The sequence below is a fragment of the Barbus barbus genome (genome assembly GCF_936440315.1).
Source record: "Barbus barbus genome assembly, chromosome: 29".
Lineage (NCBI taxonomy): Eukaryota > Metazoa > Chordata > Actinopteri > Cypriniformes > Cyprinidae > Barbus > Barbus barbus.
The window spans coordinates 14,550,013-14,838,370 of record NC_136757.1 but is presented as its reverse complement, the minus strand read 5'-3'; the positions used below and the strand labels follow the sequence as shown (position 1 = coordinate 14,838,370).

The 288,358-nt window shown below is 37.3% G+C and overlaps 10 protein-coding genes and 3 pseudogenes across 15 annotated transcripts; 7 read left to right on the top strand and 6 right to left on the bottom strand.

The window, feature by feature from the left end:
- Positions 1–10,143: 10,143 nt before the first annotated feature.
- LOC306849625 (glutamate receptor ionotropic, delta-2-like) lies at positions 10,144–19,409 on the top strand. Its single transcript, XM_079384795.1, has 2 exons — positions 10,144–10,378; positions 17,787–19,409. Exons 1-2 carry the CDS (start codon positions 10,166–10,168, stop codon positions 18,213–18,215), a joined length of 642 nt encoding a protein of 213 aa, XP_079240921.1. The 5' UTR covers positions 10,144–10,165; the 3' UTR covers positions 18,216–19,409.
- A 3,777-nt stretch (positions 19,410–23,186) lies between these two features.
- Positions 23,187–24,080, top strand: atoh1a (atonal bHLH transcription factor 1a; the record flags this gene model as incomplete). The annotated part of the gene is made up of 1 exon (XM_079383699.1): positions 23,187–24,080. One exon carries the CDS (start codon positions 23,187–23,189, stop codon positions 24,078–24,080), a length of 894 nt encoding a protein of 297 aa, XP_079239825.1.
- Positions 24,081–50,480: 26,400 nt separating this feature from the next.
- Positions 50,481–65,594, top strand: LOC306849090 (SWI/SNF-related matrix-associated actin-dependent regulator of chromatin subfamily A containing DEAD/H box 1A-like; annotated as a pseudogene). Its single transcript has 21 exons — positions 50,481–50,712; positions 51,690–51,773; positions 52,526–52,638; positions 55,354–55,479; positions 55,558–55,669; positions 55,749–56,173; positions 56,635–56,827; positions 56,913–57,003; positions 57,120–57,209; positions 57,317–57,376; positions 57,522–57,596; positions 57,711–57,846; positions 58,036–58,167; positions 58,321–58,416; positions 58,590–58,707; positions 58,930–59,036; positions 59,465–59,653; positions 59,767–59,885; positions 60,257–60,439; positions 60,516–60,622; positions 65,575–65,594. The product of its transcript is annotated as an SWI/SNF-related matrix-associated actin-dependent regulator of chromatin subfamily A containing DEAD/H box 1A-like (transcript).
- A 1,297-nt stretch (positions 65,595–66,891) lies between these two features.
- Positions 66,892–70,732, bottom strand: LOC306849344 (perforin-1-like). Of its 2 annotated transcripts, none has more exons than XM_079384295.1 (3): positions 70,567–70,732; positions 69,796–70,324; positions 66,892–68,374 (listed from the first exon to the last, which is right to left on the bottom strand). In XM_079384295.1, the coding sequence occupies exons 2-3, from the start codon at positions 70,314–70,316 to the stop codon at positions 67,351–67,353; spliced, it is 1,545 nt and encodes a 514-aa protein (XP_079240421.1). In that variant the 5' UTR covers positions 70,317–70,324; positions 70,567–70,732; the 3' UTR covers positions 66,892–67,350. The 2 variants fall into 2 exon arrangements, with proteins under 2 accessions (XP_079240421.1, XP_079240420.1); XM_079384294.1 differs by having other exon boundaries at positions 70,621–70,732.
- A 5,403-nt stretch (positions 70,733–76,135) lies between these two features.
- Positions 76,136–80,993, bottom strand: LOC306849343 (perforin-1-like; the record flags this gene model as incomplete). The annotated part of the gene is made up of 2 exons (XM_079384293.1): positions 76,136–77,159; positions 80,464–80,993. 2 exons carry the CDS (start codon positions 80,991–80,993, stop codon positions 76,136–76,138), a joined length of 1,554 nt encoding a protein of 517 aa, XP_079240419.1.
- Positions 80,994–81,757: 764 nt separating this feature from the next.
- On the bottom strand, positions 81,758–85,581 carry LOC306849698 (macrophage-expressed gene 1 protein-like). Its single transcript, XM_079384941.1, has 2 exons — positions 85,001–85,581; positions 81,758–84,723 (listed from the first exon to the last, which is right to left on the bottom strand). Exons 1-2 carry the CDS (start codon positions 85,451–85,453, stop codon positions 83,008–83,010), a joined length of 2,169 nt encoding a protein of 722 aa, XP_079241067.1. The 5' UTR covers positions 85,454–85,581; the 3' UTR covers positions 81,758–83,007.
- Positions 85,582–93,868: 8,287 nt separating this feature from the next.
- On the bottom strand, positions 93,869–94,361 carry LOC306849089 (histone H1.5-like; annotated as a pseudogene). Its single transcript has one exon. The product of its transcript is annotated as a histone H1.5-like (transcript).
- A 1,860-nt stretch (positions 94,362–96,221) lies between these two features.
- Positions 96,222–100,718, top strand: LOC306849573 (tetraspanin-36-like). Its single transcript, XM_079384709.1, has 7 exons — positions 96,222–96,498; positions 97,896–98,087; positions 98,267–98,341; positions 98,423–98,518; positions 98,649–98,798; positions 99,145–99,228; positions 99,314–100,718. Exons 1-7 carry the CDS (start codon positions 96,439–96,441, stop codon positions 99,386–99,388), a joined length of 732 nt encoding a protein of 243 aa, XP_079240835.1. The 5' UTR covers positions 96,222–96,438; the 3' UTR covers positions 99,389–100,718.
- A 2,008-nt stretch (positions 100,719–102,726) lies between these two features.
- LOC306849194 (mitogen-activated protein kinase 4-like) lies at positions 102,727–116,849 on the top strand. Its single transcript, XM_079384059.1, has 7 exons — positions 102,727–102,958; positions 105,046–105,119; positions 105,536–106,116; positions 112,127–112,271; positions 112,637–112,798; positions 112,874–113,075; positions 115,074–116,849. The coding sequence occupies exons 3-7, from the start codon at positions 105,574–105,576 to the stop codon at positions 116,038–116,040; spliced, it is 2,019 nt and encodes a 672-aa protein (XP_079240185.1). The 5' UTR covers positions 102,727–102,958; positions 105,046–105,119; positions 105,536–105,573; the 3' UTR covers positions 116,041–116,849.
- A 311-nt stretch (positions 116,850–117,160) lies between these two features.
- LOC306849195 (sodium-dependent phosphate transporter 2-like) lies at positions 117,161–164,948 on the bottom strand. Its single transcript, XM_079384060.1, has 11 exons — positions 164,731–164,948; positions 140,487–141,047; positions 139,909–140,049; positions 137,976–138,061; positions 136,338–136,434; positions 135,985–136,104; positions 133,713–133,922; positions 133,006–133,615; positions 130,976–131,161; positions 125,861–125,945; positions 117,161–121,042 (listed from the first exon to the last, which is right to left on the bottom strand). The coding sequence occupies exons 2-11, from the start codon at positions 140,773–140,775 to the stop codon at positions 120,878–120,880; spliced, it is 1,989 nt and encodes a 662-aa protein (XP_079240186.1). The 5' UTR covers positions 140,776–141,047; positions 164,731–164,948; the 3' UTR covers positions 117,161–120,877.
- A 21,415-nt stretch (positions 164,949–186,363) lies between these two features.
- LOC306849088 (DNA excision repair protein ERCC-6-like 2) lies at positions 186,364–199,056 on the bottom strand (annotated as a pseudogene). The gene is made up of 17 exons (XR_013786028.1): positions 198,930–199,056; positions 198,110–198,495; positions 197,924–198,034; positions 197,632–197,825; positions 197,024–197,185; positions 196,839–196,851; positions 196,600–196,719; positions 193,994–194,065; positions 193,701–193,846; positions 193,493–193,588; positions 192,749–192,848; positions 192,397–192,549; positions 192,041–192,112; positions 190,401–191,108; positions 189,927–190,081; positions 188,891–189,057; positions 186,364–187,471 (listed from the first exon to the last, which is right to left on the bottom strand). The product of XR_013786028.1 is annotated as a DNA excision repair protein ERCC-6-like 2 (transcript).
- A 561-nt stretch (positions 199,057–199,617) lies between these two features.
- Positions 199,618–201,824, top strand: LOC306849245 (uncharacterized protein). Of its 2 annotated transcripts, XM_079384140.1 has the most exons (4): positions 199,618–199,747; positions 200,340–200,590; positions 200,927–201,346; positions 201,458–201,820. In XM_079384140.1, the coding sequence occupies exons 2-3, from the start codon at positions 200,443–200,445 to the stop codon at positions 201,337–201,339; spliced, it is 561 nt and encodes a 186-aa protein (XP_079240266.1). In that variant the 5' UTR covers positions 199,618–199,747; positions 200,340–200,442; the 3' UTR covers positions 201,340–201,346; positions 201,458–201,820. The 2 variants fall into 2 exon arrangements, with proteins under 2 accessions (XP_079240266.1, XP_079240265.1); XM_079384139.1 differs by having other exon boundaries at positions 200,927–201,824.
- Positions 201,825–227,152: 25,328 nt separating this feature from the next.
- Positions 227,153–287,883, top strand: LOC306849363 (protein patched homolog 1-like; the record flags this gene model as incomplete). Its single annotated transcript, XM_079384321.1, is given in 25 exon segments — positions 227,153–227,645; positions 229,323–229,515; positions 246,227–246,416; positions 246,633–246,702; positions 246,816–246,907; positions 251,748–251,946; positions 252,127–252,248; positions 253,654–253,801; positions 255,591–255,722; positions 257,132–257,287; positions 257,371–257,469; positions 260,511–260,636; positions 264,210–264,328; positions 266,533–267,004; positions 267,260–267,569; positions 270,809–270,951; positions 274,874–275,057; positions 279,335–279,615; positions 281,229–281,366; positions 281,504–281,646; positions 286,218–286,317; positions 286,969–287,259; positions 287,336–287,470; positions 287,472–287,840; positions 287,842–287,883. Coding segments are annotated over 25 exon segments (4,422 nt in total). The 5' UTR covers positions 227,153–227,477.
- Positions 287,884–288,358: the final 475 nt, after the last annotated feature.

The window sequence follows — 288,358 nt, the reverse complement described above, 5'->3', positions numbered from 1 at the left end:
TGAACAGGAAGCACAGATGCACCTGAAATCTCATAAAAACTCCTGACAACTTGAATAATCTGTGTGTAAATTATATATAATTTCACTTTTAGTAAGAAAAAATGACATATTTAATGGAATCTGCTTTGTAGAATTCTATAGACGTCCGGCCCATAGAGTCCCACTGAATTTGTTCCTCGGCTGGAGTTATAGCAGCCACCTGAACCATAGATTTAATTAATAGAGGAACTATTGATGTTGATTGATCAAAAGGCTCTAAACACAGCATTTTGGGGGGTTCATCCTGGATGCTGTGCTTTAGTGGAGGTCTATGAGAGCGGGATGAGTGTTATTTGTATTGGATAAACTACAATTTGTATTAGGGCTGCACGATATATCGAAATAAAATCGATACCGCAATATGGCTTAGTGCTCATGATACGGTGTTCAGCGTCTCACGGCAGCTCAGTTCATTTACTGTGAACCGAGTCACTTTGAGTCACAGAAACACTGTATCTTCATAGATGAACAAAAAAGTATTTATTTGCCAGAAAACCACCAAAATAAAAGCTTGATGGCTTTGTTTAAAAAAGGTAGACATTTAGACAAAATTTGTTATATGTATATATATTTGTATGTTTTAAAATATTTACATATTTAGTTTTTATATTTTCCTTTTATTTTATTTTACTGTATTATTAGTGATTTTTTATTTATTTAACGATAATCACAAAAACATGATTATTATTTTATAGTCATATTTAATGGGCCAAAACAAATCATTCAGGCTTAAAAAGATGGTTTACAAAAAAATAAGTGAATAAAAGACTAATATCAGTGAAAATTAAATTCTTTCAGCTTTTTAAAATTATTTTTATTTTACAGATTCTCTCCCCTACAAATTTACCCCATTCATTCTAGAATGATTAATTATTTTAAATAGTGCTGTTCATGTCATTTAGTAATAATTTATGTATTTTGTCATATGTCTATATATTTCACAGATAGATATTGCAATGGCAGTTTTTTTTTTTTTCTCAATGTCCTGCAGCCCAAATTTATATGGCATGTCAATACCACAAGATTCTGAGCACTGTATTTTTGCTTAGGGACGGAGAAGTGCATCAGAAGTAATAACACATTTAGTGTAGCATTTATAATGTTGTTGTTTTTTTTTGTTGGTGGTTTTTTTGTAAATAAAAATTTCTATTTGGATTTCTATTTGTAAATATTGTAGAAACACATTTCTGACCTTCAAATATTTTTTGTGGTATTTTGAGAAGCAGCATTTATGCTTCTTTATTTAAACACATTTAAACGTTTTGCTATTTTATAAATGACATTCGTGTTTCCCCCTTGAAAATCACCAGTAGCCACTGGATTGTGTGTGAATGTGTTTTTGTGTGTAAATGTATACAGTGGTGTGAAAAAGTGTTGGCCCCCTTCTTGATTTTTTTATTTTTTTGTCACACTTTAATGTTTCAGATCATCAAACAAATTTAAATATTAATCAAAGATAACACAAGTAAACACAACATGCAGTTTTTGAATGAAGTTTTTTATTATGAGGGGAAAACAAAATCCAAACCCACATGGCCCTGTGTGAAAAAGTGTAGGTTTAGGGGCAAGCACTTTTTCACACAGGGCCATGTGGGTTTGGATTTTGTTTTCCCCTCATAATAAAAAACTTCATTCAAAAACTGCATGTTGTGTTTACTTGTGTTATCTTTGATTAATATTTAAATTTGTTTGATGATCTGAAACATTAAAGTGTGACAAACATGCAAAAAAATAAAAAATCAGGAAGGGGGCCAACACTTTTTCACACCACTGTACATTGATGTAGTCTGCTACAAATTCAAAAATATCAGGGAGTTTATTGTTTGAGTACATGTGGTTTATTATCTGGCATGTATGGGCAATTGGAAAATCATTATTTCTTAGGTTGAGCTCTAAATTACACATTATTGATTGGTGTGTTGGTTTACACTGGAGGCATGGGAAAGAGAGAGAGATAAAGGGTGTGAAATAAAGAGCAACAGAGGGGGTATTTTAGGTGTTTTGAATGAAAGCTTAGCATTTAGAGTAAGGAGAGTGCTTTCTTTCAATTTGCATTTGATATGTCTTGAGATGTTTAAACAGTCGCCATCTTTATCTGGAAACAGTGTTGTGTTTTTATTTTACAACAATTTTTGTTTTAAATGTATTTATTTTGGATTATATAGTAATCGCTATTACTAAAGCTCATTCTTAGATTTTTAAGGATCTGAACAATTTTGGTTCAATAAATGGGTGGAAAATATTCCAGTCATATAGGAATCAAAATATCATAGACTTGAAATTTTGATTAAGGCTTTTTTTGTTTTGAACCCATTACCTTAGCAATGTCATAGCAATGTGCTTAAGACCACTCAGAATACCTTAGCAACAACATAACAGCATGGCAACCATGCCCGACACCTTAGCATCACGGCAGTGCATTTTTTGCAGGCTACCACTACTCACATTTCCTGTATAAACTGTAAAAATATAGTTGCATCTTGTTGTTTTCATCAGCAGGGTTATTAGAGGAGTGAAGACCAAGAATGAAGACCAATTACCCTATTAAAAATGGCAGACTCTAGAGCGATGGCCACTTATACCTGACATTTGCAGCCCATAGTGCCAGTCAATTTCCAGGACAGATGTGAGCTTGCTTATACTCCTCAGGGCAGATACCCATGTCAGCTTATGGCCACATGTCGCCTGTTTACACAAAGTCAGTCCCTTAGCAAATGGTGCTGGGAACACATGACATTTTGGACTCATTGTCCAGCTGATAGAAATCATTAGAACAGAGCTGCACTACACTTTTGCCATTGAAAGCGCTGAGCTTGGTAAATAAATACAATGTTAACACTGCAGATTTCTACCGCATGAGCGATTTAACATAAACAGAGCCGGGAGAATTGAACACGTCCCATATCCCATACTATTATACCTTTAATTATCGACCAAGTGAAGAGAATTTTCCCTAAGCTTAAAGGAATATTCTGGGTTCAGTACCAGTTAAGCTCAATTGACAACATTTGTGGCATAATGTTGAATGTTGATTTAATGTTTGGAAGATTTAACTGCCTTTTTAATTATTTAGTACTGTTCTCTCTTGTCCACTTATAGTGTCCATACGGACACGCCCCGTTTTTATAGCATCAAATTACTAGCTAAAATCAAACTTATCACAAAAACGAACAATTGAACATATATCAGCGTGATAACAACTACCTTAAATTACCAAAACCATGTTTTGGAAAATTGTATTGGAAGTGTAATTTATTTTTTTATTTTGACTGAAGTCCCATTTGTTTACATGGAGAGGGCGGGGTTTATGACCTGTACTGCAGCCAGCCACCAGGGGGCGATCAAAGAGCCCGCAGCTTCACTTTTAAGGACGAGTGAGACACCCAATCAAAATACATAATTTAGAAGTAATAGGCTATTTTCTGTCCCATTTTGACCCCCTCATCTGAACTCGCCGTTTGTATAGGCATGGCGGATTGTAGACTCAGAAGTAAACACCCACTGCTGTGACTGGCTAACACTTGTGTATGTTTGACAGCATACATGCTTCATAAATGGACGCTGCTGTAATTTAGGTTAAAAACGCATAAATACTCAGTACATATAAAACGATCTGTAATACCACACAAAGTAATAGTGATCACATAATAAAAACAGTTACTCGCACTTGCAACATTACTGCCAGATCCAATATAGTCGGCACAGCATCGTATTTTAGTTTCTGGCTTTCTGAAAATCCCGCATAGAATTGTGCTTTGTTTGTAAACAAATCTGCGGGAAATTGAAGTGAACGAAGGATCTTACTGACGCAGTCTGGAACTGAATTAAAAATAAAAATTTATCCACTTTTTCCAAATGTTAGGATCAGAAGGAAGGCAATGCAAAGATTGTGTTTTTCCACAACCTGGCGCTGCACAGCGTCTTGTCTTCGAAGTCATCTTTATCATTTGGTTTTTGCGTAGACCTACATTTGCCTCTCGTTTTTTACACTACATGCGTGAATCAGTGGGTGGGGTTAACATGCGTATTGTTTTTGTCTTGTGGCTGTACTGTTGAAACAGTGAGTATTTTGACATTTACAGATTGGCCCCATTCAGTTCCATTGTAAGTGCATTACTGTAACCTATATTTTTGCTGCCTTTTTTATACAGAGAATAAGGGACAAGTAATCAGCATTATGACACAAATGATGTCAATCTTAGTTTAACTTGCACTGCAATCCAGAATGTTCCCTCACTGAATGTAGAAACTTAGAATTATTAAAGCATCTTCAATTTTTCTATAATGGATATATATAGTATAGATATGTTCGGCATAGAAAGATTAAAATCGAACGAGTGGCTATTATACTGATATTTGTCTTTCTCAATCTTTTGAGATGTCTAGCATCCCTCAGATGTTCTGATTCATATTGATAAGCTGAGAAGAAATTCCCTCTGTATTTCCAAGGCAAAAAAAAAAACTGCTTGCCTTTGTCTTTTCGTTCCTTTTCTCATCGTGTTTTCCCAGCTCTTATCAAGTAGTTTGTCTCCCCGCAGTCAGAGACATCTAATAACGTGATCATTTCTGCCACAGCTGGTTGCCATAGCAACAGCTCCAGCAGTCCACTCTCGAATCAGTGCGCAGGGCCCTAGAGGCGAGCGAGGAGACTACATGACAGACAGACCTGAGGAGAGAACCACAAATCCCCACCCGCATTATCCCCGAAGAAGAGAAAAATGAGTTTGAAGCGCTACCGCACCCCGGCACACCAAGAGGCAGAGAATCAAGCTCAGTGTCATACTGAGGTCTTAAATAAAAGCTTGTTGCAGTTACCAGATCACCCAGTTGTCATGGAGAATCAGGTTGATCTGGACTTGGGCTGTTAACAGGGCCAAGTGTTTGTCTTTAGCCCCCGATATTGAACATGGACCGCAGCCAGCTGAACTCTCTTCACTGTGGCTGGTCAGTGATATGGCAGTTCAAAGACAAAAACACAGGTGAATTTGTTGCTTGCGTCTTGCCCTGGCTTGTCAGTCAAGCACAACTTGTTCGGCACGCACACCATTTATCTCCCTTTCCTCATCCTCACTCACCTTTCCCTCCATTCATCACTCCGTTTTGGGAGGAGAGGGAATAAAGAACAAATAAAATGTCTGCTGTTGCGAAGCTGTTGTTTCTCTGTGAGAGCCTGCAGGGAGAGCATTAGATTTTAAGTGGTAAAAGGGCACATTTTTGAAGCTCTCGTGAAATCAAAATTAGAATTTTAGGTAGCGTATAAAGTTAATCTTTATGCTAAGGCAGAGATTTTCACCTTTTTTAATGCCAAGCATCCTTGTGTAAATAGAATTAAACTAATCGGAAAAATAATGTGATGATATTAAAAAAAAGTTTAAAATGGCCTTTTTTGCTGTCATTGGACTAAAGCCAAAAGAAATTATAAAAACATCTGTAGAATTATGTTATAATTTCTTTTAATATGTTTTTTTAGTAGGACTGCCCTCGACTAAAGATTTTTCTGGTTGACTAGTAGTTATTCATTTGAAGCGATTAGTCGACTAATCGCATGTTTATATTAATAAACCATATAAATGTTATATACGCCTTTAATTACCTATAGCCTATCAGCACTCAAGCGCACCTATACAGCTTGCCACAGCGCACCCCAGAAGTAATGATTATGAATGTGTCAGGAAAAAACAGCAAGACTGCCTTAACATTATAATAATTCATTGATAAGTGTTTTCTGTATTTTCGGCTGTAGTGACGAAGTTGACGACACTGACTCACAGTGGACATGCACGTTTCATACGGATTACATAATCTAAAAACATCAGTTTTCCATTTGAATTGGTTCATTTAAAAGCAGACATTTTGCTTTCTGTTTATATATTTTTCATGTCTTTGAGACAAACACAGACTTTGTTTTTTTGACGCACTCAAGTTCACAGAGACTTAAATGGCAGAAAGCACACCCTTTTTGCACAACGTTTTGTTATTCTGAGTGCACACAAAGACAGTTTTGAAAGTTTCGAAAGATGTATTACTCTTATCTTTATGAGCTAAAATGACAGCGTATTTTAAGTTAAATGCAAATGGTCGCAGTGGCGCCTCCTAGTTAACTGTCATACAGCGAGCGCGCTACTGTTCAGCTCCCATACACCACACAAACACTTCAATAGTGCACATTTGTCTAGGTTAATGTTGGAGCGAGCAGCCATGTAATGTTGCTGCTACTTACATTTTTCAGACGATAAGCCACATTTGTAGTCGATGATCGAAACGAACCTTTGGATGTCCTGACCGATGTACTGTAATTACAACACAGACCAGCTGTTAATGATCTGTCCTTCACGGACTACATGACTTCGTAACTTCCTGTGGACTTTTTTCTGCGATTAAGCGACTAATGAAATTTTGAACAACTAAGCGTCTTCTGGTCAACTAACGGTTAGTTGACTATTAGGGGGGGCAGCCCTATTTTTTAGTAAGTCAGTGCTTTTCAGATTAAATATTTGGCTATTTAAATAAAATATTTAATAAAATAATAAATATTTAAATACAAAATCACAAGCTTCCTGTTTCAGTAGGAAATGCATCAACGCAAGAAAGAAGACCTTTGTTCATCAGGTAATTTGTTTTCATGGGGGTTTTGAAGAACATTTGACGTGTTTGATGAAAAAATGGCAAGTTACAAACTTTTCTAGAGAAGTTTAGCAAAAGTGAGCATGCTAAAAAAAAAACTAAAAAAACCTTTCAGCATATGGCCATTAGTGGGCTTATCTTCTCAACAAACAAGGTAAAATCTGGTCCCCTCTGAGATGTCTACTGTCATGTCTCTCCTGAGACTCCTGAAGACAAACATGTGGCGTATCCTCAAGGGCAAAACTGGACAGTTGATTCTCGCAGGAAAAGAGCCTGGTGTTAATTCCTGTGGATCGCAGCGCTCCTCATTTGTTAAAAACACCAGGGTGTTAATTCATTAAGCACCGAGACTGCTAATTTGCTCAGGACCAGCTGCCGGAAAACCACAAGGTCAGAAACAAGCTTTCTAATAGGAATCCTTAAAGGCTGAGACTTATTTTAGACTCGGGTTGAAAGATATCGGGTTATTCTGTTCTACAGAAAGAGTAGAACAGAATAAAATGTCTCCTTAAGAATGGTTACACTAGGCATTCTTTTACATTCATGATTGCTTCTTCCTTGTCATCCCATCAGTGTGGTCAGATGTAACCTATTATCTGAGCCCTGAAGTAGCACATGGCTTGTTGGCCCACGAGAGTTGACACATCCATCATAGCAACACTCATAAATGCCACAGACTAATTTTTCAAGGGTAGGCCGATCCATATGCCTATGATGGTAGTAGTTCTGTGGTGACCTCCAGTGGAAATGAGGTCTTAAAGGAATAGCTGTTACTGAAGACCAAGACATCTCATCTGAGAACTCATTCATCACAGTAGTTTAATACCATTGAAAATGAAAACATGAATTGGAATATCCTCCAATGTTAAAATGGCTAAATGTACATATATATCACCACCATGAGGAAACCTTTATCTAACCTCGCTCAAAAACAGTGTTTGTGTTGTTATTGGTAAATAACTATTAAAAATTGTGTATGGTAATTGAAATAATGTTGAAATAAAATAAAAGATAAATATTAGATAATATTAGATATTAGTCAATTTGAAATGTTGCCTTGGCAAATAACTGAAATAAAATAACTTGAAGTACTTAAATTACTAAATAATAATTAAAAAAAATATATATATATAATTTTACAAATTTAGAAAAAATGACAAGCACAGCAAAATTTCTAAAACTAAAGTTAAAATGAAAACTTGAAAAATATAAAAAAATAAAAGCCAATTCTGAAAAAGCTTATATTAATAAATAGTATAATGGTTTAGAAATAATACTGTAACAACACTGCTGTCATACACCTCCAACATCCTTCCTACACTAGAACAAAAACTGTAGAAGAAAAAACTATTTAAGTCTTTCTACTTCAAAATTCCATGTTTACTTTAATGTGTTACTTACAAATTATTTGTAATTAATTGGAAATCACTGCCAATTTCTGAGTGAAAATAGTTTCTAGACTTTTTTCAGTGTATTACACCAATCTCATGCTGAGTTATCATTAAATCAGTCACGGCAAACTTATTTGTAATTCCTTCTGTAAAAACCTATGTTTGCAATACCTGATTATTTTGTGAATATTAACAACATGAAGGTAATGTATGGCTTCCCAAGCATTTGTCATGCTGTTTTTTTATTTTTATTTTTTTAATAGAACTTTCATTTTTGAGTGAACTAATGCTTTCATTTTGGACAATGCCCTGTAAAGATGAGTGGGACATTGATTACATCTTTGCTTACTCAGTCACAGTACTTGGCATTGTAATGGCACTGGATCACAGCTCCCCTGGCATGTTTTGTGCTGTTCTCTTGAATTGTCCTCATTGTGCTTTCAGGTCTCTGCTATTGCACCCTGAAACCTCTGAAGAAACATATGTGGGCAGTGTTGCATGGCTAAATGTTGTTGGCACATTTAAAAAGTGGTCTATAAAGCAAATCTCTCAACATTGGCCCACCTTGTTGTGAGTCCTGTGAGCTGTGTCCATAGCAGAATGTGGAAGGGTCATTCTCCATCTGTTGAATGCAATAGGACATTTTTACTCCTGCATTATGTTATGAGGCAGGGATAGGGTTATAAAAATGAAGGATAGCTTTCTAAATAAATGTCGAACAGGGTTTTAGATAGCCTAGTTCCGTGGGTTACTGTGAATACTGAACATTTTCATTGCGTGTGTGGATGTTTGGGCAAGTGTTTGCTGCAGCTGCAGTTTGGATGTGAATATGGGCTCTTGGAAGCTCGCTAGTCTCCTCCTCGGGGGATGAAACAGTGCAGTGGCTCCTGACTGCAGACAATCAGGCTAGAGAAAGACCGCCACGCAATACAGATCAGCCAATCAATGAGGCAAATTCTCCTAAACCTTTGTGTCCTGTATTCATTATCATTCATTTGCAGCCCCTGGACTGGTATTAGTACAAACTGCCATCAATACATCGGAACACGCTCGCTCTTTATGGTGAGCTAGACGCTGCAGCCTGCCATTATTGCTGAGGAGACACTGACCCCTGGTGTTGGGGAAAAAAGTCAGTCACTGCAGCAACAGATGCCACTGAATAGACTGGGGACCATTCCGAGTTATTTATAGGGTGTTACACAGATCTCAGTGGTTCAATTAATGTGTAAGAATGAAGCAATCTGACATCAAATTTCAATCTATAACACAGTCCATTTCTGTAATGCAACACACAATAAAATTGTGCATAATCATGCATATATTTAGGCCGGTAGTAAATGTCCAGGCATGGAGTGCAGCACTTCAGTTATCTAATGAAGCTTCATATTTGTCTTAGTTTAGCTGACTTGAAGCAGCTAAGTTATTTCTGAGCAAATGGATGATTCTTCACTTAGGGGAACATTTCTCCTGTAGTTCTGAAGAAAAATGCTCTAGTTTTAGATGGTGGGTTATAATGAATTTTATGTTGTCTCTTTTTTTTTCTTTGTAAATGTACAGAAATTGTTAGGATTTTGTCTGTCCACACTTTTCAACTCCATTCTGTATAAAAAGTTCTGTAAGATTCAGTTTTGCATATGTTCATGAAAATCCTGTTTTAATCAGTTTATTTTAATATGCGTTTTCAAGGGTTATTGTTTTTAATTAATTACTGACCTCAGATATTTAATGAATTGCTGTCATTAAGCATTTTTAATTAAATATCAGTGATTCTCAACCTACTTGACTCAAGAGACCCCCTGGAAGCTTTGCCGAGTCCCCCTGGTTGAGAGCCACATATAGTTTATAATAATTAAAAAAGAAAAATATTTCTTTGTCTTTGTGTGATTTGTTGAAAGTTAATCAACTGCTAGATAACTTGTTTTGTTAGGAAGTCCAAGGCGTCCAAAAAATCTTTTTGGACTAATATGTCATGGTATGGATTATTTACTGTCCGTATTGCAGGGTAAATGTTATAATGTAGATGCAGTTTGAAGTAGTCTAAGGGCCCCTAACTAAAAAGAATCATCTGTATGTTTGTGTCCAGGATCTTGGAGCTTCAGCAGAATGGAGACATGGACATCTTGAAGCTGAAGTGGTGGCCGCGGGACAGTCCGTGTGACCTGTACTCTCCAGTGGGCACTCGAAAGAGTGGCAGCGCCTTGGACATCCACAGCTTTGCTGGGGTCTTCTTTGTACTAGCAGCCGGTGTGGTGCTCTCCTGTCTTATTGCCACTGTAGAGACCTGGTGGACGCGAAGGAAGGGCTCCAGAGTGCCGTCGAAGGAGGTGAGAGTTTTGACAGTTAATGTAGGGATGTGGATGAACATAAACCTATATCATTAACATAAGAGTGTGGGAGATTTTCCAACTGCCCAAGAACAGATGAGATCCAGTTGTTATTTAAATTCAAGTGCAATGAAATTCCTCTTAAATTTCCACTTAATAGAGATCAATAAGGAAAAAAGAGCATATAAATGAGCAGTATGACCAAAGTCTTATGATATATGAGTTTATATCAAGTTAATAATATATATATATATATATATATATATAAAATATTAAAATAATTAACAATTATATAAAATAAAGATAAAATATACATTTTAATATTAATTACTGTTATATTAACCATGTGGCTATACTCATTTTTTGGATAATGCAATGGATTTTATACTTCACAAATTAAAGATACTTAATCTTATTTGATAATTTTCTCTTCAAAAATTTATCTTGGTAATTTATGGTTGCAAATTAAAAGATAATATTGCATAAATTGCTACATTTGATGCTGTTGTAAAATAGCTGTTATACACACCTGTGACCTCAAATCATTCTATAATATTGAGTTGCAAAGTTGCTCGGCCACTGTAACCAGTATAAAAGACACAACTTAATAAGTTTCTACATCATTTTTGATTGTAAATAACATAAATCCTGATAGCCACACGGATGTAACGGTTAAGCAGAAATCTCTACTGGTCATACACCATCATACCACCCAGCCTTGGGAGGATATTAGTAACATCAACAAAAAAGACAAGAGTTTAAAATGAGAAATAGTCAGCATTACAAACAGCAGACGAAGCACTTTTTCAACAAATTAATTTTGTTAAACAAGCGAACCTCTCCAAAAAGAACACAATGTTGTTCAATTGCATGTCAAGCACATTAATTGTAATAGAGCTCTGCTGAGAAAAAAATAAATAAATAAGCAGGTGCTAGAAAATATATGTGCTGCATATATCTGGATAATTACTTTGACAAGGCTCTAATTTTTCTTTAATATCTCATCCTTCAGTTTGTGAAGATCAGTTTAGATTGTGTTTGCACATATTGTTTTTCTTGTTTTTACAACTGTTTGTATATGGTTCTTTGGCATCCAGTTAACGATAATTAACAAATGAGCCCACACTCTGCAGTTAAACAATTGCATTTTAAATGAAAGCATTGTTGTAACAGTGACAACACATGCATATGGCTGCGAATGAACCTTTGTGATGTTGCTCTTGACGCATTTCTTTAATTTGATGAGTTTATAGCTCCTTGTTATCTTCTGCAGCTGTCATATTGTGGGTGTTTCCTTTCCTGATATCACATCCCCATCTCCCTCATTTTTCCAACCGAGTCCCATCACCCCCCACCCCACAACATACACGCCTGACCTCTCCTCACACCCCTCCGGTCCGTGTCATCAGACTTTCCACAGGCCAAAAAACACAGCATTTCATCTCCAGCGTTCCACCTGAAAAACAATCTCCGTAGTGCTTTTGATCAGTGGGCAGGGGCCTTTTCTTGTCTTCCGTCCTCCCGCCATGAAGCAGCTTTTATCTGTCAGGGGCAGCAGCAGGCTGCTCGTGACCCCACAGAGAGAGCCCCTCTCCTTCATCCCTGATCGTCTGAAGGCTGTTGCCCACTCCGCTGGTCTTCATAATGCTCTGACATTAGTGTAATTCATCTGTTTCTTCCAGAAATGGCAGATGAGCATATTTAATCCTGTTGGTTTAACAGGATTTAATAGTGTTAGGTTTTTTTTTTAATTATTATTATTATTATTAAGGCATGCCACAAATAGCAGATTTAAGACTTGTAAGAATTTGAATGACAAATTTTTACTCGCATGTGAACGTGGTCCAACTTAACTCTGAATTAAAATGGCTGGGGGAATTGTGACATTACATGGTTTAAATCGACTTGTAATAATGATAGTCTGACCTATTTTTTGTATGTAAACAAATTGTTATCAGGGCATTTTTATCTAAGATATCTTAACACTTTTGTGTCATTAAATGATACCCTACCATTTAAAAGTTTGTAGTTTGTAAGAATTTTTTAATATTTCAGGGGAAAAAAATCTCTTATGCACACAATGGCTGCATTTATTTAAACAAAACTACAGTAAAAAAATACATTAATATTGTGAAATATTGTTACGATTTAAATTTTCTATGTGAATATATTTTCAAATTGAATTTATTCCTGTGACGGCAAAGCTGAATATCCTGCAGCCATTACTTTAGTCTTCGGTGTCACATCAACTGTCAGAAATCATTCTAATATGCTGATTTGATGTTTAAGGAACATTTATAATTATTATCAAAGTAAAAATATGTGCTGCTTAATATTTTCAGGGTTCATTGATGTATAGAAATTTCAAAAGAACAACATTTATAAAATAGAATATAAATAAACAGAAAATAGAGATCTTTTGTAACATTACAAATATCTTGATTGCCACCCTTGATGAATTTAATACATCTTAGATTATTAAAATTATAAATTTTTGTCAAAACATTATTTCGACCTCTAACATTTGAATGGTACTGTATAATGTGCAAAATATTGCATATTCTTTTTGTATGATGCTGCACAATACATTACACTTTGTCACAAATATACGAGTATAGGATGAAAAAAAAAAATATATATATATTAAATAATGCAAAATAAAATCACTTGTATCATAAATATTTATAACCTGTAAATTCACCTGCCATTGGCCTTTGTTCCAGAGAGTTAACATTGGACCTTGTACTGTATATACTGTAAGCATGTTTAGTCATTAATTACAGCTAACATAGTGGTGTAGTTGAAGATATAAAACTGAGCAGAGATGATTCTCTCTGAGGAGTAGGGTGGAGCGCTTTGGCTCTGATCACACTTGAACCCCAGTGGTTGGATCATGCGGAGTTGGGCTCATTCCTCGGAGCACTCTTCCAGACGGTTCCATCAGAGTAGAAGCTTGGCAGAGCTTTGCACAAATATTCACTCTGACATGCTGATAAGCACGCATTTTAACACGGACGGTTCAGCGAGCGACAAGTGTTAATGCCAAAAGCGACAGACAAAACAAACACTAAAAATTAGCACATATCACAATCATGTCACAGATGTTTTTGGTTCTACAATTAAAGGTCTTTAGCTTGTAGATGTCAGAGTTTTATCCACATTCCTTTACTGCAAAAAGGACAGTATTTTTGTTTTAATTTTTCCAGTAAAATTATCTATGTATTCAGAAAATAATGAAATAATGTTATTATACAAGTTAATGAAAAATGATCTTATTTTAAGAATATTTGGATAAATTTCCCAGGAGAAAAACAAGTACACTTCCATAATGCACTTAAAGTGCTCTATTTTCGCGCACTAATTTTGTACTTAATATACTAAAAATTATCCTTTAGTACTTCTTAAGATAAACTTAAGATCATCTAAGTGTACTCAACTGTGCTATTTTGAGACACCATGAATATGAACTAAAATGCACTTTTAGCATACTATCTTTGTATTTAAAAAATGTATTTAGCTACCACTTGTAGTACACTTGAGTGTACTAGTGAATGAAAGATGGGTTCAAGTGTACTACAAGTGGTAGCTAAATACATTTTTTAAATACAAAGATAGTATGCTAAAAGTGCATTTTAGTTCATATTCATGGTGTCTCAAAATAGCACAGTTGAGTACACTTAGATGATCTTAAGTTTATCTTAAGAAGTACTAAAGGATCATTTTTAGTGTATTAAGTACAAAATTAGTGCGCGAAAATAGAGCACTTTAAGTGCATTATGGAAGTGTACTTGTTTTTCACCTGGGTTAACTGGAAAACAATGCAAAAAATACAGATTTTTGTAGTTCATTTTGTCTTTTCTAATTGTCATTTTGGCACATCTTAAAAACCATTCTTTCATCTTTCAGCATGATGCAACTTTGTTTGGTGTGTCCTAGTGTCTTGGTACATCCTTAATTCTTCCTGACTGCTTCCTCTTTTCTTTGTAATATTTCTTGACACCTGGCTAACACTGAGTTCATTGCACATCAGAACAATAGAATGACTTTACGCTTGTGTCTCTGTGTCTGACACACACACACGTTGCATATGCCATGGTGTTAGTTTGTCCCTGTTTCCTCTGTTTCTCTGTGATCTCGCCGTCACGGCTCCTTCTGTGGTGTCGCAATTGATCTGAAATAATTTGATACGACCAGTCGTCAAAGCGAGCTCAAACTCATAGTGATGAATTACGTATTGCCACCCAAGTTTTTATAGCGCACCACCTGTCAATCCAGAGAGGACGAGCAGGCGGTCCAGAGAACCGGAGGTTTTGTGGTGTGAATAAGTCATTTCACATGCCAAGCTTTGTGTCCTAATCATTGCTGAAAAACTAAATGATGAAAAGTTCTTCACCTCAGATGTCTGCTGTGTCATTGATATTGTGGCTGTCTGGAGTCCTGCGGTGCCTCTATGTTTCTAGGCCACAGTATGAGGTCTGCATTTAAATACCCGACTGTTTTTCAATATTAAAAACAAGAAAAAAGGAATAAAACATATGATGCCATCTTTTAATCCTATACAAAGGAGAACATGTATTGAAATTATACTCACGGTGGCTTTAATAGTGAATATTTGAAAGTCAGACCTCATGCAGCCGCATAATTAACCGAGGCCGCCGAACGCCAAACAGCATTTTGTGTCAGTCATTACTCTGAAAATGTTTGATTATTTTTCAGAAAAGACCAAAAAAATCATGTTATTCTTCTTCTGTCAAAGCCTGAAACAACTTTTATTTTGTTGATTTTGTTTTATAGATAAGTACTCTGTGTTGAGGGGTTAAAGCGGGCGTGGGAGAGAAATGCAAAATGCCATTTTTACCATCTCACACTTCCAGGTATCTGGCTCCTTGGACATAAAAAAACAAAAAAAAACAACGTCTGTGTGCTGACTGTTTGTTTGTTGTCTTTTTCTACTCATTCCCCCACCTCTCTAAAAACAACCTCTTCCCCATCCTCTCATCTGCCTGCCTCATGTGTTCGCTCATACCTCATGCGCTCGCGCACGCACACAGACACAAGTAGACGGACCGTCTGTGAGGCAAGACGAGCCGTGTCACGAGCCGCAGACTGACATCATGCTCACGCTCAGGCCTTCCTCCAATCACCTGTCACCTGCATGCTGCGCCACACCCCTCGACTCCAAGCTGAGGCACACGTTCGCCATCCCGTCGCGAACTGTCTTCTGCCAGCACTGAGCTACACTCTTTCCACACTTCTCCAAGCCTCGAGCCCACGTAGGTTATGAAATCGGCCCCGGCACCAAATGCACTACAATACGTTTTGTACGGACTTGAGCAGTCGGCAGGGTGCTACAAAGAAGGTCGCTACCATTTATTTCCAGAAACCTTGAGATTTACAGTTACTTTGCTCAGGAATGCTATAATATGGCTATTTTCAATACCAATCTTAATTTTTGATCTGAAACCCACATTAGTGCCAAGCTGCATAGAGACTAGGCAAAATTGGCTAAAAGAATACAGAAATGATAGCGCAAACAGTTATTTGAGCTGCGTAGCTTTGGAGTGGAGCAACCCATATAAATAGCTTTTGCCCAGCTGGCGTTTGCAAAACTTGTTCAATATTTAGATTGGTGTTGCATAGCCACACTAAGTGCCTAATTCAGTATTCAATCCCAGCATCAGGTAAAATATCATTTAAAACAGCGGTTCTCAATCAGGGTGGCCTCAGCAAACTTCAAATGAAACGTTTTTATGTATTAATAAAACAATTTCTAATATGTCTATATTTAAAATTTTAAGATTTATAATCAAATATTGTACTTAACTTCCAATAGGGCAGAGAAATCAATATATTTTAATATATAAATATATTTTAAAGAAAATATAAAGGACATTTTTCTGCATACAGAGTTCTTATAATTAATAATTAATGAATTGACAGACTTAGTTTCTAAACAAACACATTTGTTATTTCAAAGGATATATTCACAATAAGTGTTTACATGCAGCTTTAGCCAAACTAGAACAATAATTAGACTTTTTAAAATGTAATGTAAACTTAAATCATACCACTCATGCCTTTGTGAAGTCTAATAAATCTAGACTAATAGATCTCAATAATGTAGCCTAACTGAAGTTTTAAACAACAATTGGTCTTTGCGTTGTGTACGTGCTTCAGAAGACAAAGGTGATATGCGTGTTCCTAATCTGTCAGATATTCAGTTTCACATTGTGTCACAAAGTTGGACAGATGCCGAATGTAGCTCCATTATAACTGTGCTGAAAAGGTTGAGAACCACTAGTTTAAAGATTTTACACTAGTGTCACATCCATATCTCTGGTTTAGAGTTCTATTTGGAGCAATCTTACCCTGCCCCACAAAAAAAACGCAAGTAGTATTTATTATCTTCAAAACACACCAAAGTATTTCGAAAAGCACATGGTCCCTCGTTAGTTCCAGAAAACAACACAAATGTGTCCTGTCATGTAACAGCCTTCCCACAATCCCTGTTCCCTTCACTCCTACACCCCTTTTATACTGCATTCCTCCACTGTGGTGGTAGGACAGGTACCTTCGAGCTGCCCCCGACCTCCCGCCCCCTTCGGCCCGACCAGGTTTCCCCTCCGCCCCTCTTTACTCAGGGCCACGCTGCCTGCCGCTGGTCCAATCCAGAGGCCATTTATCTCACTTCAGCCACAATGTCAGCCCACGTCACCCCGTGAGTTTGTTTTTTGTTTTAAGAAATCCACATAGTTTAGTGGTTATGTTAGTTAAATGCAATATACAGTAGATCGACCGTGGTTTCAGATGGCTTGAAAGTGGAAAGGTTTTGTAGACTGTATTTACATATCCAAAGATCCATGTGTCACGCAATGACATTAATGTTGTTGATAATTCTCGACCAGTCCAAGGACAGTGCTAGTTAAGACTTATGTGTTTTCATTACCGTATTCATTTTGTCCCCCCCCCCCCCCTCTTTTTCTGTCTTGCTAACCATGCAAATGCTAAAACCTCATCGGGCCTGCTAAATCTCCTTCGACACCCTCAACCTTCTTCTAAATGTTCTCGATGTTTCCATCCATTCCCAACCGCATCCGAACACTTCCTTCCCATCTCTCTGGCTCACCACCTACTTCCTTTTCTCGCCTTTCTTTGCCTGCATTTCCACTACCTCCACTTCCACCGCCCATCCCTTTCCCTATTAACCACTTCACGCCATCCCGCTTCACTAACCCATCCCGCTGTATCTGCTCTTATGATTACACACCCCTTCTCTTCACTTTACACCTCTTTTCTCCTCTGATCCTGTAACAACCTTCGCTCCTCCTCCTGTTGTTCTCTCCTTCCTTATTTTCTTCCCGCACCCCTCCCCACTCCACTTTCCTCCTCCCGTTCTCCCCTCCTCTAGGACGATAAGGAGATCGACCTGGAGCACCTTCATCACCGGGTTAACAGCTTGTGCACGGAGGATGAGAGCCCCCACAAACAGTTCTCCACCTCCTCCATCGACCTGACGCCCCTGGACATGGACTCCCTTCCGGCCGCCCGGCAGGCCCTGGAGCAGATCAGCGACTTCCGCAACACACACATCACCACCACCACCTTCATCCCCGAGCAGATCCAGACTCTCAGCCGCAGCCTATCAGCCAAAGCGGCAGCCGGCTTCGCCTTCGGGGCCGTGCAGGACCACCGGACTGGGGGGCCCTTCCGGCAACGGGCCCCCAACGGCGGCTTCTTTCGCAGCCCTGTCAAGACAATGTCCAGCATCCCTTATCAGCCCACCCCGGCCCCCAACTTCAGCTACGGCAACGACCCGGACAGGGGCACCTCCATATAGACTGCAGGGGTTCCTGGGCCTGTGAGTTGAAAACAAAAAAGAGATATATGTAAATACAAATGTTCCTTTTCAGTTGTCGTTTTCTCTTGGCTTTGCTCTTCGCGATGGAGCTCGTTCGTCCCAACCGAACTCGCCGACAGGACGAGGGTGGAATAAAATGCTCATTATTGTCGTTGTGGTTTGTCGGGAGATTTTTTCTGTGAACTAAATGAATTTGCCTTTTGTTTGCCACATTCGATTTCATGGGGGGGGGGGGGGTGACCTCAATGATAGTATGTTTACCTTTTTTGAGATTTTTTTTTTTTCGGGAAGAAAAAAAAAGCAGAAGACTCTGCCAAGTGTTTCCCAGATCTGCAATAACTCAGTTTGGAAGAATCTTGTCAACTCGTCGACTGAATTTTGCGTCATCTCAGCGCTCGTTTAAAGTTCAGTACTCCCTCTAGCTGACGCATTCAACATGGCGCTGCTAAATTCAGAGAAAACAACCTGCTTTTTTCTGAAGCTTCACAGCGAGTGACTGTGTTTTTAAAGACCTCTCATCCTCTCTGCCATCTCCCTGAAGTTGAGATCTACTTTGAGTCTTTAAACGGACACTCTGTGGAAAAGACTAATGAACTTCAAAATAAAAAAAAAAATAAAAAAAGTTATACTGTGGGAGGGTGGAACAAATGCTACTAAATGTCTCTTACTGACTTTAAGTATAACGAATCTTTAATGTGTGGAATGTGTCTGGTCAGAGAGTTTTAACAACAAAAAAATGTTCAGAGCTGTGTGTAGTTTGTTTTCTCTTTTTTTAATGATTAGATTTGAAATTCCTTCAGTGCCATCATCTTACATTGATTTGCACCATTAAGAGTTTGTATTCACTTCTGTAGTCGTACTCCAGGATTCGACAAAAACATTGTGCAGAATAGCTTCATTGTATATGCCACAATCTCGTGGCTGTGCGTCATAGATTTTGGAAATCAAAGAATGAGAGGGTTTTTAAACGAATTCTTAACACGAGCCTTAGGAGACAGGGCTTTTTTTACTTTTCAAGTGTCGGTCCTCAACCTGTTACTATCTGAAAACGCTGATACGGTGGCGACTTTTGAGGGGTTATTTGAAATATTTAATTTTGTAAATGTTAAGGGGTACTATTTATCTAATTTTTTTTTAAAGTGCTCATTGTTTAAACAAGGCCATCGAGGTGTGAGAGTTAAAAAAAAAAAAAAAAAAACACGTTTTGAGGACAGAAAACAAACCAATCGTTTTCACTAACATAAACTGTATTAATATTTACTAATGTTAGTCGTTTAGAATGAGCTTTCAGTTTGTTATCCTCTGACTAATTCGCAAATGTTGTTTGTAGAGAACAGCAACAGTGTTTTGACGCAAGCATTCTAGATGTACTTTTCTTAAGATACGATTACTGAAAGACTATAGGAGCAATTTTATTTAGTATCAGTTTAAAGATTTTTATTTAGAGTAAATGAAGAGACATTAAAGTGTATATTTTACATGCAGATAATTTTTTGTTGGATTTAAAGAAGATATAGAGTATAATATCTGAGTCTGTGAAACTCAGTTAGCCGCTATCACATTACAAGAAGTTCTCCACGGTTTCTGACGGTAAGGTATTTTCATTCAACTTCATTTCATTTTAATTTCCAAATCTGTCAAAAAAAAGGAGGCAAGGTTTTTTTCCGTAAAAGAAGCATGCAAAACCTGCTATGCCTGTAACATTTTTTATTTCATACATAGAATTGTACAGGATTACATCATTTTCAACTGATTATAATGTACAGTATTTAATATAGGCCTATTTTGTTGTATGTGTTGCATATTATTCAAATGGAACAAACTGAGGCCTCTGTTACAAGTGGCAAAGCTTTCTGTGTATAATTTGTCTAATAAACATGTTTTCTACAGTGGTTTTTGTTGTGTTTTGATTATCATCAAAAATGGCATACAGGCACAGTAATGTCCCGAACAGTAAAGTGGTACATGTGAAGAGTAACGCGTTCTGTTTCGTCCCTTCCACCTCAGGATGAGCTCATCAACATGAAGTTCTTTGAACACAATGAAGTTTGTGGTCAAAGGTTAGCCATAGGCACTGTTGGCTTTTGACTATGTGAACCAGATTCATGCTCTACAGGTCAAAGTGAAAGGCACCACAGTATTCCAAGTCATGCTCTAGTGATTGAATAGTTTGTCGCCACAAGTCTAACCCTGAACCTGTCATGTTCCACATGTATTAGGCCAAGCTCTAGTACGTGAATCTGTTTATGCTATTTATTGTATGTAATGTTTAGACATGGGTTGTAATGTTGCCTGCTACGTTTTATTTTATTTATTTATTTTTTTATCAAATCCTGATTTTTTTCTATTTTAAACGATAAAAACCTTACACTTACGCATAGCACCCATGAAGGCTAAGATGCAGACAGTTGCGATCTGTAGCTCTTCAAGGACTAATAGGCCTATACAGTTCCATGTTAAATGGCAGACATTTTCTGCATTAAAACTGAGGATAACTTGTTAATCAAATTAGAAAAACGTTAGACTTTCTCTCCGATTAAAGTTGGCTAATTTTTATTGAACGACGAACTGTAGCGAAACGGCTGTTTGTATTTTGATAGCTGAGGCTGAAATTGTCAAGTTCTGAAGAAAATAAGCACTTGATCTACGGTAAGTGCGTTGGAAGTCCACTAGATGTCGCCTTTGTGGCTTTTTCAGTTTCCCACAGTGGTAAAGAGATACATACTAAAGTGTGCACCTGTTTTGATATTTAGAAAATCAGAGATCTTATTTGTTTCAGGTTTCATGTATTATGGAATAGGCTACATTACATCAAATTAAACGCTTGTGAATACACAAACTCGCTTTAAACTAACATCAGGAGGTTTATGTACTGGATAATGAAAAAATTATCTAAATTATTAAATGTCACAAATTATTACTTTTATCTATGTAAATATTTGTTACATAGATTAAAAAAAGCTATTTATCATATGTTTAATGAATGGAGTAGCTGTGCAATTCATTATTAGGCTACTAATAATAATACTACGTGTGTTGAGGAGCCCTGTGATGTGTTTTATCGACTTTTATCAAGCACGCGATATCTCTGGGTTTCCCGGGAGACAGGAATGAAGAAAGCAGCACGCAGACTCGATCGCGGTGGAAGCCCCCATCGAGACACATTTTGTGCCCTTTTTCCAAAGAGTTCTTCAGGCGTGTCGAATGGAACATTGAGTCTCTATTGTTCCTGGGACACTTTAATAATCGACGGCAGCAATCCCAACCTGTTGTTTGCTTTAGGACCTATTCCAAGACACACAAGCCGCCTGGATGAGGCTCCAGTTGGGGTGAGCGCAGGCGCCAGTCCGCAATCCTCTGCGCTCTATGAATTCATGAATAAATGTAAAAAGATTCATGTGAAGTTTTTAATGCCAGAAAACAGGAATTAAGGTCCTGTGCATCACTGCCTTACATTAAATAATACTTGTTTCAGTGACTAACCAGGGAGCACAGCTGTAGCTCGTGTCAAAAAAGTTTGCTGTCTGCACATTGTCCACGTTAGGCTACAACTAATTAAATTAGCGTGAAACTAATCAAAGGCATTAATATTCTAAGTTTATATAGGCTACAAGCTAATTCCATTTACTTTTTATATATAAATATTTTTTTGGTTTGTTTTTACGGTAAAATTAAACTGTCATCAGCAATCCTATGAAAAGGGCATCATCATCAACATTATTATTAGTAGTATAGAATTTTATTTGTTTATTTTCATTATTATCGCACTGCCCTTTTTGCACTTGCTCTCTCTCTCTAAAGCTCGTGATAGCATAGCAAGGGACTGTCGCGCCTCCAGATCAAGTTTCTGATCTTTGGGAAGCTCTTTTGCTGAAAGGGCGTTCCTTAAATCGGATCAAAAGGTTTTGAACTTGTTCAAAAAGAAAACGAAACTCAAACTGGTATTAACACTCATTTTTTTAATGTGTTTAACCTTGCATCAATAAAAGAATTAATTATTGCTATTTATTTAATGTCCATGTGTTGCGCAACTGAGATTTTTTCAATAGAGAATTATTTTGTATATTATTTATAAGTGTTTTGTTTTATTATATTAGACTATATGTACGATTTTGTAAGTAAGATTATATTATAGCCTATAGCTTAGTTGGCTACGATTACGAAAACTAAGAAATAAATGATAAATGCCTAAATTAATAAAACGTGTTTATGAATAATAGCCTAACTAGACTATTAAATACCGTTGACAAATATAAACCAAAAAAAGTGTTCATTTCATGCAACTGTACGCACAATGCCTAAAAGCAATGTTAATTGTTTTCTTTCTCCAAAAGAACAAAAGGTTTACTTTAAGAAAATGGCTGAATATGTTCACGAGCATTTAATGGACACAAGCAGATTCAAAACATGGTGTTCTCAAATAAACAGTTTTGATAACCCCTTTCACTTCATTTGAGACTGTCGAGACAAGTTTTTTTTTTCTGTTGCACTTTATCTAGACTAGATCTAATTTCCTAAACATAGCGTGTGAGGAGGCTCGCCACATAACTTTATTCAGACTCTAAGTTTCTGAGTGCGTCCCGTGGGACGACCCATTGTGATAATAATTCTCTAGTTAAACAGGTTTGAAGCGCGACATTACCAAAAAAAAAAAAAAAAAAAAAAAAAAAAAAAGTTTGGCCATAATAACCTCTCGGGTTTACTACGACTTCTCATTGGTCGCCTACACGCGCCTGCCCCGCGTACTCTTATTGGTCAAAGCGCCACGCGACCAGCTTGAGAAGGGGGGCTCCCCGGCGCGTGCCGCTTTTAAAACCGATGAGTCGCCCTGAGACATCAGTAAAGAAATCCCCTTCACCACAGGTGAAAGAAGAGAAATCCTCCACGGCAAAAATCCCGCTCCCTTATCCATAGCCACCCACTTTCCTCCAAAAAGCACAAAACAACAACATGGATGGAATGAACGTGGACGGCGTAAGCACGGATACAAGGGAGGTGGTTGAACTCGACGTCCAGCATCCGAGCCTGGGGCGGGGGGAGCAGCGTGAGTACCCACCATCTTTGGCACTCATGGCCAGTAGTGACCCACGCGCCTGGCTGGCTCCCGTGCAGGCTGGCACCTGCGCGGCACACGCCGAATACCTGCTGCACTCGCCCGGCTCGAGCGCGGAAGGCGTGTCCTCTGCCTCCAACTTCAGGAAGAGCAGCAAGAGTCCTGTCAAAGTACGCGAGCTCTGCCGGCTTAAAGGAGCTGTGGCTGCAGATGAAGGGAGACAGCGGGCCCCATCCAGCAAAGCGACCAACGTCGTGCAGAAACAGAGGCGCGTGGCTGCCAATGCCCGGGAGAGGCGAAGGATGCACGGATTAAACCATGCTTTCGACGAGCTGCGCAGTGTCATCCCAGCCTTCGACGATGACAAGAAGCTCTCCAAATACGAAACCCTACAGATGGCCCAGATCTACATCAACGCCCTGTCCGACTTGCTTCAGGGCCCCGGTGCTAAAGCCGACCCGCCAAACTGCAACCTGCTGCCTGCCAACGTATTCGAGAAGGATCGCTCTCCCAGAGGATCGCCGAGCGTCTGCCGGAGAGGCGCGGGCGCGGGTTACCCGTACCAGTACGAGGACGCAACTTTCGCCTCTTTCATGGAGCAAGACCTCCAGTCGCCCTCTGGAACGAGCAAGTCCGGTTCGGAGGCCAGCAAGGACTCGCCTCGGTCGAACCGGAGCGACGGAGAGTTTTCCCCTCACTCGCACTTCAGTGACTCGGACGAAACGCACTTGGAGATGCAGAGCGAGGACGAGCTGTCGGAACTGAAACTGCCCAAGCACCGCGCTTTTTAGAAAACACACCAACCGGACTGTCCATCAATCGTGTCAATCGCATATTTGGGCTTTGTAATGGGTTGCTTTATTTATCCATTTGTTGTATATGATCTTTTAACAATGATGTTGCTGTTGTGTCTGACGCCAATAGATTTAGTTGCCTTCTCGTGACATTGACCAGACCCCTAAGCCATGTGAACTGCCGCGTGCAGCAGTGCCATGGGCTCGAATGTCATGAATAAAACTGTCTTCCTTGAACTGTTTTGACACGTGATTGTCATGGGCATATTTTCATAGATACGATTGATTTTGTACCCTGTAAGAATTTGCAACTTCTAAAGTTTACGTGCACTTTAAAAACGGGCCATAGGCTTGAGAAACACTCTTTTGTCATGGAACAAGAAATGTTGTGTTTATGTAGAAGTAATGCCAATTTGATGAATATATTTAATATAGCCATTAGATTTTGTACATCCGTTCGTTTTTAATATTTGATTTCAATGCAAAGAAGTTGTGTTCTGCTTCTATAGCTGAAGTAAGCTATTTATTTCCGTTTGCCTTGTCAATTTTTTTGCGTTATTGAAAATTAGCAGTTTTGCTACACGTATGTTTTGTTTTATTGTAGAAATAAAAAAGGAAAATTAACATGATTATGTCTCATGTCTGTGTGATTGTCGTTATCAGTTTTTAATTACGATTTTATTTTCTAGAATCTAGATCTTATTTTTTTTTTTAAATAAAGTAAATCCTAATATGTCAGCGCCAGCTTTATCTAATGTCATTTAGCCTCATTTTAATTAGGTTTAGCCCTTAACGAGCACTTATAGGTGTGAAATATTTTATGGTTGTAAATGATGTGGCGATCGAACAATTAATAATTACATTTTTACCGTACTGCAGCCTATAAAATTTTGTATCAAAACAACCAAACAAACAAATCTTTTTTTAAGTGTGAACTTTACAAGTACATTGGTTTTTTTGCAGCACAGTTAAAAAAAGAAAAGAAAAAAAATCTTCCAAAGGGTGTTTTTGCAGCGATGCCATAGAAGAACCTTTTTTTGTTCCACAAAGAACCTTTCAATGAACAGTTCATAGAAAAACCTTTTTCTTAATGTGAAGATTATTTGTATAATCTAAAAAAAAAAATCCGCTATAAACCTTTTGTGGAATGAAAAGGCTCCATGGATGTTCATGGAACCATCAATGCCAATAAAGAACCTTTTTAACAATCTTCTTATAAAAAACACTTCCTTAAGTTGATCCGAGGAGCCTATAATGTAAAATTAAGAACTTTTTGAACCAAATAACCAGTGTATGTTTTCTGGTTGTTTTATATACAACAACATAATTTGTTTTGTTTTGTTTTCTTCTATAATTAGAGATTAAAGTTCTTTTTGAAAGATTCTATGGCAGCAGACTGCAACTCAGTGTTGTCGATAATAAAAACATTAAATTTGATTTAATATTTGATTTTATTTTATTAACACAAAAATCAGGAAAATCAGATCATCAAAGCAATGCACGAACACAGTCAGTATACAGCGACACATTAACTCGCCGTCATCTAAAGTAGCTACATAATATCAGTTAATCATATTTGTATTTAGTCTGTTCATTCTGAGGCTGTTTTAAAAACTTAGCTTTCTCTTTTGAAGTTGTACTTATAGTTGTCAAATACTGTAACTGTTAACCTATTAATAATATTTCTCGTGTTACACAGGTTAAAGTTTTCTTCATGTGGTTGATATGCATGCTGGTAAACTGTCAGCTTCTCTACCCTCGAGCCATGACAAACATCATGAATTATTTCATTTTGCGTATGAATGGGTTTTAGTAGTTTTCTTATCTATAAGCAGCCTCGTGTTTATTGAAGGAATTGTCCACGTGGATGCTGCGCACTGGTGGTGATTGAGGTGATTGAGGAGATCCCCCCCCCCCCCCCCCCCTTGTATGTAAAGCGCTTTGAGTGCCTAGAAAAGCGCTATAAAAATGTAACGAATTATTATTATTATTATTATTATTATAACTGCAATTGAAGCGTTTATTAACAAAATTGTTGGCCGACCCGTGACAAGGGGTGTTGGGTGTTCTCCTGGAAGCACGCACTGTCAGCTGGTGAGCGCAACGAGTGGAGTCCCACAGGACCTGACTGGAGACACTATACACTTGCTCTGTGAGTCTGCCACACGCGCGCACACACGCCCGCCAGCACGCACCAAAGTACACATGCTGACACACAAACACGCGCATTCGTATGTCTTGGACTAAAAGGGGGCTTACAAATAGCCTCCATTTGTTATTGCTGTTAAATAAAACTGAAATAACTAAAGACCTCTAAAATACATGTTTTGCAAAAACATTTGAACCACTTTTCTTTTTCAGAACCTCCCCAAAAATTTGGTTTAATCATTTTAAAACCTCATATACCGTGGTAAATTATGCATATTATAAATAAAAATAGAGTAGCTACATAATATTTGTTTATTCTTTAAACACTTTAACAATGATAAAGGCTACAGAGAGAGTTTCCTTTAGGAATAGAAGGGATAAGTAATTTTCCAAAACTTTTTTTGTCCTCTCCCTTCAACGACTTCGCTGGAATTGCTCAGGAATTATTAATGAAAGTGGGTGCTGTGTACCTGTCTTTTATGTGTCTCCACCCCTGCGTTTAACCAATCACTTTAGCCGTGCGTCTGCGATCCCTATCAAGATTAACATCGAGAATAATAGGCAATATCATGCACACGCTAAGCACGCTAAATTATTCACAACCTTATCCATAACACCTTTATCTTCCAGTGAACCGCGCGACCATCTGTGCCGTCCTGTTACATGCGACCCTCAAACGACAAACGCGCTCAAATTTCGCGACCACGCGCCTGTAAATGGGGAGTAGCGACGCCTACCAAACTGTAAACTAATATTTTTAAAGGATTCTTCAGTTATTTTCTTGTTTGTGCTTTTGAAACACGGCTAGTGCACTTGCAACATTTGAAATATTCAACAGGCCATTTCATTTTTGTATCTGGCAGAGTTCATGGTCCATTTTTCTCTTTCATGTTTAATGTTTTATGTCATTTTGATCGTTTCTTTGGTTTTGCTTTGGTGGGGAAAATATTTACGTGCGACTCGCGTTATGCGGAAAGCCCTTATGTGAATCGAATCTCATTAAAATGTAAAAAACTATTTTTTCTGATTTTTATTTCATTTTATGTAATTCTGGAGTATGTCTTTTTAAGATAGAAGCCTGGAACAGATGTTTCATCTTTTTCTTGGATTTGTTTTTCGGATGTGTGATTCGATTTGTACATCAATATAGGCCTACCCTACATGGAACGATAATTTTTATGCAGTGATTTTATGGTGCCCAAGGTCTAAAACATATTGCTTGACTTAATACAGAAACGTTTAATAAAATAAAAAAATGTATTAGACTACAAAAATGTACCATTTTTATTTTTCGTGTTTTAAGTGTATACTTAGCTATAGCTACTATATAGCTGTCAGTTGACACCCGCGTGCCCTTATATTACCGCATCAGGGCCGACTGATATCCACCTGTGGCCCCATGGTCTTTTTTTTTTTTTTTTTCGTTTTACTCAAAGTATTCCTGACAACAGCTGGGAGACTGCCTGAGTTGAGGTTTCACATCTCATTAAATATTGAGGTAGAGCGTTGAGGGAAAAACATAAACAAATACCCCCTCCCTTATGCAATGCCAGGCTCCTGCGCAATGGTGCTATCATGTTGCTTTTCAACTACCTTTATATAACTTACAAATCCAACATATGTGTTCAGTAAAGATTCCGAAACAGTTATGGTATGTTAACAGAATGTGTCTCATTTAATACCTTTATTAATATATTGTGTATGCAGAAAAAGTTTGATCTTTCCCAACTTCACACTATTGGCTCAAACCTGATGTTTAGACAATACACTGTTTTGGTTTGACGCAGTGACAAAATAGAACAGTAGATCAGTTTTGTATGCATTCCAATGCTGCAAAATATTTTTTTCTCTCTCTACATTTTTTCCTTGTGCATTTGAGATGGTGGGAAATTGTTTGCTTTTACTGTCAGTTCCTCAACTATTTTTCAACATGATGGACAGGTCTAGAAAAACCGCCACCTCATTCAGTACTGGACGAACTCGCATGCCTACTGAACAGGTAAAGTGTGAGTAAACAAAGTAAACTGCCTGCACAGAACATGCTCATTCCTATGCTTAGTTGAAAAGTGAGGTTCCTAAACTTCATTGAAGATAAGGGGAGTGGGAGGAGCCAAGGAAAGGGCTCGGACTCTCTGGAGACTTTGGAACAAAAGCTAAAACTGGGACGTATTCTCCATCTGCTTCGAGACTGTAGCAACAACCATAGAGCAAGACAGAAAGAGAGAGAGAGGGCATGTGGGGGTGAGGTGTACAAGGCATTCAAAAGAGAGGAAAAAAGAAGTGCAGAAATGGATGATAACTGGACAAAAAAATCCACTGTTATAGTGCAGACAGAAAATCATTCTCAACTATGTAAGCACTGATCTGAAAGACTTGTGCCAGGTAACTGTTACCCATCCAGCTATTGTCAAAAGAACATTTGGATGTCAGCTTATGGAGACAACGGTATGAAATACTAATATCAAGTAATGTATTAGAGGCCTTTGTTGAAATACGCATACACCTGTGCATGTAGCACAACTACATGGTTTAAAAAGCTTTGTGGCGTTTTAAAAGATTGTTATCTAAGCAAGGGAGGAAAATAATAGAAAACGTCACATGAGCCTCTGAATAAGATGTATGAATAATGCATAGGCTTCCTGTGAACACTAGTTTGCAGTCTCTGATGATGCGCATCAATGTAACCCAGGATAATTCTTGTGAAATCATAGATAATGTTATCCATGAATGCTCTTAACTTGCAAAACAAGGAAAAAAGATTTTTAAACAGTTTGGAAAAAAGTTTTTGGGAACACTAAACATAACACTGTTGAACATAATGCAACCGTTATGGATGCACTTAAAGGAATATTCCAGGTTCAATACAAATTAAACTCACTCAACAGCAGGGGCGTAGCCATCATTTCAGAAGTGAGGGGGACAGAAATGTAATATAACATTACAATATACCCTAACATTTCAGTAATATATATAACCTACCGGTCAAAAGTTTTTGAACAGTAAGATTTTTTATGTTTTTTCAGTGCCCCTATCATGGGTAATGAAAGGTTCATATTTTGGTTTTGGGAGTCCCCAACAATGCCTGATAAAGCAGCATTTGTGAGCACACGTTACCGGTGAAACCGCTATTTTACGCTCCAAAAGCGGCACCTAGTGGCAAAGAATGAATTTGCATTTTCATTCAGACCAAGGCAAAAAGACCAACAAGTGGGTGGGTAATATACTAATGTTTCCTGTTGACCACAACATGAAACTGCTTGGGATTCGTTCTTAAAAACGACTCGTTTCAATGATTCAGTTAACTCTTTCTTTATACAGGGTGCGCTTTCAGATTTAAAACTTTGCAGGATGTTTTCATTCACTTAGAGCTGTGTTACAAACTGCATGAAAGGTCAAAAATCCATATTTGGGGCACTTTAAAGAAGTCTCTTTTGTTTAACCAAGCCTGCATTTATTTGATCCAAAGTACAGCAAAAGCAGTAATGTTGTGAAATATTTTTACTATTTAAAATAACTGTTTTCTATTTGAATTTATTTTAAAATGTAATGTATTTCCTGTGATCAAAGCTAAATACTATACTATTAATAACTATGGTATACCAAAATAGCTATACCATTCAAAAGCTTCGAGTCAGTATATAGCCTATCGATATACAGCAGGTAAAATAAGTATTGAACACGTCACCATTTTTCTCAGTATATATATTTCTAAAGGTGTTGCTGATGTGAAATTTTCACCAGATGTCGGTAACAACCCAAGTAATGCATACATACAAATAAAACAAATAATTTCAGAAATTAAGTTATGTGTAATAAAATGCAATGACACAGGGATAAAGTACTGAACACATGAAGAAAGGGAGGTGCAAAAAGGCATGGAAAGCCAAGACACCAGCTGAAATCTATCAGTAATTAGAAAGCAATCCTGCACCTAGTCATTGGAATTAATATTAGCTGGTTCAGTCCCAACACCTACAGTACCAGGATTATGAAGATGAAATAAGGTGGACATTTCAGCAAGACAATGATCCCAAAAACAGCCAAGGAAACTCTCAATCGGTTTCAGAAAAATAAATTAAATCTGCTAGAATGGCCCAGCCAATCACCTGACTTGATTCCAATAGAAAATAAGAACTAAAGATCAGAGTTCATAGAAGAGGCCCACAGAACCTTCAAGATTTGAAGACTCTGTGGAAGAATGGGCCAAAATCACACCTGAGCAATGTATGCAACTAGTTTCTCCATACATGAAGCGTCTTGAAGCTGTCATTACCAACAAAGGCTTTTGTACTAAATAAATTTCAGTAGTTCAATACTTTTTCCCCCTGTGTCATTCCATTTTATTACACAGAACTTAATTTCTGAAATTATTTGTTTTGTTTTATTTGTATGTATGGATTACTTTGATGTTACCAACATCTGGTGAAAATTTGATATCAACAGCATATAGAAACATATTTACTGGGAAAAAAGGTTACGTGTTCAATACTTATTTTACCCGCTGTGTTTATGATGTGTGTGTGCAATTCATAGAATTCATGTTTTTTCCTTGTGCATTCCAATTAATCTCAATCAAACTGCAGTTGGGTTATTTTGACTGGGTTAAAAAAAAATAACTAAAAAAAAAGTTAACCAACACAATAAAACAATAATAACATAATAAAAAAAACATGATTTTTGAAAACTTTCAAAAACTGAGTTATCTGTTTTTGCAAATGAACTCTTCATATATGTATGTGTGTGTGTGTGTGTTTGTATATATATATGTATGTATGTGTATATATATATTAGGGCTGCCACTAACGACTATTTTTTTGTGTGTGATATTTAAAATGTAAATGTACAGTATTTCCTAAAAAAAAAAAAAAAAAAAAAAATTATATATATATATATATATATATAAAAAATTAATTGGAGATGCTTTTGATTATTAAAATTAAATGGAACCACACTGTAAAAAAAAAAATTAAGGCACCCAGCTTCAGCAGATTTTTGAGTTCTCAACTTTTGTTTATACAACAAAAAGTTGAGAATCTCCTACAAAAATAAGTTGAGAGAACTCAAAAATCTGCTGATGCTGTGGTTGCCTTAAAATTTTAAGTAGCCTCAACTTTTCTTTTTTACAGTGCATTAAAATGGAATCCAGAAAATAATGGAAAACAGAATTTGGTACAGATAAAACTGTAAAACTCAATTAATTAGACAGGCTTTTTGATTGAATAGAATTTAATTTAACCATTAAAACAGAGTATAGAAAAATGACAATGGAAAAAAATGAATTTGGAAATAAAATTGATTTTTCTTTTTTTTTTTTTTATAGATGTAAGTGAACAATAGCTTTTAAAATTATTTAAAGTACATATATAACAGCAATGATGCAATAATAATTAGTTCAAATAAAGTATCAAAAGCAAGAAATCATATGGTTTTATTGAACAAAACTGTTAAAATGCCAACTGTATTATAAACAATAGAGCTAATGTAGTTTACGTATTACAACAAAGGCCTGCAGGGAGTGCCTGCTGTCTGATGATTATTTTTACACATTTTATTGCGCGATCTAATCATTGTTTAATATTGACCAAGCACCATTTAATTCAAACGTACACTTAATCTTTAATATTTGGCCATTTGTTTAGGACAGAAATGCTATAGCCGCTGTAATTAAATGAATATGTGGTCATCTATCCGTGTAAACTCAGAGTGAGGGGTTGAGCTTTTATTTTGAAATCGCGATGTATTTTCCTGTGTTTGTGTAGATTTATAAATGATTTACCTTACAAATCTGATGAAATGGCGCGCGTTGCGTTCCCAGATGAACGTTATAATAAACACAAACTCACAACATCAGGCAGAGATGAGTTTGAGACGCTCCACATGTAAATGATAACAGTTTCTGTGGAGCTACTGTGACCGGAGCCGCTGTGAGACGCACGTGCTTAACTACAAGCATGGAAATAATTAAAGCGCATACTGTATTAGAACTTCTTCTTCTTCTTCTTCTTTGAGGTTTAACGGCGGCTTGCATCCATGAGCGTTGCATTACCGCCATCTTCTGTGTTATTTTCTTGCGATGTTACTCAGGAGCTAGGGAGCTGATTGAGATGCACCCAAAATGACTAGTCGACTAAAATCGACGAATCGCGACAGCCCTAATAAATGTCCTGATTCGTTGATTTTAGTAGACTAGTCGATTTTTAAATATGGGTATACCAGTATATATTGGAAAAGAAAGTATAGAAATGAATACTTTTATTTAGCAAGAATGCTTTAAATTGATCAAAAGTGATGATAAAGGCATTTATAAAGTTACAAAATATGTATATTTCAGATTCATCCTGTTCTTCTGAACTTTCATCAAAGAAACCTGAAAAATATACTTAGCTGTTTTCAATATCATAATAATAATTTAAAAAAAAAATTAGCAGCAAATCAGAATAGGCCTATTACAATGATTTCTGAGGGATCATGTGACTAATGATGCTAAAAATGTAGCTTTGGAATCAAAGGAATAAATTACATTTTAAAATATATTCAAATAGAAAACATGTAAGAATCAGATTTTTTTTTACCAAAACTATATTTTGCTTAGTACTTAAACCGTTGCAGATTAAATAATATAAATTACATTAGAATAAATTGCAGATTCTCAGGCAAAATGTGATGCTTTTTTAAACTGCTAATTTTCACCGTTATGCTAATACAGCTAACTAAACATTGGATGACAGGGGTGAGGGTAAGTTGTAACCGGTTGTAACACATTTTAGCATCCACTTACACACAACTGAGAACTTTCATGTTGTCTATATGGATCTTTTTTTGGCAGATCAAAGCCAAAGGAAGTTTGGGTAAAATGTGCCCTATGCAGTTTCTGGATCCACCAAGCCTGCACTCTAGGGTTAAAAACATTGGTCTGACACCATTGTGAATCTGATTGAGAAAATTCATGCATAAACACAATCTCACACAAATTTACATAGTTTTTTGTTAGATCTACATGTTCTTTACCTCAGTACACTGGAGTTGAGTGTTCAGTAAGCAATATACTGTTAAGGAGGTTTGTTGTAGTAGTCGAATTTGCACACACTCCTGCATCGAACAGAAAGTGGATTGGAGATGTGGTCATTTGTAGAAAGTGCGACATTGCTCTGTATTGTTCTTTTAGATTGTTTCTGTGTTCTGTTTTTGAAACAAACTTTATGAGGTGGCTGCTGTTTTTGCTTCTTTTGTCTAACTGTTACAACTTACCCCGGTATGTGTTACAGCTTACCCCGGTAGTGGGGTAGATGGTAAAAGAGGCACTCCATGTATTTAACATCAACTTATAAGGGCTGTGATATTCTTGCAGAGGTTTGGATTGGTGCCTTTTGTAGTGAACAAATGTGGGTGCTTTGTATAAAAGTTTGAGCACTTATAGCTCAAATATTCAGCGAGTTACAGATAGTGTTGGGGAAAGTTACTTTTAAAAGTAATGCATTACAATATTGCGTTACTCCCTAAAAAAGTAACTAATTACGTGACTTAGCTACTTTTTATGGAAAGTAATGCGTTATGTTACTTTTGCGTTACTTTTTAAATATGAGCAGGGCTTGATTGTTTTTAATACAAGAAGTTCTAATTATAGCAAATGTAAAAGCCCTTTCACACCAAAAAGTGTAATGAATAAACCTCAGACTGAAGGAAAAGTAAATTCACGTCTGTACAGTAGAACACATGAGAAGAGGGTTCAACACTCTTCAGCAATAAAAAAACAATGAAGTAATTTTTGCTTATTAGTATGGTTGAACTGGATCGTCAAAGGTCAGCAGCAGAGACATTGGTTAATAAACTGGGATTAGACGCATTTGTGTTGTTTAACATATTTAATTATTGCAGGTTTGCGTTTCACTGTTTTAATTAATTTTGATGAATACTAAATCTGTTTTTTGCGAGTGAGATGAATTAATGCACATTCACTGTTGAAAAGGAATGACCAATCAGGTCACGGGTTACTGCATACGTCAGTAACTTTCAGTACCAGTTCAGTCGACTACACGAGGTACCGCATAGGGTTCTCCAGAATACTGACTGAATTTAACTTTGCTTGATTGACGATATATGTGTCCAAGTTAATGCGTTAATGACAACATGTAAATTCATTTATGATTGTCCTTTACTGAAGGTGTCCTATGATGCATAATTAATAAGATGTTGTGAGTTCGTTCGGGAACATAGCCTAAGTGACGACGCTAAACCCAGCGCCTAAGACGTTTATTCACCATATATTTACTTGGATATGTTCAAATCAGTGTTCAAATGAACATAACTGATTGATATTAACATTGTGTATACATGTAGATTTAATGTTGTATATTCCCGTTCTGTAGTTATTCTAGATTATAAATGCTAGTTAACGTATTGTGTGATGACGTAGCAAATAATTCCATTTATGAGCGGGATTACTGCCGAGAATTAATATTTGCAATGGGCAGTTAGTAAATAGCACAAATGCCAGTTATTATGCTGAAGTTGTCGATGTTTCTAATTGTTGTTTATTATTGATTGTTTCAGACCACACACATGCCTACAGTTACCTCACTGCTGTGAAGATTATACCAAGTAATGCCCTGTGGTCTGGCTGTGCTGTTTCGTGCTGATCACTTGCTGAACTTTAATTAAAGACTGTTGATTCATATTTATGCCTCCTGTGTTCTGACCAACGCACCAGTGCGAATGCAACTACCCTAAACCAGTGCAATACAGTCCCAAATAACTCAGTTACATTCACATTTAGTCTAGAACTATAGTAACAGCATTTTCACACAGCGCACTGTCAGTCAATAAATGGGGAAAAAGTAACTGGCGGTACTTTTTTGAAAAAGTATTTTCTTGTAAATGAAAAGGTAATGCGTTACTTTACTAGTTACTTGAAAAAAGTAATATGATTACATAACTCGCGTTACTTGTAATGCGTTAACCCCAACACTGGTTACAGATGCTGAAACAAAAAGTGTTACAACCATATCCGGTCTCCTAACGCAGAATAGTTTCTATACTGTAATAAATACTATGTCAATTAGAACTGCATTTTTCATATACATTATCTATTACCTGGAGATGACTTGAAAAACATAAATGACTTCATGTTTCCAAACGTTTCTGTTTTTCTGTGAAAACAACTGTTTTCATACAGAGATAGGGCTTTTGTCCAAGGAATTTACGACTTTCTGCGTGAGAGCTCCCTCTGGCTTCCAGTATGAATGAAACATACACTGCATGGAGTGTTTAGTGCTCTGTGATGTTCATCTCGCCTTATTCTGGGTCCGAATAAATCATCAGGTCATGCACAGACTATCGTGTCTCTTTGAATTTAAATCTATATCCACACCGGCTCTTGAAAACCTCTATGCCAGGGGTGGCAAACTCACACACAGCCCTGCAGAGTTTAGCTCCAACCCTAATTAAACGAACCAGATCCAGCTAATCAAGTCCTTCAGGCTCAATTGAAAACTACATTGTTTGTGTGTTGGAGAAGGGTTGGAACTAAACTCTGCAGGGCTGTGGCCCTCCAGGATCTGAGTTTGACACCCCTGCTCTATGTGAACACACTTGCATGAAAAAGTGTGTGATATTAAATGGGGGCTCAACATTAAAAGTGGGCCCCATGTTCAACAGCAATTGTTGCATAATGTTGATTACCAGAAAAAACAACTCTCCTGTTAATCCATTAATTCTTGTGTTAAAAGTTGTTCAATTATTTGAGCTGTAAAGTTGTTCTTGTCATTTATATGGCCATTTAAAAAAATATAGTACTTCTGGCATTACTCACCCTCATGTCGTTCCAAACTTGTAAGGCCTTCATTCATCTTTGGAACACAAAATGAAATCTGAGCGCTTTCTGACCCTCCATATACAGCAACGCAACTACCACTCTCAAGGCCCAGAAAGGTAGTAAGGACATTGTTAAAATGGTCTATGTAACATCAGTGGTTCAACTATAATTTTATGAGAATATTTTGTGCACAAAGAAAACAAAAAATAGCAACTTTATTCAACAACTCTTCTCTTCTGCAGCACCCTAACGCCATTATGGAGAGAACACACATGCTCTGAGCCTTATTTACAAGCAGAGGAACACATGCGCATGCATTGCGATACTCTCAATAATGGCGGAGGACTGTCTTTGAATAAAGGTGTAATTTTTGTCTTCTTTCTTTTTTTTGCATAAAAATTAAGCTAACACACTTGTTTATGTCTTGTGTCCATCCACCATATTTTACAATAGCAGCTGCGGCCATTTGTAATGATGAATATACAAGTCTTCCGGTGCCATGTGCTACCAGTTATTTTTTCTGTACAAAAAGAGCTTCCTTCAGTGTTGTAAAATAAGGTGAAAACTATTAAAACAGTTTACTAAAACTCTGTTTATGAATTGGCCCCATTCACTGCTATTGTAAGTGCCTCACTGTAATCCAGTTTTTTGTTATTTGTTATTTTTGTGGTAATCAGCATTCATCGCAAATGCTGTGGACTGAACTTAATGTGTTGAACCTGGACTACATTCTTTGAGTCCTTTTTAAACATATATGTGATGTTATATATCACATTAGTTTATTAAAATAATCTGCAGCAAAAAACTGTAAAGTTTAGCCATTTGTTAGCTAACCTTGTCCACCTCATCTCAATGTCTTTCGGCACGCTGTAAAAAGAAACTGAAAGGGCAGTGGTGATTCTTCACATCTTTGTTCCTCCTGTGGCTGCCCTTTTGTGTCTGCAAAATGTTCAAAGTGGACATACCTACACCAACATGAGGCTTCTTGGGTAACCGTTGCATTCAAAGGTATACAATGGTGAGGCCAATTATATTGACGTTCAATGCCCTTTTGAGCATCAGTTACATTCATTGTGAGGATATGGATGTGTGTGGATATGTATAGGAAACACCTAAACTGTAGGGGCATTTATTCTTTTTGTCGACTTCCTCATGGGTTGGGTTACGTCCAGCATGCCGTTCCCCTTCCGAAGAACGAGAGGCTGTGGTAGTGAATGGTTGAGGTCAAAAAATTGGCTCTCGTAGTGTTGGTGGCGCTTTTTGAGTCACACCTCAGAACATGAGGGGCAATTCTTTCTTTTAAACTAGTGGTGAATGCTTTGACTTATATAGATTACAAGGGCAGGCACAGAGAATGATTGGATTTGTGGTGTAAACCACATCTAAGACCCTCCTGTGTGGGTTTTTCTTTGAATAGCCGATATGCAGTTCTGAACTTCATGATCATAGAAACTCTATAAAATAATTTGTATGCACCCATAAGCCAAATACTCATCAATGATTGTAAATAAAGATTATTGGAGTATGATTTATAAGTAAATACTATTTCAGTCTTTCTACAAAATTTCACACAAATATTAGTTGCTGTTTCCTTGTAATTATTTGTGAATTTGTGAAAATTGGTGTATAATTAATTAATAGCAGTCAAATTGCGATCAATCGCATTTGAAATAAAAGTATGTTTACATGCTATGTGTGTGTACTATGTAATATGTATATATATATAAATACACACATAGTAAGTATACACAGTTTTGCAGGCCTAATAAATAAATAAATATAGATAGATAGATAGATAGATAGATAGATAGATAGATAGATAGATAGATAGATAGATAGATAGATAGATAGATAGATAGATAGATAGATAGACACAGACAGACAGACAGACAGACAGACAGACAGATAGACAGATAGACAGCTAGATAGATAGATAGATAGATAGATAGATAGATAGATAGATAGATAGATAGATAGATAGATAGATAGATAGATAGATAGATAGATAGATGGATAGATAGATATATTTAATCAGCTGTTCTCTTTTATATTCTAAAGGTCTAATTTAAGACAATTATTATCTGAAATTTAAATCTGTGGCAATGTTCATAGGAAGAATTCATTTCAAAACTTAAGTAAAAATTTGTAAACTGTTTAAAAAAAGATAAGGGATAAACAAATGGGGTATATCATTTCAATTCAGTATCCATGACATCTGTAATTCCTGCTAAAGAAAGCAAATAAACTGAAGTCCTGCACCAGGACCTATCTTGCCCCTCTCATCTCTCTCGGTGTCTTGAACTCATTTAACTCTGCCAGGTTTGGAGAGCACTGGCTGTCCCACCCACTCACCTGTGAAGGCCATGCATCTATTAAGGGACTCTTGCCCCCATTGTACAGTGGCTGCACAGATAGTGTTTCAGCTGTGAGCCATGCTCAAGGGAGGGATACTGTATATTGTCAGGAGTTTTCTTGTGTTTTATTCCACTCTCCTTTCATGGCCGCTGAAAGCCTCCCCTAGTCCAGTTCCCCAGAGACCCTCACTCTCAGGTATCCTGTGGGTGGAGCAGAGGGGAGTGGGGCAAGCTGGGGGAGACAAGGATATCGCTTTCAGCTATACGCAGAGACAACCGTGCCCCCCGCCCACCTTTTCTCCCTCCCACTCCCAATTAGGGATACATGTCCGACCCCTTTTCTTTTTTTTCCTTACCATTTCCATTCATCTATTCAGCACTCCGAGAGGAGCCTCTAACAATGGAGAGTTGTGGAAAGCAACTTTGCAAATCTAACAGTGTCAGGCAGGGCAGAGGGATGGAAAAGGTAGAAGGAAGGAAGGAAGGAAGGAAGGAAGGAAGACAGACAGACAGATAGACAGATAGATAGATAGATAGATAGATAGATAGATAGATAGATAGATAGATAGATAGATAGATAGATAGATAGATAGACAGAGGTTAGAATGGCTGAGTCATGTCTAATGAGTGTGTGTAGATGTTTTTTCTTTTGTCTCTAAGAAAAAATGAGACGTCTGAATCACCAATGAGTCAACAGACACAAGGTTTCGGTCTTTTACAAGAAAATGAGAGTAAAACCTGAGCTGAATGTTTAGCTTGCACCTTCTTTGAAATGTATTGTTTGTTCCAAGATCACAGATTGACCTGCTAAATTAAAAACACTGGGATATTACTTAGTTTTTTATTTTTTTATTTTAATAATTACTTTTTGTTGGGTTTTTTTGGGGGTTTTTTTTTTTTGAGCATCCCTGAAATATGAGTGTGAGACACAGGAGTCAAGGTGAGGGAGTTGGTGCCTACAGGGTGTACTTAGAAAACGTGACCCCTTTCTAAGTAGTTTGTGCCCAACACTTACCGAACAACTTCCTTGTTGCATAAATACAGCCCAGATTCACTCATGATACAAAAGGAGCTGAGTATAGTTAACCAGCCATCAGGCTTCTTAGCAACTCAAGCCTGTGAGCACCATTACACACCATTCCCCTCCTGGCCTCCTCCAAAGCATTACTCAGCAAACCTTAGTGTTATTTTTGCCACTATACAGTGAAGTTTGAAACAGTTTTCTGCTGATTTGAGGCTTGCCATTATTTACTCACCGTAAAGCCAAACCTGTATGCTGTTATGTTTTTAATATGAAACACAAAATTAGAATTTTGGAAGAATATTTTTTTTAAAGGGACTGCATCTGTCAAGCATAGCACAGATTTTAAAACATCAGTCTGTGAACTACCAGGGGACCTCAAGGGGGTGCTATAGAGTCCGTGAAAAATTAAGAATATGAAAAGATTTTGCAAAAGGTACAACAGAAGTAAATTAATAAATAAAAAACAAATCAGAATATTACAGTTTTTTTTTTTAGTTTCATAGCAACTTACATTCATAGACCATATCTTTCAAAGGAGTTTCACTACAGCTTGGTCTGACTGTGTGACACAATTTTGTGTAAACCGGCATTGAAACATTTTTTTATTGTGAAATGCTTTAGTAAACTAAATGAAAGCATGAGGAAATCAATTTTTGATTTGACAATTTTGGACACCTTTAAAAAAGTTTTTTTTCTCTCTCTCTCTTTTCTGGAGCTTGACAGTGGTGGTTTTTAAACTGTAATTATGTGGATAAGGGCTGCATGAAAATTATGTTTCCACCTATATGTTATATCCATCTATATCTATATACACAAAGTTCAAAAGTTTGGGATCAGTAAGATTTATAATGTTTGTTTGTTTTTGGAGTTTCGTATGCTCATCAAGGCTGTATTTATGTGATCAAAACTACAGGAAAGAACAGTAATATTGTGAAATATTATTACAATTTCTAATATAGGTTTCCTACTTTATATACTTTGTGATGCAGTGCTGAATTTTCGTTAAACATTACTCCAGTCTTCAGTGTAACATGATCCTTCAGAAATCATTCTAATATGCTGATTTATTATCAGTTGAAACTGTTGTGCTGCTTATTTTTTGGATCCTGTGATACCTCTTTCTTTGATTCTTCGATGAATAAAAAGTTATATGTAAAAAGAACAGCAGTTATTCCAAATAGAACAATATAAGTCTTTAATATCATTTTTGTCCATTTAACACATCCTTGCTGAATGTTTTTAATTTCTTAAAAAAAAGAAAGAAACATTTACTGACCACAAACTTTCACACACTGTAAGAACTTTTACTATGATCTACTCAATTTTTTTGATGAAACATTTTTACACTAAAAATATTGAGTAAATTTTAAAGTTGTGAAATCATTTAAATATATTTTAAGAAGCAAGTAAATGTAACTAAAAAAAATGATTAAGCAGTACAACTGTTGATTATAAATCAGCATTAGAATATTTTTTATAGTCGCTGTTTTTTACTGCCCTGAAGACGTGAAGACGATGGGTGGTGGATACAATATCACATGGATCTGTGATTGTTGTGGAGCTGTTTGTTCAGGTAAGCATGGGAAAAGCTCTCGCTGTCTCTCATACTTGAGCTCATCTTCCCTCCCTGCAGATTATCCCTACATCCCTCGTTTTCACATCATCAGACTCACTCCACATCCAGTTGCTGTTCTCCTGAGGGGTGCTTGCCCCTCTACAGATCAGTGCTGCCTCACTGCACCTGTCAATCAGTGTCTCTTTTCCTCTCGCTCTCTTCCTCTTCCCACCCTATTTCATGTTTCTGCATGAGATGCATGACACACTGTAGTTCAATTAGTCACAAATTTCCCAACTTTTAATCACTACACAGTGAAAGCCAATGCAAACAGGCCCAAAAAACATCGTTAAACAACTGACATGAAGGAAAAATCTTATTCAAAATGTATTAGACTGGAAAATCCCAGGAAAACAGCACATAAACTGATATAATATCAACCTCTTAGAAATCTCTTGATCATTATGAGATTATATATATATATATATATATATATATATATATATATATATATTGTCATTTACAGGTAGTAACTAAGATCTACATCATTTTGATGTTGGATAAACTGACCATTGTAGCTTTCTTCATGATGATGAGCAGCGTGTCAAAACCTTTACCAGTGGCATTGCTCTTCTTCTGTCTTGATGTACAGACAAGCAGTCTAGCTCTTCCCCCTCCCTGTTCTCCCCCCATCCAAAAGTGTGTACTTTGGGGAAGAGCATGAGATGTGAAGGCTCTGCCCTGCCAGGGAGACAGGAGCGAAAACAAAATGGCACGGTTAACAAAAGGGCCTGTATCCAGGCCGAGGCTAGCCATTGTCCTGTGCAGAGCCTGCCGTCGAACGTGAGACGAGCGGGTCCCCCCTCCGCTGCAGGAACCTAATAGGAAATCAAAGTTCTCACAGAGAATGGGCCGGGCTCAGAGTTACCCTCCCTTGGGTCTTGCTGAAAGAAGAGTGCAGAAAGAGTTCTGGCAGGACCAGAGAAGGTTAATGCAGTGGATAGTCTTTCTGCTGCTTGCGTCCATGGCCCACACAAAACTCTCTGTCTGTCTATCTATCTGTCTGTCTGTCTGTCTGTCTGGAAAGATACCTTCACTGCCCAGTGTATAATCTTGGAAACATTCTGGCTCTGTGGAGGTTTTTGGCCTTCTGAAACTCAATTATGCAACAGAATGCAGCTGTTATCATTGATAAATTAGTTTTATAGAAAAGACACTCACAACCCGCTTTCATAATACATGCAACACAGTTTAAAACAGGAAATAAACAAAGTTTTAAGATTTTAAAACAAGGAAACTAATATAAAATTATTATTTTGAAATCAATGTTAGTATCAATATTCTTTGTATTTTTTTAAAAGATTTTTAAGATTGATTTTTAAGACTTTTAAGATAAATATTCAATATTTTTTTTAAGAATTTGTGGCATTGATTGTGAGACTCTTTACAAACAGTCATGCTTCCTCATGAAGCACAAGATCAATCATGCTATAAAATCATGCTGAAGAACATGATTATCAGATTTTACACAAACTTGCATAGTTCATGTAGCTCAAGAGCTTCTGTCATTAAAGCAAATGGTTGGATGAACCAAATACAAAGACAAAGACAATCTCACATTTTTTTTAGCTCTTTGTTAATATAATTTGTCATGAAAAGTGTCTTAAATTAGAAAAATGAACATAGAACCAATTCTGTCATTATTTACTTGCGCTCACGTCATTCAAAACCTGTATGGCTTGCTTACTTCTACACAACAAAAGAAGATATTTTGGTAACCAAATGTTTTGAATGGACAAAAACACATTTCTCATTTAAATTCCACAGAACAAAGTCATACAGGTTTGGAACAACATAAGGAAGATTAAATGATTAATTTTTGGTTGGACTGTCCCTTTAAGTCGGTTTATGTCCACTTGAGTTCAAGTCTTCAGATATGTCAGAGGTCAAGAAGAAGGCTTGAGTGGGACATGTGAAACAGCAAGAACCTCTTCACATCAGATGAAATACTCTTCTCATGAGATGACGGTGGTAAGACACTCTTATCGTGAGATGGAGGTGTTAAGATCCTCTTCTCTTCAGATGGAAGTGTTAAGCGCCTGTGTTAAGCTGCTTAAATGCTTCCGCAGCCCTGGAGGCAGATCACCTGAGGGAAGCTTTTTACTGTGACACAGCACAGCACAGCCTTTAGCCCCCCGGGTCTGTTTCTGGGTTACCCACCAGAGAACAAGAGCTTTTTGCGGTTCAGATTCTTGGAAGGTGTTGGATGTCTGCAGTGTCACAACTAACAAAACCATTTGAAAACAAAGTGGCCCACTGAATGCAGCGCTGCAATGTGATCCCTGTCCCTTTGTGCAGCAGTAGAAAATGTCCCCTCAGAAGCAAGGGGCAGACACACCATTTAATTCCTCTGATTTTCCCCTTTTAAGTGTATTCTTCAAAGGTGAACATGTTAACTAAAAGAGCTATGTTACCTCTTGGGAAGAGGCAAACCCTCTTGCGGTTGTTAGATGTAAAGATGATAGACAGGCTGTGCCCTAGTCTTATGGTAGTGTCACACTTTAAACCAGAAAGCAAGTGCATTAACTTTTTTATAATTCAATTATTATTATTTTTTAATTGCCCAAGAGAACATAAAAGTACAGCTTGCTCCTCTATTTATTTATTCATTTATCTATGCTTTAATGAAATATTAAAATTATGTATTTATAAATTTTATATATTTGTTTATGCATCTAAATATATATATATATATATATATTTATGTATTATTATCTATCCATATGTGACCCTAGCCCACAAAACCAGTCTTAAAGGAACACTCCACTTTTTTTGGAAATAGATTTATTTTCCAACTCCCCTAGAGTTAAACAGTAGAGTTTTATCGTTTTTGAATCCATTCAGCCGATCACTGGGTCTGGCAGTAGCACATTTAGCTTAGCATAGATAATTGAATCGGATTAGACCATTAGCATCTCGCTCAAAAATGACCAAAGAGTTTCGATAATTTTCCTATTTAAAACTTGACTCTTCTGTAGTTACATCGTGTACTAAGACTGACGGAAAATGAAAAGTTGCGATTTTCTAGCCTGATATGGCTAGGAACTATACTCTCATTCCGGTGTTATAATCAAGGAACTTTGCTGCCATTCCATGGGTGCAGCAGGCCCAATGATATCTCGCAGTCTCTGAAAGTAGTCCCCAGCTTGGTAACTAGTTATAATATAGCTGGGGACTACTTTCAGGCGCTGCATAATATCATTGCGTCTGCTGCACCCATGGCTGCACCCATCATTTTTGAGCGAGATGCAAATGGTCTAATCCGATTCAATCATCTATGCTAAGCTAAAAGTGCTACCGCCTGACCCGGAGATCAGGTCGGAGATTCAAAAACGGTAAAACTCAACTCTTTAACTCTTGGGGAGTTGGAAAATGAGCCTATTTCCAAAAAAAAAGTGGAGTGTTCCTTTAAGTCACACGAGTATATTTGTAGCAATAGCCAAAAATACATTGGATGGGTCAAAATGATTGATTTTTCTTTTATGCCAAAAATCATTAGGATATTAAGTAAATATCATGTTCCATGAAGATATTTAGTAAATTTCCCACCATAAATATATCAAAACTTTACTTTTGATTAGAAATATGCACTGCTATGAACTTAATTTGGACAACTTTAAAGGCGATTTTCTCAATATTTTTATTTAGTTTTTTGCACCTTCAGATTCCAGATTTTCAAATAGTTGTATCTCGGCCAAATATTGTCCTATCCTAACAAATCATTAATCAATGGCATCAATCAGCCTATTTATTCAGCTTTCAGATCTCAATTTAAAAAACTTGACCCTTATGACTGGTTTTGTGGTCCAGGGTCACATATGTTGTGCATTTCATTATTTTCCTTAATAATCTTTATAAAACATCCTTTACAAAACAAAAAAGAAGAAATGGAGGATAGTTTATAAGTTTAGAATTATTTAAGTCTTTCTGTGCATATATGATTTAAAGATAAAATATAGTTCCATTAAATATGATTATTTGTCATTAAAAACAGAGCTAGAGGCCCACACCATAGTATCCCATGCTTTAAACTGAACTGATGCGGATTAATTTTAATTTGTATTCGCGATTCATGACAGAGGGTCGGAATCTAGAGGGTCACTCTTGTCCACAGCAAAATGAACTTAGGCCTTCCAACTGTCTGTCTGTTGTGGCAGCGGTGCGACGGCTTATTCTCCTTTCCCTGTTGCCGTCATACTCCTGTCAATCAGCTTGTTAATTACTGCCTGTGCCCACTGTGTGAAAACCTATGTCAAGAACTTTGACCTCATGGGCCGTAACCCCCTCCATTCCTGTCTACGGACAGAGAGGTGCTGCCACAGATGACGTACCCACTGACCACCTGACAGAACGCACTGCTGGCCTTAATGAGCAAACGTCCACCTACGAGTGTATATGATATGCTAGAGCAGAGGCAATGCATGTCAGCAAGGTCAAGAGATAAATGTATGATTGTGCATGTGTGTGTGAAAACTCTTTGGGTGTTGACAGTGACGGATGGAGATGAAGAGGAGCAGGACTCCTGGGACTTAAAGCTAATCCAGCATCCTAACAATGGGCTTTCCTGGCGGGAGGGCTTTGACTCGCTGTGACTAAGGCAGGAGGCGGAAAATAACACACTGACATGTTTCATTAAGCTTGTTAATGCTGTCTCTGCCCCCGTCTCTCCTCCCCGATCCCACAGGCTATACGCCAGACATCCATGTTCGGGAATGCGGCTGAAGGAAGATCTGATCAATCACTGTTTACCTACGACTGAATTAGTAGACTGACTGGCATGGGAAGAATGACTATGCTGATAGTAATGTTTACGAGCAATAGTTTAACTTCAAAAAGGGGACTAAACCTGCAAAAATAAGCCTCTTTTCTAGTAGACATTCATATGTAAGTTTTTATTTCTTTCGTTATCACACATATTTAATTGAGATCTCAAAGAGCTTACATTTTAATCATTTATACATTTTTTGTATGAAACAAGGGAATTTGACAGTCTTTTGTTAAAAAAACAAGACTTCCGTTCCAATAAAATAACAACAACAACAAAAATGCACAAATAATCAAGCAAAATCTGCAGTCTTGTCTATCTAAAAGTACTTTGTCTTTCCCCTTGTGTAAAAATATTTGTATCCATTAAAGAATAAACAACTGATAAAATAGTTTCACACTTTGAAAATATCAGAGACCAATTTTAGTTCTGCTTTTTAAAATTATTGTACACCAGAAACACTCATGAAACAACATTGCACACAGTCAATATCACATATTGAAGCATTCTCACATCCATAAACACTTATTACCAGCTTGTCTTTTCTTCACCACAGCCCAGATTAACCAGAGACGTGTCTGCCTTAAAAGAATCTCAAAGAAAAACATACTCTACACAATTCCTTTGAGGAAAATAATGTAATTTCCAGTGATCAATACCAACCTGGATCTGTGTGGAAGGCGAGAAAAAAACAGCCCGCTAAACGAATAAAGTGTAACACAAGAATGAAAATTAAAATGCCATCGCTTTGTGGCAAGATGAAAGGGAGAGTGTAAAAGAAAGGCTCTGGAAGCAGATTGGGTTAGGGTGCGCGAAATCACATCACTAAAGACTTGCCCTCTCTCCGCAAATTTGATCGCGAGCAATAACTGACGATTAAGAGCGCACTCCATGGGTATAAAGAGAAAATTCTAAAGTCCACTGTGACTATGGGGACTTGGCAGTATTGGATTAAGGGCCAGAGAAGGAAGGTGACCACATGGGAGGCATACTGATCAGAGAGGAGGTGAGAGGGAGAGGCATAAAGAACACATCCAGCAAGCTTTAGAAAGAACATTACAGCTGTAAAGAGAACCATTTTAAAGAATGTGCTGTATATTATGGCTATTTTACCTTTGTCTATTTCTGTGAAACACAAAAGATGATATTTTGAAAAATGACTCAGAGTTTTGTTTTTGAAATCAGTGGTCACCAAATCTGTTTGGTTACCAACATTCTTCAAAATGTCTTCTTTTTGTGTTCTGCAGAGGAAAGAAAGTCATACAGGTTTGGAATGACATGGTCATTTCGGGGTGAACTATCTCCTTATGGGTACATATTATTACTAACACTAATCTGCAGTTTTTAGTGGTAAATAAGCTACAAAGTTGTCCCTTGTCCCTATAAAATTGGGATAACTAATTTAACGTATTTCCTCATCATTATGCTTATTATTGATAACCGATATTATTGATATTTTATCACAACATAGGTGTTCATATAGACATTTGATTAGTATCCAACACTGTAATGCTTTTAGTTTAATAATTGCTTTTATCTGGGGTCAGTTAAAGCACTATTTTAGTAATTAAAGCAAATTTTCCTCTTATTTTCTCTTCAACAACCGCATAATAAACACCTGGTTAAAAATCCATTTGACACATCGACTTCAAATAGGCTTTCATTTTCACTCAGCATTGCAATGCTTTTAATATAAAAACTGCCTTTGTTTGGGGTCAAATAGTGTAATATTAGTTATCAGGTTTTTTGTACCCCCGATATAGTGTGTCTGCCGATCCAATACTTGTATATTCCTAGTGTTTGGTGCACAATTCAAGTACATTAAAGTTATTAAAATCAATCCAAGGAATGTGCAGATAGTAAAATAAATATATGTGTGTATATGTATGCATAAAATAAGATACACTTTCTCTCTCTGTGTATTTATATGTGTGTACTCACTGTTTAAAGACATTGGTAGATATAAACATGTTACAGTGTTATACACTGTAAACAGACTGTGTGGCCATAATTATGAAAACGGAACTACCCCAAGAAGAACTTGAATGTTAATACAAATCAGCTAAAATGGAGGAAGATAAAGGCACAATGTCTAAGCAACCAAAATAACCTGTGAACTCCGTGACCCAAAGAAGCCTTCTCAGAATGCAAGAGGAGAACTATGAGGTGTGGTACCTCTCCTCTCCGAGGTCTCCATCTCACAGTAAACTTTAATGGCCGAAGCTCCCTTCTCTGATTACTTTCTGACAAATTGTCTTATCAGCCCTGAGGCCGATTGGGCGAATGAAAACATGACCCTGGCCTGAATCTCACCGACATTCTTGAAGACATCTTGAGTACAACCGATGGGGCAGATAAGCCGGATCAGTGCAGCCACTGGAGTGGCTAACAAGCGACCATTAGACTTTCTTTTCATGCGTGCTGCTGGAAGGGGCCGGCGACCGGAGGGGAGGCAGGGGGAGGATGATGGTGCTGGGGAGGGGGAACAGAGCAAAGTAACCTTTTAGATCAGCATCATTGTGCGCTGTTAAGAGGCACAGCCTTTGTGCCTGAGAGGCAGGGGGAGCGGGAGGTGAGGCGGAGGGGGGCAGGCTGAAGATAAGTGGCTCCTCCTTTCTGATTCACGCTCTGCTACTCCCACAGTAGCGGACGGGGACGCAGGAAGAGAGGCTGCCGGTGACACAGTGGAGGCTTTGTGGGAGCAGCCCAGACGGCCCCCTGGTTTAGAAAGCAGAGTGAGAAAGAGAAAGGTATGGAAAGAGCAGGAGAGAAAAGCAGAGTCACTTTAAAAAGGTCAAGAGGAAGATGAGGAGGAAGAAGGGTATCCGAGGAAGCGTTCATGGAGAATCCAAGCACTCCTTGAGATTGACCAGTTCACTGACAGGGAGGAGGGTTAATGGGATGAAGGTAAATGGGGTGGGGTTTAAGCTTAGGTTACATAAGAGCACGCCTGTCATGCCCATCAATTTCTTTTCTTTTTTTTCCCACTCGGTGTCAATGAGAGATAAAAGAAAGAATGTGTCTGGGCTGCTTCCTCTCCCAGGTTTGTGGGCAGGACTGAATATCACACCTCAAAACCAGGGAAACATCACAGAGCTACAACACAATACACATGTTCAGGACACATTGAGGACCATTCAGAATATGCATACTTGTACTGGGAAGATACACTCTTTAAAATATAAGTTCTTTATGGGCATCTATGGTTCCATGAAGAATCTTTAACATCCACGGAACCTTTACATTCCAGAAAAGGTTCTTTAAAGTGGACAAATGTTCTTTAGATATGTTCTTCATACTAAGAAAAAAATGGTTCTTTTAAGAACTGTTCACTGAAAGGGTCTTTGGGGAACCAAAGAATAGATCTTCATCTAAAACCTCCTTTTGGAACTTTTGTTTTTAAGAGTATAGATCAATGTTTTTTAAGTGAAATTATTTGACTAATCCGATGGTAAATAGCAGCTATGTAAGTTATGTTGAGGTAATTCTTAAGAGTGGTATAAACTAAGTCATGTAGAAAACCAGTTTTTCTATAAAGTATGAATTCTTGAAAAGTGTTTCTGGTCCAGATGTTGGATAAGTGGAAGAAAATATAATTTTAGCTTTTCATACAGCTGCGCCAACTGATATCAACAAGTATTCAGTAAGTATGCAAGATGTTGTTTATAAATGTGGTTTGTTGAGTGTCAGTCCTCATTTGCTCAGTCAAATGTAGTTCTGAAGTTGATTTTAAATGTGAAATGATTAACATTAGCACAGGTACGCAGGGAAAATCTGAAGAATGTATTTAAATTTGCATATGCTAACCCAGAGAATATTCTCAGAGTGTTCTGGCAAATTTATCTCAAAGTTATGAAAAATGTTCTTCCAGTGATGTTAATAGAAAGTCTGTTCAAAGTTATCTGGTCTTCAATAATGTTATAAAACCTTAGCACAAAAACTAAATGCATCATTCAAGGAATTTTTATTTATTTATTTATTTTCCTGAAATTTTTCAGCTGGATATTTATCTTTTAACACACTGTAAATGTTGCTACTCGTTTCAGAGCGTTCAAAGAAATAAAAGTTACATTTCCATTAACGTTTCTATATAACTAAAAAAAAAAACATAAAAAAACTAGACATTTTAAACACTTAGAGAACATTCAGAAATAACATGCTCTTAACTCACTGAGAACAATTGTCAGAAATGTTCTTAGAAGATATCTTTGTTAAGCTGAGAGTATCTCACATCATTAGCAAAAAGTAGGCGCAAAGGATTATGGATGTGTATAAGTTTATGATATCCCAATCCATGTGGGTCTGATTATTTGCTGCGAATAGTAATTATCGTTATCATAAAAGCAATCATCTCTACAGGCATTAGTGTGTCTTACTCACCTTGTATTTCTTGGTAATTCTCACAATTTATAGGACTTGGTGGGACACAAAGACACAGACGGGGGTGCACATTCCAAAATGTAATTGTATATTGAATGCTTTAATAATTATAAAAAAGAGGAATGATCTTGGTCCAGTGCTTGGATACTGATCAAATGGGCTTGTCGCCCATTAAACTCGAGACAACATCAGAAACATAGTAGCACTACTTCAATGAAGTCCACTTGCAAAGTGAATGAACAAAGGGAGAACTCATGGCAAAAAGACTGAGAATCATGACGACCGGTCCAGAGCTTGATGATGGCCTCTGGAGACATTGCAGGGGCCACGCTGGGAAGGGTCATGTCAGACATCGACTCCCATGGTGGGGTCCTTCTTCCTTACTCCTCCTCCACTGTGACTGTCACCACCTCCCCACTGGGCCCGTCCCAGCTCAGACTGACCCCACCAGTCCAAACCAGCAGGGGTGTGTTCCCTGCGTTAAAGTCCCAGTCGAGTCTTCAGAGCGCCCCTCCAGTGGGAAATAATGAGAGTGAGGGCCTTGATGCTTTGTATGTCATCGTTACTTGTCCAAGAGCTTTAATTTCCTGTACCTGTGCTGCTTATATCAAATAATATGGTGGTCACCTTTTTAAACTGGTTTTTCTTTATCATACATCTATAACACTGTAGACAATAATTATTTTAATTAATATCGAGTAATTTTGTAAAACCTTACAGTGAGGTTTAATTAGTTGATATTAATATATTAAATTAGTTAACATGAACTAACAATGAACAATACTTCAATAGCATTTATTAATGTGTTAATTTCAACATTTATTAATAAATTTTTTAATCAAATGTTGTTTTGTTAACATTTATGCACGTTGAACTAGCATGAACAATTAACAATTATATTTTACTAATAACAAAGATAACTAAATATTTTTTTAAATATATTGCTCATGATTAGTTCATGTTAGGTAAAGCTTTTACTAATGTTAACAAATAGGACCTGGCAAAACATTCACCAGCAATTTTATAAAAGTACAACAATAATAATAATAATATGCATATATAAATATATATAAAATTATATGCAATGCATATAAGCATATTTTGTACTTTAAATGTATTCCATAAATTTGAAATATTCAATTTTTTTTTTTTTGACCAGTGATTCACCAAATTCCTAATGCATATAAAGAATAATATAATCTTTTTTTAATTATTATTATTATTCCACATATTCATTGAGAACTTGCTGCATCACTGGTCATAACAGAAAGCATTCTAGCTGGCTGTTGCTAACATCAACAAGTCAACACTTAAGTATGCAAAATGAATGAATGATGTCAGTCCGATCAGTCAAATATAGTTCAGTAGCTGATTTGAACTCCAAAATTATAAACTGGGAATAATTATTATCATATCATATCGTTACATGCATCAAAAGAGCAATATGATATGACTTGATTCAAATCAAATGCGTGTCTCTCACCTCTCATTCCTTGGGAATTCCCACAGTATATAAGAAGTGGCGGGACACAAAGAGAAGACACAGCAAGGAGGAGCACATTCTCTTCCCACACTGCCTTTACCCTGGAGATGGTCAGATCCCCCTCACTAATCCCAGCAAACACCCCCCCCCACCCCCCCCCCCCCCCCCCACCCCCCAACTTCCCTCCACTTCCCTCTTCCTCATTTTAGGCTGATTTAATTAAAAATAACCAGCAGCCTGCACCTCACCCGCTAGGGTGGGACCTCTAGCTGTGGCGCAGGGAGACATTGTCATGTAGACACACACACAAACACACACGTACATTCAAGCCTACGTTTTCCCATAGTGGAAGGTAATCCATTCCTGACAAACATGATGCATTGACCGGACAGGATGGCATTTCAAACTTCACTATGCTATCAAAAAAAATCTTTGCTGTTTAGAGGGCCCTCTCATATGAAGAGTGGTCAAAGCTTTTCAGAATAACTTTTTTAATGAGCCAAGAATGCACGTAGTTTTAAAACTAAAAATTGTAAAACATTTTAAAATAACATTTTTATTGCCCACAAACTCTTCTCCATAGACAATGAATTTCTTTCTTAATCAATGCAATGTAATATTAAATGTTCCTTTTTCTGCCCATTGATTGTGGTGGCTACCGTTTACATACATGTCTAAGGCAACCATCATATCAACTGATATCCAAACATAAATCAACATAATTAATCTGCCCTTTGTCTATCCTAGAATCGCAAGCCTTGTTTGACAGTTCTTGGATAATGTCTAACAAATGTGGATTAAGACAATGGCAATTAATGTTGTGATTATCTTGCCATTTGGAAAGGACGGTATTTTGTTTTAGGGTGTGGGAAGAAGCCAAATCGCAGACATGTTGCCACGGTGATAAGGTACTCCCTGCCGCCGTCGGGTCTCGGACAAGCAGGGAGCCTTGGAGACTGGATAGTGACAGACAAAGTGACAAGTCCACAAGGATGGTAGGTCAACCTTGAGCTCAATTCCTCAAACTTCCATAGGGATGTCTGGCACTTAATATAACGTACGTCAGCCAATGACACAGTGAGCTGATGAGAATGAGCACGGATGGTGTCTGGCCATCGCTAACTTCCATTCTGTACAGCTTTTGATAGTTGAAGTTTGCATAAACATCACAAAGTTTCAACACACTTTCACTGTAGTACAATATTTAATGTAGCAACTCTCTTTACTTTGCTAATGTGGTGATGGAGTTTATTCCATGAGACTAAAGTAAAACTGACTGGGGTCCCTGATTCAGTTCCCTGCTGTTTAGGGTCAGGAGTCTGATCAAACTCAATGTCAGTGTGCCCATTGTGTACATGGCACTAGTGTAAGTTATAGGAATCTCCATAGTGACAAGGAAAGGGAGACAGAGCGGCGGCATGGAATACTCAGCACAATTCAGGACTGCATACTGCGTACATGTACTTTTGACATTGATTCTACAGTAGTATGTGGATAGTTGCCAACTCTTCTTGTAAATACCACTGTTTATCAAGGTAAATAATTCCCTCTCTGAGTTCACCATTAATCCTATTGAAAAGCTTGCATCTTGCTAAAAATCTAATATATTAACATTGATCACATAGTCTGTGCCTGCACTGCGGTTTTTAAAACTTTGAAATATTTGTCCAGATGAGTAACTCAACTCAAATGTTAAAGTAGCCAATTACATTGTGGAATTGCAGAATGAAATATGACCTGACATGGAATGAAATATGATCTATGTTTGAAATGTTTGACATTTGTAACACAATTAGTAAACACTGGATTATAATCATGTTAGTTCTCTAATCTAGGTGATTTTGAGATATAAGGATCCTTTCTTTAATCCATTCCAACAAAGTTTGTTAGTTTATGAATCAAATATTTTATACCTTACCAAAAATAAATAAATAAAAAATATGACAGAGGAAAGTAATGTTTGAAAAATCGATATGCACAGACTCTCACCAAAAAAAAAAAAAAAGAAAAAAGAAAAAAAGAAAATCTCTCATAAGCTTTGTAAGTGTCTCACAGGGGTTTGGAAACTGTTGCCAGTCTGTTCAAGGATGCTTTATGCTCGTTTAGACACAAACAGACTCAGTGTCGCCCCTTGACGGACAGGCAAGAGATTTAACTGCAGCTTTGTGATACAAGTGTGTCACCTAGTGGATGGATGGAGTGATTATTTCGTGCTGTTTATGTGGTGCTGTGTCAAAATATTGGAATTGTAAAAGTATCTATCTGTCTATCTGTCTGTCTGTCTGTCTATCTACAGGTGCTGGTCATAAAATTAGAATATCATGAAAAAGTTGATTTATTTCAGTAATACCATTCAAAAAGTGAAACTTGTATATTAGGTTCATTCATTACACACAGACTGATATATTTCAAATGTTTATTTCCTTTAATTTTGATGATTATAACTGACAACAAATGAAAGTCCCAAATTCAGTATCTCAGAAAATTAGAATATCAATTAAGACCAATGCAAAAAAAATGATTTTTAGAAATGTTGGCCAACTGAAAAGTATGAACATGAGCATGTACAGCTCTCAATATTTAGTTTGGGCTCCTTTGACCTGGATTACTGCAGCAATGCGGCGTGGCATGGAGTCGATCAGTCTGTGGCACTGCTCAGGTGTTATGAGAGCCCATTTTGCTCTGATAGTGGCCTACAGCTCTTCTGAATTGTTGGGTCTGGCGTATTGCATCTTCCTCTTCACAATACCCCATAGGTTTTCTATGGGGTTAAGGTCAGGCGAGTTTGTTGGCCAATCAAGAACAGGGATACCATGGTCCTTAAACCAGGTACTGGTAGCTTTGGCAGTGTGTGCAGGTGCCAAGTCCTGTTGGAAAATGAAATCTGCATCTCCATAAAGTTGGTCAGCAGCAGGAAACATGAAGTGCTCTAAAACTTCCTGGTAGACGGCTGCGTTGACCTTGGACCTCAGAAAACACAATGGACCAACACCAGCAGATGAAATGGCACCCCAAACCATCAATGACTGTGGAAACTTTACACTGGACCTCAAGCAACGTGGATTATGTGCCTCTCCTCTCTTCCTCCAGACTCTGGGACCTTGATTTCCAAAGGAAATGCAAAATTTACTTTCATCAGAGAACATAACTTTGGACCACTCAGCAGCAGTCCAGTCAAGACGCTTCTGACGCTGTCTCTTGTTCAAGAGTGGCTTGACACAAGGAATGTGACAGCTGATTCGGACATACTTATTCGCTCGCCTACTGCATTTCCCCTACTATATACTAGAGAAGTAGGCGGTTTCGGATGCAGCCTAGGTCTTGTTTGAGAAAATGGTATCGGATCGGTACATAGGTTGAAGTACTCGCCGATACCGATGCCAGAATTTGTGGTATCGGTGGAATTTCCGATACTAGTACAACTCTATATTTCATGCGCTGTCTTTTGTGCAAATTAATTATAAGATGATTTGTAATTCAGATATTTTAACTCCTTCAAATCAAAACTATATTGTATATATGCAGATTCAGGCAGACGGAAAGGCAAAGCAGGGCATAGTGAAGATTATGATAACGATCATCCAAAGAAGAGAAAATTGTGGTGAGTGAGCCATTTGAATCAATGTTTTAAACCCAACGTCTCCTTAATTTGGTGAACTTACTTTTAAATGGCTGTTGACTCTGAATTAGCATTCAGAATCTGAAGAGGAGGTGGAAGAAGGTTCTAATGATGACGAGAGTCAGGAGCCAAGCAGAGAGAGACAAGAGGCTCTGTTGAAGAAGTTGAATAAAAAACTGCCTGATATCGAAAAAGAGGTAGGCTTAAGGTTTAAAGTTATATTGATGTGAAAGCATTGTGATGTTCTGATGAGTTGTCTTCAATTTCTCTAATAGGTGCTGAGGGATGTCCTGAGAGAGCATCACTGGGACTATGAGAATGCCTTGGGTTCACTGCTTGTGTTTTCATCAACAGGGGATTATTACTGCATTTCAGCTACAGTTGAAGGTTTAGTCCACATAGAAATTTTAGTTTGAAAATGAACCAACTTTAAGTTATCCATGCTTTATCACTTTAAATTCACCAGAAGATCAGAGAAAACAAAAGTCAAAATCATCTCACTCGCAGGAAAAAAAGGACAAGAGCTCTCAAAAGCCTGACAGCTCGTCTAGCCTGTCAAGATGGCTGACGGCGGTACCGTCTCCAAAAGTCTGTAGTGTGTCCACTCCAAAAACACAAAAATCAGCAGTCAGCAAAAGCATGACCAAAAACATATCCTTTAAGTGGAAGTTAAATGATGTCATTTCCTCTGAGATTGACAGTGATGTTGAGAGTATCTCTGATGATCTGGACTCAGAGGATGAGGACAGCATCTTGGGCAACCTCCAGGACAAGATCATTCAGTTTCTCCAAGAAGCTTCCCTTGATGAGCTTGCTCTAATATATGGCTGCTCAATCAAAAAAGCCCAGAAGATCATTTCGCTGAGGCCTTTCAACACTTGGAAAGATGTGGTAAGAATCTAATGTGTGCACTCTGCACTGCCATGTTTATTGTCACTCTCATGTTGTAGTTGAATGAATTTTGAAGTGCTCAAAGGGGATTAGTTATTTTGGCTGTGAAGGCAGTGATTCATATTTGGCAGGTTTTGTATTCATGCCTGCAGACAGATTGAGCACAGTTGTATCTAATTGTTCAAATGACGTATTAAAATATCACACTAGTTTGAAATGTTTTGCTAACAAAATGGGGAAAGTACAAATCATTCTATGTGATATTCAGTGATATTAGCGATCGGTAGACAAGGCAGGTGAACCATGCTGGTGGAAGGGCTTTGGCTCTATGTGGCAACTCCTGATTGGGGGGGGGGGGGGGGGATTTGCAAGCCTTAATTAGTGCCGAAGTGTATTATTTAGCTATGTTAACCATTCTGCTCAAGGTGGAAAAGTCCTAATTCTGTTTCTCTTTCTTTCAGAAAGAGCAGTTCTTCAAGGATAATGGCCTGTCTATAGATCTGGTGCATGGCTGCAAGGTTGTGCTTAAGGAGCGGCAGGTGGTTAGAGACCTTATGGGAAGATGTGAGAAGATTGCACAGAAAATTACTAAAGATGTTACCCAGGTCATAGAAGCATGGGCTCCATCAAGCAACCCAAAGTCCTGAACAGCAAGTGAGTTTATCTATTCTCATAATACACATCTGGGATATCCAGTTATGCTATGTTTTTTTAAATTATTGATTTTGACTTCTCTTAGTTTCAAACTCCAGCCATATCAGCTGATTGGCTTGAAGTGGCTGATTCTTCTGCACCAGCACAACCTGAGTGGCATCCTGGCAGATGAAATGGTGAGTTACTGTCATATTGAGTTCAAAGGCATGAAACCCAAGAAGGTTACTGATTCCTTTAAAGCAAAGGACTATTATCACAGATATTGGTTATAAGTGATTTGATCTTTCCACAGGGGCTGGGTAAAACTATTCAGGCTATCTCTTTCCTGGCTCATTAGGAATCAAGGGCCCTCATCTTATTACCGTACCCTCGTCCACACTGGGTAAGAGACACTTATTTCAGTGGGAGTGTAGCATATAAACTTATCCCTATAGTGTTGCTTGAGATAATGCATTTCTCTCATTGCATAATGCATTTCTCTCTTTGCAGATAACTGGGTTCGTGAGCTGGGTCTTTGGTGTCCCAGTCTTAAAGTTCTTATTTACTATGGTGAGTTTGTTTTCAGACAAGCAGATTTAACTTAATTTTTTCCCCCCATATTTTCAATGTGATCTTAGAACCCAGTGGAAAATACATATATTAATACAGAATCATTTTTTTTCCTCGCTCTGTTCTTTTTTGTTTATACTTGTAGGATCCGTGGAAGACCGCAGATACTTACGACAAGAAACCTCTGTGGCTTAGTTGAATTCAACATCATAGTATCCACGTAAGTACATTGTTTTACAGTATTTATATATTGTTGTACTGACTTGTGTATTTATGAAAGTCACTTCAGTGGTGTTAATACTTGTCTTTCCTTTTCTGCTTTCATCTGTATTAGTTACAATCTCACAATAGGGAATGACCATGACCACAGTTTGTTCCACAAGCTGAGGCTGAAGTATGCTGTGTTTGATGAGGGCCACATGCTGAAAAATATGAACTCGCTACGCTACCGCCACCTCATGGCCATCAATGTCAATACAAGCAGTCTTCTGTGTCGTAAACAATATTGCAAATACGGTTTAAAGAAATGCTGTTCTCTGCCATTCTGTCTCTTTTGGGCTAGTTTGGGAAGTTCAGGGTAGGGTAGTAAAGTAGGGTAGGGTAGTAAAGTTGTGCTTATCTATACTTCTTGGTTGTACATTTGTGTCTGTCATCTACAGGCTGAGCACAGATTGATGCTGACAGGAACACCTTTACAGAACAACCTGCTGGAGCTCATGTCACTCCTGAACTTCATCATGCCCTCCATGTTCTCCAGCAGCACCTCACAGATCTCCAAAATGTTCTCTACGGTACAGACAGTGCACACATTACTTCTAATTATAATACTATATGTGCCATCTTTTTAAAAAATGTATCTAAAGTTTATTCAATTTTAAGGATACAGTAATCATTATTTACCTAGACAGAATGCTCTCACTTTCTGCCCATCTGCTTGGTTTCAGAGGTCATCAGAGGAAGAAAGCAGTTTTCACAAGAAAAGAATTGCACAGGCCAAACTTATCATGAAGCCATTCATTCTGAGACGAGTCAAGAGTGAGGTAGATGCTTTTTTCACTGTGATTATGATCTGATCATTACTGAGAAAATCTTGCAGAAATATTTATCCATCAAAGTAAATTTATCTACATTCAGTCCTCTGTAGTGAAAATTCCTATATCACCAGTATATATTTTTGCCCACCCTGATTGTGACTTTGTATATGTTATTCTAGGTGTTGAAACGGCTTCCTCCAAAAGTGGAGAACATTGAAATGTGTCCCATGAGTGATGCCCAGCAGAAGCTGTATGACAGACTTTTCAAAAGACTCAAGAAGGCTCCGAATGGAGACAGTATGTGCTGTTAATTTTTTTATGCTAACGTGCTGTTTAAGAGTATTGCACAGTTTTTTTGTTAGCCTATAATGTATTCAGATCTTTAGACATTATACAGGGGCTGTCAAGAAAATGTTCCTTCTAAGCTGGAGGATCTGAAAAACAAAGTGGGAATGTTGGAAACTATTTTTCTAACTCTGATTGTCTGTCACACAATTCCTATCTCCTCTTTGTCCTCAGAGCGGGAGCTTTGCAATGTGATGATGCAGCTGAGAAAGATGGCTAATCATCCGTTGCTGCACCGCCAGTACTACACCAGTGACAAGTTGGCTGCCATGAGTAAAGAGGCTGAATAATAAAGATTTAACTGTGTATTTAAAAACAAAATTGTTTATCATGAATCCAGCCCTGGGAACTTATTGGTTCTGAAAATGAAAGTGAAATGTACTTGCCCTGAAGTTGTTCCAAACCTGTATGAGTTTATTTTCCTCTGCTGAACACACAAGAATAGTTTTTGAAGAATGTGAGTAACCATATATTTTGTGACTTTACTTCCATTTTTCCCCCTCACTTACTATGGAAGTCAATTAGAGACCTGCAACTGTTTAGTTTCCAGCGTTCTTCAAAATAACTTCTTCAACAGAAGAATGAAACTCAAGTTTCAAATACAAGTTTGTTACAACTTGGAGTGAGTAAATGAAAACAGATGGACTATCCTTTTGAGAACCACTGCTGTATTGTATACTGCTGAGCTGACTTGGTTCTGCTATGTTAGGAGCCAACACACTTTGATGCCGAACCTGCACTGATCCAGGAGGACATGGAGGTGATGTCTGATTTTGAGCTGCATAATTTATGTAAGCAGTACAGCTCCATCAGCAGTTTTCAGCTGGAGAAAGAGCTCCTCTTAGACTCTGGAACGTTTGCACTTTTAACTAAAATACTCAACAGGCTTAAAGAAAAGGTTTGTCTGGATGCTGTTTTACAGTCTCCTGATGAGTCATTTTAAATTTAGTTTGCGTTTTAGTGTTGCTATTTATTTATTTATTATTTAAAACAACTTTCTTTTTCCTCAAGGGTGATAGGGTTGTCCTTTTCAGTCAGTTCACCATGGTGCTGGACATTGTAGAGATTCTGCTCAAACACCTTGACCATCAGTTTGTTCGACTGGATGGTTCTACTCCCATGGCAGAGAGGTTAACATAACTTGCTTGTTGCCTTCTTCAGTACCTCATGTCACTTTGTTTGCACTGCACTCAATTCAGATTTGTTTTTCAGATTTGATATTTAGGAATGACTGTCCTCACTGTCACTTTGCAAGTAATGAAATGCAGTTGACCAATCATTCAGGCAGTAAATATCATTTCAATATCCACTGTTTTCACATTTAAAAGATCAGTGAGTATTAATGTAAAAATACAGACACCACTGTACACGCTACACTTGTGTATTTTATTAAATTTTTTATGTCCCAGAAGTTTTATTTTCAACTCTCGAACAACTAAACAGATTAAAGTAGGAAGCTGCCTGTCTGAACAAATTAATTCAACTCTCTCTGCTTCTCTAGGATTGGTCTCATCGACAAATACAATACAAACTCTGAAATTTTTGTGTTCCTCCTGTCGACTCGGTCTGGGGGGCAGGGAATCAACCTCGCCTCTGCAAACACATTGATACTGCATGACATTGATTGCAATCCATTCAATGATAAACAAGCAGAGGACCGCTGTCATCGAATGGGGCAAAACAGGTTAGTATAATCAAAAGGAAATTGAGATTGCCATAAAGAAGAAAATCTGTTTCATGATAATGTATTTGCATCACAGAACAGTGCAGGGGATCAAGCTCATCAGCAGAGACTCGATTGAGGCCTGCATGCTCCGTGTGGGACAGGAGAAGCTGAAACTGGAACAGGACATGACTACTGATGGAGGTGAGTGTCAACGCACACAAACTCTTTCAACCCTACAGGTTACAATTTACAAGATGAATCTCAAAATACCCCCCCCCCCCCCCCCCCCCCCCTTCAGTTATATATTCATAATAAAGTGTCATCTAAGCACATATCAACATACTAGTCCACGTTCAGCTAAGTAATACATTCAAAAATCAAATAAAACAAACCAATAAAACATTGAATTCATTGGGATGGACATAGAAACCAGCCTCATTATGAAACCTTTTTTTAAATGGATGTCAACTTATCTATAGTCTCTTAAGGCTGGAATACACTACGCGATTTTTGCCCCGATTTTCCACAGATTTACATCTGGAGAAGTTGATGCTAGTTAGCAAAGATCAGAGCCAGTCAGATTTGAGTCGACTGATTCCATTGAAAATCGATTAACTTACTTAAAGTGACAACCATCAGTTAATATTTAAAATCTCTTTATGAAGTATTTATATAGACGTTCAATGTGGAAGAGCTTAAAGAGAGCACACTGAGCTTAATTGGAGCAGCAACAATTTGTAATAAATTTCATGTAATATTTATTAAAATGACAGGATTTTGCTAAATAAATAGTCTAGGTCATGTAATTAAGTTCATATTTTAATATGAACAACAATTATTAACTATCTATGAAATTATACTTTTTCTTATTGATGTCACACTGAAGCTGTGATTTTCATAGTAGTGTACCGCTCACCTTAAAATAAAATGAAATCTTTAAAATTTACAGCTCTGTAAAACGACAGACCAGCAATAAACTGTCAATTTATAATATTATGGATGTAAAAGTACAAGCCGGTAATGCCTGTGAAGTAATATATTAGCATAGCACACAATCATATACCGCTAGTCAGCTAACTGTGTTCTGTAGCATCTGCGCTATGTTGCTAAAATTATTTTTAGGATCTAATGTAATTATTTCCCACATTAGTTCCAGGTTATAAGATGCAAAAGTCTGAACATTAATCTCTTAGTTTTACAATAAGTAATGAAACTTACCCAAAATAAAGGCTTAAACATCTAAAAAACAAACATTTAAGGAGCTCCTCTTTTGGTGAAAGTTTTTAGACAGCTTTCAAAATGGCTGCCAGACAGTGTGAACACATGGGCTGTGTCCAAATTCAGGGTCTGCATCCTCCTTAGGATCCTTCCTACCCGGTTGAAGGAGGAGGGATCCTCCGACGTCCGCAAAACCCGGAGGTCGGTGTTTGTGAATTTGGACAGCCTACCCTTCTTTCAGTTCCCTCCCTTACCCGTTGCTCATATCCTGTCGCCTAGCAACCGTGACAGCGCCGAGCAAGAAGCGGGAAAATGGACAAACAAAGAGTTATTCTCCTCATTTTAATTCTTTTGGAAGAACTAAAGCAATTAAATAAATTAAATACTTTCTTTGCTCGTTGTCGGAGAGTTTTTTATATCAGACTACAAGACAGTCACATCCAGGTAAGCCATTATAGCCTATTTTTATTTGTTTTTAAGTATTCTACTAATTTCTCCTACAAATTCATTGAGCCGAAGCATAAACTTTAGCTTGTTTTGTCAGAGAAACTCCTCTTCCAGTCCGCTACCGCTCGCTTCGTCCGCCATTACGCTCTGCCGAATTATAAGAATTATGGGATAGGTAGGACGGGAAAGGATCCACCACACCCATCCTTCCAATTCGGGGAAAAGGAGGACGTATTTGTGGGCCGCATTTGAAGGATCCTACGAATTTGGACAGCCTTCGTCACGGCGCTGTGACGTAACATCCTTCAAATGAGTACTCCGAAGGATGCAGACCCTGAATTTGGACACAGCCATGGAGAGACATATCTCAGTGTGAAATGATCTGATTGACTTGAAATTATAGGAGGTATATAGTAACAAACACATCAATTGGTTAAGACATCAAGTAGGATAATAAATTATTTTTTGTTTTTATAATCTGATCTCAAAAATGGAAGTGTGCTTAATGGGTACGTGAGCTTAATAGGTACGTTTACCCTTGCCTATCTACTATGTAGTCATTTTTTATATTCTAGGTATTTTCAACTGGTCAGAATTTTAAAATCGCAGTGGACATGAAGCACTATAATGTGACAAACTTGCTCAGGTACTGCGGAGTTAAATCATTAAGGGCTTTTTATGTAAGCATCAAGATTGTGTGTGTGCAAGGTAGAGGTCTTCACGGGTCCACTTGGATCCGAAACCCGAGCCCGGGTCCAAAACTTCTACGAGTGCCTCGGACACTGGGTGTAATACAATAATCCAGGTCATTGATGCATGAATTAACTGTTCTGCATTTGACATTGAGAGCATATGTCACAGTGCATTTTTAAGATGGAAAAATGCAGTTTCACAAATGTTAGAAATGTGGCTTTCTAATGAAGATTGCATTCAAATAGCACACCCAAGTTCCGAACTGAGAATATAGACTTGACAGCCATCAAGTGTTAGAGGATGTTCTATAGGAAATTGCTAGTCAACAGATTTTTTTGTCAACAATGTCCTCTGTTTTTGTGAATTGCTTCGTCAGTCTGTGAAGAAATGTTGAACTAAGTATCATCAGCATAATATTATTTCCCAAGGGTAGCATGTACAGGGTGAAAAGCAAAGTCTTAGAATTGAGTCATACTGAACTTGTGATCAATATGATACGGTTTGATTTACTGCTACAAATTGATGATGCTCGAATAAGTACGATTTGAACCATGTCAATGGAATTCCACTAATGCCAACAAGATTTTTGAGACTATTCAAAAGTATGTTGTGGTTGATGGTGTCCAATCCAGCAGCAGTGAAAGTTTTGAGGACATATTTTAATGACTAAGATGAATAAGTAGTATTAAGAAGAGGATCTACGGAAGTATTGGAGAAGTATGACTTGTTTCTAAAAATAGGCTATCAATCTTGTAAGTAAACCGGTACACACCCTAGTCACTCAAATTTCTGTCGCCTGAAGAACAGATGTCTTACAAGATAACATATAAAGGAATTGTATATTTTTGCTTGTGATGTGTTATCACTGCTCAATACAATACAAGATTGCTTGTCAAAGTAAATGAACATGAATCATTCGTTTGAGTTGCAATTAATTTCTCTCGGACCATTCCCATAATTTGTTTGGTGGTGGCTCTACTACCTGGCGCCCGCACAAATCATTTGATGGCTCTGTTGTCAGCTCTTCTACCTGCCCGCTGGATTTGGCCTACCGGTGGCTTCGTCCTGTTCTCCCCCGGCACCTGAGTCTTGCTTCTCATGCTGGTCTCCACCGAATCGGCCGCACCTCCCGGCGACAAGGAGTAACTCATGGTAATCTGCACTCACTGAGAAGAGCGTCCTCATCTCCTGTTATTATTCCCTCACCGAAGATGGCATTAATAAATGCCCGTTCCGTTGTGAACAAGACCTTTTTACTAAACGACTTCTACTCATCTCACAACTTGGATTTTATGTTTATCACGGAATCCTGGATAAAGGTTGGTGATCTAACTCCTTTCTCTGATCTGATCCCTGCTGACTGTACATTTTTTAACTCTCCCCGTCTGAGTGGACGTGGGGGTGTGCTAGTAACAATTTTAAAGAACTCTCTGCACGCTGTCGATTGTTCCCTGTAACGGCCTTTTCCAGTTTTGAAGCTCCGCTTCTTCACTTAGACTGGAATGATCCGGTTTGTTTAGTGGTGATTTACCACCCTTCTCAGGATTTTATACAGCAATTCACTGAACTTATCGGCAATATTGCCACTAATTATGATTGCTTTCTACTGGTGGGCGATTTTAATATCCATGTCTGCTGTATGTCCAACACTCTATTGCACAATTTTTTTAATCTAATTGATGCTTTTAAACTATCCCAGTGGATTAAAGACTCTACTCACATCCAGGGCCATACATTGGATTTTGTTCTCTCCTATGGATTTGATGTGACTAATATTGTGCTCTCAGACTTTCTGCTTTCTGACCGTAAGCCTATACTATTCTCATTGACTCTTCCGGATCTCAAATTTTTCTACTACACCTGTAACTCTGTCTCGGTACTACTCTCTACAGTTTAGCTCAAACTTCAGTTTGTGCTTTGCTGAATTTTACTCAGGGATGCTCTTGGATCAACCATTATTTGACTTGGATGCTGATCAACATCTTGGCCTTTTCAATTATGCCTGGCACAAGATAGCAAATCCCCCCAAGCCTCACAAGCACAAGCCAAAATCTGAACCGTGGCACAACTCTGATACCAGTCTTCTAAGACAAAACTGTAGAAAGGCAGAACGCAAATGGAACAAGGTCAGGCTACATATCTCTCTCCAAATGTTTAAAGACTCTCTTACATATTACCAAACTGCTGTTAAGTCTGCTAAAGCTGCATACTTTTCCAATCTAATTGAAACTAATCACTCTAAACCTAAGGTTTTGTTTTCAGTTATTCAATCTGTTGCAAATCCTTCTGTTAATTCCTTACCTGATTCTCTCTGTGAAAGCTTCTTGAGATATTTCAGTGACAAAATTACTAACTTGAGACTTAGTGTCTGCCCCACTTTAACTGTCTCTCCTACCCTGTCATCTCCCTCTGCCTTTTGGGATGCTTTCGTCCCTATCAATTTCCAGTCATTGAAGGATGTGATTGATAAGCTCAAACCCTCATTTTGTTCTAACGATATTATTCACCCAAGATTCTTAAAATTAATCAGACTCAATTGGACCTGGTTTGGTGTCTCTTATCAATAAGTGTCTCCAAACTGGCTCTGTCCCTGCCAATCTTAAAGTGGGTATGGTCACTCCCCTGCTCAAGAAGCCTTCACTGGATTCTTCTGTTCTAAAAAATGTTATGCCTATCTCTGTTTTACCCTTCATTTCTAAGGTTTTGGAGAAAATTGTGCTGGATCAACTTCAACATTTTCTGAAAAGTAATTGTATTTATGAGATTTTTCAATCTGGTTTTACGTCTGTCCACAGCACTGAGTCTGCCCTTTTGAGAGTGCTTAACGATATTTATATCACCACTAACTCTGGAGACTCTGTGGTTCTCATTCTTTTAGATTTATCGGCCGCTTTTGATACCGTAGATCACTCCACACTATTATCCAGACTAGAGTCCTGGGTGGGTTTAAAAGCTAACGTTCTAAATAGGTTTCAGTCATACCTGTCGAACAGAAAGTTTATAGTGAAGTTGAGTAATTTTACCTCTTCCCCTGCAACTCTATCCTGTGGCCTTCCGCAAGGTTCTATCTTATCTCCTTCTCTATTTTCTCTCTACATGCTACCTCTGGGCTCTATTCTATGTAAACATGGTATGTCATTTCATTTCTACGCAGACGATACTCAAATCTGTCTACCAATCAAAGAGGACAATTCTGCAGCGATTACCTCTCTTCTGCAATGTTTAGAGGAGGTTAAATCATGGCTTCCCCAAAATGTTGTCTTCCTAAATGAAGACAAGACCGAAGTAATGTTGTTTTTGGTTCTAATGAGAATTCTCAGTATATACGCCCCGATTTGGACTGTTTATCTGTTTTTAGATCATCAAGGGTGCGAAACCTAGGTGTTCTTGTCGACCAGCATTTCAGATTTGATAAACATATCTCTTCCGTTATCGGTTCCAGTTTCTATCAACTTCGTCTACTGTTTAAATTTAGAGACTTTCTCAATCCATAAACTCTAGAAATGGCTGTTCATGCGTTTGTTACATCTCTAGATTACTGCAATTCTTTATATTGCGGAATATCTAAATCGCAAATTGCACGTCTTCAGCTAGTCCAAAACGCTGCGGCCAGACTTCTTCTGAAGCGTCGCAAACATGAACACATCACTCCTATTCCCAGATCTCTTCACTGGCTGCCAGTTCATCAGAGAATAGACTTCAAAATTCTACTCTTTGTGTATAAATCTTTATATAACCTAGCTCTTGTCTACCTCTCTGAACTCCTTCATTTATACACTCCATGTAGAAGCCTAAGATCTTGCGACCAGGCTTTGTTGGTAGTTCCACATAGAATTAAGCGTAGATGGGAGCGTGCATTTACGTTGGCAGGGCCACGACTTTGAAATACCCTGCCTTTAGAGATTAGAATGGCCCCTTCCCTGTCTGTTTTTGAGTCCCTGCTAAAATCCTACTTGTTTTCCTTGGTGAATTGATTGCTGTTTTACTGTAATTTCAAAATGGGTTGTTCTATTTATCTGGCTTGTTTTCTGTGTATGTTTTTGTAATTTTCTCTCCTGTAAAGCACTTTGGTCAGACAAGTGGCAGTTGTAAATGTGCTATACAAATAAAATGAACTTGAACTTATTTTTTATTAGCTTGTTCAGCTCACATTGTGATACATAACACAATAAAATGGCTCGTTATAAGCCTGTAAATACAGCAGGTATATAAATGTATGTAGATAAATGTTATATTTTGTCTTGTGATATTTATTTTTATTTATTTTTTTGGCCAAATGGTTCAGAAATGGAGTAAAAATATATTTTTTTCATATTTCATGACAACTAGGTGGCACTGTGCCTGCTGTGCATGTACTATCAGGTTATACTTATGATGACAGTTACCAGGTTCTGTCTCAATACACTAAAGCATTATGGAGAAATCCTTACAGATACAATAGGTTCAGGCACGTTAGACCCCTACTTAATAATGAAAATGTGAGTATTGCAAATGTAACCTTATTTTCCATAAATGCACTACATTTAATTATGTAAAAGTAATATGCAGAAACATTCCTTACAACGTAGGTCTTAAGATTGTGGTGAATATCTGCTACACCTGGGGCCTGTCAAGTGAGCATCACAAGAAGCGTCGTAGGCGAAATAAAAGATGCCTCTCTGTAACGAACAGCTGTGTGGATGAGTTCCACGTTCAGGTCTGACCACACATCTCCCCACAAAGTCATCAAATTTTACATCACTGTCCCAAACCTCAAGTATGAGTTCATGACCAAACTCAATTGATCCAAAATGAAAAAGGGTGACCCATATTGGATTATTATCGTTCAAAACAACCTCAGTCTCCTTATATATACCATTGTACCAGATTTTCACAAAACCATCAGTGGCTGAGAAGTAGTCTTCATTCATTCCTGTAGCACGTATAACAAGCACTGCTAACTTGCCACGGCTGACTCGTATAGGACAGCAGTTGTGGTCCAGATTTGGTGTTTGTGAGCATCCTTGATTCTCCTTGTGATCTACAGAAAGCATGTTCTCTTCAATATACTCAGTTACTGCCCTTTTTAGGTTGGCACTAACCTCAGGATCAGCCACCAGATGATGGAGAGGGAAAATTGCATATGATATAGCATCAGGATTGTCATGCAAGCTCATCATCCAGTTTGAGTATGCTTCAGCTGGGCTTTGGTTTAAAACAAGGTCTGGAACGTAATTCTCACCTCCCAGCACCTCTATCTTGTGTGTCTTGAAGTCCTGGTAGAATCCCATGCTCATGTTATCTTTAAGGATTTGAGAGCATTTGTAGTACAGTGAGGTATTAGCTGGAAGGAACCCCAAAGTCACCTTTAACTCAATGTTCAGGCAGTTCTTGATATTGTTCTCTGAGAAGCCCTTCAAGGTTGCAAGACAAGTTCGAAAAGCCCTTACCTGCCTCACTTGCCCTCCCAGATGGACTTGACGTATGTAGTGAGTGCCGTAAGTATCTATAGTTCTTCGGTACAGGGGTTTTGTTTTGACATTATATTGTGTCGGAAGCTGCTGGACATTTTTTGAAAATTCAGTGCTGAGTTCTGGGTGGTCTGTAACTCTGTAACTGCAAACGGAAAAAAAATGAGTTATCTATCAGCATTCTGTAGTTTTTAAAGTAAAACTTCCTTATCTTTAGTTTTCAGTGTGATTTTACCCAATTTAGTCAAAGGAAAGAGGAAAGTACTTATTTGCATTAATCGTATGTAGATTCCACTTGTTTTGACATTTTGTTATCCATGCCATTTATTAAACTAAAGATGTCAAACTCAGTTCCTGGAGAGCCACATTTCTTCAGCTCCAACTGTTATTAAACACCTGTTGCAGCTAATCAAGGTCTTTAGATGTACTTGAAAACTAAACATAGCTGTGTTGGAGCTAAATTCTGCAGGACCGTGACCCTACAGCAGCTGAGTTTGAAGGGAAGTGACATTCAGCCAAGTATGGTGACCCATACTCGGAATTCGTGCTCTGCATTTAACCCATCCAACGTGCACACACACAGCAGTAAACACACACACACACACACACCGTGAACATACACCCGGAGCAGTGGGCAGCCATTTATGCTGCAGCGCCCGGGGAGCAGTTGGGGGTTCGGTGCCTTGCTCAAGGGCACCTCAGTCGTGGTATTGAGGGTGGAGAGAGCGCTGCACATTCACTCCCCTCACCTACAATTCCTGCCGGCCGGAGACTCGAACCCGCAACCTTTGGATCACGAGTCCAACTCTCTAACCATTAGGCCACGACTTCCCCCTGAATCAGACATTTCTGAGGGGATGTTTACACAAACACCATTTTCAACTAAAGAAAACTTATGCATTTTGTCCACTTATTTACAAGGCAATGGTGTTTTGGGGCTCTGAGAACTGAAACTTTTGAAAACGTATTTCAAATTGCAAATCTTCCTCTAAATTCAAATTTGTGAAAATGGTGACATCATGCACATGTGTATTACATATTTGCATGGTGTTTCTTTAAAAGTGCCATTTCCAACTACTGGCCTGGTATGCATAATACAGCATTTAAAGGCGTTTTTGCGGATCCGTGTAAATGAGGATTTTTTTGTGACCTCTCGAAAAACACAAAGGAAAAACTTTTCAATTTTTATTATGTTGTCGTGTAAACTTACCCAAAGTGTGGCTTTAAGTGTCCAAATATTTTGTGCACCTCACACATACAGAGTGGTCCCAATGGTCTCATCTTGGTATAGTACTACCAAGTATAGAACGCGTAGGATAATTTGGGTATCACTTCATGAGAAGAGTTCATGAATACCTAATATCTAAATGCTAATACCTAAATGATATATTATTCTATGATTTGGACATAGATCCATGTAGCCACTTTTTTACAATTATCCTAATCACCTAGAAAGGTTGTATGCATGTTCAGAGACATTGAGAGATGGTCCGGTCTTCATAGTCCGTTGTTCTGTGGGCGCATTGCAACACAAAACATCAAGGTGCCATGAACTCATGGACTTACCTGTAATATGTGCAGCTGATCTCTTGGAGCGCAAATGTTGCCTTATCCATTGCATTCTGTTGGGCAAACTGAGCAAAATCTGAACGGCTCCCTCCCAAAATTGCCCTTATGTCATACAGGCTAAGGTCAATTTCCCAGTTATTGATGTGAGATGTTAAACTCTTCATTAGGGAGTCAACAGAATGATGAAGAGCACTAGAAAGCTGTTTGCTGCAGCGGCTGAAGGAACGCCAGTCCCTCACAACCGAGGGAAGTTTCTGCATCTGCTCTCCCTGAAAGCGGTTCTTGCAGACTGTACAAGTGCCGTTGACCATGTGTGACTTGACATCGATCAAAAAGGCACCTTTACGGCGCATTGTGACAACATCAAAGCCTTCGCCCGCCAGGTTGTAACCAGGCACAAATGGGGCTTGTTCACATTCATCATGAGAGCCTGTATAGCAAGCTGAACTTGTGTCCCAGTGTGTCAAGATCAGAGAAAGGCAGAGAAACATGGGGAAAACACACTGATTTGTCTTCATGATGATGTCTAAAGGGAATATCCAGAGGAATCACATGTATTATTTCATTTGTTCTTAGATGGAAAAATATAATATGCATGCAGAGTTTAAATAGCCTTGTTTTTGTGGTCATAAAAACATTGATATTTTAATATTTACAAAATTACTGAAAAAGAAAGGCTTCGCTTAATTATGGATTTATTTATTGAAGCAGTGAAATCTGCTAAAATATGTAAACTGTTTACAATAATAGCTCATCAATCTTACCCACCGAGTAGATTTCATGCAACAGTCTGTTAAAGCTGTTAACACAATATTGATATACCTCATAAAAGTCCTTTTCTCTGTTCTTCTCTTGAAAATATTTGGTCTTCATGAAATTCTATTGCTGTAATGTCACTTTCTGGCATCCTGCTAATGCTGAAAAGACACGCCTTGTGGAAACGTGGCATTTGGCAAGGAATGTCTTCCTGTTTGGCCTTTTCTTCTTTCTATTTTTCATCCAATGAATCGTTTGATTTTAACTTTTTTTTTTTTCAGCGGTGCAGTGGGGGAGGGTTCTCACAAGACTTTGCATAAGGGAGTGAGGATGAAGTACAAGTTCAAGATTAATGAGATTCAGGACATAGGGATCAAAATATGTGGCACTGCACTCAATTCAGATTTTTTTTATAATTTGATCTTTTTGCAAGTAATGAAATGCCTTCAGTTATGCTGATACTTTGCTCAGTTAGTCAATTTTCATTCAGTATTCAATGCATGTGTATACAGTGGGGGAAAAAAAAATATTTGATCCCCTGCTGATTTTGTACGTTTGCCCACCGACAAAGAAATGATCAGTCTATAATTTTAATGGTAGGTTTATTTGAACAGTGAGAGACAGAATAGCAACAACAACAAAAAAATCCAGAAAAACACATTTCAAAAACATTATAAATTGATTTGCATTTTAATGAGTCAAATAAGTATTTGACCCCTTTGCAAAACATCCCTTTAAGAGAGTGCTCCTGATCTCAGCTCGTTACCTGTATAAAAGATACCTGGGACCCAGAAATCTTGCTGATTGATAGGGGATCCAGGGCCGGTCCTAGACATTAGGAGGCCCTAGGGAAAAATCATGTTGGAGGCCCCCCCACCCCCAATAAAAAGCACTTGAAACTAATATGATTCCTAACATTTTTATGTATACAACATTTTACATTTTTACAACTGTAAATGTTGAATATTTATACTTAAACAGTACAAAAACTTGGAAAATTACTATTTTAAATGTTTTCGAAAGAAGTATCTTATGCTCAAGCCTGGATTTAGCCTATATTTGATCAAAAATACAGAAGAAAAAAAAATTATATTGTCAAATATTATAATTTAAAATAATCATTTTCTATTTTACTATCCTTAAAAATACTGTATATTTCTGTGATGCAAAACTGATTTTTCATCAGCCATTACTCCAGTCTTGAGTGTCACGTGAACCTACATAAATCATTCTAATATGCTGATTTATTATCAATGTTAGAAACAGTAATTAATGTTTATTTTATAACCTGTGATACCTTTTTTTCAGGATTTTTTGATTATTAAAAAGATGTTTAAAATGTAAAAAATAAATCTTTGTATTTAATAAGTCTAAGTCTTTAATGTCACTTTTTATCTATTTAACACATCCTTGCTAAATATTACTGTTTTCTTTGTGTGTTTATTTTTTTCTGTATTTTTGATTAAATAAATGCAGGCTTGATGAGCATAATAAATTTATTTCAAAAACATTAAAAATAGCAATGGGTCAAAACTTTTGACCGGTACTGTATGTAGGCTACATATTCATCAAACTTTATCTAAGGGAATCTCTTTTTTTTTTTTGATGAAGATGTTGTTGTTGTTGTTGTTATTTTGCTGTTTTATTTAATTTAATCATAGTTCCAGAATACCACTTCAGTAATTGCTTTTATCATTTTTTCCCTAGCTGGGTGGGCAGGATTTCCCCCTCCCATTTAATCCATATTGGCTACAGATATTGTCATATCAATAATATGATATTATGTATTGCATTGTTACCCTAAATATGACACATATATACACAAATCAAGTGGAACAGAAAGGGTTTAGTATGCAGATATTAAAGGGCTTGTGTCTCACTTGAGTAGCCACATACAAGGGGGGCTGACTGTAACTTGTCCCTTTAATGGATGTTCCAAGACTTTCAATGTAAAGAAATCCTTTTCATCGCATATTTCCAGATATCATAGAAGCTGGAATATCGCCCAGATTTCACCTGTTCATCTATGTAAAGTTGCAGTACAGTCTTCTCCAGGTGAGGAAGCACATGTTTTTGATAGTCTACCTGAAGAAACTGATGTGACTGATGCAGACCAAAGTAAGGATGAAATGCAAGATGCCTACACAGAGAATTTAGCTCTAGTTTTACTTGGGTTTGGAGGCAAAGCATTTAGTCCCAGCCTCCACAATTACAGAGATAGCAAATGAAATGAAGACTCTTCAGGATATTCAACAAGAATATACAATGGATGTGCTGTCTAGAGATCTTGAACAATATGGTGTTTCTGCAGAAGTGTTATGATGTCTTGGTGAAAGTACATATGAGCAGAGTCTTATGCACAAAGCCTTACATGCTAATGGCCCTTACACACTATAGACGGCTGCAGTATTACAAAACACACTATAACTATGTTTAGCCTGTTGAAGTCACACTTGGTTACAATGATAGAGGACAGAAGAGGCACCACCATTACATTCCAGTACTGGAAAGCCTCAGTGTACTGCTAAAAGAGGGCAGTGCAACTCAGCAGTGCTTTAACAGCTCTCAATTTCTCTTCCGACACGGGCAGACATTCTGACAATTGGTGTACTTCCAAATCTCTGTCCAGTAGTTGTTCTGTTTCTTCCTCCATGTAGGGTGTAAGCATATCTGCTATTTTGAACTCTTTTCCAGGTTTGTAGGTTACCTGCAAGTCATAGGGCTGGAGTTTCATCAACATCCTCTACAGACATGGTGGGGCTTTCTGAAGAGGCTTTTTGAACACTGTCTCCAGTGGCTTGTGGTCTGACTATACTCTTACTGTCTTCCCATAAAGGTACTGGCTGGATTTTTCGCATCCATGCACAATGGCTAAAAGCACTTTTTCAATCTGAGAATACCTTTTCTGTCAGTCAGTCAGTGATCGCGAACCATATGCTACAGGATGCTCTTCCTACAGGATAACAGCTCACAAACCCTCTGAGCTACCATCAACAGAAAGAGTCACGTACTTGTTGACATCAAATTATCTGAGAACTGGGGCATTGCTCAACTGTGACTTAAGTGCCTCAAAACTCTTTTGCTGTGATGTTTCCCAGTGCCACTCCACTCCACTTTCCAGAAGTTTCCTCAGCAGTGCATTAGTCTCAGACAGGTTTGGAACAAACTTTGCGAGGTATGGAACCATGCCAAGAAACCTCATTAAAGCAGATTTGTCTTGTGGTTTGGGCATCTCCACAATTGCTTTGATCTTGTCTTGGTCTGGCTTCAGACCTTCTCCACTTAGTGCATGCCCGATGTACTTTATTTCATCCATTCTGATCTTGCACTTTTCCAGATTTAATTTCAAATTGATACTTTTTTACTCTCTCCAGAATCTTCCTAAGCCTTGCATCATGCTTTTCCACTTTTTCTCCCCATACAAGTATATCATCCATGATATTTACAACTCCTTTCAGGTCTTCAAGCCTTTGAGCTATGCACTTCTGGAAGACTTCTGGAGCTGACGATACTCCAAAAGGTAACTTCTTGAAACAGTACCTTCCGAAAGATGAATTGAACATGTATTTTAAAGTCTACCTAAGAAAAACTAAATTTATTTTCATAGTTCACAATAATGTTGACAATCCTTCAAAAAGGCATACAAACTCACATTATAGCATTTGAGGTCAAACTTAAATCAATGTTATCTGATCATGTTAATCCTATTCATCATGCCATTTTTTATTTGAAGTCTTCTCCTTTTGTGTGTTGTTTGTTCACCTGGGTGAGTTTAAAACCATCATCTATTTTTCAGTTTATGTCCTATCCATTTTTGTTTGTTACAGTAGAATGCAAAAGTTTTAATTTTTTCTATAGTTTCTGTCTAACCTCATGATCATCCTCCCGATGATGAAGTGGGAAAAATCCATATATAACATCAGGATTGTCATGCAAGCTGATCATCCATTTTGAGTATGCTTCAGCTGCATGGGCTTTAGTTTAAAACAACATCTGGAAAGTATTTCTCACCTCCCAGCACCTCTATCTTTTGTGTCACGAAGCCCTGGTAGAATCCCAAGCTCATGTTATCTTTAAGGATTTGAGACTATTTGTTATAAGAGGCATTAGTTGGAAGGAACCTCAAACCCAGACACCTTGATATCAATTTGACGACAAATATTAGTCAAGAATTGATCAAGATGTTGTAACATAATTTTAAATTCAGTTTGGATGACAATTTCTTCCAGTGGTAATTGAGTGAAAATAGGAAATTAATACCACACTGAAATTGGTTTAATGTATATGTAGGCAAATATGTTTGACGTTCAATTTACATCAAGTTTTTGACATCAGACAGTGCATATTTGACCTGTTTTTTTAATGTGAATTTGATGTCTTTTCAAAATCAATTGGCCACTGGGAAGTCACCTTTAACTCAATGTTCATGGCAGTTCTTGATATCAGTCTCTAAGAAACCCTTCAGGCAAGACAAGTTCAAAAAGCTGTGACCCGATGGACTTGACATATAGTGAGTGCCAAAAGTATCTAGTCCTTCAGTACAGAGGTTTTATTTCTTCATCATATTGTGACAATCCTTCAAAAAGACCTACCAACTCGTGATACAGCATTTGAGGTCAAACTTAAATCATTGTTATCTGATAAAGTTAATCCTGTTCATCATGCCATTTTTCCTTTTGTGTGTTGTTTGTTCACATGGGTAAAATTAAAACCATTCATCATATATTTTTCAGTTTATGTTCTGTCCTTTCGTGTATTGTTTGTTCATCTGGTAATTATTAAAAAAATTTAAAGTTATGGTAGAATGCTAGTTTTCTTTTTTCTAGTTTCTGTTTTTGTTACAGAAATATAAAACTATATGTACATTTCCAGCCTCTGGATCCTTTGGCATACCTGTTTGGAGAATATCGTGCAGCCTCTATGATGTATAGGCTTGCTTTTGCAAAACATAGCCCTGGTCTGGGAAAAACAACAACAAAAAGAAAGACCACTATTTTCCATTTGCATTTCTTTGGTTTTTATTTGGTTGTTTTCTTATTTTTGTTATTTAATAACTGTGTTCCCTGGTAAATGAACCAGTGACCTTGAAAAGTCATTGTGCACGGTCTTCATTGAACCAGTAGACAGTTTTGATTTAATGAATGATCTGCTACAGAACATGAAAAGATCTTGTATTTTCACTTTGCAATACATAACCACAAACACGCACAGGAATCAGACAACTGAAAGCAAAACTATTTTCTGCAGTAGCAGAACAAATGCAGTAACAATCTTCTGAAATCTATTAGTCTTGAAAAAAAAACAGCAACAGCTAAAACCTCTGCAGTCATCTTCTTTTTCCACAAGAGATATCAAAATGTGAAGTTAACTTGAACACTATACTTACTGGAAATATATTATAATATTAATAATTAATAATAATAAATAATAATATTTTTTTTTATGTGTGTTTATTTTTTCTATACATCTCTGTTTATATGATGTCTCACCTTTGACTAAAAAGCAATAAGCTGAAATATTCTTTATTATACATATTCTTAATATTCTTTTCATATCATTTGTTCTATACAAATACAAGGTCTTATGGTTTTGGGGAATATCTGCTACACTTGGGTCCAGTCAGATGAGCATCACAAGAAGCGTTGTATGTGAAATACAGGATGCCTCTCTTTAATTTACAGCGGTGTGAATGAGTTCCACGTTCAGGGCTGACCACACATCTACCCACCATATCATTATAAATTACATCACTGTCCCAAACCTCAAATACGAGTTCATGACCAAACTCAATTGATCCAAAATCATAGCTAATGTTCCATTCGGGATCATTATTGTCCATAACCACCCCAGTCTCCACATACATGAGATTGTACCAAACTTTCACGTAACAATCAGTTCGTGTGAAGAGATCTGCCTTCAGGCCTGCGGCTCTCTGCACCAACACTCCTAACTTGCCACGGCCGACTCGCATAGGACAGCAGCTGTGGTCCAGATTTGGTGTTTGTGAGCATCCTTGATTCTCCTTGCGATCTACAGAAAGCTTGTTCTCTTCAATATACTCAGTTACTGCCCTTTTTAGATTGGCACTAACCTCAGGATCAGCCACCAGATGATGGAGAGGGAAAATTGCATATGATATAACTTCAGGATTGTCATGCAAGCTCATCATCCAGTTTGAGTATGCTTCAGCTGGGCTTTGGTTTAAAACCAGGTCTGGAACGTATTTCTCACCTCCCAGCACCTCTATCTTGTGTGTCATGAAGTCCTGGTAGAATCCCATGCTCATGTTATCTTTAAGGATTTGAGAGCATTTGTAGGAAAGTGAGGCAATAGCTGGAAGGAATCCCAAAGCCACCTTTAACTCAATGTTCAGGCAGTTCTTGATATCGGTCTCTGAGAAGCCCTTCAGGGTTGCAAGACAAGTTCGAAAAGCTGTGACCCGCCTCACTCGCCCTCCCAGATGGACTTGGCGTATGTAGTGAGTGCCGTAAGTATCTATAGTTCTTTGGTACATAGGTTTTGTTTCCTCATCATATTGTGTTGCAAGTTGCTGGAGGTGTTTTGAGAATTCAGTGCTGAGCTCTGGGTGGTCTGTAACTCTGTAACTTTAAATGAACAACAACAAGTCATCTGTCAGCAGATTCTGGCTGTGGTTTCTAAATAAAACTGTACTTTGCCTGAAGTTTTATTTTTCAGTGTTTTTGACAGTAATTTGGTCAATGAGGTGATAAGAAACTACTTATTAAGCATGCTCTGGGTTTGTTTTTCAGATAAAACCTTGATTTAGCTGACTTTTCAAGTGATTTAGGACTAAATTGTTTGGTCGGATGAGGAATAGATGCTAATCTAAGCATCTTTGAGATAATGTCTCTTGCTCATAATACGCGATCCCAAATCTCACAAGTAAAAAATGCACTGATATTAAATTAACAAGCTACTTGCAATGCTGCTTTCTCTAAACTACATTAGGATCTTATGAGGCTTCAAATATGTTACTGTCTCTGAACAGCCAAAAAGAATTAACTTGAAAACCATGTACATTTATAACTTTTTTATAATATCAAGCTGGTATTCTCAAGTCCCTTTATCATTAACTACAAGAAACTTAAGTAGCCTAATGTAAACTGCAACTGAGCATCTGTTTTGTGTATCTCTTTGGATTCAACATGTAGGCCTATGAATTAACATCAACATTGTTAACATCAATTGCTTGTAGTTTCCACCTGCTCTGATATTTTGTCTACACTATGTAGCTTTGCTGCAGCTAAAAAAAGAAACTGCATGCATCTTGCGGAATAACTTTGTTTTGGTTGTGTTTTGGCTCTGCAGCTTGTCTGTGCGGATGAATGATTAGAGATGTATACAAGGATACACACCAACTTATTAGAGCAGATTGACAAATGAATAACGTTTTATTTATGACTCCTCAGAGGCCTGACTTTTTTAATGATCCATGGTCCAAACAATTATTGTTTGTGGCCAGTGTTGGGGAAAGTTACTTTTAAAAGTAACGCATTACAATATTGCGTTACTCCCTAAAAAAGTAACTAATTACATTACTGGTTACTTTTTACGGAAAGTAATGCGTTACATTACTTTTGCGTTACTTTTGCGTTACTTTTTAAATATGAGCAGGGCTTGATTGTTTGTTTTTAATATAAGAAGTTCTATTTATAGCAAATGTAAAAGCCCTTTCACACCAAAAAGTGTAATGAATAAACCTCAGACTGAAGGAAGAGTAAATTCACGTCTGTACAGTAGAACGCAGGTGAAGAAAGTTCAACCCTTTTCAGAAGCAATGAAGCACAATTGTTAGTTTATCTAAAGTCATTTGTGCTTATTAGTTTGGTTGAACTGGATCATCAAAGGTCAGCAGCAAAGACATTGGTTAATAAAATGGGATTAGATACATTTGTGTTATATAACATATTTAATTATTGCAGGTTTGCGTCAAATTCTGAGTTTACATTTCACTGTTTTAATTTATTTTGATGAGTGAGATAAATTAATGCACATTCACATTTAGTCTAGATCATGTTCACACAGCGCGCACAACGCCTCTGTGCTCCCGATTTCTCCCAACATGGGGACAGGAGACTTGTCAGTCAATAAATGGGAAAACAAAGGAACTGGCGTTACTTTTTTGAAAAAGTAACTCAGATATTTTCTTGTAAATTAAAAAGTAATGCGTTACTTTACTAGTTACTTAATAAAGTAAATCTGATTACGTAACTCGCATTACTTGTAATGCGTTACCCCCAAAACTGTTTGTGACCCAAAACATTTAGCTTAGTCCTCTCTGAGGATATGACGTGATACTCGCCAATGAATGACGTATGCATGCAATTTCCTGCGAAATCCGCCCCGCCAGTTCTAAAACACAAAATATTATAGTTTCAAGGTGTACAGGTACATCTCAGAAAATTAGAATATGGTGAAAAAGTTTTTTCCTTGTAACGTGTTTAAAAAAGTGAAACTTTCATATATTTTAAATAGAACTTTTCATATATCTTTTCATTACATGTAAAGTAAAACACTTAAAAAAAAAATTGTTTTCATTTTGATGATTAGAGCTAACACCTCATGAAAGTAAAACATCAGTATCTCAAAATATTAGAATATTTCCTAAGATCAATCAAAAAAAGGATTTGCCAAACTTTAGGATTTGCACTCAATACTTGGTCGGGGCTCCTTTAGCATCAGAGGTGTTTGAACTCCAGCATCAGTGAGGAATGGCATGGAAGCGATCAGCCTGTGGCTCTGCTTAGGCACTATTGAGACTTCAGCTCGTCTGGATTGTTGAATCGACTGTTTCTCATCTTTCTCTTGAAAATATCCCATAGATCCCATATGGGGTTCAGGTCAGGCATGTTGGCCAATCAAGCACAGTAATATCATGGTCAGCAAAGTACTTGGAAGTGGTTTTGGCACTGTGGGCAGGTGCTGAAGTCCTGCTGGAAAAGCAAATCAGCATCTCCATAAAGCTTGTCAGCAGATGGAAGCATAAAGTGCTCTAAAATCTCCTAGTAGATGACTGCATTGACTCTGGACTTGATAAAACACAATGGACCAACACCAGCAGATGTCGCAGTACCCCTTTCGGTAATGACTTTGTGGACTCTTTGTGGAGGGTGTCTATGATCTTCCTCTGAATTATTGCCAAGTCAGCAGTGTTCCCCATTATTGTGGTTTCAAAGAACAAGAGATACCCAGAATTTATACTGTAGGGATGGTCATTAATTGAAACTCAAATGTACATATTCTAATATTTTGAGATACTGATTTTTGACTTTCATGAGCAATAAGCTCTAATCAAAATTCAAACAAAAAAACTTTTGAAGTGTTTTACTTTACATGCAATGAATCTAAAATATATTAAAGTTTCACTTTTTGAAATACGTTACAAGATAAAATGAACTTTTTCACCATATTCTAATTTTCTGAGATGCACCTGTATTTGGTTAAAGGTTTAGAAGATGGATTTTTTTTTTTTTCAAAATATTTTTAAAACTGTTACATAGTTTACAATTGTCCAGATAAGTGACCACCAGTGTATTGTTGCCAAAATGGCTGAGGTTATTGTATGATGTATAATTTGTGACATCCTAAACCTTAACAGAAGCCTTATTAGCCTTAACAGACTAATTTATATGTTATTTAGGAATTCTTAGATTTCAATTTGCCCACCGCAGATGAGATATGAGACAGCTAAATAAATGCAAAGTATGTAACAGGATAAAGATCATTAATTGTAGGCTTATGTGCTTTCTCAGTTATCAAATCATCTAACAATATTGTATGCACGTTCAGAGATCCTGAGAAAGGGTCAGACTGTAATCATTCTGTGAAGAAGTTAAAAAGTCATTACAAATACAATGCAAAAAGAGTCATAAACTCATATGGACTTACCTGTAATATATGCAGCTGATCTCATGGAGGACAAATGTTGCCTTATCCATTGCATTCTGAGATTGGGCAAATTTCGCAATATCTGAACAGCTCCCTCCAAAAATTGCCTTTCCTGTGTCATCCAGGCTGAGGTCCATTTCCCAGTTGTTATTGATGAGTGATGTTGAACTCTTCATTAGGGAGTCAACAGAATGATGAAGGGCACTAGAAAGCTGTTTGCTGCAGCGGCTGAAGGGACGCCAGTCCAACACAGCTGAGGGAAGTTTTTGTATCTGCCCTCCCTGAAATCGGTTCTTGCAAACTGTACAAGCGCCATTATCCATGTGTGACTTCACATTAATCAAAAATGCACCTTTACGGCCCATCCTGACAACATCAAAGCCTTCGCCCACCAGGTTGTGACCAGGCACAAATGGGGATTTCTCACATTCTACCTGAGAGCCTGTATGGCAAGCTGAACCCTTGTGCCAGTGTGTCAAGATCAGAGAAATACAGAAAAACACGTGGAAAACACAGTGATTTGTCTCCATGATGATGTCTAAAGAGAAAATGCAGAGGGTTCAAATGCTGATATTTCATTATTTCTAAGATGGAAAAAGATTTATGAGGCAATATACATGCAGAGTTTACGTAATAATAATCATGATAATGTAAGAATTTTATTGTAAAAATCGCATAGACCTAATCAAAGTACAGAATGCAATTTAGTTTTTATCATTTATGGTATCGAAATCTGCTTAAATATCTTATCTGTTTAAAAAAACATCAGTTTTTACCTACCAAGAGTAGCTTTCATGCAGCAGTCTATTCCAGCTGTGTTATACCACCATATTGACCTACTTCAGAAAAATCCTTTTCTCTGTTTTCCTTTCCAAATTACAGTTTCTTCATTAAATGTTTTTTGCTGGAAATGGAGCACTGTGAAGACTGAGTCTGTGGCATTTGTTGAAGGGAGTGTCTCCTGTCAGCCCTTTTCTTCTGTGCTGGACAGATTTCATCCACTGGCTGGTTTAGAGTTGTTGTTTTTTTAGTGAATACCAGCTGTGCGGTGCGGTGGGGGGTTCGGATGAGGGAATTGAAGATGAAGTGCAAGGTCAAGATTAATCAAACAGGACATGTGGATGACAAAATGTAGCATAGGGCCTACTCCTTTTTACTTGCAGTTGCAAGACAATGGATATTATGAAATGAAAATCATAGGCCTACTCTCAGCATATTGCATGGGAAAGTACCAGTCGGAATTTTGGATATATGGAAACACACTAATGTCATGTTTTTATTTATTTATTTATTTAGTGTATACATTTTATGGAGGAAAATGCCAAATTTAACATTACAACAGTCCATGTAAATGCATGAAAAAACTATAACGATTAATTCAATTAATTTTAATGTCAAACAGAAAGGTGTTGGTTGGGATTTTTCAGTCAGTGCGATTATTACGCCAGTAGGTGTCATCAATTGATTTTTTTTTTTTTTTTTTTTATGATCAACGAAACAATTTGTTCAAAAATATTCATTGAGGAACAGATTTAGAGTGTTGCGCAAAGAGTCGAAGACGCTCGACTATGTGACTTACGAGAAGTTGAGATGATACTAATTCAATAGAGAAACTTGTTAAATGGAAGTAGTTATATTCAGCTATAGGCCTATATTAGGTAGATGAACATGTAGGCTAGATGAGTGGCTTTCTTAATTCCTGTTATTTTGAGTGTAGGTGAGATGAAATAAGACTTGGAAGACATGACATCTTTGAATAATAACTGTTGTCCAGATCAACACTTTTTAACTGAATACTCTGGGCAAACAATAGCACAGTGCTATTACGGGCTTTCCTGTATTTAACATAGAGGAAGACAATTAACTGGGATTTGGAGATTAATAATGATATTCTTATATTGTTACAGTGTTTGTCTTGTAGTTTCTACCAAGAAAGCAACCGGTACAATTATAAATTTAGTCATTTAAACTCACTAGGATTTGATGTCCTTTTTATTCACAAGGTTAAGTCAGGTTCCTGATCGTATTGCATACAATACGAAGTTAATGACATTTTCTCTACATATCTTTAAGAACTCTTTATTAGTTTTCAAAAAGAGAGACACACACATATATTAGTCAAATAAAACAGTAAAAAATCATGTTGTATTTAAAACCCATATGTATTTTCCTGAGCTGCTCTAAAGCTAATTCATTTCAGAGTATTCTTATTTCACAACAATCTGTAAAATAGACTACTGAATCATTTACTTTACAGCCTTTCCTCACACTGAATAATTTTATATTTTTTTCATTTGTATAATGTTTTTATGACATTCATATAACAAAAATACAATATATATGTATATATTTTTAGATTTATTCCTATGCTTGGATTGTTAGTTGTATAGCGTTGCCTTTAAAGAATGCTTACTGACTGAGATCACTACTAGTATAATTGCTGTAACTGTTACTGCTGCTGCCAACTATTTCTATGTCTAAAAATATTCATTATAACATTATAAATCATAAATGTAAATCTCTGAACAGTCGTCTTAAAAACCCTTATGATAGTAAGGGTTGAGTGGGGTTTTCATTTGCATTCTCATTCGGTTGTTCTCTCTGAATCTCTATACTGCTTTCGTTTTCACCCTCACTTTGAATCTCTTCATACCCTCTGCTCAAACTGATGGCAGAAAACCTCTTTCTCCTTTTCATAAACACTGTTCCTGCAATCACAAGTGCAACCAAAACCATTACACCAATGGCTACACCAGCTTTTTCTCCTCCAGACAAATGAGAAGATGATGTGTCAAGCATTGATGCCATTTGATTAATTTCACCAGGCTTTGCCAGTCTCCACATCTTCGTTTCTCCAACTCTCACCCAAGAACGCTCACCATCTGTCATTACAGCTACAGTATTTGTTGCAATCATGCTGACCATTGGTGGTCTTGTGAATGGTGGGAGGCGGATAGGCATTAAATGACCACCAGTGAACACACCAGACTGGACACAGTACAATATCTGACAGCCATCACTAATGGCAGCAAGATGTTGGCTGAACTGAGGTGGACAACGATTTTGACCCTTTGCAAGAGGGTTGCCAGATTGGCAGCTGAAGAAACCAGCAAAAGGCACAGAGAATCTTGTTCCGGCCTCATAATCATTGCTCATACAAACCATCATACTATTAGACAAAAAGTGTTGGGGAAAGTAGTTTGGAGGACAGCTATTAGATTTGGTCAGTGGGTTTTGCATGCCTGGTCTAAATATACCTCCAAAAAGATATCCAGAGTACTCAGAGGTTTTCTGAGTTGAGGAACACCAGTAAGTTTCAACTTTTGCATGACGAACACGGTAAGCATCACCACATATTTGGTTACAACAAGTAGACAACCATAAGAAACCACATTTGCGACAGTGGCTGTGGCATTCATAATGATTATAACCTCGTTCTACTGTCTCAGAGCGTAACAGAGTGGTGTTGTACTGCTGAGGGCAAGAATAATCACCAGTAGCTGGGTTTTTCTGTGCTGTTTCATCGCAGATAGCATTTCCATCTGATGTCAGTGGAGTGCATCGTTGGTAAATGCCTCCAAAGCTAAGATTGGTGACTGGACCCTCACAAGATGCATCATCTACATTTGCTTGAAAGTTGAAATTTTTGGAATCTGGATTTACACAACCAGGAATAGTATTTACTTTATAATATTGCTCTGCAGCCTGACGAACTGATGAAGCCATTTTATTTATTGTTGGTACTGGGAGGTCTGGGAATGTTGTTGGATTCAGAAAATAGTGAATCGGCAGCCCGGAGCGGTCAATAGCCACCAGATTATTGAGCGTACTCTCTTGCCACTTCTGCAGAGTGATGCCTGGGTAGAATAAAGCTCCTCCATGGCTCTGAATTAATGAATATGTGATGTTACCCTGATAACCACTGTTTTGAGAGGTTTCATGGGATGTACTGCCACCAATATCAAATTTAACTTTGTCAAAAAAGTTAAATCCTGCCGATGCAGTAACAGAAGACATGTCTGACTGACTGTTAGAGATGTAAGACATTTTTAAATAGTCCTCTTGCACCAAAGTGGCACCAGCATCAACACTTGTGATGACATGGGTGCCATAATCAAGTATGAGTTTCTCTGACAGGTAAGTTGCTTGACGAGTTTGATTGTTTTCAATAGCATCTGCAATTTCCTCCGCCTGTCGAGCAAACCGGGAGTCCAGAGTGAAGTCAGGATACGCCTTAACTGTGTACAGATGGTTACGGACCTGAGAAACAATTTTTTGGTAATATGAGAAAATGAACAAAGCACTGACTATCAGCATTATTTGTTTTTTTAATTTTCATTATTATTTAAGACACTCATAAAATAAGGTTTTATTTATTTTGGTACAAGAATTGGTTAGATTTTATGATGCAATAGTGCAGGTTATTCAAAATTACATTTTTACTAATTTAGAAATACTTAAAAATTCTGTATTCATCCTGCTCGTCTATATAGTGCATAGAACTCTCAATATGACTTTTTTTAACTTTTGTACTTACTTGAACTCGTGCTGTTACAGAACTGTCTTTCACTTGGTGTGTTTTCATACGATGGTTTTCTGTGGAGAATTTTGCATTGAGCACTGAATAAAAAGAAACATCTGCATTGATGGAACTTGAAGTTGAGCTTTTTTGTTCCAGCCATGACGTTATGATCTCAGAGTTTGTTTCCACTCCGCTCACTTTCTGTGGAATGACAAAGACTTCATCTGGAATGAGATAGACACCGTCTTCTGTGGTCTGACACTGGGAATAACTCAGATTCATCACCCGGCCCATGTCTATGTTGCGCAGGTTATCCCAGCCTCCTCCTGGTAGAACCTCCAGCGCTGATAGACTTGAGTTTTTGCGGCACAAACGAAGTCCATTACTGGGACGAAGGTTGAGAGGATGAAGTTTGCATACACTGATAAAACAGCAGAGCATCAGCAGACAGAAGGCTCTCGACTCCATGGTCAGCAGATGCGTGTTTCACGCTACTTTGCAGTGATGTGACCTTCAATAAATTATATCTGGAAGATTTTAGAATTTGGTAAGTTCCTCAATAAAGCAACTTCTGTGTTTCACATCCGTCAGAAAATAAAGTCATGAGACTATGAACTTCCTCTTCATATATTGGCTACCTTGAAGTCACAGACAGACAAAAGAATGTTCAACCTGTGTTTTAACATTCAGTTAAAGGACAGTTTTATGTACAGAATGACACAAATATTTTTGTTGTGCATTATAGCCCTTTTCTTTGGTATATTTATCTATACAATTCCGCTAAAGTTTTCTGGGTTTTCATAATGTTCTATATTTTTTGATGATATAGGAGTTTTTTTTTTTTTTTTAACCATTCACTTTTAAACAAGAGGAAATGAGATTGTTTGCTGCTTCTTGATTTAGAGCATGGCATTCACAGGCCTTTTCAAATCTCTCTTCAGCATGAGAAACATTCAGAAATTGCTGTGCGTGTAGATGAAAAACCCCCAATAGGTTTCATTTTCATCATCACTTTTATCACGTGGTGGAACAGTTTTATGCAAATGGACTTTAGATACAGTAATGCATATATAGTGAGCAGGAAATGATGTCATGCTCAAGGGCTTCTGTTTTGTTTTTTTGTTTTTATATAACAAATAACAACAAATAACAAATCTTATCAATTAATATTAAATTCACAACATTAATATATACAATCTACTGTTTTTCCACAACATTGCAAACCAATCAGCTTTGAGCTTTGTATTTGTATTTAGCTAAGAGTACGAGATGTGATGTTTACATTCTCTGAATGTAAATTTTTCAAGGCCATAATTTACTAAATTATGCAGCAGAAGTTATTGGTTGAAGGGTCCAAAAAGTACTTTTGAATGCTCAAAGCCTGACTGCACCTTAATAGAACCACATAAAGAACTGGGTTAAACTGATAAAGAAACAGGAGATATAGCAACTTTATATATTTAGCAACACCATTTTTAAACCTCTCTGGTCTGCCCATTTAGTGACATATTGTACTCAGTTCAAGCTCGGTCTAACAGTTGTCAAATAAATATTGACAGGGCAGGTGTGTGGGATGAAACTATGAAAATGAGCCCTACTGCTGTTTAGGCATACTGCTAATATGATGAGAGGCTCCTTTCTCATAAGAAAATGCACAAAAAGATCCATGACCATGCTGTATAGGAAGTTGACAAATATTTATTTCTTCTTCTTTATTTCTCACCCAAAAACCTTATCACCTATAGAGAATGATTAAGACAAACCAAAATACACACATTGTGATGGACAGATTCACAATGACATAACACTGCTCTTAGTGTAACCAGGGACGGATTAACGCACGGGCAGGGCCCTGGACCAGAAGGGGGCCAAGCCTAAATACTCCCGTAACGAGATTTCAACCGTGCCCCCTCAGATTTTTGAGGCAAGTGGATTTTGAATGCAGCTTCCAAAAGACAAAAATAGACTAATACATTTTTTATATATATATATATATATTTGATAAACGATCACACCGGTGTGATTAGATCATTCAGTGCGGCACATCATCAGCTGCTTAATTCAAACCTTCGCTGTCTGGCACGGAGCCAGAGACATCCGCGTTTTTAGCTACACAGCACTGTGCATTATAACCAGTCACACATGATACTGTTGAGCTTATGAGTACAATGGCCAATAAGAGGCATTCAGATGAGTCATTGCTGAAACAGCTGTTTTGTTCAGTGTGAGAGCTCCCTGAATGAATTCTGCTCTCTGCCGATTTCTCTCATCAGAAACAACAAAGTGCACATGTGCATAAAATCTAAGCAAGATATTCATTTCACAATGTAAGCAACTTCAGTGATTAATGGGAGTTTTTGAGAGTGCTTGAATTCTGGCTAGACTTAAGTCATAATGTTCTTTGATTATGTAAATGCTATTTGCTCTCTTTCTGTACAATATCAGGGCCGGATTTACCTCTTATCGTGACATAGGCAAAATTATATTTTGGGCCCCCTTCCTTATTAATAGGCCTATATAATTACCACCCCTGCAAACAAAAATATTACGGCCTTCTTTAATCAGTCCGTGCCCAGGGCACCGCTGCGTCATAATCCGTCCATGAGTGTAACCGTTAAGTTTCTGTTTCTGTCTCAGCTAGTCATACACTCAAGTTATTCATTTATTTATTTATGAATACCTGAAGTATCACCTATGGGCAATTGATATTGAAAAGACATCAAATTGACATCAACTGACAAAAAAACAGGTCAAATTTTCAAATCCAACTGACGTCAAAAACTTTACATGACACTGATTTGATGTAAATTGATTGTCAAACATATTGGCCTACATATATATTAAACCAATTTAAATGTGCAATTAACATATTATTTATATAACTTACTATTTTCACCCGATTACCACTGAAAGAAATTGCCATCCAAACTGAATTTAAAATGATCATCTTGATCAAGTCTTGACTAATATTTGATGTAAAATTGGTATCAAGGTGCATGCTGAGCAATGTAAAAACTTAATACACTGTAAAAAAAAAAGTTGAGCAAACTTTAAAAATTTAAGGCAACCAGCTTCAGCAGATTTTTGAGTTTTCGCAACTTATTTTTTTTAGGAGATTTTTGAGTTTTCTCAAATTTTGTTGTATGAACTTAAAACAACAAGTTCAGAAAACTCAAAAATCTGCTGAAGTTGGATGCCTTAAACTTTTTAAGTTTGCCCAACTTTTTATTATAATTTTATCACGTGTGTCATGAATCTGGTTAATGAACTTCCATTAACTCACCACCAGAGGCCACTTGCTCACCACATGGACTCTTGTACCACACTAACTGTTGCACGCCACCTCAGACTACAATTCCCATCATCCATTGCACTGACGACACATACAGCTGATTGCACTGATCACACACCCTACATAAACCATGGACTTCCTCTTCCTCTCTGCCGAGTATTGTATTTATCACTCCCCTAGTGTTAGCTGCCTTACTGAGCAAGTCTGTGTTTTTCTGTTTAGTTCCAGTATTGTTCTGCATTTATAACTCTCCTAGTTTTAGCTGCGATACGGAACCCTCTTTGTTGTCTTAGTCTTGCCTTGTGTGTTTTTTAGTGTTTCGATTCTTGCCCGTGTTTTCTGGATTTACCCTTTTGCCTTGCCATTCGGACTCTGTTTGCACCTCGATTGGATTATTGCTCTCGTACCTGGATTACCCCTTCTGTCAAGCCCCTTGGACTCTGTTTGCACCTCGATTGGATTATTGCTCTCGTACCTGGATTACCCCTTCTGTCAAGCCCCTTGGACTCTGTTTGCACCTCGATTGGATTATTGCTCTCGTACCTGGATTACCCCTTCTGTCAAGCCCCTTGGATATTGTGCACCGATCGCCAATCACGCCTAATGTTTGATGAGCTAGAAGTCTGTACAGCAAAAAGTTAACCCAAAGAGGAAAAAATATCACCGCTTCACTCAAAACAGAATTTAAACTCCAAGGGTGCATGGTTTTTGCAATGTTGTGAGAATATGAAATATTATATTTTTAATACGTTGAATGTGTTATTATAATGTATTATTTATAACAAACAGAATACCGTGAACATGATAGCATAAGTTTATGATATTTACTGCAGAATCCAAAGTGCTTAAAGTCTATTGTGTAGTCTACTTCCTCAATAATTTCCACACCCTTGACCTCATTTTATATGAATGCAAACACAAGCACAGTCCCCAAGCACACATGATGTTTTGTCTTTGGCTGTGTATCAAAGTTAAACTCTGTTGGCAGCAAACCTTATTATGATGATTTCATAATTGGTATGCTTTATTATAAACTATCATACCCCCGGTTTCACAAACAAGGCTTAAGCCTAGTCCTAGACTAAAATGTAAGTCTGAGCTGTTTCAACTGAAAGAAACTTGCACTGACTGATCTTAAAACATATCAGTGCCATTTTTTTGTCTCAAGATTCACACCCGTAATGTTTTTTTCTAAGGCACGTTTATAAAATTACTTAAATGTCCTAATTGAACAATTTTTATACTGCTTTTTGATATATTTAAACTGTTATTAATGTTTGTTCATTTTCAATTAAAATGAAAGGTATTGTAGTCTATAGATAATCAGATGGAAGATGTGATAGTAAGTGTAACTATTTGTGGTCAAAGAAAACAAAGTACTCAAAAGTATGACTTATGGTAAGCTATAATTTGGTCAGGAAAAACCAAGTCTGCCAAATTGATTAATGTAAATATATTTACCCATTTTTCAGACATTTTATCCAATGTGCAATTTGTAATCCAATTTGTAAATCCAAATTAATATTTAAAAAAAATACTGCATTTTCCACAATATTGCCAAGCATATTTCCGTATTTCTTCCCAGGCAGATCCTGTCATGCCCAAGAACCTTGTCATCTGTGGAAAATAGCTCAGTTACACCTATTGTGTGTATTAAAAATACACACACAGTGATGGATGGTGCAGATAATCAGCTATACTGTTTCTGTTTCAGCAAGTCTTACACAGAAAAATGTTTATATATATATATATATATATATATATATATTTTTTTTTTTTTTTTTTTAGTTTTGCCTTGTTTTTTCTTTTTTCTTTGATGTAAAAGCTTAATGGAGGGAGACTATAAGATAATAAAGATAATGTAGATAGCATTATAAATAGTCTCGCTATTTGCCTTCTGTACATGCAGAGTGGACTGGCAGTGGGCATGAACTTTTTTCACCATGAAGATTTCAGGTTTACATTTCCATAAATTAAAAAAAGAAAAAATATATTTTTTAAATGCTGTAACCTTGTTCGGCCACTTTTCATCAATGTTGTGAAACAGTATTTTTAAAAGTACAAATATTTCATGTAAAAATGGCATGCACAATGATACTTTTTAAATGCTGTTTAAGTAATAAAAATAATGATCTTACAGATAGTTCTTCTGAAGATTGTCCTGGTCTTCTTGGCTTAAGGTGCAATCACAATACACTTTTTAACTTCTGTTCTCACACACACACTTATATATGGAAGAAAGCAAAACACAAACACGTGCAAGTACCAAAGTTCATGTTTGATGACCTACAAGTCTATACAGCGTAACAAATAAAGAATGAAATGTCAGCTCTTGACTCAAAATGAATATAACTTCAAGGCTGCATGGTTTGCAATGTTGTGGGAAAATTAAATAGGTATTATATTTTATATTTTTTATGTGTTATTATTTGTAATCTATTAATTATAATAAACAGAATCCCTAGAACATGATATCACATGTTTATAACATTATGAGTCCAAAATGTTTTGTGTACTTACAGTAACACTTCCTCACTAATTTCCACACCCTGACTTCCTTATATACCTTTTATTTATATACCTTTTGTTATGTTTTATATTATGTTGTTATAATGATGGTTATGAAATGTTATGCTTTATTATACTCTACCCATGTTTATAATTATTATTGTTATTATTATTCCTATTCATATACCAGGGCTCCAAACTGCGACTAAAATGGTCGCATTTGCGACCAAAAATATTAATTTGCGAGTGAAGTTTTTGCTGAGGTCGCCACTGGCGACTATATATAATTTGCATGAAAGGACTTTTTTCACGATTGTTTTGCGCTCACATCTTTTGTTATGTTCACGTATTAAACTTACATAAGACGATGCGCATCAAAGTTATACTGGAAAAGAATTTCAAACAGTCCTCGTCTCTGCCGCACACAGTCTGCTGAACGCAGTGAGAGAGAGACCTGAAAGGTGATAATATAAACACCAGTACCCCGCGTCCACACGGTCCGTGTATGCGTCCGGATTGCGCGAGCGGAGAGTATCGCACTTAATGCTCAGGCGCGATCTCTTTAGCACCTCAGTTAAAGCAGCAAGTGAACCCATTATATATTTCGATTTACTACTATAGTATGAAATGAACATGATCAAAAGGTAGGCAATAAGAAAGCCTATAGTAGCTACAACTTACTGAAATGTTTTATGTAAAAGCTCATTGTTTCAAACTGAGGAAATGTATAAAGCTTGTAAACATTGCATTGTAATACAATACAATACGTCATGACTTTACTTTTATTCTCTCAACCCTTCCTATTGTGTGAGTGCTTCTAAGAGAAGTTTGTTTGGCCAGCTTGCAGTTCTGATCAATTGAAATACAAACACAGAGGGGGAGGGTGGGGGGGCAGGAAATTCCCTATAGGCTCAAAAATAAATTATTTTCCGGATTGCACCAAAGTATGAATACATTTTGCTGGTTAATGTTAAACTTATTTTACTGCTTACTGCTGCTTTTATGTTTGCATTTACATTTTCACTGTTGATATATTGTATATATTATTGTATTCTACTATTATTGTATTATTGTAATATTGTATTCTACAGAGAAGCAGATGAGAGATACTGAATCTTATTGCAGGTCAAAAGTATGATTTAAGTCATTTTTTACTTGGTTGGGAATTTACATTCATGGCAAATACTTTTGGTAACATTTTATATTAGGGATCACTATTCACTATTAACTACTTGATTATTAGCATACTAGCACATAAACTGTTTATTAGTATTTATAAAGCACCAGTGCCTTATTCTGCATGACCATTTTCTAACCCTACCCAATATCTAAACACGACTTCTACAATTACCTTACTTCTTATCAATTAGGAACAAATTAGGAGGTTATTGAGGGAAAACACATTTATTATATTATGTTTTCCAGTTTATGAGAAAGTGAGCATGTGCTTACAAAATGTATTATTATTAGTGTTATTATTATTAATAATAATAATGTTACATGCAATGAGTGTCTTTCATACAGTGGCAATCAGAATTATTCAACCCTGCAAGACATTTTGATGCCAAGAGCAAAATTTTATGAAAACAATTCAGCAAGGCATAAGCAGCCTATTAATGTATATAAATACACATTTGAGTGATTGAATGTAACGTAGAGGGGAAATTAAATAAATACATACACACATAGATACAATAATGGTACATACATACATAAAATTGGCTCTAAACATTAATCTACAAAATTATTCAATCACCAAAAGTCCAATTTTGTGCAGAATCACAGAGTCTACAACACAACTATAGGATGAAAAGTTGAAAAAGTTTTGAAGCGTGGCATCTACTTGTGGACACCAATCAGACTGAAGTGCTGGTCAATGACGGCACAGGAACACAGGGACTTCAAAGAATCCATGATGTCCTTCATACAGTCAAGACTTCCACTTCCTGCAACAAAAAAGCACCCACATAACAAGACCGGTCCACCTCCATGTTTGACCATGGAGATGGTGTCCTTCTGCTCATAAGTTTGGCCTTTTTTGCACCAGACACTGATCTGTGAGTCCAAAAAGGTCACATCACTCCATAAAACATTCTTCCAGAACTCCACAGATATATCCAAATTCATTTTAGCATTATCAGATGGCTTTTTATGTTCTTCTTGAGTGGCATTCCGCAAGATGTCCTAACATGAAGGCCATTCTTCTTATACTCTGCACTGAAATATCAACTTGCAAGTCATTGGCAGTGAGTTTTTCTAAGTTGCTCTAATCAAATATGTAATTCTCCTTGATGAAATCGTCCTTTTTCTTCAACATGCTCAAAGTTTTCTGGTACAACACAGATCAGTTTACCCTGTTGTAAATTTCAAAACATTTGCCTGAACTTAAAATACACTATAGTATAAAATAATTGCTTTCTTGGATAGTAATTTCTTTCTTTTTTTTAAGGAACAAGTGACGTAATTACACATAAGTTTTGTCAAAGACCATAGAATCCCTTTGGGACTTTGGCTTTATACAGGTTATTCCACTAGATGGTGATATTTGAACACCAGCCCCAGTGCTCTAACCTTAATGTCTAAACAAGGACGACTAAAGCACTTAGCACTCTACTGCTTTTCAGATAACACCATCTAGTGGAATAACCTTTATAAAGCTCGTGCGTAATTACACAAGTCACTTTTCACTACAATATTGGGCTATTTTTAACATTTATCCGTTAGATATTAAGCGGACTGGGCATCCAGGCTTAATACCCATCCGTTGGTATCATTTGCCTTTTTACATTTCTTTGTTAAAAATAAATAAGCTATTATAGAATTATTAATTGTTTATTAGCTTTATATGGGATTTAGGCTAATATGAACTTTGGTCTGTTGTAAACAAAATGTGTTTAAACGTAGCCTAATACATTTAATGAATTGTGTAAAATAAAATACTAGCCTATAGCTACTAATAAAATAACCAAGTTGAATGCATCAAGAGACAAAAAGGGTTTTGTTAATTAGAATTTTTTTATTTTTACAAAGCATTAAAAGGATGCAAGAATCCTTAAAGTATAAACAAGTTATTATCCTGTCAATTACTTTTTGGCAGTTTTTGCTTTGCTTGATTCGGCTCTTCGATTGGCTCTCTTGGGTTTGGTGGTCTTCTTGACCGCAGCTGTCTCGCTGGCTTTTTCAGGACTTCTCAAACTTCTCCTTCTCTTCTTGGGTGATTTCTTTGACCCAGCAGGTTTCTTAGCCGTCTTTCTCTTTGTCCTCTTCGCCTTTGGCTTCTTAGGCTTTGCAGTAGCTTTCGAGCCGATCCTAAATGATCCAGATGCTCCAGTGCCTTTGGTCTGAATCAGGCGACCGCTGGCCACCAGTCGCTTTACTGCCAGTTTGATGCGCGAGTTGTTTCTTACAACATCATAACCACTGGCATCCAGAGCTTTCTTCAGAGCGACCAGAGAGACGCTCCTTTGAAGATGACAAGATCTTGAGGATCAGATCAGACACGCTGGCTCCTGACTTCTTGGCCTTGGACCTTCGTCTTGGCGTTTTAGTAGCAGAAGATGGAGCGGCTGTGGACATGACTGACAGCTTATTTGAGCTGGAAAGTCAGCTGGAAGGAGATGTCTGATGAGACTGAGTTGGAGGGCAGACGCGTGCATTTAAAATAGTCACCATGAGAACCGTGTAGACTCTAGTAATCATGATTTCAGCGCCTTTTTATGCGCCGCGATTATTTGTGTTTTCCGACCAATAGAAAGAGTATGTTTTCTGTTTTTTAAAATACTATAACGACCCGGATTGTCGGCCAGAAAATATAAAAAGTGCCACAATAACATTTAACTTGTAGGTAGCATTCTATTGATACAGTTAAAACTTGTTTTCTATTTGCAAATGTGAAGAATTGATGTGCCATGCTGTTTTAAGACTCAACAGTTTCTAGACTTTTTACAACTGTATGCCTTTAAAAAGATTATTTGCTTATTATGTGTAATTGTTCCTTGAGATTGGACCATATTTAATATTATCATGAATTAAAAAATAGTATATTTTGCAGAGTTTTTCAACAAATAATGCAGTTTTAGCCGACTAAAACACATTTTCTTTTTTCTCACTTTTAGCAAATTATGGCCCTACAAAAACACTGACACACGGAATAAAGGTAATTAAAACTCCAATGACAAAGATAAATTATAGTTTTAATATATTCTTTTTATTTTATTTAGGTGCTAACACTTTCAGATATATTAGGTGTGATTGTCTGAGATCTGAGGCTATCAGATGTCACTTATTACATCCATTGTGTTTATGTGGCTGACATTTAAAACTGCAAATGTTAAAATCATATTAGTTTAATTCATAAAAGCATTCTTAACGTTTGATCTTCTGGAGTTACTTATTACACCAGAAGGGTGTCTCCCAGACTGCTAAAACCTTATCTCTGATGCCATGTCAGTTGTATGATAACTGATCTAAAAGGACTCTTTTGGTTGTTTTGCATGTTCAGAAATATCTGAGGGTTACATAAGCGTAAATGATTTTACTACTTTTAAATCAAACATGCTCAGTTTGTGAAAGGTTTTGTGATCAACTAAAATTAAAACCCTGTGCTGTGTTACTTGTACTTCAAAAAAGGTTCTGTATGCACTGAACATCTTCATTAAGCCAGTGCAATTCACAACATTTTGTGTTTGGCAAAGTTCAACATAGTGTGAGGCTTTCGCAAGTGTGTATAAGGGGGCATAACACACACAGTTTCACCCAATCTCATGTTAATCTTGATAATATAATTTATTTTATTTTTTTACTTTTATAAAAAATGTATTTTTAATTTATAAATCTTTTATTTTATAACCACTTTTTAAAAATTATTATTTATTGTATCTTATAATTTATATTATATTTTGCCACTTTTGTATTCCTTTTTTTTTTCAATTTAAATGATTTTATTATAATATTTTTTGAATGTTGAATCTGTATCTGCTATGTAATAGCCTATAAAGCTGATATGGCAATACATTTAAAAACAGCCATAACACTATGCTAATACTATGCTAAAATTAGTCCATGCTTAGCATGAGAATCCAACTCTTTTACAATGTAAACAACTCCCCCCTTAAAGGTAGCCTATGGATTCTCATTAAGAGCTCATTAAGAATTCTGTCCTCCAAACTGAAATTTCAAAGCTGCTGTGTAAACAAATTAAAAGTAGGCCACCTTGTACCATTAACAAACCAGTTACCATGCAACAAAAACAAGCTTGACCACCTCAAGTTCACATGTCCCACTTTTGCTAATGATCTGTCCCAGTTCAACAAAAAAATCAAGTGAAATGTAGTGTCAAAGATTACACTGCTTTAAATATTAAGTTATACTTCTTTAAATATTGTCTTGATAGCCTAGATTTACATCCCACATTCTCGTGCTTTTACATCTCTGGTCACGCCCCCTAAGCGACGCTTCACACATTTCCGCCGTGAATCCCTTGCATGTGAACAACGGAGCTCTGCGGTATTTAGGACCTGGGGGTTTCCGCTCCGTTTCCACATTGAGATGTCATGTGACTGACTGACAATCTCAAATATAAAGAACACGAGGAAATAAAACCTAACAAATCCGAAACATTCACAGCTTGGACGCCCGTCACTCAGCAGCAAACATGGACTGCGGAATTCTAACATCTAAAACTGTTCTTTTATTTCTCAGCTTAATATTTTGGGTAAGTTTGTGTTGTTCTTTTGTTCTTTTGTGTCTGTTGTTATAGAAAGATAAAATTCCCTCTAAGAGGTTTACAAACCCACACTGTTGTTTTTGCTGTTAGTTGATCACTATTTTTAGGAAGAAGGGTCCTTTATAAGCATCACAATAACTAGTTTGTATTCATCCAGAGGTTATTTCCCCTCCTCCTCCAGACACTTAATGAATGTTTAGTCCGAGTAACTTGCTTCTGACAGCGAGCTCTTCTCTAAAAATGTAATTTAATTTAGGGTGAGTCATTTGTTTGCTCTTTGTTTATACACTTAAGAAAACCATATGAAAGAGCTTGTGTTGTTTGCAGCCTTTAAAGGTATTAGCACTTGTTTACATCAGAGTTTATGTAACTGTCAGAGCTTCTAACTTGATTTCAAGGAAAAAACAAAAAGAGCGTTGGTGCCACTGCCAATATTTTCTGTGCCATCATGTAGGCCCAGTCATCTGACTTGGCTTGGCGTAATCATTTTAGGCTTCAATGAAAAAAAGTGAGTTCTGTAGAAAAAAAAAGCATGACTTTTAACTCCTCTGCATAGCCATTTTAATATTTTCCTCTACATATAACCAGCCACTGCTAAAATTAACAGAACTCTAGACTCATATTTTTTTTAAGGTTAAGGCCTTCATCATGCACTTGTGGTTTTGTGAGACAGTTTTTATTTCTTTCTATAACAATAGTGCAGTAAGTAACAACCTGGAGATCTGGAACTGAAAGTTCTTATGGTAGCATCTTTGTCTTGGAAAGCTGATGTATTGCCGTTGTCATGTGTACCTTCATACCTCAAGGGTTTCTGTTTTGCTGTGCTGCTTCTGTTCAAGCTGAGGCACAAGACTAGCGTTCCAGGAAAGATTAGAGGGCAGGAGAAGGTTACTCACAGTCTCGTGACTGTGCATTGTGACTGACTGAAGGAACAGATCATGCGCTAGCGAGTCATACATCACCCAGAATTCCAAAGTGTACTGAAATAACACCTTATGACATCATGTGAGAGATGATGAATGTATTGTTATTATGGAACTGAATGCTGCTTTGTGATACTTCCTCATTTCAACAATCTTGAAAAGTGTCTTCAATCTTGCCAAATAGATTGGCTATTAGAATCAAATAGTTTGATTTTCAAAAAAGAATGTCAAAGTAAACCTTTCTTGACTCTTTTTAAAAAAATATATATTTTTTTTTCTACACACATGCTGGTTGAGCAACACTGCTTTAAAATGCCATGTGTAGTAGAAGAAAAAAAAAGTAACTAACCTTAACTTTTAATAAAGTTTTTTTTTTTTTAAGTCATATTCAGTGTATTTTGGAACATATAAATGGATCTAAGGATCATGTCTTTGACCCCACCTGTTGTGTTTTTTCTCCAGGCTGCTGGAGCGGCCCTCGCGTATGTTGGCTCTTATGTGATAAAGAGCTACAACAGCTTTGAAGACTTTGTGTCTGCTAAGTACTCTGTCATCCCAGCAGCCATCATAATCGGTGTAGCTGTGGTCATGTTTGTCATCGGGATTGTTGGCTGCTGTGCAACTCTGAGGGAGTCCAAAGTCGGTTTAGGCTTTGTAAGTATGGGCCATCTGTCTGTGTACCTTTTGTGCCCAAAGCCTTTGTTTCAGTTTTAATAAAAAAAAAAAAGAAAGTAGGGACCATGTGGTGGTTTCTATTCCTCCTTGAAAGCCTCTGGGGTATTACTCGTTTCATCATTTTTTATATTGTATACTTTTCTCTGAATTTGCATTAGTTTCTTATCATCATCATGATAATCTTCGCAGCCGAGGTGACCGCTTTTGTGTTTGGCTTCATCTACAGGGGAAGAGTAAGTAATTCTCATATGGTGTACTTCTGAATAATATGTATGATATGAATCATTGGAAATCGTTTCTTATGATGTTTACAGATTAAGGGTGACTTAGAAAAGTCAATGGATGGCGTTTTTCAAAAGTATGACGGTGTGAACAGTGAAGCCCATGCAGTGGATTATTTGCAATCTCAAGTAAGGCTGAAAGGTTCATTCATGTCATTGCAATCATTTTTGGTTGCACAGGAAATGACAGACGCAATAGATGCATGAGGGATTCTCATTCTCTTTATTCTCCCCTCGTCCTTTACTTTTACATTTCCAGTTGAAGTGCTGTGGGGTGAATAACATCACAGACTGGACTGCAATACCATGGTATAGCCAACATAACAACTCTGTGCCACATTCCTGCTGCAAAGCAAATGCTACACAATGCACTGGCCAACTCACCCAACTAGATCTTCTGAACACACAGGTTTGACATCTGATATTGTGCATTATTTTATTCAGTTATTTTAGTATTATTTATATGCTATTATAGTATTTAATATTTTGAATTGGCTTTTATTTTTATATTTTCAGTTCATTTTATTTTTTTTATTTGGCTTTTTTTTCACTTATTTATTTTAGTACTTAAACATGCATGTGTTATTTTATTTCAGCTTTATTTCAAATAAATAATAACATTTATTATTTAATTTTTTACAAGTTTTTCAGTTGCAAGACTTATTCAGATCAGCATATTATATTACAATTATGTAATTTTTTTTTTTTTTAAGAGTTTTTGTGGGGGGAAAAAAATCTGTACTCTGTTTCTACAGGGATGTGAAGCTAAACTGGAGCAGATGCTTCAGGATGTGCTTAGTTATGCAATGTTGGTCATCCTGGGATTTGCTATCATTAAGGTACATCAGCTCATTTTAGCCTCCTCTTCATCCTTGTTTATCAGGCAACGAATTTTCAGCAACTTGTTTTGTGTGTCTCTTTCAGCTGTTTGGGATGCTCAGCATCTGTGTCATTACCTGCAGAAGCAAGAAGAATGACTATCAGCCTCTGCAAGCATGATAGTTAAAATCTTCTGAATCCCTCTCTTGGGACATTCTCTACATTCTCGATACTGTGCAGCTAAACACAGCCTCAATGGCATCATAAACAACAGTGGTTTGAAGGTGTGGCAGTATTCCAATCATTTAGTTTAAAAAATAAAATAAAATTGAAAGCCTTTTGGTTAGAACTTAAAAGTGCAACTTGAAATTGAAGCAATTCTGACAGGAACCACACAGGTGTGTGTGGTCAGAAAAACACTGAACATTATCAAATGATCAAAGAGGTGTCTGAAAACCATGTAACATTAAGTAGTATTGACTATTAACGCTTTCCTGCCTAACAGGTTTATGCGAATAAATACTTTGTCTATGTCTCCAACCTCACAAAAGTTCTAGGAAATGTTATATAGCAGCACTTCACCAAATGTGTTTAAAATGTAGATCAAACTTTAGTTGATAGATGCACTTCATTTACTAAGGATTTTACATTACATTCAGTGTTTTTTTTTTTTTTTTCTTTTTGTGCTGTTGTCCAAATGATATCGGTCTTATGGTTGTCTGTTTACATGCAGTGTATTTTTCTTTTGCTACTGTTCAAATTATATCGGTCTTAATAGTTATCTATGTTTATTATATTCGGTAAAATTTTGCATAACAGAAGGATATTAAATTATGGAAATAAACTGGTCTGAGTGCATTTCTGCATTTTTCTATATTACCAAAATGCATGTTCATAATTATCCTCAAATGACTGTTGTTCATCAACACCATTTCTGAGGAAATGCACATGTGAGTTTAGATAAATTGTGGGCGTACATTTTAGTTGTTATCTGTCTCGCGTTGACACATTTGTGACGATATCGCTCATGAAAGTAAGCCCTGAACTGTAATTATGAGAAATGCTCTGTTGGCCCACTTTTTTTTTTTTTTTAATGCAAACAACACAAAATGTATTGAATCCTTGAATAGTGTAAACCATCTTGACACCCTTAAAATGAACAAACTGTCCCCCACTTTAAGCAGTGTTTTCAAATATTCACCTTCACTTAAAGTTGAATGTAATGAATAAAAAATTCACTGTTTACAATACTATAAAATGTTCTTCATATTTAGAGAGAGAAAACAAATCCATTAACACCATATAATTACAGCACTTATTTGAATGTAGTTGTATTTTGTCCGTTTTTTTTTATCAGAGAAAACCTTAAAAGAACGAAACAAGACCTGCTGAATTTAGTGGTTTATAAAAATAGTATACGATACAAATGAATAAAACTCTTGTTAAACACTAATATGAGTGTCTGATTCTAAATCGTTTACAATTGTAACCATTAGAGGTCGCTGCAAGCAAAAGGAAAAACAACAAAAAAACCCGGTTTAAATTTTTCAGAGGACACAAATGGATATGGCATGGCGGTTGAATTATTTTACTTTGCATAAAAGCTTAAGTATAATCTAACAATATAAATGAGCAATCATAAACATATGCATAATTCAAGTGGAAGTAATTAAACACAACACACTGCCTTGGTTATTTTATTTTTTCAAAAATATACACACTAATGTGTATCTGTAGGCATATTTGTTGCCCTGTCACTCTCACAGAGCTGACTCAGGTGTTTGGACAGAGGAAATGTAGATGAGCTCTTCATTTATCCAATTTCCTCCTCTCACTACTGACTCTCAGTGCAGTAACCTGACCTCAGTCAGGATGAAGCGTTTGGAGGGCAGCCAAACACCCCATCTCTCCTGCTGAGGAATCCAAAGATACTGCATCTCAGCCGGAACCGAGGGGATCATTTTGTTTCCAGGAACTGCTGTACTTTTTGTTAGTAGTGGAAGGTCTTTAAGCATTTATCAAGGAGTTGAAGGCACATAAGCAGAATGAGTGCGAGAGAAGTGAGAGTGTGCAAGTACAAAAAAAAGAAGCAGAGCTTGAGACCTAATCACAGACACCTCGGTTCACTATGTCTTGAGAAAAACCGATAAATGGTGAGCAGAATGAATGGAAAACTATTCTGAAACACACATTTCCTCAATTCTAACTGTAGCTGAGAGCTAGAAAATAAACTGATGCATTGTTCTCAGGAAACGACAGCATGAATTACTACAGTATCTGATTCTGAAGGGAAATAATATTTAAATAAACAGTTAAATGTTTAACATTATTTGAGGAAATTACATCAGTTTTTTTGATCACAGTATTTCAGTATGTTGGGTTTCCATGTTTTATGGGGACATTCATAATGTGCAAACTGTATTTTCTATCGCCCTACACCTAAACCTACCCCTTACAGAAAACTTTGTGCATTTTTAGATTTGCAAAAATGTAATTATGATATAAAAGCTTGTTTCCTCGTGGGGACCAAAAAATGTCCCCACAAGGACAAGGACTTTGGATATTGCCATCTTTAAGGGGACATTTTATACATAGGGTTTAAACACATTGAAATTAATCATATATAGTAAAGCAACAAAGTTAACCAATTAAGTTTCACTGTATAAAATGTATAAATGTTTCTCAATAAATTATAATTGTATTGATTATAAAATAAAGCTTTAATTTTTTTATTTTATATAGTAATGATTTTTTAAATTGCCATTACAATACCCATAAAATGAACTATTGCCAGTACTACCTGTGATGTAAAGAATCTGCTGGAACTTTGAAAATGATGGACCGGCCCCTCAAAGTCTGGACCTGAATGCCATCGAGCAAATTTGGGGCAAGTTGGAAAATAAACTGGACAGATCTATTGTACATTCATAGGAAAGCCTTTGGCTTGAGTTGCAGAAGGCATAACATTAGTATTGTTCTCAGGAAATGTATTAACCCTATGCCAGAGAGATGTGCTGCTGTAATTGCTGCAAAAGATGGACATACTAAATATTAAAGTTAAAAGTGGATAAAAACAGTACGACTCACTTCATCAGATATTTGTTGTGCTCAGAGCAGCCATCTGAAAGTGAAAGCACCTCAGTCGTGGTATTGAGGGTGGAGAGAGTGTTGGTTATTCACTCCCCCCACCTACAATCCCTGCCGGACTGACTCTCTGACTCGAGTCTGACTCTCTAACCATTAGGCCACGACCCCCCCCCCCCCCCCCACACACACACAAATAATATAAATATTTTTGTTTATTTTACAGTGAAATAGCACGTACTGTCTTGTCAGTATAGTAATCTAATATATCAATCAAGTTTGTTTTACTGTATTTTCGTTTAACAAAATTACCGTGTACAATCTTTGCTATGAAATAGCCTTCAAATAAAAAAAAAAATGCATTTAACTTTGAAAATAGTTTAGTGAAGCACTTAGATGTCACAAACAGATGCCCTGAGCAGTCAAGACCAGTTGCAGACCTGATGCAGAGCACTGGATGTGTTTGTCCTGCACGAAAGCGCAGGTGTCAGGATCACCGTCTGATGGACGGGGAGGGCGTGACGTCATCAAGGGGGCACCAACGAGTTTTGCCAAAGAAAAGCTTGTAGATCCACACTGGAAGAGGGACACTGGCAGCCGAACAAATGCACTGTGTGTCTCAAAGGAATGCTCTCTCGGCGGTTTCTGCCGGTGACACTATCGAAGGTAAGATCTAATATTATTCTCTGATAACCCACACGGCAGCAGCAAACTGGCAGACTAAAACACCCATCTACCGGACTGCACCAGTGCCAAGATTCAAAACTCTGAACTATGAAAACACCAATTTCCCGATGGAAAACTGGGTTCGTTTTTCTTTTTTCCAACACAAATAGAGCAAACCCGTGGAGCAGCTGACAAAGGCAGGCGACGGTAAGAGATCCAGGAGCATCGCTGCCTTTGTAGTTTTCTCCGCGGATGGGCCGGAAGATAAGAAGATAGTGTTGTCAAAATCTGATTTTATACTATGTTTCATACGTGTATAGGCTCTTTTGTCACTTCTAAATACACTTGCGAGTGAAACTGCTGTTATTCTGTAGGCTACTATAATGCGCGCACGGATTTGCGTATGTATTTGTTCAATTTCAGAGCCAAATATAGGCGCTACTATTGTCACACAAAGGCGAATGAATGCAGCGCTGCCTATTGTGTGTTCAGCTGGACCCACAGCTTCATTTGTGCTTTCTTGCCTTCGTTCACAGGCTTAACAAGTTCTCCGTTTTTATTTCACCTTACCAAACGTTGTGAATAAATATGAACAATAAAATAATTCTGCGTAATAAATGTAGCCTATACATTTTGTTCTAAAACGTTCAACAATCATTTGCATCCGCTTACACGGTCAGCGCCATAGTCGCATGCATTATTTATAAAGTTTGGCTCACCCAGTCTGGTCCAGTGGTTTCTACTAGATTATTCTTCCGTGCACTCAGTGTTTTTTTTTTTTAAATCAATAAAATATGATATGTGAGAGGTACTCTAAACTGATGTGTCGAAGAAAAGCTTTTTTATTTTACAGGAAAGGGTCCATCCCCTCATGGGTGCTACCATGTTGGCATCACATGACCTGTGGTTTATGCAAATTGACGAGTTAGTATATAATACTAATGTTAACTAAAAAACTTTTCATTAGTGCTCAATGCTCTTTACAAAGCATAAACAATACAAGTACATCTAAACTAAATAAGCAATGGCCAATGTCTATTACATGGAGGTGTGTAGTATAAGGAAAAAGGGGAAAAACTAAATATAAACAAACAGCGTGCTTGTGGAGAAGCTGCAGTTGGTAAAACAAAACACTTGCATAGCATAGAGTGCAACAGTCAGTTCCGGAAGAAAAAAAGTCCATTCAGTTTCTCCATAGGGGAATTGATTTTAAAAGATAATTCAAAGACATTCAAAACTATGTGCTTTTGTTGAAGCCGTCATTCTGCTCAATCTATTTTGCCGATTTTATTTTTCAAATTTATTCTTTTAAATAATTGTTTATCAGCAGAATGAAAAACTATATTACCCATGATTCTGCAAAGTAATCTCCACCAGTCAGAAACTGATACAAGTAAGTTCTACCAAAATAACTCTATAGCGCCCACCCGCTCCCATGAGGCACTGAGAATGACAGAATCCAGTTAGTCTCCCTAGGGCCTAATACAAAATACCTGAAATATTTGTGTATATATGCATATGTATAAAATAAAATGTTATATGCAATTAACATCTTTAAAGCAATATTTTTATATTTTATTGTCCATTTATTTCTCCATCTTTTTAATTTGATTGTCATTTGCAGTGCTTTATGGGATTGTAGTAGATTGTCTTGTACCTTTGTGCTTTTGTCCAATTTTCTAATATGTTTTGCTTCAAATCAAAGTGTAATGTTTTGATTCGCTCTTACGTAGCTGGCTGGTTTGGTTCATGGATAATAAGACTTTTTTTTTTTAAATCCCTATGGGAAAAATGAATGGAAGAAAAACTTCTGGATCAAGGGCCACTGAAAAAGTGTGTGAGCACTGTTGTGCTCTAAGAGTCAGCTAAAGGCAAAAGAGTTCATTTTAACCAACTGCGATGGAAAACAAGAAACAGTTTTTAAGTGAGATGCATATTTATATAACAATGCAAAAAACCACCAAGCTGAAACATTTTAAAAGCTATGAATGTAAAAATGGAAATTTTTCATGTTTTTATTGTAATTGTGATCAGTATCTAATGATACATCTGCTCTCTGTCTCTCTCTTTCCTTTTCTCCATTGAAGGGAATGCATGAGAAGCATGACACATAGCTGTGTGAGGAGCATGGAGGGAACAGGACAGTCTGGAGCCGGAGACGGTAAGTGAAAGCTCTTAGATTATAAATGAAACTCACCGGCGACTAACGTTAAAGTCAGACATCAGAGAATCTCCAACTCCAGAGTGTAATTGAGTTTGAATATAACATGGAGTGTTTTTGGGGTAGAGATGAATCCTGGGAGACTGCGCTTCAGTGTTTGCTGTGTGCAGCAGGCACTGGCTGACTGTGGGATGTTGCTATGGAAACACTTGCCCACCCAGGACTGTGCCCCCATTGCTTTGATAGTGTGCAACTGTGATATAAGATCTCTCTGTTCGAGAAGAAGGGTTAATTTTGGCATCATGAAGCTGTGGTTTGACTTGTAGATTGTAATAAAAATAATCCAGTGTTTTTTATAGCTTTGTAATAGAATATTGCATTACTTGGTCATTTATCATTCTCTTCACTCTCTGCAGCCTCTCACAGGCAATGCCCAATTGCTCCTTTCTAAGCTATGGCCTGGCAGAATACATCCCCACTTCGATATGGCTTTGACCTGGGGGGACATTATCAGGATTTGCGTCCTCTTGGCACGGGAGCGTCCGGCCTCGTCCTCTCTGCGGTGGACAAGCGCAGCGGCCTCCGTGTGGCGGTCAAGAAGCTGGTCATGCGAGATGCCGTCAGCGTAAAACACGCTCTGAGAGAGGTGAAGATCACCCGCTGCCTGCAGCATGAGAACATCGTCGGGGTGTATGACGTGTTGGGGCCGTCCGGTCACCCTTTACCACGTGACCTGACCCATGTGGCAGCGATATACATTGTGCAAGAGTGTATGGATACTGACCTGGCACGGTTACTGGAGCAAGGGCCGTTGCCAGCAGAACACGCCACCCTGCTCTTTTATCAGCTGCTTCGCGGGCTCAAGTTCATCCACTCAGCCAACGTGCTGCACCGTGACCTCAAGCCAGCGAACATCTTTATCAACACAGAGCAAATGCTGCTGAAGATCGGAGACTTCGGTCTGGCTCGCATTGTCGACCCACATTACTCGCACAAGGTAAGAGTCACAGCAGCAGGGAAGGTGTCACTGCAGCATGTACTGCTTCACTCACTAGGAAGAATAACACGCATATAAACAGGTACAGAAATAATACAGTTGTTCCTAATAGAGGTATACTTTCCAACTTTATTGGTTATCAGTGCTGTATTAACAGGTCTACTAATAAATGGTCATCCGTATTCACAGGTAAAGATCTTTTTAACATTCATTCATTCTTAAGTTAGAAATGTGTAACTTAACAATTAGGCTTAGACATTTAAAAAATAATAATATACATTTGTTTTGATCAAAACCAATAAAAAAATCAATGCATATTATGGTTTTATTGTATATTAATGCTCATTCAGTTGTATGTTTTTATTACAAAAGCAGAGATAATAATTACAGTAACAATTCATATCAAATAATAATTAGCTATTAGACATTACTGCAAAAGTAATATAAATTTGCATAGCTAGAAATAGCAACTTTGCAAGAAAATTGAACAAATAATAATAAATATTATGTTTTGTAGATTAACGGCCATTTAGTTTTTAATTACATTATTTTAACAATAATCAAATGATAATGATTACCTAACAATTAGACATATTCAGATCAAGACAACAACTTTGCAACAAAAAAAAATACAATAAAACCAAAAAAATTATTCTAATTAATACATATGTTTTATTGTTGTGGTTTGAAGATTATTGAGTTATAGAAATATAACAATAATTACAAATCAGTTCTGCATTAGCTTTTGGTCACTTAAACATGAAAATAATTTGTATTGTTATTGGTCAAAATAAGTCAGTATTGATCCTATCAAAGCTGATCGAGATGTTTATTAAGTAGTCTTGGATTACACTATGCAGTATTGGTGGAATTTTTTTTTTTTTTTTGTATATGTACCATGGCAGTACCATATTTTGGGGTATGCAGGGTATGTTGCAGGCTATTCTTTGAAGTACACTGTAAATACCAGGGTAATTATTAGGTTACCAAGTATACATGAAAGTATAAGGGTAATGATACCACCACTACTTTTTGTAAGAGTGTGGTACTGAGTAATACTTTGAAGAATTGGTTATTTTAGTTTATTTTGGGGCACTTTTAGATGTTAGTAAGTATAGTACTGTCATGTGAGCTTTCACTGTGGTTCACCCAGCAGTTACAGTCTGGCCTTGATTAGCAGAATCACATTTCCTATCAATTATCATGAGCTGCAGACTGTTTAGATAATGACATATTAATCCATTTACAGCTTCATCGTCAACGTAACCTCCTTAGGAACAGAAGTACTTTAGATTATCTGCTTTCAATCAATCTTTTGATGGTTTTCATTGTCATAAGTCTAGGCAGCTACAAATGAGTCTTAAAGGGATAGTTCACCCAAATAATTATGTCATCATTTACTCAATCTAATGTTATTTCAAAGCTGAAACTGAAACTGTTTAGTTATCAAGATTCTTCAAAATGTCTTCTTGCATACAGGTTTGGAACAACATGGGTGTGAGTAAATCTTTATACGATATTTAATTTTTTGGGGTGAACTACCCCTTTAAGCAGTAGTATCTGCTGTACTACATTATTATGCATATGGAAGTAATTTTAAAGCAGTCTATATCTAAATATAGTTTAGAAAATTCTTTGTTGACTTATTGTTTTTCGGTCTTGCACAAAACCTTCTCCCATGCTTTCAGTTTTGTACACCAAATAATTAATTCAAACCTGTTGATTGATAAATATTTTTTTGGAGTTAAGAGAGTTTATTGAAGCATTTTTTGGGCATAATGATTTGTTTTATGCTGATATTATTGCCTGCTTGATCCAGGTGGACTTACATTAATATAAGAACAACGACAACAATCTATAATTATTTAATATTTCTGTGCATTGCTCATAGATGTGTTCAAACTTTAAGATTATACTATTGCGTTACACATTAATTATGAACAATTATCTTGATGTTATGGGAGCTGAAAGATTAATGTGGCACTTTACTGTCTCATTGTGCTTCTGTATTATTTAGCAGAGCTCACTGTGTAACACTAGCAGACCGGAGGACAGCATGAATGGAGAGCTTTGTGTCACAGGACAAGGTGGGGTGAATGATCAGGGAAGGGGGATAGTCACAGTTTGGGATTGAAAGAACAGCTAGAATAAAAACAGCCCAGGAAATTATAGTAAGTCTATTCTTTGAGAAGCCCTGTTTAAAATGCCATGCACTGATAGGAAGATAGCTGAGATTGCAGACTCTATAAGAGCAGCATCCCTGTGCTCTCATGTCACTCAAAATATGCATATATTATCAAAATGTCAAAGCTGCTCTCTATTCAGTGGCTTCAAAAAGTGCTTGGACACTTTACCAACACTTATTGCACAAACATTTAGGCAAGACATTTTAAGCAAGAAAGGTTTTCTTTATGTTTAACTATAATATTGTGCAAAATAATTAAGATTTTTTCTGATTAGGAAAATTAGTGGAATATGTGCTGATATACAGTACAATACCTGTGTCTAAACCTGTAATGTTGCCAGATCTCGCTAAACCTAGTATCAATCCTAGTAAAATAAAAGTACAAAATAAACAACTATGCTGATTTGGTGCTCAAAAAACTCTTATACATGTACTAAATATTTGTATCAAACCCAAGATATATTTATTTTTCCAGGGTTATTTGATGAATAGAAAGAAAGAACAGCATTAATTTGAAATATAAATATTTTGTAACAATTTAAATGTTTACTGTCACTTTTGATTAAAAAAATTAATCTTGCTGAAACAAAAGTATTCATTTCTTTGAAAAAATGTTACCAACTTGAACTTTTGAATGTTAGTGTATGTGAATAACCAGTTAAAAAACAAGCCTAAGTCACTTTGTGGACATTGCAACATTCATTTGAGGGAAACTAAGTTCGTACATTTAGCAAAAATTAATGTTAGGTTTGAGAAAAGTTTTAGCATTTTTCCAGCTATATTTTTTAATCTAATGCAATGGGATTCATACAGTTTAAGTGCGGTTTAACTTTTGAGGGTCTATATACTAGGTGTGGACAATATGACCAAGATCTTATGTCATGATATGAGTAATTTTGTTTCACGGTAACGATATATATCACAATATCATTGTTTTTGATTTGCATAAGGTCTTTATGGTATCAAAATTTGTGATACTATAGAAATTTCACAATTCTTGTCACCAGTGTCAATGTCACAAAAAACTACTACTAGCCTAAAAAACAACAACAACAAAAAAAAAAAACTCAAGCTCACTGAATACAAGTAAATAGTCTCTAATTAAATAAGAATAAGAAACTAACTACAAGCAATAGGGCAAAATAACTACAGTAGCACAAATAAATAAGAAATGCTACATACATTTTATGAAGTAGCCTAATAAAATGTATACAAACACTGCATATTCTTCACTGTGTAAATTAAATTTATATTTCTTATTATTAAAGTTACAAAAGTGATTTAGTCAAGGGCAGTGAGAGATTTTCTCTTTTATTGTTTGATATATTAAATTGTTGTCACTTTAAGAGCTGCCCGAATCCAGTATACTGTTACACATGTATTTTCTTTCTCAGCTGTTTGCGTTCACTTAAGACCTGCTGTGTTTATGAGGATACTTGCAAAGACAGGCATTATACAAGTGTATGTATTTAACCGTTCAAGGCCTATAAAGTGGCAAAAATAACTCCGTTCAATACTCCCGTGCTCTATGAGCACCGTCTTCAAGTGCGCTCAGAAACAATCTCTCAGACAGCATGTAGCGAAATGAGTTGTCTTTTGCCGCTGATTGCGTTTCAACGGCTCAAAATCATTTATTTTTAAACAAATTCAAAATTTATTTTGACAAATTGTCATGTCTATTATATATATATTGCAGTATATTGCCCGCCTACTATATACAGCTACCCTTATGAGAAAAATACTCTATATTTTGGTCATGTCTCATATACCAGGGATACCAAATGAGCCTGGACTGCCACCTGTGCCCCCTCTAAAATATTAGGTGCATGATACTCCTGGTTGTATTAGTCTAAAGAATCATCAGTGTGTCATTGGACCTCCGCGTGTGCAGCGAGCTTCAGTGAAGTAAGGGCAGTAGTTCCTTTCACCCATTCACAGAACGAGTTCCTGCAACTCTGCCACTCAGTGCTGAGAGCGTCTGTTCCCCTCTCAGCATGGAGGGAACATTCAGTTCCCAAATCTAGAGGATCACAGATAAGTGGACTATGGATTCACGGAAGCATCTGGATCCACATATGTTAGCAGTGCAGGCAGGCGACTGAGAGGGCCCCAGATGGCTATACTCCTACAGTACCACATGGAGAATAAACATTGTGTGGACACTGAACTTCATCTGTAATTTAAATATGGAACCAGTGGGCCCATTGTCCTGTTCAGTAGCTCATTTAAGATGGCTTGACCAGCGTAAATAGCAATTTTAAACAGATACTCCATAGGTTATAAGACCTATGATTGCCTTTGTATCAGATTTAACTTAAGATTGCTTTGGTAACTTTAAAAACAAATGAATCTTTAGATATTACACTAATGTTAAAAGTTTGGAAAAATTAAAATTCATAACAATAATTGCAATGTTTTTAATGTTTTAGAAAGACTTTAAGATTATCTTAAGCTCACCAAGGCTGCATTTACCTGATTAAAATATTACTACAATTTAAAATAATTTTTTTTTTATGTGACCCTGGACCACAAAACAAGGTCAATTTTTCAAAATGAAGATTTATACATTGCCTAAAAGCTGTTGTCCTATTGTTAGGATCGGACAATATTTGGCTAAAATACAACTTTTTGAAAATCTGGAATATGAGGGTGCAATTAATCTAAATATTGAGAAAATCACCTTTAAAGCTGTCCAAATGAAGTCCTTAGCAATGCATATTACATGTCAACAATTAAGTTTGGATATATATTTACGTTATAGGAAATTTACTAAATATCTTCATGGAACATGATCTTTACTTAATATCCTTAATATTTTTTTGCCATAAAATTTTTTTTGACCCATACAATGTATTGTTGGCTATTGCTACAAATATGCTTGTGCTACTGGTCAAGATGTCTGATTTATAAAAATTTTTCTTCTTATTGCTCATTGTCAGTCTTTGTTCGTCTGGCTTGTGAACAGTTTCAAAGGTCTTAGTGAATCAGCTCCAGTGAGAAGACAAAGGCTCTCTTTGTAAGCAGGATATGTAAATATCATTCTCATTTGTGTCACCATCACCCTTCAGATCCACCCTACTGAGGCTGCCTGCTAAAATCTCACAAATAATTCATCACCTGGGCCCAGGGGGAGAGTGGGAGGTGAGAAAGAAGAAGAAAGGATGAAGGACGACAGGAAGGATGAGCTGAAGGGGATTGTAGGAGGGGGTTTTGGGAGTCATAGGGTTACTGTACATCAGTTGCTTCTCATCAGACTTTACACTGATGCTGAGTTTTTTCTGAGGCTTTTCTTACACCCTACTTTTTTATATTTATACAACACATTTATGAAATTAGATTTAGATGAAAAATATTTTATTTGTAAATAAATGCTGTTCTTTTAAACGTTCTATTTATCAAAGAATCCTGAAAAATGTATTAGGATTCAAAAAAGATAATAATAAAGAAATGTTTCTTGAGTATCAAACCAGCATATTAGAATGATTTCTGAAGGTTCATGAAAAACACAGCTTTGCCAGCACAGGAATACATTTACATTTTAAAATGCATTAAAAGTAAAAACAGTTATTTTGAATTAAAATAATATGGCTGCATTTATTTGTTAATACAGTAAAACAGTATATACATGTATGTCTGTCCAATAAACAGTATAATATATATTTATATAAATTATATTAGGTTTTTATTAGGTTTATTAATTTTTCTATTCAAATGGGGAATCTTGAGCAATCAACTGAGGATTTATTTTCCTTTTTTTTTTTTTTTTTTTAAGGCTTTGTTCTACCAAAAACGACAATAAAAATGGCTATTATGTTTTCTCTGCAGGGATATCTGTCAGAAGGAATGGTCACTAAATGGTACCGTTCACCAAGACTGCTGCTGTCTCCAAATAACTACACTAAAGCAATTGACATGTGGGCCGCAGGCTGCATTCTGGCTGAGATGCTTACAGGACGCATGCTGTTTGCAGGTAAGACTAGAACAGCGCTCAGTAATGAGCAAAGGGTTGTCATTAGTGTCTCGGTTGCTCTATTGGTTTTGTATAGATCTTGCTGTTCACTTGAGAAACAAGAACATCTCTCTTTATTAACCAGACTAGTCTTAGAGCGTCCCCTAGTGGCTATAAGTGGTCAAGTAAAAATAGACGTTAAGAACTGCCATATCAATCGATTTCAATTTCAATTTCACAGAGGTACCTTCGCATGATTGCTGTGCCTGCAATACTGCCAAAGCATCAATACATGCAACAAAAACAGTGTCAAGAATATAAAACACTGTATTAATAATAACATTAAGGTACTGGACATGCCTCTCTGTTCGTTTCTCTTCTCTAAGGTGCTCATGAACTTGAGCAGATGCAGCTGATTTTGGACACTGTGCCTGTTATTAGAGAGGAGGACAGACAGGAACTGCTGAAGGTCATGCCCTGTTTTGTAAGTCAAGGTTGGGAGGTCAAGAGGTCACTCAGAAAACTATTTCCAGAGGTGGAGGACAAAGGTAAGCTGAGCATAGTTTTAACATATGTGATACTGTGATGCATCAACAGCATTATTCACTGAATCCATATTTCAGCCATCGATTTCCTGGAGTGTATCCTCACCTTTAATCCCATGGACCGGCTGACAGCAGAAGCGGCTTTGTCTCATCCATATATGCAGAGATACTCGTGTCCTCAGGATGAGCCTGTCTCCTTGCAGCCTTTTCGCATAGAGGACGAGCTGGAGGACAGTCTGGTCACCGAGCACGGTCACGCACTCAGCTCCCACTGGGACAGGTACAGCGCTCGCATGTCACACACGAGTCTCTCAGACTTACCAACACCCAGAGTTCAAGCTTGGCTCTCCAGATGATGGCATTTGTTCCAGACCAAGTGTTGCTGACAAAGATCTGTGACACTTTAAAAAACACTCTTGGTCTTTTATAAAGAAAGTAAAGTTTCAAATAAAGTAGAATCCACATTCCTACCATATTTAATCATTACTCTAGTGCATGTATTATAAATTAAATGTTTAATAATAAATAGTAAATAATTTAGACACTACTGTTCAAAAGTAACATTTTTACAAATATTTCCCAAAGAAGCTATATATTTAATCAGAAATACAGTGAAAACAGTAGGGTTTATGAAATATTATTACTGTTTAAAATTGTGGAAAATTTTAATTATATTTTAATGTTATTTACTTCCGTGGTGGCAAAGCTGGTGGCAAAGTTCCACTGTCACACAATGTTGCTTCTTGGCAACAAACATTCTCATAACAAAAAATTATTTATATGACTTTGATGTGAAGATTACTCCCTAACAAATGTGAATATTATTTTGTTACCCTGTGGGTACAATGAGTAATCCTTTTAAAAGAACATTAAAAAAATTTTTTTTTTGTGGACCCAGTAAAATGCAGTACTTGAATACAAGAGTATAATGAAACCAAGAAAAAAAAAGTTTCGGTTTTGGAGAGCAAATTAAAGTCTGCATTCGTTCTTTGATACTTTAATGATTAACGTTGGTGGATACATGAACGCTGGAAGAGTGAAAACAAGGGTCATGTAAAAGGCAGTTTACACAGATGGGTACTGAAATGCCCTGAGGACCTATCCGTGATGTAGAATGCTGTTTGAATATAGAAACTTATTAAATCTCTGCATAATTCTATCTCGTAGCGGACTCTGTGACAGCTTAATAAGAATGTCATTGTTGTCCTCTATGTGGCCATATGGGCTCATCTGACAGAAACCGTTCCATTACTGATCACAGCCAGCAGTGGGAGGAGAACAAGCTTGTTAGCTGAGGCCAAAGATCAGAAACAGAAATGAACTTTTGAAATGCTAAATTATTTTGAGTGTATAAATTTGGCTGTTGAAAAGAAATGGTCTGTGCCACAGATGGTCTTCATTACCACCAGTTTGACGCTTTGTTTGCAAACATAACATTTGTGAGGACAGAAGTTGAAATAATTGATAGCACAGACGAGTTTGATTAATTTGATCACATTAGTCAGCACCAAGCTTATGGTAAATGTTGGTCGATAAAAAGTTAGGGATTTTTTAAGTCTGGTATGTTCACCAAGTAAAAGGTTTTCTATTTTTAAACCTATAATTTATTCCTGTGATGCTGAATTTTTAGCATCATTACTCCAATCTTTAGTGTGAAACGATCTTTTAGAAATCATTCTAATTTGCTGATTTGATGCTCAAGAAACAATGCCGAAGACAGTTGTGCTGCCTAATATTTTTTGTGGAAAACATGATACATTTTTTTCAGGATTCTTTGATGAATAGAAAGTTTTTATGTGAAATAGAAATATTTTACTGTCACTTGATCAATTTAAGGTGTCTTTGCAAAATAAAAGTATTAATTTTATTCTTATTGAATGCAAACTTTTGAACAGTACTGTATCCTTTATGTATTTTTAATGTTAATCCAGTAAATGAATACACAAAAATATAAAAAAAGAAGTAGTTTGCAAATCTTATTTAATAATGCTTGTTTTAACAAAATTTATTAATATAAGTCAAAATAAAATGTTTTAATTATAATTTTTTTTTATCATTTATGCTGGTGGTGCAGTGCCTTACATTATAAAACTTAATGTTTCATAAAAACGTTTTTATGTTAATGTTTCAATTAATTCAATAAAAAAAAAGAAATTGTGTTTTTAACATAAAACATTCTTTTAAATAACGCACTGACTAATTGCTAATATGCACCTCGTTGTACATCGTAAAAATGTTCTTATGTGTGCTAAAACTGTATACACTTTTTTTTTTCCAGGTATGATGGGAGTCTATCGTCAGATGCATATTGGCCGCAGCAGGAACAGTGCGGCTGCATGCAGAGCGTCTCTGAACTGGGAGAGGCGGAAGACGACGAAGTTCAAAGAGATCCACGAGCGAGTTCAGCGGCCCACATCGAGGAGGCTCAGGTAGACCCTCGCAAATACTCCCACAGCAGCTCCGCAGAGCGCTTCCTGGAGCAGTCCCACTCGTCTCTGGAGCGTGTCTGCGGCCAGTTCACGGAGCTGGACTGTGGCCGCTCCTGCGATTACAAAGTGGGCTCTCCGTCCTACCTGGATAAGATCGCGTGGCGGGAAGGGAAGCCACAGCACTACTCCGAACCCAAGCTAATACTGGACCTGTCTCACTGGAGGCATAACAGCATGTCTGCGCCAAGAGGTGGAAGTGTGGAGAAGCTTCTCGCCGAGTCTGGAGATCTGTTCCAAGAGATCTCGCGCTGGGTGGAGAGCGCACAGTCTGGGCTCCACTCGCCCAGTTCCCCTCAAGAAGCTCTCACCTCCCCGTGTTCCCCTCCTCAGCCGCTGTCTCCTACAATGCTGCCTCATTCTCACATGCAAATCCCAGCGGCTTTGCAACTATCCAGCCCTCACGACAGCGGGAGTCCTAGCCCGTTCTTCACCGCTCCTCCATCTCTGCTGCCCTCTTCTCCTTCCTCGCCTCATCACGGTTCAGCAAATTACCTGTCTTCCTCCATTCGTTGTGACAATGATGAGGAGCCCTCGCAGATGGATTCCTCTGGGAAAGAACATTTTGACCTGGACGTGTTTATCTCTCAGGCTCTGAGGCTGTGTAGTCAGAGCGAGGTACTGGCGGAGAACTCGGACGCTCCCAAATCGGGCAGCATTAGTCATGTTCGCAACGTCTCAGATCACAGACCCTCCAGAACACAAACTCCAACGCCTGAGATGGTCAAGGCTCATGGGTGTCATAAAGAGCACTGGTAGAGGAGATCTTTAACTTTTTATTTAATGATTTTGAAGATGTTTAGTGCAACTTATTTAAGGTGGAATGAATGAATGTGAATACTGGGGACCTTTTGAGGTTTTTTTTTTTTTGAGAATGTTGATTTATTACTTGAGACTATGATTCTGTATTCCCTTAGTGTTTACCTCTAGAATGAGGATAACCTGGCAAAAAACATCTGAGATCTTAAATAGGATTTGATTGGAGCTTTGAGGACACATGTTGATGGGAAATCTTTTTTTCTTCCCTTATGAAACTTTCTCTCTCAAAAAACAAACAAAATTGTGTTCTTCCGAGAAACTTTTGCGTTCTCTAAAATTAGTTTTTGCTAGATATCTGTGTGCTCTCATATTTGATTTCCCACATTTCTCTGTGAACTATTCTATTTTAATTCTTTTAATCTTTCTGGTGAATACATTTAAAACTAAATTTTGTTAGAGAAATTTTGCAAGTTTCTTATGAAAATGGGCATGTATTTTTTTTTCCTCCCAACAAATTTTTCCCACAACTATATCTCTTTAGGCACTCTGTAAATGTAAAATATTTCATTTAATGTTACTAAAAGCATTGAGCAAGAGTGAAGGCTGTCTTTTTGTCTTTTAATTGTCGTTTAATAACTTTAGCCTGCATAGTTTTTAGTTTTGGTATTACTTTATTAAATAATTAATAGAAGTGTGTAACAGGTGTATTTTTTCTATGTTGCCTAAAAAAAAATGGCACTTTTGATAAACATATTTAAAAAGTTTTCAGTCACAATGAAATAAAGACTCCAGTCATTTCAGTTGCCTAGAAAAAGATTTTTCATTCTACTTACCGTTTACTTCATTTTTGGCCAGCGTGTATATGGTACATTTTGTTGCTGATTTAAAGTATTTTATTTAAATGTGTAATATCAAATATATCTTTGCATAGGGTTTTTTTTCCCCAAATAGATTTCCCCCTACCATCCATTTGTTGGCTAAACAGATAGTCCCACACCAAACTCACATCACTGGTTGCTGTATTGTAAGAAAAAGAAAACAAAAAATCCAAAGAAAACCCCACATCTTTAAAACATCAACCACCAAATTAAAACAGGAGATCAGTAGATTGTTATTCTTTGTAATTTTAATTCCCATAATTTAATTAGTTAAAATGCAGACAACTTTCACAAAAAAGTTCCAAAAAGAAAGGAAACAGCAATAGAGTACATATGCAGATATGGGGGGTTTCGTTAAAACTAAAGCCCTGTCTTAAGATGGTACCAGACAGTTAATAGCATAGCATTCACGCCATGGCAATAGAGACGACACACAGCAGGCAATCAGCAGGCCAGCAGAGGATTGTGCTACATTCTATTTTCAAGTGCAGATAAGAACGTGGAAACTTAATAAATGATATTAGAACACTACGGGAGAATGTCACTAGGCTGCCAAGCACAGTTATGAAACCTTTTATCATCACACTGATTGTGGGTACGGATGATTTTGTTTCTGTAGGCTAAGTCTTACATAGTGATCTCTTTGGATTTGTCCAATCATAACACGTCCATCTAAAAACACAGAATGGCTTTGACGTTTCTGATAGTGATTTAGCATAGCAGTGGTTCACACGCTATTCCTTGAATATGTAACACAAAACTAATTCTGTGGCCAAACTACTGCAGCCTTATGTTCGGTTACGCAAATACCTGAACGCAGACGCGATTACGAAATTCAACGCAACGCTCATCATTGCCACAAGGGGCGCTGCAACGACAAAATAGCATACATTTATTATGGATCAACTATTGTCATGATGCAGTAAAAAATTTGTAAGTTTTATTAACATTTAGTTTAACATAAGATACATTTAAAATTTTAATTTAACTGCTCTCGGAGTACTGAGGTTTGTTAGCACGATACCAAAACAAGAGCGCCAAGCGTCTGCATTCGTGTCCTTGCGTAAAGAATGTTTTTACTGCGCATGTGGAAGATTTCGCTGGCGTGCCGTTAAAAAAACAAACCAAGTCATAGCAGAAAGGCAGATTATATCGCCAGGTTGATGCAAAATATCAGATGCAGGTTAGTAAAAAGTTTTACTGAATCTTGCTGTGCCCCTGTCTGACTCTAAATGGTGTTATCACAACTGCTGGTGGAGGTTCAATTGACCTCATTCTGGCAGCTCAATATGGCATTTCAGGGAAACAAAATTACAAAGTTATTCAGCCTTACTTTTCAAAAAATAATCATGAAAAAAAGTTGAAATTTTAACAACTCACAACCACTCAGTCTCACACAAGTTAGATACGTCCCTGGGCAAGAAAAAAACAATGGATATATGGAACCAATCCACATTACGATCCCCTGCCCAAACTTTTCAGACTCTTTTGCAATATAACCATCTTGAAGAAATTGTTCAGTGGTATTCAGCACTGAATTTTCTTATTTACTGGTATTTAACATAATCGCTGCTCAGGAGCCCAGTTTACTCTTCACATGAGAAGTCACCACCCAAGTAGAACTTATATGTATGTAGAAAAATATAGTTTAATGAAATTTTATTAATATTATTTTTTAGTCATATCCACCATGTAAAGTTGTGTACTACATATAGCAGTGTGATCTAACAAGAGCATCATGATTCACACTGCTAAACACAAAATGACATGAAACACCTTTGCACTATGCCTGGTTATTTCATATTTAATTTGTGATTAATAGTTAGTTGATTGGCATTTTTAGGCAACTGCAATGAGTTATTCTACAATATGATTACAATGTAAACACCACAGTACTTAAGTTACTGTATCCAACAAACAGTAAAGCACAATATTACAAGGCAAATGGTCATATAAGCATAGATTTGTTCTTGATGAATAATAAAAACAAAAGTAATACACGAAAAAACAAAGAAAGAAACAGCAACACTTTGCATTGGTTCTAAGCCACACATTTGTACAGTTTCCAAATCTGGTGACTATCCAGAGGCAGATTACAACAGTGTCTGACAAACATCTAAGCCCAGTTCACCTGATAACACATGGTCATTTGATGTGAGCCTGGCCATTTTAGACTGAAATCATGAGACTTTTTGTTTTCTTGTGGTGTCAGGGCCACAAATAGGTCATTACATATTGACCTTTCGTTATATGACACATATGTGCCACTGAATCACATACTGACCTGATGTTAAACAAACTCCTCTTCTGATAAAGCTCAATGTGATATCAGTACTGAAGGCTTTATCAGTGAGTCTGAATCAAGTATCTGGAGCTGATTTGAGACTGATCGATAGCCAGGACTGGCATGTAACACTGCCTCTCAATACATCATATATGTGACGAGGGTAAATCTATGTTTGGGTGTTTGTGCTGGTTTTATGGGTTCACTGCAAGTCATTTTGGCTGTTGCGGCACATACAGGTATTTATATTGGCATCATCCGTTGGGCTCTAAGAACATTATATATTATTGCTAGACCGAACTACTAGCATCCTTTATATACCATCCACAATACAGAGTCAAACTGATTACTTTTGTTTGGATATTGTTTAGATTGTAATTACAAACACTGTCAAAGAATATGGCAATTAAACTTGATCACCACAATCTTTGGCCATTAATCTTCCAAAAAGAGAAAAAAAAAAGGATAAAAATCACCTATTGATATGTATACAAAAGGTGAATTACAGAAAGTTTAAAATGTAATACCTCAGATATGACTCCAAACCAGCTCCTCATTAAATATTTATATATTTAAACGACGCTGAATGTTTTATTTTTCACTGATATGAGGATCTTTTAGAGTAGGCAATGGGAGAATTATTTTTGATATACTCTGACAGGATTATGGATGTAGTGTCTTGTCATAGTAAAATAATTGTTAAATATTTGATATTTTTCATATGCTTGGAAAGCATACGTTTCATGCAACTACCAAACCCGGTCTGAAGTCTCCTTAAATGTAACAATATAAGACCTCGAAACAAGACAAACTAAAAATCTAAAATCCATAGCTGAATATATACACAGTAGAAATTATAGTAGCATACACAGTTCAAAATATGATTTAGTCTTCACACCTTTCGTGTTTTTAAAAAGGTATAAATGGTAACATGTCTAAAAAATAAATACAACAAGAAAAAAACAGGGAATTTCTTACACATTAACCACTACAAAAATTATTAATCTTATAATATTTCATGTATTATGAGATAGCACAGTTTTGTCACTTGTCTTTTATGTGGCATAGAGGGTTGACTGAGGTATGATTTTAGCAATGCAGCTAATGTAGGTTTTGAACAGCAGGATGCTTCTCAGTGTCGCTTACGTAGAAGTTTCGAATGGGAATAAAGGTGCGATTACAGCACACCACACGATACATTTTAAAACATTACATTTAGAGGCCCAAGAGTAGTTAGTAGCTATATTTTGTGCCAATATACTGTGAATTGTGCCATAAAACCAGTTTTCTAGTCCCATTCTTTGTGTACTGATATTTTTTTTGCGATATTGGCAATTGTCCTCCATCTGTTTACTCCCTTGAACATGTAGGACCACAAATGTACGAGAGCTATTTTTTGGAACTTTGAAAATGTACCATTTGAAATCACGATTTTACGGTTTATGGTAACATTTCACCAAAACAATAGAAAAATGAAACGGAAATAAATACTCTTGACAAGATTAAGGATATTTAAGTAAAAGGATTCTGGATGCTTTTCCAGGCAGCATTTGAAGACTCTCCCCACCCTCTGGCTGTCCCCTTATATCTTGATTTTTTTTTTTCCTGTCTGTGTCTTGGTTTTATTTTTTCGTCATTACCTTCCTATACCTCCCTCTCTTTCCCATTTTCCATCTCAAACGAAAGGCAGTATGCCGTAGACAAACAGGGCCATGACAGCAGCGCTGAAGAGGCCTGCTACAGGGACGGTCACAAACCAGGCCAGGAAGATGTTCCGGAAGAGACGCCAGTCCACAGCCTTCTTGGAGCGGATCCAGCCCACCGCCACCACTGAGCCCACCTGCACCCACAGCAAAGGCTAAATCAGCAGTAGCACGATACAAAAATATGAAAACAATAAAATGTGGATTTCATTTTTCAGGGTGGAACTAGGGATCAAATCTGTATGGAATGTATTTTGTTTTTAAAGACCCCATGAAATCACAAGCATAGGTTTCTGTCCTGCTTCAATCTTCTGTTGAAACAGGAAGTTACATTGAATTTTTTTTTAATTTTTAAGGTCAATAGCCTTTAGTGGAAGGCACAGACATGGCTATTTGATATTAGTAGGTGGTAGGAGGACGATTGACATGGTGTTTCTAGTAGCACTGGATGATATACACTCACCGGCCACTTTATTAGGTACACCTGTTCAGTTGCTTGTCAAATTGCTAATCAGCCAATCACATGGCAGCAATTCAATGCATTTAGGCATCTAGATGTGGTGAAGACGACTTGCTGAAGTTCAAACCGAGCATCAGAATGGGGACGAAAGGGGATTTAATAAAGTGGCCGGTGAGTGTAGATTATTAAGATTTATATTGAATGTTGTCAACAGATATATTTGTATATTTTTTTATATTTGGTTATTTACTATAAATGATGTTTAAACAAAAATGCTATTATACCTGCCTTAGAGATAGTTCACCTAAAAATGAAAATGTCAATTTACTGAGCCCTCGTGTCGCTCCATAAGTATATCATCTTCTAAACAAAAATAATATATTTTTAATATTCCCTCATAACTTTTGTCCAACCAAAACTTTCACATATAAAAAATTTAAATGTCAAATTAATCCTGATAAAATAAGTTTTCTGAAACGAGACGCTTTTATTCATAAATTAAGTGACTTGTTCGTTCATTCATATATAAATTGAGGTTTCTTTTTGCTAACAAACAACGTTGAGCTTTTATTTGAATAAAAAGCCTAAATTAAATCTGATGACAGGACTTTCATGTTTGGGTGAACCATCACTTTAACGATCTCATTCTCCCAAATTCCCAGTCAAAAAAGGTTCACAAAATCTCAAATTTTACGGCTTTAACAATATATTCCAATGCTTAAATCATTGCAATATTCACCATGTTTCTTAAATTAAATTCCCAATTATATATGATAAGAGAGTATTTAACTAAAAAGTGTGGGCTAAACGAACTCATATCTAACATGGCCTTGAAGTTAACAGACATAGGCATATCCAAATTTCGATTTCTTAGGGTCATGAGCATAACATCTCTTTTGAAATAACAAAATACATGGATTTGATTAATTGTGCAAACACCTGGGTACGGGTTAGTTAGAGAACACAAAGTACCGCAAGGTTTGAAATCAAGTGTCCTTTCCTCATAAAATCTGGGTCATCGTTGTCTGCACACTGAAGAGGGATTTAGAATTAAGGTGTAGTGTCCAGTGCTTTTAACAAAGCCATTACCCTGTTCTGCATTAGTCATGCTCTCCTTTTGCTTGAGAGGCAAAGTCATGTCATGTCCTGCCTAACACAGGGCAGCAGGAGGAGTAACATTTCCATACATGCTGTGTGACTCAGGGGTTCTGATGACAGGTGTTGTTCTAGATACAAGAGCGATCTGGTTCTTCTTATACGGTCAGTGTAACTGAAGCCCCCGTCACAGGGGGGCTAAATCTGGAGCAAAAGTCAACCCAAAGTCAACAACAGAAAATAAAAGACTTCAGGCCTTTAATTCTCCCATGATTTAACCCCCTTGATCTACTCAAACATCATGTAAGATGCTTGAGCCATGCATAATCCATGAAATCAAGACAAGCATTGTGACCTTTCTGTGAGTTTGTTCAGCAAACAAAATCTATTTTTTGAGGCTGTAATCAATATAAAACTGATGAAGATGTGACTCCTCCATTGCTGCGATGTTCAGGCTGTTAATGTTCAGATGAGCTTCACTGGACAAAGCTCATCTGAACATAAACGGCCTGCCAATTCATATTTTGGATGCTGGGACACAAAGACATGACATGCTCGCAATAGTAATCGATAACTCTAATACACAAACTAAGGCTGTCAATTGATTAAAGATTATGAATGAATTATTTGCAGATATGCAGGTGAATTAATAGAATCAATATTTATCCAGAAAAGCCCACAATTTAAGACAATTCAAGCAAATTATATTATTATAGCAGATGAAAGCCTTGAATGCAACCCTGTTTACCAACATTTGCTGATTTGTGTGCTTTCCGTATTTTGATTAATTAAACATTAATAATAAAACTTAAATGAAAATCTAAACTTAAACTTTACAAAGCCAACAGAAAACACTATTTTTTAAAACAGAATTACTGAAGTTCTACAGTAATTCTACATGAATAAAAAGTATTTAAAGCCAGTTTGGGACCAATGTTTATATATATACACACACACACAATTTATTGTGTTATTCTTTTTAAACCACACCAAATTAGCATAATTAGTTAGATTTACAGCCCCAATCCAAACTGAACTTCATGCCCTCTACCGTTCACCTCAAAAAGGTTTTAAAACTCTAGATTTTACAAGAAGTTGAAAAATCTGAATATAGGTTATGAAGTTGAATGTGGTATCAGTCTGAAGCCAAACATGCTTTAAGCCCTTGACTGCACTTGTATCGCAAAACCCCTACAAAAGCATCACAAAGCACACGCAAGAGAGTAGAGAATAAATAGAGGTCAGCTCATTCGTGCTCCAGGAATGTGTAGCGACAAAAAGTAAACAGGCTTTTGTATTGATTTCTGACTGGATGAGGTTGCTGGACTCATTTCTGTCAAGTATTAGGTTAATGTGAACAGTTCAGGCTGTTGACCTATGCTAATGAGGAGAAAATACCTGCTTTTAAATGAAATCACTGCAAGTGGCATGGTTTGGTTAACATGTTTAGCATCTGAACTAAAATGTATGCACTACACTGTACCTTTTAAAAGCATACTGACTTCAATTAATGCTTTTTCTTTAAAACAACTAAGCAGATGAAAAAAGAATGAATCATATAAGTGAATCAAAGCTGCAATCATGGAGTTACATGTTTGCAGAAGTGAGCACTGATGGGCTGTTCGGTGATTACGCTAGTGAAGCTATGGGGGTGGAGTTTAGCACTACCAAAGCTTCAGTACTATACCAATACCTTGCAGTGGGTGGAGCTTATAGGAACGCCCACATTTGAGGCAACGAGCACTGTTAGAGCACTCATTACTTCAATGCAAAATCCACTGTGAAAAGACGACAGATGACAAGACAAACACAACAGATAAAACGTAAGAGACACACATAGCATGGAGCAAGACACCAGTGGCCCAAGCAAACGCGGACAAATACACAGCAACATGCCATGAGAGAGAAGAGGGACAAAGAGATGTAGTGAAGCATCACTTAAACAGATCTGTGAACAGAAGAGAGTTATTTCATCCTGTAAGCACCAAGGCCACGTCTGAGAGAAGAGGGAGCGCTCGTCTTCATTTCTAAAGGGTTTGAGAGAGCATTCATTGCCCCAGGACTGATATCAGTGTGCAGTAAAGTTGCTTTATAACCATCAGAAACAGTGACCAAGCCAATGACATCAGTAACTGGATGGATGAGATCAGAGAATCTAGGATGCCTGCCAGAGTAATCTTGATTAAAAAACAAAAAAATGCATCAAATGTCATTATCAATTTCAGGAAAAAAGGGAAATGTTGCTCATGCACTTTAAGCAACTTTTAAGCAAATATGCTTTGTTTTCTATTTGTTATGCGAGGTTTGGATTTTTAAAATGTTAATTTTGCCTAAATTATATTTGACAATAACCTGATTTATGGGTTTTCCTTATTTTCTAACAATAAAAATTAACAATTTGTTTAATACAAGTAATATGTAATAATTCTGTATTTAACTGCATTAAATAGAAATGTAACATTTCAAAATAATATTAAAGTCATATTAGTCTAGTTAATTTGGGACTATATTTTTGTCAGTAGTGTTATTTTAGTATTATTTATTTATTCATTCATTCTGAATTATGAATGTTTATTATTATTTATTAATAGCATTATTTACTGGTATTTTGAATTGGCTTTTATTTTGAGTTTTCATTTTATTTTTAGTATAAGTAAATTTTTTATGCACATCTAGAATTTTTTATTACTTTTATTATTTATCTTTCATTTTTACTTCAGTTTTAGTAAGTTTACCATTTCAAATAAAATTTTCAGTTATTTGCCAAGGCAACATTTCTCAGTTTTTCATCTAATATTTATTTTTATTTCAGCTTCATTTCAATTGACAAAAAAATAGTTTTTGAAAAGTTTAAAATAATAACATTGGTTATTAATACTTTTTTTTTAAACGTTTTTTTCACATAAACGTTGAAAAATTCTACTTAATTACTTAGATTAACTTAAATTCTTATACCTTAACATTGTTAACTGGATAGAATGGTTGAGCTGGACAACAATAAAAATGTAGAACATTAATTTGAGGCTGTTTACTTGTCTAAACATTTTATAATCATAAAATGATATCATTTGATTTTATGAATTTAACTGTTGATTACAGTCAAGGTCTAGGAAGGTAAAGGCCAGCAAGACAGGACACATCAGAATACCTGTCAGACATTTGAAACAATAGAGTAGAACATGAGATGTGTCTGTTTATTGTAATAGGACAGCACCCTATTTGTGGAAAGTGTCAAGTTTTTGTGCATCAATGTCATTATTTATCAATAACAAACAGCATCATTTGCTGAAAGCTGACATGGGCACCTCTTTCCCTGTAAAAACAGACGGCTCCCTCCTCTCTCTGGTGGCTTGCACAAAATAACCTAAGGGGGCCAGCTGGGCTCTGACCCGATCTTTACCTTGCAGTGTGTCGTACTGATTGGGAGTCCGATATTGGACGCCAAAACAACAGTGAGCGCTGAGGCCAGCTCAATAGTGAATCCACTGCGGGGGAGGGCAACAAAACACAACTTTATACAGTTACACCTGTAGTTCAACCAATAATGACAATGCATGCCGTTGAGAAAGACTAGTGCACGTACAGCATGCAGGTCTGGAGGAGCGAAAACATTTTAACAGGCATGCAAAAAGTCCACAAGGAGATGAAGGTGGTACAGTAACAAGAAAACAAGGTTGACAGGTTTTCTGTGAGTTCTGTGCCTATTAAGTGTGTCACAGTATGTGCGTGTGAGCGCGTATCACAGGGTAGACACGTGTACATGCATGCAGGTGGAAACATGGCAGTTGTGCTGATAAAACTCTCCTGTGGCCTCTTAAAACATACACACAGACAGCATGAACATATCAGTAAGATATGCACTGTGCATAAACAAGCAAAGTTTCCATTAAATCATGCAAACCCATCTAAACAGACAGTTTTAAATATTTCACTATTCCCTTACATCATCCCTAGGTTAAAAAACAACTCCTTCCTGTCAACAAACATCAAACGACAATGAGCAAGCTGACAGATGCTGAGGTCAAATCGATTGTTATTTCTGTGCGCTATGTGAGGTCATGGGACTGAGAACATGGCCACCTGATGCACACTCACTTAATATAGACTGGATTGTCGAGTGACCCTTCAGTGGGAAATCGGTTCAGTCACACACATTGAGAAACTGCAAGTTGTTTCAGAAAATCAAAATAATGTTCAAATAATAATTTAATTTTTTGTTAAATCTTGTTGAAAGTTTCTGCTTTTAGAAAATATTATTAATAATAAAAAATAATCACAATACATTTTATGAATTTCCTATTTTTGATAAAGTTTGAGTGTTTTATTTAAATTACAATATTACTATAACTTTTAATTTTTTGATTAAAATTGGCAAAATTTACCACTATACTAAATTGCTCTGGGTAGTTATTAGGGGTGAGTGATATGACCAAAACATCAACATTTTGGATACCATATGCCTCGTTTCCACTGAGCAGTATGGTACAGTTCAGTACAGTACGATTCGGTACGTGTAACCCTGATCAGGCTTGCGTTTCCACTGCCAACGGTACCCTTTACTTGATAGGCGTATGCCGGAAAGTAGCGATCGACAATAAAGCGTGACATTAAGCACAACTGCCTCTTTTATGTCAGTTTTAATGACCACGGCGCACAGCAACATGACGTGAGTACATACAGTGATATAGACGATAGTCCAAGATCTACGGTGGCCAAGAAGTGCAAAACAAATCACAATTCTGAAAACAAAATAACAAATTACAAACGCAAATCTAACAAAATAAAATAACTAGTGCTGTCAAACGATTAATCGTGATTAATCACATCCAAAATAAAAGTTTTTATTTACATAACGTGTGTATATACTGTGTATATTTATTATGTATATATAAATACAAACATGCATGTACATACTTAAGAAAAATATTTTATGTTTATATATTAAATACATTTTTATATAATATAATATGAATATATAAATGTATAAACAAATATTTTCAAAATATATACTGTATGTGTGTGTATTTATATATACATAATAAATATAAACAGTACACATACATATATAATGTAAAATTTTTTAAACTTTTATTTTGGATGCGATTAATCGCAATTAATCGTTTGACAGCACTAAAAATAACAAATCAGAAAACACAACAACAATTCCGAAAACATTATAAGTCAGAAAACACGATGACAAATCTGAATACAAAATATCAAGTCAGAAAACACAATGACAAAACAGATAAACCAGAAGAGGTAGTTATAGATTGAGACAGCGCCATTGGTGTGAGAACAGATTACTCACCGCTGACTGGACTAGACATCTGTCAATCAAGGTATACAGGAAGAACAGCAGAGTGGTTTTAAAGTACCACAGTTTAAATGTATTGTATGAATTGCCCTTACTATGAAATAAAAAAAATGCATGTACATTTACAACACTGTACTTGTATTACCTTTGAATCAGATTACAAAAAACTAGTTAACGCTAATGGGAGGGTTTTTCTAATACAGTGTCTTTGGGAGTGATGGTAAATTTGACAGTTGTCTCTTCTGACTGCCGTTCAGTCTCTCTCTCTCTCCTTTTTAGTCGTGAAAACACTATCATGGCAATTTTCTTGTTTGAGCAAATGTGAATGCAAAAAAAAACAAAAACAGACAGAGGTGTGTTAAATTGGGATTTTTGTGGGGCAGAGAGAATTTAAAGGGGAGAATATAAATACAATACATTATGAGTTGAACAGTCGTTTTATTAGGAGAATTAAGCTGGAATTGAGTTATATCAAACAGCATTAAGGGTGCTTTCACACTAGCCTAGCACTTTTGGTGCGCACCTGGGTTTGATTGATGTCAGTTTGGATGATGAACGCTGTCTTCCGGACTTGGGTGCGCACCCGTGAACCATACCCGAGTCCGCTTAAAAAAGGTGGTCACTGGGGTACGGTTCATGTGAACTCCGGTACAGTTTGCTGCTGATATGAACACAATCGTAACAAACCACAGAAGTGAACCACTATTAATGACATATTATTTGATAAAAAAAAATTGTGTTTGTATTTCACTCAATTTCCTGACGAGCTGCAAGCAGAGAGCTGTATCTCATTTCATTGTCGTTGTGTTTTCTGACTTGTTATTTTATATTCGGATTTGTTCTAATATTTTCTGAATTGTTATTTTGCTTTTTAGATTTGCATTTGCATTTGTAATTTGTTATTTTGTTTTCAGAATTGTGATTTCTTTTGCACCTCTCCGGTTGACAAATTTCTCCCAGTTTATTGTGTCTACCCGTATATTGGCCACCCCTAGTAGTTAGAGTTCAATGAAAGCCAGTAAGATTTTATGCACTAAAACTTTGTTAATTTTTCCAGTTACATCTGTTACTTTACCATCTAATTACTGACACTTTATTTGGAAAAATATAAAACTGTGTCATGAAATGATCCAGGTTTAATTGAATCCAGGGAAAGTTTAAGTAATAATGAATGAATAATTGACGGTAAAAATAAGTCATGTTTACACTTAAAAGTCTGTAAGATTCACATGGATAAACAATAATTCACTATTATAATCATTTCTTACTTTACTTTTGTTATTTAGCAGACGCTTTTGTCCAAAGCGACTTACAAATAAGAAAAAGTAACTAAAACTAAAAGTTGCAACTCTATAAATACTATATACCCACATATTTAAGAAAATAAAGAAATTAAATAAAATTGACACATGCATATAACGACATTTCAATAATAAACATATAAATGAAAAAAACTACAATAAAAAGCGATACTTCTATCCCTTGCCGGTGTCCCTGCCCGGTGGAGTCGCACGGTAGAGTTGATGGTCTTTACACTCTTCGGTCTTCACACTAAGAGGGCTTCACACGACGACTGCCGCGACCGCTGCCGCGGTATAATGACCTTTTTTATACCAATCCAACAAATCACCATTTCAATTCAGCTGGACCCACTTTCCTGTTTATCAACTAAAAATGGCCAAGCAAGTGCACACACTGACAAGATACACGATACAGTACGAGACCAAACGGGATTTCAGCACCTCTCAACACAGTAAACAAAAATAAGCGTTTCCTAGCAACGGCAAATGCGCTAAACACTGAGACAAGTAAATACACTTACGAGCTGATTTTAAACTTCCGCTGATAGACTGCTTCTCTTAAAGACTATTTCATTACACTGCCTTCTGCTGGCGCTTGAACCCACTTTCCTGTTTATCAACTAAAAATGGCCAAGCAAGTGCACACACTGACAAGATACGCGGTACAGTACGAGACCAAACGGGATTTCAGCAACTCTCAACACAGTAAACAAAAATAAGCGTTTCCTAGCAACGGCAAATGCGCTAAACACTGAGACAAGTAAATACACTTACGAACTGATTTTAAACTTCCGCTGATAGACTGCTTCTCTTAAAGACTAAATTCTAAATTCAATATTTAAAAAGTGTATACAATTTTGGAGCTTAGACATCAACAGAAACATTGCCACACTAAAATAATTAGCTTGGTTATTTCAAAGGCTCATTTAATAATTTAGAATTTTTGAGTTGTGTCCAGTTACGTTTCAGTGTATCAGTGTTTAGTAATCATGATTTCCTAACAAGCATCCCTATAAAAAATTATCTGCAGTTCGCTTTCTTTGAACAAATGACGAGACTTCTTTTTATAGGGTGGAAAGCCTTTGTTCTGATTATCAACTCAAGCTCATTTGTTTTTGACAGTTTGTCTTGTTACCAAGAGAACACAAGGTCGCTGAGGCCGTGTGCACAAATGTCTTGCTAAATTTAGCAAACCCAGGCAGTTCTGAACTGAGAGTGCAAAACAGTGACCGGTGTCTCTATAAACTGCCTTTATTCTAAAGTGTGCTAAAATTTTAAATTAAGGTCATTCTACGGTGATATTTAACCCGATTTGTGGTGGTAACACAAAGAGGGATTGAGGGCAAGTACCCAAACGAGAGAGGAGAAAAGCCCATAAACTGAACTAATCTAGCAAGATTTCAATATCAGATAAACTGTTATAACCCTGCTGCCAAAGCACATGCTCCGTTTCTGTAGTCTACAATTACACCTCAGCATTGGTTTAGGACCAAGTTGAAGGTTTCAATTCTGTCAGCTTTTTACACCAAAAACCGGTCCTCCACTTCTACAATTTTCCACTTGCTACAGGAAAAGACAGACATCTTTTGTATTGTCAGAAATAAACAAGACAGAGACAAATTGTGTGTTTTTCTCATGGGTTTACTGTAAGAGGCCACTTATCCTAAGCCCACTGTACACTGTGCAGTTTTTTTGGCTTTTTCAATTGCTGCTTGTTAGATTGAACGATATAATGCCAGTGAGATTCAAACTTATTTCCAAAATTGTACAGTGTACAAGTGCATTGGGCTTAAGAAGACTTCTTACTGTCTTCTTAATCATCACATCTGCACGCAACAGGAGCACATGCATCAATAATCATGCACAAACATCATGCTCTCTGCCAACAGGCTGATCTCACCTGGAGGGGGTGATGGGTGTGAGGTCTTTGCCCATTGTTTGAATGACACGTCGACCCCAAACCCACAGTCCAGCACAGATTCCAATGCCGCCATAGAGTAGCAGCCAGACTGGTGTGGCCGCATCCTGCATCACCCCACCCTGGTCGTAAATCATCCACAGGGCCACCAACGGACCAATTGCATTACTGCAGAAAAGATAAAAACAAGCATGTTCACAGAGGAAGTGACAACAGCAAGGTTATGATATAAAGTGTATGGGGATGAAGCCATGTGGTCTTTAAATCAATATATCACTAACTCCACCCCAAAATGTATCATGATTATGAAAAGACAACTTCCTCTGATGACAAAGCTGAAGTTTCAGCAGTTATTACTCCAGTCTTCAGTGTCACATGATCCTTCAGAAATCATTCTATTATTCTGATTTGATGCTCAAGAAACCTTTCTTATTTTTATCAATGTTGAAAACAGTTGTGCTCTTTAATATTTTTGTGAAAATCATGATCATTTTAATTTTTTTCAGGATAATTTTTATTTTTTATTTTGTCTTTACTGTCACTTTTGATCAATTTAATGCAACTTTGAGAAAAAACATTAATTTCTTTCTTTAAAAAATACATCTTACTGACCTCAAACTTTTGAGTGTATAAATCAGAGAATGATTTGCCCTAAATTAAATTTAAAAACTAAAAATGTTTTAAAAATAATTTTAATGCACAAAGAAATATTATTATAAAATATTAATATTATATGTATTAATAATACAATTACTTACATTTATTAAATAATTATTTAATTTCGTGCTATTGATCTGATCTTGAGGTCACATGCTCTCGGAAAAAGAGGTACAAAAGCTGTCACTGGGGCAGTACCCTTTTACAGGGCACATATTTGTACCATATTTACCCCTAAAGGGTGCATATAAGTGCATTAAAAGTCAATGTTATCTTGTGGACAGACAACCAAATAAAAGACAAACACACAAAATCCTGGGTTCAAACCAGTTTACTGATTGGCAGACCGATAATTCTCAGGAGCTGGAAATCAGAGGATGCCCCTTCCTTTCAGGAATGGGTAGTAGAACTAGCTAGAGTGGCTGCATTCAAAACAATGTCTTATAAGCAGACGGACAAGCTACACCTATAATCTAAAAAATGGTCCAAGTACTTAACCTATTTGGAAATGGGACAGTAATAGCTGTGTGTGAGAAATATACTGATTGTGACAGTGTAAATGTGAGGTGTTATAGATTGGATTTCATTTTTTAATTTTATTTATTTATTGTATTTTATTTAATTAATTTTCTCATCTTTATATACTGATGAATGTTTTAATTGTATTTATTTTATAATAGCCAAGTTGTGACCTTAAAGCTGTAGTTGGGGATTAGTTAGGAATGGGTTTGTTAACGGGGTAAAATTCAAAACAAAGTTACTGTATTCTATTCTGAAATTTGCCTGAGAATCAATAAAACTGTTACTCAAAAGTATATATTAGCACATATACTGGTACACATGGTATATATTTGTACGTTTCGAAAAGGTACTGTCCCAGAGACAGCTTTAATACTTTTTTTTTCTGAGGGAGATCTTTGAATTTTGTTTACACTTCACACTAATACAAACACAATGATCAAATTATGTCATCAACAAAACCAATTTAAAGATTTTAACTGTTAAAGCATTAAGCAGCTGAAGTTAGCCTAAACTAATGGCCATGTCTCACTTTGGCCTTAATAGTCTTAGAAGTCTGGTTATGTGCCAAATCATCTGTAGAGCCGTGAACCAGATCCATGGCACTGAACTGAGGGCTTGTTCTCAGGACACACTAATGCTGTGGAATGTGAAAAAATGGTGCAAATAGTAAAGTCGGGATAATTCTGAACTCGATAATCACAAAGCATACTAAAATGTAAAAATTCTAAAGAAAATACTAAAGGTTCTCAAAAGCATACTTCAACACTTGCACATAAAAAAACACCTGTCATAGGAAAAAAATTATTGGTTTAGAAACAAATAAAGTGTCATACCTGACATCATTCCCACCATGCGCAAACGATCCGAAACAGGCGGTGAGGATTTGCAGGAAGTGGAAGAGCAGGAAGACTTGTGGCTTCTCCTCCTCCTCCTTGTCTTCATCAACGCAGTCCTCCAGCACCGCTTCAGCAGGGACCCGGGGCTCCCTTTTATCTGCTGCCAACTTCACATCCACGTCACCTTCCTCCGCTTCAATCTCAGCCTCCGCAACCGCGTTACAGTAGCTGGAATAGCTGTCATAACGCAATCGCTTCTTCGAATAGAAGACAGTGTCGCCCACTAGCTTCTCACTGTCCTCTGGAGGAGGGGCACTGGACTCCGACCGTATCAGAGGCTGCACCGGCATGCCGCAGATGGCTGCTGTGTAGCATGTATAGCTGTTGTTGCGGCGGAGGTGGCGGTAACTGTTGTCGGGACGCGAGCTGCAGCGATCGTCTTCCAGGCGGCCCAGGTGGATCTTGTGTAGGAGGTCCTTGTACAGACCAGAATCCTTGTGAACCGTGTGATAGACCTGGCCGTCGCTTCGCATGTGTCCGTCAAAGCTGAAGCCCCCATTAGACACGGGTGACTTGAGACAGCCGTTGGTCATGGAATTAGTGCGACCTGATAGAAAAAATATGAATTAAACAAACACGAGGTCAGCGTAGGACATTCAGCTCAGATGGTACCCATTAAAAACAAAACAAGTCCTTTACCGTACCATACACTCTGCCGTTGGGCAGGACGGTGCCTCCATTAGCCAGGCTGTTCAGCTCTCCAGTGGACTCCTCTGTCAGGGGCAGCACAGCATCGTTGTTGCTTTTTGCACCTGGAAGCTCTTTAAACACAGGGGCTTCCTCTTCCTCCTCAGGGATTTTATCCAAACTCTCATCAGAGATGCGGGAAAGAGCATGCTCTTTCTTCAGCCGACCTGTTTTGAGGAAAAAAAAAAAAAGTTGGAAACCATTGAATTGAAAGTCATATATTAGATAACAATAACAAGGATGCATGACATATCAGTATCATATTGGTTATTGGCCAATATTTGATTTCACTTATATTTGATTTGATTTTTTTTATTTATCATATCAGTCCATATTGGATATTTAATTGTGCATCATCTTATTTCCAGTACTTTGACATTATTTTACCATTGCAGTAATTTAATGGTCTCAAAGTTCATCTTTAAAGCAATAAATTGTAATAACACTTTTAAATCAAATCTTTAGCAAATTAAATATAAATTTCTCATACTGGACATTATAATGTTATCATTATGTATTAAATTATATTAAATTCATTTTGATACAATAAACTAATGCATTTCAATCAGCAATGACTGGTTTTAGTTTTTAGTGTTTAATTTTAAATTTACACTACAGTTCAATATTTTGGAGTCTTTTGGGAGATTTTAATGCTTTTAAGAAACGTTTTTAATGCTCATCAAGGCTGCATTTACTTGATTAAAAGTACAGTAAAATTGTAATATTGTAAAATATTACAATTGAAAATAACTCTTTTCTATTTGAATATATTCTAAAATGTAATTTATTCCTGTTATGAAAAGATGCATTTTCAGCATCATTACTCCATTCTTCAATGTCACATGATCCTTCAGAAATCATTCTAGTATGCTGATTTGGTGCTCAAGAAAGATTTCTAATATTTCGTCATTTTGTTAACAGCGGTGCTGCTTGATATTTTGGTATTTTTAGGGTTCTTTGAGTAGAAAGTTGTAAAGCCAATATTCATGTGATACCAAAATATTTTGTAACATTCTAAATGTTTTTACTGTCATTTTTAATCAATTTAATGAATCCCTCTGTGAATAAAAGTATTAATTTCTTTCTACCAGAAAAAAAACACTACCCAAACATGCAATGGTAGTGCAATTTTGAACAAAATAATACAGAATTTTCACTTATTGGAATCGGTCAAAATTTTCATATCCGTGCATCCCTAATCAACATAAATGCTATTTGCCGAGCAGATGAGGGGAAGTAGGCAAGCTTTGTGAAACTGGTGAAAAGCTGAAAATTAAAAGCAGCATTAACAAGATTACAGTGAGAATAACATAATCAAGCAAACATAATCACTAATAAACATGGATAATCCATGCGTGAAAAACTGATATCAGTATGATTACCACTGGCACTTTTAAAATCGAGCACTGATAATCAACAACAACAAGCACTTTAAATTAGTGCCCCACATATTTAATGCTAATTTCAGCTTTTCTCATAGAATTGACCCTTCTCAATCGCCTAAAAGCCAAATAAAGAAAGAAAGAAAGAAAGAAATCAGATTCCTACAACTGTAACATCTCCCATGGGAAACCGCACTATGAAATAGACCCTTGATCTAAAAACTAATTTAATAAAGCATGCAACAACTTAAAGCGCCGATCCGTGAGTGAAAGCAGTGCTTTAACATTTCATTTCATTAGGGATTCATTTCATTAAGACACTTCTCTCAATCAAAACACGTGGGCAGCCAATCTTGCACTGAGAAAGGAGCATCGACTGCACAAGGTCCGTGTGACTCATCTGTAAAAAACGTGATGCTCTCAAATAAACAAGCTTCAGTTTATTTGCTTTTCATTTCTCTCAGCATCAGTTGAACGCAACATGGGCCCACAAGCCAGAGCCAGCAAAAGATAGCCTTTACGTTACAGAGCGCCCCAGCAGAGCAGAGCAGCAGATGTTAGGCAAATCCATCCCCTCCTGAGCTGGTGAAGATGCCTCATGCTGAGTCACATCTTTGATTTTTTTCCAAAGCTAGATTAGAAATAACATTTAACTTAATGGCCAGATGTCAAGTGCAAAAACACATGGATCACACAATTTCTGCAAATGTAGTTAGTAATCAAAAAATTGATTCCTAATTGGAAAAAGAAATAAAAAATTTAGGGCAAGCGTTGCACAGAGATCCAACGCAGACATTAAAAACACCTAAATTCACAAGTTTGCGGGAGGGAAAAGGACAGTACGTACTTGCTATTTTCCTTCTCATCCAGGGGCAAACAAAAATCCAGACCAGACCAGCACATACCACAGCACCAGCCAAGGTAATGAGGGCAATAGCCCAGACGGGGAGCATCTCCAAGCCCAGTACTGCACAATAAAAGAAAGAGCAGGACAGTCACACACATAAATACAATTTACTGTGAGATTTAAAAACAATCCAATGAATTCATCTTGAAAGAAAAGGTATTTTAGATGGAAACTATCTTATAGCAATGTTGTAAACATGGCCTATTCAATGGCACTTGTCCATGATCAGACATGAGTTTGTCGTCACTGAATGTCTCTTAGCTGAATGTGTTGTCAATTCAAAATAGTCTTACAGGGAGCTCCAGTGTACATGATGGAGAATGCGTTGATTCCGATGGTTGACGCATAGAAGAGGGGCAAAGCACGGAGACCATTGGGAACAGGGTCATCCTGTAATGGACAGATCACAGAAAGAGCTTAAACTCTGTACTGTATGTACCACACAGATGTCATGAATAAGGACAAAACATGTCCAATGTTACATTTATCTTTAGTAAAGGTAGATGCAATATTTCGCAGCATAAAAATTAAAAATGGATGGTTATTATTTAGGCATAGCACATTTCAGTGCTATTTTAATTTTATTTACATAGAATTATAGTATTTCTTAATATTTTGAATGAGCTTTTATTTTTATATTTCCAGTGTTCATTTTAATTTCAAAGTTTTAGTGATTTTGTGTTCAATTTTAATTAATTTTTTATATTGTTGTTTAGCTTTTTTCTTTTTTGTTATTTTAGTACTTCAGCTTTAATTTAATTCAATTAGTTGCTAAGGCAACATTTCTAATTTAAGTAGAATAAGTAGTATTACTTAAGTAGTAATCTAAGTTTTAGCAGTCACAACACTGATTAAAATACTCTCTTAAAGGGATCGTTTACCCCCCAAAATAATATTCGATTATCATCCTCATATCATTCCAACCCTGTTTTAATTGTGAAACACTAAAAGAGGTATTAGGCCGAATGTCCAAGCTGCTCTTTTCCACAAAGTGAAAGCTGGGTTAAGCTCCAAAATGATGAAATGCAGAGCAGAAAACGTTCACTGTCACATGCACAAAAAAACAACAACATGTAAATATTTCTTTAGTACATGTACAGTACACTCACACACAAATATATATTATGTAAAACTTATTTTGGAAGCGATTAATCATGATTAATCAATTTGACCAATAACTTCTGTATATTCAGGCACAACACAATCATATGGCTTCAGAAGACTTGGAATATAGCATGCGAGAAGTATGGACAAATTTGATGTTTTCTTATTGTTTTATGATTTCTGTCATCCTTTTGGGAGCTTGACATTACTGTATATATTGTCTTTTACTTGCATTATAAAAAAATTAGCTGCTTGGACATTCTGCTAAGCATATCCCACTGTTTTTCACTGAAAACAGAAAGCCACACAGCTTTGAAAGGGTAAAAGATGATTTTTCGTTTCTAAGCGAACTGTTCCTTTAAACCACAGTCAGTGCTTATGTGACCACAGGTAAGAATGCATTTTGCTGTTCCTAACCTTAAATATTTAAGTGTTTAAAGAAGCAGAGTCTATACCAGGCACACATTTAAAAGATGAATTGCTGTCGACTGTACAGCAGTTGTTGTGCCATCACAGATGAGCTATTATCATGCAATATAAACAGCCACAGACACAGTTACTTGGAAATAGCTGAATGCATGTTAAACAGTAAATATAAAGGGAACATGTGAGGTCTTATAATGTGATGGACTGGTATACTGAAGGACTGGGCGAATGTCTCTTGAATGTTTATATTGGATGTCTGAATCAAAAGTGCAAAACACTTAAAGCCAGTCTGAGCACTTTGATCTGTTTTTTTTTACTCCCATTTTGATGTCAAAATTTGTCAATGCAAGATCACTCAAGTAAGGTGATGAAAGACAGGTGTAATAGTCGACCCGACTCACCTTGTTAAGAATGAAATATCTGATGATGAAGAAAAGCAGACCAGACATGAGACCAGACAGCAGGGGGGAGATGAACCATGAGGCAACTGCATCAAATAAACAGCAATTACTAAATCAATAGCGTGCCAATATAATGACACATAATGCTGCTAGAGGCAAAAAGGCCAACAGGCAACATTAGACAAATTACACTTCTCTGTTATAAGTATATCGACAACAAAAATGAGATGTCGTCACTCCAGAGAAACAATACATAGACACATACACTACCAATCAAATGCTTGGGGCTGGCATTTATTTTATTAAAAATACTGTATAAACAAAATAATTTGTAAAGCCCTGCATTTCAGCCCGGGCCCGACAGGCCGTGACTTCTTTACACCCCTAGGGCTGGGCTTCGGACCAATTTTCAAGTCATAGTTCAGACGCAGGCCAGGCCTCGGGCCTGTTTTAGGCTTCTCCTTTTTTTTGTATTTTAGACATCCATCAATTACTGATGAAAAAATAATTGCTGCGCTGGTGGAAACAACCCGAGACCGTGCTACGGCGACTGTCAAGAGCGGCTCGACGGTGTTTAGTGTCTCTGCCAGTAGCTGCAGCAGCAGAGCGTGTGCCGTCAGCGCAGCTGAAGGGTTCTGCGTTCAAATGCACGCAATAGGCTAAAGCTTACCACAAAGCCCCAGCAAAAGTAATTACCATGAATGTGTCAGGGGTAAATAGTAAGGAGAAATTTTTATAATTTACTAATAAACTAGTGTTTTCTGAGTCCGTTTCAAAAGAGTTGCAGATCCTGACTCGCCGCCTCCTCATTAGACGCACCTTTAGAGAGAAATGCATCTTTATGGATTATGATTATGATTATAATGAAAGAGTTTTTGTTTTCAGTTTGTTTTATTTCGTTAAGTAGTAATTTAAGGATTTCTATAGATATATTTATCATATCTGTGAGGCATGTATTCGCTGAGTTTTGGTACATTTTTGTGAAGCGCTCCTGTTCAAGATGAGACGGCAGAAAGCGCATCATGTTTGTTTTCTTTATTTTATAAAAGCACAAAGTTTTGTTTATATTGTGAGTCCACACAAATAAAAGTAGACCCTTTACAGTTCCAAATGATGTATTACTCTTACCTTTATGAGCAAAAGTGACGGTGTATTGACTTAATAAATAAAACTAAATGAAATATAGGCTAATCACTTTGCCATTACACACAAAACTGAACTATTTTAATAGCTGAAACAGTACTATAAGCTGGTTTGGGAGAAGGGGAAAAAAAGACGGGCTCGGGTCAGCCTTGGGCAGGTAATTCTGATAAGCTGTCGGACACGGGCCGGGCCAGGGCTTGAGCGTCTCGGGCCAGGGCCGGGCTAGGGCCTAAATTTGAGGCCCGTGCAGGGCTCTAATACTGTGCAATATTATTCCAATTAAAAGTAATCAAGTTCTATTTTAAAAAATTTTAAATATATTTTAAAATGTCATTTATTCCTTTGATAGCAAAGCTGAATTTTCCGTCTTTATTGTCACAAGATCCTCCAGATATCATTCAAATAAGCTGATTTGGTGTTCAAGAAACATTTATTATAAGTGTTGAAAACAGTTTTGTTGTTTAATATGTTTGTGACATTTATTTCAGGATTTTTTTTTATGAATATATAGCTTAAAAGAACAGTATTTTTAATTGAAAGAGTCATTTGTAACATTATACATGCCCTTACTATCACTTTTGATCCATTTAATGCATCCTTGCTGAATAAAATAATTAAATTATTTCTTACTGATGCCGAACTTTTGAAAAGTAGTGGAACATTAATTAGGACACAGGACATTAAAAATGAATTAGACAGCAGAAACATTCAGTAAAAGGCTGACCTTTAGCTTCAAAGCGTTTAAAAAAAGTAAAAAAATAATGAATTGCAAAACAGATTTTTTTCTTACCAATTTTGACTAACTGCATCCACTGCACTCCTTTAGTGCCAATAGCAACCATGGAGAAGCCAATAGTAGATCCCACAATGCAATGAGTTCCAGAAATGGGCAATTTCAGAAAAGAAGCAATCAGCTGCCAAACCGCAGACCCTGAAAAAGACGGAAATATGAGTGGGAGGTGGAGCAACAACAAAAAAAAAAGTCTTCCAGCCATATGTTCTCTTCCCTTCTGTCTTCAATACACATTCTAGATGCGATACTATTAAAATATTACAATGTAGCCATTCATAACCCAGTGATATATATATATATAAAAACAACAACAACTGCATAATGTTTAGTTTTTTAACCATCCATACAGTTCTTTGAATAATTTTTTTTTTAATTAAAATTATTTCCTCTAAAAGTGAATTTTTTAACTCAGACTTCAGCTAGCATACTCTAGGACAACTCACTCTAAAAACAAGTGATCATGACCCCAAAGAATCTGGCAGCCTACAGCAAATAAACGAATGCCTTGCAAAGCTTCACCATTAATCTTCAAAATTAAACATTGAGGTTTCAACTTTAAACGAGCCATTACTTACCGACCATGGCGCTGACCTCTCCTGCCATCAGTATCGGCACTGTGTCATTGTATAAACTGACATCTATAATTCCCTTCCGAATGGTTTCCCCAACCTTGGCACCGAGGAGCATGGAGCCAAGGGTCTCAAATATGGAAGCCAGGATGCAGGCCTGACGTAGTGTCACCACCCCTGACCCGACCGCCGTGCCAAACGAGTTTGCCACGTCATTGGCCCCCACTGAAAATGCCAGGATGAAGGCTATGATGAAGCCAAGCACGACCATCCACAGGTACGGTTCCAAATCCATCTTGGCTTTTGTTCACACAAAGCTTCCAAATGAATCCCAAGCAAGCAAATACAAAGAACTGGAGTAAGGTTCTGTACTATGAAGGAAATTCTCCTTCGCCCGTTTTTTTTTTTTTCTCCCAACTTTCCCCAGGCTAAAAGAGTTCTTGGGGGAGAGGCACACTGCTAACTAAGCCGTTTAACCTCAGTCTGTTGAGTGCTGAGCAGTGTAGGCAGGAGAGAGCATTCCATTGTTTGGCCCTCTAAGTGTCCTGTCCACAAAGATGCCTTCAGCTGTCAAAACAAGAGAGACAAGGACATCATTAGACTGTATTTGAGCCTTCCTTATAGATCGCATTATGTAGCCTAAAAGACCATGGAAAAGTTGGAGAGACAGGTGTTGGTGACATCAAGCAACATTAAAATAAAATTATTAAAATACAGGACTGGGGAGCTAGAAACTCAACAGAAAACAGCAAATGGTCAATAAAAGGAGGTGCTTATTCTTCTGACAATGTTGATTATCAACTTCAAGAAATCAAACACTGGGATCTAAACAGGCCTACTGTTGAAAACACTTGATCCTGTGGGGGTTTTTCCTAGTAATAAACAAAAAATAAAAGTGAAATGACAAAAATCAATATTTAAAAAATTAGTAACAGGGCTGAAAACTATATGCAGGTTTGTATTCATTTTCCATAAATTTAAGAAAAAAATATTTGTTCGATAATTTTCACAAAAACTACTTTTTTCACAAACAGCACAAAATAAAGTGAAAATAAATAAATAAAAATAAACTTCAACAAATGGTCAAAGAAGGTGGTGCTTAGTCTTCAGAAAATGGTTATTATAAACCTTAAGAACTCAACCTTTAGGAGACATCTAAATACAGCCTAAACACTGCTTCTGTGCTTTGTCCTAGTAAAAATGAATTCACCAAAATTCTTAATTAAAAAAATTAAATAAACGAGAATGAGCAACAGGGTTGAAGATTAGCCAATCAGGAAGGGCTAGCTAGCTAGGAACTAAATGTTGGTTAGAAGTAATTTTCCAAAAAAAACTAAGACATTTTTTTTGTTTAATACCCCCCCTGCACAATAACTTAAGAGGGCTGAACATGACAAACTTGTCTTCCTGCCATGCTGTAAAAGAGTCCAAATAAGACTGTAGTAGAACGTTACATTGGTTGGAAAGGGGGGGGAAATCATGTTGTAACAGGATTAATAAATCACAAATTTGTTTGACTACAATGAAATTAATATTTCAAAAGATTATGGGAAGATTATGACGATATTATGATGTTACTGTATGACTTCAGTCATTGGATAGAGTCGAAAAAGTCAAGAACTTTGAAGTGAGACAGGCCAAAACCAGCATTTTTAGGAGGTGGGATATAGACATTTGTTTGTATGTTACAATTGAACTAGTATGAAAAGTTGCTATATTCAAGTGCACAATATAATGAATTAAAAAAAAATTAAAGGTTTGAAATAAAACATCAAATAACATTACACAAAATAGACAAAAACATGAGCACTTACATTAACTGGCCATCTTACTCTATGACACCAAGGGTGAAACGTTCAGGTGTGACCAGGACACAACGTGACTAACCCAGTGCACATCCATAAAAGAATGTAACAGCGCCACAAAACAATCACTTCTGCTTCACACCTCCTCTCGACTTCTTGGCTTGGTTTCAGACTCGGGTCTCCCACCGAGCCGAAGCAGTACAGCGAGTCGTGCTCCAGCTGCACTGAGTCACAGCCCCTAATACCCACTTAAAGCCTCCTTGCTTTCTGCTTTCCCCAGTCTAAGAATCTTAGTGGGTCAAATTCACAGGAAAACGGCAGGTCTGTAAATGGGCCACTATGTGCTCGGTGAAATCTGATCAGTCCTGTTTATCGGAAGGACTGATTCCACACCACGGGGGGACAGTTCGGTATTTAGAGCATCAGTCAACAGCTGATGACTGAATGGACTTTAAAGCATTACAAAGACACAGTATACGACCGTGAAGTGACGTCAAAACCATCACCTGTAAAATTACAGAGCGTCCTCACCACAGGCCAAACCTGCAATGCAGACGGTGAAAAATCACTGCTCAGTGATACAAAAGTCAACTCGGAGGGGGGACAATGGCACATTCTTCTACTTCACTAAGCCTGTTGTTTAAAGGGAATTAAATGTAAACAGTGGGAAAGCTAGACTAATACATGCTCAAGGTACTGATTGTGTGCAAGAGTCACGTGAACGTCAACACATCACGTATCAAACATCACATGGTTGTTGACTTTGTCACAAAGGATAGTCTGTATAGTAGTCATGGTTATGTTTTAAGTCACCCTTGGTTTAAACGTGACAGAAAAGAGGGCATAATTCAGATTCAGAAATGACATAATTCACCTATAAATAAAAAGAACCTGAGATGTACCTGTGTAAACAGTGTGACAAGCAGCTCAACCAAACCAACTAGCGCAAGCTGTACTCTCCAATAATGACGCATGCAATTACATTAAAATAACAATTGCATCCCAACTAGAGGGGTATTAAAAACCTATATACGGAATTGATATCTAATACATATTAATTACATACTTAAATAGTTTGGGGTTAAGAATTTTAAGTGCTTTTTTCAGCAATAATGCATTATATTGATCAAAATGACAAGAGTTTTACTAAAAGAAAAACATTTAGTAAAGACTAATAGTGTTACAAATAATTTCAAACAAATGTCATTTCAAACTTTAAATTCTTCAAAGAATCCTTAAAAAATTTCAAGATTTCCACAAAATAAAAATAAGCTGTACAACTGCTTTAACTAGTGTTAATAGAAAGAAAAATAGTGTCAATCAACTTCTAAAGGATATGTTATATACATTCAAGCAATGCCTGTTGGTTTTTCAGGAAATAGAGCAATTTAGAGATATAAATGTCTTATGCATACTAAATAGCAGCACTGGATTTTAAAGAGGTTTGCATTTGAGAAATAATAATGGTTATGACACATTTTGGGAATACTGATGCAAAGCCAAAATACTGACACAGCCATGTGACATCAGGACAGGGCGATAAGCTGAGACAATTTGGATGAAATTAGACGCTTCTGCTGCTCTCTGAAATTTGAGGTCTATTGGTTTTTGGAATTTCAGCAATCTGTGTAACAGCTTTAGAGATTAATTTGCTGACAGCTCGTCAAAGCCCATTTTTCATACTATTGTTGAACGGATTGTTAGGAGAAAACACTCACCTTATTCAAAGAGATTAAACTGATATCAACAACAATCTGCATTATTATTTCAAGATTCATCTATATGTTTGACCTTGTTTTAAATGTGAGAAATTCACTCAGTTTGGAACAAAAATCACAGCTACATTTCAAGACATACTTAAAAGAACCATTCATCCAAAAATTAAGATTCTGTCATCATTTTCTTCCCCTAATATGGTTCCAAACCTGTATCAATTCTTTCTTCTGCTATTTAGTGTTGGTTACCACTGAAATCCATTCGAGTTCCACAGAAGTCAGTCAGTGAGTAAATGTTGACAATGTATTTTTTGGGTGAACTGTCCCTTTAAGGGCCCATACATCAACAGCAACAACATAAAACTTGTGCACAAACATAAATTGCCAAGTATATATTTCATATACCGTAGGGTGCAAAAACTCTAGAAAACCCTCTAGGCTCAAATATTCATTATGGGTTTAATAGCTTTACATGAATGTAAAAACAATTCCATAAAATTTAAGTTATGACACTATGGGATATTCAACACTATAAACCCCTAAGGCTACAAAACAAGCACTGGGAGATGAATATCACCATAATACTAACAAATCTGAATATTAAAAGCATTCAGCTGATACTTTGATTGCTAAACACAGGAAGAGAGATGTGTGGGGTCCTTTTATGCATAATAATAATAATTATATTATGTATTCTGGCAAGTTTTTACAAAGCATTCCCCTTGACAATGACATGCCCTGTCCAATATATGAGGTACATACAGAACCTGTTGCATTCGACACGACACAAGAAGAAAGGAGAGAGTGCAGTAAAATGCATCTGTAATGACTGCAGCACTCTAAACTCTAATCAAGTGTACTCACCTTCGGGCTATGCAGTGCTCAGACTTGTTCCTCTTTTTTGTAATGTGGGGTCGGAAAATAACTAAAAAAAAAATGGGAGATGAACAGATTAAACGTGAGGGATCATGAATGAAAGGATGGGAAAATGCCCAGCTGATGTGCTGACTTATGACAGTGAAAGAGGAGCAATGAGACCGATGAATGGATTCAGACAAAGAAAAGATCACAATGTTCTGTAATATGTAGTATAAGGAATTGCCAGATGAAAGTCAGACGTGTTGCAGGACAACAGCAGCTCGATTCTCATTGAAAAACCTGTCACTGCAGTCTAGACTGCTTCTTAAAGAGAGTTAGCAGCATCACAGGCCAGCCAGCCAATCATACACACTTTTAACGGGAGCGGTGTATGTGATTGGCTAATGCAGCATGGGAAGAAGGCGTGACGGGGAGATCAAGCCAATCAGAGTGGGGAGAGAAGAGGAGGGGTGGGTGAATCACTTCTAACAGTCAGGAAAAGGCATGCAGTCACACCAAGGACATTCAGTGGTATATACACTGACTGCTGGCTCCATTATATCTGCATTATGTCTCTCTGAAGGATTGTAGCATCAAATAAACTCAACCAAATGGAAGAGGAAAATTAACAAAAAATAAAAACATCACCGAATTATCTCTCCTCAGAGTGGAGCAGCAGACAAACACATTATTGTAAAATATGTCAATATTATGGGATATGCAAACTCCCATTGCACAACAGATGAAAGGAAGTCAATGGACAATGTAATGGACTACTTGCACAACTACTTCCGCGTTCTACTTATTACGGCTCGGGAGTTTCTGGTTAGCATTAAGCGCACCTACAAACAGACAGTTTCTCATGAGAACGCAGATTATTACTACATTTTAGGGCTAGCATTTCTTTAAAAAAAACAATGAATCATATTCTCTGCGTTAACATGAATTATCTTCAACCTGCTGAAATGTTATAAATATATTTCCCTTCCAAATGTGCATTCTGAATAATAAATACAATAATAAATAAATACACACTCACCGACCACTTTATTAGGTACACCTGTTCAATTGCTTGGTAACACAAACTGCAAATCAGCCAATCACATGGCAGCAACTCAATGCATTTAGGCATCTAGATGTGGTGAAGACGACTTGAAGTACAAACTGAGCATCAGAATGGGGAAGAAAGGGGATTTAAGTGACTTTGAACGTGGAATGGTTGTTGGTGCCAGACGGGCTGGTCTGAGTATTTCAAAAACTGCTGATCTACTGGGATTTTCACGCACAACCATCTCTAGGGTTTACAGAGAGTGGTCTGAAAAAGAGAAAATATCCAGTGAGCGGCAGTTGTGTAAATGAAAATGCCTTGTTGATGTCAGAGGTCAGAGGAGAATGGGCAGACTGGTTAGAGATGATAGAAAGGCAACAGTAACTCAAATAAGCACTCGTTACAACCAAGGTATGCAGAAAACCAGCTCTGAACGCACAACACGTCGAACCCTGAAGCAGATGGGCTACAGCAGCAGAAGACCACACCGGGTGCCGCTCCTGTCAGCTAAGAACAGGAAACAGCGGCTACAATTCGCACAGGCTCACCAAAATTGGATTCAGATGGTAGGGTCAGAATTTGGCATAAAGACCATGAAAGCATGGATCCATCCTGCCTTGTCTCAACGGTTCAGGCTGGTGGTGGTGATGTAATCGTGTGTGGTGCTGTAATTTCCCCACTAATCTGCCGTATCAGCGCTTGTCTTCTCATGAACAGTATTTTTCTTTTACTGATCATATTTCATACCTGTTGAATGTACAGTTTTAAATGAATTTGACTGATAAACACCCTTACGAAAATTAACCATGGTTTTACTATAGTAAAAGTGTCATGTGCACCATTTGTATAACAACACTTTTACTGCAAATAGCCTACAATAGTTAAACTATGGTCAGTTTAGTAAAACCAGAGTTAATTTGTGGTTATATGGTTTAACTTCAGTTGCAATTTTTGTTTTTATTTGTAGTAGGCTAAAACCATGGCTAATTTGTATTGTTTGTGTGCGTTGGTGCTCTTATTCCGAGTCCCTACTGCTTATTCCAGTGTTTAAAATGGCTGAATGAATGTGCGGTAACTGCCTTATAACATTTAAATAATTTAACAGTAACACGTTGACAATGCGACTACTCTGAAGATTCATATTTTGGCATTAAGCAACAAACAGTGAAATTATGTCACAAAATAGTGACTAACATTTAATACAGATAAATAAAGGTTCATTCTGATCTTAGTCATCAGATCTCCCAAACACTGCAGCATCGCGATTAGGCTACTAGTTTAGAGCACTGACACCCTGTGGTAAAACAATCAAGTATGATTACCAGCCACCGCTTTCTCAGATCGGTTTATGTTGGATAAAAACTTCACATTCCGTTGAGTTTGGAAAATTCTGTACACAGTAATCATCAGAATATGTCTTCTCCTGTCTCTGAAAATATCTGGATTTTGAAATTATCCCGCAAACTCTCATTTTATTAGGCATTTAAGTCAACTAGACACTGCACTGAAAATATACATAACCGGAAATAACTAATAATAAGAGTGTCACGAGGCTCAGTGCAAGTAATCCATTTGTATGGGGGAAAACACAGGTAGTGTCAGAAAAACTATTACATATATTTTAACAATACATATAAGAGCAAACCAAACAAACAAAACAAAATCAAATAATAATAGTCCTATTATTAGTAATAATAATATCAGTTATTATTAATTTGACAATACAAGAACAGCCTAAAAGTAAAAAAAAAAGATGTGTTGTACTTAGACATAATTGTAGATGTTAATGTGCATTTCAGGCCCCTAGAATGGCTGTTGTCTCATAAAGGAATGACTGAAGAATGAATGTCTCACAGTAATCTCCTCCACAGTGAACAATAAAATCGCATCTGGTTTCATAATCTTATTATAGGGCTCCCACACCTTTCAACCAATGAATTTGCATTATTTTTGCATTGCTTTTCAGTATCTAATTCCTAACTTTTACATTCATAATTCAATATTTATTTTGAAAATTATTCTATATATTTTTATGTATATTATATTTAACTTCTAAATATAATTTAGCTGTGTAAAGAATGTATCTTTATAAATAAATTGTGCAAAAAATAGCTATATACAGTCATGGCCAAAAATATCGGCACCCTTGGTAAATATGATCAAAGGCGGCTGTGAAAATTCATCTGACTTGTTAATCCTTATGATCTTTTATTTAAAAAAATTCACAAAAATTATCATCATCTTTCATTGGATAATAAGAATTTAAAATGGGGGGGAAATATCATTATGAAATAAATGTTTTCCTCAAATACACAGACACAATCATTGGCACCCCTAGAAATTCTTATGAGTAAAATATCTCTGAAGTATATTCCCATATTCACAATTTTGAGCACTCCAGGGTGATTATGAACATGAAATTATCTGGCCATGGCTTCCTGTTTCACAGAAATATAAATAGGAGGGAAAACAAAGCCCAAATTCCCTTAATCATCCATCACAATGAGAAAAACCAAAGAATATATTTTAATATATGTGCAGCAAAAGATAATTGAGCTTCACAAATTAGTGAAGTGACTTTAAGAAAAGAGCTAGAGCAGTGAAAATTCCCATTTCCACAATCAGGGCAATAATTAAGAATTTACAATCAACATAAAATGTTACGAAACTGCCTGGAAGAGGACGTGTGTCTATATCGTCCTAATGCACAGTGAGTCTCGGGGTCAGAAAACCTTTAAAAAGTTGTTTGGGAGTGTTTCAAGAAAAATTATCCTAGCTCATCCAAAAACAAACTCCAGCATATTCAGTTGTCAAGACACGACTGGAACTTCAAATGGGACTGGCTTCTATGGTCAGATGAAACTAAAAAATGATTTTTTTAGCAGCGAACACTCAAGATGTCTTTGGTGAACACATTGATAAAAAGTACCCCATGTGTACAATAAAATATACTGCTGTATTTTAGATGTTGTGGGCCTATATATATGCTGGAGGTCCTGGACATCTTGTTTAGATACATGGCATCATGGATTCTATCAAATACCAACAGATAAAAAAATCAATAAGTGACTGACTCTGTTAGAAATCTTATAATGGGCCATATTTGGTTCCGGACAATAATCCAAACATAAACCTCAAAAACAACACAAAAATGGGTCACTGGGCATAAAACCAAGCTTCTGCTATGGCCATTCCAGTCCTCTGACCTGAACCCTGTAGAAAATGAGTGGGTGAACTGAAAAGGAGAAGCACCGTCATGGAGCTGTGAATCTAAAGGGTCTGGAGTGATTCTGGATGAAGGAATGGTCTCTGATCTCTTGTCAGGTGTTCTCCAACCTTATCAGGCATTATAGGAGAACATTTAGAGCTGTTAAACTGGCAAATGGGGGTTTCAAAAAGTATTGAATAAAAGGGTGCCGTTAATTGTGGCCAATGTGTATTAGAGAAAAACATTTATTTCATAATGATATTTCCCCCCATTTTAAATTCTTATTATCCAATGAAAGGTTAGATTTTTGTGGATTTTTTAAATAAAAGATCAAAAGGATTAATGCAGATTAATTTTCACAGCCGCCTTTGGTCATATTTACCAAGGGTGCCAATATTTTTGGCCATGACTGTATAAACTCAACAAAAAAGAAACATCAATGTAATTTAAAGATAATGTGTTAAAAGACCAAATAAGCTTTACAGATTTATTTAAATGTATTGAAAAGGGTTTAAATGGATAAATTTAATGCTTGTTCAAGTTAACATCTTAACATCTTCCGCCATTATGTAAAGTATCACAACGCATGCTTTCCTCTGCACGTAAACAATGTGTCTATGGCATGCTGTCTATGCAGGGTCAGAAAGCTCTCAGATTTCATCAGAAATATCTGTGTTCCAAAGATGAACGATGGAACGATATGAGGGTGAGTAATTAAAGGGGGCATAACACACACAGTTTCACCCAATCTCATGTTAATCTTGAGTACCTATAGAGTAGTATTGGCATCCTTCATGTCTCCAAAAAGTCTTTAGTTTTATCATATTTATAATGGAAAGTTCTGTCTATGGACATTTTCTTTTCTGTATATTTTTATTTTTATTACTGTTGTTATATATAATTTATTGTCTATTCTCTTCATTATTAGTGTTTTTATTACCTTAAAAGGTGCAATAGGAGATCTCGGAAAATGCTAACTTTAGCCTGATAGCACTGAAAGCGAACGTCCCACCCTCCCTGCAATCGCCGTCCAAAGCCATGCCCCCTGAACGCACATACACTCAAAGAGCAGAATACCAGAGACAACAATAAATTACTACAATAGGCTACATCAACGGTTCCCAATTACAGTCCTCGCACCCTCCCCGCTCTGCACATTTCATATGTATATCTTATCATGTCCGACGGTTGTTCTGTTCGACCGTAAGTCATAAGTGCCCTGCGAAGTGGACATCACCAGATATTCCGCTATGATTCCAGTTCAAAACGAGCGTATGTGTTCCATACAAAGGGCATTAAAGTGGCGAGACGTGAATTTAATTTACAGAGGTATATTATGTCACACTTCTCTAGTAAGTTTCGTCTGTGTGTGTGAAATCCGTGAGTGAATGTTCCGAAGTGAAATAAACTTCAACTTCCCCTGCTCAGGGAGTAGGGAGCAATGAACACTGTGTAGAGATCATGTCAATCGAAACACAGTTCATGCACGTAGCTCTCTTCTAACGAACTGTTTGTGTTAACTAAGCGAGGAGTGGAATTAGGAACTGCTGGGCTACATCATGTGTCATTCACCGGTGAGAAAACTTTATAGCACAGTTGAGTTAGTAAAAGTACTACAATACCAGGAAGGAAGATCGGGTTGTTGATGTTTGCCTGCCATTCTCGTTCTGTCTGCGTGACCGCGCTGATGACGTATCCTGTCTGCGTGAACAGGGTGAGCAGAGGTATGCAAATACATACGTTGACAGACAGGTAGGAAAGCCAATTAAAACGCTCGGACCGGACGTTTTGATTGGACGAACATTTCTTGGTCCTACACCTTCCACAGAATATATAAATACAGATAAATACATTTAGACCACTTAACTAAATGATTGCTATCAGGATGTGAAGAGACTTTCAACCAGAATAACAAAAACAATTCTGAAGACAATCACCTATTGCACCTTTAATTCTATGTTTGTACTTTCTGTACTGGAAGCTCCTAACACCAAGACAAATTCCTTGTGTGTTAACACACTTGGCAGTAAAGCTCTTTCTGATTCTGTTTACGACATCAGGAGCCGCGATCGAAAAACACTCTCCGAAACTTGTATGAACCTGGAAGTAAGATTTTTGCCACATAAATACGTCCATATATATAAATACGTTATACGTCCAAATTGGTTTTTGAAACTTTGTCCATGCTTAGCATGAGAATCCAACTCTTTAACAGTGTAAATAACTCTGAATGCATGAAGCAGCATTTTTGGGTGAACTATTCCTTTAAGAAGCTAAAGGTTTACGGGCGGAATTTAAACATCAAAGTGATGATAACATTAAAAGAGCCCTTTTATTTGACTGACTCTGAAAAACACCAGAGGATGCCCAGGGTTCCTGATTACTTGCATGAACAAGCCATAGTCTTGCTGCAGAAAGGACTGCAGATGTGGCCAGAGCAATAAATAAAGTTATGCTGGTAATATAAGACGCATAAGACAGTGCTACAGGAAGGACATCATCCTTGGAGTGGCAAACCACATGTATCCATGTGTGTGTGTCCCCAGAAATGTCCAGGAACTCACAAGCGCCTTGGTGGAATATTAAAGTAACATCTCACAGCCAGAACTAGCAAATCTAGTCCATGAAGATGCTGCTGCTGTCCACACAAGATACTCACTGCCACTTTTTGATATTGACCCTCCCTTTGTTCAGGAACTCATTTTTACATTCCTGTTCATCATTCATGTCTGTCAAAGTTTATGCATCAGTTGATGAACTTACAAAAATGTGTGCTAAAAATTTGCTGGGAATAAAAGCAGTTGAATGTGAAAGGATGTTTCTTTTTGCTGAGTTTATATATAAAAACCCATAGGAAACTCCAAGACTGCCATGCATGTAGAAGCCTTTAACGGTAGTTCTCTGCCTCCCTTTCATTTTTGTTTTTCTGTCTTTCTTGCAGTGTTTGGAACAATCAGTGCTTTCAGGGTGATGATATCATTATCATGTGCCCCCTCCTTCACAGTCCACCACCTCTCTTGCTCGGAACACTCAGACAAAAACAAAAGCCAGAGAACATGAAGAGCGACTATCCCTCTCCAGCACATCACAGACTGCTCCACGCCAACTGACGCTTGAGGGATGTCTGCAGCCCCGAGCCGATCGACTTGCCCACAGGTCGTCCATCTCTCCGTCCTTAAAATAGCCAAACCTCCAGTAACAATCATTCATGCACTGCTGAGACAGTAGCTATAGGTGATAGCTGCAGTTATAGGTACACTCTCTCCAACATGCGCCGTCAGAAGGGGATGACAGCCTGTCAGACATTGTCACAAGCAATTGTGGGACTCATCGCTCTCACATCTATACAGCCCTGACTCACAGACTAACTGGAATACCGGCAGCACATCACGCAGTGTTTCAGAACACAACACTTTTATTAACTTGTCCCATGGCACCAAGCTACTCAAAACAAGTCTGTGCGGTCTCGGGCATCATGGGAGATAATATATGGGTGGTCTACAAATAGAAATCCGTAAACAAGCAAATGACACAGGCAGAATGCAATAAAACAACTTGTCTTTCTCTTCCTTTGTTGATCTGACCAACCACAGAATATTAGCCAGTGTGTTTACAATGTTTACAGTGTCCATTGTGTCAGATAACATGACATTACAAATGACTGGCCAGTTTCGTTTGTCAATAGGGATGTATTTATTTTAAAATTCTGACTGATACTGATATTATATATATTCCATTCTATAGGACTTTATTGTATTTTTTTCCCTAAATAAAAAAATGAAATAAAATAAGCCATTGCAAATGCTAAAAGTAAATATAACGTACACTCTGTAGAATTAGGAAATTTTACTTTTTTTTTTTTTTTGTCAAATACGTTTTTTATTCAGTCATCGAATAACCTTACAATAATCACAAGTTCCAGCATTAATTTTCATATATGCACAGAAACTAACAAAAACTTACAAAAACAAAATAATAAAAATAAACCACACACACACACACACATTAAATGTAATACCCCTTTCCCAGCATGTTAAAATACAATACAGTGACATTCACAATAACTTTTGTTACAATAAATTGCATTAAGGAATAGAATTGCTCTTGAGGTAAAAGAAGAAGGGTCCCAAATCTTGTGAAATTGTCCAGTGTTAAAATATTAATTTTGAGATTTGCTAAAGATTACATTTAAGGAAAGGGAAGTGGTGTGTGGCCAAGTATGGTGACCCTTACTTAGAATTTGTGCTCTGCATTTAACCCATCCAAGTTTACACACAGTAGTGAACATACAATGCTGCGGCGCCCGGGGAGCAGTTGGGGGTTTGGTGCCTTGCTCAAGGGTCTCACCTCAGTCATGGCATTGAGGGTGTTGGTTATTCACTCCACCCACCAACAACCCCTGCCGGACCTGAGACTCAAACCCACGACCTTCAGGTTACAAGTACAACTCTCTATCCATTAGGCCACGACTGCCCCATAAACATTAACATTAGTGTGTTTAAATATTAACTTTAAATGAGGTTTAGATGGCAAAGCTAATGTCACTTTTTTTTTATTTATGGAAATTAATATATTATTTAAAATCCATCAACCAATGCCAATAAAATGTAATAAAAAAATCTTAAATATCAGCCATTTAATAACTGATATGACTCCAAATACCAAAATATGTGACATCCCAATTTTTCTTAGCAGTGGAATAATACATTTGTTGTTGTTGTTGTTGTTTTTTGTCTGTTTTATGTATTTTGATGCAATTAAAAAATCCTGCCAACTGAACGGCATCAATCTTGAAATATTTTAAATAATAATCAAATAAAAAAATAAACAAAATTTTTATAAATATTACTATTTCATTAATAAGAGGACGTGGCCAGTTATTTATGTAAAATAAATAATGAACTAGCATACAGACGGCTAGCATACATTAAGTTTTAATTGTCCTGAATTTAGATGGAAAATCATGAAACAAATCAGTCAAAGATTCACAACCCTGATCTTCACGCTTTCAGACTTCATTTATTAAAGGAACACTCCACTTTTTTTGAAAATAGGCTCATTTTCCAACTCCCCAAGAGTTAAAACAGTTGAGTCTTACCGTTTATGAATCCATTCAGCCGATCTCCGGGTCTGGCGGTAGCACTTTTAGCTTAGCTTAGCATAGATCATTGAATCGAATTAGACCATTAGCATCTCGCTCAAAAAATGACCAAAGAGTTTCGATATTTTTCCCATTTAAAACTTGACTCTTCTGTAGTTACATTGTGCACTAAGACTGACAGAAAATGAAAAGTTGTGATTTTCTAGGCCGATATGGCTAGGAGCTATACTCTCATTCTGGCGCAATTATATTACGCAGCGCCTGAAAGTAGTCCCCAGCTATATCATAACTAGTTACCTAGCTGGGGATTACTTTCAGGCGCTGCGTGATATCATTGCACCTGCTGTGATTAGCAAAGTTCCTTGATTATTACGCCAGAATGAGAGTATAGTTCCTAGCCATATCGGCCTAGAAAATGGCAACTTTTCATTTTCCGTCAGTCTTAGTACTCAATGTAACTACAGAAGAGTCAAGTCTTAAATAGGAAAAATATCCAAACTCTTTGGTCATTTTTGAGCGAGATGGTAATGGTCTAATCCAATTCAATGATCAATGCTAAGCAATGATCTATTCTAAAACTCAACTGTTTAAAGGTCTCTGCACACTGAGTCCGAAATTTTCGCATGCGTTTTTTCGCATTCGCAATCTTAAAAATTCGTCACGCACAGAGACCTTGCACACTGAGTCCGATGCGTTTTAATTAATCCGTTGCGAAAAAATTCGCAAAACTATACAAAATGTCTTTAAGTAGTGAGGATGATTTTGTTGTCCTCTCTCTTTTTGAAAAAAGAAAAAGAAAATATTGGGTCCATCCAATCCTTTGCGCAGAGAGGAAGGTTCCACCTCCTTATCAAAGAGCTGCGGGATTATCTGGAGAGATTCAAAGTTTATTTCAGGATGTCAATGCCTCAGTTTGATACTTTGCTAGCGATACTGAATAGTAAAAAAGAAGACCACCAATGAAGACCACCAATTTCCGTGAACCAATTTATCCTGAACAGAGACTGTCTGAGGTATGGACACACACACACACACACCGAACTGCGGCATCGGAAAGGTGCGCGCCAGGCATAAAAAATAGGCTACAGCAGTTCTTTATATTCTGTATTCCGCAATTTGTTTGTCATAAAGTGCTCTGTGCTGCAAGACGAAGTGTATTCATTTGTCTGACACTATTTTGTATTTTGGCTTTCGCTTGTACGGTGGCTCTGAATGGTCAAAACACCTTCTCAAAGCATCTCAAAATGCTTTATACGGATGCGAAAAACGCAAAAAAATCGAACCCGATCCGAATTTTTTTTTGACGGACGAAAATTTCGGAGGCAGTGTGCAAACGTGATTGACAAAACGTGAGGTCGTATTTATTTTTCAACGTGCGAAAATTTCGGACGAAAAATTCGGACTCAGTGTGCAATGGCCTTAACTCTTGGGGACTTGGAAAATGAGCCTATTTCCAAAAAAAGTGGACTGTTCCTTTAAGTTTGTGACAGTATCCTACATCAAAGAAGTGCTCGAAATCAACAATGACGCTCCACTATATTATAACCCCCGCACAGACATTAATGGTTTCGGATGTCTGCCAATAGCTGCTTTTGCACTGATAGCAGGGTGCTCACTTCCAAAGATGACCCTAGGGTGCTGGAAATAGTCGTGACACATGAGGCTGTTCAGAGAAAAGAGCAACCAGCTGTCCGTGCACATATTCTATCATCAACTGGAATACATACAAAACACCCTCACAGGAATACAAACAGGAACAAAATGCACACAGACACCCTCTTGAGTGCACACCACTCCTCCTCGAGTGCCAAGCAGTAATTTGATATTTTTAGATGGGCACTCTGCTGTCTGTGTGGTGTTGGCACGAGTAATAAGTGCTGGTTGGTGGATGGTTTATGGAAAATATTTTTTTAGAGGCTCCCATTCATGTTTCCCAGCTTGAGCAAGCGTAGGTGTTACGCTGTTAAATGTCATGCAACCACGCTGCTCGCAGTGCGATAAATGTCCAAATTAAGACCTGTGGTTGGTTAGTAAAGGCCAAAGAAAAGGTCTTGTGCTACTAATATACCTACTAATTTGTCATTAAGGACCCCATGAAACAGCTTTGATAAGTGCAGTTTCCTTCCTGTGCTCTTTAAAACAGGAATAAGTGGTAAGGCGTATCAAATGGCCTGTCCCTTTTTCTTCCACAGCCATAAACCATGATTTTTGGCTTGGTGCTAAAATACTATTACACTGTAAAAAAGAAAAAAAAAAGAAAGTTGAGCCAATTTAAAATTAAGGCAACCAGCTCCAGCAGATTTTTGAGTTCTCTCAACTTGTTGTTTTAAGTTTATACAACAAAAAGTTGAGAATTTCCTACAAAAATTTTCAAAATTCAAAAATCTGCTGAAGCTGGTTGCCTTAAAAATTTGAAGTTGGCTCAACTTTTTTTTTTTTTTTACAGTGTACTAGTCCTGGCTGAAATGCAGTAACCTGTATAGTGTCCTTATCAAAAAAATAAAAAAATAAATATATGATGCAAAAATGCAGTTCATTCAGGGAATTTTTATGAGGCTTAATGTCAAAGCATCTAGGTGTCTGATAACTGTTCAGAATCTGTAATAAAGAAATTAAGTCTTATAAAAAGGCTAAAATCAATATTAAAAAGTGGCACAGTAGTGACAATTTTATAGCCTACTTGTGGTTTTCTGCATCAGACTGTATTCTGTAGGTTGTGTCGCTAAATATGGAGCGGTTTTATTCAAGTTCCTTCAAAAGGAGATACCAAAGATGGTCATAACCAATGTCCATCACAAAAATGGAGATTGATATCTAAAGGTTTTGAGCTTTATAGGTGTCAGTTTCAGCAAATTAATAATATAAGGGAAGGGTAACACTTTAGTATAGGGACCAATTCTTTAACTAGGCTAGTTGCTTATTAGCATGCTTATTAGTAACATATCGGCTTTTTATTAGAGCTTATGAAGTGCATATTCTGCATGCAAGTTCGACATCCCTAATCCTACCCAATATCTAAATTTAATTACCTTACTAACTATTAATAAGCAGCAAATTAGGAGTTTGAAGCAAAAGTCATAGTTAATGGTTTGTTAATAGCGAAAATTTGACCTTAAAATTAAGTGTGATCAATATAATATAGGTCTAATATAATTTATAATATTTAAATAATTACTTTTTCTGAGAGAAATGTACTTTTATTATTTCACATTTAAAGTTAGGCTAAAAGCCCCAAAACTTCAATTTTCATTACATGGTTTCTTTCATTTATAATAATAAAACACAAATCAATGTTTATCGTTTTTTTTCATTCCTTCAGATATGAGCTTTATTTCAAACATTCTTGCTTTTATTCTGACGGAGGGAAGAGCTCTCTTTTGAAAACATCGGTCATTTTTGTGATATATTGACACATTCGCCAAAATTATGTTCTAACGGCTCAGTGACTGTGTGCCTACAGCAACATCTAGCGCACTAGAGGCAACCTGTGGCTACTGCCGACCTGTCTTTGTACATTACACCAACATGCCAAGAGAAATGAGAACTACAGTCACGATAGCTTTGATTATAGATCTGCATTTTATCCCAGTTTTTTTATACGATTGTGCAATCTCGAGACTGAAAGATTCAGTGATGACAGACACATGATAGACCTGTGCAACATTTACTGACAGGTCCGAATTTTCACCCATTGCCCCAGTGTGCAAGCAGTCCTACAGCGTCATCTGGGACTGGTGCCAGTTGCCGAGGAGTGACAGCCAGACAACAACAAGCAGCCATGTATTTCCATGTGACTAAAAGAGAAAACAAACCCTCTTCAGTTCTTTACACACACTAATGTACAAACTGGCAAAGCACAGCCTTGTTTGATGGTGAGAAGGGCATGCACAGGGTGTTTCTGTTCATCCTCCAGTTTCCTTAAGTAAACAGCAGTTCAGAGTGAGGCTTTGTGGATTCCTCCACCGAATTTATTGGAGGGCATAATTAGAGTTACTCAAAACCTAAACAAGAAGCAAACATGTGCATATTAGGCATTTCATTTTGTAACAACAACCAAACTCTTAACACCACTTAACCTGGTCATAAATTGAGCCACGGCACTTTATTTAAAAAAAAAAAAAAAAAACTCATTCATCCTCATGATAGTTTAATAGAGTCAATGACTTCACTTCGAGAAGCAAAACGTCAAGAAGCAACACAATGTCCCACATTCTTGTTTAAAAACATTTCAGAACATCGCTACTTCATAAACAATGAGAGACTAATGCAGTCACCTCCTCTCCTCCCTCTTATGTCATGTTTTTTTGTTTAAATGTCTCTTAGGTGGGAGTTCAGCCACAATGTTCTGCTACAAACAGCACCATAACCCGTTCCGACATCTTCACAACACAGTCATGTCGCTTTACAGAAAATTAGCCATTGTGTTTAAAGAGCACCTCCCAGCAGTTCCTCAGACATATCAATGACTTATTGTTCCTTTAGTGCTGCAATGGGCATGGTAAATGGGCAACTTGCCTTCCTTTGAGAATGTCAACCGAAGAGCCAAATGTTGTCGGGGATACACACAAGGCTGTGCTGTGAGTACTGGCATTCAAAGCTCAGAGGGAGCGTATGGAAAGTATTGTGAGAAGAGCAACAGGGAACATGGAAGATGGGTAATTCACTCCCAGTATTGTGGTAAACTTGGTCTCATTTCTTAATTAAAGGTGTAACTCACCATCATTTATAGACAATTTACTTATTATCAGCATTGGAAAGTTAAATTAAAGGTAAAAATAAAAATACAATTCAAATGTAAATAACATTTCAGTTTAATATTTTATAGAAATTCAAAACATTTTCCCATGTGAAAAACGCAGACAGAATCATGGAATCCAGTAACAATCACGGAATTTACTGTATGATGTGGAATATCACAGAATTTGACAAATTTTGAATGAATCAAAAGGTCATTTAAATCACACGACATGGACTAGTGTCTGTGAATATTAAGCCGCTCAGAGAGAACTGCGCAGAGAGACTCTTCATGAGCATTTTACCATTTCTTTTGAGAAAAACTATGGTCTTCTCATATACCAGGGGTCACCAGACTGTACACCAGTGTCCTACGGAGTTTAGCTCAAACTTGCCTCAACACACCTACCTGGAAGTTTCAGTTATACCTAGCAAGACCTTGATTAGCTGGTTCAGGTGTGTTTGATTAGGGTTGTATGGGATCATTTTCCCAACAAAAAATTGCGGTCACGGATAAAAAAAAAAGTAATAAGTATGAAACCAAAATTTAAAAAGGCAAGTAAAAATATATTTCACAAAATTAAAAAATTAAAGCAGATTTTTTCAGAATAGCAAACAATGGTCACGGATCGAAAGATAAGCGTAAATCAAAAATTTAATTACGCATTTTAAAAAATAATCAAATCAAAACTTTAAACATTTAAAATCATTGCACAAAACTGAAATATTAATTCAAAATTATCCAACTTGCACACAAAATCATGTTTTCCTTGGTTATATTCCTCTGTTCTTGTGCTCTCAGACATTTTCTGCTCATATTTTTAGTATGCTTATGCTGTTTTTCCTTTCGTGCTTGTTTCCACATTCTGTGCTTGCTTTCCCAAATGTTGCGGTTAGAGTTTCATGTAAATCAGCATGGCCTCAGTGTCATAATTGGTCCACTAGTTCTTGATTGACAGCTCCTCCTCAGCCAATCAGTCGAAGATGCGCCTCATTAGCTGCCGATGCTCAGCGTTCACTTGTACAGGGGAAAATGTTTCTGTCAGCTGGGTAACATCTTTCCATACAGGACACAGTTATATGTGTCCGTTTGTCACTGCTGTACGTCTACCTGGCGATCCGTTAACGTTAAATGAGTAAATTGCTAAATTAAATATAAATTAATGTATTTTTGCATTGACTAGGCTAGATTTGACAACTGATCAGTGAAAACAGTGCTACAGAGGCCAGGTGGATTTGATATACACGATCCATTTGGATATTGTGTTTATTTACATATATAATTATATTATTAGGGCTGTGTATTGGCAAGAATCTGGCGATACGATACGCATCACGATACACGGGTTGCGATACGATATATTGCGATACTGTAAGCAAGGCGATATTTCTTATTTTAGGAATAGGATGTATATTTTTTAGGAAAGCTGTCATTAAGAACAGACCACCATATGCAAACCTTAGCAAAATAAACAAATAAATAAAAATAGTTTAACCAGAATACACCGCAGAACACACTGGGATCTGCATTTGCAATAATCAGTCCCTATAACATTCAACATTATTGAACCACTTTTTGTGCAGTACTACGAGTTAAAGGGGGAAATATTCAAGTGCTTGCATGATTCTTTAGTTAAATTTATGTATAAAATGTATTTTATAAAAAGATAAAAATATATATTTATAGACTCTACTTTAAAGTGTCACAGTTTAAGTTTACAATTGTGACATGCAATGTCATAACATTTGATCTGAACAAAAAATGACATCTGCTTAATAGCCTATCAATGAAAAATAAAGTGCTTGCAGGATTCCTAAAGAAAACAAAACAATTGTAAAACAATCAAATAAATACAGAAGTTAAACTTTCTCAGAACTTTTCAACTTGCAACTTTGCAATATGACCATGATATGAGAAAAATTATATATATATATTATATATGTATATATAGTTGTTTTATTAACACTAACAAAGAAGCAAATTACAAGACAAATATGATCGAGATATAAATTAAACAAATTTTTCAAATACAGTCGGTTTATTTAACATGTATACATTTATGTAGCATCGTTTGTTGTTTGATTAGACGGGTATAGGCTGTCCCTTTAAAGCCGAATGTATGGATACAATATAGGCTGACATCCGTTTTTTTTAAACGATAACGGATGGTGATAGGATAGTAATTGTTTTTTTATGAGCTCGGTTACCTTTGATTAGGCTGTTCTCGTGTGACAGAACACTACTACTACTTGCTTTGATCACCCAGTCGTAAAGAAATGTTGAAATACGGGACAAAACATGATTTTTTTCTAAATAAGTCGGGACACTAAAAATAGAGCTGAAATTCAGGACTGTCCCAGGAAAAACCGGACGTCTGGTCACCCTACCATAAAGGACTTAGGCGAGCCAGGCATATAACAGTGATTTTGAGAGACTGGTGAATATAGTGGCTGCTGCCTTTCGAGATGTGAATAAATATAGGCAAACATAATGCCGACAGGTCGCTAGGACGGCTCATTTAACGTTAACGGATCGCCAGGTAGACGTACAGCAGTGACAGACGGACTCATATAACGGTGTCCTGTATGGAAAGATGTTTCACATCTATTAAACATTTTCCCCTGTACAAGTGAACGCTGAGCATCGGCAGCTAATGAGGTGCATCTTCGACTGATTGGCTGAGGAGGAGCTGTCAATCAAGAACTAGTGGACCAATGATGACACTGAGCATTTTTTTAGGACGTTCAACAACTCACCAAACACTTATCTAATGTAGGCCTGGCTACATAAACACCAAGCGACTGTTGTTGCCTGATCCTATCTCAATATATACACACAGCACATGCTGCTGCACATGATGCTCTAGCATGAAATACAGGTTTTAAACTCATCTCTGCATGTGTGTAGAAACATTCACATACATGTTTAATACAGAAACTAATAAATCTATTTTTAGGCATTCATTGAACATTATTCATCGTTCTGCCCATTCAAAACTGTGGAGAAGTATGTGACCTCAATAGCAGGTGAAGTCTGTTTTAGAGGTCCATAAAAGAACTGAAATCTGATCTACCACTAAATCATATCAGCACTGTGAGGAAGACTGAGCATGAAAAGCTTCCAGGATATTTGAATGCTATTTAAATAAATCATTTCAGAGTCTTGTTTATCTGATTCATCTCTCCAGTCAAGAGCAGATTGAACACCAACACTACATTGTACACACAAATACATACAGTAGGAGATGAGGAAGGGAGTCTCGTTTATTTCACACGTTTTCACAATCGACCATACTATTTGTCCATTATGGTCTTCATCTTTAACTGAATTAACTGGCCATTTTACCTGAAGCATAAGTTACTTAATATAACAAAGGATCGATCCTGGATATTGACTGGTCAACACAGCAGCCATGTTATATTCAAGGATACAGAGTGCAATCGTCAGGTTCAAGAAGCAAAAATCCCATTTATCTTCTCTATAGGGGAATTGCTTTTTAACATTAACATTAAACCGTCAAAGACAGACCTACAGTGAGAATCGAGGTTGTTATTTGGTGGTTTTGATAAATCTTCAGTTTTAAACCCCGCCTTTAACCTCATGTAAAAGTACATTTCACACTTGTAACTTAGAAATGGTGTTAGCACTGCTTTTCAACCTTTTGCTGTGTAAACCCTGCATTGCAGTGCCAAACTTGTACAGTGTGAAACGATGTGGTGTTAGAATGTTACGGTTAAGGCTGGAATACACTACATGACTTTTGCCCAGATTTTTGGCCCAATTTACAGTCTGGAGAAGTTGACACGAGTTGCTGGAAGTCAGAGACAATCTGCAGATCTGAGTTGACAGATTACATAGAAAATCGCTTAGCGTATGTTTGATATTTTCTGATTTTAGAACACACTGTTTTCATTTAACGTGTCTCCTAGCTACAAGGCGCTTGTTGTGATCGGAACAACTGATAGTGTATGATCCTCAGTCATTTAGTGTACGTTAGCCTGTTTTTCCTCAATGACTGTTTACATAGTCGGTAAGCGTATGATGTCTAGCTTATTAAAATCTGTTCAGATTTTAAAGTTTTCTCAATGGTAGAAATTAAATTTGAAAAATTTAATTGTTCAGATTTTAAAGGGGTCATCGGATGCAAAATTCACTTTTACATGTTGTTTGAACATAAATGTGTGTTGGCAGTGTGTGTACACATCCACCCTTTAATGATAAAAATCCACCCAGTGCTTTTTTTTAAATCCCCAATAATAACGATCAATTTCTCAGATCGGGCTTTTCTGAGATCCTTGGCAGAGTGGCGTCCCACATCTATTGACTGACACGGCCATTTTAGCACAGACCCTCCGAGTGAGCTGACATCAGTCTGCTATTGTTTCGACGCCGGAGCAGGCATTGACAAAAACGTCTCCAAAGCGATTGAGGTGTTTTGTTGGATGTAATAATGAACTTAGCAGTCGTCATTTACTCTCAACATCTGAGCCACTGAAGATGCAGTGGATTACATGTGTTTTTGAAGGGAATGCGCCTCCGATCTACCTAAATGTGTTTGTTTGCGCGAATCATTCGTGGTCCAGCTTCACCTCCAGAAGAACCGAGTATAAGGGTATTTTTTAATGAATCTTTGCAAACTTTCTAATTATGTGCTAGTTTCTGTTTCTAGTTTTGTGCTAATAAACGTCATTCTTTTTCAATTGTTTTACCTGTAAAAAAATAAAAATAAATGAGATATTTCACCGTTATTGGTCTTCATTTTATTTTTGTTTTTTACCAGCGTCTAATGAATCAGCAGTCTCGAACATTCAATGAAAATACCTTACCTTCCATGTTACAAAATAAGGTTTAAAGTAACATCTTCGTCTATCACTGCTCAGTTAAAATAAAAGTTTGTTATCTTTGTTGCATAGCAACGTTCCTTTATAACACAGACTGTAACTTCTAGCCGAATAATTTATTTTTAATAATTTATATTTATATTTAATAATTTTCACAAATAAATCAGTATTTTAATGAAAATATAAGTCCTTAAAATATGTATTATGTGGTGACCGTTTTTTACAACGCACTAGAGTCTCACTTACCTTTTACAAGATTAAATATTTATTGTTTAAAAAAATAATAAAAAACATTTGTTACTTGTAATTAATTCCTAAAAGTAAGATCAGAGTCCCTGTACGTGGTAGTGAATTTGACCACAGCTGTGATTACATGTGGCACGAGGCACTACTGCTCGCGTGTTATTGCTTAACTAACTGCATTTATGGGCTGCATTCTGTTGTGGATCGTGTAAAAGAGTTTATAGTTAATATAAGCACTTCTACCACGTTACAAAATGCTACAACAGACAATCACGTGTATGTCTCTCATCACCGGAGCCTGCCCGTTGCTGTCTGTCTCGACAGGCGTATACCCGACTAGTCCGACCTTTAACACAATACATCAATTCAAATTAAAGCAAATCACCAAAAGCGCTGTCACACTCACAAAACGAGCACCATGATTAATACAAAGCGGTTAATAGCATTAAATACTAGTGAACTCAAACAATCTGACCCTGAGAAAAATCAGTCTCTCCTTAATACACATTCACTTTAAACACAATATCATCACGTCTCAGAGACATATGTAGCGGCACGCGCGAGTAACAAAGTAAAGCGCGAGCCTGTTCCTATTCCAGAGCGCGTGGTTCTGAAAATATCCCCCGTCTCGTGAATCTGATCCATGGAAGAATTATCGACGGCGTGACAGCGGTCAATGACACCGCTCTTACTCACCGAGAAGAGAATTCAGTCCTCCGGAGAGGCTTTAACGTGCTTCGGGGATCAGTGCAAGAGCCCTCGCTTTAATTAAGCGAATTTTAACGCGGAGATTCCTAAACGTTTCCTCCAGCTCTGGCGACCATGTTTGTCCTGACTGACTGACTGCTGACTGACTGACTGACTGCTGTTGGTGGTGCTGCTGCTGCTGGTGGCGTGCATCCGGGCGCCTGAGGGATCAGGGGGCAGGAGATTTCCGTGTACGGAGAAAAAAATGGGAAAGAACTAGTGGAGACAAACCCGTCGATGTAACGTCCTGTCCCCCTTCAGCTCAATCGACCAAATGATTTGCGCAAACGGGCTTTTGTTTGGTTTGTTATGGTATGTTTTAGATATAGCTGTTGTAGAAATGTATTCTGGTGGGTGCACGAGGTCATTGTTTTTCCTGAGGAAACCTTTAAAGAGCCAATGTTGTCGGGGCCACGTGACGAGAGATAGATTATTATCCCTAATGACGCTGGATTAGGATAACAATGAATTGCGTATCATTACTTTATTCGTGTTTTATGGCTCAGAAAGTGGGCAGGTAGTTGCCAGCATACGTACCGTTACGTCACAGCATTCGCTCTCAGCACATGCGCACCACACGAGACTGTGAGGGGAAGCCCGACTTCTTGCGCGTATCGGTTCTTTTAATGATTCGTTTATGGAAAGAAAAGCAGGCGAGTTCTGAACCATTGGCTTTCCATAGTTCAGACCAGCTTTGTGATTCAAAAGATTCATTGAATAGAATCGACTGGATAAAAGGATTTGTTTATCGGAGCTATTTGCTCACTGAGTTCATCCTAGACATATAACACCAGAATATTAACATTTAGAAATAATAATTTCGAAATTTTCTCTGTGCTACTGAGTACGTGGTTTACTTTGATATAGACCTTATACATAGCCTAATCAAAGACACGTTATTTCTTCAGTGCTGCTATAAGAGTTCATTTTTATATGACAATATGAACCATATGCATGTATAAGTAGCCTATAGTATGCATTTGAATATTACATTTTAATTATTGCAGGGCTTTATCGTTGTATTGAGATTTTTCGTCCACAAATAAAAACTTGGTGAACAGCGTCCTCTGCTGTTTCATGACCATATATAAATATTGATTTAGTACGACGTCTTAAATCAAAGGAAGAAAGAAAGAAAATACCTCAGTGAAGATTTTAAATCTGACTAATAACATCCCGCTTGAATCATGTTACAGGGATTGAGTAATGAGGCAGAAAACATTCGGCACACATTCAGTTCAAGGCAAGCTGCTCCTAAGTGGGCAAACAAAGCCCTTCTGTGAAACTTCTTAATCTGCAAAGCTATTCAGTTAATACAAGAGTGAGCTTGCATTTCAGTCTACTTGCATAGTTCATCTTACATTTCTGGCAAATTGTGGCAATAAAGATAATGGAGTAAAGTAACACATTTTATACTTTGGGCTGAAGTGCATGATTTTTTATTTAGATTTTTTGAACCACTAGAGAGCGCTGGAGCTGCTTAAATATTGTGAGTCTATGATACCAGAGAGCTCAACACTGCAGTGCCAGACAAGGGGCTAGCTAGACAGGGCTCATGAGACCACGAGAACTCTAATTAGTGTGATGATGATGATGAAATAAAGAGCAAATGTTGACTTTTCTTCACAAGATCAATAATTATGAAAGCAAAATGTATAAAAAAAAGCCTAAGCAATACACACTTACATTAAATCATGTTGCAAAAGATGACGTGATCAGTCATTATTACCTTTCTATCTTCCCTTGAAAAATGTAAGTGTGGATACAAATAGGTGAGTCTGGATATTCTTACTGATGATTTATCAATAAAATATTATCCTTCACGATATCGTCACCCAGATTTGAATTCATAAACTGTAAAATCTTTTCTTTTTTTTTTTGAGTAAACATGCCTTATTACTGTAAAAAAAATGTTTTAATCAAATTACTAAATTAATAAATTTGCGCTATACATCTGAAACTGAAAAAAAAACTTTTTGTTACTTGAAATAAAATAAACGTTAACTGAGATAAAATATATATTAAAAAAAACTTTAGTTTAATTTTCTCATTGTAATTTGTAACTTGATTTAACTTGATTAACTAAAATAACTAATACTAAAATAAATGAATAAGACATAAATAGTCATGAATTAATACAAAAACAAAAACTAAACCTTTATCAAAAATGAAAACAGAAAATATCAAAATTAAAAAACTGATATCACGATATAGTTATTTTTGCTTTAAATAAGGTCTTTATAGGTCTCTATAGTAAAAAAGAAATGATGCATACATTGTGTAATCAAATGTATAAAAACTGCATATTCTTCACTGTGTACATTAAAATATATATTTCTTCTAAAAAAATTACAAAAGTAATTTAGTTAAGAGCAGTGAGAGATTTTCTCTCTTTTGTTGTTTGATTAACATGAACGACAGGAATATTACACTCTTAAAAATGCTGGGTTCAGCCTGTTACTATTTACTACCAATTACCAATTAATTGTTACTACCAATACTATTTTTACGCAGGTGCTGGGTTATTTTTTTTAACCCAAACGCTGGGTTCAGCTTTGACCTTGGACCTGATCTGTAGTTTGTTTCTATATATTTTCTAAATGATGAGACTTACAGTTTTTGTATAATTATCAAAAATCATAGATTTCCCATAGACTTGCATAGGCTGAGCAAAAATGCCCTCTCTAGACTAGACGACAACTGCAGTCCACTAGAGGGAGCCACAGGATAAGAAATCTTTCAACTCCCCTCATTTACTTTCGTTTTCAGTCAGTTAAATTTACAAATAATTGCATACTTTTCTTTTATGCCGCCAAGCAAAGCTAACATATTTGATCATGACCAGGTCAGGTAGTGACTATCTGATTTCCAGAAGCTAGTGTGAAAGACGCTCGGGACAGTTGACTGATCTGTCACTGCTCCGATGGGGCCACTGGTGCATCCTCACAAAACATAATCATTTGTACGTTTGTTTTGTTTTTTAACCTTGCCGATTAAAACATTCAAGCAATTTGTGTCATCAGGGGCAGGCTTACGAAAACACTGAAAGAGTGTAGTTTGAGTTTGCTTTCGTTTCATATCCCCTTCCCCTCAATTTTCTTAACTTATTTATTTAAACCGTTAATGGATAATTAATTGGAAGGGCATGTGTACACCGTCTGCAGAATGCATATTGTTGTGTTCGATTTGAGCAGATCAATCCCGTGACAGTGTACATGCATGTGTTTGTATTTATATATAAATAATAAATATACACATTCCACACTCTTATATTATGTAAACAAAAACTTTTTGGCAGCACTAGTAAAAACGTGTGTCAGAAGACCTCGCCCAAGCCACCTCCCCCCACGCCGCTCATTCTGCTGCCCATCATAGAGGTGCCCTTCGAGCGCATCGGGATGGATCTGGTGGGGCCGTTGCCAAAGTCAGCCCGGGGACACGAGCACATCCTGGTGATCGTCGACTATGCCACCCGGTACCCAGAAGCAGTGCCCCTCCGAAAAGCCACGGCCAAAAACGTTGCACATGAGCTGTTCCTGCTCTTCAGCCGAGTCGGCATCCCACCAGAGATTCTGACCGATCAGGGAACACCGTTTATGTCCCGTAGAGCCCTGCACGGGCCTCAAATTTAGGCCCTAGCCCGGCCCTGGCCCGAGACGCTCAGGCCCTAGCCCGGCCCACGTCCGACAGCTTATCAGAATTACCGGCCCAAGTCCGACCCGAGCCCGTCTTTTTTTCCCCCTTCTACTAAAACAGTTTATACTACTGTTTCGGCTATTAAAATAGTTCAGTTTTGTGTGTAATGGCAAAATTATTATATTTCGTTTTGTTTTTTTATTAAGTTAATTTAGAAAAATGTTTGGAGCATTTTTGTTCGTTAAATAGACTATAAGTTTTTGTTTTTTTTAAAGTAACGACCAAGCAGCCAGCGGCATGAGCTGATCATAGCCTATGTTTGATAAATTTAGCCTTCTCATATCATCACAACTTGCCTAAAATAAAACCTATAGATATACTAAAACAGTTAAAGTGTATAACAATGTTTAAACGTTAAACCTGCGCTATAATAATAATGTGCGCAGCGCGCTCTGCAGGACATGGAGACACCAGCGCAAACACTTGCATTGTTTTCAGTGGAAACAAATTAAAATACCCTACACCGTCTTTTTTTTTTTTTTTTTGATAAAGGTAAGAGTAATACATCATTCGGACCTGTAAAGGGTCTACTTGTATTTGTGCGCACTCACAATACCAACAACAGGTAGTTCTTTTATAAAACAAAGAAAACAAACATGATGCGCTTTCTGCCGTCTCGTCTTGAACAGGAGCACTTCACAAAAATGAACCGAAGCTGAGCGAATACATGCCTCACAGACATGATAAATATATCTATAGAAAGCTTTAAATGATCACTTAACGAAATAAAAGAAAAATTGAAAACAAAAACTCTTATTATAATCTTAATCATAATCAATAAAGATGCATTTCTCTCTAAAGGCGCGTCTAATGAGGAGACAGTGAATCAGGATCAGCAACTTCATCCTTGCGACACAGACTCAGAAAACATTAGTTTATTAGTAAATAATTTATCTATTTCCTGCAGACACATTCATGGTTATGTTTGCTGGGGTTTTTCAGCAAGCTTTAGTCTATTGCGTGCATTTGAATGCAGAACTATTCATCTGCACTGAAGTCACTTGCGCTCCTGCTGCTGCTGCTGCGGGACACTAAACACCATCGAGCTGCTCTCAGTCGCAGCACGGTCTCGTGTTGTTTCCACCAGCGCGGCAATTTTTTTCATCACTAATCAATAGATGTCTACAATATAAAAATAAGGAGAAACCCAAAACAGGCCCGATGCCCGGCCAGCGTCTGAACTATGACGTGGAAATTGGCCCGAAGCCCGGCCCTAGAGGCGTAAAAAAGTCTGGGCCCGTCGGGCCAGGGCCGAAATGCAGGGCTCTAATGTCCCGGCTAAATAAATAATACGTTTCTGTGAGGATATGTGCATTCCTAACAGGACTCATCTAATCTACAACAATGACAAACCATGGTTCACTGCAAAACTCAAACAGCTCCGTCAGGCCAAAGAAGATGCTTACAGAAAGGGGGATAAAGTCTTGTACAAACAGGCCAAATACACACTGGAAAAGGAGATCAGAGTGGCAAAGAGGAATTATTCTGACAAGCTAAGGAACAAATTCTCTTCCAGTGATCCTGCTTCAGTGTGGAAAGGAATGAAGGATATCACCAGTTACAAGACACCATCCCCCAGCACTCTGGAGAATCAACAACTGGCAGACGACTTGAACGAGTTTTATTGTCGTTTTGAAAAATCACCCCATACCCGCTCTGAACACCTCTCCACACAACCATTCACACCTGCAGCAACTCCCCTCTCCCCCACACCTACAATTCAAATCAGCGAAGAAGATGTGTACCAGGTCTTCAGGAAGAACAAAAGAAGGAAAGCACCAGGCCCAGACGGTGTGTCACCAGCCTGTCTGAAATCCTGTGCTGACCAGCTGGCCCCCATCTTCACACAGACCTTCAACAGATCACTAGAGCTGTGCGAAGTCCTTCAAATGCTCCACCATCATCCCCGTCCCAAAGAAACCCAAAATTACTGGACTTAATGACTACAGATCTGTGGCCCTAACGTCTGTAGCCATGAAATCATTTGAAAGACTGGTTTTGGCTTATCTGAAGGACATTACCCTTATTGGACACCCTGCAGTTTGCCTACAGAGCAAACAGGTCTGTGGATGATACAGTCAACATGGGACTGCACTTCATCCTGCAGCATCTGGACAGACCAGGGATTTATCAATCCTGGATACAGGGATCCTGTTTGTGGACTTCAGTTCCGCTTTTAACACCATCATCACAGAAACCCTTCAGAATAAACTAACCCAGCTCTCCGTCCCCACCTCTGTCTGTCAGTGGATCAACAGCTTCCTGACAGACAAGACAGCTTGGTAAATTCATATCCAGCACTTGTACCATCAGCACTGGAGCTCCTCAGGGCTGCGTACTCTCCCCACTGCTCTTCTCCCTGTACACCAACGACTGCACATCTAAAGACCCCTCTGTCAAGCTCCTGAAGTTTGCAGACGACACCACACTGACCACTCACCCCTTTGTGCTGCTTTGTACATTTCCTATTTGGATATTTGGATATTATTCTTCTATATCTGTGTCCTGTCCTGTTGCTGTCTTTCTGTTGCACTGTGGAGCTTCTGTCCCTACAACAAATTCCTTGTATGTGTAAACATACTTGGCCAACAAAGCTCATTCTGATTCTGATCAAATTTTAAATGAGCTCATTTAGTGGATAAAAGTAAAATTTCTCAGTTTAAACATTTGTTATGTTCTCGATGTTTTATTATGAATAAAATATTGGCTCATGTGATTTGAAAGTCTTTTAGTTTTCATTTTATTCAAATTGAAAAAAACGTCCCAACATTTCCGGAAATCGGGTTGTAAATATATTAGGCGAAAGAGGTTCAGACGACCAAATAGCATGCATTTCAAATTAATGCATTTGAAAGACAAAAAAATTAGGAATTAGGGAGAATCAATAAATTATTAAATATGTATTGCTATTGTGTGAATGATATGTAATCATATAATCAATATAAAGTAACTGTAGTCTGATTATTTTAAAAATTTAATTTAATCTAATTACAAGTACTTAATTTTTGGAATCTGATTACGTAATCCAGATTACATGTAATCAGTTTCTACCCAGTTCTGAAGACATCTATACAAAGTTGAAACGTTCTGTCTTTTTCTGCAATTCTAAATACCTTTCTGCACTGTACCGGCAATGTCAGCATATCAAATTATAAGCATCTCATCCACAGGTTTTTGTTGAGAGATTTTCACAGGGTCTTCAAGCAGAATATAAATCCAGAGGAATCATTATACAGGTAGAGTAAAAAACTTGTCATTAATGCTAGTTATTTTGCTCTCTTTACCATCCAGAACCTAACCACACATCAGGCAAATAATGTTTATTAAATGTACATGTATGTATACAGTTTACCAGAAGTAAGGTATTGATGTCCTCATTCCAAAATGGTGATTTTGTTCTCAGACGGTGGCTCCATTTGGGCTTTCAACAGCAATGACAGGACATCAGAAGCCAGATATGGTCACATTCACACCTGAAGAGTTTGTGAGGAGCTCATTGAAGTACCTGAAGGCTGGTGACCAAACATATGGCAGTGTCATTCATACTATACTGGTAATGACTTCAATGACTGGTAATGATTGCAAATGACTTGCTTTACTAATAAATATGTAATATTATCAGGTATGTGCATGTATTGTGCCTCACCAACCTGTAATTGATTTATAGGGCGGGATTGTGCAGTCCATTCCCACCTGGGCCCTGCAGAGTGAAGCATTTCAGCATCATTTTAGGGAATATGTGAAGGAGAGGGTCGGAAGCTGAGCGCTGTCATTCTATAAGTATATGTACAGTATTGAACATTTGATACTTACACACCAAAGCGGTTGGGTTTGTTTGCACTAATTATGACAATACTTTATGTCAAAAATATAAGGCTGGGAAAGAAAGGGAGAGGAAGAAAAAAATTGTTTACCCACAGTCCTACAAAATACACAATCAGTGTCGATAATAAAACATTATCATTATTAATCCTAATCAAAGGAGATAGTTGAGCTGTACTGACCTTGATAACATTAACAGAAGGTCAATCTCAGAAAGACCAAATGACAGAGTAAGAGATGTGGCCTTGTTAGTTTTTGTCTATATTTTGAGATTAGAAAATGTTTGGTCTTCAGTGCATTTTATAAATAACATTAATATCCACAAAACACTTTTTAACAGATATTTGGCGCCACATAGTGGTTAAATGCACTTTGACGTCATGATCTTTAAAGCTTGAAGGTGATGTAAATTTTTGATAATGTCATTATCTCCTTATATCGACATTTATGTGATTAATCCCTGTACCCACAGCAAAAAATGCATCATGAAAATGCTGATATGCAGACAGCACTACAAGAATGTGCACAGTTTTTAAAAATGATTTATATTAATATACATATGAAGATATCTTACAAAAAATTTTAAAAGTAGCACTAGATTCACTGCAGTAATTATGGTATGTATCTCATTTACCTTAAAAAAAGAAGCTCGGTTTTAAAGAGCTGTTAGTTTTGTTTCTAACATTCAGCCAGCAGAGGGTAGTTTTGACTCAGCATTACAGAACCTGAAGCACATCAGCTGTAGTGATTGAATCTCTGTGGAGTCGCGTTTCAAATATGTCTTGAAGATGCTGAGCAGGTAAAGGATACAAACAAGTGCAGTCTGATGGGGGGTTTCCACCGCAGATGTAGTTGTTAATAAAGTTGTTCTCCCTTGAGCGAGCTGTCCTGATTGAAATACAGTTGGCAGGATAACTATCAGTTTTCACTTATATTAAAGGGGTTTCTGTTTTTACTACAGGGAATTTCCACCGATAATTTATAATGTTACTGTTTGCAACAGAAAAGACATTTATGTGGAATAAAACTAAGGCAATAATTAAAATAACCATGTTTTATTTTCTTCACTATCTAACTTGAAAAGCTATGCTTGCTCTTATTGCAGCAGTGGTGTCTGAAAATCTAATGTTTTTAAAAACAAGTAAAGATTGCAAATCATCTAATCAGTCTGCGGGAAACCATCAAATACCTCAAAACAATTTCCTATGGTTTAAAACATTGTACAAACTACTCTTATACCATGTATCTTGAAATAGACACACTTTCACTCACCTATAATTTTGCAAGCCGGCTGTTTTGTTTCTGTTTCATTAAATTAAATAGACTGCTATATAGCTAACTAATCTAAACTATTAACTTTATTAACATAAATAGCTGCCCACTGCTCCGGGTGTGTGTTCACAGTGTGTGTGTGTGTGTGTGTGTGTGTGTTCACTGCTGTGTGTGTGCACTTTGGATGGGTTAAATGCAGAGCACAAATTCCGAGTATGGGTCACCATACTTGGCTACATGTCACATCACTTTTTTTTTCACTTTATATATATGGGCTGTCACGATATTAGATTTTTCACACCACGGTTATTGTGTCCAAAAGAATTCACGATATCGATATAAACCTTATCTATAGAAAACTTAGGGAATCAGCCAAATTAATTTTTACTTTGTTTATTTAGTTTTTCTTTTTAACCAATGAACATAAGGATACTGATAAATACAGGGCACATGCATTTTCACTTTTTCTTCAGGTCACAGATGACCTGAGACTCTGGCTTTCTCTGTCTTCTTTGAAGCTCCCTATGAAATAACTAGAGAGAAAATATTGTCAAGTTTAACAGCATGATGAATAAATATTAACATCATAACTGATACTTTAACCTGTTAACTTCCCGTCCCCGGTTTTAATCTCTTTAACCCATAGTTGCGCCAATGATGTCATGCAGTTAATGTGCTTCTAATTCAGTTTTCATGTGTGCCTAGAACGGCTGTAGATGAGGCATTAAGTGCATGGCGCTGCGACCAACTGTCAGAGAGTCTCATCGCACTACCGGCTGCCTATGCGGGTGATTCGGCTGAGTGTGGCGGCTTTCTCCTGCAACTGGCTTTGTTCATTGAAATGCAGAAGTTCCCAACCGAGCACTCCAAAGTAGCCTTTTTAATCTCCCTTCTCTTGGGTCGAGCGTTATCTTGGGCTAGAGAAATATGGAGCGCTAACAGTGCCATAATTAATTCCTATGAAGCATTCTCTAATCATTTCAAGGAAGTGTTTGGCTCAGCTACCGGAGCACTCTCTGTGTCAGATCAGTTACTGCGCCTGGGTCAAGGCACTTCCTCTACCAACGAGTACACATTGCAGTTCCGTACTCTGGCGTCAACTAGCGGTTGGAACAAAGCGGCTCTCCTCAGCGTTTATCATCAAGGATTAAAGACAAGTATCCGCGCTCAGATGGCGATATATGACGATTCTTTAGGATTGGAGAGCTTTATGCAAAAGGCCAACCAAATCTCCCAACACTTGTCTGCCTGCCACACCACCGAGGTCGCTCACCAGCCTGTTTCACCCTCCAACGGTTCCCCAGTACCAGAGCCAATGCAAGTGGACACTGCTCGTTTCTCAAGCAACGAACGTGCCTGTCGATTGGAAGCTGGGCTCTGCCTCTATTGTGCCGCTGCCGATCATTACATCGGATCCAGCCCCATCAGACCCCCCCACGTCCTGCGGTGAGTACCCTCCAGTTAGACCCCGTAATTTCCACGCTTTCTATGCTTTCAGTACAACTATTCACTCCAGCCCGTTCCATTACAGCCTCCGCCCTTGTCGACTCAGGCTCCTCGGGCAACTTCATCTCGCAAGACCTCCTAAGTCGTCTACACCTGCACTTTTTAAATGTTTTTTTTTAATGAAGGGAAAACAAAATCCAAACCCACATGGCCCAGTGTGAAAAAGTGAATCATTGTTCTGCAGCAGGACAATGATCCTAAACACAAGAGCAAATCCACCTCTGAATGGCTGAAGAAAAACAAAATGAAGACTTTGGAGTGGCCTAGTCAAAGTCCTGATCTGAATCCTATTGAGATGCTGTGGCATGACCTTAAAAAGGCGGTTCATGCTCGAAAACCCTCCAATGTGGCTGAATTACAACAATTCTGCCAAGATGAGTGGGCCAAAATTCCTCAGACTCATTGCAAGTTATCACAAACGCTTGATTGCAGTTGTTGCTGCTAAGGATGGCCCAACCAGTTATTAGGTTTAGGGTGCAAGCACTTTTTTACACAGGGCCATGTAGGTTTGGATTGTGTTTTCCCTTCATAATAAAAAACTTCATTCAAAAACTGCATGTTGTGTTTACTTGTGTTATCTTTGATTAATATTTAAATTTGTTTGATGATCTGAAACATTAAAGTGTGACAAACATGCAAAAAATAAAAAAATCACGAAGGGAGCCAACACTTTTTCACACCACTGAATTTCAGACTCTCCAAGATCGAGATATGTTTACTAGCATTACATTACCGTTTCCATATAAATTGTTATGCATATGCTAAATTAATAATTAATTGCACCGTTTAAATCATTACATGCTTCAGCACGAATGCTGTTAACGAAATCATTGTTGAAACATTTGCAGTAAGCATACTGTACGAATAAAAACACTATAACAAAATTACATAAACAATGAATAACTACAAGGCGAATGAAGGTATATGTGTAACTGTTATACAAAGCATAAATCTTCAGATTTCAGAATGAGCACTTTGTCATTTGTTATATGTTGAGGTCGTGTCCATCTAATTTTTATCATGTTCATCTGATGTTCGCTGCTGTAATGAACGTAACTTTTTAATAAGCAGGGGAAATTACAGACATTAAAAAAAATAACTGTTTATGCTTAGGGTGTTTGCATTGTAAGAATGTACAGGGATACTTCAGACTTAAAAACGCTGACTTGTTAGGTGATGTTTTCTCATTAAATTCGTACCATTACCTATTAATTCAATGGAATGTATTGGAACAGTGGGTAATACCAATATGGTGGCGCGGCGGCTTCACTTTCATGACGTCATGAGCAATCCAGTTCCCTATTATAGATCAGTGGTAACGGCTAAAGCTAACGCTTCCGGTCTGGCAGTACGTGGGAAAGGAGACCAGAGGCCGTTTTTTTTAAATGGATGTCAATGGACGAGAGGATTCACTACGCTGAATAAACAGCTTTTTAGACTAATCAGCTCATCATTTATTGAATCAACAGCCTATCTGCTAATTTACAACATGTTTTACACTAAACAATACTTTTGGACTGAACTATTTTTAGAGTTTCCATGAAAAAATGCTGTTTTATATAAGAAGTCACTAACTTTTTGCAACAGGTGGGATTCAGCTTACAGAACTTCTCATTCATTCCTATGGTATCCGTAAATGAACAATGAGTGTCGCACAACTCTGAAATTCTATGACGTTAAGGCTGTAATGTGATTGGTTATCAAGCCACATGTGATCGCAGTTGACCATTACGCTTTCTCCAATAGTAAGTAATACAGACCCTCTCATCTCCCTATATTAAGAAAATCTCTGGCGCAGTCGTGCGTTTCGTCTTCTTGTTTGACAGATGTCAGCATTAAGGCGCAATACTGCCACCTGGAAGGTCAAGCAGGTACTGGCGCTGGAGTAGGCTATTTGCTTGTCGTGTTATCATAAGTGTCCTGTTCATTTTAAATATCATGGTTATCGCCAATACCGGTATATCGCCACACCCTAAATTAACACAATGTCAATATTTCATGATTTGAATATCACGGTTATCGTCAATACCGGTATATCGCGACACCCCCATACACTCATGGCCAAAAATATCGGCACCCTTGGTATATATGATTAAAGAAGGCTGTGAAAATTAATCTGCTTTGTTAAGCCTTTTGATGTTTTATTTAAAAAATTGACAAAAATCTAACCTTTGTATAATAAGAATTTAAAATTGGGGGAAATATCATTATGAAATAAATGTTTTTCTGAAATTCTTTCTTTCAGTTAAACACAAATATTATGTTGCTTTTCTAATTTTCCATGCAAGTATAGCCGAAATCACAGCACAGCTATTGTCATTATCTTATGTGTATTTGATTTCATCAGGCGACGGCTCGGTTATCAGGATTTTCGTGCAGATTAACATCTTGGAAGGGAGAGCTGGTTATGTAGCCTAGTCTTAATGGGTCGTGTTTCAGTCACTATTTCATATTCATTCCGTTGTCTGACAACAGAAACAATAAAATATACCAATGAAAACTGTTTTATTGAGAATTTAGCTGCATCAAAATACAGTATGTGGGCACAGAGAGGCAAACAAATCTAATAATAAATAATAAATGTACATTTTGCATGTTCAGAAGAAGAGCTGCCCTGTCATGCAAAAATGTCAACAGGTTTATGTAAGTAAATTGCTCAGTGCAAAGAAAGTACCTGGTACTTTTTCATGTGTCTAATAGACATGAACATGTTCTTTGAAAAACATCTATGACCTTTGAAACATGTCTACTCTTCATGCTCTATGTTGACTATGGTTTCAATAATAATAAACATACATTTGCATAAAGTATCCATATTTGTCCATGCCCATGTTGATTAGAGTATTAAAAACTTGAAAAGTATTAATTTAAGGTACCTTTAGAACAACTAAAAATGTGCGATTAAGTTGCGATTAATGTGACACCCAGGTATAGGATCAGTACTCGATATCGGCCGTTACCCTGAGCCTAGGTATCGGTATCGGGAAGAAAAAATGGGTATCAGAACATCTCTAAAAATAAGTGTGTTAAAGGGATCCCTGGGTATTAAGACTTGTATGGCTTAATATAATGTAAATGATGTCTCTTACTTAAATATGCAGTAGAAAACCCAATTAAGATTTATATTATTTTAAAAAATCACATCGTTTTATACATATTTTGGACTATGGGGGGGTGCCATTATTCTGATGACGTAAAATGGTTGCACTCATGAGCTACTAGCGCTACCTGTTGCTATTTTTACCACAACACAACTCGGAATAGACAACTCGGAAAATAAAATACTGATATGATGACCACAGCTACTGAAAGAGCTTACAAGTGACAATTGATATAAGCATAGGCTTAAACCAAATGCTGTACCATGGATTTTTCCCCACAAGGAGTCTAAACGCCCCGGATATGGAAGGAAATGTGTGCTGAGAAACTCCTCTAGCGGCCACGCTTCATGATTAGAGTCGACATGTTTACATCCTAACAGATGGCATCTAGTGTTTCTTGTCTCAGCCGTTTGTAAGCTCTTTCAGTAGCTGTGGTCTACTAAAAGACCCAAAGGCATCAGGGCTAAAGTGGAGAGAAAAAAGAAGCGGGTCTTTTTTAGGAAGTTTTATTCGTCCACAGGCATCTTCCCGTTCATTTCTCCTATTATCACTAGGAAAGCAGTGAAGTCTTACATTGCTTCTCTTGTTGCCCTTTGACTGAAAATTACAACCAAAAGCCACACAATGTAGTATCGTATCAGTATTTTGTTTTCTGAGTTGTGTTGCGGTAAAAAGCCAAACACTATAGAAATAAGCGCTAGTAGCTCACCAAGTGCAACCATTTGACGTCATCGACACAGAATGTTCTGTGCACAGTAGGGCTGTCACGATATTAGATTTTTCACACCACGGTTATTGTGGCCAAAATAATTCACGATATCGATATATCGCAATATCTATAGAACCTTGTGAAATCAGCCAAATTAATTTTTACTTTATTTAGTTTTTCTTTTTACCCAATGAACATAAGGATACTGATAAACACAGGGCACATGCATTTTCACTTTTTCTTCTTCTTCAGATCACAGCTGACCTGTACTCTGGCTTTCTCTGTCTTCTTTGAAGCTCCCTATGAAATAATAAGAGAGAAAATACTGTCAAGTTCAACAGTATGATGAATAAACATTAACATCAAAACTGATACTTTAACCTGTTAACTTGCGTAAGTTACCCATATTTTATCTCTTTAACCTATAGTTGTACTGATGCCAATTAAGTCATGCAGTTAACGCGCTTCAAATTCAGTATTAATGTGCATCTAGAAAGGCTGTAGATGAGGCATTAAGTGCATGGCACTGCGACCAAAATAACATTTTACAGAGTTTGTGCACATTCAATACAATTATACACACTTAATTTTCACAGGAGAGGATTATAGATCACTTTTGAAGTTTGTTGCATTGTGGTCAAAGCATTTGTTTATCATTAACGTTGGATTGTCTTGTCTGTGAAGATTCCATCTAAAACAAGCTAAACATAAACCACTGCTCACAACAAACATGAATCTGGTACATTTGGGACAGTTTAGAAAGTAGATGAGTAAAATATCTCATGTTTTGGTTTTTCACAATTTTGTTTACTAAATTTTGCAACGTTTATCAGCTGCATGTAGTCATGCGCCAGCAATTTGTTTTCATGTTAGAAATTTTCTGCTGAAATAAATGAGCACAATGCTTCGTGTTTACATCAGCAATGCGAACATGAAAGTGAGAGGACTGCTTTGTCATTGCTCCGCATCTGACTGCTCGCAGTCTCAATAAGCTTTGCTTGTGTGGTCCAGCTTCAAGGGCTTCGAGTCCCTACACACATAAACAGCAGGCAGATGTAGGAGGACTGATTGTTTACCAAGCTCTCAATTCTCTAAACAATGGATCAAATGATGCTGAACTCTGGCAATCAAACAGAGAATCTGCCTTATTCCCCCAGGGGGAAATATTTACCCTGATATATCAAAAAGTTCCATTCGTCATCGCTTGGGACAGACATTACATGCACAATTTGGAACCAAATAGAGCGTCTGGACTATCTATTTGTATCATTTGTCCCTTTTTTGCTGTCAAATGTGTTCTTTTTTGGTGTTTATCATGAAAACATCTGAAAACATCATTAATAACACTATCTGGGAAGTGAGATCAGCAATGTTTGTTTACTTAAATATGTACTGAAACACTTCAAATTAGGTCAAGCAAGGAAGGAACGTGTGGGAACTCTTTCGGGGGTCAGACCTTCATTTTCAGTTGGAGTTTATTGTTATAGTGTTCCAATGGTTTTGTGAGGTGTGATATTCAATAAGTTACTCATGTTATACTTAGTGGCAGAAAATCAGTGCAGCTGAAGCCTGAGGCCTCACCTTAATTACGGTGCACCTGTCGCCATGGTAACCACGGCTGTAATTTCCTAATAAAATAAAGTAGGGGGATTTTTGTGGACCGGCTGCAACATGTTTTTTGTCTCGTCACATTAATTCATGAATTAGCTTACGTTACTCAAATCACAGAAATTATTAATTCTATATTTACGATTCAAAACGGCGAAATTTGCCCAAAAAGTAGAGTAGTTTGCATAACAGGATAATACTGTTGGACGTTATACATTTCTATTGTAAAACAGTAGTCAAATATTGAATATTTTTCTATTTATAGCTTACCTCACAGTTTTTCACCGGCAAAACGCCCGTTTCACACCGCAATAGTGAGAAGCGGTGCGTGTGCAGAGCAGGAGCAGTGTGCACCCATTGTGCTTTCATACTGGCAGCGTTTGTCGCGCGCAGCTGAACCACGGCTTGTACTGCAATACAAACGTGTATCATCATTTCTGTAATATTGTCCAGTGTTCTCCTCCGAACACTGTGTGCCATGCCATGCGACTGAGTCCCCCTCTGTCCCACACACATATGTAGCCTAAATAACATATATTATGACTCGTTTCCACTGAGCGGTACGGTTTGGTACAGTACGGTACGGTACGCAATTATGTCCATTGTCAGAAGTTGTGAATGGTACCAAAATAGCGAACCATACCGTACCACTTTTTTATGTGAATGGTACCAAAAGGCTGGATCTAAACTCACTGCAGAAGTTGATTGGTTTACTAGAATCGTCACTTTTACGTGATAAAAGGGGATAAAGCTTCTGCTTCTCGTTCCGCTCTGCTGTGTTCTGCTTATTACTTCATAGTGCGCAAACACACACACACACAAAAAAAATATAACTGTGTATTTTATACTCTTATATTTTCACACAGATAATAACCGTTTCTCAATGTTTTTGTCTGTTCTTGTGGACTTGTGAAACGCTATTGCCCAAAATCCAGCGCAATTTTCACAATATTACTGTTGTGTCGTCATTAAATGTAGTTTTAAGAGTTTTTCAGGCGAGAATGTAGTTGTTTAAAACTCAAATCTGCGGTTTATTTCTAAAGATATAGCGCCTATTTGAAAATTTGCTATGGCGATTTCGAAGCTCCATGTGATCAGCGGGCGCTCCGTACTCATGTATCCACTTTGAGCAGCCTTACGCTCGGCTAGTCCTTCCGACATTTGCCTCTGGCTCTGATGTCTCTGTGGTGATTAAACGAGAATCAATTCGTTTTGTGTATATTTAACAGGCATTCGTCGTCTCTTGAATCTATTGTTCCTGGTCATATCGTTTTGACTGAGCACAAAGTTTAACTTTTTATTTATTTTGAACTTTACCGTAACTTTGCAGCGCTGACTGTAGCAAACGTTTGACTGAATTGTTTGCTTTTGTCTTTATTTCCTCTTCTATAAGCCTCTTATACTTTTATAATGGTTATTATTGTTCATTAAAACTGACATAAAAGAGGCAGCTAGAGTTTATTGTCGAGCTTTATTGTCGATCGCTACTTTCCGGCATACACCACGCCTATAAAGTAAAGGGTAGCCTACTGTTGGCAGTGGAAACGCAAGCCTGATCAGGGTTACCCGTACCGAATCGTACTGTACTGAACTGTACTCTACCGTAGTTTACACGATAAACTTAAGCCAAGTTTCATACGAAAAAATTGCCGACCCTGTCAGGAAAAATTATGTCTGTGAAATTTTATACGTTCCCATAGCAATGTAGAGTGGCCGAATTGAGGGGGAACGCTCTCGATTACTTAGGTAACCTCGGTTCCCCGAAATGAGGGAACGAGACATTGCTCTTATTGCCGTGTCACCGAGCTCAGGATCTTAGAACGCCAAGTTGCTTCCGTCAAAGATTCTGAATGGATGACGTACAAGCACTGCCTTATGGATTCCTGCTCATATTTCGCACACTTGAATTCCATTGGCCAGTTTCACTGGCGTGATTCAATAAGGCTTCAGTAGTATTCCAGGAAAATGTATTTCCCATAGCAATGTCTCGTTCCCTCATTTCGGGGGAGGTTATGGAAGTTACCGAGAGCGATTTTGTGCATTTTATTTTTTCATATGGTGATTGTGAAACACGAAACCCATTACTTACATCATTTCATGGTGAAATTTGTTATTTTTAATGTTAATCGGGTCAATTTTGATCAAGAACAATGCACTTGCGTAAGCGGCGCAGCAAAAAATAGACTCGGCGCCGAAACGATCGCGGCACTGCTTCTCACGCGACGCTCCTGCTCACGCGCAGCTCCTGCTCCCGGTGTGAATGCACTGGTTTGTTAACATGTACGCCAAAAAAAATACGCGAAGCGTCGAGCTAGAATTCATCATCTGCTTCTTTGCAGAAAAGCCCGCCCTTTTTTATTTGATTGGCCATAGTAGTCATTTTGACATTGATGAGCGCAGTTAGACCAATGAGCCTGAGCAGCTTCCCTAAATATTTGTATTACATTTTTAAAACATTTTGTCATCCTAACAACTGACAAAGCAGCATCAGTATCAAATATTGTGGGGGACAAGTTGGTAAAAAAAATAAAAATAAAAATAAAAAACTTTCATGATTCAGTCAAGGCTTCATCGAACAGAATGACATTTTAATGAAAGCTGTCCTTTTCATCAATCTGGACAGAGGTTGTGCTAGTTTGCACACTCTCAGAAATCAAATCAAATTGACCAGTGACATTGAAAAATAAGCAAAGTAAATCAGATTCAGCAGCAGAACGATCTCATAGCCTGTGTGACTGCAGGGCAGTCTTGGTTATTGTATCAGGAAAAACAAACAGCTTGTTCTACCTGCTGCAGACTGAACTGCAGTGCTGATGGAGGTGCTACTAAAACAAGCAAATTCTGAGTTATTTCTGAATATCTCTTTGTGTAAGATGGAGAAATAACAGGATGAAGGTGCTTCATGTAATGGGAAGCAGATGCCATATATTTTTAGTTCCTGAGTTTGCATATAGCAGAAATTGATTAAAACATTTAAGTTTCAGTTGACTAATTCAAAGCCACATAGACTAAATCAGGGTTTCTTAACCTTCCTTGGCAGCAAAAGCCTCTATGATACACTCCCCTCCAAAAGCTATTGAGACTGTGAGGCCAATTCCTTTATTTTTTGCTGTAGACAAACATTTGGGTTTGACATCAAAAGATGAATATCAGACAAGAGATTTACATTTCAGCTTTTATTTCCAGGTATTTACATCTGGATCTGACACACACTAGAAGCCATCACTTTTTGTTTGAACCCACCCATTTTTCATGTGAGCAAAAGTATTGATGACATAACACATGATGGCAGCAGCAAAATTAACTCAGAAGTCTACAGAAATATTTTGTCTGCCAATTTAAAGAAAGATGCGACCAAACTGATTGGGAGATCCTTCATCATGCAGCAAGATAATGACCCAAAACATAGTGCCAAAACAACAAAGGAGTTCATCAGGGGCAAGAAGTGGAAGGTTTTAGACTGGCCATGTCAATCTCCACACTTAAACCCTGTAGAGTATGCATTTTACCCGCTAAAGAAGAGACTGAAGGGAGTAACTCCCAAAACTGAAAGAGGCTGCGTTGAAAGCCTGGAAAAGCATCACAAAAGAAGAATACAAAAGTTTGGTGATGTCAATGGGTCACAGGCTTGATGCAGTTATTGAAAGCAAAGGATTTGCAACTAAATACGAAGTCTTTTTCACTTTAATCTGTTAATTCTATCGGTTCCAATACTTTTGGTAACATGAAAAATGGGTGGGTTCAAACAAAAGGTGCTATCTTCTAAGTTGTGTATCAGATCCAGATGAAAATACCTGTAAATAAAAGCTGAAATGTTAATCTCTCATCTCATATTCATCTTTTGATGTCAAACTCAAATGTTTTCAGTCTACAGCAAAAATAAAGGAATTGGCCTTGTTGTTCCAATACTTTTGAAGGGGAGTGTATTTATTTGATGTAGGGGCTATGAGATTTATTTATAATAATATTCTAATCTTTCCACGTTTTACAAAAACATAATAAATGTAACGATTCTATACAAGATTAGATTAAAATGCTGTTATTGTTAATTCCATCAACTGTGCACATAATCTTTTTTTATTTTTTAAAGAAGTCTCTTATAGCTGCATTTATTTCTTAAAAATAGTTAAAAACAGTAATATGAAATGTGATTAAAATGTAAAATAATTATGAAATGTAATTTATTCCTGCATTACTCAAGTCTTCAATGTCACATAATCATTCAGAAATCATTTTAATATGCTGACTTGAAACATTCCAGATGAATGTTAAAAAGTTTCGTTGTTGTTGTGGAAACTGAGACACTTTTTTTAAAATCAGGATTCTTCTATAAACAGAAAGTCAAAAAGAACATTTTATAACAATTTTGTATGCCTTAATGTATTTGTTTAGTATCATTGCTGAATAAAATTATTAAAAAGTTACAAGTATTTCTTTAAAAAAACAATTTACCCATACATTTGAATATTATATACATACTAATGCTGTCAAACGATTAATCGTATCTGAAATAAAAGTTTTTGTTTACATAATATGTGTACTGTGTGTATTTATTATGCATATATAAAGACGCACATACACCATATATTTTGAAAATATTTACGTTTTTACATATATATTCATATAAATTATATCATATATAAATGTATATATTTAAGAAAAATGTTTTATATATTAAATACATGCGTGTGTATTTATATATAAATAATAAATATACAGTACACACACCTAGATTATGTAAACAAAACTTATTTTGGATGTGATTAATCGTTTGACAGCATTAATACATACACATAAATAATAAAATCTTTAAATATACAGTATATTTTACATAACCCTGGTAAAAAAAAAAAGAAATAAATTCCCTCCAGTACCTACTGATGATCAGGAACATACAGTAAGAACTGAAGATCAATTTAGAAACCAGTTCTAGCAGTAAGCCCACCCTACTCTCCCTTTAGTGTGTTTTGAAAGGCCTTTACGGTACAGATACGTATCTACAGCTCTCAGAAAGGTATCATCATTCTTTGTAAACCGACCATCCAAACAATTACGGCAAATGTTGCGTGAAGACAATATGCCATCCTTGTTCTACCTCCCAGAAGTTTGGAGGCTATCTGAAGTGTCCTGTTGTAACCCCAGCTTGTCTTGGTTTGAATTAATGGCTTTCAACACTTTCTAATTTCAGCATTTAAGAGGAGATCAAGAGTGAAAATCCTACCCACCCCCTCTGTTTACCTCAGTGCAACAGCTGAGTGATGTGAGACGACAGCTGTAGGTCAGACGTGTCATTTCTCTCGTAGTGCCACTGCTAATGCACTGAAGACTTTAATGCAGCTGTAATGAGGATAGCAACAGGCACTGAGCCCTGCGACTCACAGCTGATGAGATGAAAAGAGCAGCAGCGGTCTTAAGCTTCCATGAAAAAGAGACTGCGGTAAGAGACATGCAGGCTACTTCATCAAAGCAATTACACTACTTCAAAACTATTTACGCCACTTTTTGGTCTGAGGTCCAAGACCACCAAACTATTTAAGCCATTTAGCTGCCTGAAACCAAACGAGGCAGTTGTGGGGAAAAAAAAGTTATTGCACGATTTCCAATTCCAATTTAAATATTTAAGGAAATAAAATAAAAATTAGTAATTTACATTCAACATCCCTTAAGCTCACTATATTCAATGTTTTTTTTTTTAAATACATTGATTTTTAAAATTTTTTTTATTAATTCTATTCGAATATTACAATTGCACATTACTTTGTTTTTCCAATTTTCTAAATATGTAATGAAACCACCAATGAACCATCTTTGTTACTTTATTGTAATATTCTTTTTTTTCCTCCAAAAAAAAATGTAAATTGCCTCCTTTGTCCCTTCATCAAAACATGAACTCTAATATCATTAATAAAATAAGAATAACAGCATTAACTGACAGTCAATTATACTGTGAAACCTACTGAATCCTGAGAAACAAAAACACAAATAAAAAATTTAAATGAAAAAGAAATAAAAACAAATGGGCTTAAACATAATAATAATAATGACAATAAAACATAACATTGTAAATAATCATTAAAATAAATTAATAAAATAAAAAAACACATTATTGAAGGAATTTAAAAACTATCGTAACTATCGTAAAAATTTCCAAAGCTGTGAGCTTTCAGTTTTCTGGCACTGTTGCAGATCTTCTCCACCTCTGTCAAATCTGTGAGTTTGTTAATGCTCTCCTCATTCCCCTCGTTCAAAATGTCCCAAAAGTCTTTTCCTTTACTTTTTGTTCTTTCTGTGCATGTGGATGCTTTCACATCTCTAGCTTGGTCCAGTTTTCCTCTTTGACTTGAACAAGTCATCCAGGATGGATGTGTCACCTATTAGGTCGGTGATTTGGGAGGAGCTGCTGGTCTGAGTTGAGCTTGATGCAACACAACCATCTGTGGAGACGCAAGATGACCATATAAGGTGTTCCTTGTCCTTGAAATGTGAGGAAGTAGCAATGTTGGTTTTACTTTCTTCTACTGGTGCACAGCTCCTTTGAGGAACATGTCCAGAAGTTGATGATGAGAATTTGTCTGAGGAGGACATCTTAACTTTGTTTGTGAGGTCTGCACTGCAATGCAGGTGAACCTCAGAGGTTTCTGTTTCACCCACTTTCTTTTTCTTTGATGTTTTTCTTCCATCCTCAACCTCAGGGGTTGGTACCTCAACTTGAGGTTTAAGAGGGGAGTTTGGGTGGGCTCTTTTTGAGGTAGGTCTTTGTCTGGCTTTATACGGAGGTGAAGGTGAGGTGGGCGGCTCTGGTTCGATGGGTTTAGGAAAGGTCTTTCTGATGATGTTCTTAAATTCAGGGCTCTTCTGGCTGTAGAAGCTCCGTAATCGGCCCAGTCTCTGCTCCGAATCGTTCTTCAGAATCTCTTCAGCAAAATCACGCACAGAGTCGAATCCAAAGAACTGAGCCATGTCTTCTAACTGCTGTCTGCAAGACCAAATGAATTCCATATGAATATTTTTTTTTTAAATCTATTTAAAATACATATGCCAACTTCATAAAAAAGTACTCTTTGTATACATGTTGGTTTCAATACATGAATAGAGTCAAACCATGTGACATTTTACAACCTGAACTAACTTTGTCATGTCCTAAAAAGGTCATATCTTTTATATTTTAAGAGACTTATGGACATTGACACACAGTCATGAGGGTCTACAGGGCTCTTCATATATCATTTCCTTTTTTTCCCCTGAATGTTTCTGCAATTTGGTTAGACCACACAACTTGGAATTTGAAATATTAATAAGTAGTTTAGTTAAAAACTGAGTATATTGTAGTGTTCTAAGAGATCGTTTTATACTCCATGCATTGCAAAATACAGGCAGGGAGCAAGTTTATGACAGTCTGTATATCATATCTTTAAACCACAACCCATAAGTTACAACATAATAAGAACCAGAAGATCTGCTTAATGCTAAAAGCTACAAAACACGTGACATAAAATATGCTCTTAAAGGGCGAGTTCAGCCAAAATTAAATACTCTGTCATCATGTTGTCTTGACTTTTATTCTTATGTGGAACATAATTTGTTTTTTTTAATAAATCTCCAAATGTTGGATTTTTTTTTTTGACAATGATTTGGAAATCAATGCTAGCCAAAACTGTTTGGTAACCAACCAGTAGAAATAAAGTCATACAGGCTTGCAATGATATACAGGGGAGTGAGTAACTGAATTTTGGGGTGATCTATCCCTTTAATATAAATTCAATGACTAACCAAAAAATTCAACATTTTAAAAGCCCATTTTTAAAGCATAAGACAACAAATTCAGCGTTAGTGTCTTTAAGGAAAACCTCTTAGTAATTTGAAACTGAAAGAGCTCAAAAGCTGCTTGTGGCGTAACTTCTAATGGTGGTTGCCACCCTTTGTGGTTTCAAAGCAAAAGCTATCTATGAAGCAAAACCCTTAAGTATGTGTCTGTGTGGAGCTGAATCACATTACAGCAGTTCATCAAGGAAAAGAGTATATACTTGTGTGTATGAGTGTGTTTTCACCATTACATGAACAAACGGTACATTTACGAGACTGTACTGAGGAGAAAAGCAGAATAAAGAGGGGGTTTTGCTCATGACTTGGGAAACGGGTGGGTGAGAGGGCTCTGGGGTGGTCTTCCCTCACTCCTGCAGCCCCGGGGGCCAGGCGGGGGCAGCACACCATAGCTGTGGGGAAAACTGGCACATGGCCCTGCGCTACCAGGAAATTCCTCTCACTGACTTGCTGTTCTAGTGTTTGTGTTTTCAGCCCAATTGACACGATTATTTGCTTTGTGTGGAGTTGATGGCGAGTCGGATCCTTGTGTGAGGAGAAAAGCAAAGTATTTTGGAGCAGAGAATAGAGTTACCTGCACATGCTACTGGGTGTCTCGCCCACTATGACAGTGACATTTTTCTGGCGGTAAGAAGTTTTGATGTTGTGTTTGACCGGATGTTCATTGTGGGGTCTGCCATATTCCTGCAGTGTCTGACCTCCATCAACGTGATCTGTGAGTACGGGATCAGATGACTGGGTCTACAACAATAAAAACAAGAGTGTTAGAATTGGGCTCTAAAAATTATTTAACAAATCTTTCACCAAAAATCTGGATTCTTTCTCTAATAATTCTGAATTGATCAACCAAAAAATTATATCTGAAACTAATGTTAATAATTATATAATATTGAAAATAATACAAAGGACAAAACATTACCAACACAGAAAAATGTCATGCTGTGTGCAATGCTGAAAACTAGCACTTTTCAGAGCTGCATTTGCATTAATTTTAAACAGCTGAAGACAAATCATTCTACTTTCATGCAGTGGTTCCAGCACCACAGAGCTCAATCTCCTGTACCACAGTGAGAGAAATTATATTTTACAGGAATTATGATTTTCCAGCCCGAGCATAATCTAATAAAAGATATGACAAAATAATACAAAATTTTTAAATTAGCATGTTCTTTTAATTAATCACTCTGAACATTTTTTTTTATTACATTTTACGTTGTTTGTCTCAATCAGTCTGATGAATCTTTCACCAAATGGAGCAGTTCCTGGATCAACATTTGACTCACTCACTGAACAGCGGTTTTATTTTCAGTCAAGTCTGGCAGGAAATTCAGAAGTTTTGTGTAATTCGGGATTGTAAAGAGTGTTGTTATGTTGTTCATATGATAACATATACTACAAAATTTATTTTAATAAATTATATTTTTGTAGTTGCACTGAAATAATGTATGCAAAAGTGTGAAAATTGTTACTGAAATTGTGGTGTGCAAAAAATAAAGCATGATTGTGACAACGTACTTAAACACACATTTTATATATATATATATATATATATATATATATATATATATATATATATATACACGCATATATATAAAAAAAAAAATTGAAACCTCTGATGAGTCCGGAAGCTGGTTTGCAAGAAGCTGCGAGTGCTTGTTGAGTTCAAACACATCTCGTATGGCAGCGTGACTCAGGCGGTCTTCTGCTCTGCTGGAGCCCACTACCTTCTGATTAGAGTGGGTGTAGCTCACGTGTTGAAGTCCACCTGTCAAAATATGTTCAGGTATATTACATTGTATCTCAAAATGACTTCAATCTTCTCCAAAAGGTCCAAATTTGTCATGTTTGTTTTTTGACTAAAACAACACCGAGAACTCTGATGTAATTGTTAATAATTATTTTTGTTTATTGTTATTTGGTTGCTGCAAATTATCTGTGATTTTCTTAAATGACTGTTATTTGATTAAATCTATTTCTGGATTATTTCATTATATATTCTGTGTGTGATGATTTGTAAAAATCAAAAAAAATATATTAAATATACAAGACGATTCCCAATAAATAGTCCAATTTATTAGTTCTACCTAATAATGAGGCCAGTGTTCCAGTGTTTTCTTCATCTCTGGATTGGGTTTTGTCAGATCCTGATGTTTGCCTTGAGTTTCGGCTCTTTATGCCCAAAGATTTTTTAATAGAGTTGTCCCTCCCAGAGGACCATCTGTCAGCTGATTTATTGTCCTGAGGAGAAGGACCCTTCATACATCTCATGCCTTCCTGGGGAACTTCATCTTCTGAAGAGCTAAAACTTTCATCTTCAGATTTTTTTTCTGCAAACTTCACCCTTTTGTGAGAGCGATTCTTGCTAGCAGTCATGCTGTCTTTGTTGTGTTTATGTGAACTTGTAGAAAGGAGCTCAAGGGTCTGCTGATTTTTTCCTGTTGTTTACCATCAATGACTCCCTCCAACCTTTCCTTGGATTCAATGAACTGATCCCGTGTCTTAGATGTTTGTCCCTTAATCATGGTGGGGTTTTTCACAGTAGTCCTCATCCTGACTCGACTACTAGAGTCCTCGTCACTGTCCGTCTCCTGCCGTTCTCTCTGAGCCATTTGTCTCTGGAGCAGACCATACAGGCCTATATTGCTAATGCAGGTAGCACCAATTCCACCCTCTTCTCCTGTGTGTGCTCCTGAGGGCCTGGGCAAGCAGGGATCTTCATCCTCACTTGCACTGCTGAAGTCCAACACCCCAGCGGGTTTAAACCCAGCACCAGCATCTGCTGATTGAAGATCCTGAAGTGAATCGAGAAGGTCTGTTAGTTTTATGCTGGAGATGGTTTGTTTAATGATTATTTGTATATAAATATGAAATATAAAGATACGAAAGCTTCTTGAGTTGCTTTTCAAACAGGTGTTGTAGCTTTATTTTGACTTTGAAGTTTTTGATCATTTTTATTTGTTCCTTTTTATTATTTACAGTAAATCTCCATTTTTGTTATATCTCAATTTATTTTGTATTTGTAACCAAAAATGTGTATATATTGATCAAAAGTCTGCAAACTATATATATGCTATATTTTAACATATTTATACAATTTATTTCCCGTTTTTCCATAATATACACACAATAGCATTCTGCTATCGCTATTGAACAATATAAACTGTTATATTTAAGCTAGTGGTCTAAACTGAATGTAATCTGGAAAATAAAATATAAAATAAAAACAAAAAACGACTTTCTACGGTTTCATCTTTGCTAAATGCAAAAATTTAACTGAAATGCTGCAAAAATAGAAAAGTCATATTTGACTATTTATATTTAAGCCAATTCAGATTGAAATTTATATAACCATTTTTAATCAATAACACCTCAAACACATCAAATGCATCTTTACCACACTTCGATATTGACATCCAGTTTTCAGCAAAACATTGACTTCGACAAGCCGCGGCGCTGTAGTCAGCAGCCATCTTCTTCAGAAAAACAATGTGTGAGGTTCTTTCCAGAAGAACAATTAGATAAGGCCTCTGCTGAGTAAATAAATGTGGTATAGATAGTACGTTTCTGTGTGGTCTTCACCATTGGGCTTGAGAGGGGGTTGATTATGACCATGTGTTTGCCTGTCATGCCGTGGGAACAGATGGATGATGGAAAAGAAGAGGGGAGGGATGGGTGGGAAAAAGAAACGCTTCAGACACGGGTCTGTGAAAGGGTGAGTACTCACTGGCTCCTACAACCTCTCATCCAGAGCTTGAGTTCTGGCCGTCATGATCTCCACCTCCACTCGGCCCTCTCTCTGTGAACCAAACATGCGATTTCCATCATGTCAATGAGAAGGAATTCATTTCATATAAACAGTTCATTAAAGGAATGTCATTAGGGATATGATGAAACCCTTTAGATAGCATCCATATGGTCCTCAGAACCTCTGAATTACAAATCCACAATCTGCACTAAAAATCCACATTAATATCACAAGACTAGGGCAGCAACAACCAACTGATGTCATTTACAGATATATACAGGAGTGGAAAGTGGAGTTAGAGAGCGTGTACCATTGCAATGTTTTTGTCTTTTTACCTCCAGTATGCGGTGGGTAAGACAGGTGCCATCAGTCTGCAGACGAAAAAGGTTTCGGATGCCAAACAGCTCTCCTGCCTGGCCGTCGGTTCCCTGAACAGCCTCAAAGTAGCGTCTAGCATTCTCCTGGCCTATGACTGATGACCGAAGTTGCTGTCAAAAAAATCAAGGAGAAAAAAAACTTTAGTGTTATTATTTTATATAATTTTAGTGCAAGGACGAGGGAGCTACAACTATAAGAACATTTTATTAATAAAATTGTTATATTTTTAAAATTATTAATATTATGCACCCAGTTATATCTGCATTCACCTTTGATGCACAGTATTACGTCCATTTTTTATGAACATACCTGTTTATAAATCTGGCGCAGGTAAATGATCTCCTCTACTGTTCCTAAAGAGATAAGTCTAAAAACAGTCACATCCCTGCACTGGCCAATACGATACACCCTGTAAATGAAAACAGAAAGAATCACAGGTCTTATTGGGATCTTGATAAATTCCATACAACTTGGGTTAAATGTTGGGTTGCCATTCAAAAGTTTGAGGTTGGTAAAAAAAATTAAAAGACTTCTCTTATGCTCATCAAGGCTGCATTTATTTAAACAAAATACAGTGAAAATCTTGTGAAATATTATTACAATATAAAACAACTGTCTTTCATTTTATATTTTAAAATGTATTGTTCCTGTGATTGCAAAGCTGAATTTTTAACAGCAATTACTCCAGTATTCTGTGTCACATGATCCTTCAGAAATCTTTCATATATGCAGATTTCGTGCTCAAGAAACATTTCTTACTATTAGCAATGTTGAAAAGCAGTTGTTATGCTTAATATTTTTATGGAAACCGTTACATTTTTCAAGGACTCTTTAATAAATAAAAAGTTCAAAAGAAAAGCATTATTTGAAATTATTTAGCAAAATCTTTTAAATTAATACAAGAGTATTAATTTCTTTCAATCTTTTGAACAGTAGTATATATACTGGTGCAGAATTTTGAGCATGATTGTCAGTATTCATTACATAGTACTTCATCTTTCTGGCATGCTGTTGTGAATATGTAAATACCTAATTTTATGACTATTTTCTCACCTGTCAATAGCCTGAAGATCATTGGCAGGATTCCATGTTGGATCAAACAACACAACAACATTCGCTCCAACAAAGTTGAGACCAAGCCCACCCACCCTAGAGAAGAAACATGAGGATCAAAGTCATTATGAATCATGTTGTCGTAAATATATGTGAGATCTTGTAAATAACAGGCATAACGAAACATAACGTCTGAAGCTACACTCACAAGGTAGACACCAGACATAGGTTGACATCCCGAGAGCTGTTGAACTCTTTCACTATCTTAACTCGGTCCTTAGACTTGGTGTTTCCATCCAGTCTGTGGTACTCCAGACCCTCGGCCATACAATAGCTTTCTAGAACATCTAACAGCTGTTAAAATATAAAGAAAGGTTTGTTTTAATTCAAATTAGGACTAGCAATCAATTATAATTAATCCCATGTATATGATTTGATAGACACAGGAAAAAATCTTTTTAAATATGTCATTTATTAAACTAATATTTGTAACCACCTCACCTTGGTGGAGAGAGAGAAGAGTAGAACCTTGTCTTTCTTTGCGATAAAGTGGTTGAGTAGCTTTTGCAGAACCTGAAACAGGAAGAAAAACAGGACATGCTTCCCAAAATGATGACTGGTGCAAAGACAATCTTGCTTATCATAACATGTGAAAACACAAAGGTTTTCATTTAAATAGTAATGAGAAAACGGGAACTAACACGTCAGTCAGCGGCCACTGGGTAGAGATTAACAGAGCGGGCTGTGTCTATTCTTTCTATTGCTGATGTTTCAGAAACCAGCGCCCATTCGTGTGAGGATGCCAGTAACTCAGCATCTGCCAATAACAGCACCCTCAAGATGCTCCGGCTAAAGGGAGGGGGGAAACCTTTGAAAGGAAGGCCTGAAGAAACGCTAAATACTGTCCTTGTTATTTCTCAAGGAAGTGTATCCACAGCCTGCGAGGGAAGACAGCTTCAGGGCCAGTGCTAGCCACAAGAGGGTTTATTAATCTCCATATTGCCAAGGAAAAATCCAGAATGGACTGGAAATGAAGATATCTTGGCAGAGCAACTTTTCTATGCTGTTCGTTTGAAGCTTGAGCACCCCTGATGCTAATAACTGTAACATGCCACAAAAAATGTATGTGTAAGTTGCATGTTACAGTTCTTAGCATCATACGCTTAGGATTCAACAATGAGCATGAGATTCATTGATCTTGTACATCCCTTTTTATGTCTTGAAAAACTAAAACAATGTGTTGTCACCAAGACAACGTGTTGAAAACTACAAACCAATTAGTAATTTTTTCATCATATGCAAATGTTTTCCAGCTCATTTGTTTACGAACTTAGTTACGTTATAATTCTATAGTTTCCAGCATATTTTCATTTTGTAAAGAAAATTTTAAATTAAAATGAAACACTGAGCTTTAACATCAAAATTGGAGGAAAGGTTAATTAATTACAGCTCTATAATATGTACCTCCCCCCTTTTTCAAGGGACCATAGGGAATTGGACAGTTGACTCAAAAGCCGTTTCGTGGACAGTCATGGGCTATTCCTTGTTATTTTCTACATCAATTAAGCAGGTAAAGGGTCTGGAGTTGATTCTAAGTGTGTCATTTACATTTGGAAGCTGTTGCTGTGAACCCACATCATGCAGTCAAATGATCTCTCCATACAAGTGAAACAGACAATTGTTAGTCTTCAAAAACAAAACGAATCCATCAGATAGATGGCAGGAACATTAGGAGTTGCCAAATCAACAGTTTGGTACATTCTGGAAAAAAAAAAAAAAAAAAGAATGCACATGTGATCTCAGCAACATAAAAAGACCTGGACATCCATGGAGGACAACAGTGATGGATGATCGGAGGATCCTATCCATGGTAAAGAAAAACCCTTTCACAACATCCAGCCAAGGGAAGAACACTCTCCAGGAGATAGGTGTGTCACTGTCAAAGTCTACAATCAAGAGCAGACTTCACGAGGGCAAATACAGAGGGTTCACCACAAGGTGCAAACAAGGCCAGATTAGACTTTGCCAAAAAACACCTAAAAAAAGCCAGATCACTTCTGGAAAAGCATTCTTTGGACCACTGAAATTAAGATCAACCTGTGTACCAGAACAATGGGAAGAAAAAAGTATGGCGAAGGCTTGAAACAGCTCATGATCCAAAGCATACAACATCATCTGTGAAACATGGTGGAGCAGCGTGATGGCATGAACGTGCATGGCTTCCAGTGGCACTGGGTTTCTAGTGTTTAGTGATGACATGACAGAGGAAAGATGCCGCCAGAAGAATTTTGAAGTGTATAGGGATATACTCTCTGCTCAGATTCAGCCAAATGCAACAAAGTTGATTGGATGGCGCTTCACAGTACACGTGGAATTGACTCAAAACATACAGCAAAAGCAACCCAGGAGTTTTTGAAGGAAAAAAAGTGGAATATTCTTCTTCAACCCGACTGAGTATGCATTTCACTTCCTGAAGACAAAACTACAAGCAGAAAGACCCACAAACAAACAACAACTGAAGCCAGCTACAAGGCTTGGCAAAGCATCATAAAAGAAGAAACCCAGTCTTTGGTGATGTCCATGAGTTACAGACTTAGTTAAGGCAGTCATTGCCTGCAAAGGATTCTCAACAAAATATTAAAAATTAACATTTTATTTATTTGTCCAATTACATTTGAGCCCCTGAAAATGGAGGACTGTGTAAAAAAATGGTTGTAATTCCTAAGCATTTTGTTATATTTTTGTTAAACCCCTTGAATTAAAGCTTAAAGTCTGCACTACAATGTCATCTTGATTGTTTTATTTTAATTCTATTCTGGCGGCATACAGAGCCGAAATTATGAAAATTGTGTCAGTGTCCAAATATATATGGACCTAACTGTATATCAGAATCAGAATGAGCTTTATTGGCCAAGTATGTTTACACATACGAGGAATTTTGTTTTAGTATATATACTGCATATACTGTGTGTGTGTTTGTGTGTGTGCGTGTGTTTGTTTTTTCAAATTGACTTTAATGAAAATTAAATATTAAAATAAAATAATAAAAAAATTAACATACAATTATTGTGATACAGCTGGTTCTTACTCTAAGAAAAATGCCTCACCTTCATTTTTCCACTGTACATGGGGTCAGACATTGCTTCAAAGGCTGCTTGTTTGCACCTCCCTGTGAAATCTGGAAATTTCCTAAAAACTTGTTCACAAATGGCTGTCACATATTTTTCCTGGGGTTGGGAAGAAAAAAAAAAAAAAAAAAAAAACATTTACAGAAAAATAAAGATAATGATGATAAAGATGACATGTACTTGACCAACAGAGTGTATTTGAGCAATTACAAAATTACTACATGATACATACTGTACAAATCAAACCTCATAATAGTTTCAACACAAAATGAAATAACTTGTGTTTCAAAACCTAGTAAACTGCCTACAAAAGCTGTGACCTTCTAAGTCACCATCCAAATCAAAATGCAACACAAGTACATCAATTAGGGTTAAAAATAGTAATGCTTTCTGAGTGGCTCACCAGTCCATAACACACCACAATTCCTCCAGGTTGTTCTGAAGGATTGTTCCTGTCAGTCCAACCCTCAGTTTACATCTCATGCCCTTCATGGCCTGAGTGATCTGGGACTTTGGGTTCTTTATTTTGTGAGCTTCATCAACGATAACGGCAGCCCAATCAATACTGCATAAAACCAAGTGAGACATTATATTGTGTAAAAGATGCTTTTCAATTGCAAAGAAAGGCAGAAAAAGAATATGTTAAAAACTATAATGAACCATGAACTAAGGCAGTAGCCATTGTACAATATACTAAAGGCAACTAAAATACAATACCGTGCAAAGGTTTGGGGTCAGTAGGATTTTTAAAAAGAAATGAATGGGTTTTCTTTTAGCAATGATGCATTAACGTGATCAAAAGTGACAGTAAAAATAAAATAAAAAATTAAATATATTAAAAGGGAAAATAGAAAACCTAAAATTAGTGGGAGTTTTTTTTCTTTCTTTTTTTATTATAGCCTTGTTGAGCATAAGAGAACATGACGTGACACGGTAACTCGGTAATAAAAACAGTAATAAAATATGTTGCATAAACAATAAAAAAAACATCACTTAGTAGCTATAATGTACCTGTTAAACTGGTCCAAACAGAGCCTTAGGGTCTCATAAGTTGTAAGAGCAATCTCACATCTCCCTCTCTGCACACGTGCTAATTCTTCATCCTTCCTCACACCATGCACGACCACCACTCTGAAATGACCCCACGTGTCTAACTCATCCTTCCAGTTGTAGAGAAGAGAGAGTGGAGCCACAATGAGGAAAATCTGAAAAGAAAAAAACACAAAAGAAAGGGCTTTTAATGGAGTTTTATGCAATAGAAAATCATCTAATAAGGAAATATTAGATCTGACATTCATAATACCTTCTGAACTTGTTCGGATGGCTTCTGTGACAGCAAAAACTGTGGCTTATTGTTTTCGACGTCTTTCCATGTACCTGTTTTCCGCAGAACTGAAGCCAGGAAGCTGATGACCTAAAGGAAAGAGGAAAATGAGCAATCCTTAAAAGGTTTAATCTATACATTGTAATATGCATATTATTTACATACCTGAATAGTCTTTCCAAGACCCATGTCATCACCCAAAATGCATCCTCTAGATTTGGCATAGTTATGATAGATGAATTTTATGCCTTCTCGCTGGTAGTCACGTAAATAACGATTGATGGTGTATGGAACTTTTAAGTCACTTCCTGAAATGGCTCAGAAGGACCTGGTGGCGTCTGGTTACTGTGAAAGAGAGGTCTCTCATCCTCAAACTGAGGAAGAGAGGTTCTGGCATCCTGGCGCTTTGTAAATGAGCCTTCCTCCATCTCCACAGAGCAAGCGTCCACATCAATGCAGGTGCTAACTAGATAAAGTCTTATTTAGCTGTGACAGGCTTCTCCTTTGGAGCAGCACAAAAGTCATCTACATTTAACATTTGTACATTTAACCTGCAAACACACAAAAACGAATACCATTGAAATCATATCAGGCTGAAAGGTTAAAGGTAAATTTAAAGAATAGACCAGACATAATGAAAACTTTTTTTCCATACAATGACAGTGAATGCTGACTGAGACCGTCATGCTACCTTTTGTGAAGACAAAACGAAAGCAAGCCATACAGTTTAGGAACAACATGAAAATTAGTAAATGATAGAATTTTAGGGTGAACTATCCCTGAATTAAGTTACGTTGCATGATGCTGTGACACGAATCAATTCACTAACGTTAGATATTTGTAAACAGACAGGTATAACGCGACTGTGATAATTACTTTGATTACGTGTTACTTTGTTTTGATTTAAGCATTCTCCACGCGTTTCGATCGCTTTAAATCGCTGTTCATTTGCTAAGTTACACAGTGGAAGTCAGTTTAGTCTTACCATCATGAATTCATTTTAGTCTCGCTGTAGTTTCTGGGATGATCATGTATTTCTTGTAGTGCGAACTATGAAGATATTTGAGTTACTGAGATAAATAAGTAGTTTTCCCTCTGCGTGTACAACGTATTTGGTTTCATTCTCGTCTACTTGCATCGTGCTGCATACAGCGTTTATTTATCTATTTGTGTGTTGAGAGCAGCACTTTCCGTACAAGCGATAAGAGTAAAGTACAATAAAATAATTAAATTACATAGTTAATGAATGAACTAAGACCAAATATATTTCAGCTCTTAATATTTATTCTGTTAGGGGCAGCTTACAAAGTTAACTAAAAATAATAATGTCAAATTATTTGTAACAAACCCCTGACACAGATGTTAGTAACAGAGAGTTGGTGTTTATTTGAACAGGTGAGTAACCACGGTAGTGCAGAGGTGACTGGAGGTGAGTGGCTGGACAAGGAAGGCTTGTTAGATGAAGGTGACTGGTCTAATGAGCTTGGTCCTTTCTTCCACAGGTATTGGATGCAGACAGTACGGGGAGATTCCTGGAGCACACTGATCACGGAGACGGAGAAGCACCCGGCTGCAGCCTGCAGATTGAGGCGGGGCTGCACCTGGGGCGGGGCTGCACGTGTCGCCCCGCCCACAATGCTTCTCATTGGTTAGTGGCAAAGTAATGACGTAGATCGAGGCGGAGCTGCAACTGGGGCGGGGCTGCACATCTCGTCCCACCTACAAGGGTTCTCATTGGTTAGTGGCGTCAAGTCATTACGTCGATTCTAGCGGTTTTTCATTTACGTTCTTCTTGGCTGCATGGTGAGTACAGGCGAGCTACGTCTCTTGTCTAATTTGTTTAATTACAATTTTTAATTCTGAAGTGCCGTTTAGTGTGTTGTTAAAAGGAAATGTAAAGTAGTTTCAAAATAAAATCGCATAACTTTACTCACTCAGCCATGTCACGCAAGGTATAAAGGTCTGCTTTTAAATAACCAGGTCTGCGTTTCCCAAAAGCATGGCATAATGCTGCCTTCACGTTCTATCGGAAATTTTATAATTCTCACTATTGAAGTTGTAATTACGAGCTCATCCCATTAAGGTTTTGGAATGGGAGGGCGTTCATGTGCAATATTTACGAGAGCACTTGAAGGCAGCATTAGAAAGTTAGTGTGTGGTTTTAGTGGGATTATGAATTTGATATAGTGTTCCCAAAATAAGCCCCTTAAAAATAAATACAGTGGCAAAACTGAACCAGCAGAAGTAATATAGGACAAGTTCAAATTAACAATGGCTATACAAATTTATTGTTTTTCTGTGAATAAAATGATTAAATGTTAATTATTTAGATATTATTATAATAATATCTAAATAATATCTAATACTGATTCTCTGTATTTCCTTCTGTTTGCAGATCCTTGTCATTGTCATCCCCACCCCTCCATCTCTCCTCTTTTTTTGTTGTTCCTCAATTTATAACCCAAAGGCTCTTTTAAGATCCATTACCCCTTGCAAAAATGCACAAAACGGTGTTAAGCAAGGGGGAATGTGAGCAGTATTTAAAAAGCTGCACTAGTGAGTGCCCATTCTGCAGTTACTCCAGTATGCCAGAACTGATGTATTATCACATCAAAAATCACTTTCAGTGGGCAGTTCAACATCATGGTGAGTTTAACTGTCTTTTGCTTATCTCACTTTATTTAAAGTATAATATGGTGCTGAACCAGCCAGCAATGCACTGTGCATGCTTCGGATTTAATTGCTTGTGAATTTGTAGAAGAATATTTAATTTTAAGGTTCAGGTAAACTTAATTTTCTGCATTGCGCGCATTGACCATGGGTCTTTGTTGCTGAAATCACAAATAAATGTGCTTGCACATGGATGGTGCTGATGAAAATTCTGTCTTGCGACTGTCCACTGTCCAGAGCAAAATGCAAACAAGTGAAGGTTAAATTTAGGCAATTTTCAACAAACTTATTTTCTTTTGTTTGCCCTTTCAGATTTCACCATTTTAAAATGTCGGGCAAAGTCCCACTTTCACTGCTGCTATTGTTCAGCGACTGTAATAACTCGGGCAAATTTGCTGAAGCACATTGCCACCCATGCTTCACCACCAACCCAGCCTCGGTCTTCCTCGGCCCAGCAGACGCCGCCTCAGTCCTCCTCGGTCCAGCAGACGCAGCCTCAGTCCTCCTCGGTCCAGCAGATGCCGCAGACGCAGCCTCAGTCCTCCTCGGTCCAGCAGAGGCCGCCTCAGTCCTCCTCGGTCCAGCAGAGGCCGCCTCAGTCCTCCTCGGTCCAGCAGATGCCGCAGACGCAGCCTCAGTCTTCCTCGGTCCAGCAGACGCAGCCCCAGTCTTCCTCGGTCCAGCAGACGCAGCCCCAGTCTTCCTCGGTCCATAAGGCCTCATGAGTATAAGGTTGACTTTAAGTAATCTTGCTTCTTGCTTTTTCTAAAGCACTGGCATGGCTAACATAATCTTAGATGTGCATATGAAAGAGTTCTGTTTTGTGTGTGTTTTTGGATACAGGTGTTGTGAACTGGGGAAAATGGAGTGAAACATCAAAGGCTGAATTGCGGGTGCCTTTTGAAAATAAAGAGTGTAACACCTGTAAAACCTTGTTCAAATCCTGCTCAGGTTTTAAAGGTAATGGGAAGCGTGGTTACCTGAGAGGATGCTACGACAGCATAGAGGACCCAGACTGCTGTTTCATGTGCCAGTAAAGTGTATAAAGAAGGAAGGTTTAATGATTAAAGGAGATTAAGTAATAAAGGAAGAAAGTGTGTAAAGGATGTTCATGTTTAACCAGACATTTATATGTACAAAAAGATGTGTTATATACAAATGTACAAATTTCACCTTTCTTTATCAGAATTAAACCGTTTCATACCTAAATAAATAATTGTCTTGGCATGTTATTCATATACAAACAATGCTGATATTTTTACCATAAGATTTTCATTATCAAGTAAATCCATAAATTATTAATTTGGTAACAATATGGTTCATTAGTTAACATGAACTAATAATGAACTGCACTTATACAGTTAACTAACATGAACAAACAATAAACAACAGTATTTTCAATAACTAATGTAAACAAAGATTAGTAAATACAATAACAATTGTATTGCTCATGGTTGTAGTTCATGTTAGTTAATACATTACTGTTTAATGAACCTTTTTGTAAAGTGTTACCATTAATTTTAATAACATCTTAAGGCATGACACTTGCTGAGAATATTTAACTTTTATTTAAATGTTAATAATACATGTAACAGTAAAGCATATACTGAAATTAAAATAAAAAACGACCATAAATAACTTGTAAGTGGTAAATGACCAATACACATGAATAGAAATAACTTAAACTTAAGTTGTAAATAAACTATATTTGTTGGCATTGCGACTGCAATGAAGTCAAAAGCAGTAATTGGATTCTTGCTTGGAAATGTACATAAAATGAAATGTTTTCCAAAGATTAACAAATTTACAATGTATTGTTTAATACTATATAAATTTACCAGGTATAAGTAATTAACGGGTTCACAGGTTTGTTTTATATAATTATGTATTGCTACCAATTATGTTTCAACCGCATTTCCTGTTTACCGCGGCGTCGACGTCATTACTTTGCCACTAACCAATGAGAAGCATTGTGGGCGGGGCGACACGTGCAGCCCCGCCCCAGGTGCAGCCCCGCCTCGATCTGCAGGCTGCAGCCGGGTGTACTTGGAGAGACGCCCAATCTGGCAGGAGAGGAACACACAGGAGGTAAGTAGCAGAGGGCAAGTTTCAATTGCATATACTCAGCGAGCCGATGTCTTGGCGAGAAGTCCACTTCGTTGTGTACGAGATCGGACGCTGGAGTGAATGGAGTGTGTGCTTAAGTACTGTGGGTGATTGCTGCGGTGATGAGGTGCAGGTGAGCGTGATCAGAACTCAGGTGATGCTGAACGTTGTGATTGGCAGAGAGGAGAGCCTGGCCGATCTGTGACATTATTAGCCTAGGTCAAAATAATGTACAAATTAAATTAAATAATTAAAATAAAGCGAAAAATAATTTGCAAACATAAGATGAAAAACGAGAATTAGAAGTAAAAAAAAATAATTTTAAAATTTTAACTAAAACTTAAAATAAAAAGGCAAAGCTCAAAATATTAATACATACTATAATAGTACATAAAATAAAGAACAAAGAGTTCATTGCAGTCAATTAAATATTGAATGAATAAACTAAGATCAAATATATTTTAGCTCTTAATATTTTATTTAAGATATTTTTATCATTTGTAGGGACCGCTTACATCAGCAAAAGTCGCTGCTAGTGTGAACAAGGGCTTTACAGTTTGTTTGTTTTTTCAATTGCTAACATCCCTTTGTCCAATCTAGTCACATTTTCAAAACTCTAAACACAATTAACACAACATCCGTCTGTTGTGACCATACCATTAACACAATTCATGTTGTTTTCACACAATATTGTTTCTAAAATGCTTAAATGTTCTTTTCATGCAAGCTTTCAAAACTGATAAAAGCACATTCAAATCAGACTGATGGCAAACTGTCCATTGCTGCAGGAATTATATTCTTAGCAGAATATTTATTATGAAATTGAATAATAATTATTCCAAACACAACTAAATGCAATTTCAGCTGAAAGGCAAGCCATATGTCCTATTTTTAGTCTCTTCTTCTTCTTCTTTCTTTCTTTCTTTTTTGGTTATCTTTTGATAAATGGATGGCTTTGGAATGATTTTGTTTGGAAACATGGGTCAAGGAAGACACATTGGTCATGAGGAGGCTGGAGCCTTTCCTGGGTCATAGGCAGGAAAACCCCCTGGACAGATGGCCAGTCCATCACACACATTCATATTCATACTCACTTACAGTCTCCAGTTCACCTGTGCTGTATGTCTCTGGATTATGGGAGAAACCCAGAGGAAACCAACGTCAACATGGAGAGAACATACAAACTCCACACAGAAAGACCCCCTGGAGCAGCTGGGACTTCAATACTGCAAATAGTGCATACAGTACCTCATTATACTAGACTGATGATGTTTTTTTGTTATGTTTTTTGTAATTTTTTTTATTTATTTTATATATAGTTTTCTCAACTTTCTATATTTATTTTTATGTTTTTTATTTTTCACATATACATTTTGTAAATGTTGATGGGTTTTTGTTTTTGGTATATAAAGAAATAGGGTGGAAATGCTACTTTTCTCATTCATTCTTGTGCTGTAATACAGTCAGTAAAATATAAAGATGTTATTCTTAATCAATAAAGAAATACTTATGTGACAAATCATTCAAACTTCAAAGATAAAAGTTAATCGATTATGTAATGCTCCCTGTTTTTAGTGTTTTTAAATCAGTGTGTTATGAATGAAATGTATGTTGTTTGAATGAGAATTGTTCCCAGTGTTATGATGAAACAAGCTTATTTTGAGACCTATATGGAGTGTTTTGTTGGTCCGAGTGAGTTTTGGAGGTGAGATCAACTGTTTGGCCAAGATTCATGTTGGTAATGCAGACTGTATGAACAGTTTTGAAAATGTGGTTTCAGTATTGAACAATGCTTGTTAGCAATTGAAAAAAACTGAAATGGATCTCATATTGTATGTTCAATACAGGTCGAACTGAGACATGATAAGTAATGCAGTTTTTGTAGAGCCATTAATTGCTAGCATTTTGGCATGCACTGTTGACATGTTCCTGTTGGATAGAAAACCAGTGCTAATGTTTTGACCAAATGACTCGATTTTGAATCGGGCTTGCTGTGTTTTGATAGAGTTAGTATATGAAGAAAAAGGTATCCAGCATTTTGAAATGTAGAGTTTGTATTTATTTAACAAAATGTGGTTTTGGCCTGAAAATGAACTATTTGGCTAACTGTGTGATGTAGGTGTGTTGCTGTGCTAAGAGTTTAGAAAAAGTACTTTAAGTGTTGGTAAACGCTTGTTAGCGATTGAAAAAAACTGTAACAACAATAATAATAATAATAAAACTTTAAAATTAGCTATACATGAGCTGTGGGAACTGAGGCTTTATTGTTATTTACAGTATATCTGCAAAAAAGCCACATATTCTACCTAAGCACCTGATCAATCATATGCTGACAGCCAAGCTTCAAATCGAAATATTTTTAATTGCAGTTAAATACAGCAGGTTGTGTCTGGTAACCAGACCAGTGCAAATTAGCTACAGCATGGCCTACATTGGTAGCTCGTCTCAGACTGGAAAAGTTCCATTCGTTTGTTTGACGTCCTATAATGTATATCTACTTCTGACTAGACTAGATTATGCGCTTCTGTCCTGGGGAGCCACCGAATCTGCTAATTATGGTCAACGAAAGTGGTTAATGGTTTTGCACATGGGTGGTCCGTATTTCTTTAACACATTCATTCTGACTGACCTCACCATTACCACCCATCTTGGGCGGCTGTTTTTCATAGGGGGCAAACAGGCCCATGCGCTTCAGTAGAAGAACAAGTGTTATGTGTGACCCAGTGCTATGCCTTACCACTATGTAAACCGTCTGTCATGACTGTTTGGGCTTCTTTATAAGAACATCTGCAGCAGCTGCCCTATAAATTCTCAGCGTTGAGAGAGGAGGAACAGAAAGTTCCATTTTTGTCTTGCAGTGTACCATAGAGCGGATAGCACGGGCCATCCACCACTTCCTCCTCATCCTTAGCTTGGATAACAATAATGACAGGCTGTTTCCTTATATTTTCATTCACATAGACCCTCTTGATTGTTTCTACCACAAAAATCCTCAGTCATTCAGGTAAAAGGTTTTGTGAGGTGTAATGTTCAAATAGAGACACATCAAGCTTTTCCTGAGCAATCCATGCCCTTGGGTGACTTTCCCACAATAGGCCGCAGTGTTGTAATTTTGAGCTCCAGGCACATTATGTCGTCCCATTCGGTTGTGTAAAGGGCATTTTTCATTAGCAGTGTGAGATTGCAGGCAGCAGAGACTGCTGAAGTTCCCCCTCACTGCAGATGCTGAATGGGAGATTTGTCTTCTCCTTGCGCTTAGGAAATGCTCCATCTGTGTTTCACAGACTTTCTCCCATGAGTCACCCAAGCTTAGAAAGCCAAAATCAATTACAGCTATGCCAAAACTGACAGTTTCAACTTCATACGAATTGATTATGGAAATAAAAAAAGGATTTTGTTGTTGTTATTGTTTTTAATTCTGTATTATGCACTACACACTGGACCAAAGGTTTGTTGATGGCACAAACCTCCAAATATGATGATCCCATTCTTTATCTTTGTAAAAAATATATGAAGAGTTCAGATGCAAAAGCCTCTAAATGCCATCTGAAATTTTCATCTAAAACCGACATTTTTATCAGGCCCCTATATTTATGTTCAGCTATTTAACTTTAATTGCATAGAAAAGGAGCTATACTTTGCCATTAGAGTAAAATTACTGAACCTAAACATAGCAGTCTGATAAAATGCTCAGTTTAGATGAAAATTTCAGATTGCACTTAGAGGCTTTTGCATATGAACTCTTCATATATTTAATGCATAAAAAGCAGTTTCCACTCTGAAAACTGCAAATATATTGCACCTGCAAAACAATGTATGTGACCCTGTACCACAAAAACAGTCATAAGTCGCACTGGTATATTTGTAGCAATACCCAACAATATATGGGTCAAAATTATCAAATTTTCTTTTACGCCAAAAATCATTAGGATATTAAGTAAAGATCATGTTCCATGAAGATATTTTGTAAATTTCCTACCATAAATATATCAGAACTTAATTTTTGATAATATGCATTGCTAAGAACTTCATGTGTACAACCTTAAATGCGATTTTCTCAAAAACAATTTTGTTTAATTTTTTTTTGTGCACCATCAGATTCCAGATTTTCAAATAGTTGTATTTCTGCCAAATATTGTCCTATTCTAATAAACCATAGCTTATTTGTTCAGCTTTCAGTTGATGTATAAATCTCAATGTACAAAAAAATTACCCTTATGACCGGTGTTGTGGTCCCTGGTCACATATAAAAAACATTATCTGGGGGAATATATATATATATTTTTTGTGATTAATTGTGACAATTTTTGACCAGCATTTAGAATGCTATGGCAATATGTGGTACATTTTCCCTTTTTTATATAGACGGAGCCAGAGGGGGAAGGAAGGAAGGAAAGAAAGAAAGAAAGAAAAAGGATGGCAGAGGGTAAAATTGTAAAATAAATAAATGTATTAAAAATAGCAGCCTTTTAGGCCCCCCATTGAACCCAGATTGAAATCCCTTTGACTATTCACTAAATGTGACTTCTACATCAACAATTTACAGACTACATTCTGAATAGACAGCGCTACTTTTTTTGTGCATTAAACAGAGAAGGTGAAGGGTAGACATTCAGAAGGTTGGAATATCTTTAGTCATGTCATGTCTAATTTTCTCAACACATTTTCCAGTATTTTTTTGGCTCAGAGAATTTTCTGAATAGCCATATTTTTTAGTGTTAACAACAGTATTAAATGGACTGTACGTCTATCCCTCCTAACCTTGTTTTCATTCACAAAAAAATTAATATGTGGTCTACCTTGGAAATCCATCACAAATAACTGCTACTAAAAGATTCTATGAACAGAGTGATTGTACTCTTACACTCTCAGTCTTATCCCACTATGTTCCTCTCCAATGCGTTTCCTCATATTAGCAGTTAAGAGTTACAAAATCTCCTTTCTGTCGAGCTGGAAATTTCAGCTGTGTGTGAGGTCTGTCTCTTGCAGATTCCAGAAGATTTGCGTCATTTCCCCACATCTCTGTTTGTGTGGTCAACATCACAGACACACCACTGAATCTTTCAAACAGTCTGAATGAGGTGTCTGATAGAACCGTAATATTTTCTCCCGGCCCCTCATCCACAAGGCATAAGTCTTCTTTTCCATCCAGATTTGTCAGGATCTGTGACAGTCTAGGACTGCTAACTATTAAAACCATAAGGATGCACACAATTAAAACTTTCATGTAAACTACTAGGGTGTCTCAGAGAGACATAAGCGGCTGATTTGTGGTTGAATTCACCAGCGCCTCATGCTTACAAAATAATTCTAGATTTCTGGAACGACTACATAGAACTTTTGTGATTTCTTTGGACCCGACTTTGGCAACATATGCCGCATTCTGTCAGCTATTTACTCGCACTGTTAATTTAAAATGTCACATGGCTCAGAATATTAATGCTTTTTGGGTGGAAAGGGCTTCTCTTTTCTTTCGTTTTCCTTCCTCCTACCTTTTTTTCCCTCATTTGTAACTATCCACACGTCAACAGTAGTTACTTAGAAATTATTTTAGAATATTATTGCAATCAAAGACAGCAACAAATAGAGTGCTGCCATGCGTTTCAATGTAGTTGTACAATACTTGAACATTCTCCAAGCTTCTTGAACTAAATCCAGCCCCTTTATCCCTCTTTCTTTGTCTCTCTCACAGGCAATTATACAACCACAAGCACACACTTGAAAAGCACACACTGATCGTCTTGAAGTGGGGTCTATGCACAGAAACTAGCTGCAGAAAGAGTGCGAATATCAGAATTACTTTACAAAGTACACTATTTTTTCATTTATCGTCATTCCCATCATCCTCTTGAGACATTGTGACACAAATGATTTAGCTCAGTGAGCTACATCGCCAAATTTAAGGATGACCTGAATTGGATTGGTTGGGCTCCTTTGTCCTGCATTGAGATGGAAAGACATATTTACAACCGAAGCGGCGCTCATTATGCTGGGACCCCATAGAGGGCCCTTTTGTTTGTTGACTTGAGCTACAATAAACACATTATTATTATTATTATTATTTAGTCATTTAGCAGACGCTTTTATCCAAAGCGACTTACAAAGGAGGACAACAGAAACAATCAATTGTAGTAATAAAACAACTAAAAACAGATCCAAAACTAAAAGCTAAAACTTTATAAATACTACCTATACACATTTTAAAAATAAAGAAATTAAAGAAAAATGACAAATGCATACAACTAAATTTAAAAACTTAACATTTAAATGAAAAACAAAAAATTAAAATAAAAGCAATTCAAAATATTAAAGAACAAAAGGTATGAGTATAATAATGATTCTAACAGAACACTAAGCCAAACACCAAAACAAAAAACTATATATATGTATATGTACAACTACACACATATACATACATACATATATATACATAAACATTTATAAATTCAATATATACAGTGCCCTCCATAAGTATTGGAACAGTGAAGTCAAAATTGCTCTGTTGGCTGTGGAGTCAAGACTTTTACAAATATGATTAAAAGATGAATATGAGACAAAACTACAGAATGTCACATTTTATTATTGGGTGATTCAACACATAGATGTTTTACCAGCTAAGAAGTTCAGCACTTTTAGGGTTTCATCTCTCTATCTGATGTGAGAATAAGTATTGGAGCAGTTGCCTCACAGGTCTTTCTAAGTGATCAGCTGTGTCCTGTTGCATTAATTCTTCAGATATTAAAAGCAGGGAATGTGTCGTATCAGTTATGTCCATTACTTCTGTATTCTGAATCTTGCATTCGATGATGACACACACAAACCAGGATGAAGATGAGGGAGCTAACTTTGAGAGAAAAGCAAGCAATTTGAATGCTGAAAGAAAAGAGGAAGTCAGTTAGAGCTCTAGCAAAGCCAAAGGGCATGGAGAAATCAAGAGTTTGGAAACCACCAGCGACACTAGCAACCAACAACTGCCTGATCGGCTGAGAAAACAACAGTAGTTGATGACAGACAAATCATAAAAGCTGTGAAAATGGAACCATGGTTTGTCGTTGTTGTAAGATGAGCCTTGGTACGAATGCACATCTCCTCACAGAAACTGATATAAGATGTTACAGTCATAAAAGGGTATTTTATAAATGTTTTAATCAAAATGAGAAAATAGGGGGTCTTGTCAATGTCTAATGTTCTATTATGTTGGCATTTTAAAAGACTTTCTGTAATGTTGGTGTTTTTGGGCAAGTTGTGGTGAAGTGTCCATGGAGCATGTGCTTGTGGACCTGAAAAAGTTGATGTTATAATTATAAAAGTAACTCCAATGTAAATGCTAGGGATGTACACAGTACCATCCTTAGGGGCAGTCGTGGCCATAATGGATAGAGAGTTGGACTTGTAACACGAAGGTTGTGGGTTCGAGTCTCAGGTCCGTCAGGGATTGTAGGTGGGGGGAGTGAATAACCAACGCTCTCTCCACCCTCAATACCACGACTGAGGTGAGACCCTTGAGCAAGGCACCGGACCCCCAACTGCTCCCTGGGCGCCGCAGCATTGGCTGCCCACTGCTCCGGGTGTATGTTCACTACTGTGTGGACACTTGGATGGGTTAAATGCAGAGCACAAATTCAGAGTATGGGTCACCTTACTTGGCCACACACCACTTCCCTTTCCCTTAAACTTACTTGCTAATGTGCTATTAAAACACTTTAGCTGAACTTGCATGTACAGTGATTCTACATAGAGCCCTGCACGGGCCTCAAATTTAGGCCCTGGCCTGGCCCGTGTCCGACAGATTATCAGAATTACCGACCCGAGTCCGTCTTTTTTTCCCCCTTCTCCCAAAACGGCTCATGTTTCAGCTATTAAAATAGTTCAGTTTGGTATGTAATGGCAAAGTGATTATATTTCATTTTGTTTTTTTAAGTTAATTTAGAAAAACGTTCGGAGCATTTTTTGTTCGTTAAATAAGTTTTATTCTTTCTTAAAGTAATGACCAAGCGGCCAGCGGCAGACCAGCAGGCTGATCATAGCCTATGTTTGATCAATTTAGCCTTCTCAAAACATCACGACTTAAAATAAAATCTATAGATATAAAACAGTTCAAGCATAACAATGTTTAAACGTTAACCTAGATAAATGTGAGCTGTATCCAATAGTTTGTGCAGAGAGTCAAAGCTAAAGCGCAGGACATGGAGGCACCAATTGCATTTTTTTCAATGGAAACAACTTAAAATACGCCGTCATTTTTGCTCATAAAGGTAAGACTAATACATCATTTGGAACTGTAAAGGGACTACTTTATTTGTGTGCACTCACAATATCAACAAAACGTCATGCTTTTATAAAATAAAGAAAACAATGATGCGCTTTCTGCCGTCTCGTCTTGAACAGGAGCACTTCACAAAAATGAACCGAAAGCCAGCAAATACATGCCTCACAGACATGATAAATATATCTATAGAAATTAAGCTTTAAATTACTACTTAAAGGTCTCATGAAATCAAAATTGATGTTTTTTGGGTGTTATATCAATATGTTAGTCTTAAAGGAACACTCCACTTTTTTTGGAAATAGGCTAATTTTCCAACATCCCTAGAGTAATACAGATGTGTTTTACCGTTTTTGAATCCATTCAGCCGATCGCGGGGTCTGGCGGTCCCAAAATTAGCATAGCTTAGCATAAATCATTGAATCCGATTAGACCATTAGCATCTCATTATAAAATGACTAAAGAGTTTCGATATTTTTTCTATTTAAAACTCGACTCTTCTGTAGTTGCATCGTGTACTAAGACTGGCGGAGAATGCAAAGTTGTGATTTTCTAGGCTGATATGTCTAGGAACTATACTGTCATTCCGGCGTAATAATCAAGGAATTTTGCTGCCGTACCATGGGTGCAGCAGGCGCAATGATATTACGCAGCGCCTGCTAATAGTATAACGTGACCACCTGTTTGCACAGGGAGCGTGCCTTGCAACCATGGAGACATTAGTAAGAGACGATTTAGAAAACATTTCCTTTGGTACAGAACCTGAACCATATCTGTTTGCAGGGGCGTAGATTACGCGGGGGACGTGTCCCCCCCACTTTTTATAAAAAGTAAAGTCGCCCCCCGCACTTTTTCATTAGACAGTTGTGTTCTCGACATGTTGAGGTTTTAATGGAGCAATGTATATAAATGCATAATAATTTAAAATTCAAAGAGACAAGATATACATGACGTTTACGTTTCCATGGCAATCAGTCACTCAGTTTGTGACGTCACGACATGCCCAGTCTCGCGCCCGCGGTCCCGCGCCGTATCCATCATTCATTAGAGGTCGAGATGAGTTCAAAGCGGCAAGAAACTCTTCACTCCTTTTTACGAAGTCAAGCAGCGTAAGTTGTCATGTGAGATCCGAATAGTGTTGCATAATGTTCAGTGACTCTGCCTATTGCTCTTGTTGAATAATTAGCAAGTTTGATGTTCATTATATGGAGAAAACAAAAAACTCCCTGGACAAACATGCACTTATTTATTTTCAGTGTATTTTTCCGTAACTCTTTTGTAACGTCTTTTATTTTAACACGTATGTATGTTATCAGAACCCTTCAAATGAGAATAAAGATATTGTTGAACTGAGATTTTACAGCGTTTGCAGCATTTTGACACTGCCAATACTATACATGATGTATTTCAATCAAGTATGCAAGCACTGATCTGATACAGGACCGATCTTCATTTAGGGCTGCTCTGTCATTATTGCACTAATTTGACGTTTTTATATGTTGTCAAGGATGAACAAGAAACAGTCAGCCTAGGTTTGTTAGGACAGAATCAGGACGACACACAAGAAAAACAAACTCCACAGCTGAGAAGAACTGAGTGTCTTTTAACACCTGGCTGTTTTTACATTGTATAAAATATATTAATACACAAGCGTTTGTAGGATTATATATGGACCAATCATAGAAAACACATAATTAGTCAAATATAGAAAAATAACATTAGTATGATGAACAACTTCTCATCTATCATTTTGAACTACAGTAGGTCATTACAGTAGCTTGCATATTGGATGTTTATCAGTACTTAAGCACATATTAATTCTGTATTCTTAGACATTTCATCTGCCTGTGAGATTTTCAGGCTTTTCCATAATAGTAACTAGTTTTAGAAGGCCTCTTGCAATATGTCTGAACTTTGCTGCCTTACACTTTTTTGCTGTCATTTCATTTTTCTAAATAAAGCTTTACCTTCATGTACATAAGAAATATGTAAAGCCTTGTTTTTTTTACATGATCTACCAACTTATACAAATAAATGTGTAACATGGCAACATGTACATTTGTTTTTGTTTTATTGTGACCATATGTCAACAGATTTTACTAGTAAAATACATAAGCCTAGCTGATGTTTACAAATATAAGGAGAATCACAAATTGAGAATGCAGTCTTTTATTTAACTGTACAATAAAGCAAAAACATTTGTGTATGTGTGTATACACACACACACATATATATATATATATATATATATATATATATATATATATATATATATTATACACACACACACATATAATGGGAAGTCCCATTATATGTTTCCATGTTTTCCAAATAGTCATCTGGTCCAAAATGATCGGAGCAAACACGCCATTTCTTGATTGATTCTACCGGTGTTTTCAAATCTATGTTCAGAGCAGCTAGCCATTGATTCTTTTGTTGCTTGTTTTTCGTTGGAATTCTATGAAACATGACGGTGGAATACACCTTCGACTTACTATTACAGCCCTTTACAACGCACATAACCATGGCTAATATCACACAGGTCCATCACTTTTTCTTAAAGGATGATCTTAAAGGGGGAGATCAGCTCTTTTACAGCCACTAAACTCACCGGCTGTAACTCAGCAACTACACAAACATAGTGCCGGTCACTTTGGAAGTTACCTAGATGGGGACTTCTTTCAGGCGCTGCGTAATATCATTGCGCCTGCTGCACCCATGGTACGGCAGCAAAATTCATTGATTATTACGCCGGAATGAGAGCATAGTTCCTAGCCATATCAGCCTAGAAATTCACAACTTTTCATTTTCCGCCCGTCTTAGTACACGATGCAACTACAGAAGAGTCGAGTTTTAAATAGGAAAAATATCGAAACTCTTTAGTCATTTTATAATGAGATGCTAATGGTCTAATCGGATTCAATGATTTATGCTAAGCTATGCTAATTTTGGGACCGCCAGACCCCGCGATCGGCTGAATGGATTCAAAAACGGTAAAACACATCTGTATTACTCTAGGAATGTTGGAAAATGAGCCTATTTCCAAAAAAAGTGGAGTGTTCCTTTAAGGTTATCTGTATGGCAGTGTGCTCCAAAACAGTGACAAAATTCGCATTTAGAAGATATAAGCATTCAAAGCTTGCAGTTCGTCACTTCCGCCAAAACGGCTCAACTTTTTTTTTTTGGACATCACATGGTACTTCATCTTCTCATCAAACTTTCTGTCCAATCAAATGCTCTCTAGAATTCGAAGTGCCCGCCCCCTACACTATAAATAGACGCTGAAGCCGCGGCAGAAATAGGTCACTTGTTCACAGAATTTGTATTTTCTGTACGGTGAATGGCACGTAGTGCACTATACAGGGGGCGATTCACACAGTATGCTTTCCATCGAGGAAAAACCGCACCGCACACACACTCTGCTCCTATGCTATGTTTTATAGCAATATGGATGAGATTGTGGCTGTCATACCCTGTCAAATGCGGCTTTACGGAGCTCAATGGCTCTGAACGACTTTAGCCCAAGCTGTGATATAAACGAACGCTATTAACTATTTTAAAAAGGGGCGGGGCTGCCTGATATGTCCTGCCCTGTCTTCCTGTTTCCCTTGAAATGACATCAAGCTTGTTTCAAAGCATTTCAGGGGACCTTTAATGAAATAAATCAAATCGAAAACAAAAACTGTATAATTATAATCATAATCCGTGAAGATGCACTTCTCTCTAAAGAAGAGAAGCGCGTCTAATGAGGAGATGGCGAGTCAGGATTATCATCTTCATCTTTGCAACATTGACACAGAAAACACTAGTTTATTAGTAAATAATTAAAATATCTCCTTACTATTTCCCCTGGACACATTCATGGTAATTACTTTTGCTGGGGCTTTACAGCAAGCTTTATTGCGTGTATTTGAAAGCAGAACTCTTCAACTGCGCTGAAGGCACTCGCTGCTGCCGCCGTGGGACACTAAACACCGTCGAGCCACTCTTGACAGTCGCAGTAGCACGGACTCGTGTTGTTTCCTCCATCACTATTTGATGGATGTCTAAAATATAAAAATAAGGAGAAGCCTAAAACAGGCCCGAGGCCCGGCCTGCGTCTGAACTATAACGTGAAAATTGTCCCGGGTGAGCGCTGGCCCACTCTCGGCGGTCGCTTGGCGGGGCCTGGCCCTACTGGCCTTGCTGGGCCCCGGTTGGGGGGTGGGGGGCCCTTGGATCTCCGGGCCCAGGGCTCGGTCTGCCCTGGTGTGGTCGGCTGCCGGCGGAGCCTGCGGGCTTGCCGCCACGGCACCCTGGGGTGTCTATACTGTGGCTGTCGGATGTCCCACCTTCGGGCTCTCCTCTGCCCTTTTCTGGGGGGGGGCCGCAGTTGTCCCTGCGGTGGTTCCCCTGGGGGTCCCGTGCCCTGGGGGGCCTCCGGATGTTTGGGGCCTGGGTCTCTTCCATGCCTGCTTCATGCCTTGCGGGATGGGGCTGTTGTTCCCCACACACACACTATTAAACATTTACATGGAGGAACCTTATGAACACAAGCGCGCTCACACACACAGGTGTACACTCAAGCATTCACATTGGTGTAAAAACGGGTGCTCACAGACACACATTGTTCTGATCTGCTGTTGCTTCAAAACTTATTTTGTAATATTAGTTATGCGTGTTGCTCAATAACATTTAACATTTAGAATTTATTGTGATTCATACAGATGTTGGTTGTTGCTGCAGTTTCTCTGATGTTGTGTCTTCTGTTGTGTCTTCTGTTGTTTTCTCTTTTTGTCAGCAGGTATCGAAGCAAATTGTTCGAAGCAAAATATCGAAGCAATTTTTTTTTTTTTTTCTCTCTCTCTCTCTATCCCCCATTCTCTTTTTTTTTCTCTCTCTCTCCCCCTTCTCTGTTGACTTTATCCACAATTTTTTTTTTTTTTTTTTTTTTTTTTTTCTAAATCCTTTTTTATTATTATTATTATTATTATTTTTATTATTATCATTATAATTATTATTATTATTTTTTTTTTATTATTTTTTTATTTTTTTTTTTTTATTTATTTATTTATTTTTATTTTTTTCTTTCTCTCTCTTGTTTTCTCTGTCCCCTGGTCTTGTCGGTCATAGTATGGTTAAATAAAAGGGTATATAAAATTTAATTAATTAATTAATTGAAAAAAATAAATAAATAAATAAATAAATGTATAAAAAAATATATATAAAAAAAAAAAAAAAAAAAAAAAAGGCTGTGAATGATGATAGCATAGCTACACATACGTACTGTCATGTGTTATCTGTGTTACTGACAGGCCGGGAAAAAAAAGAAAAAAAAAAAAAAAAAAAAAAGAAAATTGTCCCGAAGCCCGGCCTTAGAGGTGTAAAAAAGTCAGGTCCTGTCGGGCCCAGGCCGAAATGCAGGGCTCTAATTCTCCAAGGAAACATGTTCTCTGTACTCAAATATTTCATGTAGAATGAACTAAAGCAAACTGAGTAAATGAGTTTATGTCAAAAATAACATGATTCAATCACATGGAACCCCTCTTGAATCATGTTCAGCCAAAGAGTTGTATCTTTTTGAGTGTACTTTGAGAAAGTTTTACAAAGAAATGACAAGTAAAACATTGAATTAAGTATGATTTTTTTAAAAGGAAAGACTGAAATGGTATTTTATTGTAAACAATCAGTCATGTAAATGAACTTTCTTTTATTTTTTACAGTGTACTTTCTATTGATTTTATTGTTTTACCCTTAAGACACAAGCTTAAAATCATATAATGAAAATCCTAAAAGTGTTAGTTAAAAAAATAGGCCTAAATAAACTATGAACTGAATATAAAGCAATATTTTTTTTCAGTGAAAATGATTTATGTTTTTATATTAACTAACATGAACGAACAATGAACAATACATTTATTACAGTATTTATTCATCTTAATATTTGTTATTGGGAATACAGTTGTTCACTGATCATGTTCATTTAGGGTTAACAAGCACAACTTTTCATTTTAATAATGCTTTAGTAAATGTTGGCATTAACAATAACTTAGATGAATAAATGCTGAAAAAGTATTGTTCATCCTTAGTTTATTAAAAGGTAAGTGTTTATTTACAAAATGCCATGGAAGCATCACAAGTAGTTGGTCATCAAGCTGTAAGTTTGACAAATTACAGGATTTTTTTTGTTTTTAGTTTTAATTCTGTTTATTTACAAAGAGGTAGATATGGCCTGCTCAAGTCAAAGGAGTCAGACATTTTATTACAAAATTGTAATTTCCACCACAGAATTTTATGAAACACAATACATATTGTAAATGACACTGTGGTGGAAATGTTTATGACGTTCAACCAATCAGGGAGTTTAACTTCTTATGTTTAAAGTCCACAGAGACTTTAGTGTCTTGTTACAGAATTTCTGTGACACTGTAGATTTTAAACATGTTCATGAGATGTTTTAAGAGACAGAGAGTTACTGGCATCAGACTACACACTACACATAACCATCCTCAGTGACCTCTCAGAGCCCATTCTCACACCATTGCCACATAAGGGAACTGTTTGTAACTCACGGTATGATACTGTCTCTGTGTCTTTGTGTGTGGCCCATCTACAAATAAATCATTTTCTTACACAGCCTATAATCAAACAAGATTGCAAAATATATATATCAAAGGAACATTAGCTGTAAATAATACATATGATCACATAATAAATTATTTTTTGTCATTTATATCGATGTGTGTGTGTGTGTGTCACTTAGAAAGATACGTTTTATATTTAATAAGCAGTAAACACACTGCTGGTCCAAAATTTGGAATAATTAAGATTTGTTAATGTTTCAAAGGAAGTTCACCAAGGTTGCATTTATTTGATTACAAATAATAACAGTAATTTGTAAAACAGAATTTTCAGCAGCCATTACTCCAGTCTTCAGTGTCACATGATCTTCAAAAATTATTTTAATATGCTGATTGCGTGCTCAGTTATTATTGATTATTACTGGTGCTTAATATTAATAATGCTTCTTATTATTAATGTTGAAAATGTAGTTATGCTGCTTAATCATTCTGGTGGAAATTCACTTTTTTCAGGATACTTTGATGAATAGGAAGTTAAAAAGAACAGCATTTATTGGTAAATTATTAATGTCTGTCACTTTTGATCAATTTAATTTAACCCTTGCTGAACAAAAGTATTGATTTCTTTTAAAAACAAATCATACTTACCCCAACCTTTTAGGTTTCCACAATAATATGAAACAGCCAAAAATGAAGCAGTCTTTAGAAAATAAGCCCCCAATGACCAAAAACTGCCCACCAAACTTTTGACTGATAGTCATACTAAAAATATGTTTGAGGGATGACAGAATTTGTCTTCATTTTCTTATCATGTTTGGCCACTAGGGGGAATGCAAACAACAAGCAATCAACTGTGTCCTCTTTGTGTTGTTCACACTGTACCACAGTTCACCACATCCAACAGAGTCGCCTTCATATGACCCAAATGAAACAGCGAAACACAGTGACTAGCATTATGGCTACACATTCATAAACGCCACCAAAGGCAGCGCCAGTGACCTGCAGCTACATAAATACACTCTTGTGGGTGGTCATAAAGCAACAAATATTATACTTTGTTACTGACTTTCAGCAGTTCATTTCATGTTTCGGGTCATGTTTAAGCACTGATACCAGATATCAAGCTGAGCGCAGAGGCATTCTGCCTATGAGCGTTAAACCAAATACTGCTTGGTGTGTGGTCTCATACCTCCCAGGCTTGTTCCGGGGAGCTTGCACTCCTCCTGGGCTCTAAGACGGGGAAAAAGTCCAGCACAATGAAAGGAATGCTCGTCTTTACCAGAGAAACCACGTGTCTCTATTGTGTCAAATGAGGATGCAAACACAGACATGTCTATAGCTTTGAACATAAGAAATGATTTCAGGGAAATATTTGAGGTTTTATGTTTGACAGCAGTCATTAATTTAACCCATTATACTCAACACATATGCACATGGTAAAATGGTATAATAAACATTTAATTTTGTTTTAAGTTATATCACAAATGTAAAAAATGTACTCACCCTCATTTCAAACCTGTTTCTTCTGTGAAACACAGAAGATATTATGAAAAATGTCTGGTTTTGTGTCTGTACAATAAATGTCAATGAGGTTTTTGAAGTGCGTTTTACAAGTAAACACTATTTCAGTCTTTCTACCTCAAAATACTTACTAGCAATTTTGGTGAAAATGGTTTCATCATCACCAATTTTTTCAGTACAAGGTTGGAACAACATAAATGATGACAGAATTGTTATTTTTAGATAAATTATATCCTTTAATAAGCACATAAATATCCACATTTGTATGTATTTGAACTGTAAGGACTTGGTAAACACTGTTAAATGGTGTTATACACTCTTAAAAATAAAGGTGCTTCACGATGCCATAGAAGAACCTTTTTGTCAAAATGGTTCCATAAAGAACCTTTAACATCTGAAGAACCTTTCTGTTTCACAAAAGGTTCTTTGTGGCAAAGAAGGTTCTTCAGATTATAAAAAAGTAAGAAAGAGATGGTTCTTTAAAGAACCTTTGACTGAATGGTTCTATGTGGAACCAAAAATGGTTCTTTATGGCATCGCACGAAGAACCTTTTGAAGCACTTTTTTTTTTTAAGAGTGTATAAAACTTTGAATTTTGTCATGTCTTATAAACCTGACCGTAGAGACTAAATCCATGCTATAAAAAGGTTGTATTTTAACTGGATATATGAAACACATGCAAACACATGCTTACTTAATGTCTGTGTTAATTAAGAAAGTCTGACCGTAATTCTGAGTTGTGTTTGTTTAAACCACCTGTCAGTAACAATCCTTGTAATTTCAGGAAAGACCTGCTTGCCACAGACGTGACCTAAACATAAGAAGACACACATTAACTCAGGGTGACTTTTGGTTGTGCAAAACTGACTGCGCTCAGACACATAACTATACCAGGGAGTACCATCTTAGTTATTGCAGTGCTAAAAATTTAAATCTACTCTAGAAACAGTCAATTATAAAAGTTAACATGCAAACTTGAACTAGCTATCAAAAAGCTCTAAAACTTTAACTGCCAGCATGCTTTTTGTGGGGCCTGATCAGGATTTTCATTGTGCTTACAGACTGAAAGAAGACAGGCATCTGCTTAACAAGTACAAATGTATGAAGTGCTTATTTTCCCAAGATTTTCCTCTCAGTCGCTGCCACGTGCAAACACCCCTGCAGCACATGTGGCCATACGTCTCCCTGAATGCTATGTTTGACAGTCAGGAATAATCACTTTCATAATACAAACAAATTCTGGCACCAGGCCTCTCTGTGTAAGCTATCTGACCAAAAGACAAAAGGTACGTCAGTGAAGCTTTCCAGGTGTTCCACTGAATCTGTGTCAGCCCTGCACCCCACATTGGAGATTACCCCGGTCTGAGACAGATGAAAAGAAGTTGATTTATTCTGGGCTGTCTTAATGCTCATTATCATCAGTATGCTTGTATATGATTAGCACCCGGTGTTTATTTTAAAGATAGTTTGAGAAGAAACATATTTTCACTTCTGTCCATTCTAGTGCTTTTTTTCAACATTTATTATAGAAGATGTTCATCTGAAGTGCTTAATTTACCTGTTGTGTAAAAAAGACCAATCAGATTTTCTCACATCTCACTCCCACCATGATAAGAAATGACAGCAGAGGTTAAGAATGAGCTACTCCTAATGCTGGGGAACCTGCTGAGAAAAAGGGAGCATGACTGATGGATGGCATTCAAAGAAAGTGTGGCAGTGTGACTTAAGGGACAGTTCATACAAAAACGTCAAATTACTTAAAACTTGTTTGTGTGACTTTTATGATACGTTTATGATGTCGTTTTTAAGCTTGAAATCTTCCTCGATTCAAAACGAAAGTCATACATGTTTGGAACAAGAGATAAAGAGTAAATGATGATGAGAAAAGTGTTTTGTAAAGTAATGAAACTAAATGCAACTTTATATTTTATTTTTTGTCAAATATTATACTGTAAACCACTATTTTATGTGGCGCATAAATGTGCATGAGAACTATATACTAAAACATCTCCCAGGGCATAAGATCATTCATCTGCCCTCCATGTTATGGCAGTGTTATTTGACATTCTGCAAATGACTTTTTGCAGACATATACAAATCTTGCTGTTATGTGAGTACAGTATATTGTAACAAATGAAGGAAAGAGGAAGACAGTAGATTTTCAGTCACACCAAACATACTTTCAGCATTCAACATGTACCCCATGTCTTTCTGCATTCATAGCTATTTCACTCTGAAAATTAATAGGCTTTGGCTAAAACAGGGGTGTCAAACTCAGTTCCCGGAGGGCCAGAGCCCTGCAGAGTTTAGATCAGGGGTAGGAAACGTCGGTCGTGGAGTGCCACTGTCCTGTAGAGTTTAGCTTCAACCCTAATCAAACACACCTGAACAAGCTAATCAAGGTTTTCAGAATTACTAGGGCTACAAGGCAGGTGAGGTTTTATTCAGTGTTGGAGCTAAACTCTGCAGGGCATCGGCACTCCAGGACCGACGTTGCCTACCCCTGGTTTAGATGCAACCCTAATTAAGCACACCTGATCCAGCTAATCAAATCCTTCAGGCTTATTTGAAAGCTACGTGGTATGTGTGTTGGAGCAGGGTTGGAACTAAACTCTGCAGGGCTGTGGCCTTCCAGAAATGGAGTTTGACACCCCTGGGCTAAAAGGAAGCAAAGCATACTCTTATACAACAACATGGTCTTATTATCAGAAATCAATTAACATTTCACCCTGCAGGTTCCCGGTCCCTGCAGGCCTGCAACTGGACCTCAACATCTGCACCACACCTCATCTCTCCTCTCAACCAATCACTCGATCGATAGGCTAAGTGATGTGTTTTTCCCAAATTATTTCATAAGTGCTAACAGGCTCTCAGAGTCTCCAGCGATTGCTGAAGAAAGAAGGTTGTAAATCTACAAGGCAGGCATTGATTGGACCTCAAAACAGCTTTTGTGTATAAACGCCACACATTTGAAAAGCCAGTGGGAGAGGTTTGCGTTGTATACTTGACATTTTATAAAATGGTGTGATGAAGGGATAGGAATAGAGTTCATAGCAAAGACATCTAAATAACGAATGGAGTGCGGTATTTTGCTCATGCTTTGTCCCGGAGTGTATAATCCAAGCATTGCCTGTGGTAAATGACTACAGATGTCTCTCAGTCATATGTCAAAAGTAATAGCAAACATGATGAATAATAAGTCAGAGACTGAAAACTTCAGATTTGATTTAACATCAGGACATCGACGAATTCTCATACACTCATAAATGCCAATGATGCGCAGAAAGTGTTACATTTTTGGTGCTGGCATGCATATTAAGTACATAACCATAAATGATGTTACATCAGTGACAGTTTGCATAGAAAACAGATAGCATATGTAATATTGGCAGCATCTGGACAGCAAGATTTAGTTTAGATAATACAATTAGTTAGGAAAAAAGATCTCTTTCAAGAGACTGCAATACAAACCTGTCCACACAGATTCTACATTCACCATTTCTCAATAAATAAAGGTTTCTTTATAAAGACAGTATGCCTCTGAGAAGCTCAATCAGCTGCCGAGCTTTGTATATGTAAAACTTTTTTGCCTAAATAATCATGATGCAGCCAATGAATTCACATATATTACAGCCAGCTGTGTTTACTTTATAATTGCCAATCTGAAAATGCTTCAAGGAACAGAGGATCTTTTAGGGCTCGGAGCCACAGAGTTGCGCGCAAGCTGTAGGTACTTGCAGAGAGCCACGTCATCATATATTTCACTCCAAAATGACTCTGTTTTTGGAGAGTATTTTGTTTCTGCAGCATTTTACTCTGAACCGATCAATTACAATAAGCTTAAAGAAATAGTTTACCAAAGATGAAAGTTTGCTGAAATTATACTAAAGGCCATCCAAGATGTAGATGAGTTTGTTTCTTCATCAGAACAGATTTGGAGAAATTTAGCATTACATCACTTGCTCACCAATGGGTCCTCTGCAGTGAATGGGTGCCATCAGAATGAGAGTCCAAACAGAGCTGATAAAAGCACAGCTCCTCTCCTTATGAAGCGAAAAGGTGTGTTTGTAATAAAAAATTCATTACGAAGACATTTTTAACTTCAAACTGCTGCTTCTGTCAAAAATATGAGTCCTCTATGCATTATATTGCTTTCTCTAGCGAAAAAAAGTAATCTTTTTATTATTTTGTTTAGTTATACTTCCAAACCCAACACCCAGTCACACACACACACACACACACACACTCATACTCACACAAACCATATTGGCTGTCATGTATGTTTTGTTGACCCTGGTTACTCTGTATTTGATTTGTCACCTGTAAATAGCATGTTTGTTTGCATAATAAAAAAAAAGGAAAAAAAGAAAAAAGAAAAAAAGTTATCTTGTCTGATTTAGGAGAGAAATATGCACAGATCAAGCACCGTTTACTAGCCACAAGTCCAAAACATTTTTTTAAAAATGTGTTAGTGGATTTTGATGTGAGAGAACAACAGGAGATTTTTTTTCACTAGAGGACGTGTTATAATGAATTATGGATATATTTTAGCCATAATGGATTTACTTCTTACAAACACACAGCTTTTAACTTGACAAGACGGTAACTGATGGATTATTGTGATGTTTTATTAGCGGTTTGAACTCTCCTTCTGACGGCACCCATTCACTTCTGTAAATCCATTGGTGAGCAAGTGATGTAATGACAAATTTCTTAAAATCTGTTCAGATGAAGAAACAAACTTATGTACATCTTTGACAGCTTGAGGGTGAGTACAATTCCTGCAAATGTTTATTTTTTTGGCGACCTGATTCTTTAAAACAGTCTTTATACGATTATTCAACCATCAGGCTCTTTTTGACAGATTTTACCATGCATTATTATGCAAATAAATCTGTATAGGAAAGCAAATCAGGTTTTAATGTTCTGTCCTTATGGACAGTATTTCCGATGGGAGTCTGTATAGTGGGACAAACATCACACAGCTGTGAAGCTAGACATTCATGATTTCCAAGGACCTCTGATGAGGTATAGAAATATACTGTGTAATTAGTTAATAAATGTGTAACCTTTTGTGTGCCTGGACGCTGGGGAGCTACTCACATCATGCTAATGAGAATGGAACGATTAATTTTTTTGCGGAGACTTGGACAAATCCAATCTCATGTTCACAGGAGTGTTATGTTTCTGTGAACTGCTAAGGACAGACGGTGGTGGAACAGAAAGGGTGTATGGTAGATTTCTATGGTGATGAAATGAAAACAAAACACAAAATCAGTGCAAACTTCAGAATTTTTTTAAATATGGGAAGGGTCCAGATTTAAGCCTGAAAATGATGTTTGCTGAGACTGTAGGCTAAACATAGATCAGGATCTAGGCATTGGAGACCCAACTGCTCTGAAGGGATTTACAAAAAAAAAAAAAAAAAATATATATATATATATATACAAAACAAGGTTAGAACACTAAGTCCTTTTCTTTTCTTTTCCTTTCTTTCTTTCTTTAAAACTTTACAGAGTTTAAAACTTGAATTTAAAGCTAAAGCATTTTTTTTTAATACTTTTCTCAGGATAAAATATTCCAAAATACTTTAAATAATTTAAATAATTCTATAGAAAGAGGGATGGATTTCACTGAAGGGCTTGTCAATTTTTTTGTCACTTTCAGTATCACATTTGCCCCATCAATGGTTAATTTTTGTCAACAATGTTGCACATATAAAAACTATATGACATTTTAATCTACATTTTCCTCAAAAGAATTCTGAAGAAATGGTTCTAGAAATGACCTTAAACATTACATTTAAATCACACAAAAATATGCAATATAAAACATTTCTACCACTTAAAACATCCAGCCTTCGCACAAAGGTAAATAGGCAGTTTTTCAGAAGTGCTCTCCTTTCTCTAGTGTCACACTGATTATACAAGAGCCACACAATCGCAGAGGAAATTGGAGAGTGTAAACACTGGCAGAGAAGTGCACAGAGCTGTCAAACACATCTGTGTGATTGAGCACAACCTTGTGTTATAGAGTAAACAGGGGAAAAGTCATGGGTACATCACTGTAGTGGGAACCATGGCAAACTACAGGACTGTTGTGAGAGATTGAGTGAAACACAGCGCTCAAGACAGATCATATAGCTCTGAGAATCCAGCAGAGGAAGTTAATGACTAATGGTCCAGTTTTTTTTCCTTTCTGGAGGAAAATAATATGGCTGTAATAATTTCCTGATGGTGAGGTGGGATAGGAAATGGATCCTTCATAACGATGTATCTCATTTTCGTACTAATGTCAAGGCTTTCCTCGCATAGTCTCCTAAACTGATGACATCACCACTCCAATCATCGTTCCGTGTATATAGCTGCTTATATTTGTATTATTTTGTGTTGAATAATGTGCTTTGTGTTTGTAAGAGATTCAATAATGCAAAGGAAAACTAATCATGATGTATTGCAGAGCAGCATTGGTGCGGGAGATTTTTCATTCTCAATAGTCATAAACTACTTTTGGATGTGTGATATGCATAGCATAAAACCTATGTCATGTTTACACAAACTTGATGAAAAAGGGCAGCAAGACAAGGAATTCCCATGTTTTGGCACAGACTTGTTCAAAACTGTAACCCACCTGTGCACTATAAAAGACAACTCTCATTAATTGCATTTTTCCTTTGCCCTGTAGCCAGGAGCCAGTGCTCTCAGTATGGCCAATATCCAAACTGCCCAGCTGGGACTGGGAAAGGGAAGTCAATACAAGTAAAGTACACAATTACTTACAGTTCTTGTCTACAATTTGGCACAGGATGTGAATATATAATTGATTGTAATTATGTATTTTGCATTATTGTAGCTCAAAGAGTAGAGCGGGACGTTAAAGGTTATGGGTTTGATTGCCAGGGAATGCATTAACTGATCAAATTAGAGAATATCTTCAATGCAGTGTTGATCGCTTCGAAAAACAGCGTCTGCCAAATGTAAAATTTATGTTTGATGTATTTTTGCTGGAGAATGTATCACACATAAACGGATGTAAAATTCTTATTAGCTATCCAAAAATGATGTAATCTAGGTAGCGCTCTATTCTTGTTTGTGAAAGTAAAATGTTCAAAAACTGGCTCTACTTACAACTAATCAGAACTATAACTTGTTTTCAGGACTTGAATTATATATACCAACAACAATTTATCTGTGAAGAAAACAACAGGTCTTTATTGAGTTGAAAACGTTTGTATGATTTTAAAGGCTATTTGTTGGTGTAAGTTCTTGCAAAAACAAAGTCTTCTGAAAGTATGTTGTGCAAAGAGAGAGCAAGAAAAGAAAGCATAAAAGAAAGCAAAACTAGAGAAAACAAGAAAGAAAAACGAAAGAAATAAGCACAAAAAAATCTAAGAAATGAACAAGAAAAAAATAAACAAAAAGCAAAGAAACAAGGAAGAAAATAAACAATCAGGAAAGAAAGAAAAATGAAAAAACAAATACAAAAAAAGGAAGAAAGAATGAAAGACAATGACAAAGACAACGAAAAATAGAAACAATAAGAGAAAGAAAGAAAGAAAGAAAGAAAGAAAGAAAGAAAGAAAGAAAGAAAGAAAGAGACACAATGAATGAAAGAAACAATCAAGAAAAACTAACAAAAAGCAAAGAAACAGACAAGAAAAAAGATAAACGTAAGAAAGAAAAGAAAAGAGCACAATTCAAAAAGTGTTGTGTTGCCTCTGCCTCAGAAACTGTGCTTTTCTGCTCTCGGAGAATAGTTCTGGCGCTCGGACGCTGCTCGAGTCGGACCCTGCAGAAAATGGGCTTTGCTTCTTTAAGACTCCCCTGAAGTTTGAGATGTACACACGAGGGCTCGCGGCTTGGGTGGTCTCTCTACTTTGGTGAGCTGTTGCTAAGCAGCTAATAATAGTCGTGTTTTCTGAGTAATTTTTGCCCTTCTGGAACCAATCAGAGCCCAGGAACCCCGGCCATCTGACAGCCCCGGAGGCGGGATTTCGAGTGGCTTTGCCCCGCCCCTCCTCCTCTGTGTCCGAATGGAGAGTGATCTTTTTTCACATCTATTGAATCTCTCAGAGATCGCCTTGTCGCGTGGCCTGAGGAGAGACCACATAGAGCACAGAATGCTTCAGCCAGCGAGGGACCGACGTTTCCACAGCATCCACTTCGCCTTCTGATATCGCGGACTTTCCAGCGGACGGCGTGAAAGTGGGGAATTGTTGGAGACCTCCAGATTCGCGAAATGTTGGAATGGAAGGCGCAGACTCTGACTCGCCGTCTCAAACAGGAGTATGAAGTGCTTCGCGGATCTGGGATCAACGAGAGACAAACTTGGTTTTCTTCGGATATCACTAAACGCTCGCGGGGAAATACACTAGCGCGGATAACGAGACGTTCGGCGCAGACTTTGCAACATGGCCTCGGCTGTTAATGTGTCCTCCGAGCAGGAAAACAGAGACCCCGATCGGCCGAGGTTAACGCGGAGAAATGGGGGCAACTATCGGACCGCCGCGGCGGATTTGGAGTATTTGCAGCGGCCGAGCTATTGCGATGCCGCCTTTGCATTGGAGCAGATTTCAGAGGTGCTTTTATGTTTGCCCCGTTTGTTGGGAATGCTCTGACAAAGTGCTCAACTTTAGTGAAGTCGCTAGGTAACGGGATAGCCACGGCACCGATGGGGGTGTCTATGCGGGAAGCAACCTGTAGCCGCTCGAGGGATTCGCTGCATTTGTTCCCCGCTATGTCCATCTGTCGCGATTCAGTAATCCTAAACGTACCTGTCAGACGAGAAGCTGAGCTCGGAGCGTGAAGCGAAGGGTCTTAAGTTTTGTTAGTGATGATGGCCCTAGCAGACTGATTGAAGCCCCCTCAGATAGGATCTACACGGGGAGTAGTTTTCGTCCCGCACTGCTCAGACACGATCCATGTGGCTGCCCTCTTCCGTTCACAAATATTGTCGTAATTCTCTCTGTGATGGCTGCAGCACTTCCCAAATCACATCACATCGCGTCCCTTCAGATATGCGACCCACGTGCATCTCCGATATTGCATGGCTTTGGACACTGTAACCTGTTTCTCTGATACAGCGTCCAAAGGATGCAATCTGACACATTGCATCAAGTCTCAGATTTACGTTTAGTTTATGCGTGGAACTAGAACTCAGTTGAATTATACTATTTGAAAGCCGAGAGAATGGTACAAGTTGTATGGCAAGCCGTTTTAACATTTAATAACTGGAATTGAGTGGTATTTATTTTTGTTACTAGTATTTATTTATTACTAGGAAGTCATCTTTTTTCAGTTTCATTAGTAATTACTATTTGTCAGTTAATGGTCGTCATTCTTTTGCTTCTAGTCACAATCCAAAATAGAGACAAATAACAATTTTATTGTTATTGGTGGCATTTGCCATTCAATTCTTTGGTAATCTGTGGTTCAAACATGATGGGTAATTTTTATCTAATATATATGACAGCTTTTGTGGCACTTATAAGACACCTGAATCTATCTAATTCTTATAACGTTATAAGACTAATTGTGGCTTTTTTTAATTGTCAGATGTAATTATCAGTCATAACTGCTATTCCATATTTGATTTAAAATCTTACTGGTAAGATTAAGAATCATTCTAGTATCAACTTGAAGTCACACTTGTGTCTAACGAATAGGTACTAATGTCTGTTTAGTACTAGGAAACTGGAATATAAAGTTGTAACTAAAGAATAAATACTTGCACCTAATTAATAGTTACAAGTAATACTGGAATAGATACTAATCTAAAGTTGGAGAATTCAAATTTGCCAGAATTTGTCATTATTGGGATAGCGACTAGTTGCAAAGGACTAAGTCTTACTAGTGTCTAATAAATAGTTATTACTTGTGACACTGAAAAAGTCATTATTGGGTTACTTACTAGTAATAAAAAAGCACTTACAAATAAATACATTTTTGAGGAATAATTGTTAAAATGGCTTGCCACAGAAATAGTGCTGGAAAGTGTGGAGAGGCTACTTTTAAGACTTTATGAGTCTTGTTGTTTATACATAACTCTAGTTGTTTAATACATTTCAAGTAATTACTTTCAAAGGAAGAAAGTAGTTTATTCCTGAAAATACAGTTATTGAAAACCCATAAGTGCCATTTTAGCTTATTTTCTGCAGTTAAGTCGAAAAAAACATGACCGTGCAATGATGGAATTGAGTTGAATCTTTTTAACAAGGTGATGATGAGTTTAATATTTGCTCTCTCTTGTCTTGTAGGGGAGGGCGACTGGGAGGAAAGCGCCGCTGTGGTTGAGAGCAAAGTTTCAAAGACTTTTGTTTAAACTTGGCTGTTACATACAAAAGAACTGCGGAAAATTTTTAGTTGTGGGCCTTTTAATATTTGGGGCTTTTGCTGTTGGCTTAAGGGCAGCTAATCTGGAGACGGACGTGGAGAAACTCTGGGTAGAAGGTAAGAAGCTGTTTTCCTTCTACTTTAAGCCTTTCTAATACGTTTTCCCCGCAAGTGTAATCTAAAAGCAGACCTGAAGCAGTGGGTGGGGTGGGGGTCTGTCATGTAAGATGAAGGAATTGTTTATTGTATAGAAATCTGGCAGAAATCCATTTTAAATGTGAAAAGAATGTTTTTCAATTTGAATTTGCCTCGCGCGCACGAACGCAGTGTGGAACACGATAGCGCGCGCGCTCGCCGATTGTTTCCAAGTTCGATACATCAGTGGATATATGATTTAGTGAGCAATGTGAGTGTTTTTAACACGAATAGCCGCCATTTTGTGAGTGTGTGCGAATAAGTGTGTGTGTCTGCCTCCAGCAGTCGAATCTGATCCGCGCTGCTCACAGAGCCTGTGTGTGGTCCTGTTTTGGACAGCGTTCAACTTTCCAAAAAGATTTGTCTCAGAGTTTCAGCAGGAACCGAGCGAACTGCAGGCAGAAACGTGCACCCAGACCCGACACAGACTACAGCGCACAGGCAGCTTGAAGAACGTTTAAAAGAAATTTTATTTTATGAATAAATCAATTGTGAGAAGCTGGGGCTGTAGTGTGGGTGGTGATTTTTTTTTTGAAGGGGGAGGGGCAAACAGGCCGTTCTGCTTTGATCTACATTCCTGAAGTTTAAAGAACCTTTGATAAGACCATGGATGATATGAGGGCTTTCCTTTTAAGATGCTTTTGCAGTCATGATTTTTATATTAAGTTATTTTAATTGGATGAGCTGGCTTTTAGTGTGTTTTGGACTGTAAATACATGCCATGTTATGTTTATCCAGAGCTGATATTAAGTCAGTGGTGTGTGGTAGAATTTATGAAAAGAGGAGACCATCATCTCTCTGTGTGTTTTTTTCATGTTATATTTCTACATGATGTGCCTTTTAAACCAAAAACTGTGTAATATGTTTATCCAGAGCTGATATTAAGTCAGTGGTGTGTGGTAGATTTATGAAAAGAGGAGACCATCATATCTCTGTGTGTTTTTTTCATGTTATATTTCTACATGATGTGCCTTTTAAACCAAAAACGGTGTAAACATGAAACACTGTTTTCTTTACACTATAAGCTGGCAACTATTACTGTAATATTTGTGTATTTCTATAAACATACTTTACATTTTTGCATTTTTTAGCTCTCATTTAGTTGTACATCACTGTTTCAAGTCGAAAGTAGTGATGTTTGAGTGGATCAGCAGTTTATTCTGTAGCTGGTTTATAAATTCACACCATTTTGAGAATTTAGTGCTATTTGTCAACCCTTTTCGAGCATAAGTGGCTGCTGTAATTATAATGTTGTTATAATTGACAGATTGTAAACAGTAATTGAACTATCATAATAAGATACATCCTGTCATGTGACTTTTCCCAGTATTTTTCAGTTAGCCCCCATGAAACAATATTAACTTATAGAAATGAGAGATTTTGACACTAATTGATATTGTTTTTATACTGTTACATAGGCTAACTGCTAAGTTATTTTCTCATCTCAGTTTTTTGTAAGAAGGCACTGCGTCCCTTGGAGAATATGTCCTTGATTAGGCACACAATAAAATGTCTTTATGAAACGCTACCATTGATTTGTAACACTTGCAAGTCTGTTTGACACTTCTTAAACTTAAATTATAACTAAAATAGTAAAGGAATATTCATGACTCCACATTTGCTCCTTGTAGTTGGCTTTATTTAATTTAGTGTCTGAGGTATATAGGCATTTGTGAGACTGGGCTGAATGAGTGGGCCTAATGTTTGAGAAAATTATTGAATTTAGAAAAGTATATTCATATACTGTGTATATTATAGGATATTTAGGTATATTTATATACTACTCTGGTAAAGTAAATGAGGTATTTTTATGCTCCTGCCCATCTAAGGAATTAAATTGAGTTGTTTTTTGAAAGCTGCATTTTTTTTAACTGATCTGTTCAGAACTAGAGAAGGGAATCATTTTATTGGCTTTATGATCTCACTGGCCTCTTTTTTTTTTTTTTTTTTATTGCTTTTTATTGCCATCGAGCAGACACTTTTTCATCCAATGCAACTTAAATGACACTAGTTGTAGTTCCAGTCCCCCTGGAGGAGCTTAAGTGATTGCTCAAGGCTACTATGGTAATGGAGCAGGTGCAGTATCTCTGAGATTTTTTTTTTTGGTCAAGCCTACATGAGACTCATCTTGGAACCCTTTTGCAGTAGCAGCCTAGATGCTTAAACCTCATTCTGCCCCTTGAGAGAGAAACCTTTGCATTAATGCTAAATATTTAATGGAGTGGAGTGTCACAAATCTTTAGTAATATTCTTAGTATAACAGTATAGTCATTTTTGTGTGAACCTTATCACAAACACCTCGCTAACCCAGAGCTTTATCCTCTTTGCAGTTTTATCTCTGTTGCTCACTTCCACATTTCCTTTCCAAGAAGTGCAGGAGGTTTGCAGATGAAGTATGACAGTCGGTTGCTGGACACACACTCACTCACACCTCAGTTGTTCCCATGTCGAAGCACATGACAGCTTCCAGATGCAGTAACATTGTTTGTTTAGATTAAACTCCACAGCTGAGGGATAGATTAGTTCTGGTTGGCCAGGTTCTGCTCTGGGAGATGTCGGCCCAGCGTCCATTAGGATGCATGTTTATGTTTAGTTTGGAACAGTCTTTTGCTAGCGACCTCCAAATGACCCTTCGTTGAAGCTCTTGTCTCTTACTCTCCCTTAAGTTCAGCTTGAATGAGATTCAGTGTGATCTCATGTTGGCTTTCATCACTTGCCATTGAGGGCTGTTACGCTCCAACCATTATAATTTGTTTGGTTGCTCTACAGATTTTCAGCGTTACATGATTGGTGTAGATAATGTTGTCATAGCTTTCCAGTCACTGGCTGAATCCTCTCGCTGATCTGATATGAATGTAGCTTTGATGGACGCTAATGTTTGGAGTTGTGGAGATTTGTGGACCTCTAGCAAACTTTTTCAGGTTTGTGCAGAAAGAGTTATAAATATTTATATATATTTATTTTATAAATAAATATATATTAAACATATATTTAAATATAAAAAAACATAAATGTATTTAATTTGATTATTTAAAAAAAAAATCTAAATAATGGCTTTGACTTTATTGTAGATGACTTTTTAAAAAAAAAATTTTTATTGTACATTAAATGAGTAGCCATCTTTTTTGTTTTCCAAATCACAGGCTCCAACTTTTTAAAGAAAATACCAGCACCACCTGAATTTAATTAAAACAGTTTCACTTAAACATTCGCCTTCCTGTACGCCCTCCCCTCCTGGCCGCTTTTGAGAGGGACCGTTCTCGCAGTGAAATCATTAAGATATCAGGGTTTGGGTTGTCCCGTTCTCTTGTGTGGGGGGGTAGCATGAGCCTCTGGGTCACAAGGCTGTGTCCCTTAGGACCTGAGGTCATTGAGTGGAGACTCCACTATTTAAAAGCTCACCTGATACTGGCTACATGACCTGGGTGCAGAGTGAGGGGTTCCAGCTAACGCCAGTGATGATGAGAGAAGGTTTACTACTATGTTAGCCTGCCTGTGGAAGAGGAGTTGATCAATTTAAAGGTAATAAATGAGTAATTTAACCAGCAAGATGTTTTTATACACCCAGCAGGGGGCAGTGTGAATTTATTAGATTGGTGATCAATGAGCAGTTAATCTGGAAGATGTGTTACTTGGGTTCATTTTATTCTTATTTTAAACAGTTGTTTGTCTATTGGCTCTTTTTAGTGCAGATTTGATGTTAACTGTATCAAGTTTTTCACTGTGTTTTATGAGTAGAGCCATTTAATTTTCTCTCTTCAGGTGTTTACTCTTTAAGTTCTTTTATTTGACGTGAATTGTAGGCTGACAATGCCCTTACATTCAACAGGTATGGACATATTGACAAACATGGTTTCTCAGTGAAACGTGAGGATGGTTAAGGGTTAGCGGTGTGGAGAAGTGTATAACCTGCAGTTCATGTTGGGAAGAAGTTCTTTTTTAATATGAAGGAAGTGGCTGAAGAATGTGGCCTCCCTGCATTGTGGTGAAGAGATGGGGACCTAGTGGAATTCTCCCTGTTTGGATGTGCTCAGGAAGGCTTGGACACACATGGCTGAACTGTAAGGGATGTATGTGGAGCCCTGGAGGCTTTAAGGGGTTTGAAGTTTGAACTAGGTTTCTCAAGATTGGAGAACTGGGGTCTGTGTGTCTGCCCTAAAACCTTGGTACTTCATGTAAAAACATTGTGGAGATAGCAATAGAACTAATAATTATAATAGGGATGTAACGGTATGAAAATTTCTCATCACGATTATAGTGACCAAATTTATCACGGTTATCAGTATTATCACGGTATTGTTAAAATGTGCTGGAGATGTTCAAAAAGTACCGATACATAAATCACTTCAAGTTTTATACTTAAAAATCAACAAACAAATGAGTTTTTGTTTGCATAATCACTAAAACAATAACATTACCAATGAGGTCTGGATTTTAAATGACAACTTGACTGACACCAGTTTAATAGCATGTTCAAATAAATAATGTAAATGTTCAAATAAAGCTTTGAAAAAGTTTCATATAAAGGTAAACCTCACATTTCAGCCTTTAAAGAAAAGAGTTAAGTCAAAATGATAATTGATTAATAAGGGGAAGGGGGAAGTGGTGTGTGGCCAAGTATGGTGACCCATAATCAGAATTTGTTCTCTGCATTTAACCCATCCAAGTGAACACACAGTAGTGCACATACACCTGGAGCAGTGGGCAGCTAATGCTGTGGTGCCCGGGGAGCAGTTGGGGGTTCGGTCCCTTGCTCAAGGGTCTCACCTCAGTCGTGGTATTGAGGGTGGAGAGAGTGTTGGTTATTCACTCCCCCACCTACAATCCCTGCCGGACCGGAGACTCAAACCCACGACCTTCAGGTTACAAGTCCAACTCTCTATCCACTTATCTGCTCCATAAATAATTCTATATAGCTTATCTGAATTGTTTAAATGTGTAGAATCGTAAGCTTGTTTTTCATCAACCGGTTAAAATTTACAGCAGGGCATGCAAATTTAGTCTTTTTTGGCCAGACAGAATCTGCACACAGGCTGAATGTAAATAAGTGTCTGTAAATCCACTCTCTGACAGCAGGTGGCGCTTTATATGGAAAAGCTGAATTGCAGCTGATTCCGGTGAACTCCGCGAACAAAGCAGTATTGCGTTTAAAAACACTTCCTTCAGGTCTTACATGGAGCTAAGATGAAAACAAAATGCCATCGAATTGTTTCTGAAGACAGTCAGATCCTTCAGAGGTACATTCATATCATTAATTCACTGATATATTCATTTGTATACTTCCCTCAGCACTCTTTTAAAACCTCCCAGCTTTTCCGCCCTATTTTCACTCAGAATGAAACTAAGGTTACTCTGCTGCCGTCCGCTCGTGAGACTGTTACACTCTGCTTTATGCTGGACAGTATTTATTTATCGTGAGTTGTTCAGATCGCGGTAATCGAATACGGTTTTAATGATAATTAAAATATGAAACGGTAATACTAACCGTGGGGAATTTTATCATGATTTATCGTCAAACCGGTAATCGTTACATCCCTAAATTATAATAACAGTTAAAAAGCAACTGTGATTGCTAATATAGATTACATTTAGATGGACTGGATTTCTACATTTTGTGGAAAACTCGCTGGGACAATGCTGGAGTGTTGTTGGGGATTCCCAGGGTGTTGCTGTATGGTTGCTAGGGTTTTCTACATGATTGCCAGTGGGCTGAAATGATTAGTTGACATTATTGACAAGAAAAAAAATGTAGACACATATTTTTGTTGTCGAATAGTCGGTTGGGTCTGCAACCTTCAACATCAAAAGACCCCTTTCTCTCTGAATAAAATTTACATGGAGCCACAAAACATATTTGATCCCTAAAATGAATATAACACGGCATATAGCTAAAGTTTCATATTCAGTTATGTAACAGGACAGGGTCTAGCAATCATTTCAGAAGCGAGAGGGAAATAAATATCAAATGTACTACTACGAATAATAATAACAATATGCAGTCCCTGTGTCTAATTGACACAAACGTTTCTTATCTCTCTTAATTGGCTAAGAAATAAAATACACTGCTGGCCAATAACCAATCATTTGTATTCTAAAATATTTTTGATATATCAAAAGTAATATAGAATACAAAATATTGGTAATTCTCCATTTTCCTAATGACAAATTTTATGAGTATTATTGGTTTATATACTACAAACACGTTTTCCAATTTTATCACAGAATAAGGCAGAAAATATAATTTTAGCTTCTGTACTGTAATAAATGCTGTCAATTAGCACTGTGTCATTCATTTATTACCTGGAGAAGACTTGAAAAACACACACAAACCATATGTGTCAATATTGTTTACGGTCTTCACATTTCATCAGTTAAGGTTTATGTTTGTTTATTCAGCTTAGCTACAGCTGGGTGATGCCTTTGTCCATATTAGCAATTTCCTGGCATGTCAAAAGATATTATTAGGCTACTTCTGTGAGTCCGTTTTGGACTTTCTGTATGAGAGCGCCCTCCGGCTTTGAGTATGAATGAAACATACACTGCATGAGATTGTTTAGCGCTCCGTACTGTTTACATCATTTTGGGTACAAACAAAACATACACAAAACTGACAAAATCTTGTCAGTTTTAATTTAAATTAACCTAGATTTTTTTACACTGGCCCTCAAAAACTTCTACCTGAACACACTTGCCCGAAAAAGTGCAGCGGAAGAGTTTAGGTTTTATTAAAAGTCGGGGGTACACCCATGTTACAGGGAGCCACTGCAGAGGGATGAAAGAGTCGCACGCAGCTCTAGAGTTACGGGTTGCTGACCCCTGATCTAATATGACCTAATTTAAGGGCCTGTAATAATGTGGTTTGACCAGTGTGGTGCTGTAGCGCAAAACTGTAATTCAGCTCCCCCAGATGCAATTCAAAAGAACAAAACATGGCGCTTATGGGAATTTGTCGGAGTGCAAACAAAGCCAGATCAATAGAGTGTAGGAAAGTTTTACAAAACTATAGACAAATAAATGTTGTCATGTGTAAAGGCCCTGATATACTCACTGTAAAGTAATTTTTCGTTCATCTCTTAGGGGTAAAAATAAGCGGATTACTGTTAGCATGACAAATATGACAGCGGTGAAAAAACAGCAGTTAAGAAAGCATCTGATCATAGCGATATGTTTGCACCAGTTTTGCAATCAGCATTTCAGTCACATCACAACATATCTATTACACTTCATATAGCATATATATAACACTTTATGCAATAGATTGCTTTAAGGTAAGCAGCTGTAATTTTCTCCAATGTGGAGCTAGAGTAGTTAATATACAAAATATTAAACGAATACAAAAAATACATTAAAATGATTTGCATAGATTAAAGCTTGATCTGCCTCAGGACTGTTTGATATGAGACTGTCCTCTCTTTCCGTCACCTCATTTTGTGTGCCAAATATATATTTTTTTATTGTAAAAAAATAATTTTGTTTGCTTAGTGGAAATAGTGATGTTCTAGTCCCTAGAAATGGTCCCGTTCTCAAATGGAGCTTTATGGGATTTTTGTTGTACGAGGTTCATGCACAGGGCTCTAGACTGCAACCAAATTGGTCGCATTTGCGTAAATGTTTTGAGAATGCGCAAGTTCAAATTTGACATGGTCACATTTGTGTGAGTGCATGCTCTGTGCTGCTCCAAAGTGTTGGCTCCATACAGCGTCTGTTGCTGAGTCGCGGCACATTGTAGCAGGAGTCAGATTTCCCTCATCAACTGAAGAGAGGCGCCGTCAGTGAGAGCGCTTCAGGTGTAGAGCCTGGTTTGTACTTGCCGTGTTAGCACGACCGCGTAGGTGTGCGCCGTGCGCAGCAAAAAAATTACGCAAATATTGAGGAAACGATGGTGGATGGAGGATTTGGTTTTCAAGCTAAAGTAAAGTAAAAGACCGCTTCTTAAACCAGAGGTGGTGAACGGTGAACGTGTTGGTATTCTTATGGAAAAAAAACATGCAAGCACTGTCACCACAGCCAGTTACTTTTATTTTTGTTTTAATTTTGAAAAGCTTGATATCTTTGCTGTTTACCTCACGTTGCGCTATGGAGGCTTTTTTAAATGTATTAATTATTTGATTCCTCAGTGTTTGCGAAACATTCTGTAATTTCTTTTAGTCGGTATATAATACAGCATTTGGTGTATGCCATGCCTCGTCTTATTCGTTTTTGTTAACAAACCTAATGCAAGCTAGTTTGTCATTGTAGCTTACTGTTTTATTGTTATTGTGCTTTTTAATTAAGAATAACAATAAATCCATCTTTTGTTTTAGTCTTAAAAAGTAAAAGGTGTATAGATGTAAGCAAAACAGGCAATCATCTTTTTTGTAAAACGTGACAAGATCGCAAATTCGAAAGCGAAAGCATCCAAAGCCCGGCTTATATCATAGCAAAAGAGGAACTCCCACTCTTAAAATTCAAATCACAAATAATAGGCTACTGATGAAAACGAACGGGTTGAATGGTAAGCATTTCGTTACCATATAACTATAAACTATGATAAAAGTTCATCAGCATGCATTGATTAATCCCATGTAGCGAAAAAAAAATATTTCACGTGGGAAGAATGAGTCTAGAGCCCTGCATGCAGTTTGTTTAATACTTATAAATTTGAATTTCTCAAACATACATCTGATTATCTCATATTACACTGTCTATAAATCATGATTTCTTCAGCGGCAAACTCGACAGTTTTAAAACTGACGCAAGTGTGGGGAAGACGGATACAAATGGAGCAACTCCCCTCCACAACCGGCATCCTGACAGCCATCCAATTCCTGTGTTTATATTCTGCATACCTCCACTCCATGTTATTCAAAAAACAGAGACACTGAAATGACGGAAAAGACTTGCGCGCTCTCTCTCTCTCTCTCTCACTTTCTCCGACTCCCCTTCCTCTCTCTTTTCTTCCGAAAGGTTTCGCTGCACTTCAGCCCCCCTTTCCGCGCTCCTCTCACTGACACCCCCCCTCCTCCACCCCCCTTCACTTGGGAGTCCAGCCCTGGGATGCCAGATGTATTACAGAGTGAAGCGTTGCAATGTAAACACAGAGTCCTGCCATGGATGCCGGGTGGTCCGGCCCTCCCCCTCTCCACCCTCCCTCTCTCTGTGGCCGAGGAGTTCAGCGAAACAGTGCGAGAGGGGGAGGGGAGTGTAGTAGCTGAAGTGTTATTTGTGTTTTGGCTAGAACGGCCGTTTTTCTGCAATCTGCTGTTTCGGTTAATGCTTCATACGTATGGGCCGGGATGCTACAAAGTTATACTTCGGCCCACACCTAGACCAATTTCCATTCGGTTCTTTGGGAATGGATTAGTAAACTTGTAGTGAAAAGGGAAACTTTAAAACATGGTTGATGTAACGTGCAAGAAGTGTTTTATAAATATAAAGCCGTCATGGAAATGATTAATGCATCTGTTGCAGTTTTTCATTAAGGTATTAGCTAATTTAGATTAGCGGTGGTTATACCACAGACTCCTGTAATCACCCAATCAGAAAGCTCTTTTCCAGAGCCATGTTACAATAAGTGATACATGTATTTTAAAACCCTGGCTAACTGGAAATGTCCCAGTGATATCTTATTTTGCCGAAACTCACTAAATGTTTGGGTAGGTGCACACACAGTACCACCCCCCCAACCTTGAGCACCAATCCACACACTTTCCCCCATGCTTTTTGTTGCAATGCGATCCAGTTCATTTGAATAGTTTTTTCTTAAGGGGAAGGGACTTGAATGAAGCCAGCAACGTGGAAAAATCTGCCCATTCAGGCCCCTCTGAATGTACATCTCTGGATTGCAGTAAGCTGTATTTGTAGGCAGCGGACTGCTAAATACATCCATTTTTCGTGGTGCAGATCTGGACAGGTGATTAGCATAATTAGAGGAGAGCTGGCCATACATATGGTAATGCAGTGTGGAGTAAATGGCAGCTGCGGTGTAAAATTTGTGTCAGGGGTCGAACAGGCTGCTCAGGGGCATTGTGCTACAGCTGCGGGTCAGGGACTCTCTCTCTCCCTCACTTTTTCTTTTTCTCTCACTTTCACCTTCTTTCTTTACCACCATTCGTGTCTTCTCTGCAAAAGGCGGAAAAGTGAAGTATGGTGAAGGTCAACGTATGGAGCCATTGCAAGGCTATTTACGGATATACTACCTATTTGTATCGCTATTAAAATTGGTGTGTAGAAACAGCAACATTTTCCCCGGAACCCCACGAGTTTCTTCGTACGAATGAAACTCGTTGGTTTAGATGAGAGAGTGCCGGTTGGTGGTATGTCGATGCCATCCGCCATTGACTGGGCTTGTTGCAGTGAGCTGTTGTTTGTTCTTGGAGTTGAGCAGGTTGTGCGAGGGAGAGAGTTCATGCCGCTATGACCCTGTGCAGAAACTACCGTGCGACCACAGGGGGTCTCTCTGAGTTGGAGTCTAATCCAGCTAATCCCGCCTGCAACACAATCATAAAAAATGCCTCCCTGTGCCGGCATTACCACACACAGCCCCTTCCTCCAACCCATCCCCCCACCACCACCTAAAAAAGCCGTAAGCCACACCATCCCATCACGGTGCGACCGTTCCTCCCGACCCTCCAGCCGTGTGATTGGCGTAGTCGGTGGGATGAAGTGGTGGGCGGTAGGGGAGCTTGCGGTTGTGTGGAGTTATGTTATGATCTTGAAGGGGTTGGATGCAGTGGTTTTGGCGGTGGTGGGGGGTTGTGGGTGGGGCATTTCTTTTGTACCAAACCCCTCGCACCCCTCTGAAACGGCCACTCAAAAGCCACTTTGCAGCTGAATGGTGAGAATAGTAATGCGCCGCTTGAAAACTGAGGGCATTGGGAGAGTCCTTCCAATGGCAGCTCCCCCTGTTTGTGAAAGGGAGGTTCAAGGGTTAATGTTATGCAACAAACTGAATGGGCCCAGTAGAGGCACCAACACACACTGACATGCACACCAGATTCACTGGCTGCCATGCTGCTCCGCACCCCTCACACACCTGTGGGTTGTAGACAAATATGGAAATATGGTTTTACATTTAAACTTGTTTCTGCTATCTAAAGTAGCAACATATTTAGTTAGGGGAAAAGATTATGTCTTGATTTTTTTGTGATTTGTTTATTGGTGTCTTTGCTGCTGCACCAACTTTCTTTTATTTTGCTGTGTTGCCTTTTGTTGTGCTGTGATGAATTTTTTAGCTTCGTGATATATACAAATAATCAGCTGCTTTTTTATAGCTTTTCTTGAGGAACATCTCATCAGATGAGTTAATTCTTATGTTCATAGAGATCATTGTTGTTGTTTTTGTTATTATACATAATTTAAATTCATAATGTTGTAATAATAATACTTTAAAAATTAAATTCTGTTAAAGATTACTTTTTTGAATACTTTATTATAATTGTTTTTAAGGACATAGTTTTAAAAAGATTATTTTTTTGGTTCAGATTAATTTAATTTATTCATTTATAGATTTTTTGTGAAAAGTTCTCTTAACAAATATTTATTTTGAACTTGTATACTGTATATTGTCATGCATTCTGTCACATTGAGTTAGGCATGACTTGCTATTCAAACAGTTTCAACTGATTCAGAGATTGAGTTGTTAAAAATTTATTTCTAGTCTGTTTCATGAGTCTTTTTGACTGGTTTATTAAAAATAATATTGTTATTATTAAGAAATAATACAGTTAAGTCATGAAACTCTAGATGCAGGCTGACGGGTTGTTAACATAACTGATGATATTCAGAGAGTTAAACGACTTGCCACAAGCTCATTGGTTCATGCTGCATAGGCAGCCAATGAGCTTACTGCCTTGCATTTATATGGCTAGTATTCACTTGAGATTCCTGCAGTGTGCTTTCAGAGTCCTGAAGCCCTCCACCTGTATAGATCTGCTACGGGTTATTTTATATGCTATTTGTGCAGCAGCAGTATGTCTTAAATACTCACGGCACCGTATCGCCATATGCATTGGCAGTAGCAAGTTCATGTACTTGCTTGCAGCATCAGCAATAATCTACAACTACAGCAGTAATCAACAGCAGCAGCAATTCAGCAGCAGTGTAGCAAATCTATTCCGTCAAGACCAAATACATTAACATTGTCATATCCATCACCATGCTAAAATCTTCAGAGAGTCATGATTTAACTGGTTCTCCGTTCCTTATCCTAATGGTTTTTTTAATTGATTAACACATATGGTTCAATATTGTGCTCTAGAAGATTGTATTTCACACCATTTCCATCTCCCTGCAATTGGAATTTATCTACACCTGTCCTTGTTGACGCGGTTCATGGGCTTTTTCTCAAGCGTTGATCTCCAGGATTAGACAGTCTTGCTGGTTTTTCAAAGCACACCTGCAGTCATGTTTGACTGAATTCACCTCTTGTTCTCTGTCATTATTGCTCTCGCACACATTTTCTTTTGGTGTTAATTTCACACCTTAGGCAAGGCCATTTGTGACCCCAGAACCTGTGCGTCTCTGGAGAGGTGTTGATTTTGGTGTTGAGGTGTTGGTTCAGGTCATAATATGACGTTTCCAACAATATTGAAGTCTTTCTCTGTGAAGTGAGCGGCGTTCATTGTAATAGTTCCTTCCTGTTGCCTCTGTAGGTCTTGACGTACATTAGAGGAACCATTCATGATGTAAAGGTGACCTAGTTCATGTTAATCCAGAGTGGAGACTTTTCTGATTGAAAAAATGACATCTGAGGTTGTTTCATCCCCAAAACATGTAGGTGTTCCCAGGGCCTCACAATCAGGAACATGCTAAACTTGTTTGGGACGGAATCAACCTGGTCCCAATGATCATGTTGAAGTAAAGCTTGAGCTAGCTTGAAGCTGCAATTAATGAGGGATATTATAAACATGTCTCAAAACAAGATCAGATGTACGTTTGGGCCCAAATAAAAAGAAATCCTTTGGTTTTTCATAATGCTTCTAGACGTTTCCTTCTCCTCCTCAGCCTTTTTCACAGGCTGGGTGGTCTGCCCTGAGAAAAAAAGCATGGTTATTTTCAACTTTAATACAATTACAACGGTTTGAAAATATTTAACGTATGTCTGTCTCGTAAATTGAAAACCATTGTTAAATTGGATTATAGCTTATAAGTTGTAACAGATTGTTTTACACAGCCCTTCCCCCTAAAGCTGGAGTAGGTTGATGAGAAAAATACATTTTCTTGCTTTTGTTACCAAGCATGATCAATGTTTCTGTATTTTTGAAGTTTTAGTGGTTTTGAGGGAAGGAAAAAAAGGTAAAAAAAAGATGAATTGTTGCGAATTTGTTTAATTTTTTTGTTGTTTTATGCTTGTTTATACTGCATGAAACTGAGACCATTCTCACATATGTTCAGAGTGTGGAAAAATTGTGAAAAGCCTAAGTCTTGTTGCCACACACAACTAGGGGGGAGAGGACTTGGGGTTTGAAACCTGTACGTGTAAGTTCTTAGAAAAACATTGGAAATCACTAACATATGATTCTGACTTCATTTTTCTTTGTTTATGTCACTGTAAATGTGCTACAAACGTAGAGAGCGCACTCTTAAAGTTGCTGCCTTGTAGTTCAAGGTCACACAATCCATTTTCGTTGGGTTCTACAGAAGAACATTTTCGAAATATCTCTTGTAACAGTTTGTTTTGCATGTCGGCCTAGGTTTCAGACTTTGATTTATTCCCCTAAATTGATACAGTTGAAGGGGATCATGTGAGTGCCATAATGTTTAAAGGGATAGTTCACCCAAAAATGAAAATTCTGTTATTAATTACTCACCCTCATGTCATTCCAAACCTTTAAGTCCTTAGTTCATCTTCGGAACACAAATTAAGATATTTTTGTTAAAATCCAAGAGCTTTCTGACCCTGCATATACAGTAACATAACTACCACAGTTAAAATAGTCCATGTGACGTCAGTGGTTCAACCTTAATTTTATGAAGCTACGAGAATAGCCTACTTTTTGTGTGCAAAGAAAACAAAAAATAAAGACTACTCGACAGTTTCTTCTCTTCCGTGTCAGTCTTTGAGGCACGTTCACGACAGTACCATGATGCAAGGTAGTTCCACTGCTGTCTATAGAGGGTCAGAAAGCTCTCAGATTGAATCTTACATATCTCAATTTGTGTTCCGACGATGAACGAAGGTCTTATGGGTTTGGAATGACATGAGGGTGAGTAATTAATGATAGAATTTTTTGATAAACTAATCCTTTTAACCTTTGTGATGCGCTTTCTCAGCCAGGAAAAAAATAGTGCCATCAATAGAATAAAATGATCACAAATTAGTGTCTTTTATGGTCTGTTGAACTACTGTCAAATGTTAAATGTAGTCCAAGTCTTAACATCTAACGAGATACCATGTCTATTTTAATGACACATACATTTGAAGGTTAATATTTTTTTTTTTTTTGCTGGCGCCAATTGTGAACAACTCATGTAAAGTGTTAAAAAACGGGACTGTTCCTTGTAAATCACAAGCAAAGCTTTCACCTTTGTGTATATTCCTTCAGAATATCTTCTCTGGTAGAATAGTTTAGTGAAATATAGTTGAATTTACCTTCAGTGCTTCAAAGTGTGATAGTTGACCAGGAAATCACTCAACCTACCATCCAAAACACATCACACCAGTAGATGAGTTGCTTGAATACGTTACGAGGAATTGACCGATTACCTGTACAATTACCTGGTTCAGAATAACTGTGAAGTCCTTGTGAATTATGCTGCCTGCTTCTCTAGGGTGCTTGATCCTGGAAATGGAGAGAATCTTCTATTCTCCGAGGTCAGGTAGAGAGCGCGTGAAGAATCGACAGCTTTGAGAGTCAGGCTTGGACGGTGTTCAGCAGGACGCTTTGAAAGGCTGCTTTTGTAGCTGTGAGGGCTCACTGTTCCTGTGTGTAGCTTAGGTGTGCCACACAACGACTCCACTGCCCGAGTGCAATAAAGTAGCCAAGCGCTTACACACACGTGTGCACTTGCAGACGCACTTGTGCGCACACTCATAACTCATAGGCCTGGATTTGAAGGCTGTGAAGAAGACTGCAGGTGTTAAAGGGTGTACTGAAAGGCATTTTGAAGTCAAGTTAACAGGACATATGGGAGCCTGTACATGTGTTAGCGTTTCCTTTCATCGAGGCTGGAGGATATGATTGATTATCATGAGACTGTGCTTGACCCTGTGTGACGGCAGTGAAAGTTATGACTGTTTGTCACTGAAGAATTCTGAATGACATTTTATCATGCTGCTTTGTTGATTGTGGGTTTTTCAACTGCTTATTTTTGTTAACAAGTGAATAAACGAGTGAATAAATATAAAAATATACACATTGTTTCTCGCCACATGTGAGTTTTAGCTTGATAAATTGAATGTGATGAGCAAAAAAGACTGTTTACTGCAAAATATTACAGAGAAAATATCTTTGCATGCAAAAAAAATCATATTTTACAACTAGTGACATCTAGGATGACAAACAAATGACCCTTATTAGTCAATTCTTTTAATGAATTGAATTACTTTTGCTGAATGAACTTGCAAAAACACTGCATTCGAATTTTAGGTGTGTGTCAGGCAGCCTTATATGTGGCACACAAGATGTGATGAAGATGTAGGTGTCCGTTGCATTTTAATGCTTTTTATAGCCTATTCAGTTGAACCCACTAGATGCGGTGCTGCTCATTCAAAATATTGTGGAAGGAGAGAACATCAATGCGGAGAAGATGTTGTTTACTTCAAAACTGGAACCAAGCCATTAACACAGAATGCATATCGCATTTTCTATAGGGACATCTATCACTGTTGCACTCGCGTCTCGCACAAGAGAGCGGCATGTTTAGAAAGCCAAGCAAAATTAATGTTAAGTTCAACTTTTAAAAAACATGTCTCAATTTTATGGCGTTTTTTTTCTGCATCCCACTGCATCTCATGTTTTTAAATGAAAAAAGTAGGCTACTCTTTGTGATTTGGTTTTCAGTCGAATATAATTTGAATTTTTATTAATATTTTAGTACAAAATTCGACAATTTGACAGCCCTAATATACAGCAAGGATCCTAACACGATCAAGGCTCAGAAACATAGCAAGAACATTGTTAATATAATCCATGTGACATCCGTGGTTCAACCATAATTTTACAAAGCTATGAGAATACATTTTGTGCACAAAGAAAACAAAAATAACAATTTTATTCAACAATTCGTCTCCTCCGTGTCACCCTATAGCGCCATTTTGGAGAGAATCACATATGTAATGTATGTACGCAGATCAAAGTGTAAACAACGTAGCCGCGTACGGTGCTGCTGACACAGAACAGCATACGTTGTGTTTACGTATGTGATACTCTCCAAAATGGCGCCAGGGAGATGTGGAGGAGACATCAAAATTAATAAAAAAATCTTAATTTGTGTGATGAATGAAGGTCTTACAGGTTTGGAACGACATGAGGGTAATTTTTGGGTGAACTACCCCTTTAAGTTTGAAGCAATGTTTAATGCTGCATTGAATCCCTCTTTTCTCCATATTATTTCCTGTTACCTCTTCAATCTGCTTATAAATAAAAGTACTAAAAGGTTATGGAGCATCATCTGAAAGTCTTCTTCATCCCTTTTCTTCTCTGTTTCATAGTGGGAGGCAGGGTGAATCAGGAACTCAAGTACACGCGGCAGAAGATCGGAGAGGAGGCCATGTTTAGTCCTCAGCTCATGATACAGACGCCGCGACAGGAAGGTGCTAACATTCTGACCGTAGAGGCACTCAAACAGCACCTAGACTCTGCAATAAAGGCCAGCAGAGTGCACGTTTACATGTACAACAGGTAACGGCACATCAGCTTTTGAAGAGTTTTTTTCTTTTTGAGTAGTTTATGCATAACATGTCCTTGGACTTTTTTTATCAACCAAAATTATAGTTTAAAATTTGGGAAAGTGTGTATTTTAAGTCCTGTAACTGGTCATCATTTCTTTTAAGTTTTCTGCTTTAATGGTAGTCCACAAAATAATAGTTCATCTAATTTCCACTGTTGTGTTTTCAGGCAATGGAATTTGGAACAATTATGCTACAAATCAGCAGAACTTGTTACAGAAAACAATTTTGTGGACCAGGTAAGTAAGAATTGTTACAGTGTCTTTTTGGATCGACGTTTTAGTAGAAATTTTAAACTTCAGTGGATGACCTCTAAGGGCTTGTGACAGTAATAGCATATTTATTTTTTCAGATTATAGAGAAACTGCACCCATGTCTGATCATCACTCCTCTAGACTGCTTCTGGGAAGGTGCTAAGCTACATTCAGGAATGGTCTACCTCCCGTAAGTTTTACACACCTTTCTGTATTTGCTTGGAGCCTGTAATGTTTGATCCTGTTTCGTCTGGCGTTTGACATCAAGTTGATTTGTCATCAAGGGCCATTTTCATGTTCGAAACACTTCACTGACATGTCCTTCCTGTGAATAGAGCTATGTTGAAAACCAATAAACAAGCAAAATAAATTTTTAGGAAAAGGTTTTTCCTTCCAATCAAGAGAGGTGGTGAAAATAGGATTTTACAGTGTTTATTTGATAAATTACCTCTTTATTGGTAATTTATTTAAAAAGCATCATCATATTCAGCCAAGATATTTAATGGGATCTAAGTCATTTTTACTCTATATATGGGCAGTCGTGGCCTAATGGATAGAGAGTTGGACTTGTAACCCGAAGGTTGTGGGTTCGAGTCTCAGGTCCAGCAGGGATTGTAGGTGGGGGGAGTGAATAACCAACACTCTCTCCACCCTCAATAGGCCCTTTTCACTATGACGTCAGCTCACTTCCGCTTTATCGCAAAGCAGTGTATCGGTACTTCCGCTATACCTTTATGCCGAAGACTTCTCGGGAGAATGTGGGAAAAACTTGAAATATGAAAGGCGTTGGTTAAGAGTTAAGACTAATAATGTTAATGTACTTACAGTCGGATTCTTTTGCGAACGTTTTTCTGCATCTGCCTTAGATGGGAGGCTTGCTTGCCCAACTGCTTGCTTTCACATTCGTATGACATGTATTCACAAAATATATACTTGAAATCTTTTCACTTGTTATTTCGGTTTATGTAATTCCTTGGATAGTTTATTTGTGAGTACACTGTGTAAATTAAATTCCCCGTATAGTTCCGCAATAAAAAGACAAACAGCGTGATTGTTTTTATTTACTATGGGAAAATGACATGGACACATCATATTTTTATATTAAATCTTTTTACTACATGGCAAATTTCACATCCATAAATGCAAGTGGTCTGAAAAGAAGCCCATTATCCAGTTCAAGAATAAAATGCTTAATGTTGAAACAATGCAAAAAGGACCGCCGCGTAGTGCTACAGAACTTGGACTTCTACAATTACTTCAAATCCTCCATTCACTTTAACTACATGTATACCCTGTTTTTTTCTCTGTGTATTATTATTGATTAATATGATCGATTGTATTTTATTTTCGTTACAGGATATATGCAATGTGATGTTAAAAAACAACTGACGTGCGTTTTATATTTATTTACACAAATACTCGCATTTATTTTTTTAAAAAGTAAAAAAAAACAATTATGTAAACTTAATATATTTAATATTTTTTTTTTACTACATTGTTATAAAAATAAAAGGGAACATTATAGACCCCATTTTATTGATATTTAAATAGTACAAACTTAAATAGTACTGTTGAACTATTCTCGTACATACAGGCGCTGTATTAAGCAGGACATAATTTACTGAATGAAGGCTTTCCATTACCAAATGTCTAAAATTTTGTTTTTATTTGACAAATATATCTAAGCATCTAACTGCAATAAAGACAGTAAACATTGTGCCAGAGTGGCGGGAATCAGAAAGTATGACTTCAGTGCTGCGTTTCAAACTCCTCCATCGACTTCAAACAGCAAATCTCGCCGATTGGTATTCGGTAAATTCGTTTGAGATGTCAAACGCCTCGCCTTGAATAAGGACGACGGTAGACAGCGGCAGTCATCCTCTAACCATACTTTTGGCAGATGTACAAGCGTCTGGGTGAACTCTATGCTGGTAGGGATAGCGCTTTCCTATGCTGGCGGAAGTAAGATTACCCTGCTTCGCGTCAGAACGGAAGTTGTGTGACGTCATGTGAAAAGGGCCTATACCACAACTGAGGTGAGACCCTTGAGCAAGGCACCGAACCCCCAAATGCTCCCTGAGCGCCGCAGCATAAATGGCTGCCCACTGCTCCGGGTGTATGTTCACTACTGTGTGTACACTTGGATGGGTTAAATGCAGAGCACAAATTCAGAGTATGGGTTACCATACTTGGCCACACACCACTTCCCTTTCCCTTTTCCCCCCTTTTTATATGGTGAAATTCAATAATCAGTGTAACTCACCTACGAGTTAAACAGAAACCAGCAGAAAAATGCAAAAACCACTTGCCCTATGCATGTAAGATTAAGCCCATAAAGTGCAGGAAGGATGTTTGAATATTGAATCAAGTTCTGTGTTTGTCTCTGTTGGTTTAGTTTAATGATTATATAATTTGTATTTTTGTACAAATTAGACACATTCTGATTTCCATGAAGAATATAAAAAAAAAAAGTTAAATGAATCATGATTAAATATTGTGCTAAGTGGTGCTCCTGTGGTGTTTTCTGAAGGCCTTCATTGTTATGGTGAACCGCTCAAAGCCTCACACAATTGTTCCACTTCTGCTGCTAATGGCTCCTTGCAACAGTTACACTCAGTAGACAACCACCAAGTCTGAAAAAGATTTTCTGCCCTTCTCCCCCTCCCTCTCTCCCTCCATCATGGATGGTAAATAAGGAATTTACTGTGTTCTGGTTGGGGGACTTGGAATAATGACTCAAGCCTGGTTAGGCACATACAATGTGGTCTGAACCGCTGCAGGCCTGCCAGAAGAGAAAGAGAGAGGGGCGAATAGAAGGAAACACATACAGAAAAAAGGGAAGAATGAAAGAAAGAGGGAGAAATGAGAGAAAGATGGTGCATGGACGGAAAGGCGGAGTGGGTTTGACAGAGGGCGGCTTAGAGTGTCAGTCAGTGGAGCGGTGGAAGTGGAAGGATGATGGAAAATGGGCGGGTGAACTCGGTGCAAGGAAGGCCGTCTTGAGGATAGAGTCAAACGTACGGGCGGGATGGGAAACCAGGTGAAGACGCAGCAAGAGAAAGAGGATGCTGAAAAAAAAGAGATGGCAAGCAAAGTATGGGAGGTTTGCGAAACTGCTGCGTTTGGCTGTTAGTTGTGGGGAGATGCCAGGCCCTGAGCTGGATCACCCGGCACGGCAGTATAATTAGAGGGGATAAAGATCAGATGAGCGGATTGATTCCATTTTCTCAAAGCTGTTATTATGGAGGCAGGCTGAAATCCAATCCCAACTACATTAGTGCTGCCACCGCTGTGACGTGCAGCGTCCATCAATCCCTAAACCTTCTGCATTCCATCCAGTCACCCTTCATCCGCTCCCCGTAGTTATGCCCAACCACTTTAAGCACATCCAACATCCCATTAGCAGGGCTCAGTCCGTGCTTCTCCTTCATGGTTATACACTACTGTTCAAAAGTTTAGGGTCAGTCAGATTTAGATTTTTTTTAAGAAATTAAAGGGGTCATATGACGTTGCTAAAAAGAACAATATTTTGTGTATTTGGTGTAATGTTATGTGGCATAAAGTAAAAAAAATACATTATTTTCCACATTTATTGTTGCTCTATGCCCCGCCTTTCTGAAACGCGTCAATTTTTTCCAGGGCGTTGTGATTGGCCGAATACCTCAAGCGTGTGACGAAATATTACGCCCCTCACCGTATTGTGATGGCGTTTCCTAATGCCGAGACTAAAACAATAAAACCCATTACAAACGAAGCATTTGTTGCATCCAGTGGGGACATAATTACTGATTATAATGACTTGTCTTAGACTGTCTTTTTACCATGTCTGCATTTGTGGTCGGGGAAACGACAAACAACAAGCACTACTCTACACTGCTTAAAACTCACGTTTGAATCGTCAGTAGCAGAAACGTACTTACAGGCTGTGAGTCAGAAGCGTCAGACTGTCCTTGCAAAGTTGGAATTGCCCCACTTTATAGAAACAGCCTTTGAGCAAGCCTGCAAGCAAGACTACTCTCCTGCCAGGTTCAGGAAATAGTCCTCCGTAAAATGTGCTGCACACGCTCGAATATTTGCTTTGTACTGCTCTGGAACAGCGTTGTTAATACAACTTAACCACTGATTTCTAGTTGTGTCCTCTTTTGGAAGCCCAAACAAAGTAGTTTCGCTTTCACAACGAAACACAGCATCTCCACGACATGGCGGCGATGGCAGCAACAATACTACAACCAGAATAAAAATCACGCCCTCTTTCATTGCGTATACATCTGGGCGGTGTTATGAAAATCTCCCCAAATCATGACGTAGACGTGGGGGCGTGGACAAGTCTTAATTTTTATAAAGAATATCTCTTTGGTTTTGAGACTTTAGGCTTTGTAACTTCAGGGATCTTATCTATGCACAAACAGCTTGTAACACTCCAAAGAGAAAGGAAACTTGAACATCATAGGGCCCCTTTAATACTTCTATTCTGCAAGGACTGCTAAAATTGATCAAAATGGACATTAACAAGATTTAAAATGTTCCAAAAGATTTGATTTCAAATAAAAGCTGTTGAACATCCACAGAAATATTAAGCGGTACAACTGTTTTCAACATTGATAATAGTAAGAAATGTGTCTTGAGCACGAAATCAGCATATTAGACTGATTTCTGAAGGATCGTGTGACACTGAAGACTGAAAATTCAGTTTTGCCATCACAGGAATAAATTGCATTTTAAAATAAATTAAAATAAAACAATTATTTTAAATTGTAATAGTATTTCATAATATTACTTTCACATGCAGCATTGGTGAGTGCCGCTTTTTAAAAACATTTGAATTGTAGCAGATTTACAACAGACCAATCCTAAGAAATTTTGGATAAAGCAAGAGTACTCAGTGTTTGCGTTAACAACGGTCTTTGGGAGTTAATGCGCCTGTAACATTGCTTCCAATTCAATTCCATTGTGCTTCATCAGACTGTTTTTAACGCTATAACATGTCCTGTGTGAACATCCCACAATAAAGTAGTTGCTTTTCCCCACAGTGGCAAAGACCAAGTACAATGGACCAACTTTGATCCGATCGGATTCATTGCTGAGCTGAAGATGCTGAAGCATCCAGTGGACAGCTGGGAGGAGATGCTGGTCAAAGCAGAGGTGGGCCACGGCTATATGGACCGCCCCTGCCTGAATCCCGCGGACCCCGACTGCCCGTTGTCAGCTCCCAACAAGAACATGACACAGGTGAGTTCAGCAGACAAATGACATAGAGCAATAGCTGAAAATCATTTGCGATTTATTTGTTATTCTGTGTTGGGTGTCTGTTTTTGAAGTCATAGGCTGCAGATAAAGATTCGCTAATTAAATCAATGTTGTTTTGCATCTCGATTGTATTTCTGATTTACGATCTGTCATATTCTTAAGCCTTTTGACGTGGCTGGTGTTCTGACTGGTGGCTGCTATGGGCTTTCCAAAAAGTACATGCACTGGCAGGAGGAGCTTATCGTAGGTGGGACCAAGAAGAACGGCAGCAGCAAACTTCTGAGGTAAGAGACAACTTTGTGATTTAAAGGTTGAATGGATTTATCTTAATGTTTTTTACTTGTAAAGGGAATAAATTATTGTGAAAACCATAGAAGAGAGAGAAAGGAAAAAATGAAGCGTGTCTTTAAGTTTGTCACAGTTTGACAATTTTTGGACATTACGTGGCAGTGGATAAAAGATCACTTTGTCTTTCCCTCTCTCATATGCACTCACATATACACTGTGAGGTTTGTTTTTTGTTTCTTTCTTGGGAGATTGTAATCATTAGTAAACTGTGTTTTAGTATTCATTCCCACAGACTGAAGGAAGCCCACACCTTTTACTCGAAAAGCAAAAAAAATTCCCCCAGACCTCTTTAGGCTTGAGAAGGGACAGAATTCATCATCCTCATTATGAAAGAACGTTGTCATACATCCCAAAATTGTTAATACACAAGAGTGGTGGTGGCGGAATATATTTTCTAGTGGCTCTGGAATCATCCGCTGTGATTTCTAGGAATCATTTCTCTCTGAAAACCGTGGATTTCTGAAAAGAGAAAGTCACGAGTTTTTCTTTCAAGAAGTGTTCATTGAACAATAGTAGGTTGACAGTCCACTTGAGGGAGTCTGTACTCTACGGTTGGGGAAGTTTTAGCTCATCTGTGGAACAAAGTGACAGGCCGCTGTTTTTCAGCATGTTAGTGGTTCTTTTTGAGGTTTTTATCCCCAAGTAGTGACAGACAAGGTCAAGGACAAGGTTCTTGCAGTAGGATTCGTTTTTTTCAGCAGCCATCATCACCCCCAAGAAAAGAAACCAAGCTTAACAGCATGCTAAATATTAACCAATAAAATATTTTCCAGCATTTTTTAAATAATAAAAAATATTAATAACAAAACTCAAATTTTTAATAACTTTTAAAAAAATCATTTTTTATATTGCTCTCAAAAAGCATGTAATGACTTGTTTCGAGACATTGATTCACTGAGGATATGAGCTGATTCAGTTCATGGTTCAGAGTAAACAGTCTTAGGTCAGTTAAGTTGATTCTGAATGATTTAGACTGTTGCCTACAATGTCAAGGGATTAGAAATATATAACAGATGGTTCAATATATTGGTTATAAATACATTCTCTAAAAATTTATATTCCAAGCTTCAACTGCAAATGTCAAAACCTTTTGTGTGTGTGTGTGTGAAGAAAAAGTTGATTATTTTGTGTTTGTAGCAGTTGGCAAGTTTTGGGACACACTACCATGTCATAAAATTGCTACCTGAAAACCCACCAGAAATAGTAGACCATCTGGGGACCTTTGGCATACTCTTTTCACACACTTATTCCAATCTCACATCTACTCAGCAGTGAAACACTTGGTCAGTTTATACCATATGTTCACTTCACCTTTTCACTCTACTTTACTCTTCCTCACAGTGCACAGGCCCTCCAGACCATGTTCCAGCTCATGACCCCAAAGCAGATGTACGAGCACTTGAAGGGCTACGAAAAGGTCTCGCACATCAACTGGAACGAGGACAAAGCAGCTGCCATACTAGAGGCCTGGCAAAGGAGATACTCTGAGGTAAATGCATGTCTTTCACCACAGATCGTCTGAAGGAAAGGATGCTCTGTGGATGTCCAGACTGCAGTCTACTGTAGTGGAGAAATTTACAGTGCTTGTTTCTGCTGTAGTATTTGTAGTGATTCTTTCTGTCATCAGGTTTTACTTTGCTTAAAACCGTTTAGGAGGCCCGATTCATTCCTCCAGCCCAACATTGTGTGTTTTCTGGAACATACACTCACATACATGCACTCATGCAGTGTGAAGGCATTCATCTTGAATCATAAGTAATGCATACATTCCAAAGGGGCTGTGTCTCTTGAGGTTAGGACCCAGCTGTTTAAGTGCAGTCCTTCAAAGGCATAGACTTCCCGTTTTTCCCTTCTTCATACTTTAAACACTCAGCTTAAGTGTGAACTGGGAAAAACGGGGCACATCTGTAAGGTTAGGAAAGGTTGTGATGGGACACTGTAGAAATGTGTGCGCTAAAACCTTCACATGTATTAGATGTTACGTTATTGCATCTAAAATATTTCCTCTGGAGGTACTTCAGTCCTTTACATTGAGACCTCATGAACTAACTAATGAACAACATTTTTTCAGCATTTATATAACATTTCAAGTTGTATGAATTAACATCAATTAAATGTATAATGAATAAACATGAATTAACAAATCATCTATAGTAATTTTAGAAACTAACATTTTATAAATTTTTACAGAATTTAGTAATAAAATTCAATTTGTTAACATTAGTTAATGCATTAGGTGTTATGAACTAACAATATTTTAAAGCAGTAATTAATGTTGCGTAATGTTAATGTTTATTATCTATATATAATATTTGAAGATGTAAAAATAAACATTAATCAATTTACTATTAACAAATATGACTTAACAGTATATTCATAGTGTATTCAAACTGTATTTAGTCATCTTAAGTTTAGTAATATAGTAAATTAACATTTTAAAAGCATTTAGTAACCTTGGTTGGTTTTTAATTTATAAATGTACTATGTTAATTGCTGTTTTTTCTTAATAATTTTCATTTTTTATACAATTTGAGATGTGTACATGTAAAAATTACCATTATGCAACAGTTATAAATGATGTATTATTTATTGTTAGTTAATGCATTAACTAATGTTTACAACTTGAACCTTATTTTAAAGTGTTAGCGAAATCATTTTAGCGTGCTTTAATAACAGATTTGCTCATTTAATCCAAGGTGGCAGCATTACAGCACAGCCTGTTTTTGCTAGTGTGGGTGTCCATTGCAAAATCAACCCCTCTTGGTGTGGCGGCCCCAGTGTGTGTGTGTGTGTGTGTGTTTTTGCGTGTGTGTGGTATCTATGTGTGTGTGCGTGTTTGACAGGGCCGTCTGGAACACATTAACCCGCTCAGCGCACAATCTCTTTCACAGCTGCCGTCCCATTGGTGGCTTGTGTGTGACATCATTTGGTCTCTGTTTTGTCAGCCCTGACCTCCGCTTGGCATAGGGTTTCTTCCTGGTGCGTGTGTGTGTGTGCAGGGCTGAACATGTGTGCGTTTGTGGATGTGAGTGTGTGTGTGTGTGTGTGGTTTTAGAGGGGTGGGGCTGCGATATTCATTTCTTGGATAATTGTGCTGGTGAAACATTTGTGGCACTGTGATTTCCAAGTTATTTAATTACTTTCATTGGCCTGAGGGAAACACAAAACAAAGAAAAGATGAGCAGTGAGAAGATTGGAGAAAGGGTGAAAATGAATTGAAGGTAAACAACATGAATAATTTTTTTTTTACTTCTTTCTTTCGTCCTGTGCGTCCTCAGGTTGTCCAGCAGAGTGTGTCAGTAAATTCGTCTCAGAAAGTTCTCACATTCACCACCACCACTTTGGAAGACATCCTTAAGTCCTTCTCTGATGTCAGTGTGATCCGTATCGCCAGTGGCTACCTCCTAATGGTAAACTAACTCCCACATCTGAAGAGCTTTTGCTTTATCTATCCTCTTTTTTGTTCAGGTTTATTTTAACCTGTTAAGGACTCACATGAGTATTTGTGAATCTGTGGAGTATGGATAATTTCTTTAACGTCATGTTAAGGTCCATTCACAGCAAAACTGTCATGACAAAATAACAGAAATATATGTTTTAAAAGAAAACATAGTTTCAGGATTCAAAACATTCACACCAAATCTGAAAAAAGACTGCTTTAAAGGCATAGTTCACCCAAAAATGACAATTCTGTGATCATGTACTCACCCTCAAGTAATTCCAAAACAAAGAAGTTTCTTTCTTCTGTTGAACACAAGATATTTTGAAAAATGTTGGTAATTAAACAGTTGATGGTAGCCATTGATGCAAAACTCAAACAGGTTTGGAACAACTTAAGGGTGAGTAAATGATGATCATTTTTATGCTTATTTTAACATTTAAATTGATTATATTAAATGCCACTAATTGAACTTAAGAGTGTTTTTTTACCAACTTAAGTAGGGCTTAAGTACATCTTTATATGTAATTTTCTAATTACATCTACTGTCCTTGAAATTTACACATTTGTAATGAAGTTGCAATTTAGTAAATTTAAACTATATTCACTTTAAATTTAATATCCAACAAACTACAGTTAAAATAATATTTTACATATGCTATAGTATGTTAGTCAGTGCATAAGTGTACTTCAAAGCATGACAAAAGATCATTTAAACAATGATTTAAAATGTACTTTAAACTAAAACTTTATGAAAGTGTACTTGAATGTGTCAGCATATATAGTCATGAAAGTGTACTTTTTAAGATTTTAAGTACACAACAAGTGCACTCTCAAAAATGCACAATTTAATTTTCACTTGGGGATTAGATTGAAAATATTCCATTTTATGAAAATGCATCTCGAGACCTCTATATTCATTCTGTTGCAACTCCTAGTTTTATGTAAACGCCCTCAAGAAATACGTCCAGTTTGGGTCAGATGTGCCTGAAATAAGCCTAATTGTATAGGGATCTTTAAGACCGATAAGTCAGCTGGTCAAAACTGTGACCAAGCACGTTTCTGCACATATTGTACTGCTAATGTGAGTGTTGCGAGTGTTCTGTCACTCTCTCCTCTGTAAGTAAATTGACCTAGCCTCAAAATCAGACTATCGACTGATCATTGAGTACAATATATTGTGTGAAGGAATTAGAATTTTAAAGTCTTGTTTTCGTGCTGAAAATTCAGACTTGGTGTGTATAGGCCTTTAGTGTTATGTTACATGCAGCTTGCCAGTGCATGCCTGACCCTGCTATGACGTGACCGCACTCATGAGAACAGCACTGCGGTAACGTGATAATGTCAGATTAACGCTATAGCTATGTTATCTGTGTGCAGCTTGCCTATGCGTGTCTGACCATGCTGCGGTGGGACTGCGCCAAGTCTCAGGGGGCGGTCGGGTTGGCCGGAGTGTTGCTGGTCACTCTTTCTGTCGCCGCTGGACTGGGACTCTGCTCGCTTTTGGGCATCTCCTTTAATGCCGCTACCACACAGGTACATCACACTCACAAGTAAACATGAACACCGTCCATTGTGTAACATCTTTCACATGTAGCATGCTCTTTGTGTGTTTAAAGGTGTTGCCATTCCTGGCCCTTGGCGTAGGGGTGGACGATGTCTTTCTCCTGGCTCACGCTTTCAGCGAGACCGGCCAGAACAAGAGGATTCCATTTGAGGTGTGTTATCTCATCCCAAACATCCTGAAAAGCAGGGAACACTACTAAAAAAACAACAGTTTTCTCCCACCACAAACCATCAGATGTGCAAAAGTGACTACACATCCAAAGATAGTGTCGAGACAAGGCAGTCTGTCCAGAAATGAGGGAGCTAACATGTTATCAGGAGGAAGGGGGATATCAATGTGTACCCTCATGTTATCACTTACATAAAGGAATGTGTGTGTACCTGCCCCGGCCTGTGATGTAACTTCAAAAACATTAGCATACTTTGATCTGCTGAGGGCCACTGTATGATGTGTAACTCAAGACGTTTCTCCTCAACAACACAGATGAAAAAATTTACCATAGTACTACCATTGTTATGTTTTGATTTTATATATGGTACCATGTTAGTAACATTGTTTTCTATGACACACTTTAAAGTAAAAAATAAATAACATAACACAGTATGAAATCTATAATCTAATATATATATATATATATATATATATATATATATATATATATATATATATATATATATATATATATATATATATATATATATATATATATATATATATATATATGGTAGTTGACAAATAAAAATTGGACTGTGTATTGTATTGGTGTGACATAGCAAAAATATAAAAAAAACTTAACACACAAATAACATGAGAAAAATGTATCTTCATTCTTAGTTACAAATAGGATTAGAGAGGTTTATCTTCAATAATTTTTATCTTCTATATAAATTAGAATGCTTTCTAATAAATTTAAAAATTAAATGCTTTCCTAAATGTTTCTAGTATTATTATAAAATTAGAATTTGAATGTCTATATTGTATTGTTATAATATGCTATATTTTAGTATGTACTGTATGTATGAACTAAAAATAAAAAAGTGTGTGTATACACATATATAAAATAGATTTTACGCATCTTTTTAGCTTCAAAATGACATGAACAATTAGTCAAACATTTCACAAACCTTAAGTGTTAAATACTTGCTTCGTTTGAAGATGAAAATGACTAAAAGTAATGATAACTGGAGACATACTCAGTTCATTCATTAAAGGATTTGTCTTACTTGTTCAAACCGTTAACTCCAGACTATTTCTGAACAGAGTATTCATTAAAAGATCAGCCCATTGGAGTCATTTGTTCATTAATTTGTATTTTATACTTTATACTTTTAGCCATACTTTTGGCCTTTCTATTATATCAGAGTACTGTGGTATTACCATCTGATATCATCAATTTACCGTGGTACTGCCAGGTGTTAATCTTTAATCAGTTTCTGTGAAGCCTTTTCTAGCACAGGCATTTGAGTTAGTTTTACTTGCGAGACTCGACTGGACGACAGTAATCTTATGTGTATATGATCTGGTTTTTTTTAGTAGATTGTGTATTCATTTCCGTTGATACATCTGTCAAGGATATCTTTGTTTAGCTTTCGCATGCGTTTACGTGTGGTCGTGTATGCGAGGTGATTTAAATGACTCTCATGCAGAAGGCTGAGTTCAGGCATGTATTTGCTTGTGTTTATGTGAGATTGCACAGCATGCAGCGACACTTTTGTGTGGAAAGTAAACAGTTCCCCTGTAGGAGAGAGAGAGAGAGAGAGAGAGAGAGAGAGCAGAGCCCTCCTGGCGCCGTGTGTGGTCCTGCACGTCCTCAGATACCAGAAAAAACTTTCCCTCTTTCTTTCCTTCTCCTCATCTCTACCTCCGTGCGTACGGAGGTTGGGTTTGGAACTGTTTCTCATGTGTCTTGCACCCTGAATGGCTTTGAAACGAGGAGAGAGAGTTTATCCTAACAAGACAGCGAGCCAATCGTGTTTCTGCACCCCGGGCTGCTTTGTTTAAAAGGATATGTCCTGCCTTTGATGGAAAATATTTCTGTATGAGTGAGGGATAAGGAGAAGGGAGGGAAATGAATCTCTTTTTTGTGTTTTTCCTCTCTCTAAAAATCCTCATAATAATGGGGCGAGAAAGGAAAGCTTTTCATCAGAAGTTGAGCTCATTAAGTTGTCATGGCAGGTTGTGTGATTACCGGCTCTCTTCAATGAAAATATCAGCGAGCTTAAATGCAAGTTACACCTTCACAAAAGTCATAATGAGTCTGGCAGTGATTTATTAAAGGTGAATCATTATTGTCAGACTAAATTTCTGTTCTGTTAAAGTCTGTATCATTATTGACCAAGGTAATCTATGCCTAAGAGTGAAAATAAATGCTTTATTTATTTTTTTTATAAATTAAAGAACATCTAGAACTGCACCTACCCCACATTTGATAATTTAATAACAAAATAAACTTTAATTTATATGTATTTATTATGAATGAATCATTGTTTATCATCATTTCCAGGTACTCAATTGTTTTTGTTCTCCAAAAAATTAGTTTGATTGCGTTAAGAATATAATTGTTCAAAGCACCACATTCAGATGAAAAAGAAATAAGTGAATAAAAGTTTGCATTATATTTGAAATGAACATTTAATTTCACAAACCTTGCAAACTTCCTTTTTAATTATATTTTTTATGAAATATTTATTTGTGAAAAATACTTTGTCATCTAAAGTATGTTTATTTATTTTTTAATCCATTTTCAAATGATTTCTAATTTCTTGAATATTAATTCAAATAAATAAAATTATATCGGCCACCCTGCTTTCCAAGATATCAGCATCTGCTGTCAAAAAAACAATATCGGTCGACCACTACACTGAATATAAAAAAGGAAATAAATTAATAATTTTAATGAGCTTTCCAGTACAGTAATTACAAAGATACCCATCCCTAGTAGTGAGCATTGCAACTCATTTCACATGTGAATAGGTTAGCCAATCATAACAGTCATTTATGTACAGTGGTCTGATCTACAGCGGTACAAAAGCAAAAACAGCCTGTTTAGTTTTCAGGGTCCAAGAACAGGTGGAAAATGGACTTGAAAAGCTAATATGCAACAGTTTGACTAATTGATTCTAGGGGTAAGAATAATATGCTTGCTGTTAGTTTGATGACATTGTAACTTTTATCTTTGTCTGTCTTCCTCAGGACCGCACTGGTGAATGTCTGAAGAGGACTGGGGCTAGTGTAGCTTTGACTTCCATCAGTAATGTGACAGCATTTTTCATGGCCGCCCTTATTCCAATCCCAGCACTCCGAGCTTTCTCTTTACAGGTCTGCTTGTTTGTTTTTTCTTATTCTTGAATAGGAATGCATTTCAGATTGCTTGTCTGTAGCAGTTGTGTGTTTGTTTGTATTACTAATGGACATTTGCCAAAATTTCCCATGTCCGTACCAGCTCTTTCTTTGTTCTGTGTGCGTGTTCCATACCTTCATTGACTCCAGATTTCTCCACATGACTTTTATTGATTTCATTCATCAAACCGAGCGTGTGACAGGTTGAGCGAGCTGGCATGGCCCATAACCCCCCTCCCATGGCGTGTGATTAGTGGTACGGCCCCCTAAGTGTGCAGATTGTGGGCACGTAACTCAATCTGGGAATGGGGGTGGGTCACACGGGTTGTTCCACACATCTGTGGTTTATTTATGACCGCAAGGCTGTGGAAGTGACATAGAAAAGAGGCTAAGCAAGAGATCTGCCCACAACCTGTTCCTGACTTAAACCAGGTGAAAGGGACAGTCGAATGAAAGTAATGTCATCATTTACTCACCCTCATGTTGTGTCAAATCTGACTATTTCTTCTGTGGAACGCAAAAGTAGATGTTCTGAAGACTGTGGACTGGAGCCTTCACGCTTCATAAATTGTCCTAACTACACACGACCCGACACCGCAACATGTGATAAAAGATATCTTTCCACGTTAATCTGAGTTTTTATCCTAACTAGCTGCGACGAAGACACACAAAATTTCTATTTTAGAAACGGTTTCTATTTCCGCTACGTTGTGGCTGGAACAGCAACATACAAACTATATGATAGTACATAATCTCAGGTGATTATGTGCTTTATTCAAAGTTAAATGTGTCTCATGTGAGTTTGAATATCACATTGCGTGACCTTATAGCCAAACTGAAAGCAACAACAGATAGTTTACCTCAGCTCTTGAAAATAAATTAAAGCAAAGGTGTACGTTAAAACAATGCGAATACCAACAAGCGTATTCCATAACAAAGATGTATCAGCCACTCAGTATGTAGATTTAATGATGTTAAAAGGTTTAATATTTATGAATTAGATTATAAATTTATCCATTTTGTCGCGAGTGCAGTGCGTTTCCAGAGAGAGCCTGCCCACGCACGCTTCTGATTGGCTGTGATATTTGATTGATTCTGTCGCGTCACGTCTAGTGTGGACACCCAAATTGCTTGTCGCTGGAATCTTGTCATGTCGCGTATAGTTAGGACACAGTTTTATGGTGCTTTCACATCCTTTTTTCACATTCTTTCACATCTTTTTTTGAAGATTAAAAACTCAATTTCCCATTGATTGTAATGGCATTTAGATTTTCTACTAAAAATTAAACTCTTTATAACAACATGAGGGTGAACAAATTATGACAAGAGTTTATTTTTGGGTGAACTGTGCCTTTAAATGGTCTGTGAAATCTGAATACCTATGTTTGAACCTGCTTAATCAATTTAAAGATTTTCTCCATTAGACGCTTGAACACTCCCTTACATGAAACACACACAGACTCAGCACTTGGGCTGCTTAACCCTTGAACTTTAGGTGAAGTAACCTCGCCATCATCCACATAACCTGTACAGCTGCACGGAGGCAGACGCAGAGATTTACACACTGATGCCTTGTTCTGTTCAACAAACACGTTCACAGAAATCTCAGCTTAATCCCTACAGACCACCTTCCCTTTTGCAGGACCCTTTGATCCTAAAAGCAGAATTGCTTCATATATCTGCAAGTGTAAACTGTCATATAGTGTTTGTGTCTGTTAGATGATTGCATATTTTCAGAAGAATGATGTGCGGGATGAGCCTGCCGACCACACGCAAGATCTGGCTCATGCCTAAACACGCACACACACACTCGTACAGCGCTGTAGATCTAGTATTAGGATGTGTGGATTGATGTCTCACACACATCTGTCAGACACGTTGTTTTTCACCGCAGCGCACTCCAACTGGCACCTGTTCAATGGTGCCTGAAAACACTCATCTTCAAAACTGCTGAGAACACATGTGCGCACACACACGGCTAAGAGATACTGCTTTTGTAAATGTGTTTTTTCCTGCTGTAACAGTCTCTATTTTCAGCTGTAGTGTCCAAATGTGTTTACTTGAGCTTTTGTCAAATTTTGTGGCTCAGCTTCTCTAATTTGGGGAAAATGCTTAAATTCCTAAAAAAACAATATCTATTTTTGCCTTCTACTTATTTTACCTAAAATATTAAAGTCAAGAAAATAATCAGAATTGACCAAATTTACTAAAATATTCTAATGTTCAAAAGTTTGGGAACATTTTAAGATAAAAAAAAATAATAATAATTAATACTTTAATTCAGCAAGGATGCAATAAATTGATTGACACTGACAGTAAAATATTTACAATATTACATATGTATTCTATTTCAAAGAAATCCTGTTGAAGTTGCTATTCATAGAAGAATCCTGAAAAAACTGTTTTAAATTTTAAACGGTTGTGTAACAAATCTTTTTTTAAATTGTAGTGTAACATTATTGGTGCTCATTATTCCCAAAGGAAAAAACGTTTGTCTTTAGCTTTGATAGAATTTATTTTTGTCTAATAACATTACAGAAGTAAATGGGTTGGGATTATGGTGACGCTATTTCTTTATTTTAATCATGTTTTGTTTCAATTCTTCTGTCTCTATTTAGCACTGTTTTTTGGCATCTCCCTCTCTTTCAGTCTTTATCTATTTCTTTGGCAGCATAAAAGCACATGTCAGGCCTAACAAATCTCACTGTAGAATCACTCACGCACATTCTCTCATCTGTTCTCTCTGTTCCTCTCATGTGTTGATAGATTTGATACTGTGTTGTCTAATGCAGTGACGTTCAGACATTTTTAAGCGTAGATGAACTGTCCAAATGCTCTTTGGAGTTGCTTTGTATACACAAGTTTCTCTCATTGTGTCTTGGCTCTGTCAGGCTGAGCTGCTCTCTGGGTGGTCTGGCAGTCTGACATAACTCCAACCTCCACTCATAAATAAATACACCCTAACTAGGGCAGACATGCTTCAATCTGCCCTCTTCCTCGGTTTCTGACTTTCGTTGTCATATCACTTTTCTTTATCCAGATGCTCTTCTCACATTTGTTATTCTGTGAGCTTCAACCGAATGAATCAGGATTAAAAGTTTCAGATCACTTGTTTGTTTCTCCACACTGTTAAGGAGCTCTTGGCCTGGTTAAGTCTTTTTTAGTAAGCTTGTGATATATCGGCTCTGAAAGAAAGTGGCAGGTTCCCAATGTCAAGAGACCCACATCTAGCTGAAAGTCTTTTCCACAGTTCTTCATATGGAAGTGTGTGGATTGAATTATGAATTCAATAGCAATGTGATTTACATTTAGAAATTTAGGTGGGCTTCACCCAAACTGGATGAGCCCAAATGTAATTTTCGGGATGGCAAGAGTTGTGTTTTTTATTTGTTTGTCATGCATCACTTATGAAGAGGATAATTGTCTAAAATTGAATTTGTTGGGATCATTGTGGTTTTGGCATAGACCCTCTGCAGATGTGCGGGTGTAACTGTGTGTGATTATTTTGTGTGAGTGTGAATATGTGCTTAACATCTTCATTTTCTCTCTCAGGCCGCAGTGGTTGTGGTGTTTAACTTTGCTATGGTGCTGCTCATCTTTCCTGCCATCCTCAGCATGGACCTGTACCGCCGAGAGGACCGCCGCTTCGACATTTTCTGCTGCTTTGTCAGGTAGCACACAAACATTAACCTTGCTAAAAGAAGACCATTTTCCCATTAAATTTTGCAAACTTTCCAGAATTTTTGGAAACTTTCGGAAAATTTTGGAAATTTTTCTAAACTTTTGGACAGTTTCCAGAAATTTACCTGAAATATTCTGCCTGTTGGCACCAATGGCCTTGTGGGCAGCACGCCAACACACTGCTCCGTTGCACTATAGGTATCCCAAGTTGGAATCCCGAATCGAGGACCTTTCCCGATCCTGCTCCCTATCTCCCTCTCCCACTTTGCTTCCAGTCAGTTCTGATCTATCCTATCATAATAAAGGCAAAAATAAATCTTAAAATAAAAAAAATTCTGCTCCTTTGCAACTCTAAAAATCTAATTATATTTAATACACCCTTAGCCTAACTCTGCTCAAACATATATAAAATGTTTTGCATTTTTAGAAGAAAAACATCATTTAATTTATAGTCTTTAAAAACACCAACAACCATGATCATATTTTCCATTACCTGTTCTCTGTGTATAACTTTAACTAGCGAGTTTTAAGATGGCTTATTAGAATTGTGAAGACATTTTTCTAATTTGTATAGCGAAACAAGCACAGACACACACTCATCACTTTTTCTCTGAGGTCAGGGTGTGAAATGGTTTTGTGATCTTTCCAAACAAATTCATTCAGATATAATATATACAACAGCCTGTTATGACACTGAGTGCAGTAACAATTAAGCATCAACCTGCCCTAACATCTATACTTTTTGTGCATATGTGCGTGTGCTGATGTTTATCTCTGTCTGAGGCCCCGGGCCCTCAAATAAGACATGCTGTTACCTCTCCTGCATGCTTGGTGTCTGATGAGAGAGAGAGAAAGCAAGTGGGCTATAGGCACATACTTTACCTTCTTAGTCATGCCCCCAAACTCCTGCAGGAAATTAAACCTGATGCCTTAACTTTCACCATGGTTGAAACGCTTGCTTTCTGGTCACTGACACTCACTCGCCTCTTGGCTGTAAGTGCTCTCGACTGGAAAGCTGATTGCGGTTGTATTTAGATGCATTTGCATGAGCACTCAAGAGTAACAAGTTGCCACATCTAAAGGTCGTTTACAAGCTCACTCGCTAACTCTCCATTCATATAGAAAATCATGGAAAAGAGACAGGCTCTGTTCCAAAACGTAGTTAACAGCCTACATTTGCTAAGGCAGCATTGACCCTAAGCCACAAATGTCACCCCGCATGTTGCTAAACTAACAGCGTGGTAATCTAATAATAATAATAAAAATATACAGAACACACACAGATGTTGGGTAAAATAATCAGTTTTTATTCACTTTCTTTTACATCTTTCAAAATCCTGTATTCTTTTTTCTAATGCTGCATCCAAATTTGAATACTATCCATAGTGTTTTGGCAAAGAATTCAGTTTACAACTACAAACGCGAATAAAAGGAACTACAAATATGGCTGATGTGCTAAGTGGATGCATAAGTAGAGAGATTTAGATTAAAGGGGTTTGAATGATTTAATAACCGGTATGTAACCTGATAAAATTACATTTCATCTGCAACAACATTGTACATTTTAATAAAGATAAATCAGTCCAGTAAATTTTAAATGCTTTATTATGCAAAAACATGAGGAGAGTTCTTTGTAAGAATGACCGTCGACTTGTAGATCAATGTGCTTCTTTGAGTCTCTCCACTATGGTAGGATGAATTCTTGAGGAGTCTAAATTAAATAAACTGAAATATGCAGTGTATATGAAAACATTAACAGTGACAAAATGACTGACAGGACAGTTAGTGACAACAGAATGCATGTTTATTGTTAAACGCAATTATGACATGATAGTATGTCTTCTTTAACACTTAAAAGTATCTACTTTCTTCACATAAAAAGTACTTTTTTGTGCATAGTGTAAATAGTGCATGCATTATGGAGTTGGATTCTCTCTTGAGGATACATATGATGCTTAAAATTTGTCCTAATCGAGGCATCTTAGAAGAAACAGTTCTTAAGATCCCTACTTTTTGAAACATCTTTTGTAGTAAACATTAGTCTATACATGCCAACTTTTTCCCAGCTCTTCTGTATCATTTCCCGTTGTTGTGATATAAATCGATATTGCAGGAAATTCCATACATAATCGACTATTACATGGTGCTTTTGTGTTGCTCAAATGCTCTTTGTTTTTCTCTTGCTTTCCTTTAGTCCTTGCGCTAACCGGGTGATCCAGTTGGAGCCGCAGGCTGCGTACGCTGATTCGTCTGCTGAATCCAGCCGCTACAGCCCTCCGCCCTCCTACAGCAGCCACAGCTTCGCCCAGCACACCCAAATCACCATGCAGTCCACCGTACAGCTGCGCACAGAGTACGACCCCAGAACACAGGCCTACTACACCACGGCCGAGCCCCATTCTCACATCTCCGTTCAACCCTACGCCCCCAATCCTAATCCTAATCCCAACCACAACAACAACAACAACAGCAGCAGTGCAGGGCTAGGTCCGGCTTCTGATACAGCGTCCTGCCAAAGTCCCTACGGCGTGAGCTCCACACGAGACTTGCTATCTCAATTTGGGGAGTCGAGTTTACGCTGTCTGGAGCCACCGTGTTCACGATGGACGTTTGCATCATTCGCTGAAAAGCATTATGCACCATTTCTGCTGCAGCCGACAACAAAGGTGAGGGTAAAATGTTGTGCACATTGTCCTATTGGAAGTGGGATTATGGATGCCAGCGATGAGCTAATATCCTGGCATTGAATTAGCAACAATGTATCTTGTGTTGTGTAAGTGTTATTTTGTGAGTCAAGGCCTTCTGAAAACCACAAACACCTCAAACAGGGCAGAACTTCGTCATAAGACACTAAAACAGCAGTAGTTTCAGATGTAGCCAAACCCTGACTCATATCTGACTTTTTGTGTGTTTCCTATCAGGTGGTGGTGATTTTTCTCTTTTTGGCACTGCTCGGGGTTAGTCTGTATGGCACCACCCGTGTCCGGGACGGTTTAGAGCTGACTGACATTGTGCCACGAGAGACAAGCGAATACGACTTCATTCGTGCCCAGTTCCGCTACTTTTCCTTCTATAACATGTACGTGGTGACCCAGAAAGCTGACTACGCACAGATCCAGCTTCAGCTCTATGAGCTGCACCAACGCTTCGGCACTGTGAAGTACGTCCTGCGGGAAGAGAACGGCCAGCTCCCACGCATGTGGCTGCATTACTTCAGAGACTGGCTGCAAGGTAATACACTCAAATGTGTAATCGATCAGTCTTGCGTCAGAGACCATTGGTGGAGGTCAAACCCATAGGCCAAACCTTTAAAAATGAAAATTCTGTCACCCTCATGTCGTTCCAAACCCGTAAGACCTTCGTTCATCTTTGGAACACAAATTAAGATTTTTATTCTCATAGCTTCATAAAATTAAGGTTGAACCACTGATGTCACATGGACTATTTTAACGATGTCCTTACTACCTTCTTGGCCTTGAACATGTCAGCTGTGTTGCTGTCTATGGAGGGTCAGAAAACTGTCAGATTTTCATCAAAAATAAGAACGAAGGTCTTGCGGGTTTGGAATGAGTACCTGAGTAATTAATGACAGAATTTTCATTTTTGGGTGAATTATTATTAACCCTTTAACTAAACTGTATGGTCATATTGATTATAGCTAATTCTGACCAATAACTGCCTGTTTAGACCGGAAGGGATCACCCAACTTGCAAGAAAGGGACCAACATAAACATTTTCTTTTCGTTTGTTTGTTTTATGCATACAGTATTTGTCAATACATTTTTTTTGTTTGAAAAATTTAGTACTTTTATTAAGCAATGATGCATTAAATTGACCAAAAGTGACTTCTCAGACATTTATATTATAAATATATAATACAAATAAAGGATGTTCTTTCCAACTTTCAAACAATTCTGAAAGAAATGGATCATGGTTTCCACAAAAATATTAAACAGCACAGTTGTTTTTTAACATTGACAATTAGAAGAAATAGCATCAAGTCAGCATAGTAGAATGATTTATGAAAACTAAAAATTCAGCTTTGCCGTCATTTAAAAATATATTAAATTATATTTAAACAGTTACTGTAAATTGTAATATTTCACTACATTATGGTTTTACTGTATATTTCATTAAATCAAAAAAGTTCAATAAGTGACTTTCTTCAAAAACATGGAAAAAATTCCAACATTTAATTTGCCAATAAACAGTTAAACTTTGTCCAAAAACATTTTAGTTTTACAAAATGCTTCATTTTTACAGACAGTGCCTCGCTTCATTGGAGATGAGTTTTACATCAATTTTACCAACGTCAGATCATCTGTTTCTCACAAACATCAATCACGCTGCTAAACCTCCAAATCTGCAACACATTTAATGTCTTATAACGGATTATGATCCGAGAGTGAGATTTAAGAGATTTAAATGGAGAGATTAAAACCAGAGAGTGAAAATGTGGGGAAAAAAAGAAAGAAACAGTGTGGGGACCAAAAAATGCAGTTGAGGTGAGAGTGAAAAAAAAAAACAAATAGATTGGGAGATACAGGGCATGTCCCTGCAACATCTTTTTCCTTGTGGCCTCCTGTACACTGGCTTCTTTCGGAATGCTGTATCTAATCCCGGGCGGGCCATATTCAAAAGCAAACCTTGTTTTGCCCACTTTCTCTCACATAGCTCCTCTTCAGAAAGGCATACCTGTCTCCAAACGGCTTCTGTCCAGACCAGTGATCCTCACTATTTTTTTCATGGGAGCCGCACTGATAGGGCAAAGTCAATCGGAGAGCCACTTTTACAGCAAAGTATCAAAAGTTACATCCATTCATAAATAGCATGTCTTTTTATCAATCTGTCATCCCTGATATGCAATGCAACACAATACAAAAGGTGCTATCATTCTTTAACATTTACCAGTCAAATTTGTAACTAGGACAAGATGATTAAAAAAAAAAAAAAGCAGGATTACCTTAATGCTGGGAAGACCTTATTTATTTATTTCTTCTATACTAGCCCATCATGTATCTATTATCTAACCATCCAAGTGCACATTCGCGTTAAGAGCTGGCAAAAAACTGGCAAATACGCAGTGAGTCAGTGTCATGGACATAGGACAGAGCAAGTGTAAATATCTCTAGTCTATATTTCCATCTTGTAATGCCGCTGTTTTAGGTATTTTTTAAAATATAAATTATTTGTAATAGAGCACTGTCTGGCCGTGTTTACACCAGACCAGACAGTTGTCGTGCCGCGCACCGCTGCGATAAAAGTCTGTCAACACTTGACGCGAAAAAGCAACCATTGCAAATCATTTGAACGTAGTGCCAGTACAGTTCGTCATAAATAGAACGAGGCATCAGTGTAGACAACATCAATGGGTTCCAGAGTATGTGAGCGAAGTGGAGCGCCAACAATTTCCTCTCCGTGCTTCGAGCATTTAATAATCACTCCGCTCCAGCTTCCTACCACATGACAAGCTAAAATCAGCATTAAAAGGTATACCTGCTGCTTTTTGCAGTGCCAATTTTGTTTCTGATGAAAATAACTATAACTTCCCGCTCACGTCATCATAGCCTTCACATTCTTTTTTATTTGAGTGATCCATCTCTATCAAGCTAGCTAAATATGTTTAACGTGAATTCTTGCTAAATATGCAGTTATATTACAGGTAGTTGGCATGAATTGTACTTGTGCTGGAGCGGTGGTGGAGAGCTCTTGGAACGAGTGAAAACCACGACGCTCTGACTTTTAAAAAATCCGTACCTCTCTCCATTCAAAATTACACCGCTCCGCTCTCACTCCACTTCGCTCACGTACTCTGATGGGTTCTATTGTCTTTTGTCGGATCGCGCAACTCGCGTCCGGTTTAGACATGGTGTGAGTATTTTAATGGGTTATGTTATAGCCCTGCTTGTTTTTAATGTTTTTGTGAAATATCTGTATTGACTGCATGATCATATCATCATATTATTTACTGCCATGCGAGCCACAAAGTAAAGCGAGCCACGAGCCGCGCAATGAGTAACACAGGTCCAGACGGAGTTTGGGAGGCATGTACAGACTTGCTTTGTCGGCCAAACAGAACCTCAAACATCAATGGCGTTTTCCGATGACTTTCTTTTGTTTAATGCTTTCAGCACTCTCATTGGACCACATGTTTTCCTTTTCGGTGCAGGGGCAGCATCTCTATGTGTGCGTTCACTTTGTGTATGTATGTGCGTATAGGCTTCAGTAAAGGCTGTTCCAGAGAGGGTGGAGAGAGCTGTCTTTAATATTGTGGTTTGAAATGGCTCGACAAATTGGTCACAGACAGTGAGGCGAGGGAGAGAGAAATCAATGTGCCCCAAAAACAGACCACTGGCGTTGAGGAGAGAGGGGGGATAGAGAGAGATAGAGTCGAGGGATGACTGAGAGGAAAGGTTAACATGGTTTATACCTTTTGAACAAGGTACTCAAAATAATGTGTGTCCCGCCAGGTCTGCAGGAGACGTTCGATAAGGACTGGCAGGCTGGTAGGATCACTCAGGGGAACTACAGGAATGGCTCTGATGATGGCATCCTGGCCTACAAACTCCTGGTGCAGACCGGCCGCAGAGACAAGCCAGTCAGCATGAACCTGGTAAGAAACCAAATAGACTTGAGTCCACCTCACTTGAGAAGGATCAGGTATAATTCAATGCAAGTCCAGTTTTCATGGCTTGAATCCCATGATTCTCAGTGAAAGGAGATTGAGCCAGTCTCCCTGAATAGTATAGAAAAAATCTCACCTGTATCCACACTATTTTTATTTTATTTTATTTTTGTGTTTTGCATTGCTGAATGTAAAAATGACCACAATATATTATTCTTATTTTTACTTAGTAATATTACATATAATTATTATATTTTTGTTTAATATAAGATTTATATATTTTTTTATTAATGTCATTTTTATATCCATTATGAAATTGTTGATAATAATAATATTAATTATTATTGTGTGATAGTTCATTCATATTTATTAAGATATATATTTTTCAATTAATGTCATTCAAAATATATTATGAAATTTGAGATAATAATAATAATGACCAATGAATTATTATTGTGTAATATTATTACATCAATATTTATTATTATCGATGTTATATTAATTTGATTACTATTGTTATATGATGCAATATTAATATTAAGGTACAATTAAACAACTGCCACCCCTATCCCTTTTTTCTAAATATATTAACACATTAAATTAGCCTGGCCTTTTCTTTTTCTCCCTGGTTGACATGAACAACATGTTTATGTGAATCTCTGATGACGGAGGGGTGCTTGGGTAGATATGTGTTTAGCATCAGTGTCAGGGTTTATAAGCACGCTTGGGGAACCACACCTGGCTTCTGAATGTCCGTCTATGTTTGTCCTCATTCTCTCTCTCTCTTTCTCCCTCTGATTGCTTTACCAAACACTGGAATTTAAAGCTCTCGATGGGGCCACAACTTGCCTCTGAAAAAACAATTAAGTCTTCATTTAAACCATTTGTTCCACTTTCTTGCTGCAGGCCTAAAGCTCGGCCTATACAACCTTTTCAGGACTCCTTCAGAGGGGCCTTGCCCCTGCGCGCACACACACACAGTCACACCGGCAAAAAATATAACAGGTTAACACATTAACAGTTTCCAGTTGCTACCCAGCATGAAATGTCAGGCAAGAGGAGAGCAAAAATATGAAAAATACAAAGCATACCACATGCCAGAGGGGCTGGAGGGTGGGGAGGAGTGGAGCGGACGGCTGCAAGAGAGAGTGTGTGTTTGTGTTTGTGTGAGTGTGTCGTCTTGTCGGGTAATTGGCAATGCACACACAAGGCCAGATATGATTTGCATTTTTGTTGTTTTCAAGTGGTCATTATTGTGCTGAACCATTGCCAGTTGAATGGGAAAGAAAAGCCAGCCGATCTGTGTCGGTGTGCGGCCCCGTGATGTCATTTCCTCTGCCTGTGAGGGAAGAGGGGCGGCAGTGGGCCAGGAGGCCGCCAGCTTCGCACTGTGTGCTTCCCGTGACAGCTTGAAGACATACAGTTGTTGCGCATCCTGCTGCTTAATGCAATCCAGATCTTTGGAATCCAAGTCCGCTATTTTCTCTCCCGCCTCTCGCTTATTCCCTTCTCTTGGAACTGCTGCCATGTCCCATTTCAGTGGATATAGAGGCGGGAATCACAAGCTGCCTCTATCATTCTGGTCACCATAAAAGTCATACTGTAATTCCTTGAGGACTTTCATTTTTTCCGTCATCTGATAATAAAATTATTATTTATTATTACTGAAATATATTACATAGAAAACAGTTAAACATCTCAGAAATCTTCTTATTTATTCTTTATTTTGCTATTATTTTCTTATTAAATTAAAAACTAATACAGTTCAGTGTCTCAGTATTTTTTCCTGTAATTAATCTAATAATTGTATGTGTTTTTAATTTATATTAATCAATTGAAAGTAAATAGTTTAACACCTCAGAATTTTTATTTTTTTAACCAGTGCAGGTAAATGTCCTGTTTTTTTGCCCGTACCTAATCAATTTTTATTTATTTTCTTAATTGAAAATCAGTAGTTTAACATCCCATGATTTTCTCATCTATTTTTTTTTTTCAGTATTACATTGAAAACCAGTACAGTTAAATAATTTTTTCTCCCTCACCTATTTATTTAATTATTTATTTTCAATTGAAAATCAGTATAGTTTAGCATCTCAGGATATTTTTATTTATTTTTTAAAATGTTGAGTGGGATTTTAAGTCATTGTACTGTCAAAAACCCTATTTTACCTTCACGGCAGGACACGTCTGTGGCGCCGTGCATTGTGGGTATCTACAGGGGTCAGGAGAAGCAAGTGTTTGCAACATTTGTACAGATGTTGTGTTATTTTTATAGCTCTCCTCCATTTGCTGGGTGGCATTTCCTCCAGTGTTAACAGCAAGGTTAACTGCACACAGACGCGCTCAGGGACTCCGGCCAATTTTTTTATTGTTACACTAACTCAAGCAATTTTTCTCTCACTCGCTCTCATTTCTACCGCACACCCTGACCCCCCCCAAACACACACAAATACACACTGACCCCCAACTCCTGACTGAGAGACTGTAGATTTATTTTCTCGAGAAGCATGTATGGCATTGAGTGTGATGCTGTAATGACATTGCCGTCACAGGAGGTAGCTAGCTAAGCGCTAGGCGAGAAGTGAAGCGTTTAGAGATTACTGCAGCGCTGGTGGTAGGGGTGGGCAATATGGAAAAAATATAAGATTTTTTTTTTTTAAATATCACGATTTTATCACAATTCTTTGTCATGTTGGTTTTACTATTTTGCAAGTTGTCTGAGCATTACAGCCAAACTAATTCCCCTATTATAAAGACAAAGCCTTTGAAGGTAATGAAAAAAAAGAAAAGAATGGCAGATATTTAGGCCAAAGTGGGCGAAGATAAAAATCTTTGTCATTATTTTATCTTTCTTATTAAAAAATAAGAACAAAGATACACATTACAAATACACACAATATACAGATAAAACAAACAGTGCTTTATTTTCAGGTACAATAGGTGTATTTGGCAGGAGCATTCAAGAAATTGAATGAATACATTTAAAAATAGAAAACTATATAGACTGATTCCTAAAGAAACTGTATTAAAGTTTTTCAGTCAAGTGTAGTGAGTGATTTTTCTCTTTGCGTTTTGTTGTTTTGTTAACATTAAAGGAATAGTTATAGGTAAAAGGTAAAAATTCTGTCATCTGTCTGTCAATTCTGTCATAGTGTTTTATTTTTATACCATCATTTACTCAAGTAGTTTTAAACCTGAGTGAGTTTCTTTCTTTTGCTGAACATAAATTCTATTTTGAAGAACATGGAAAACCAAACATTTGTTGGTCCTCAGTGACTTTCATACGATTTTGTCCTGCTATCAAATTCAGTGTGGACCAGCAACTGTTTGGTTACCCACGTTCTTCAAAATATCATATTTTGTGTTCAGCACAAGAAAGAAATTAATACAGGTTTGGGACAACATGTGAGTGAGTAAATATAACTTAGTTATATAACTAAAAAGATAACTTAGTTCAGTAATCAGGCGCTGTTTGAAAGGGTTTTAGTGACCGCGCTTCTGGTGTATGCGCTCAGAAAAAGCAGGCGTCAGACCAGCGCACGAATGAAACATTTAAGCGGCAAGGCTTGTATGCAAATAATGTACTTTTGCGATCGCGAATAAGTGCAGTGTCCTGTCAGAGTAACTCTACTGCTGTATGTCGTGTTGTACAGTATAGAGACAGAGGCGACAGAACTGTATTTGATATAATGTGTGCTGTAGCACGATACAACGCTATTTCTTCAAAAGCAGATCGTGGAGACATTTTCATTGTCCACGATCAAAAATCGTCATATTGCACACCCCTAGTTGGTGGGCATTCACAATGCTTGCTAATATAACATTGGTGTACTTATTCAAGAGCTTAATGTTAGCAAACAAACCGTGTTGTTTGAGCAGTTTCTAATTTACATTTTCTTTTCATCACCAGCTAACTAGACAGCGTTTGGTGAGTGCCGATGGAATCATCAACCCAAATGCCTTTTACATTTACTTAACTGCCTGGGTGAGCAATGACCCAGTGGCCTACGCTGCATCCCAGGCCAGCATCCGTCCGCACCCTCCTGAGTGGCTCCATGACAGGACAGACTCCATTCCTGTCAGCAGACTCAACAGTGAGTACTTTCTGGTTCATTTATCACCAAGTCTTTAATGTAACATGCTACATTTTTGATTGTATCCTGTTATCTTAAGCTCTTATTATTTGTGAGCACATCAGTTTCATCCCAAATAGCAGCAGAAGGCATTAATGCATTAATTGGTTTGGTTATGCTTAGTTTGCGTTGGTGGTTTGGAAATTAAACATCCTAAACCTTTGATTAAACTTGCTATAATTCCCAAAATTTAGGCCTAATTATTATAAATTTTTTTTGTGCATTAACCAATGACATCAACATGTAGTAGCATTTATAAAGCATTTTACTTCTGTAATGTTACATATTTCGGAGTAAATCAGAATATTAAATAATATAATATAGGAGAGATTTATCTTATTTTACGGTCACACTTTATTTTAAGGTCCAATTCTCGCTATTACTGCTGCTTATTAATAGTTAGTAAGGTAGTTGTTAAGTTTAGGTATTGGATAAGATTAGGTATGTAGAATATGGTCATGCAGAATTTGTGCTTTATAAGTACTAATAAACAGCCAATATGTTAATAATAGGCATGCTAATAAGCAACTAGTTAATTGTGAGAATTGGTCCCTATACTAAAGTGTTTCTTATTTTACCAAGTAAAATGATTTGATGAGATCAACCATTTTAGTTTAGGTTTTTTTTCTGTTTATATTGTTTTTATTATTGTTTATAAATGTTTTATATTATAAATAAATATAAAATAATTAATCCGAAACCATTCAGCTGTCCATGTTTAAAATAAACAAATACATTTTACACCTGAATTCTGTTAACATTCTTAAGAAGTTTGACATTTGGCTGATAGTAGTCAACCGAGCTTTTCTAAAACTGAATGACTTGTGTGTCATTTACTAAGTTCAGATAGTGAAAGCAGGTTTATTCAATTTGTAGTCGTATTTTTAAATTTAACAGCGACACGGGACTGTGTGAGCTTGTGTACATTGTGTGTGTGTGCAGTACACAGTGGGCGCTCGGGAGAAATGTGACTGGATAACAAGCTGAAACAGCCTCTCAGACTCAGAGCCCCCGCAGCAGGCTGGCAGACGTCCAACTCCCGTCCTGATGGAAATTTATAGTGGAGATTATAACGGGGCAAAAGCATGTTTAGCAAGTGGTCCTGCCTGACCCCTTCAGGCACTGGAACACACACTCAGATATTCCCTCCCTTCAACCCACATGCCCTTCACAGACGCTCTCACACACACCTCCAGAGCGCTAGTCATTCTGGGTCACATTCTTCTGATTTTATTTGTGGTTTTAAGACTGCCGCTTATCCAAGTCCAGTAGCCGGAGTGATGAGTCATTTCAGGCCTGCTGCTGAAAGCCTTGCAGTGCACACAAGCTTTGATGACAGGTGATAACTGTCAGCATGAATTTGGCAATGCTCAAATGTTTGATGGTCGTCCGTGTGTGTTCGTTCTCGAGAAGAGCAGGGGGATATTTCAGCGCAGATTTTTGACAGCATAATTACAGCAGATCAAAGTTAGGATTGACACTCGGCTGCATGTCGAGATTTGATAGCTGGTAATTTAGCCCCCTTTCCATCCTGGGGCGACAAAGAAATCGACATGTTTAATAAGTGCAGTCTGTCACCTTGAGAACACTAGGTGTCCTTTATGCTATCTATGACTTGCTAAGAGTGAGAAAAAATGAACTGTACAATTTATTTATGTAATTTTAATGATAAAAGATTAAAAATGCAGTGGTAAAAAAACATAGCATACAACCATTGTATTCTAAAATTACAAAGCAGATTGTATTAATTTAATAGGTTGCTTTAACGTATATACATACATATAGATAGATAGATAGATAGATAGATAGATAGATAGATAGATAGATAGATAGATAGATAGATAGATAGATAGATAGATAGATAGATAGATAGATAGATAATTATTAATTAATTGTTCCCTTTATATTTGCCATCAGACTAAGTGTAAGTAGTTTTGGCATAAAAGTAATAGTTTGGCATTTATTTGCATTGGACTTGGTTGTGAACAGGCCTTCGATAGATAGATAGATAGATAGATAGATAGATAGATAGATAGATAGATAGATAGATAGATAGATAGATAGATAGATAGATAGATAGATAGTGCCCTCCATAAGTATTGGAACAGTAAAGACAAAATCGCTCTGTTGGCTGTGGAGTCAAGACATATACAAATATGATTAAAAGATGAATATGAGACAAAACTACAGAATGTCACATTTTATTATTAGCCGTTTCAACACATATATGTTTTACCAAATAGAAAGAACAGCTCTTTTAGAGTTCATCCCACTCATTGATGTGAGCATAAGTATTGGGACAGTTGAACATAAGGCAGATATAAAAGATTAAAAGCTATTATTTAATTGCAGGTCCCTTGCACACAATCTCAGATAGACATCTGTGACCCATAGACATCACGAGACTCTTGGTCTCATCCTTTGAAATGCTTTTGTTAAATGTTTGGTAAAACATATATGTGTTGAAACGGCTAATAATAAAATGTGACCTTCTGTGGTTTTGTCTCATATTCTTCTTGCTTTTAAAATACTCGTTTATTTTTGTGCACTCACAATAACAATAAAACATTGTGTTTTTTGTAAAATAATGAAATGAAACAGAATGCGCTTTCTGGCGTCTCAGTCTCTGTGAACTTGAGCGCGAAACTCTGTGTATACTTGCCTTACAGCCATGAAAAATATATCTATAGAGAGCGAAATGTCAACTTTCAAATAAACCAATTCAAATGAAAAACAAATATTATCAGATCATGTAATCCGTATTACACGTGCAGACAGACGCATCCACTACTGCAAAGATTCAGTGTCGCCGACTTCAACTCGACTTTACAGATATCACCCTGTAGCCCAAGACTGGTTGCCTACTGAAGCTAAGCAGGGTTGAGCCTGGTCAGTACCTGGATGGGAGACCTCCTCGGAAAACTAGGTTGCTGTTGGAAGAGGTGTTAGTGAGGCCAGCAGGGGGTGCTCACCCTGCGGTCTGGGTGGGTCCTAGCGCCCCAGTATAGTAATGGGGACACTATACTGTCAAAAAGCACCGTCCTTCGGATGAGACGTTAAAACCGAGGTCCTGACTCTCTGTGGTCATAAAAAATCCCAGGATGTCCTTCGAAAAAGAGTAGGGGTGTAACCCCGGTATCCTGGCCAAATTTGCCCATTGGCCTCTGACCATCATGGCCTCCTAACCATCCCCATATCTACTGATTGGCTTCATCACTGTCTCCTCTCCACCAGTAAGCTGGTGTGTGGTGGGCGTTCTGGCGCAATATGGCTGCCGTCGCATCATCCAGGTGGGTGTATATATACTAATATATATTAGGGCTGCCAAATTGGCTGAAAAACTAAATTAGAATTTTGTACTAAAATATTATCAATATTCGAATTTAAAAGGCATAATTTCTGTTTGGGGGAATAAAGCTTTTGGCTTCTCTCCTGAGGCCACAATATTACCGTACTAATGTATGTTTCTTCAAAGGAATTAAAAAAACAAGACTATCTTTGAAAAAAGTGCATAATGTTTATAAACCATATATAATTAATTATGTTGCTTAAACAATTATAAACAACAAGCATCATGTAAGTATGTATAGTTTAATACTAAGGACCGAAAACCAATCCCAAAGAGTAGCCTACTTTTTTCATTTAAAAACATGAGATGCAGTGGGATGCAGAAAAAACTCCATAAAGTCTTGAGACTTGTTTTTAAAAAGTTGAACTTACATGAATTTTACTTGGCTTTCTAAACATGCCGCTCTCTTGTGCGAGACGCGAGTGCAACAGTGATAGATGTCCCTATAGAAAATGCGATATGCATTCTGTGTTAACGGCTTGGTTCCAGTTTTGAGGTAAACAACATCATCTCCGCATTGATGTTCTCTTTTTCCACAATATTTTGAATGAGCAGCACCGCATCTAGTGGGTTCAACTGGATAAGCTAAAAAAAAAGCATTAAAATGCAACGACACCTACATCATCATCACATCTTGTGTGCCACATATAAGGCTGCCTGACGCATCATTCGTTTTTGCATTCGAATGTGGATTTTTATTTTAAATTTGACGAATATTCAAAATTAAAAAAAAATTTTTTTGACAGCTCTAATATATATACGTATATATACGTAAGATAATGCAACCGTAATTTTTTGTCATGTCTACAGGACGTGGCTTGTTGTAAAAGTGAAATTTACATTACAGTTCTCTAATTTCTATGGCCATCTTTGCATTTATCTTCTAAAGTTCCTGCTGCTGAGCCCATCGAATATGCACAGTTTCCCTTCTACCTCAACGGGCTTCGAGAGACGCCACAGTTCGTGGAGGCCATCGAGAGCGTCCGCTCCATCTGCAGCAACTACAGCCGTCAGGGCCTGCCCAGCTACCCCAACGGCTACCCCTTCCTCTTCTGGGAGCAGTATGTAGGCCTGCGCCACTGGTTCCTGCTGTCCATCAGCGTCGTGCTGGCGTGCACCTTCCTGGTGTGCGCCGTCTTCCTGCTCAACCCCTGGACTGCTGGAATCATAGTGAGTTTCTCCTTAAGATGTGTCAGGGTTTTGTTTAAACGTACATCCATCACAGATTTGGCTCTCTCTGTAAATGTACATTCAAGACCTGTACAAACCAAGAATTTTTGGCATGAAACAGAACATTTCTGTTAACTCCTTTATGCTCTTAAATATCCAATGCAATTATCAGTTATTTTATTAGTTGGAGGCTAGGTCAATATCTTTTTTAATTGTTCCCTTTATATTTGCCATCAGACTAAGTGTAAGTAGTTTTGGCATAAAAGTAATAGTTATATAATAGTTAACCTATATCTATAGAACCTTTTGAAAATATATTAGTTTTTTTGCAGTAAAAAGTGACATTTAAGATTTTTTTTGTTATTCAACTATACATGCATCAAATGATTAAATATAATGCTGATAATTTGCAAATACTTCATATTCCTACTCCTTCACTTAAATTTCTAATTCATTAATATCTATTTTCTCAGAGTAAAAAAGTGATTGTGACTTTAATTTTTGCAAATGCGTCTTTTACATATCACAGTTATTATATATTTCTAAATTGCAACTATTTCTCATAACTGTGCATCATAATATGTACATTTAATATATTTTATATTTCACAAATGCACCTATTTTCTAATAATTGCACCTTTACAACTCACTATTGCGCACATTTTTCTCAGTCGTGACTACGATTTTTTTTTCTGTATATTTTTATCACAAACTTTCTGGCAATAACCTTTTTGTTTATTCTGAGGTGGAAACAAGCTTACTAATTGAGAACTAATTAAGTGTACCATTTGGAGCAAGACAGGGGAGGGCTGGCAGGAATAGCTCAAGAGAAGCTGTGTTTTTACAGCCCTGCACTTTGTGTTTATCTTATACTGTGAGAGCCAGTTTGTTTAGTCTGCGTGAGGCTTTTTGAGACATTTCTTTAAAATAAATGGGGAAATGAGGAGTTACTATAGCAACTATATCACTCCACATATAAAACAGACCTGCTGTTCCTGCTGAAATGTGTGCGTATTTATCATTTATATCAATCGTGAGGCCTAACGTTCTTTCCCACACTGTGTCTCTGCTTTTCGATGGTCTCTATTTTATTAGGGGCAGTGTTTAAGCCATCTGACTGATCTGACAGGATAGCGGTTTCATCCTTTTGCTTTACTGGACACTTGAAAGGGAAAGTTATAGCCCTTCTTCAGCTTTTACCATTGTGCTTTTGTCCCAGACCACCAGTGGCCCCCTTAAACTCCATACGTCCCCACTTCCGCCATGCTCGGCCCCACTTTCATTTGCCAGCCCTCCCAGCCCACAAACTCCCCTCCGTTGACCCTCTTTCTGTCCTCTTCATCCCTCTTCAAAGGCAGCTGGGCCCCCAGTAACCCAAGACTCATCAGCTGATTATGGCATTTACTTAACCAGTTCGTAGCTCGAGTTCAGCTCCATATGAAAGCGTCACAAATAGGCCCTTCTGAGGAGCAGATATTTTCCCACATTCCACAGTGCTTTATCTTAGCTAACCCATCTAACCCGAGCCGTACTTTACTTTAATCTATGTAAAGTACAGCAACTTGTGTTTTAGGAAAGTTGATGGATTTATGTTTGGCGGTCCTCTCTCACAGGTCTTGGTGCTGTCTTTGATGACGGTGGAGCTGTTTGGCATGATGGGATTGATCGGCATCAAGCTCAGCGCTGTCCCTGTCGTCATCCTCATCGCTTCCGTTGGCATTGGTGTGGAGTTCACCGTCCACGTGGCACTGGTGAGTTCATGTGCTAGTCTAAATTTATCTTACAATTGTGACTGTATGTAGCTAGTTCACTCATTGTGATGATTATTGCATGTGTTTATTGGTCTGAGTGATTCACATTGATCATATTTGTCATGTTTTCCTCCCAGGCGTTCCTCACAGCCATCGGGGACAGGAACAAGCGAGCCATTCTAGCACTTGAGCACATGTTTGCCCCAGTGCTGGACGGAGCGTTTTCCACCCTGCTAGGAGTCTTGATGCTGGCGGGGTCGGAGTTCGACTTCATAGTCAGGTAAAGACAGCAGACTTGTATTTTGAATCACTTTCTGCTGCGTAGATTGTGGTGCATTGTACTTTAAGATGGGGACACCTTTGATAGTCAGTTTTCTCTCTTATGAGTTAATGCTTCTCCAATATTGTGTCATTTTTATTTTCTAACAATTAGTACATAGTAGCTGGTCTTACAGAATATTTGTCCTCAATATTGTATCCTAACCATGCAAGATGTGACTATTCCAGTGTCAAGCTAATTTTCTGTCCACACTGAAAGCTATAGTAAAATTATGGTTAATGAAAAAAGGTAGCATCCTTGTTTTAAAAGGTATAATTTACTTAAAAATGAAAGTCTGACATAATTTACTCGCCGTAATTTTATTCCAAACCCTTTTTGAAAAACACAAATGAAGATGTATTTTAAATCCAACCTGAGATATTTCTAGGGTTGGGTATCATTTTAATTTTATCAATTCCGATTCTGCTTTTCCATTCCAAAGTGATTAAATAATGATATCAAACATTTATCCTGTGTCTGTTTTTTGCAAACCATTTAGTTGCAGCTGAATACCATGAACAAAAATCAACAGGCTACATAAAAATTGGACTCTTTAGGAGCTGTTTGTGTGCAAAATAGAACTGCGTGATTGAGGAAAAAAAAAAAAAAAATCAATATATCCACAATGGAAGTTGTGGTTCTCTCATGATTCTGAAGAAAACACAAGTCAACTAAACAAAATCACATGTAATTTATGAATGAATGATTCAATGACTCACTCAAGATGTACTTGTTTCATTACTGGATGAATCAGATTTCTTGAACGAATCTCTTGTATGATTCAAAGACAAATACATTTCAACAGCCTCTTTTCGCCCCCTACTGGCGTAACAATGTAATGCTAAATCTTAGTTTGAAGTGTCAAATTACTTTCATAAGGTGATTTACTATAATTTAATCGCTACCGTACACAGAGTTAATATCTGAACTATAAACTTTTATCCCAGTACTTCTGTGATTTGAATGTTTGTAACACAGAAATAATGATACTGTGTTTGAAAAGACTGTGAGGCTGTTTCATTCATGACAGATGCCAGCTGCTCTCTTTAGGTCCACGGCAGTGCGATGGCAAATTTTAATGTTCAAATCACACTGGTGTGGTCGGACGAACCATGTGATCACAACATTGTGACGGCACACGTCATAGGTTGAGGAATGAATCAGGCGAATCATTGAAATTTAGGAATAGAATCACGTTGTTTGAATCGAACTGAAGTCTTCAAAAAGTTCACAATTTAAACGAACAGGTTTGTTCTTGCGCCTCAAGCAAGCATGTCTAAGCTTCCTTTTACTATATTTGATGTGCTCTATTTATGTGCTTTGATCAATATTTATAAGTGAATAAAAGTAAATTAAATCTGTTCGTCATATAAATAATTTCCTGGTTCATATGGATTTATTTTAAATGTCTTTATGAACTTATTGAAACATCAAAGTTTTGGTGGAATAGACTTTCAATGGGGGGGACAAATCTCTAAGGTTTTATCTATCTATCTATCTATCTATCTATACACACACATAAACATGAGTGCGAGTACTTGAGAGAATTAAAATTTTCGGGTGAACAACTCTCATATTCATAGGGAGCATATGTTTAATATTCATGAGGAGTATGATTGTTATCCAATGAATTTCCTGTGAGTGAGCAGCTATCTAGCTCAAAAATATTAATGTATAAACTTAAAAACCAAGCAACTGACAAAATGCGCTTCTCTTTGTTCGTCACGGCTGGTTTGGACCAAAACCGATTAACATAGAAAAGATAGCTTTTAACATGTCACTTTTGTCACTTCACCCCTGGTTATGATACAATGTAAATGTTTTCTTAACTCTCTTCTCAGTCCTAACTAACCTCCCTTCACGTTCTACAAGCACGTTTCTTTCCTGTCTGTTTTCACAGAGCTTGAGGCTCTCCTGTGTTTTTTTTCTACGGCCCTGCAAAGACATTTACAAGCTGAGAGCAGAGAGGGCCCGGGGGTTATTTTGCTGCGAGTCGAGGAGTGGAAATGAGGAGTGACACACACTGACTGCTACTTAGAGGATCTAAATCAGTAACTTTGCAATGGTTTATGTTTTACGTCCTTCCTGAGAACAGATGAGTCAAACACATCTGGTAATTTATTGTTTCTTGAAGTGGTATCGAGACTATCGTAGTGCTGAAATTCAAATGACACTTATATCAAACTGAGTCATGGGTGTTTGAGTGGTAAGTATCTCGTCTGTTTCTACAGGAGAGAAAGAACAAATGTCTGCAGTAGCTCATTCTTATTAGAGGACTGGAAAACCACCACAGCCCTCCACCCTCAAATCACTCTGGATCTAAAGTAGCATGCCAGAAAAATAATGCACACACAAGTTCAGAGCAATCACACACACTCTCTCCGCAGACCACATTGGGCCCCTGTCCCTCTTATGGGCTCCCACTGAAACGCAACTACTGTTTTTTCATCAAACAAAACCCCCTGGCCTCCGAAGATATGGAAAAAAACAAAAACGCAGGCTGTATTTTTATAGCCTTGCAGGAATAAATGTTTCCCTGACTTTGCTCTGTCAGGTCCGCTAATGTTTTGAGTCCAAACAGATCAGACGGGTTGCTCAGCGAGGTTTCGCTAGGGAGAAGTGGCTTTCGAGAACGGATCTCGGTTCAGGGACGCTTCACGCGACGTCTCGAAGTTCAAAGTTGAAGAACATAAAACTCTTTTGTTGCTTCAGGCAGTCTGAACGAATCGCTCTCATCCGTGGAAAAGCACACCGGCGTAAATCACTCGTCAATATGAACTTTTAGTTTGGAGGCTGTGACTTTCCGAACAGTTCAACCAAGACGATGTTCTTTTTTCATAGTCTTGTTGATTTGTAGCTATTGATCTGCTGGTCTATGCATCCTTGCCTCTGCTGAATTATTTTATTCCCAGTGAGGATAAAAAAAAATCCCACGAACCTGCTCAGGAGTACCAATCTAAATCAAATGATTTGCAAAACGCACTTTGAAGACCCGTTCTGATTCGTGAGGCATGCTTTGAAGCAAAGTCCAGATCTGAATCAAATGATTCGCGACACGTGATCAGATTGGAGCACTTCGAAACAATGAATCTTTTTGCAACACTGGTTTCTCTATATAATTTATTCGTTGTTTGAATTATCATAAAAATTAGATCATTACAATTAATAGGCCTATAGGCTTACAGTTTTCAAAAGCACCCCCCCCCTACTTTTTCCACAAATCGCACCCTGTATGTGTGTGTATATATATATGTATATGTATGTGTATGTGTGTATATGTATTTTTCTTATTTTTTTATCTTTTATCTAGATAGATAAATTAAAATACAAATTTTAATATATAAAAATAAATGTGTACACACACATGTATACACACACACACACATACATACACCATATATATATGTGTGTGTGTGCATATATATAAATTGTTGTTTAATTTATATATACAATATAATTCAATATTTTATGAAAACAAGGCTAATGTTCACTCATATTTCAGCTCAAGTAAATGTAAATTTGTCTTGTTTTATAGATGTTTAGATATTTTACTGGAAAATAGAATGTTTGCGTTGCATAAAATTAGTAGTGTTTCCCTATTAATTATCACAAAATAATAGGTATTCCCAAAATGCCATTATTTTTGTGCATAAAGAAGTAAATTCAATGTTTAAAATAATGATAAAAAATATAAATTAATAAAATAAAAAAAACTAGAAAAAGGTGTGTCCTCTTGTCCCCGCGTTTCTTTGAGGTACAAAATGGCAGCTGCAGTTTGAGCCACAGCAATTTACAGATGCTTTGCTGGAGTAGCAAAGGACGGAAAGCTGGCCATAATGAAGAAGAGAGAAAGAGCGAAGGAGGACAGGAGGGAGGGATTTGTCGAGGAGATTGGGGATCTTACCTGATACTCTAGAGATTTAATTAGAGTAGGGGATTGTGAAAGGCAGGGAAATTTCACAGGGGCTTAGTATAGAAAGAGTGATAGAGAGAGAAAGAGAGGGAAAAGTGAATGTGCTTGAGGCCAGGCAAGAGGGGCCTGTAGTCTTTCCTCTTCTCTCTTCCTCCTAGACTAAATTGTTTAAATTCTATACCGTTCACTTCATTTGTTTGCTTCTGCGTTCTTTTTTTAAAGAGTGAGAGAGGCCCCTGTGCCTTTGTACTTCGCCTCTCTTCTCTCGCAAGCCTGTACTCCACATTCCTTCCCGTTTTGCTTTCCCTGTGTTTGCTTGTACTCCACTCACCCCTAGAAAAAGAAAAAAACTCACTCTTTTTCCTTCCCTATTTTCCATGCCTTTGAATTAACCAACTAATTATGTCCTCTGCTTCTCTGTGCTGCTTTCTAAAAGACTTCCCTTTGGAGCCTTTCTCTGGCACAAGGTAAATTTTGTTTAAACCAAACCCGACTAAAGTCTTTTTGTGTGCGAATGCTTGTTAGAATGTGCCTGAGTGACTTTTGCTCTGTGCTTTATTCAGAGCAGTAAAGTTCTTTTTTTATTCTAATGACAGTGTTTTTTGCTGTGTATTTGCAGGTATTTCTTCGCTGTTTTGGCCATCCTAACAGTGTTAGGTGTCCTGAATGGACTGGTGCTGCTCCCAGTCTTATTGTCCTACTTTGGCCCTTATCCTGAGGTAAGAGGATTGCTCTTTAAATTTAGTTTTACTTGATGATTCATATTTTTTTTAGAAATTTTTTTTGATCAAATATGATACATAAACCTTTTGAGGAATGTTTATATATACATCCTCAGTCATCCTCAATATATATATATATTATCCTCAATATAATATATATACCTCAGTCATCATTACATGGTTTGCTTTGATCATAGTATTAAGTGTTTAAATATTATCTTCCTAAGACATATTGGGTTGCAACTGGTATTTATATGCATTTTAAGAAGTCTGCTTTACTATTATAAAGATCTTTAATTTATATTACAGGCTATCAGAATTTCATCTTACTGTTTGGCCATATAAATATCAGCAACTGCAAAAAAATATGAAATTTCACTCATTTTAGGCCTCCGAATAAAACTGGTGTTTTTTTCTTCCTCCCAGAGGCTGAGCTCCATATTCTCCAATATTATACTTTATGAGCCATAAAAATATTTTTTAAAACACCACTGTTTTAATAACACTGTTTAATGTAATCTTTAACAAATCTGAAAACTAATATCCATTAATACTGTACAATATAATGTTGTGATGCCTAAACTCACCTTTAGCATTTAAAATGCTTGATTTTTAGCTGAACGATTTTCATGTCCACTACACTTCCAGGTATCTCCAGCGGACGGGCGAAGCCGGCTGCCCACACCGTCCCCAGAGCCTCCCCCACAGGTGGTCCGCTTCACCATGCGACCCAGTCACACGACCCCTGGAGCAGGTTCAGACTCCTCAGACTCAGAATATGGTTCCAACACTACTGTGTCCGGCATCAGCCAGGAGCTTCAGCAGTATGACCTCCAGCCCAACAGGGGGCGATCAGCCAGAATAGAGGAGGTGCGAATCGCCACAGGGGGACGACAAGGCAGTCGTCAAGTTGAACTGCCAGTGTTTCCTCCTAACTCAGTGAGTAAAGCATTTATATCAATATATATCAGATATAAAAACAATGAACTAACGTTGTTTTCCACATTTTCCGCAGGATGACTCTAGACAGCAGCGACCACCGCAGCATTACAGGTCCACCCATCTGCCCAGTTCTCAGGATGCTGGACCTCAGTCGTCAAAGCGATACTGTAGCAGGGACCCTAAGAGGGACTTTGGGAGCGAACCCCCGCCCCCCCCCTCACAGGCCACGCATGGATGCTTTTGAAACCGCTAATGAGCCAGGTGGCTGTTCGGGCCCCAACCACCGGGAACGTTCAGGAGCCCATCGCCCCCGTTCCCACAACCTCTACACTCACCCTTCCCATCCGTCCACAGGCCCCGCCTACTGTCAGCCTATCACAACGGTGACAGCCTCGGCCTCAGTGACGGTTGCCGTTCATTCGGGGATGAACCCTGCCTACCCGTCGTACCCCTCCAACGACAGCTATCACACTTCAGAAGATGTCTACACTGACGCTCACTTCTCTGACCCTCACGTGCCCTTTGACAAGAGCAGCGACAGCTCGAAAACAGAGGGCATGGAGCTGCAGGATCTAGAATAATGACACTCCCAATGTCTGCCACACAAGACCCTCCAGCTGAGGTTAGTAGGGGGCTTCTTAAATGGCTGATTTCATTAAAATGGTCCACATGAATTCAGCAGTTTCATGCACTCTATGAATAAATAGGACTGTCAATTGATTCAGATATTTCATAATAATACTAAATCATATCAGTATTGATAATGTATGAATTAATGTTTATTTTTAATTAAAAATGTAATTAAAATATATGTTATACATATTACATATTATCATATATATTTACACTACCATTCAAAAGTTTGGGGTCAATAATATTTTTCTTGAAAAAAAATGCTGCTCTTTTCAAATTATTATTCATTACTAATTACTATTTAAGAATTAATAATAAAGGTTTCCACAAAAATAAAAAAGTCAAGTCAATTTTATTTGTAGAGCACTTTTCACAGTGCACATTATTTCAAAGGAGCTTCAGAAAATCGTGGTAGTAATATTTGTAGTATCTTAATGTCTTCATGCATTATGGTCACATTTAG

Bases quoted from the DNA above. Each gene is read 5' to 3' on its own strand.
- LOC306849625 (XM_079384795.1), top strand. From the start codon at position 10,166: ATGGACATCTTGAAGCTGAAGTGGTGGCCGCGGGACAGTCCGTGTGAC. The intron at 10,379-17,786 runs GTGAGAGTTTTG...CCCCTCCTCTAG, and splicing joins CCAGAGTGCCGTCGAAGGAG to GACGATAAGGAGATCGACCT.
- LOC306849344 (XM_079384295.1), bottom strand. From the start codon at position 70,316: ATGAAGACAAATCAGTGTGTTTTCCCCATGTTTCTCTGCCTTTCTCTG. The intron at 68,375-69,795 runs GTAAGTCCATGA...TTCCGTTTGCAG, and splicing joins ATCAGCTGCACATATTACAG to TTACAGAGTTACAGACCACC.
- LOC306849698 (XM_079384941.1), bottom strand. From the start codon at position 85,453: ATGGAGTCGAGAGCCTTCTGTCTGCTGATGCTCTGCTGTTTTATCAGT. The intron at 84,724-85,000 runs GTAAGTACAAAA...ATTGTTTCTCAG, and splicing joins CTGTAACAGCACGAGTTCAA to GTCCGTAACCATCTGTACAC.
- LOC306849573 (XM_079384709.1), top strand. From the start codon at position 96,439: ATGGACTGCGGAATTCTAACATCTAAAACTGTTCTTTTATTTCTCAGC. The intron at 98,088-98,266 runs GTAAGTATGGGC...AATTTGCATTAG, and splicing joins CCAAAGTCGGTTTAGGCTTT to TTTCTTATCATCATCATGAT. The intron at 98,799-99,144 runs GTTTGACATCTG...CTGTTTCTACAG, and splicing joins TAGATCTTCTGAACACACAG to GGATGTGAAGCTAAACTGGA.
- LOC306849194 (XM_079384059.1), top strand. From the start codon at position 105,574: ATGGCCTGGCAGAATACATCCCCACTTCGATATGGCTTTGACCTGGGG. The intron at 112,272-112,636 runs GTAAGACTAGAA...CTCTTCTCTAAG, and splicing joins AGGACGCATGCTGTTTGCAG to GTGCTCATGAACTTGAGCAG. The intron at 112,799-112,873 runs GTAAGCTGAGCA...TCCATATTTCAG, and splicing joins TCCAGAGGTGGAGGACAAAG to CCATCGATTTCCTGGAGTGT.
- LOC306849195 (XM_079384060.1), bottom strand. From the start codon at position 140,775: ATGGATTTGGAACCGTACCTGTGGATGGTCGTGCTTGGCTTCATCATA. The intron at 133,923-135,984 runs GTACGTACTGTC...TCCTCAAAACAG, and splicing joins GATGAGAAGGAAAATAGCAA to GTCGGCTGAAGAAAGAGCAT. The intron at 125,946-130,975 runs GTGAGATCAGCC...CCTCCCCCGCAG, and splicing joins ACACCCATCACCCCCTCCAG to TGGATTCACTATTGAGCTGG.
- LOC306849245 (XM_079384139.1), top strand. From the start codon at position 200,443: ATGCACAAAACGGTGTTAAGCAAGGGGGAATGTGAGCAGTATTTAAAA. The intron at 200,591-200,926 runs GTGAGTTTAACT...TTGCCCTTTCAG, and splicing joins GTGGGCAGTTCAACATCATG to ATTTCACCATTTTAAAATGT.